Source organism: Rhodamnia argentea, chromosome 5 (assembly GCF_020921035.1).
Source record: "Rhodamnia argentea isolate NSW1041297 chromosome 5, ASM2092103v1, whole genome shotgun sequence".
NCBI classification, from domain to species: Eukaryota; Viridiplantae; Streptophyta; class Magnoliopsida; order Myrtales; family Myrtaceae; genus Rhodamnia; species Rhodamnia argentea.
The window spans coordinates 17,643,556-17,931,913 of record NC_063154.1 but is presented as its reverse complement, the minus strand read 5'-3'; the positions used below and the strand labels follow the sequence as shown (position 1 = coordinate 17,931,913).

Genomic DNA, 288,358 nt, shown 5'->3' with positions numbered 1-288,358 from the left:
CTAGAATCGGTGGCCGTAAAATTATGAATGTGCCTATCTTGGGAGTACCAATTTTCCCTAACGTTGAAAATTTAACTAAATGTGGGTTGAGTTGTGGGTTTGGAACCCATTTTGACAACCCTGTCATACTCATCAACTCCATCTTGTCCAATTTATTAACATAAAAGAGGACCCCTAGCTAAAGAGGGGTATTATAGTCGGTCCAGCAAATGAAAATGACCCCTCATTTGTAGCAGATCTCATTTTAAAACATAATGCTAAGTGGGATGAATCAACCCTTAGACGTATCTTTGATGAAGAACTAGTAAAAGAGATCTCGTCTATACCACTTAACCTGCCTCTCCGAAAGGACAAGATCATATGGACAGGAAACAATCGGGACATTATACAGTATAGAATGGATACAATGTAATCAGAGATAAGTCAAGACAAGCCATAGAAACCTTAAATATGTTAGAATCTAAGAATCAAGTCCACATTGATCCCAATTTTTTTTTTTTTGGTCGAAAAACATGGCTTTTTTGCTAAGTTGGAAGATATGTACAGTTGGATGAGCCTTAGAGAAGAGAATGGCCCCGAGTACAGAGGGCGGTGAGTCAAACCGGTCGCTAGATAAAGACCCATGTTGTTGGGCCCGACAAAGCCAATGCGCGGCTTGATTCCGCTTCTTAGGGCAGCGTTGAAAGCCCAAAAGAAACAAAGGCCAGTCCATCAATTCAAGACAATCGTACGTAATAGGAGTGGATGACCATGACGACGCATTGTTGTCGCTTCTTTCAATAATACCCTCGGTGAAGGCAATTGAAGGCAAACGACGAAATCGCTCAAGATCGGCAACAATGTGGTTGTAGTCCGATTCAATAATTACCTGCGGAGTGCTGGAGGCAAAAGGATCTTGCGATCACCGTTGATCAATACAAAACTGGAGTGCAGTCCGACAAGCTAGGGATTCCACTTGCTCCGACTTAGTGGTGTGCATCGTTTGGGTGAATTCGCCGCAACAACGTCCCTGGTGTTCTCGAAGAATACCCGCTACTGCACCCGTTGTATTGCCCCGACGGAAGGAGCCATCAACGTTGAGTTAGAGGGTGCGAGATTGGAGGGGATGCCACAATCCAAGTAGGTCTTGTTTGGTGTTGGATGGCCTATATGTTTTAGCATTGCATTGCTAGTAGCTTAGGGTATGAGCAAGTGCTGCATTGACTGTATGCCGGGGATCGGGGGCTTGTTTGCGAAAGATATGGGCATTTCGCACTTTCTAGATTTGCCATAATACCTGTGCAATCAAAGGCGCAAGGGTAGGATTATGAGGTAGGGCACACAGTAGGTGATGGTTCAGCTAGTCATCAATACGTGTAAGTCCTTATGTATTGATTATCGATCGGAGTTGTTGGTGATTCCACATTGCTGTGGTCCAGGGATAGAGCAAGAACAATGCTCAAGTGTTTCAGGATGGCCGTGACATATAGAGCAGCTGGGCTTAGGTATGATCTCTCTCTTAACTAAATTTACTGCAATAGGTAACGCGTCCCGACATAACCTCCATAGAAAATGCCTAACCCTTGGAGGAACGTTGATTCTCCAAATATTATGCCATAATGTGGTGGGGTGCCGATATGATAACGAAGGGTTTGTAGATAGCTACTGTGGACGAGATGATTGGAGTAGATGATAAGCACTACGCACTGTATAGGCTCCGATAAATGAAGGTGTCCAAACCAAATGATCTACTAGACATAGAGGGTTTATAGGGGTAGCTAGAATTGTTTGGACTGTGGACGGGGGAAAACACATCGTGAAAAGGGGGGCATTCCATATCTTTGATGGTTGGATAAAGTCAGCTACCCAAGGAGGTTCATAGGGTTGGGGTTGGCCCCCTATAATGCCTGTTGGCAACCACTTGTCCGATCGAATGCTGATATGATGACCATTCCCAACTTGCCAGCACATGTAGGGTTGGATATGATCTCCCCTGGTTAGGATGCTTTGCTAGCCCCAAGAAGGCCAGCTACCTTTTGTTGCCTTCCAAAATGTAGCATATGGGAAGTAGAGTCCTTTGAATAAAGCTCATTAATCCCAGTTCATTAGCATGTTAGTTAGCTAAATTCCTTCCGGAAAAAAGATCTAATTTGAAACTTTTACTCCATGAACACATTGCCATCCAGCAGAGGAGAACAACAGCTTGACCTTTTTTCCCTTGTCGATGGAAGATGGAAATGGAGAGGCAGCAAACTAAGAAGTAAGAAAGAACCAATAAACACTCTCATCTTCTATTTCTTTCCTTACCGCACTAGAACACTAGTCACCAACTCATCATCACAACCCTAATTTCTGCACAATACATCTTGCTATATAAACCGCAACCATTCTCCACACATTAGCATCATAAGTAGCAACCTTTCTCCATTTGAGCCTATACACAACATAGAACTCATTCTCCATTTACCAGTATGGCTTGTTCCTCAAAGAGCTTCCTTATCGTCATCGTCCTAATTTTCTCAACCATCAATATGAGCTTCAGAGCTCATCATTTGTTACGTAAAACTATGCCATCGATACCGTCGCTTCCCACCATACCTACTCTGCCAACTTCGCTGCCCGCTGTTGCCGACCATGCCAACATTGCCAAAGGTCGCCGTACCCCCTATGCCCGCCGTCCCGACCCCGCCTCAGCCCACGCTGCCGATGTTGCCCACCACCCAGCCAACACTACCCAGGAGTGCTCCGCCATCGCTTCCAAGCTTGCCAACCATGCCGACCACCTTGCCGCCGATCTTGAGCAGCCCTATTTCTCTCCCTCAAATCCCTTCTATTCCTTTCCTCACTCCTCCACCTGCCACCGGCCCTTGAAGATTTTAGAACCGTACGAGGTCACTTGAGAGTCTTTTCAATTTGTTGGAGTGCCTCCTTTTGTTTATAGAATTATTCGAATACACGTCCGTCTTGTGTTGTGATTTGTTTTGGGATTCTATGTATCATTCATGTTGCCTTCTATATATCATTCGTATTTATGTATCGACGGGTGAGGGGTCACATTTTGTTGCGTTCTTTCCATCGCTTCCAAGCTCATTATTACGTGTAGTTAACTTCTTCCGTTATCATATGGTGCGCACATGCCTTTTTGGGGCTGAAGTGTAATATTTTATTTAATTTTGCATCAAATGATTCTTTTTGCCATCCATTCCAACAAAAATTGAAAAAAAAATGTATAACAGGGGAAAATTGCCACCACTAACCCTTAAACTTACTATATATATATATATATATATATATATATATATATATATATATATGGTTCACAAAAATATAGATAAAACATTAGAACATATACCACAAAAAGTAGGAAAAAATCCAAATAAGGCTTGAAGTAGGACAGTTTTCTTAAAAAAGAGCTCGAAGCGGGCATTGCTTCAAATAACTCAATCAGTCTCAAATAAGGATCGAAGCTCACCGCCCGCCCAAATGTTCGTCACTTGGTGTGCATGTGATATTTTCCAACCGCCAGAATATGAGCGTTTTTGTAAAAAAAAAAATCCAAGTAAAATCTAACAAACCCTAAAAATGAAAATAGAAAGCCCAAATTCTTCCTCCTTCCCGTTCATTGGAGCACCCAAGAATTCCGCTCATGGCGCACAAACAGAAAAACAAAAGAAAAAATCCAAATGCTTCTTCCTTCATATGTAAGATGTCATGGGTGTGTGCCACCATTGTTCTGACTTTGCCGATGAGGGCGGTCAACCACAAATTTGGGGTCGAGCAAACGCCTAGATGTGTTAAATGGATGGGTCGGGTCGGGTTTGGGTTGGGTTGAATATAATCCGACCCATATTGACCCGTCTAATGTAAGCAATCAATGTAAATTTCTTGCGGAAATTCATCATATACGGATCTTCGATCTTCATGACTTTCACCATCAATAAATATGAAGACGTACCTTTGTCCATAGTGATTCCTCAAGAACGATTAATGCAGAAGACAAAGACGATGAAGAATCTGATTTATCTCTCTTAACCCTATGTACTTTTATGTATTCTAATAATGGAGAATATAATACAAAACTGATGTTCCTTTTATGTCACGTCTGTTTTTCAAGCTTAAGTATACTACAAGTATCAAAACTTATGTACGGCGCTCACTTTAATGTCAAACTTTCAAAACGATCACTTAAGTGCCAAATTTTTTTAAAAAAGATCACTTCAGTGCCAAAACTTTCAAAACAATCACTTAAGTGCCAACTTTTTTTAAAAATGATTATTTAAGTGCCAATTTTTAAAAAAAATGATCACTTCAGTGTCAACTCCATCGAGTCACATCAGCTCAAATATTAATAAAAAACAACACATGTCGGATTTCCGGTAAGCCATGTCAGCTCAAATTGGAGTTGGCACTAAAGTGATCGTTTTTAAAAGAAGTTGGCGTGATCTTTTTTTTAAAAAGTTGGCATTTAAATGATCATTTTGAAAGTTTTGGTACTAAAGTGAGCGCCGTACACAAGTTTTGGCACTTCTAGTGTTCTTTAGCCTTGTTTTTCAATAAGGTGGAGAGAGGACCAGACTTCTTTTAAAAAGAAATGTTATCCAAAAGGTACTTCTTCAACGGGTGCCTTCCATCAAAGCACGTTAATTACACCTTTTCATGATCAATTGATTTAACATATAATTTATTATTAAATCATCAATAATAATATCAAGTGGGTCATATTATTCTTACATTCTCCCACTTGACCCATGTGATATTTCTTTCATGATTCAATAAAGATCATAATGTGCACAATAATTTTATGCTAAAACTTTTCTTTAAATTGACTATCACATAATAACCACAATAAAGTAAAGAAGACTAATGCAAGTCATAGTGATTCTATGTCATTAATCAACACAGTCCCTTTTATGTATTTGATTTCCATATGCTTAGCACCCTTATAATACTTGTTATTCTTAGAGAAGAAAACTACTGGTGAATTATCACAGTAAATTTTTAGCGGCCTGGCAATGCTATCGACAATCACAAGCCATGAAATAAAGTTTCACAACCATAAATCAGAAACACATGTAAATGAGCTCAGAGTATCAAACACATAAAATAAATAGAGTCATAATACAATATCATTATTGACGTCCAATAATGCCCATCCTTTCAACATGTTCATCAAATAATTTGGGCGGCAGTCCTTTTGTTAATGAATCTGCAATCATAAGATTGGTGCTAATATGCTCAATTGACACTCTTTGTTTATGAACTTCTTCTTTGATGGACAAGTATTTGATTTCCATATGCTTAGCACCCTTAGAATACTTGTCATTTTTAGAGAAGAAAACTGCTGCTGAATTATCACAGTAAATTTTCAGCAGCATGGCAATGCTGTCAATAATCACAAGCCTTGAAATAAGGTTTTGTAGCCATAATCCATGAATAGTGGCCTCAAAGCATGCCACGAACTCAGCCTCCATAGTAGAGGCAACAATAACTGATCGCTTCGCACTTTTCTATGAAATTGCACCTCTAGCCAAAAGGAACAAATAACCAAACGTCGATTTCCTTGTATCGGCGCATCCGGTTAAATCTGAATCCGAATATCCAATCACCTCAAGATGATTAGATCATTTATAAGTGAGCATGTAATCCTTCATTCCTTGCAAGTATCGAAGAACTTTCTTTGCAGCTTTCCAATGATCCAATCCTGGATTACTTTGATACCTGCCCAACATTCCGACGGCAAAACCGATATCTAGTCTGGTGCAAGTTTGAGCATACATTAAGCTCCCAACAACAAATGTATAATGAATACTTTTCATTTGCTCTCGTTCCAATTCACTTTTCGGACATTGCATAAGGCTAAATTTGTCCCCTTTCTGAATTAGAACTATTCATGCTGAACATTTGTCCATATTAAATCTCTCTAGAATTTTATTGTTATAGGCCTTTTGAGATAATCCTAACAATCTTTGTGATCTATCACAGAATATTTCTATTCCTATCACATATGTTGCTTCACCCATATTTTTCATTTCAAAATTCTTAGAGGAGAAATTTCTTGGTTTCACTTAATAAAGCAAGGTCATTAGCAGCAAGCAAAATGTCATCAACATACAAAACTAGAAAGATAAACTTGCTCCCACTGACCTTCATGTATATATACACACCGATCAGCGGTGTTTTCCTTAAACCCAAAAGAGGTTATGATTTCATTGAACTTGATATACCATTGTTGAGAAGCTTGTTTAAGTTCATATATTGACTTCTTTAATTTACAAACCATGTGTTCCTTTCCTTTAACTGAAAAACCTTCAAGTTGGTCCATATAAACCTCTTCCTCTAAATTTTCATTAAGAAAGGCAATTTTTACAGCCATTTGATATAACTCTAAATCGTAATGAGCCACCAAAGCCAAAATGATTCTAAGTGAATTTTTCTTAGAGACTGGTGAAAAAATCTCCTCATAATCAATGCCTTCTTTCTAAGTAAAACCTTTTGCAACAAGTCTAGCCTTATACCGTTCAATATCACCCCTTGAGTCATGCTTGGTCTTAAAAACCCATTTACTGCCAACCCTTTTACATCCTTTAGGCAATTCAACAATATCCCGGACTTGATTCCGATCCATAGATTTTAACTCTTCTTTCATGGCATTAAACCACTTTGTAGAATCACTACATTTCATGACATGTGAAAATGAACCTGCATCATTACCAATCCCTAAATCAATTTATGGGTCTTGTAGATAAACCACATAGTCATCAAAAATAGCTGACTTTATGTCCCTTTGAGATCTTCTTAATGCTATTTCTGGTGGCTCAACTGCTATTAGTTCATTGTTCACTTGTTCATTATGAAGTGTTTGATCATTTATTTGTTACTCTTGATTATTGTTTGGTTGAACAATAATATCAGGAATAACTTTAGAAGTTTTGGATAAAAGAACCTCTATCCCGACTTCTTGAATGCAAGCATCACACATTCTTTCACTCGCACCGATATCGTCATTCTCAATTAACCTAGCATTTTCAGATTCAACAATTCTCATAATATGATTAGGATAGTAAAATCTATACCCTTTGGATTTTTGTGCATAACTAATGAAATAACCAATGGTCGTTCTAAAATCCAATTTTTTTTTCACATGGATTGTAAATATGTACTTATGCTGGACAACTCCAAACATGTAGGTGTCGTAAACTTGGTTTTCTATCCATCCACAGTTCAAAAGGAGTCTTTGGAACCGCCTTACTAGGAACCTTGTTTAATAAGTACACAAAAGTCTTTAATTCATACATCCACATAGATAAGGATAAAGATAAATAACTCATCATACTCCTAACCATTTCTATTAGAGTACAATTACACATTTTTGCTACACCATTTTATTGTGGTGTTCCTGGTATTGTGTATTGAGCACAAATACCATGTCTTTCAAGGAATTTAGTAAATGGACCCGGACATTGTCCCGATTCATCATACTTTTCATAATATTCATCACCTCTATCCGATCTTACTATTCTCACCTTTTTATCTAATTGTCTCTGAACCTCTTTACTAGACACTCCAAGTGCATTCACAAATTGAGATTTATCATGCAATAGATAAACGTAACCATAATGTGAAAAATCATTAATAAAAGTGATAAAATAACTTTGTCCACCAAAAGATGGAACATTAAAAGGACCACGTATATCGGTGTGTATAATTTCAAGAAGCTTTGTGCTTCTTGTGGCGCCTTTCTTAGTGTGTTTTGTTTGTTTACCTTTAATACAATCAATACACACTCCAATGTCACTAAAATCCAAATTTGAAAGAATTTCATTCTTCATTAATCTTTGCATCCTTTCTTTGGATATCCGACCTAAACATTTATGCCATAAATAAGCAGAATTCTCATCCACTAAACTACATTTAGTGCCGACATTATGATGCAAGGTCATTATGGTCTCAATGAATACATTATCAAGTTTAAAGTTGTAAAGACCATCACATAAGATTTCAGTTCCTATAATATTCTCATTCTTAAATAAACTGAAAGATCCACAACCAAACTTGAAAGAAAAACCCGCTACATCAAGTTTTGGCAAAGTGACTAAATTGCGAGAGAACGTAGGTACATAAAGGGTTCGAAACAAATCCAAATAATGTACAGTATCTAAAACTAAATGATAAGTGCAAATGCCTTCAAGTGGAGCTTCATTTATGTTTCCCGTGTACACATAGTTCTCATTTGGCTTTAGGGCTTGGATCGTAAGGAATCCCCGCATCGTATTGGAAACATGGGTGGTAGCACCCGAATTAATCCACCAAGTATTATGAGGAACTTCAATAAAGTTTGATTCAAAACATACTAAAGCACAAGACTTAACTTTCTTTTCGAATCAAGCTTTACACTTCAGATAATCTTTCTTCAAGTGTCCAACTTTATTACAAAGTGACACTTAATAAAATTGTGTTCTTTCTTGTGGATTTAAAAACCTTAGAAGAGTCATTTCGGATGTGTAATCCTCTTTTTCTTGCTTTTTCTACCTTTCCCACTGTGACATCCTGTAATTCGACCCGTTCTGAAGCTTTGAATAAATGAAAAGTCTCATTGATGTATTTTAGTTTAATCTCACTCGAAAATGGTCCATTACGAGCGGACTAACCAAATGGGAATGGCTAGCTAGGAAAATCAAGTACGTGGACCTAAGAACTTGATTCTAAATTGACTCTTTAGCCATGAAAATTATCGAGGGGGTATTTTGGACAAATATAAGCCGATCCTAGAACGATTAAGGAACGATTTGGATAATATCATCCGCTTGGATCACGGGTGATTCCGTTTGACCTCGTACGGGTTCCAAACGTCCCTAAAGTATTTTCTAACGATCGCGACCATCGGGACTAGTGATTGACCCTCGCAATTGAATGACAACCAAGGTCGCCATGGCTCGAGTAATTCTTAAACATAATTTTAATCACGGCTCGATATGTGTAACTGCTAAAAGCTGCCCGTTAGTTTGAAATACGCTGAAAATTCTATTGATCGAGATTGATTGCGAATCGAGTTTCGAAATTTGACGTCAAACCTTCAGAGGTTTCAATAAATAAAATGTTGGACGTTTCCTCATCCAGTGTACAAATTTCTTCGCGGTTCGCCCAAAGGGTTCAGGAAAAATAAAATTTGGATTGGAAATGAAAATTACCAATTTGCCCTTCTTGCATTCAAGACACCAAAAATATCCACCCTTGAATTATCCCACATTTTATTAATTAATTTTTTTGGCCCTCTTCTTCTTCATTTTTTTAAGAACACTCTCTCTCTCCACCTCACTTTCTCTCTCTACCTCACCCCTTGGCCGAATTCACTCTCCCTCCCACCTCCATTGCCGAAATATTTTCCGAGCCTCGCCGGATTTGTCTTGGATCGCCGGAGCTTGACTACCACCCGAACCACCTTAAACCGCCGGAGTTTTGTGGATTTTTAGCCGAGCAAGGGAGTCGCCGGAGCCACTGGTTGGAACCAAGATTTCTTCGCCCGTTTCTCACCGGAAAACTTGCAAAAATTATTGTAAGTTGGTCCCTAACCTTATATTAGGTATCTAGGGTGCTAATAGACCATAGATTCTGTAGTTTTGGGTGAAAAATTGGTTGTTTTTTGCCACTTTTATGCCTTGGCCGAGAATGAAGTTGTGAGGAGAGAGAAATCATGTTCTTGAAGTGAATAGTGAATTCAAGAGGATATTTGCATGGTCAAAGTTGGACCATGGTTGCTTTTGCTAACTCTAGTTACTTTATGCCTAATTCTAGTTACTTTATGCAATTATTTAACCATGGTTAGGTTAGTTATTAACTCTAGTTAATTTTTGAACCATGGTTAGATTATATTTTAACTATAGCTACTTTTATGTGACAATATGTTGTTTTGGCATGGAATTAATTAAATTGTATGGTGCGTATTAATTGCGCGTTAGTATAATTTTTATCGTATGTTATTTATTTATTTATTGCTAGGTTAGCATAAATATGGTCGTATGGCGTAGATTGAATTCTGTGGTAGCATAAATTGATCGTGTGATCCGGACTAATCTATGGATTAGCGTGAATTAATCGGGTGATCCCGATTTATTAATTCTCTAACGTGAGCGAATCACGTGGTCTCGATTTATTCTCGGAAAATATGAAGGTCGTATTCAATCAAGTCGTCCGAGGCCAAAGCGAGCCGTATTCATCCGATTGTCCGAGACCGAGAAGGTATGAAAGTCGTGTTCAATTAAGTCGTCCGAGACCAAAGTGAGTCGTGTTCGACTAATTGTCCGAGACTTAATCCGGTCGTGTTCCTATGTGTCCGAAACCGAGATTTATGGGTCGTATTCCTTTGTATCTGAGACCCTGGTGTGTGTGTGTGTGTGTGTATATATATATATATATATATATAGCCGTGTTCTATAAAGGTCCAAGGCTCAATGTTGTGAACTTGTATGATGTCGGTGGAGTAAAGTGAAATTTTTCGGAGTAACGTGGATATTTATATTATGGCCTGATGCGTTAAACGCGGGTCTCGAAGCACGTGGAATATTTGTCGGGCTGAGGCGTGGAACGCCGAAAGGAGTAATGTAGAATATTTGAGAAGGTGTGGGAATTTTCGGAGAAAGAATGGAAATTTCTGGAATTAAAATGTGGAATTTTTGGTTGTCAGAGGAATTGTTGGAAATTGTTCACTGAATATGTGTCTGAAGGCACTAGAGCCCTAATCTAGGATTAGGGGCTAGCTTATCGAGATTTTATCTCACCCCGTCATGGGCTCATTGTTTTCTTTCGGACCTTCCGCCTCGGCCATGAATGACCCGCCTCAAAGGTTCGGGATTCCTCGGGACATGGAAGCCGTGGTGACAGAGTACCTAGTAGGAGAGGACAAGGTGTATTATAGGCATGTGACTATGATATTGGTGGACACCGGAGAGCCCTTTTGGAAGACCCATACGTACGTGGCGTGGACGTATCACCATGAGGATTTGCTAGTGGGACCACCGACTAGTTTCGACATCCCCTATGATGGTGTTGGGGAGTGGGACCCTACTAGTACTCCCCCTCTAGATGGCATTGTAGAGTACCCGGATGCTGGTCTTGATAACGTGGAGCCTAGTCCATAGGTTGTGGCACCCGAAGAAGACGAAGAAGTTGTGGAGCCTTCGGATCCGAGTAGCTGCCTGAGATAGAGAGGACAAGGCTTAGGATAGTTGGCTTCTCAGCTTTTGTAGAGTGTTGTATTTTGGTTGTGTGGCGGGCTTCGACCACGTCTCTTTTTGTTATAGGTGGTCACGGGCTTGTACAGTGGCCCCTAAAGCCCTAGGTTTGATGAGTTTGTAGCGATTATGTATATATGTACATAAGTGTGTTTTACCATCCCAACTTATCGTAGTTTTGTTGGTTTCTGTACGGGGATTGTTGTTGCTTCCGCATTTGTTGCTTTATTTTGTTAGCCTTTGGATCCTGGAGAACCGTGCGCAGTCTTAGCCAGGTGGGATGTCGACGGCTCGTAGGGTTCGGGTCGTGACATCCCCGTTTGGAGTGGTATCAAAGCAAGGTCAGCTCGATCCAAGTTTGGAAGAGCTGTGGAGTAATAAGAGCGATGACTTTGGGATGGTTAGGCAGAGAGATCTTAGGTGTTTATGCAAGCTAATCGCGTTATGCGGGGCATTTGAATGTGCGCCCGTGATTTGCTTGATTAACTACTGTCATGCTGAGTGTTTGGTTTGTTTGTTGAATTGTTCTTCCAGAAACGGTTGTTAGGTCCGAGCTAATTGATGAATGAAGCAGTGTGAGACTGCTAGACACGAGTGGGTGGTTTAGGTTTCTAATTCCTTGGTGGAATTATTTTGGTTCAGGTGTTGTGAAGAAAGTTGATGGAAATGGAAAATCAAGGTAGAAGTTCCAGAGGAAGTTCTAGAGGAGCAGCTAGAGGAGGTTCTAGGGGAGCCTCTAGTTCAAGAACAACCGTTAGGGAAGATCCGAGAGTGTATGGAGTCCTTAGGGCTCTTGAAGAGATTGGAAACCTCATGGGTAGGCGGACTCGAGAACGAGCCGCCGCTATTGGGCAAGTCGGCGAGGCTACTGTTATTGCTCAGGGGGTAAATGTGAATCGGGGAAATGATAATGGGAATAGGCAGATGCATCGGCTAGTAGAGCAGTTCTTGAAGTTGAAACCGACAAAGTTCACTGGGAAGGGTGACCCGGAAGCTACACCTCGCTGGATAGAGGATCTAGAGAAAGCATTCGAGGTTTTGGGTTGCACGGAGGAGGAGAAAGTGACCCTGGTAGTGTATCGGCTTCAAGATACGGCCGATGATTAGTGGAAAGCCACCAAGGGAAGAGTTTTCCCGGAGGGTACCACTTTGAATTGGACTATCTTCACCGAGGTCTTCAATGGAAAGTATTTTTCTAAGACCGCTCGGGAGCAGAAAATGTTAGAATTTCAGCAGCTCCGCCAGAACCATATGACGATAGATCAGTATGAAGCTGAATTCTCGAGATTGTCGAAGTATACACCGAGGATGGTAGAGAATCCGCTGGATAGAGCAAGGAGGTTTCGAGACGGATTGAGGCCGGAGCTTCGCGATCGCTTGATCCCGCCGAACCCGAGAGACTATGACGAGTTGTATGAGCGGGGTCAAATGGTGGAACGAGACATGAAAGAAAGGGCTGCCGCATCTGGATCGCGGTTCATGCCCGTCGGGGACAACCGCCGGTTTGGTAAAAGGCCAATGAAGGGAAACCGGCGCTTCATCCCTCCCGTCGGGAGAAATAACGGGAAATCGGCGTATCGGTCTAACTGGAGTTACCAACTTTGTGGAAGGAGGCATGGGAATGGACCTTGCCCGAGTAGAACTAGAGCGTGCTTCAAATGTGGAAAATTTGATCATCATATAAGGAATTGCCCGGAGCTAGCCCCAGAATAGAGATTTCAACCCCAAAGACCTCAAGTGAGACCTCTAATAAGGGTTGCTCCTCGGAATAATCGAAACAGGCCGCCAGTGCAAGGGAGAGTATATGCAATGGCGCGCAATGAGTCAGAGAATGCGCCTAGCGTGATCACGTGTACGGTCTCCTTATGTGATCATGTTGTATATGCTTTATTTGATTCCGGAGCATCCCATTCATTTGTATCTCCTCAATTTGTGGAGTTAGGCGGGATTGAGTTAAAACTGCTAGAAGTAATGTTGCACGTAACTACACCCTTAAAGGATAAAGTATTAGTTACCTTAGGGTGTACTGGATGGAAGATAGTCATTGGCGATAGAGAAGAATTAATAGACCTAGCAATTTTGACTATGCATAACTATGACGTCATAATTGGAATGGATTAGTTGGGAAAGCAAAGAGATGTTTTTTATCGTAGTAGCGGGGTGATCCAATTTAATCCTATTGGTCATCCTAAATTCGAGTTTGTGGGAAGTCGAGGAGGAATCTCAATTCCCCTTATCTCGTCACTGGAAGTGACCAAGTTGTTAAAGGAAGGATGCTAAGGATATTTGGATGCAGCGGTGGATTCGTCGATTGAAAGACCGAGGCTTGAGGATATAGCCGTGGTGCATGATTATCCCGATGTTTTTCCTCAAGAATTGTCGGGATTGCCACGTGAAAGAGAAGTGGAATTTGTGATTGAGTTAGCACCGGGGACAGAACCGATTTCCAAGGCGCCCTACAGAATGTCCCTCTTAGAGTTGAATGAATTGAAGGTTCAGATGCAAGAATTGCTGGATAAAGCATTTATCCTCCCCAGTGCATCACCTTGGGGAGCGCCAGTGTTGTTTGTAAGGAAAAAAGACGGGTCATTGCAATTATGCATTGACTACCGCGAGTTGAATCAAGTGACCATTAAGAACAAGTATCCATTGCCAAGGATAGATGACTTGTTCGATCAACTGCAAGGCGCTTGAGTATTTTCTACGATTGATTTGAGGACGGGCTACCACCGGTTAAGGATCAAGAAGGAGGACATACCGAAGACCGCTTTCCGTGCTAGATATGGGCATTATGAGTTCACGGTCATGCCTTTTGGATTGACCAATGCCCCAGCTGCCTTTATGGATATGATGCATCGGGTGTCCAGAGAATTCTTGGATCGGTTTGTCATCGTGTTTATCGATGATATTTTAGTATACTCGAGGAGCTTGGAGGAACATGAACATCACCCGAGCATCATTCTATGGACCTTAAGAGAACACGCTCTCTATGCCAAATTTAGTAAGTGTGAATTTTGGCTCGATCAGGTAGCGTTTCTTGGACACATTGTCTCTGGGAATGGAATCTCGGTAGACCCGGCGAAAATTGAAACTGTGGTGAATTAGCCAAGACCGACGTCCGTTACGGAGGTTCGAAGTTTTGTAGGTTTGGCGAGATATTATAGACAGTTCGTAGAAAAGTTCTCTTCGATAGCTATACCGTTAACGCAACTTACGAAGAAGGAAACTCGCTTTGAATGGATAGATAAGTGTGAGAGGAGTTGCCAAGAACTCAAACATAGGCGGCATCGGTTCTGACGATACCATCCGGTCCTGGGGGATTTGAAATTTATAGCGATGCTTTGCTAAAGGGACTCAGATGCATATTAATGCAACTTGGCGGGGTGGTCGCTTATGCGTCGCGGCAGTTGAGGCCTCATGAGCAGAACTATCCAACGCATGATCCGGAACTTGCGGCAATTGTTTTTGTGCTGAAGATTTGGAGGCATTATACGTGGGGAGAAAAGTTTCAGATTTACACGGATCATCAGAGTTTAAAGTATTTATTCTCCCAGAAAGAGCTGAATATGAGGCAACGCCGTTGGATGGAATTACTGAAGGATTATGATTGTGATATTTTATATCACCCTAGAAAAGCGAATAAAGTAGCGGATGCTCTTAGTCGAAAGTCGAGCGTTGCGCAATTGATGGTGAAAGAATGGACTTTACTTGAAAAGTTGAGAGATTCGGAGTTTAAGTTGGAAGTTTGTAATCTCTCAAGCCTATTGGCAACTCTGAGAATTGAACCGGAGATTCAAGCGAGGATTAAGGCATTGTAGTCAGAGGATCCCGATATTCAGAAAATTTTAGAGATGGATGCCACCAAGAGGAAACCCGAATTTCAAGTGGCCGAGGACGGAATCCTGAAATTTCGTGGATGTCTCTGTGTCCCTAATGATGAGGAGCTTAAGGAAAAGATTTTGTCAGAAGCTCATCGGAGCGGTTATAGTGTGCATCCAGGCAGCACTAAAATGTATCAGAATCTACGCCAACATTACTGGTGGAATGGAATGAAAGTGGACGTGGCCAAGCATGTGGCTAAGTGTCTGACGTGCCAACAAGTGAAGGCACAACATTGCAAGCCCGATGGATTACTTAGACCACTGGAGATTCCCGAGTGGAAATGGGAGCACGTTACCATGGACTTTGTCATGGGGTTACCGAGGAGCCAGAGAGGGCACGATTCAATTTGGGTAGTCGTTGATAGATCGACTAAGTCCACACATTTTTCGGCGGTGCGAAAGGATTTCGCAATAGAAAAGTATGCCGAGTTGTATATGCGTCAGATAGTTCGGTTGCATGGAGTGCCAGTAACAATTACGTCGGACGGGGACCCTAAGTTCACCGCAACTTTGCGGAAAAGTCTTGAGAATGCCATGGGAACTCAAGTACAATAAAGCACCGCATATCATCCTCAGACAGACGGATAGTCGGAGAGAATAATTCAGACTCTTGAGGATATGTTGAAGGCATGCGTAATAGATTTTAAAGGGGGTTGGTGTCGCGACCTCGCCTTCGGCCTCCCGCGAGGGTCCGATGGGTTTAGAGGTATTACCATAGGTCAATGGCGTGGACTCTCCCAAGTCCTACCTCGCGTGACATTGGATTTCTTTTACTAATTAGCAAATTGAAATGCTATTAAGAGTCACTACTAGCCTATTGGGGTCGGCTAGAAACCAATCGAGACACGGGAGGGTTATCTCGATTCCTACGCAACCGGAGTTTCTAGGTTCGGGGACTTGTTTACGCTAACTAGATAATTAGCGCCCTTTCGGTACCTAACCGGTTGATATTCCCTAAGGTGACCACACATTCTGCATATCATTTTAAGCTTATCATGTATCTAATAAATACTAAATGATCATGCATAATGTATTTCTGTCATTTCATGCAATTACCTATTTATCCTTAACCTAACTTATAGGAAAAGCGATTAACAGACAATTTTTCAAAAGACATGTTGTAAACACTTAATCAGGTAAATATGCTAAATAAAGATCGGGATAAGCGCATGCAGACCAAATCTATGATGGCGATATTTAAACAAACAACTTCGACTCGAAGGTCGAATTACAACAATATCAGACCGGTTTGGACACCGGTCTTCAATCAACGCCAATTTAAGGCTTGAAAATTCACATTAAGGGTAAAAAGGTCATGAAAATCATTTTCTAATTTTCTGAAATTTTTCTGATTTTTTGAATTTTTATTTATTTTTCGAATTTTTTATTTTTTTTTATTTTTATTATTATTATTTTTTAATTAAAGGGAATCGAGCCCGAGTTGGGTTCTCGGACCCGGGCTTAGACCAAGTCATTGGACCTAGTCGGGCCCGGGAGAAAGGACCCGAATCGGGCCCAGTCAGAACAATACGGGTTCAGCCCACTCTTCCTTTTCTTAACCGAATTAGGCCTAGATTGCGTTACGGCCCGGCTCCCCATCGCCCCATTCACGAAGCTCACACCAGCCTCCCCCTTGAACAAAACAACACAAGCCCAAATCCCTTTCTTTTCTTTTCTTTTTTTTACGCCCGCCCAATCCGAGTAGATTAAACAACAAAGAAGCCCAACTAAACTTCCCCTTTTTTTTTTATTTGCCGGCCCACACACCCGAAGGAAGGCACGCTCTTCATTTTGCTCGGGCCGGACCACTCGAGCCCAATCTCTCCTCTTTCATCATACTAGGGCCAGCCATCCAAGAAGCCCAAAACAATCAACAAAAAACGTGGAATGGTGTTGACACTTGAATTTTTAGTCAGTTTTCATTTAGTTTTATTTTCCAAAATTCACTAAAAATTCACAAAAAATTAAAAAATTAAAAAATCAACATTGGAAGCCTTGGCCAAGCCTAAGGAACCAATTTGGAACAAAAATAATTTTTCATATTTTTCGCATTTTTAATATTTTCAAAAAATAGGAAAAATCTTTGAAAAATCATAAAAAATACTTTTAGAGGTCACAAAAATACACAAAAATATCCAATATTTTTCTTTTAATTCCCTTTTCATATTGACCTCAAGAAAAATTGAAAATTGAGTTCAATTTTAGGTGTTTCTTCATAATGCCTAAGGTTGAATTTCCATAAAAAATACCAATTGAGTCTTTTTATTTGCAATTTTTGCACATTTAGAGTCTAGACATTCAATTGTGGTCCCTTTAAACTTCAATTTGATCAATTACACCCTAAATTGCGCGAATTGCACAGATTGCACAAAATCCCCAAAATATTTGCGATTTAGTCCCTCAATTTGCAATTTTTGAAATTACTTTCAATTGAGGAACTTTCTATACACAATTGGGCTACCCCTAAGGTTTTGACACATTTTGAATCGATTGGCATAGGTCTCATAGTCCAATTTTATCAATTAGACGTCCAATTGAGTTTTTCCCCAATTTGCCGATTTAGAAAACTTTGGGGATTTCATATAAATTGATGGGAAATTTTGGGCAAAATTGCATTTCTAGACAATATCCAGCCCCCTAAGTCCAATTTTGAGGTTTAATTTCAAAAATTCCCAGTCCATTTTGGTTAATTTTGAAAATTTGGGAAAGTTCACTGCCTGAACCGGTTCGGGCCGGTCTGACCGCCGGTCGGACCGGTCGAACCGGTCCAGCACAGTGTCTTCTTCCTCACGGAATGACTCGCGCAAATGAACAGTTCTTGGATGAATTTTGACGAACAAATTGGCAAGGCAATCGGTGATAATCGAGTCAATTGACACGGGCGTTTTGTTCCTCGGGCGATCACGCGTCGATTGAGCCCGACTCCGAGGACAATGGTCGCCGGAGGAGCGCCGACGGAGCGATCAAACCTACGGCAACACAGAAAGTCAACATTCAGCAAATTAAGTGCAATTCACGTGTAATTGACATCGCCGGAGTACCAAACGGAGTCGGACGGAATTCTATTCCGTTCCGGACTCCATCCAACTCACTTCGCACGCTTGGGCACCTGCGAAGTGAGTCGGTGAATCATCACCGTGCGCGCGCGTTTTTGAAAACTTGGTATAAAAGCCAAGAAGGTTACGGACGCAAGAGGGAGGCTCATTTGGCTCGCACACGAACGGAATAGAGATAGAGAGAGAGAGAGTTAGAGCGAGAGGCTCTCGGGGACGCCATTGTTGAAGCTTCGGACCGAAGCTTCGGAACTTCGTCCCAAGTGATTCAGGCTAAATCGGCGCGGCGGATCGTCACCGGAAGTCTACCCGAGCAAGGGAGAAGCGATCGCATAAGCTCGATCGGACAGAAACCTCCCGAACCGGTAAGTCGACTTCAAAAGCTTCATTCTGCACATCCATGGCATCACACTCACACCTGCACGATTATTGAAATTGATGTGTGCCTTTTACCTTGAGAACCTCACTAACCACAATCGTGTTTGTTTTGTGCATTGATTCCGTCCGAAAACCTCGAGTCGAGCCTTCAATCCACGCCGGTCCGGTCGAACGTCGGCCGGACCATTCTAACCCTCGCGAGCTCGATCTGAGCTCGAGGTAAGTTTCCTTACCTCTTCTTGAAGCTCCTGTGTGATATAATCGAGTTATTGTACTGTGTGCGTTGAGTTTGAACTTCGCGATATTGCTCTGTGTGTAGCTTGATATTGGCAAATCTGTGGATGAAATCGAATGATTTTAGGATATGTTGATCTAGGAAGTGAGGCGAGTCGATTGGTGTTAGTTTCACGTGATTTCATTAAGGTTCCACCGTTAGATCATCGCCGGAGGTTCTCGGCCGTCTGTTTTCGGGTCGTCGCCGCGAAGAAGATGACCGACGTGGCACGATCAACAGGTCGGCGTCCACGTGTCTTGCTCTGGTTGGTCCAAATGGTCGCTGACTCGGCTCGGCCGTTGGCGCGAGCGGGCTGAGTCGACCTTGATCCGACGGCCTAGGTAATTAGATGAGTTTGATTTAGGGCCGTCGGATCCGATTTTTGTATTTTTTAGATATTAGTATATTAGATAGAAAATACAGAAAATATGAAACGGTGCCGTATAGATTAAGCAATGCGGCGTCGTTTTGGGTTCAGAAGGAATAGACGGTCCAGATTAGGTCTAGGTTAGATCGTGGCCGTTTATTAGTATAGACGGTACGTTGTCGTTTTAGCGTTAAATAGGACGAATGGCTCAGATCTAAGCTAGGGTTAATCACGGCCGTTCAATGTACTAGGTGAAATGTCGTCGTTTTGCTTTAAGAGAGATAGACGGCTCAGATTAGATCTAGAAGACATCTTGACCGTCCATGTGTTTGAATGGATACGGCACCGTTTAGAATAAGTAGCAAAGCATCGTCGTTTCTTAGTTTGAATGGGTGAGCGGCCGAGATCGTGTCTTAGGATTTAATCGTGGCCGTCGGCTCAATAGTTAAATGTGGCGTCGTTTTGTGGGCGAGTGCGGATGCGACGTCGTTTTGCTTCGAGACGCACGGACGGCTGAGATTGATTTGCAGATTGATCTCAACCGTCCATTATTTTCTTTATATTTCCGAATATTATAAAATATTTTAGAAAATCAAAAAATAATTAGATAAATACATATACGGTGTCGTTTGTACGTAGAGCAAGTCCGCGTCCGGTCGGACCGGGTTTGACCGGTCGTTGACCGGGCTGACCCGGTCCGGTTTATTAATAAAAAAATAATAAAAAAATAAAAAAGAAACTTCCAAAAATTCAAAAAAATTGCAAAAATACTTAGAAAATTCATAAAAATTCCCAGATTTTCATAAAAAATTTCTAAAAATTTGTAGATCGATTCGGGACTCATAAAGTCTGGATCGAAAATTTTTGAGACTTCGAGGGTGGATTAATTTCGATCCGGAAAATTCCCAATATTTTTGAAAAATAAATAAAAATTCCAAAAAATAGAAAATTTAGAAAAATTCCATAAAATCACAAAAAATGGGAAATGGCCACATTCAGCTGGCCCGACCCCAATTTCGTGATTTTCGGGTCATGAACCCCCAAAAATGACCATTCTACCCTTTTGGGCCATTCGCCCCAAATTTTTACCAAATCACCCTAAAACCCAAAATTGATTTTTGTGTGGGCTGATAGGGCCATTTTAGACATATCAAACCTTGATTGATTGATTTGTTTGCTTGTAATGATTTTGATTGCGCATTAATTTTTTTCGATTGTGATTGATTAGGATAGAAAATTCCCATCCGCATGAAAACTTAGAATTGTTAGGGCCTACCTCACCCGATATTACATCTGCATGAATTCTTAGGTTAGAAAAACAATCAACATCGGTAACCGAAAGGGCGTCAAATATGAAATTTGGCGTAACCAAGTCCCCGGACCCAAAATCTCCGGTTTTCGCGGAACCGAACGGTTTCTCCCGACCGCTCGGTAAGGTTTTCCGATCGTACCTTCCAATAAATCGATCGGTGGCGACTCCAAATTGCATGTACACTTCGCACATGCCACCCGACCACACTAAGGTCGATATTCGATAAATTTTACCGGACATCGCGATTCGAGCAATGGGTCTTGGGAGGGACCCGCGATCCTAGAAAATACCCCGCCGACAACCGGGGTCATAAAAAATTAAGGGATAGGCTCGTTAGCCCTATTCCGCCCGGAAAAATTTCCGGAGGGTCGCGACAAATGGCCCTCTGCTACTATTCATCGTCTTCTTTACACCGCGACGCCTTCTTTCTCTGCAAAACCCGATGGCACGGACCCTCGGACAGCCCGCTCTTGCGTCGCCGGGACTCGTTCCTCACAGCGCTACCCCGCCGGACTTCCCTAGACGCCGAACAATTCTGTCCACCACATCACTGCTTTTCATCGTCTACCCAGCGTCGCCTTTTCCTCTGTTACGCCCAACGGCAACACTGCACTCTTGACCCCACCAGGCTTCGCTCACCTCCGTGCTGCACCCTCTAGAGTTGCTCGCCCACGCCACCACCAGGTCACGCCCCAACGGACCCACGACCGTTTGAAGGACCTTTATGTACGAAATCGTGGGTGAGCTCCCGGAGATCAACTGCTATGCCCTCCCTCTTTCTGAGCTTCCTCCGAACCTCTTCTTCCTCTCTATGACGGAATGAACTTTTTGGAGCCCCATCCCTTTTTTCTTTTTTTTTTACTTGCCCCCCCAAGTCCTTGTATGTGCACAAGAGAAAGAGATACGAACGTGTGGTGCTTCTGTCCAAGCCTCTTGTGCGGATAACAATGGGTGATGTGTGTGAAAAGTGACCGTGAATTTGTGTGGCTGTAAATGAATGAAGGAGACAATGACGTGAATAAAGTGAAAGAGAGTGACGCGAGAGTGGGCTGGAGCGAGAAACACACATGAGAAAGGCAAATAGCACAAGAAGAAATAAAAAGGAGAGGAAAGAAAAAGACTTGGGCCGAATGAATCAAGTGTGGGCCAGTGGACAAAGAGAACAAAATGGACTGATAAAGAGAATTGCCCAACCGGGCCGCACTATCCGGGTTTCACCTGCGCGAGCTCGGATCCAACCGGCCCAATCTGATTTTCTTTCTTTTTCTTCTTTTTCTTTTAAAATTCATTATATATATAATTTTTTTACTTTTTCTTTTTTGCAATAAGACAAAAATAAATTAGACGTATTCTTATTTAACGAATAATAATAACAATAATAACAATAATATAGGATCGCCAAAATTAAGTGTCGGCGGTTGGGAAGAACAATTGCATCTAGTGGAGGTCGCCTACAACAATAGCTTTCGGCAGAGTATCGGAATGGCACCATTTGAGGCGTTGTACGGCAAAGTTTGCGTAACTCCAATATGTTGGGATGAAGTTCGCGAGAGAAGTATAACAGGACCAGAGCTAGTTCAGCAATCTGTTGAGGCGGTGAAAGTGATCAGAGAAAGGCTAAAGACTGCCCAAAGTCGTCAAAAGAGCTATGCGGATGACGACGTAGACCGTTGGAATTCCATGTGGGAGACCATGTTTTCTTGAAAGTGTCGCCGATGAGAGGCTTATCTCGGTTTGGGAAGAAAGGAAAATTAAGTCTGAGGTACGTAAGTCCATTTGAAATCCTGGAACGGATTGGGACGTTAGCTTATCGACTTGCTTCGCCGCCAAACTTGTCCCTAGTCCATAACGTTTTTCACGTGTCCATGTTGAGGAAGTACGAGCCGGACCCAACTCATGTACTGGATCACGAAATTGTGGAAGTTGATGAAAGGGTATCTTACGTGGAAATGCCGGTGCGAATAGAAGATAGAAAGGAACAAGTTTTTAGGAGCAAAACGATTCCACTGGTGAAAGAGATATGGGAGCACCATGGAACGGAAGGGGCAACCTTGAAAAATGAAGAAACGATGAAGCAAATGCACCCCCATTTGTTTGAATAGATAAGTTTTGTTGTAAATTTCAAGGACGAAATTTTTGTAAAGGGGGAAGAATTGTGACATCATGTAATTCGATTCGTTCTGAAGCTTTGAATAAATGAAAAGTCTCATTGATGTATTTCAGTTTAATCTCACTCAAAAATGGTCCATTCCGAGCAGACTAACCAAATGGGAATGGCTAGCTAGGAAAATCAAGTACGTGGACCTAAGAACTTGATTCTGGATTGACTCTTTGGCCATGAAAATTGTCGAGAGGATATTTTGGACCAATATAGGCCGATCCTAGAATGATTAAGGAACGATTTGCATAATATCCTACGCTTGGATCACGGGTGATTCCGTTTGACCTCGTAAGGGTTCCAAACGTCCCTAAATTATTTTCTAACGATCGTGACCATCGGGACTAGTGATTGACCCTCGCAATTGAATGACAACCAAGGTTGCCATGGCTCGAGTAATTCTTAAACGTGATTTTAATCATGGGTCGATATGCGTAACTCCTAAAAGCCGCCCGTTAGTTTGAGATACGCTGAAAATTCTATTGATCGAGATTGATCGCGAATCGAGTTTCAGAATTTAACGTCGGACCTTCAGGGGTTCAATAAATAAAATTTTGGACGTTTCCTCATCCAGTGTACAAATTTCTTCGCGGTTCGCCCAAAGGGTTTAGGAAAAATAAAATTTGGACTGGAAATGGAAATTACCAATTTGCCCTTCTTGCATTCAAGACATCAAAAATATCCACCTTTGAATTATCCCTCATTTTATTAATTAATTTTTTCGGCCCTCTTCTTCTTCATTTTTTTAAGAGCACTCTCTCTCTCCACTTCACTTTCTCTCTCTACCTCACCCCTTGGCCGAATTCACTCTCCCTCCCACCTCCATTGCCGAAAAATTTTCTAAGCCTCGCCGGATTCGTCTTGGATCGCCGGAGCTCGACTACCACCCGAACCACCTTAAACTGCCAAAGTTTTGTGGATTTTTAGCCGAGCAAGGGAGTTGCCGGAGCCGCCGGTTCGAACCAAGATTTCTTCGCCCGTTTCTCGCCGGAAAACTTACAAAAATTATTGTAAGTTGGTCCCTAACCTTATATTAGGTATCTAGGGTGCTAATAAACCATAGATTATGTAGTTTTGGGAGAAAAATTGGTTGTTTTTTGCCACTTTTATGCCTTAGGCCGAGAATGAAGTTGTGAGGAGAGAGAAATCATGTTCTTGAAGTGAATAGTGAATTCAAGAGGATATTTGTATGGTCAAAGTTGGACCATGGTTGCTTTTGCTAACTCTAGTTACTTTATGCCTAATTCTAGTTACTTTATGCAATTATTTAACCATGGTTAGGTAAGTTATTAACTCTAGTTAATTTTTGAACCATGGTTAGATTATATTTTAACTATAGTTACTTTTATGTGACAATATGTTGTTATGCCATGGAATTAATTAAATTGTATGGTGCGTATTAATTGCACATTAATATAATTTTAATCATATGTTATTTATTTATTGCTACGTTAGCATAAATATGGTCGTATGGCGTAGATTGAATTCTGTGGTAGCACAAATTGATCGTGTGGTCTGGACTAATCTATGGATTAGCGTGAATTAATCGGGTGGTCCCGATTTATTAATTCTCTAACGTGAGCGAATCACGTGGTCCCAATCTATTCTCGGAAAATATGAGGGTCGTATTTAATCAAGTCGTGCGAGGCCAAAGTGAGCCGTATTCGTCCGATTGTCCGAGACCGAGAAGGTATGAAAGTCGTGTTCAATTAAGTCGTCCGAGACCAAAGTGAGTCGTGTTCGACTAATTGTCCGAGACTTAATCCGAACGTGTTCCCATGTGTCCGAGACCGAGATTTATGGGTCGTATTCCTTTGTGTCTAAGACCCTGGTATATATATATATAGCCGTGTTCTATAAAGGTCCGAGGCTCAATGTTGTGAACTTGTATGATGTCGGTGGAATAACGTGGAATTTTTCGGAGTAACGTGGATATTTTTATTATGGCCTGATGCATTAAACACGGGTCCTGGAGCATGTGGAATATTTTATTGTCGGACTAAGGCGTAGAACGTCGAAATGGGAGTAACATAGAATATTTGAGAAGGTGTGGGAATTTTCGGAGAAAGAATGGAATTTTCTAGAATTCAAATGTGGAATTTTTGGTTGTCGGAGGAATTGTTGGAAATTGTTCACTGAATATGTGTCCGGAGACACTAGAGCCCTAATCTAGGATTAGGGGCTAGCTTATCGAGATTTTATCTCACCCTTTCATGGGCTCATTATTTTCTTTCGGACCTTCCGCCTCAACCATGAATGACCCACCTCAAAGGTTCGGGATTCCTCGGGACATGGAAGCCGTGGTGACAGAGTACCCAGTAGGAGAGGACAAGGTGTATTATAGGCATGTGACTATGATATTGGTGGACACCGGAGAGCCCTTTTGGAAGACTCATACGTACGTGGCGTGGACGTATCGCCATGGAGATTTGCTAGTGGGACCACCGACTGCTTTCGACATCCCCTATGACGATGGTGGGGAGTGGGACCCTACTAGTACTCCCCCTCCGCACGGCGTTGTAGAATACCCGGATGCTGGTCCTGATGACATGGAGCCCAGTCCGGAGGTCGTGGCACCTAAAGAAGACGGAGAAGTTGTGGAGCCTTCGGATCCGAGTAACCGCCCGAGATAGAGAGGACGAGGCTTAGGATAGTTGGCTTCTCAGCTTTTGTAGAGTGTTGTATTTTGGTTGTGTAGCGAGCTTCGACCACGTCTCTTTTTGTTATAGGTGTTCACGGACTTGTACAGTGGCCCCCGAAGCCCTAGGTTTGATGAGTTTGTAGCGATTATGTGTATATGTACATAAGTGTGTTTTACCATCCAAAATTATCGTAGTTTTTGTTGGCCTTTGGATCTTGGAGAACTGTACACGATCATGGCCAGGTGGGATGTCGACAGCTCGTAGGGTTCGGGTCTAACACCCACCTTTCCACTTGGAATTCTTTTTAGGCTCTTGATGACTCAAGAGATAAACCGAATGAGCCTTTTGATTCTTTATCCTTGTTTCCTCTTGAACAAGCATACTGGCCAATTCATTTACATTCCACTTATCTTTTATAGTGTTGTAATTCATTTGAAATTGCTCATATTGCTCATGAGGCAAGGAATTATGAATGAACTGCACTAAAAAATACTCATCCACGTTCATTCCCAAAGTCTTTACCTTTGCTGCTAAGTCCATCATCTCAAGTACATGCTCATGCATGGTACGTGAACCATCATATTTCATGGTGGTCAAAATACTTATCAGTGTACCAACAAGTAACTTGTAAGCAGCTTGAGAATGCTCTTTCACAAATTTCATAAATTCCTTAGCGTTGTCAATTTTGGGAAGAGAGGTCTTTAAGTTGTTTGCTACCGTCATTCGCATAAACATCAAGCTTAGTACATTCGATCTTTCTCAAACTTTATGGAAAGACTTTTCATCATTGCTACTCTCATCGATAATAGCAGCCGGTTTCTCAACTTGAAGTACTAAATCAAGATCCAGGACACCTAAGTAAAATTGGAGTTGTTCACTCCAATAAGAGAAATTCATTCCATTAAATAATAGAATAGACGAAGCGTGCGAATGAAGAGAAATAGGTACAGATACTGCAAATATGCAAGAAAATACTCATACATTAACGCTTTGAGAATATCACATTATCACATTCAAATTAAACAATACATATATATATATATATATCATAGTTCCCCTTTGGAAGATCCTATGATACACAAACATATATTAAACCATAATGATGCTAATAACTTTTATTTGGTAATTACGGATATATCTCATTAAATTTTATTTGCTATCTTTGGATATACAAATAAATCTAATAAGACATTTGAATTATCAACCATTACTGTCATAAATTATAAGAAATTAATTAACTTTTGGGTTAATCCCGAAGTTCTTATAATATGTGAACTTCAATATATCCATGATATTAATAAAGATATTTAACTTATCGATTTTCAATCATAGCATCAAATAATCATGGATAATTGAATAAAATACTATGGATTTTAAAAACTCAAGAAACTTAAAGTTCGGCCACTTTGATGACTAACAAACCACTAATTTCCTAAGCTTTATTAAAATCTTGTCCTCAAGGGCAAAATCGTAAATTCAGTATCCAAAGGCCAAAAAGTAAATTTATGTATTAAGGGAAAATCCGTAATTAGGCTTCACGGGCAAAACAGTAATTTTGTCGCAAGAAGACAAAATAGGGGCAAAAAATGTAATTTTTCACAAAAGGACAAAACAATGAAAAAACTGTAATTTGCAGAAAAGGACAAAATAAGGAAAAAGACAAAACAGGGAAAAAAATTATTTTTTCCGAAAAAAAATTGCAAATCAGTGCCAAAATCACGCTTGCACTTCATCTTCTTCCCCGCACCTTCTTCTTGCGCCTATTCACCCCTTCGCAGAGTTACGCCACGATTTCCATCATCCGTATCTCCTCCGAAAACCCACTTTAGACTAAATTAAAATATGGGTTTCGAAGATCTCTTCGACGCAATCACACAAGTCCTTGAATTGGCGAAAACGACATATTGGATTAAGCAAAAACTTTTGAATGCAAAAATCCTAACCACCGAAAATTTCTCCAGCTTAATTTGCCTTCGGGAATCATCATAATGCCGAACAAACTTAGGGCTTTTGTTGCCCATTATGATGCTACTCTACTAAATGAGTTTCGGATGATGGGTGATTGTAATTTGACCATAATCAATGTTTTACTTTCAAGGCCAGATTTGATCCGAATTTCAATTCATTCATAAAAATCCCAAAGTTTCACGAAAGCCACGAAAATTCATCGAACCTTAATTCATATGCATAGAAACTTCATATATAAATATTATCGAAAAATCATGAGATCCTAAACCATCGTTCTGATACCAACTATAAGCAATCAACGTAAATTTCTTTCCGAAATTCATCATATACGAACCTTCGATCTTCATGACTTTCACCATCAATAAATATGAAGACGTACCTTTGTCCATAGTGATTCCTCAAGAACGATTAATGCAGAGGACAAAGACGATGAAGAATCTGATTTCTCTCCCTTAACACTCTGTACTTTTATGTATTCTAATGATGGAGAATATAATACAAAACCGACGTTCCTTTTATGTTATGTCTGTTTTTCAATAGGGTAGAGAGAGGACTAGATTTCTTTTTAAAAAGAAACATTATCCAAAAGATGCCTTATCAATGGGTGCCTTCCATCAAAGTACGTTAATTGCACATTTTCATGATCAATTGATTTAGCATATAATTTATTATTAAATCATCAATAATAGGCTTAAGTACACCCCAAGTGCCATAAGTTGTGTACGGCGCTTACTTTAGTGTCAAAACTTTCAAATCGATCACTTTAGTGCTAAGTTTTTGTAACTTCGATCACTTAAGTGTCAACTTCTTTTAAAAACGATCACTTTAGTGCCAAAGCTAACGTAGCTTGCCGAAAATTCGACACATGCTATTTTTTTTATTAATATTTGAGATGACGTGGCTCGGTGAATTTGACACTAAAGTAGTCGTTTTTTAAAAATATTGGCACTTAAATGATCGTTTTTAAAAAAGGTTGGCACTTAAGTGATCGTTTTGAAAGTTTTGACACTGAAGTTATCGAAGTTACAAAAACTTAGCACTAAAGTGAGCGCCGTACACAACTTATGGCACTTGGGGTGTACTTAAGCCATCAATAATAATATCATGTGAGTCATATTATTCTTACATCTAACCCATATTGACCCATATTTGATGACTCATACCAAACTCGACCCTCAACTGACCCATACCAGACCCGACCCATTTTGACCCATATTACCAAAACATACTAATATTGTAGGAAAATTTACACGACTCATTTAATCTATTTTAAGTTCTTCACATGTATATATTACGAGATAAAACCTTCACATCAAATAAAAAAATTAAATAATAAAAAATTGGCAAATAAAATAAAAAATTATATTACTAAAATACTTCCATGTAATAAAAATCCAGTGGATCCAGTGTGAAATTTAGACCAAGTGTCAATGTGTTATTCGAGTAAAATGCAAATTATTTTCCAGCATCGTACTTTTGATATTAGGGTAATATATAAGCATTCTCTCTCGACGTTAAAGCTTTACAAGAAAGACCAATCTTTCTCCAACGACATAATGGAAGTCGAATCAGAGCATCCGATTACGGAGTAGCGAAATTTGATGCTTTTCCTTTTTCAATCTAAATTGCGTCCACCGACCACGGTCGCATTTTCCTAGTTGTGTCGACGGTTGACAGGAAAATTGTTTAGTTTCTAAGTACAAGCAGCATATGAACCTAATGTGAGTTCATTGGCGGTATAAGAGCCCTTCAATTGTCTCCGGCCTTCCATCTTTTATTGACGGGCCACCCGCTTCTCCCGAGGCAGCGGGCGGCAATAGGAGGCATTGATGGCAGGCGGTGGTGGGTGGCGGCCGGAGGTGGTCGGCGGTGGTGGCGGTAGCGGCTAGGCGAGGTGGCGAGGGACGGGTGGTCGACGGTGGACGAGTGGGGGTCAACAATTGACGGTGGGCGACAGTTGGCGATCCATGACCCAATCCAAGTACAACGATGACTTAATCTTTGGGTTAATATCACGAAAAACCCTTACTGATACACATGTGACAAATTTACCCCAAACTATTTTTTTATCACGAAAAATCCCAAACTGGTATACCTATGACAAATTTACCCCAAACTATTTTTTTTTTTTACCACAAAAAATCCTAAACTGGTAAACTTGTGACAAATTTATCTCAAACTAAATTTTTTTACCACAAAAAATCTCAAACCGGTACACTTGTGACAAATTTACCATTTATTAAATTGGGTTAATATCATAAAAAATCTCAAATTGGTATACCTATTATAAACATAGGGTAAAAATCCTAAACCGGTATACCTATGAACTGCCACGTGCCATCAAACTCATCAATTGATGGTTAAATTTAACGAAAACTAAGGGAGGGTAAATTTATCTTAGGTATACCAGTTTAGGATAAATTTGTTACAAGTATACCAGTTTGGGATTTTTTGTGGTTGAAAAATAGTTTGAGATAAATTTGTCACAGATGTATTAGTTTAGGGTTTTTCTTAGTATTAACCTTTAACCTTTTGATGGGTCGAAAACGGGTTCCGTATGAGTTCCACGTGTAACTCATTTTTTATCACGACCCGAACCCTTCGAGCTCGCAAACATCCCCTCCGACCACGCTTATGTACGGTTCTCTAGGATCCAAAGGCCAACAAAAATTAATGAAACATGTGCGGAAGCAGAAACGAATCCCCGTATAGAAACCAACAACGATACAATAACTTGGGATGGTAAAAACAAACCTATGTACATATATACATAGTCGTTACAATTCTCAAACCTAGGACTTCAGAGGCCACCGTACAAGCCTGTGATCACCTATAACAAAAAGATTAAGTGGTTGAAGCCCGCTACGCTCCCAAAATAAAACGCTCTACAAAAGACAAGAGGCTAACCACCCTAGGCCTCATCCTCGCTAACAGGTACTATCTCATCTATAGCTGCTAGCTCATCCTCGTCCATCTTGGGCGGCTGCTCTGCATCCGAAGGCTCCACAACTTCCCCATCTTCTTCTAGTACCGTGGCCATGGGGTCGAGTGCCAAAACTTCGGGTCCAGCATCGGGATTCACCACCACGCCTTCCGGAGGTGCAGCATTTGCAGGATCCCATTCCCCAATGTCATCGTAGGGAATGTCGAAACACTCAGCGGTCCCACGGTCAAATCCCCGTGATGATAAGTCCATGCCACGTATGTTTGGGGCTTCCAGTAGAGCTCTCCGGTGTCCACCCAAATCGTTGTCGCGTGCCTATAATACACTTTATCCTCCCCGACCGGATACTCGGTCACCAATGTATCCATGTCCCGGGGAATGCCGAACCTCGGGGGTGGAACGCTCATGGATGAAGCGGAGGGCTTGAAAAAAAAAAAAAACGAGCCCACGACGGGGTGAGAATAAATCTCGATAAGCCAATCCCTAATCCTAGGTTAGGGCGCTAGTGCCTCCAGACACATCCTAGGTGAGCAATTCCCAACAATTCTTCCTTCCATAAAAAATTCCACAAGTAAATTCCAGATTATTCCATTATTTCTCCAAAAATTGTCACACCTTCCCAAATATTTTACGTTACTCCCATATCGGCGTTCCACGCCTCAAACTGTAAATAAAATATTCCACGTTGTTCCGTAGCTCGTGTTTAACGCCATAGGCTATAACATCAATATTCCACGTGGATCCAAAGTCCGCATTTAACGCATCGGGCTATCATATGAATTCCACGTTGGTCCAGGGTCCGCGTTTAACGCATCATGCTATATTATAACTGGACAAACCCGCGTAATAATGCCTCAGGCCATTATATAGTCCGGACTCGTGTAATAACGTATTAGGTCACTATCCCGCGTTTAATGCCTCGGGAAAATATAATAAGCACAACCCTGCGTTTAACGCCTCAAGGTAAAATAATAATAACAAAGCCCGCGTCATAACGCCTCAGGCAATTTATGGTTTTATAAAACACGAACCCCATGTCATAACGCTTCAGGGTAAAATTTCCACATTTCCTCTCAATTATTCCCTTTAAGACCATATAACAACAAAAATTCCTCAATCGCTCATTCGATACCACACGATCACTTAAATCCTTCCAATCAATCAATCTTCGCCACGTGATCTCGCTAAATTTCCTAATTAGCAGATCGAGACCATCCGATCTCACCAATTTTTCTCCAAATAAAGATCGGGACGACACGATCTTTCTAATTTTTCCTCAACTGCCCAATCGAGACCACTCGATTTAATTACACCGAATAAATATTTGATCAGAACCACGTGATTCACTCACGTTAGAGAATTAATAAATCGGGACCACCCGATTAAATCGCACTCAAGCCATCGGCCAATCGGGCCATACGATTAATTTTTGTCACCACAAAAATTAATCTACATCACACGATCGGAATTATACTAACATAACAATTATTAATCACCATCCGATCGAAATTACACTAACGTGCAATTAATACGCATCAATTAATCAAACTATACTAACGTGGCGATTAATCCGGGCCGTCCGATTAAAATATCCCCACATGCAATAAATCTCCACCATTCAATTAATCTATACTAAGTAAGAATTAATCTCGGCCGTTCGATCAAGCTTCCTAAACAAGATTCATTCTAGGCCGTTGGATTAAAGCAAGAAAAGCTAGATTAAATCCTAGCCATCCAATTCTACTCATTGCATTTCACTATTCACTCAAGAACACATTTCTCTCTCCTCCCTTCATCTTCATTTTCGGCCAAGGCATGATAACGAGCAAAACCAACCAATTTTTCATCCAAATCTACTCAACCGAATGTCCATTATCAACCTAGATACCTAATTTAAGGTTAGAGACCAACTTACAATAAATTTAGCAAGTTTTCCGGCAAGAATTCGGGAGAAGATTTTGATTCCAATCGGCGGCTCCGGCAACTCCCTTCGCTCGGCTAAAAACCCACAAGATCCGGCGGTTCCCGGTAGTTCACGGCGGTAGTCGAGCTCCGGCGACTCAAGGCGAATCTGGTGGAAGCTTGGAAAATTTTCGGCAATGGAGGTGGGAGAGAGAGAATTTTCGGCCTTGAGAGAGAAAGTGAGGTAGAGAGAGAGTGGTCTTGCAAATTGATGGGGAAGAAGACTAAAAATTTAATTAACAAGGGTTAGGATAATTTTTGGGAGAGATATTTTGGGTCTTCAAAGTCAAGAAGGGTAGAAAAGTAATTTCACCACCTAAGACTAGTCAATATTTTCAGCCAAGAGGGGGTTTTGACCGAAATGCCCCTCGGTCCAAGTGAAAAATTGGGTATTCTCTAAGGGCAAATGGGTCTTTTCCCATTTTCAGTCCAAATTTTATTTTTCCTGAACCCTTTGGGGCGAACCGCGAAGCAATCGTACACTGGATGAGGAAACATCCAAAATTTAATTATTGAAACCCCTGAAGGTCCGACGTCAAATTCTGAAGCTCCATTCGCGATCAATCTCGATCAATTGAAATTTCAACGTATCTCAAACTAACGGGCGGCTTTTAGGAGTTACGTGTATCGACCCGTGATTAATATCACGTTTAAGAATTTCTCGAACCATGGCGACTTTGGTTGTCATTCAATTGCAAGGGTCAATCACTAGTCCCGATGGACACAATCATTAAAAAATAATTTAGGGACATTCGATACCCATACGAGGTCAAACGGAATCACCCGTGATCCAAGCGTAGGGTATTCCCCAAATCATTCATCAATCATTTTAGGATTGGCCTATATTGGTCCAAAATATTCCCTCGATAATTTTCATGGCCAAAGAGTCGGTTACGAATCAAGTTCTTTGGTCCACGTACTTGATTTTCCTAGCTAGCCATTCCCATTTGGTTAGTCTTCTCAAAATGGACCATTTCTGAGTGAGATTAAACTGAAATACATCAATGAGACTTTTCATTTATTCAAGCTTCGAAAGCGAGTCGGAATACAGGATGTCACATTTTTGACTCATCAGATTTAGATTTAATTTTTTGGATCCATGTTTACTGAGCCCTTTAAAAGCTAACAACCTATATATAACTCATTTATTCAAAACATAGGTCAGATATGGGTCATGGACTTATCTTGACAGCTCTACAAAAGCCTAGATTTGCGACAACTAAAGTTGCGACTATCTTAGGGACGAACTTATAAATAGACTGCGAGCTTTGCTTCGACCAAGGAATCAAAGTTTTACTGAGGAACAACACCAAAATTTCAAGCAACAGAAAGATACAAAAAAAAATTCTGACAAGAAGGAGATAATACATTCACCTTTCGAGCCAAGCAGGAGATGGGAAAAGCAAACATGCAACAAAAGCGGCGTAAATCTGCAATCTTTTCAAACTGGCTCACTACATTCGAGAAAGAAAAGAGCCTGGGCCACTGATGGTAGGTCACATTGTCACATTTGAATCTTGAAGAAGTAAAAACTCGCCGGCTTGAATTCATTTCACATTCGATTCAAGAATTTGTAGCTCGCCGGTCTGCCCCCGAAAAAATCAGAGCAAAATCAAGCGCTCACCAGAAAAGTCAATCTCAAATAAGAGTTGCGGTCAATCTCAAATGACTTCAGATTTTGTTTTGGACAAAAATACGCTATTCCAACAGCCGGAAAAAATCAAATGCTCGTCTGTCGATGGAAATTTGGCTGGCCAATGAGCTTACATCCTTATTTGAGACTGACTTTGCCACTTGAGACAATTTATTTCATATAATGATCACTTTTGGCCCTCTTTTGAGAAAACGATCTTAGGTGAGACTCTTTTTTGAAATTTTTCCTAAAAAGTAAATAGGAAAAAAAAACTTATTGGCTATTGATTAGAACATTTCACCATATTTTTTAACCATTGTATGGGTGTATTGTTATTACTGCTAAACATGTACTTTACTAATCTAATGTGCTAAGTTTAAGAAAAACTTTAAAAACAAGGAAACATTTTAGAAAAATTTCTCTTAGTAAATAGGCTAGGCTTTGCATCGATCGAGAGAGAGAGAGAGAGAGAGAGAGAGAGAGAGAGGTTGACTTTGCATCGTCACATGTTTCAATGTTCATAAACTTATCTTCGTAAATAGGCTAGACTCGGGAGGAAATAAAAGTCCCACAAAGTTTAACTTCTTCAAGAACGAGGAGTTGAACAGAACATAAACAAAGTGAAAGCATCGACGATGTCCGATGTACGGACGGATCTGTGAAGTCATCACATAGAAACCCTAGATTGATACGTTAAAATCCAAAAACCAAGTTATAAAAAACCCTAGTTAGGTGTAGTTATGGAACAAGTTATCTACTTACCATCCACGAGGACATAATCAGAAGCAAATAGAACAGAAGACAAAGTTTGACCCCTTCTTTATTAATTTTTGCCTGTGGGAGATTGAGCTGTAGAAGGTGAGCTAACAAAGAACCAACGAGGGATGTTCTGTTTATTCCTAACCATACCCTAAGGCCAGTCACCAACTTATTATCAAAACCCTAGATTTTATACCCTATCTCTGGCTATAAAAACTCCCATTTCCTTCTTCCATTTACCCAGACACAACTAGCAGCCCATTCCTATCACAACATACGATCCATACTCCATTTACCAGTATGGCTTCTTCCTCGAAGAGCTTTTTCCTCTCCGTCGCCCTTATTTTCTCGACCATCAACATGAGCTTGGGAGCTCGTCATCTGCTTCAAACAACTATGCCATCCATTCCGTCTCTTCCCACCATACCAACTCTGCCAACGTTGCTGCCTCCGTTGCCGGCCATGCCGACATTGCCTAAGGTTGCCATGCCTCCAATGCCCGCCATCCCAACGACCCTGCCTCAGCCCACACTGCCGACGCTGCCCACCACACAACCAGCACTCCCCAGGACTACTCTGCCGCCGCTTCCGAGTTTGCCAACCATGCCGACCACCTTGCCGCCGATGCCAAGCATCCCGACTTCTCTCCCCAAGATTCCCTCTATTCCATTCTTCACTCCACCTCCTGCCACCAGCCCTTGAAGATTTTAGCATCATGTGATGTCACCCAGAGTATTTTTAGATTGTTCGAGTCCCCCCTTACGTTTGTAAGGTTGTTCGCATATGTACGTGTTGTGTCATGAGATGTCCGTTGGAATTTTGGTGTTAATTCATATTGTTTTCCAATGTGATCATATTCTATTATGTTTTTTTCCCCTATCGCTTCCAAGCTCTTTGTTACGTGCAGCACAAACAATTGGATTTATGAGAAGGAGAAGGTTGAGATAGAAAAGCAACCTAATCAAAAAGTGCCACATCTATACCGAGTTGACATCGTTCTTCAACCTGTATCCCCCTGATTGATTTTTTATGGTGGGTTCATTTGCCAAGCAATTTGTTGGAGATCTCCGAAGTGTCATTCCACATTGTTTCCGTGAATTTTGCAGAAGGTAAATTTCGGGTGTGGATCCTCCATCTGGTACGGAGCTCCTATTGTAACTAGAAAATTGTGAAATTCATATAAAAATGTGGGTTTGATCAACGGTGGCTGAAATTCTCGAGACACGAAGGAGTACCTCATGCAAGAGCCATCCTTGCCTGGCCTGGCAAGCGCAACCCTTTGCTAGATCATGCAAGGGCGAGGGCTACCCTTGCCGGGGGCCGGTGAGGGCAGTCCGGGCCAGCTCAAGCAAAGGCGACCCTCTCTCTAGGCAGACGAGGGCGGCTCTTGCTTGAGGCCAACAACCTCCACCGATCATCAACGAGGCCTAGCAATGGCAGGCGGAGGGAAAAAAGTAAAAGTAAAAGAAGAGAAAAAAAGAAATAAGTAAAGAAAGAAAATAGAAGAAAAGAAAAAAAATGAAAAAAAGAATAAATAGATAAATAAATAATTCTCAACGAATATTCAAATATTATCAAAATTTGTCCATGAGAACATTGACCGTGCCGCGTGCGAGGACAAGCTTTATTGTGTTGGAGAAAAGTCCTAATAACTTGTGATCACAAAGAAATAATACAGAAAGAATTCTACTTCATCATAAAAAAATTTAGGAAAATTTCTATTTGCCCAATAACTAAATTTAACAATTTTCGCAAGTAATGTACTTATATAGGAATTCGACTAATGTTTGGGAGAATTGTTTGGCGTACTGAACAAATCATAAATCCGACTACATAATCTAATTTTAAGTATGCAAAAGCTAAATTAAGTCATTACACAACTATAATAGTTACTACATAATGGCCAGTGTACACGTTAATGATCTCTAGCCAAAATTAACCAGATTGGCTCAATTGACAAAATATCAAAAAATTTAGGATTGATAAAATTAAGAGATTTAGTACTGAGCTGACGAAAATGTAATAAAGAGATGCGAGCTTGACTTCATGAAAGCATGGCCATCTCTCAGAACAAGAACAACAGATTTGTCCCTTTGTCCTAAACTTTTTGCGGTGGAAGATTGAGATGAGGTTGTGAAATAACAAGGAACCCATGAAGAGATGTTCTATTTTTCCTTCCTAACCAAACCCAAAGACCAGTCACCAACTTCTTAATAACAAACAACCCTGGATTTTATATACTATCTCTTGCTATATAAACTCCCATCCCCTTCTACATTTACTGTCACGGCACAATCTGGCTTCTTCCTGAAAGAGTTTTGTTCTCTTCGCCGCCTTAATTTTCTCAACCTTCAACATAAGCTTCGGAGCTCGTGATTTGCTTCAAACAACTTTCCCATCGATACCTTTTCTTCTCACCACACCAGAACTGTCAAGACCGACGTCGCTGCCGCCATTGCCATCCATGCCCACATTGCCAAAGGTCACCATGCTGCATATGCCCGCCATCCTGACGACTCTGACTCAGCCGGAGCTGCCCACTGCTACTCTGCCACCGCTTCCGAGCATGCAGACCGTGCTGACCACCTCGCCGCCGATGCCGAGCATCCCCACTTCTCTCGCCGAGATTCCCTCTATTCCTTTCGTCACAACATCTCTCGCCACCAGCCCTTGAAGATTTTAGCATCTATTGGTCAGTGACTTGGCTTCCATTCATGTTATGTCCTTTCCGCTTTTTACAAGCTTGTTACTAATTATTGCACACCGTCAGTATAAAAAAGTGTTCTCCGAGGACGACTTTACCTTTTTCTCCACTGTTAGTGGAGAGTGCGCACTGCAAGGAAATTAACCTTTCGCCGAGTGGAATTCGGTGGATAGAAGCCTGGAATTTCGCGGCGGATTAGTCGTAACGAGCCTCATCAAACGAATGGATTGGAATAGATTTGAGTCAAGTCATTAATGGTGTGACCTGTATAAATTCATTTAACTCGTTTATGACTCATTTATTGCGATGTAAATTTAGTGACTCATATCCGACTAGACTAATATCCATACATATCCGACTCTATCCATATTACTAAAACACTTTCATTTTTAATCAAATCTAGAAAAACTCATACCCAAACTGAGGTAAGAGTGTGGAGTTAGTAAACTCGAGATTGAGTGAGGGCAAAAGAGAATGAAGAGAGATTCATAGAAGCGGGTTAAATTATCATTGCCCAGAGATGTCTCGTGGCAACCTCGTCTTGGGAAAAACATGTACTTAGCTGAAATTTCGTGGCAACACCAGATTTCCTCATTAAAAGTCCATATACTTTTCACCACAAAACAAACCGTCGCATCAGGCCACTAAACTTTTTGATGCCAAATGTTTCGTGTGAATTTACTTGCAATTTTCCACCGTGAAAATTTCGTCGCTAAATTCATATTGTACACCATTTGTTTCCTGGTTAAAAGGGAGCAAATTTTGTCAGTTGCTAGACGTCCTTTGCAAATTTGGAGTTTATATTGTAGGTACCATTTGCAAATCTATGTATTGTTATTTTATTTTATTTTTTTGCAGTAGTTTATAATAAGTTTAGAGCATAAAAGCTTGAATTGTATTAGGATCTGCAGAACCGATAAATAGGCAAGACAGCCTTACAAGAAAAGGAAAGCCAAAAGGACAAAAGGAAATAACTAATCTACGGGAAATGCTAGTCTATTGTTACCAAAATTACAATGACACAGCTGTACAATCCATAATACTCCCCCTCAAGTTGGGGCATGAGGATCCCGAATGCCCAACTTGCAGAGAAGAAAGCGAAAGCGATCTCGTCCAAGTGCCTTGGTAAAGATGTCAGCTAATTGAAGGTGCGTAGACACATGTGAGGTAGCTACTGTTCCCGATCTGAGATGTTCACGAACAAAGTGACAATCGATCTCGATATGCTTCGTGCGCTCATGAAAAACCGGGTTCGCTACAATGTGTAAGGCAGCTTGATTATCGCAGAATAATCGAGTTGGCTGCCCCATCCGCACCCCGAGTGAAGAAAGTAAACTCCGTAGCCATATGATCTCACTAACTGCTGCTGCCATAGCTCGATACTCTGCATCTGCTGATGAACGTGAGACTGTGGTTTGCTTCTTAGTCTTCCATGAAACTGGACAGCCTCCTAAGGTGATAAAATAACCCATAACCGATCAGCGGGTCAATGGGCAGCTAGCCCAATCCGAATCACAATAAGCTTTAAGTTCAAGAGAGTGAGGCAGTAGAAAGATCCCCAGGGCAGGGGACTGCTTCAAGTAACAAAAAACTCTCATGGCGGCATCCCAGTGACCTTGGCGAGGTTCCCGCATGAATTGCGCTAAGACATGAAGAGAATAACTAAGCTCCGGTCTGGTTATTGTCAAATATATAAGCCTCCCAACGAGACGTCTATACTTGGCCGGATCCGAGAGTAAATCACTGGAACATGTCGATAGGCGATGGTGTTGTTCCATAGGAAATGACGATGGTCATGATCCTAGCATACCACACTCAGTCAAAATGTCAAGCACGTACTTCCGTTGATTGAGAAAAAGACCAGAATCCATCCGTGTAACTTCAATGCCGAGAAAATACTTGAGAGGTCCCAAATCTTTTATCCGGAAGCACTTGTCCAAATAACTCTTAAACGAGGTACAATAGCTGGAACTATTTCCAACTATGATCAAATCATCCACATAAACTAACACTCCGATATATACGTTACCTTGAGTAAAAGTGAAAAGAGAATTGTCTGCTCCTAATTGGAGAAAACCATATTGTTGAAGTGCATCCGCAAACTTGGAAAACCAATTCCGCGAAGCTTGACGGAGCCCATATAATGACTTTCCGAGCCGACGACACTTGCCTTCATTAGTCGATGAGAATCCTGGTGGTAACTGCATGTAAACCTCTTCATCCAAATCCCCATGTAAGAATGCATTATTCACATCCATCTGATGTATTTCCCATCCCTTTGCAATGGCAACCGTCAACAAACATCTCACCGTCACGAGCTTAGCCACCGGAGCAAATGTCTCATGATAGTCGACTCCTTCCACCTGTGTAAAACCCTTCACTACCAACCGAGCTTTATAACGTTCAATACTCCCATCTACATGCCGCTTCACCTTGTACACCCATTTGCAACCGATTGGACGTTTCCCAGGCGGAAGTTTCTCAATGGTCCAAGTTTTATTTGATTCGAGAGCGCAGATCTCTTTCGCCATTGCATCTTTCCACTTCGGATCTTGAGCAGCCTTGCGATAGGATGTGGGTTCGCTTGTCGAATCAATGGCAGCTAGAAATGCCACGTGACGATTAGAAAGACCAGAATAACCAATGAAGTGCTCGATAGGGTGGGACGTACACGAGGAGTTCGATGAAGTGGGTAAAGAGAGAGAGGGGGGCGTCACATGCCGTGCGGTGTGAACAATGAAGTCCTTAAAACGTCCGGGAGGATTCTTAATCAGATTCGAACGTCGTGCCACCATATCTACTTTTTCCGGGATTGTTGCACCAACATTATCAAAAATCTTTGTCCGATCTCCCTCTTCCATGTCAAGTTGCTGATTCTTGACAAAATTCGGATTGTCGGACCTTTCTGAATCAACCCGGCTGCCCCCACTGTCCCGCTCGTAACGACCCACTTGTTGTTCCGCCGCTGCTTGTTCCGGACTAGGCTGAGTTGATCCAAGTCCATCGGTTGAATCGTCGTATCGAATACACATTTTTGATAACTCCCCCTCAACCTTGTTATGATCCGGCTGAGTTCGATTGAGTTGTGTATCAGCTCGGGCTCGATCTGAATCGTCGTATCGAATGATGGAAGGAACTCCATCAAAGAATAGTGGATTGCCCTTCTTTGGTTCGGCTGGTTGATTACTATCTGTGACAAATGGGAAAGTATCTTCGCAAAAACGAACATCCCTTGATACGAAGAATTGCCGTGTCTTCAAATCATAAAGTTGCCAACCCTTCTTTCCTTGCGGATAGCCAACGGATACACATTTTCGAGATCTTTCTTGAAATTTATCTTTGGTTCGAACATGAGCATAGCATAATGAACCAAAAACTCGAAGATTTGAGTAATTAGGTGGTTTGCCGAAAAGTACCTCGTAGGGGCTTTTGTTGTCGAGCAACTTTGTTGGCGTAACATTAATGAGATGAACCGCGGTCAAAACGCATTCACCCCAAAAACGTGTTGGAAGTGATGCCCGAGACATGAGTGCCCGTGCAACATTGAGGATATGCCGGTGTTTCCGTTCAACCCGTCCATTTTGATGTGGTGTCTCCGTGCAAGATGTTTGGTGCATAATACCTTGGGCGGAAAAGAAATTCTGCATCTCCCTTGATAGGAATTCCGACCCATTATCACTTCTCATCATTTTAATCGTACGATTAAATTGATTCTTAATTAGAGCACAAAAATCGATGAAAAAACGTCGTGCTTCAGATTTCTCACGTAAGAGAAACAACCATACACCTCGACTGAAATCGTCAACTATCGTCAAAAAATAATTGGCACCACAACTGGATTTAATCTTATACGGCCCCCACAAGTCACAATGTATCAGCTGAAATGGGTAATCGGCTTTATTCATGCTCAAATCAAACGGAGAACGAGTATGTTTTGCTCTCGGACACACATCACACTCCTTATTGCCTCTATCCTCCGAATTTAGATTAATACCATTCAACTTTATCGTGCGGGATGGATGGCCGAGCCTCTGATGCCATATGTCCACGGATTCTTCTAGAATTGCTCGACATGTAAATGGCGCGATCAACACTTTCCGCAGGTAGTAGACCCCCCTCGAAGCTCACCCACTCCAAGGATCCTCCTCGAAGTGCGGTCCTGAATTAAACATAAATTCGAGCAAAAGGTTACAAGACAATCTATCTCTACTGATAATCGTGCAATAGAAATTAGATTGCAATTGAAAGTAGGCACATAAAGCACTGGAAAAAGCTGAATGGAATTAGCAATCATCACTTTCCCAACTCGGGTGGCTTGTATTTTGCCTCCATTAGGAATATAAACCGGTGCACCGCCTTCAATTGGCAATGATTCTGAAAAATTCTCGAGACTTCCCGTCATGTGTCTCGAAGCTCCAGTGTCTAATATCCATTCATTCTGTAAATTCACAAAATTATTACCGACAAGTCGATCAGAATCATTTGTGTCCGAGGCAAGCAGATTCAGCAATTTCTGAAATTGATTATCGAGCGGGGCCTCCAAGCGATCAGCCCGCGACCTATTAATGGTCCGAACCGCATTCGCCCGATCCGTGCCTTGTGGATTCGGAGTCTTCACTCGCGGCCAGCCTCGCTTCCATTGACTCTGTCCGGCCCCTCTGCCCTGTCCAATGGGCTTCTTTCCTTTGCCCCATTCTGCCGTGTACCATGCTGGGTATCCATTCAAGGCCCAATGATTCTTGTTTGTGTGGCCTAGCTTGCCACAATGCTCACGAACCGGCCTTGCTTCGGATGATGCTGCTGTTTTCCGACATTGTTCCGTCCGCCTCCTCCTTTTACGAAAAAAACAGCTGCCTCTGGTGTCGAATCATGAGATCGTGCAACAAGTTTTTGACGTTCTTCGTGCACAATCATTTGATACACTTTATTCGGGCTCGGCATTGGCTCGATACTAAGGATGTTGGATCTTACTGTGTTGTATTCGGAGGTGAGACCCATGAGAAACTGAAATATCTTCTCCGTTTCTCGTTGTGCCACGAACTTGTTGTTGGCTCCACAGCAACAGCTCGGTTTCTCGGGATAAAACTCGAGTTCATCCCACAGTAATTTCAATTTGGAATAATATTCCCGCACACTCTTCCCATCCCGCTTGAGAATACAGATTTCGAATTTGATTTGATAAATCCGAGTCTGATTTCCTTCCGAATACCGTTCTTTGAGATCATCCCATAGTTCTTTTGCGTCCATAGCATACGCGATTGTTGATTGGAGGTCCTTCTCCATTGTGTTGAACAGCCATGCTAAGATTGTGGGGTTGCAAATCTCCCACCTTTCTCGCATCGGGTCATCTTCCTCCGGCTTTTGAAGTGATCCGTCGATAAAAGGCAGTTTGCATTTTGCTCGTAACGCGATCGGTATACCACGTGACCATGTCAAGTAGTTGTCGCCATTTAGATTACAAGCGATCAGAACGTTGCCCGGACCATCCGATGACTCGAGCCGATATATCGCTGGAATCTCAACCCTCCTGGCCGAGCCATCTCCCTTCATGATAGTCTTCGATAAAACGGTGTCCCTTCTCGGGTTCTCGTCGGAATCACTCCCATCCGCCATCCTATGAAAACTTCAAAAGAGATTCAATTGGTCCTAGAACTAAGATGCTCTTATACCATAATAAGTTTAGAGCATAAAAGCTTGAATTGTATTAGGATCTGCAGAACCGATAAATAGGCAAGACAGCCTTACAAGAAAAGGAAAGCCAAAAGGACAAAAGGAAATAACTAATCTACGGGAAATGCTAGTCTACTGTTACCAAAATTACAATGACACAGCTGTACAATCCATAATAGTTTATGCATATAATAAATTAACCCCAATGAGCAAACATAAAGTTAAATATTAGCTTCATAGTGTAGTAATGCATGAACCAAAACAGCATCAGCACCTGCAAAAAAATAGAATTGAACAATTAAAAGAACTAAAGGAACCAAGAGCGATGTCCTGGTGTAGAATTAAAACCGCGATGCCTCACCTCCGGTCTCTAGTGTCGAGCACGAAATCGTTTTTGTGTGTATTTCTAGCATCTTCTTTATGTCAAGCTGTTGAAGTTATTGTTAAAATATGACTCGAGTTTCAATCCAAAGCAAAAATCTGAATTTTAAAAATAAATAAATAAAGTCCGAAAGTTGGAATTTCTGCGGATGTACAAAATCAAGCAACGTTGAATATACGAAAATTAATTTCCTCTTTGAAGTCAGCGAGAGATTTCCTGTTTTCATGTTTATCTCGAGTTGAAATTTCCCTGTTGATGCTTTCTGAAAGAGGAACTCGTATTAACGAAGAATTATTGAAGTGCCGTTTTTCACGAGTGCTTGGCAGTAGATATTCTAGTGGAATTACATCAAATATTCAAATGTCGAAGCTGATTAAATCTTAGAGTAAGATTTGTGTAGTTCTTCCATGGGATTGAGAGATTATTTCGTGAAAAATTGCGGAGTTAAACACTTGTGAGTTATTAAATGTAATTAGGGCCTAAGAAATACTAAGAGTATTTGAATGACTCGAGTATGGTTTGTAATTTCCGTTGTATTGCATGATTTAGAGTTGAATTCATTGCTGCTCTCCCCGTGGACGTAGGTCCTTACGACCGAACCACACAAATTTAGTGTATAATTTTTTTTCTTGCTCTGTCTATTTTACTATTTTATCGTTTGCTTCGCAAAGCTTGTTGTCCTACATCGCTCGACAACGGATCCTCTATGCTCTTTAAACTTATGCAATTCTTGCTTGTTAGCTTGTAAACCCACTCCCCATTGCTTTTCTCCTAAAATCTGGCTTCCTCAGCTACTATTTTTCTGATTGAATTTTCATCATTTAATATTTTCTCCATAGTATGCACAATTCCCCAATCATAAAAGCACGAAAGAAGAAAGAGAAATTTATATGTGATTGTTCCTAATCCATTGTGACATTAATAGTATATTTTGGGCCACAAGAAAATGTGTAACAAATAATCACAAATTATTTTGTGGTCTACTCTTTCAATAATTTGTGGCCCACAACATAATGTTACTCTCACAATCACATAAAAATTGTTATGCTAGTAAAGTTCTAGAACAAAATATGTTTAAAAATGGATACAAAGCTGTAGCAAATTAAACAGATATGGAAAAATAATAGGGTAAGCACATGTTAGAGCTATGCAGAAAAGAAAAGATTATTAACGTATGTGAAAGTATAGCAAAGGAGGAGGAAGAACACGATTAATGGGGGCATGTATTATTTATTTATGGCACATAAAAAAAACATCTCTATCCTATTCTTTTTTTTTTTAAAAAATTCAATTATTTTAGCTAAATTTAAATTAATTTTCGTTTTACTAAGGCCTCGTGGCAACACAATCCCAAATGTCATGCCACGTGGCAAACGTAGAGCAAAAGAGAAGTGTTACATGACGAGCACAGAAGCAACTCTCACTTACAACTCTTAACTATATGTAGTGTGTCCAATCCTGTGAAAATATCTTGTCTGTTAAATAATCGCTGTCTAGTTTTCATTCTTTTTATCATTTGAAGTTATAAATAAATAAATAAATAACAAGACAAAACAAAAGTGTGTACCTGAAGGCCAAAGCCCATCACTTACCAGGAGACCAGACAATTTATGAAGTCCCAAGTTGGAAGAGATCAGTCAAGGCAACACAAAGAAACCAAGATGACTATGTTCAGACCAAGAAGCAAGGTACAATCAACCTGGATAATATGGTGCATTTGGTTCAGTATTTTAAAAGCCCTTGGGGTTTGATTTAGTGTGTTCAGCAACCATTCTCAAGGAATTTTGGGGTGGAAGCTGACTTTGGGAAGGTTGAAAGCACAATGTTGTACTTGGAATGCCGAGAAATTAGATTTTAATAATAAAAAATTCCACCCAAACTACCATCACTAATTCTTTGGTTTTCCGGTTTTACCCCCTTGTTCTTATTGTTTATCTTCTTTACGCAAAGGCAGCCGGCAAGAGCAACGAGGAAACATCAGGCAGACGAAAGTTTGGCAACGATCGCATGGGACCACGGGACCCAGGTTGGGCCTACCTGGTGTCGCGTAACCCCAGGCCTCATCGCCTCAAGTAGCCCTTGTCGGGGTCCCGTGACCTCAGGCCTCGTTGCCTCATGTCGTGCGACCCTTGTGAGGAGTCGACCGACCACCCTCGATAGAACCAAGGAAGGGTTTGATTTGTTTTTAATGAAAAATAGAAATATTGCAGCTAAAGCTCTTTGCAAATTTTGTTTTTTTTTTTTTGTTAAATACTACTTAACTCAAAGTTACTTTTCCAAGGATTTTTCACTAAACGCCATTTGCATTTTTCCAAAACTCTTTGGGCAAAACGTCTTTGCATTTTTCAGTGCTCATTTTCTAAGCGGAACAAACCCACCCAGTTATGAAGCAAGTTGTTCAGTTAACTCTCTCAAAGACATAGATGCGAAGCATGACTCAATAAAAGCATGGCCATCTGGCAGAACAACAACAACAGGTTTGACCTTTTCATGTTTTTTTTTTTTTTTGTTCAGGTGGAAGATTGAGCTGAGGAGGTGAGCTAACTAAGTACAAATGTAGAGGTGTTCCGCTCTTTTCCTACCCATAAACAAAGGCCAGTCAACAACTTATTACACAACCCAAAATTCTATATGACTATCTGTTGCTATAAAAACTCCGATCCCCTTACTCCATTTCAGACACAATTAGCACTCCATTTCTCTTAGCTCACTGATTTCAAGTCCTTGGACTTATCGCAACAAAAGATCTACATTCATTTACCAGTATGGCTTCCCCCTCAAAGAACTTTGTTCTCTTCTTCGCGCTGATTTTCTCAACCATCAATATGAGCTTCGCAGCTCGTCATCTGCTGCAAACAACTATGCCATCAATACCGTCTCTTCCCACCATACCAACTTTGCCAATGTCGCTGCCTCCGTTGCCGGCCATGCCAACATTGCCAAAGGTCGCCATGCCGCCAATGCCTGCCATCCCAACGACCCTGCCACAGCCTACACTACCGACGCTGCCCGCCACACAACCAACACTGCCCACGACAACTCTGCCGCCGCTCCCGAGCTTGCCAACCATGCCGACCAACTTGCCGCCCATGCCAAGCATCCCTACTTTTCTCCCTAAGATCCCCTCTATTCCGTTCCTCACTCCACCTCCAGCCACCAGCCCCTAAAGATTTTAGCGTCATGTGAGGTCACTTCAGAGCATTTTTGGATTGTGGGCATCCCCTCTTTTGTCTGTAAGACTGTTCCCATATATGTGCGTTGTGTCCTGAGATGTTATTGTGGGATTCCGTTTATCGTTCACATTGTTTCCTAGTGAGCTCTTTTGCTCCGAATAAAGTTTTTTCCAGTACGTTGTATGAACCTACTATGATATGTATTGATCTGTGATTTTGGCTCCCATTCTTTTTATGTCTTTTCCACCGGTACCAAGCTTGTCAGCGGTTATAATGTACACCATCAGTATAAAAAAGTGTTTTCAACGGACAGCTTCATCCAAGTTCTTTTCATTTTTAGTAGAGAATGGACACGCCGTCTCGAAAATCGTGAAAATAATTATTTTAAGACTATCATTCCAAAAAACAATTACTTGTCTGGATTGAAAATTTTTTAAAAAAGCAATGTTCTTTTATCGTTCATGAATATGATTGGACATGAATTATTATAGATAATGATTTATTTATTTATTATTAGTTAATTATTTCAAGTAACAGGAGTAATCATTTTTCAAAAAATATTTTTCAACTTCACTAATTAGGGGTGGATGCACATTCGTGAAAGGGACAACATTAGCTCTCATACCATATTAGAAAATCTAATCTAAAAACTTAAACTGATAGATGAATGAAAACCACATAAATATAAAAAGCATGTATGAACCATTGTCAAGTAACGTGGGACACTAACTTCAACCGCTAGAAGCCTAGAAATATTTCGTGAAAGAAGTCGTGACTACGAACTGTTGTACTTTTGGTGGCACAAAGTTTTGTGGGTAAATGACATTAGGCCGCCAAAAACAATGGTAACCGAAGCGTCAAATTCCGAACCGGTGGAATCATCTTTGTTCATGAAATATTTCAGGGCGAAAACATAGTAAGAAAATCCATAATTACAGCCGAGAAATTTTTGCTGCTGAAATTTCGTGGCCATAAAATATGATAAAAATTATTACAAAATTATTCAAAAAGTCTTAAACTTATTATACTTTTACCCATTTAGATTTAAATATTTTAATTTTATCAATTCAATCCTAAATATTGTCACATTTTGTCAATTGACTCCATCTAGTCAATTTCAATTGGAAATCGCTGATGAGGACACTGACCGTCCTGCGTTGCACGACTGGTGCTAACTTGAAAATTTCTTATTTTAATACTTTTTTCAAATATTTTTATTATTTATTAATTATTTACATTTTATTTTTGTTTTTATTTTATTTCTTCTTTCTTTTTGCTTTACTATGGTCGGTGAGGGCTAGCCGTTGGGCCCTCGTTAGCCGCAAGCAAGGCCATTGCAACCGGGCGAAGCTAGCCTCACCGAACCCATCGTGGCCGCAAACGAGGCCCCGATGGTCTAGGGGAGGCAGCCTTGCCCGGATTTAGGCGAGGCTAATCTCACCCACCCCATGAAAAATTAAAGAAAATAAAGAAGGGAAAAAAAATAAAAAAACAAAGAAAATAAAAATTCAAAATGACATTAATATTATAAAAAATTGTTGACGTCAATATTGTCCGTGTCACATAGAATGGTCGGCATCCACTCAGCAATTTCTGATCAAAATTAATCGAATGTACTCAATTGACAAAACGTGAAAAGATTTTGGGCTCAATTGATAAAATTTAAAAGTTTAAGATTGAATTAACACGAAATATCCATATGTTTTTCACTAAGAAACAAATCGCCGCACCGACAGCACTTAAAAACTCGTGATACCTCGCCTTCGGTCCCTCTTGTCAAACTCAAAATCGTCGTTGTTCACATCTCTTATATCTTCTATTGGTCATACAATTAAAGTTAGAAAAAAAAATTAGAACTATTAAATATATTTCGAGTTTGAAGCATTTACGGATATTGATCGGTCTGTTAAAATTGCAAGATTTTGACCGATCAAGATATGCTGCACTGGACTTCTTTATTTTGGACGCTACGGAACAAAATAAAAAGAAGGGTTCATATCATATGCATTATATCGTGGGGCCCATGGAGGAATAAAAAGAAAAAAAAAGGGTTTGCTTTCCCAACCTGCAGAAGCCACGTGAATGCTTTTTTATCCGTAGTGAGTGCTTGTTTCTCCGTACACGGTGATCCAACAGTGACTGATTTGTGCCGCGAGGTTTATTATATCCGATTCTGAGTTATTGTATTTGTAAACATTAGGGTTTTGGTATAATTTAAATGTAAAAAATATGAGCATATTGAACGATTGTAATTCGAATTCTCCGATTATAGTGAATTATTTTTATGGCTCTTTTCGTGGATATAAATGTCGATATTCGGACTGAACTACATAATTTCTGATGTCATTTATCGTTCCTTATTTTTTATTTTTGAACTTTTCGCATTGATTTAATTTGTAAGATCCTGATTAGTTTTCATGCGTTTTATATTACAACAAGAACTATTAAATGCTGCATTAGGAGAATCGATCGAGGATATTGCACTTACATAATTCCGCCTTGTTCCCTCATTTACCCGCTCCCCATTACTTTTTACCTAATCTAGACCCTTCCGCTGCTATTTTTCTAACTGAACTTCCATCATTTACTATTTTCTCCATACTGTGCCTGATTTCCAAATAAATAAATAAAAAAGCGTGAGACAACATAAAATGTTCAAACGTCATTAGAGGAGCCCAAGGTCAAATTAAAAAGAAATGCGCAAAATAACGTTGTAAGCACATGTTAGAGCTATGCAACAAAGAAAAGGCTACAAACATATGTGAAAATGTATCAAAGGCGGAAGAAGATGATTAATGCTATATGTACTATCCATTTATAACACAGAAAAATACAGGGATGAGCAACCAGGCCTACTCAACTTGGGAATCAGCTTGAACCGGCTAACCCAGTTGGCTCATAAGGGGACTGGCTCCGTTCTCGTTTCAAAAACTGAGAATCGGTCTAGACCGATTCTATAGACTGAACTTACCGGTTCTACCTAGGAACCTAGAACAAAGAATTAAGATTCTTTTGAGCTCCGGTAATTACATTCCACTATACAAGATAATTACAGACATGAGGCATGTACCGAAGCTCAAGAAGAACCTTTTGATTTTATGTATTTTCATTGTAAGCTAAAATTAGAAGACAAAGTATACAAGATAATTATATTCCTCTTCTTTTTTCTTTTTGCTTTTTGAGTTACTAAGAATTAAGAAAAGCTAACATGACAGTTCTTTACAAAAAAAAAAAAAAGCTAACATGACAGTCCGTGAGAGTGACAGACCGACGCGTACCCCATATCTGCGTTATATGCTTGTCAGCCAAAAGTTCACATCCGACATGTTCGGTTCAAGTTGCACGTTGAGTGATAGTACTGTCACCCAAGCAAAGTTCTAAAAAAAAAAATCGTAATTTTGGGAACAATATCCACATAATCTTGTTATTTGGCCAAAAAATAATATCTACCATTTTAAAAGTTGCAGCTTATTGTTTAAATATTATCAATTGGATGTGTTTTATTTAAACCTTGATTGTGTGGGCCCTTTTTTAATTTTGTTTTCCAATTTTAGGTTACAATAAAACACATAAAGTAAAAAAGAAGAAGAAGAAGGAAATATGGAGTCAAAATGCTGAAAGTGGATCAGCAAGAAACCGATTTCCACAAATCAACTTTGACACCATAAACTGACCATCCCACCGTCATTTTTATACTATCTTCGTCTATTATTAGCATTTGAGAATACGCAAGAGTGCTGAATGGCATGTCAGCAATCGGTAAGGTTAGTGAGCTACGTGGCAACAAATGACAAGTGTCTTGTTATGTAGCAAGGGCAGAGCCAAAGAGAAGTGGCCCATGACCAGAAAAGGCAGCGAACTTTCTCTCAACTCCGGCATGAACTACATGCATTAGGTACGATCGTGGGAACATGACTTGTTTGGTAACACCTACCGCAAAGAAACCTCGACTTGACATTTTAAAATCAAGAAACAAGTTAACAACCAACGTAGATAATGGTATGTTATGAAGCATGTTGTTCTGTTACCTTCCCCAAAGACAAGGATGCGAAGCTTGACTTCGTGAAACCATGGCCATCTGGCAGAACAAGAACAGCAGATTTCACCTTTCTCTTTTCTTTTAGCAGGTGGAAGATTGTGCTGAGGTGGTGACCTAACAAGGAATTTATTAAGAGATCATCTGTGTTTTTTTTTATTTTCCCTAACCATACCCAAAGGCCAGTCACCAACTTATCATTACAACCCAAAATTCTATAGAGCTTGTCTCTTGCTATAAACTCCCATCCCCTTCCTCCATTTCCTCAAACGCAAGCAATCTATTCCTCTCAGCTCATCGATTTCAAGTCCTTGAGCCTATCACAACAAAAATCTAGACTTCGTTTACTGATATGGCTTCTTGCTCAAAGAGCTTTGTTCTCTTCGTCGCCCTAATTTTCTCGACCAACAATATGAGCTTTGGGGCACGTCATCTACTGCAAACAACTATGCCATCCATACCATCTCTTCCTAACATACCAACACTGCCAATACCAATGTCGCTGCCGCCATTGCCATCCATGCCCACATTGCCTAAGGTCGGCATGCCACCTATGCCTGCCATCCCGACAACCCTGCCTCAGCCCACACTGCCGACGCTGCCCACCACCCAACCAACACTGCCCAAGACTACTCTGTCGCCGCTCCCGAGCTTGCCAACCGTGCCCACCACCTTGCCGCCGATGCCAAGCATCCCTACTTCTCTCCCTAAGATTCCTTCCATTCCTTTCCTCACTCCACCTCCAGCCACCAGCCCTTGAAGATTTTAGCATCACGTGAGGCCACCTCATAGTATTTTCCAATTGTTGGCGTCTCCCCTTATGTCCGTAAGCATGTTCATGTGTACGTGCGTTGTGTCAAGAGATGTATTTTGGGATTCTATTTATCATTCACATTGCTTTCTGGTGAGCTCTTTTGCTACGAATAAATGTATTTCCAGTATCTTGTATCTACCTACTATGATACGTATTGATCAGTGACTTGGCTCACTTGGCTCCCTCTCTAGATACGAAGTTATTTGCTAAAAAGTCCTTTGCAAATTTCGAACTTATATTTTAGATTGGTTTTGCAAATCTAGGTACTTTTAAATTAAGCAAACGAACAAATATGCAATTAAACAATGTATTCATAATCTAGCAATACATGACATAGTACTCCTGTCTCCTCGATGATAAACCCAAAAAAACCAAGATCATTTCTATACCTTAAGGTGGCCTTACATCCTTGATGATCAATCCAAAATAAACACAAAGTTCTACATCAACCTGAAAATCAAAAGAGCATCTGCACCTGCAAAAAATAGAATTGCACGGTCAATAAAAAGAAAGGAAAAAATTGGTTAATCAATCATAAACCTATTGTGTGGATGCCAATTGAGCTCAAAACATTAGCACGGAATTCCAATATAATCCTTACAGCAATTTTGGCCGGAAATCGCTAACGTGCGGTCTCGTAGGACACTTCCGCATTAGCAAATTCCTAAGGCGCAAAATTTTAGGACTCAATTAACAAAATTGAAAAGTCTAGGACTCAACCGACAAAAATTGAAAAGTTAAAGCCTCCACTGATACCAAATAATTCCTCTGAAAATGGTATAGTACCAAGCTCAGATGCATAGACTCCAGCCTCAACCGGTGGGCTGATCGGATGCCAAGAGGCCACAGATCGTGCATCATTTGGTACTCTTAATGATCTAAGCAACATAGATAGTTCCGCCTTATTCACTCATCAATTAGGAAATTACTAAAAAGTTATAGATCTATTACACTTGTGCCGATTCAGTCCTAAACCTTTAAATTATACTAATTTAGTCCTAAATATTTTCGCATCTTGTCAATGCAATCCATCTAGCCAATTTTGGACAAAAAGTGCTGATGTGAGCGCCAACCATCTTACATAGCACAACCGATATTAATGTGGACAAAATTTATTAATTTGAAATATACTTTTTTGTAATTTTTTTTCTTTTTTCTCTTTTTTTTCTTCTTTCTTATCTAGTCAACGGGCCTTGGTGATGGCCCTCGGGTGAGGTCACCTTCAACAACCTAGTGGGGGTCGCTCTTACTAGAGGCCGGTGAGGGTCGATCTCATCGTATCCTACAAGCCAGAGAGGACGAGCCTTGCCCGAATTTGGTGAGGAAGACCCTCAATGGATCTAACGAGGACAAGCCTCACCCAAGTCCGGCAAGGTCACCCTCGCCAAGATTCGGCTAGAGGGGACCTCGCTTGCTGCCAACAAGGTCAACTCTCGCGAACAGTAGCTAGCGGTTGAGTCACCGATCATTGCCGATGCCTAGAGACCAAAGGGTGATGACCAATAATTGACGAAGGAAGAAGGAAAAAGAAATGATAGAAATGAAAAAATACATATATAATTTTAAGAACTCAATAAAAGAATGATTTTTATCTATGTCAGCGTCGTCCATGTCACATAGGATGGCTAGCATTCATGACAGTAATTTCCGATCAAAACTAACCAGATGTACTATATTGAAAAAATGTGAAAATGTTTAGGACTAGATTGGCACAATTGAAAGATTTAGGACTGAATTGGCACAAATACAATAGTTTTATGACTTTTTTGGTAATTTTTCCCTCATCAACCCACTTCCATTTTCTTTTCTCCTAAATCTAGCTTCTTCAGCTACTATTATTCTAATCGAATTTTCATCATTTACAATTTTCTCAAAAGCGTGCATAATTTCCAAATAATAGAAAGAAAAAAACGAAACAGCAAAATATGTTCCAAAATCAACACAAAAGCTAAGAACAAATTAAAAAGAAAATGCAAAAATAACACTCTATGCACATGTTAGAGCTATGCAAAAAAGAGTGGCTATTAAGCCACGTGAAAATGCATAGGAGGAGGAGGAAGACGATTAATGCAGAATGCAATTATCCATTTATGATACATAAAACAGACATCTCTATCCTATTATTGGTTTAATTAAATTATATGGGCAAAGTTTAAACTATGTGTTTTGGCTAAATATAGTCTAGATTCTTTTAGCACTCAGAAGATATTCAAACATTGAATTTACCTACAATTTGTGAATACCATATAAGAGCGCGTGATGACACTTAGGAATTGGTAAGGTTGTTGGGGCACATGGCAATATAATGCCGAGTGTGATGCCACATGGCAAGGATAAACCTAAAGAGAAGCGCCACGTGGCGAGTATAAGAGCAAACACCCTCTCAACTCCAGCTTTAAATTATATATAATAGATATGATCATGTGAAGGTAATATGTTCGCTAACACTAAACACTCCAAGTAAATAAGACCGGAACAATTTTTTCATGGAATGTTGGTGGCTAGTTTGGAGAGATCAGTCATGTAATTCATGAGGTCTAAAGTTGGGCGAGATCACTCAAGCCAACGTCAAGAAACCTCAGATTGACATGTTAAAAATCATGAAACAAGTTAACAACCGACCTAGATAATGTTATGTTATGAAGCATGTTTTTCAGTTACCTTCCACAAAGACATAGATGTGAAGCTTGACTTCATGAAAGCATATGGCCATCTGTCAGAACAGGAACAGCAGATTTGACTTTTGTCTTTCCCTTTTGCTAGGTCGAAGATCGAGCTGAGGTGGTGAGCTAACAAAGAACCTATGAAGAGATGTGTTTTGTCTTACCTAACCATACCCGAAGGCCAGTCACCAACTTATTATCTCACAACCCTAAATTCTCTATAATTGTCTCTTGCTATATAAACTCTCATCCCCTTCCTCCATTTACTCAGACACAACTAGCAATACATTCCTATCAGCTCGTTGATTTCAAGTCCAATATGGCGTATTCCTCAAAGAACTTTGTTCTCTTCATTGCCCTGATTTTCTCGACCGCCAATATCAGTTTCGGAGCTCGTCATCTGCTGCAAACAACTATGCCATCGATACCGTCTTTTCCCACCATACCAACTTTACCGATACCCACCTCCCTGCCACTGCCGTCCATGCCCACATTGCCGAAGGTCGCCCTGCCGCCTATACCTGCCATCCCGACGATCCTACCTCAGCCCACCTTGCCAACGCTACCCACCACCCAGCCGACATTGCCCACCACTGCTCTGCCGCCACTTCCAAGCATGCCAACCGTGCCAACCGCCTTGCCCCCAATGCCGAGCATCCCTACCTCTCTCCCTAAGATTCCTTCCATTCCTTTCCTCACTCCTCCTCCGGCCACCAGCCCCTGAAGATTTTACTACCATATGAGTGAGGTTGCCTCAGTGTATCTGTAAACTGTTGGGATCCGCCCTTTCTTTGTAAGATTGTTCGAATATGTGTGTGGTGTGTCGTGAGGTTACTTCAGTGTATTGTTTTCCGGCAAGCTTCTTTGGTGCGAATAAATGTTTTTCCAGTATCTTGTATGTACTTTCTATCATATTTGTACACCTTTTCTTCATTGTTAATAGAGAATCGGTACTACAAGAAAATGGACCTTTCACCACGGCGGAAATTCGTGACTAAGTCTTATTGCCACGAAAATCTTCATGGCGGAAATGTCATAAAGGCCTGTGGCAATAAACCTTGGAAACGAAATCGAGTAATTTTGTAGCAGAAGCTATACTTTTTCATCACAGGATTTTCATGGCAAAAGGCGTAAATTAGACACCCTGCAGCGATCAATTTTATTCCGTGGCTAAAAGGACAACCTTTTTGCTACGAATGTTATGTGGGCTGCTGTAGCTTTGGCGACCCAAAATTTTGTGACTAATGATACGAGGCCAAGAAAGACTTTCTGATTACAGCGCCAAACCTCGCAGCGCTTGAATCATCTTTGCGCATAATTATTCGATTCAAAAGTTTAACCTGTTAGGTAAAAGGAGACATATAAGTGTGGAACTCATAAAGGTAGTGAACTAGAAGATCACGTGTACATGAAGAGCGTATAAGACACATCGTCAAGCCACATGATAATTCAACAAATTAACTTTAAATAAAATATTTTTGCTAAGTTTAAAATTAATTGTTTTGACTCAGTTTCGTAGGTGTTTAAATACAGACTTAAACTATTATTAGCACTTGAAAATAACATATAAGAGCGCAGGAAGACACGTAAATAATCGATGTATCAAGCCAAGCGTCAAGCGCAGAGTTTAAAGAGAAGTGTCATGTGACGAGTACAGGAACGAGCACTCTCAACTTCTACTTGATCTATACATAACAGAGATGACCCTGTGAATACAACTTGTCTGATTACAGTTGACACCAATATCAAAGGAAATAAGACCGAAACTATTTTTTGTGGAATGTTTGTGTCCAGTTTTCATTTTTTTTACGGTTAATATCATCAAAAATCACAAACTAATACACACATATCACATTTACCCCAAACTAATTTTTCGTGTCACAAAAACTCTCAAACTAGTTTATCTGTACCATATTTAGGGTAGGTTTTGTTCCGCTTTTCCAAAGCCCATTGGAGCTCCAAAGCCGCTTGGGAAAAATGCAGGGCATTTTGCAACCATTCTCAAGGGGTTTGGGGATGAAAGTTGGCCTTGGGAATGCCCTACTAACATTGAGCTTTCAGCATTTGACTAAATGCTGAGCAATGATTTTTTCTTCCAAACCTACCCTCACTTATTTTTTCAAATTTCAACTTTGCCCCTCATTTTTTTGTTATATTATTTTTAAATAAAAAATCCAAATCCTAGGTTACAGATCGTCGGCTAGCCGATCTGCGGTTGTTGGCCGAGGCCGCCAAGGGTGGGCCGACCCCGGCGACCATCGCCTCGGGCGAGTGAGCCCGGGCAAGGGTCGCAGGGGGTCGCGCGACCCAAGTGACGGCCGCCGAAGTGCAAATTTCATAGAGACCGGTCAATGCAACATAAACAAGCCAAGAATAACATGGTAATATCAAGAAGCAAGTTAACAATTAAACCTAGACAATAGTAAAGTTGGGAAGCATGTTTTATAGATGTGAATCTTGACTTCATGAAAGCATATGCCCATCTGTCAGAACAAGAAAAACAGATTTGACCTTTGACTTTTTTTTTTTTTTTTTGGGCCGGTGGAAGATTGAGCTGAGGTGGTGAGCTAACAAGGAAACATAAAGAGATGTTCTGTGTTTTTCTTTCCTAACCATACCCTAAGGCCAGCCACCAACTTATCATCACATCCCAAAATTCTATGCAACTATCTCTTGCTGTATAAACTCCCATCCCCTTCCTCTATTGCCCCAAACACAATCAGCAATCCATTCCTCTCAGCTCTAAAGATCTAGACTTCGTTTACCGATATGGCTTCTTCCTCAAAGAGCTTTGTCCTCTTCATTGCCCTAATTTTCTCAACAGCCAATATATGCTTCGGAGCTCGTCATCTGCTACAAACAACTATGCCATCGATACCGTCTCTTCCCACCATACCAACTTTACCAATACCGACATCGCTGCCACTGCCGTCCATGCCCACATTGCCAAAGGTCACCCTACCGCCTATGCCCGCCATCCCAACGACCCTGCCTCTGCCCACCTTGCCATCGCTTCCCACCACCCAACCGACACTGCCCACGACCACTCTGCCGCCACTTCCAAGCATGCCAACCGTGCCAACCACCTTGCCCCCAATGCCGAGCATCCCTACCTCTCTCCCTAAGATTCCTTCCATTCCTTTCCTCACTCCTCCTCCAGCGTCCAGCCCCTGAAGATTTTAGTACCCCATGAGTGAGGTTACTTCAGTGTATCTTTAAACTGTTGGGGTCCGCCCTTTCTTTGAAAGATTGTGCGCATGTATGTATGGTGTGTGTCAAGAGATGTTTTTTGGAATTATATTTATCGCTCACATTGTCTTCTAGTGAGCTCTTTTGCTGCTTATAAATGTTTTTCCAGTATCTTGTATGTACTTTCCATCATATTTGTACTCAACAGAGAATCGTCACTACAAGAAAATCGACCTTTCACCACGGCGGACATTCATGACTAAGGCTTGTTGCCACGAAAATATCTCGCAGCAGAAATGTCATAAAGGCCTGTGGCGATAGACCTTGGAAACGAAATCGAGTAATTTTGTAGCAGAAAGTATACTCTTCACCACGGGATATTTCATGGCTAAAGCGTCAAATAGACACTCAGTAGCGACTAATTTTATTTCGTGGCTAAAGGGCCAACCTTTTGTGACAAAAATTGTGTGGGTGTTGTAGCTTTGGCGACACAAAGGTTCGTAACTAATGATATGAGGCCAAGAAAGACTTTCTGACAATAGCATTAAATTTCGCAGCGCTTGAATCATCTTTACCCACAATTATACGATTCAAAAGTTTAACCTGTTAGATAAGATGAGACATAAAAGGTCGAAACTCATAAAGCATGTGAATTGAAAGTATTTCCAACACCAGAGAAAGAAGGAAGATTTGAAAAGGGGATGAGCTATTTATAATGAAAGAGGGAAGTATTTCCAACACCACGTGTATGTAAAGAGCGAATATGACCCATTGTCAAACCACGCGATAATTCAACAAACTAATTTACATACCCATTGTAATTTAAACCGCATTACTAATTTTACTATCTTACGCTAAAGAAATTTAACGTTGATTAGCATAATTTTAGGAAAAATTACCAAAAAAAATCATAAATCTATTGCAATTGTGCTAATTCGATCTTAAACATTTTTTTGCCGATTCAGTCCTAAATCTTTCACAATTGCCGTTCTTCAGTCTATCCGGCTAATTTTGGCTAGCCGGTGCTGACATGTGTTGACACTTAAATTTTGATTTTTAGTAAATCATTCATTTAAGTATAAAATGAGAATTATCATAATTCTCACAAAAATTAATTCTCATGCACTGCATGTTTACTTTTTGTCGATCATGCATATCATTGCATTCAGGCCAGAGGCAAAGTAATTGAGCTCAATTTGACAGAGGATTGGACTAGGCTTAGTTTGGATTTTTCGGCAATCAAGAAGGAGTGTGTGCCGAAAATTAACAAGGCTATTGGAATAATTTTGAGCTTAAATCGGCCAATTTACTATTTAATTTGGGAAAATCCTTTTAATTAAAAAATGTCCAAAAAAAAAAAGGCTTCATGGATAAATATTTTGTCTCCGGATCAAATTGCGATTATCACAAATTGAGGGACAATTTTGCAAATAATGAAAATAACACGTAAACCCTAGCTCACCATTATAAATACACACCTAGGGTTTACATTCGAGGGGGAGGGACCAATTTATTATCAAACACGGCAAAAGGTGATAAAGAGGCGATTCTTCAAAGGCGACCAGAGGAGGTCTTTCTCTGGTTTTCATGAGGGCTCCAGAGAGAGAAAGGAAGGGCTTTTTGCATTGACCAAGAGAAAGTGTCCTTCCACTTCACAAAAAACGCCAAAAAGGAGAAGAACGAACACTTGGAGCAATAAATTCCACCGTGAACAAGATAGGTAAATCTGGTCCACTTTGTTCTCTTCTTTATTCGTTACTGCAGATCTCTTTGGCGAATCCTTGAAGTCAAATCATTGCCGTGATCGTGCCATCGCCTCCGTCGAGCTGGTTGAGCCCAACCCGAGTGTCCAACCATGAATCCTCATCGCGTCAAAGTTGTCCACGTGAAGTAGTCATCAAACTCCGCAATACGATTTGCTCATTCAAATCATAATGAGAAGCTTGATGTCTGCCTGGAGTCCATGCCATGCCTCATAATGTCCTGAAGACGACGATCAAAAGGACTACTGAATTTAAAAAAAAAAAAAGAAGCTTTTTGGTGACTTCCAAGTTCTTTGACGATTATTTTAGCCTCGAACATGCCACATTATTGCTCTTTCTTGCAGGTTGAGTAACAAAGCTGATCCTTCATTGTGTTACGAACATAGTCGGCAATTCCGTGCGCTATTATGGCTATTCAAGGCTGAATTTTCCCTGATTTTTATTTGCCGTTCAGTCTTTGAATTAACTACTGTTTGGAGAGGAATTTTGCCATTGATTAGTGTCCAAAATCGGTTGCGCAGCACCCAAAAACAGCCACCAATCAGTCCGAATTTTTTCTGCTACTGTTCAGGGATCTTTCGGGGTTGCTCACCATTGTTTAGCTGCTATTCATATCCGAAACAGCAGCTGTTTTGCCTGATTAAACTTGTTGTTTTGTGCTGATTTTTTACTCACTAATTTGAGGTTAATTTCCTCAATATTTTGCGCAACATGTCTGCTGTCCAGTGTCAATTTTAGGTAGATCAGTGTTTAGATTTGCCATTGAGAAACAAGCCTTGACGACGCGAAGAATTCTTCTTCACCAAGCTCCTAGGCGTGCACGATTCCTTGCCGACCGGTCCAAGTAGCTCGCTTCTTCATCAAGCTTCAAAATTCGAATTAGGTAATTCCTTATTCCTTGACATATTCTGAATATTGCTTGATTGAATTGAATGTTCAAGAGATGATATAAATTTTGGATATACATGGTTGCTTAATTTGGCGGATTTTGAATGTGGAGGATATCTCATGAATTTTGTGCAGACATTTGATATGCTTTGTGGTTTGATTTTCATTATCTTTAAGAGATTGAGCATGTAATTCGGAATATTTAGATTTTCTCAAGTTTAAATTTGGAACTTTCGAAAAAATCTAAGCATATCGGATAAGTCTATATCTCATTTCAAACATATCTTTAAAATCAGGGAAATTATCTAATAAGCCTCGAAATCTCAAGAGATAACTTTCCGAGAATTTAAAAGATGTGAAATTCTTTGTGGATAGGAGCTTATCTCCTTGAAAATTCTGGAATCCCCTAAGGATTTTCGAAAATTCAATAAATATTTGCACATATTTAAATAAAACTGCCCATAATATATGCTCCCCTATGTGTCCGACCCTTCCGAATATTAAATTGCAAGCCTTAACCATGATCTTATGGGATGGGACGGCAATTTAGTATAAGATTTCGTATTCTGCCCTTTGGCGAGAAGGGATGATGACATCTTATACCATTATCCGTATACTAGCTCGAATCTCCGAGAATGTAGCGGATAGAATCTCGCTCCGGCCCGGATCTTCGGGAATGAGAAGATTCATCGGAAAATTCAGAAAAGAAAGGTATATTATGGGCATTTTTGTTTAATTTTGTTCAGATTTTTTATTGCTTTTGAATGTTTTCTTTTATTAATGAAAATACCAAAAATCATCCTCTAGGCGCATAATATATGGTCTCATATTGCATTTTTTCAAAAAAATCAAAATCATTCAAATCACATCGATCAATCAAAAAAGGATTTTTCATGAAATTTGGTACCGAAAGGGTGTTAATAAAAAATTAACATAATCAAGTCCCCGAACCCTAAACCTCTGGTTAGCAGAAAATAAAGTATTCTCCCGTACTTTATTTAGGTATCTAATCTACCTACCAAAAAAGATTAGTGGCGGCTCCTAAATTAAAAATCAAACCTAAGTTGCGAATTGGTAGGGCTTGGGAGAGTCCGTGTTAGGTTAGTTAATTCATCTAATTAACCTAATAATCCATTAACCTAAAAATTTATTTTTAGGTCGCGACAACATGGACACGGATCGGTACGGAAGGTGAAGCGAGAGGTGATCGGAGCCATCACCTTTGGCCTCTCTCTTGCGTTTTTGGCCCATAACAGCATCGTCATCATCGGCCACTACGGCTGCGGCGGATGAATGAGGATCCGATGGTGTTCGAAGGTCGGGTTGAGGGGTGGAATCGTGGCCGTTGAGTGGAAGTGGAGGGCTTTCGCCGTCGGTGGGGTTCGGGGATTTGGGTGTCGCCATTTCGTCATTGGGAGATGCCGACATGGGAGTTGGAGCTTTGCCTTCACTCCGAAAGTCGTTGGGTGAGGTTCACCTCGCCATCCCATACTTGGTGAGGTTTCACCTCGCCTAGCCATGGAGAGGTGAGACCGCTATAGGAAAAAGAGGAAAGAAAAAAAAAATATTTCGTTGAACAACGAACTCTAGCCAACGTCCATGTCGGCGCCGATAGGCCAAAATTGGCTGGATGGACTGAATTGGCATAATTACAAAAGGTTTAGGACTGAATCGATAAAAAAAAACAGTTTAGTATTGAAAATACACATCTACATCCTATTAATAATTCAAATCAAATATTTTTGCTAAGTTTAAAATTAATTGTTTTGACTAAGTTTAATCTAGAATTTTTTAGCATTCAAAGGTGTTTATATGCCAACTTAAACTATTATTAGCATTTGAAAATAACATATAAGAATGCAGGATGACACGTAAATAATCGATATGTCAAGTCAGGTGACAAGCACAGAGTTTAAAGAGAAGTGTCATGGGACAAGGACAAGAACGAGCACTCTCAACTTCGGCTTGATCTATATATAATAGAAATGACCTTGTGAATATAACTCGTTTGTTAGCAGCTGACATCAATGCCAAAGGAAAAAGGGCCGGAGCTGTTTTTTCGTGGAACGTTTGTGTCCAGTTTTCATTCTTTCTAGGGTTAATAATACCACCAAAAATCACAAACTAATACATCCGTACCACAATTATCTCAAACAAATTTCTCGTGTCACAAAAACTCTCAGACCAGTATGTTTGTACCACATTTACCTCAAACTAATATTCATTTCACCAAAAATCCCAAAGTGCTACACCCATCTCACATTTGCTCTAAACTTATTTTTGTAGGGAAAAGTACATTAGAAGTGCCATAACTTTTGTACGGCGTTCACTTGAATGCCATGACTTTCAAAACGTTCACTTAAGTGCTATAACTTTCAAAAATCGCTCACTTGAGTGCCATGTTAACGTGGTAGCCGGAAAAGCTGACGTGGCATGCCGAAAAAGTCACCGTAGCATGCCGAAAAGCCGACGTGGCACGTCGAAGAGTTACTGTGGCACGCCGGAAAGCCGACTTGGCACACCGAAAAAGTTACTATAGCACTCAAGTGAACGATTTTGCTCCGACGTGGCACTCAAGTGAATGATTTTTAAAAGTTATGACACTTAAGTGAACATTTTGAAAGTTATGGCACTCAAATGAACGCCGTACACAAGTTATGGCACTCATGGTATACTTATCCCTATTTTTATATCACAAGGATCTCAAAGTCAGCCTTATTGGCCGGTTTCTTGTCATTTCAATATCCGTAAAATTATTCTATTCTCAAATCCAAGCTAATCAACATGTGTCTAGGCCAACTATTCTGTTAGAAATGGAATTCGTTGATTACTTCAATTTCAAGAAACTCACAGATAGCTCGCAAATACCTCGTTTTATTGCCTATTTGCTCCTTTTCTCAGACCTCAAGCTCAAATCATTTGCTTTTAACATAGTTAAGAATTTATGTCTAGAGCACAGAAAATTATGTGTAAATGTGGCACGAAATGTATCGGCTATTGATTTTTTTATCATAAAAATGAGTTTGAGGTAAACGCGGCACGATTGTATCATTTTAGTAATTTTTTTTTACACGAAAATTAGTTTGAGGTAAATGCGATATGGATCTACCAACTTGCGATTTTTGGCGATAATAATAATAATAATAATAATAAATAATAATAATAATAAAAGAGGAAAGTGTGGTTGGGGGTGTTGTTTTGGTTTTGTTTTACAAAATGACTAAAGCCCATCACTTAACAGTAGACCGGATAATTGCTGAAGTCCAAATTTTGCAGAGACCCGTCAATGCAACACGAACAAGCCTAGAATAACATGTTAGTATCAAGAAGTTAACAATTAAACATAGACAATAGTAAAGTCGTGAAGCATGTTATTCTCCACAAAGACATAGATGCGAAGCCTGACGCCACGAAAGCATATGGCCATCTCTAACAATAACAGCAGATTTGACCTTTGTCTTTTTCTTTTGCAGGTGGGAAGACTGAGCTGAGGTGGTGAGCTACAAAGGAACCTATGAAGAGACGTTCTGTTTTTCTTTCCTAACCATACCCAGAGACTAGTCACCTACTTATTACCACAACCCTAAATTCTTTATAATTATCTCGTGCTATATAAACTTCCACCCCCTTCCTCCATTAAGCAAACACCAATTAGCAATCCATTCCTCTCGGCTCATCGCTTGAGCCTATCTCAACATAACACCTGCGCTTCATCTGCCAACATGACTTCTTTTTCAAAGAGCTTTGTCCTCTTCGTCGCCCTAATTTTCTTGACCGCCAACATGAGCTTCGGAGCTCGTCTTCTACTTCAAACAACTATGCCATCGATCCCGACTCTTCCCACCATACCAACTTTACCAATTCCCACCTCGCTGCCCCTGCCGTTCATGCCCACATTGCCGAAGGTCGCCCTGCCGCCCATGCCTGCCATCCCGACAACCCTGCCTCAGCCCACGTTGCCGACGCTGCCCACCACCCAGCCGACATTGCCAACCGCTACTCTGCCGCCACTTCCAAGCATGCCAACCATGCCAACCACCTTGCCCCCTATGCCGAGCATCCCTATTTCTTTCCCTAAGATTCCTTCCATTCCTTTCCTCACTCCTCCTCCAGCCACCAGCCCCTGAAGATCTTTGTACCATATGAGGTTACCTCACTTTATTGGTAATTTGTGGGATTGCTCCTTTTATTTGTAATATCATTTGCATGCATATGTGGTTTTGCGAGATTGTATTTTGGGATTCCGTGCTCTTTTTGTTTGTCGTTCATGTTGAGCTCTCTTCCAGTTTCGTGTATCAGCAGATCTACTATTTATACACATCGATCAGTGATTTCTTTTCCCACTTTCTATCATCTTTCAATCGCTGCCCAGCTTATTAATACTCGCAGTTCATTCAATTGATCTAATTCAACTGGCCAACATCTCCAATTCAGATTGAATTTTCTCCACAACCTTTCATTTTGTCCGTGTCTGTAATAGACATCCTTGCACAATTCTCCGAATGTGACATCTGAATCGCTTGAATGGGACACACGGCTCCAACCGCAAGGAAGAATTACAATTTGAACTAAAGAATATGACCTCAGCTATTTCTTCAAAAATCTATGGGATAAGATGCAATAATCGCAGTTGAGAAAACTCCTACTAAGCATAATCCAAGTCAAGGTCACTCAAACCCTAGCAATTATGTATTGATAAACAGAAGACCATGAAAGCCCGGCCTCCATGAATAGAGCAAATTACTAGCAATCTGCAGCATTCACAAACAACTCTAAGTTCCATTGCCATCAACAGGTAAGATAAGAATAGATAAATAAAGGACAGACAACACTCTGCAAACTATAACCCTGAGGCGTAGTGTCCTATTTCCAGCTCCATCCGTTGTAGTTCGAAGAAGGCCTAAACTCTGTTTTTTGGAAATACTTATCAAAATTAAAATATGAAAGGACAAAACAGCTTTCACAAAACTATTGATCTTACTCCGACATAAGGAGCATCAAAGATTCACTAGCAAATAGAACAATATGCAGAGATATAACTAATAACTCAGGCACAACACTTGATGGATAACTTGGAAGGATAACATCACATTTTTAAGAATAGATTTAGTATATTCACTCTGAATCAGAAGAATCGGCGTTTGAGCTTTGTCGGACACTCCTCCTAGTTTGTGCACCAGACCTTGAATTTAATGAGGATTCACCCTCAAAAAAGATAACCTGAGATTTGGCCAATCTTTCCTCCAAATCCTCTGTGCTAAATTCATCAGTCCCACCAAGCTCATCAAATCCCACCTAATACAGATTGAGTATAGCAATTTAAGAAACATGTTAATCTGAGTTTCGATAAGGACATCAAGAATACAAAAGAGTGACCTGCAAAAGTCATATCATACCACATAATCCTCCACTTTTGCATTCTTTACAAGAGCAAGAGTAGGGAGAACAACGATCTTAAGCTTTTCCGTGAGAAAAGGGCTTTTCTCCGCATGGATTTTCACAAAGCGGGTCTCTATGTGTTGCTTTGCCAAGATACTCATGTGTTTGTCCATCACCTGCAAATCACCTGTGATCAAATATCTTTCCCTCTATTTAGGATGCCCCACCCGCTTTTTAGAGGTTCAAATCCTTTCCTTCCACAAGATATGTTCTAATTTCATGGAGGAAAATATCGAACCCCCTAACAAAAGGATGATTTGGCAATTCAATCGACAAAAGTAAACTCATTACTCTTCAAAATTCAAACGGATGCTTCAAGTATCTTAAATACCCCCAAGCAGTGTCGGTATCACGTTAATCTCACCGTACAGGTAGCAGCTACAGCATCTATGTAAGAAATAATTATGTTCCATCTTTAGCTCCTTTAAACAATAGATAGTAAAAAAAATCATCTTTATGCTGACTGCATTTGCAAAACCTATTGTAAACACATACTAATCCATATGATACAAAGAAAAATGCGGAAGATGCCAAGATTGGTATGCTAAATTGGTTTACAAAGAAATGAAGCAAAGTTCTGTAACTTTGTCAAATGCTTAAATGAGCCAGCTAACTTGAACAACCACTTGGTAGTGTTTGCCGAATTGCATAGCTTCATAATATTTCTAGCATTACTCGTGGCAGGAATTACTAATGATCCGCCACACTTCAAAAACGATACTGAAACTTGAGCTGCATATCAACACAAGAATCCAATGGTGCGGAGCAATGGCAATGCAATGACTTCCCAGAGACGCAACTTCACCTACTCAACCCCCCAAAAGAACCTCAAAATCAACAAAAACCAAGACAATGAGGGCATTCAAAAGCCGTCAACAACTCCAAAATACAGAGACGAAACTCACCTTGCAGGGCCAATTCTCGCGGTAAAAGTGGCAAACGACGCGCTCGCTGGCCTTGACGACGGAGAAGAACTCCTTCTCCACAGGAATCTCGGAGTACTCGCCGTGGCCGAGGGAGATCCAGCGGTTCCGCTTCTCCGCCATCTTCTTCATCTGCGCCAGCCTCCGCTCCCTCAGCGCCTCAAGATCGTCCTCATCGAGGCGGTCCAGGGCGGCGATCTCCTCGTCGATCTTGTCCTCCACGGCCTTGGCCACGGTCAGGACTTGCTTCTCGATAATCTGAGAGAGAAAGAGAGAGAAGCTAAAAAATTAGGTTAAATCTTTGGAGATCAATGGAGATTGGAACGAATCGGGATTCGAAGTCACGGAGAGGGATCGACGAAACGAGTACCTCTTGAACTATCGGATTCGCCATTGAAGGTCGGGCAACTTGGGGAAGCAAAACGGAAATGGCGATGGCAATGCGCAGAGAGAGAGAGAGAGACTGTGAAAGGGGAGGGAGAGAGAAGAGAGCAAGAGAGCAAGAGAGGGGAGAACGGTGTCGTTTTGAGCGTCATGGGCTTTTCTGATCAATGGAGCCCATTTTAATATGGGCCTCAAACCCATCAAAGTATATCGGTTTTTGATAGGGGTAATCGATTTCGGAACTGGTAAAATTCTCAGTCTAAAGTCGAGAACTAACCTTGATACTTCCGGTCCCAAATTTTTGGAATTGAAAATCGAATCGGTCTATTCAAGAACCCGATTCCTGAATCGGCCGGATTTGATCCGATTTTATTCGAGGACCAACCATTTTAATTTTGGATAAAAAGAATGAAACACAAAAATTGCATCATTTTCGAAATAAAAAGATTTGTTACTCAAGCGATCATATTGTTGTTTTTCATGTTCATGACCATGGTTCAATTTTTAAGGTAGGTGCAAAAAATAAAAATAAAAAACTCCAAAAAGGAGGTTTCCAATTGAAAGGAGCAGTTCAATATATTTTCATTCAATTTGGAAAATTATCGGTGTACAATTAACAAGCATATAACAATCTGAAAAACATACTTAGGCACCGTTTGTTTCGCGAAAAATATATAATCTGAAAAAATATTTTCTTAAAAAATAATTGCTTATATCGCCTACAAAAATCAATGAACGAAGAATATTTTTATCATCTACGAAAATAATTGAACATAAATTGTTGTCAATAATACAAATATTTTTTACTAACTAATTATTTGAAGCGACTCAACTCATCAATTTTCAAAAAAAAAAATGGTTTCAAATTATTCTTTTTTCGCAAAAAAAATAGCTCCAGTAACACCAGGCAATATAATTCATGGGAAAGGGGCAAAAGACAGTAACATGTCCTCTTCAAGATAATCACCAGCAGGCACCATGGCAAGATTACAAAAACACACATCATCAAGACACGATCAAAGCAGAGATGTCCAAAGCATGCAGACTAAACCCTAGTCTGCATTCCAACGCTCATCTTATTTCAGCATCGGAGCCATTTCTACTCAAGCTCAAAAACTTGAAAAGAGCTCTCCAGATCAATGGAGAAACGCATTCGGCTTTTTCATCAAGGGCATTTCGGCTTGCCCTTGGAGTTCCGCTTGTCGCGGTAGCAAGGGCACTCGTGCTTGTTCCCGTAGGTCCCCGACGGGACGCACCGGCACTCCTCGCAGCAGATGCCGCAGTACTTGATGCACCGGTCCATCACCCCGGCCTTCGCGCACCTCCCCTCGCACTTGTTCCCGCAGAACTCTACAGCAAATTCGTCTTATCACCATGATCTCTAAGCGCCGCGAAAAGAGCACGAAGGCGCGCGATGCGGATCGAGAAAAGATAAAAGAGGGTACGCATTGCTTATGTACTTACGCGACATTGCGGACGAAGACTCGAGGAGAGCGAAGCTCAGGAGGAGCGTGCAGAGCAGAAGAGCCGGAGCCAGCAGCTTCATGAGGCTTTCCTAACTTCCCTTTTTGTCTTCCAGGTTCTGCTAAACGATGGGAGGTCTCCTCCTCCTACAGGAAAAGCTATTTATTTCCTGGGACTATATGAAAAAGAGAGACGGAGCTCGATCGGAACCGTTCGCTGCGATGGGATCCACACGAGTTCTAGTGAAGATCCGTGAGTTTTGACAGTCCAGATGGTTACAGCGTATATACCGTACTTGTAGTGATGTGTGGTCTTGAAGGATGGATGAGAAGTGATTTCAATTGTTAGGAAACAGGACAAATGATCCATGAATTTTAGGTACGATTTGTTCTTTAAATGTTTTATTTGTTCGGTGTGCTATCTAAACTTTTTAATACACGTTTAATACAATTCTCGAATGATATAAAAATATTCAATATTCAAACTTTTGATACATATTCGTTAACATTAAATATTTTTCTATAATTCGAGGGTTGTTTTGAACATGTATCGAAAATTCGAAAAGCGAACAGAACATATCAAAAGTTTAAGGATTAAATTGCATGCTAAATTAAATTTGAGGGCTACTCGTGTCGTTTTGCTCTGTGACGAGTGGCCTGTCTACTGTTGTTTGGTGATGGTACACGTTGTCCGATAGTCGTCAGTCGCACGTGAAGGAGGCAGACAACGTGGCGCGTGGAATCCGGAGGGAGGATGGTGGACGGTGTGGCGGAGGAGGAGGTGTCGGTGGGTGGTGCACTCGACTGACACCACCTTAAAAACTCGGCAATGACAAATTCCTAGGAACTGTCATTAACTCTTTTCGTTTTTTTTTTTTTTATGTCGAAACCGCCATTAACTTCAACAGCCTGTGAAAATGCTGCAGACGCGTACACAAAGGACTTAGGAGAACTTCGGCCTGATTTTTAATAAAAAAATTCCCAACTTTAGATTCAATATTGATCCTCCTCCTTACTTTTTTTCGCCTAAGAGATCCCAACTTTGATTCTAATTTCAAACTTACTGCTTACTTGTCCAAAAATCGCCATTAATTTCTCGATAATTATCAAAATCAAGGCCGGTTAGAAGTTCACGAACTCGCATCTTCATCAACACGCTCACCTCCGAATGAAACAATAGTAGTCTCCGTGGACAATCTCTGAAGAAATCGCGTCGTAACTTAAGCACTCTTAAACAACTTTTTTTCTTCTTCTTCTTTTATAAAGAAAACTCAGTTATTAAAGGAAAAAAAGAAAAGTGAAAATATTAGAAAGATGAAAATAAATATCAACAGGAACTGTGTAAAAGTGTAACAGGCAATTTTGTTGAAGAATTATTTAAGTTGCTAGTATAGGTTAAAATAAATAATTAATTAATTAATTAAAAGAAAAGAGCAAGTGAATTGGGAATATAAGATGAAGAAAATATTGAAAGGAGGGGGGTGAGAAAGCTCCTTTCATCCGCTATTGATGTTCTAACGAGAGTTCCACACTTTGTAGACACAGGCACAAAACTTAATATCTTTTTCCCATTCAGGTGTTGCTATAAAGCAAGTCTCATCTCATTGCCTCATTGAGATATCACAAACCTTCATGGCAAGAGCAGGTAATAACATTTCAGCTCAATTCAGAAAGACCCAGACAGAGTTCGCACCAGCATTCACACACTTCTAAGTCAGAAAATTTACCGAAAAAGTCTTAAACCCATTATATTAGTACCAACTTGGTCCTAAACCTTTCAATTAAATTAAATTGGTCCTAAACCTTTTTGCGTTGGTACCAATTCAATTCATTGGGCCAATTTAGATTGGAAATCCCTGATTTGAAAGCCAACCGTCCTATGTGACACCGACATGAACATTTTTAATAATTTTTTAATATTTTTCGAATTTGTTCTTTGTCGGCCACACACTGGCAAAAATAAAAGGAAAATTAAAAACAAAGAAATGAAAAAAAAAATGAAAATGTTCACGTCAGCACTAATGATATCACTTAGGATGGTTGGAGTCCAGGTCAACGATTCCCGGCCTAAATTGGCCGGATGGACTAAATTGGTACCCAATATAAAACGGTTTGAACTAAATTGATCCAATTAAAAGGTTTAAAACTGAATTGGTATCAATGCAATAGTTTAGGACTTTTGTGATACTTTTCCCCTACCAAGTCTAATTTCTCTTTCCAGTCTTCCCCTGTAAACAGATTCAACAGTCCCTACACACAATGAACTACTGAGCTTAACAGTAAAACTTGAGATGCTTACATGGGAATGATTACTATTGCAGATGCTAACCACAGCATAAATTAGATAATCTAGCTCACAAAAGAGATAAATTTGGCAAATCCCAACATGACAACACTACAGGTAATCAGGTAGCAGATACACATACGAGATACCCGCGCCATGCCTTTCACTGAAAATAGACCTTCTTTGCCATGCTGTGAACTGCTTACAACACGACAGACACAGTTAACGAGTTCATCACTCGATGTTTAGCACACCAACTATGTGTACCCGCACCACGCCCTTCTCTATAAACTTAGTTTCTTTGCCCTGCTGTGAATTTTTCACAGGACGACAGGCTAGCTTAATGAGTTCATTGTTCAATGTTAATTGTTCAATGTTAACACAGCAACACTATATTCACACATATTGAAAGAAGGAGAATGTACAAAAATTTTTACGAGCCAAGAATCATCAACCTCCCAGGCTATTGGATATGGGAGCATTCTGGCCATTAGAGTACTCCTTCGTATCGTCACTCGATGCTAGCAGATTGACCTGACAATTATGGCTCGATTCAACTCACAACCCAAGGAGATATATATATATAAAACACATAATTTTGAGAGAATATGAAATAACAAATTCTAGGCGGATCGTACCTTCACAATCTCTGATTTTGAACTTGGACGCATGTAGGCAGCTAAAATGCTCATATTGAAATCCTGACCACAGTAGTATAAGTGAATGAGGATGGAAACGGCATGATTTAAGACAACACTGAATGAAAGTGCAGGATAGACATCTAACACCTAATGGCGTGTTGCCTAAGAAGCAATCCCTCAAAAGAGTGAGCTTTTTCTGCTTATAGATGATAATTGACGGATATGAGAAGAGAGAGAAGCAGTAAAAGCTGATCGTGCCAGTGTTCTTGACAGTTGGAAGATGACCAATGCAATAAATAAACAACCATCACTCTGACATTTAGCAAGCAAATAATTGCATGAATTTCAGGAAGCAACAACAGCAAACAGAGGTATAAATTAGTCTACAAGCCAACGTTATAACTACCATATAGGCAGGATTCGCATTCTCAGATGAGTTATCCTCTCCTGAAGTTTTACCCTCTCAAACTTCTAGCAACCAGACAAATAACAGAAGACGCGTTCTGATAGCTTGGTTCCTTTCATTTTCTAGTAATTTCATCTCTACCAGGAGATTCCTCTTGAATAGTTATGCGGAATCAAAAACATGATCGGTTGAAAATGATGCCGAGTGATGATGAGTTAACGGTGCTTGAAATCTGATATCTAAAGTTTATTTGGTAGAAAAATTGATCGTCTATGATGCAATTGCTTTTCTTTCCATCAATCGGTGCAGCTCTACATAAACTTCTCCATAATTGACAGGACTAAAGATAGAAGGAAAAGCCAGACTACCACCACATCTGAAAGTTATGTGCATGAAGATCCTTAACCATTCAATTCTTATATAAAAAATACAAATATTGCGTAAAATGTTAATGGACCGTTATGGCAAAAAGGGCATAGAGAGGCTCTCAATTATTCTAAATGTTAATAAGGAACAAGAGACAGCTGGAACAATTCCATTTAGGAATAATTATTGATTTGTTATGACGTTCTACCAGCATATTCCGAACAATTTAATGATATTAGTTTCTCCCTCACATTTTCATGTTAATTTGTAGATCAGTATTATCAGTAATCATTTGCTGCACGTCCTCCTTTGAACACGTGGACATTCTATAACACACCCCTACCGCCATCCAATGGCACATGTAACATATGAAGTAAATAGAAACGTAAAAGTAGAGTGCACAACGTTATTGGAAAGAGTTTAGCAAAATGTTGCAAAGAGTAAACGTACAGTTGATGGACCAAATCCATACTCTAAGTGCTACCTCAATAACTATTAAAGTCACTATACATCTCTTTGAATATAAAACATCCTCTGGCTAAATATGTAAAAAGCATGTCAACAGAAACCAAAATGGACAGAAGTTGTGTGGACATGTTTCTCTGTAAACTATGGAGTCAGTCTGATAGTAACAAAACAAATCATTTTGCGATAATATAATAGGTCTACAGTGCATTCTCTCGTTATGGAAGACTAATAGCTAAATAGAGCACAACTCACTCTATGAGGATCACCCCTCAAAGATTGCACGAACATGGAAGATCCCGAACTTCTTCCCTGCACAAAAACATTTAAGATTACATAAATCATGTTCGCATCACAGGTCCGAAGGATTTCATAACAAAAGGAATTGAGCAGAATTTGGTTTATCATCACAAATAGTTCCTTTCCACCTCATCAGTTTCAGAAGATTATGGCTTCAGTTGATGACGCGACCATTAAAGTTCCAGTAATCAGCATCTTGCAATTACCTTTTTGATCGTTAATTGTCTGCTTTCCAGGAAATGAGCAGTTTCCTACTCTATTTAAGTTACAATGCACGTCAGAGGAAATTCTGTTTGTCAATCTTTCTTCATTTGAAACTCTCTCGTTCATTTCTCTTCATCTGTGTGCATAAGCATGTACATTTTTTTTTTTTTCCTTTTGGTGGGTATGCATGAGGGATAAGGACTTCCTTTTCAACAGAAACGAGACAACAATATAGGACTCTGATAAGGAGTTGATTGCACAGCCATATCCCAATAGGTGTATCCTGCTATGCAGTGCCAAGCACACTAGGCATTATATAATAGGGTGGACATTTTCAGTTTCAAACTTAAAAAACCTGGACACCGGTCAACATTACAAGAAATTTGCTAATTCAAGGGTTAATTACCTCTTGTCACTGTGAAGTCAACCTCTATAGCATCACTAATAAATGAATACTACTTGGACTCAGATCATGCATAATAATCAACTTAAATGGGTCATACGACTTTGATAGATGAAAATAACACATTTAAATTAGCTCTTCTATCCAATTTTATGATTCTTAGTAGTGCATTTCAACTTAGGAATACAACTACTTGGACATATTAAGGACATCTTAAGCATATGAATGTAAAGCAGTTGTTACCGCACTCAATTGTAAATAGGTAGTTAAGCTAAACAAAGCCTCCGTTAGATTTGAGATTGGTGATGATAGACAGATACATAGTACATATCTGGCACGATGATTGGTGCAACGGTTCTCACCTTAAATCTAGATTGCTCTCACTCCTCCCTAATTAATGATCATAATGTTATGATCTCTAAGTTTTGTTGTGTTGATCCATGCATCTATCATATAGATTTATGGAATGGAGTTTTGAGAAATTACATCATTCATGAGGCAGTGATATTTTGTTATGATTAAAGTCATCTATTCGTTAATTTTATTCTTGAACCTCTACCTAGTTTTAGTGAGCTACACTTCATGTCCAACTTATTCTAGAACTTTTTTTTCGAATCTTTTAATTCACAGCTCGATTCAATTCTTTTCACAATTCAAACTTGACGCTTCCATTTCATGATTCCGAATTTTATCCTACGTAGTATTCATATGAAATTGCAATGTCATGTGAGGAGATGGCTTCATATCTTCAAATCAGAATATACGACTTCAGGAGGGTTGCAAATCATCTTATTTGAAGGACATCGCATCGAACAATGGATTTCAATGAAGATATAGGAAATGCATTGTTACTCTTTTTCTTGCTTTTCATATTGAGAACTTTCAAAGGTGGCTACTAAAGTTTCCTCATATAGAATAGATATATATTTTCCAACTCAAACTGTACTCACTTATGTGAGCTATTAATTAGACATGGTACACAAGGTTTTCCGCATTGCTTTTCATAAGTGCCTAGATATTTTTGTTGAAGATATTGATGCAATTGAGCAAGATCTTTTGGGACATGTTCTCAAACGATAAAGAATCTTGACCAACTGTGACTTAGCCTCGTATGAGGACACAGAAAGAAATATCCTGTGTTCCACAGGACAGGCATAGTGACAAATTATTTATAGACACTGAGACATGCCTTTACATAAGGTTGCATTCTGGTACTTTCAAGTGCCTTCCTGAATGATGAAAGCATAAGATTGTAATTTCAACCTCCCATTTGAAATCATTGATTTCCATTTATTTGATTGTTAAAGATCATAATTCCTAATACTGAAGCTCATAATTGATATCAATCATTTAACAACATGAAAGTAAATATTCAAGCCACCAATAACCCCAATAGCATATCCAGCCAAGCTAAATCATGATTAACCTGTCATAACAACACATCTTTCCACCATAAGTATCGAATTATGAAGTGCGATGTGTTCGACAAGCTCAGGTAAAATGATGAACAGAGCTTAACAGACAGGAGTTAGACACCATTAAGTTTATGAACAGAAGATGCTTCATTAGGAAAGCAAGATACACCACATCTCAAACTCACAGTATTCTAAAGTTAGCCTAAATTGCTAGCAACTTGCAAAATCCATAAAATTTCCATACTGTGCAAATGTCATAGATTTACCTCCAAGGAAACATCTCTAAGACGCCTTCCAGTTTGCGCACAGCAAATTCGGACAACGTGCTCGTCACAGCTCCCGCTGATAATGTAATCCCTGCTGTTCATGTAGTATGACCGTGTATAATTCTGGGAGCTTCCTGTTGGATTGATTCCAAAATCCAAAAGAAGCTTTCCATCAGCAGCCCGAAATTGTTTTACCTGTCACAAATCAAATAGCATGGCCTAAGAAATGGGTGAAGAAAGATCTCAAACAATAGCAGCAAAGATATAAATGCTTAAACAGATGAAACTAGGAGGGATGTTTGCATACACAAACTTGAGGCCTTACTATACCACAACTCATCTATTGGATGGTACTAAGTACTTCCAACAAATGTAAACAATACTTTGATGATTTCTTCTGGAGGTGTTCCCAAGATTGACAAAATTAAAGAGATGGCCTGTTATGAGGACAACTTGATTGAGCTAAAAAAGTCTTAAAATCAAGAGGCTCGGAAAATTCCATATTGGGAGCATTCTGAAAGGAGAGGGAGTATGCAAAACAAAGTGGTACATTTATTTCCTTCCAGAATTGAGACACGGGTCACCACATTTGCACTTGCGACAGGATTTAATAAAGAGGGGGAGGAATTTGTCGCCGACACAACTGATAAAGTGTATGTAGCCTTGATCATAAAATACTATGGGCTAATGGAATTTATGTTGGCTGTTTGAGTAAGGACATTCATGCAACTTATATAGATCATGTATTGAGCATTATCTTCCAGTATGGATTTGTTAATATATTTGGCTTCACTATTATACTTATTTGGTTAGACTACATATGATATCTCTCTTAAAAGATTCTTAAAACCACTGTCAACACGTATGAGACTGGATCTCAATGATTGAGAATCTAAAAGCAAGATGATTTCTCAATTCAATATCTACAATTGAATGAAATGAGTGCTTAATTCAGGTAGTTTTTACTAGTACCAACAAATACCTCATTGTCAACAGCTGATGCAAGAAGATACTGATCATCCGGAGAAAAGCAAACCATAACATTCCCTTTGGAACTGGTCGCAGAGTAGCAAGGAAGAAAAGGTTTCTGTCTCAAATCCCACAGTTTGACATCACGGTCAAACGATGAAGTAGCAAAAAGGGATGGGGAATGGTTAGCAAACTTTACAACATTTATATGCTCCTGATGCATATTTGTGAATACTTGAAGACGTCTTCCACTGTTGATATCATACAGTGCAACATTTTTGGAGTATCCACTAGCAAGAAGCAACTCGTCTGCAGAATTGACATGAACTGAAGTCAATTGATCAAAGTCTTGAAAAGTGACAGAACCAGCACCTGAATATGCTCCTGAATTGTTTGGAGGTAGTTGCTGGATATTATATAGCTTTAGTGAACCATTGTCAGAACCAGCAATGAGCTGAGATTGAAACAGATGGAAAGAGTGAGTCAAAAGGTCAAATACCACACAACATAATTATCAGCATAGGTGCAATTCTGTCTTCCCAATGCAACTCGTTGTCACGAACGAGTTTGCACGCACAATTTGTTTGTTCGGAAATCATCAGACTAAGAAAAAGGACATCTCACATTCTGGAAATCACAACAGGAACCAGCATGCTTCCAACTCGTGATCGAATCAAGATACTAGTTGAAGACCCACGTCTGGCACAAATTTGAAAATTACCTTTTCCAGTATTCTATTATGGTTAAGAAGTTGGTAAACTACAAAATGTGAGTAGAAATTTTCCATTATATTCGTAACATGTACATGAAAGCTACATATGTATTGACCAAACAATAAAGCTCTGTACTTAGTGTTGAATAAGGACTTCTCTTTATAATTTGTCTATAATAAAAACTTATGAAGACAGCGAATATGGATTTGCATTGGGATATGTTAATACGAAATGCATGGATAGTTATATCGATACAACAAAATCATAAAGTTCATTAGGAAGTTACGCAGCTTTTAGGACTCTTATCGACATAGCTAAAGTTCGACCAAAAAAATTATACAGCTAAAGAAGGATATAAAATAATCTCTTTTCCTCCTAATGTGTCGTGGTTGTAACTTGTGACGTGAGATTACGCATCGCCAATGAAGTTGTACGACCTTACCCATTTTTTGTGACTCTTATATAAACTTAATAAAGTTAAATCAAATTATTATCCTATGTCACTAACGAATGAATAATACGTATTATAGGTAGAATATTGTCCAATCAATCGTGTAAATTTTATTTTTCTTGTTCTAATTAATATAAAGAATAGTAAAGTAGAACTTTGTGGCAGTGTGACCAGTAACTTGATAACAAAACTCCATTTATCCACTTTTCCATTTGAATCATATATTAGATATCCATATATTAGATAATCCATACTGTTGCTCATTATTTGATATTGGATAAATGTATTTGACAATTATGGTGCTATATGCTCTATAATATATGTTACAATTCATACTATGTTTTTCCTTTCCACTTTCGAATCATGGCAGGCTATTCATTTTAATATTTAAGAAGAAAGAAACATAAGTTTGGGATCAACTGATTCAAGAACTTCTTAAATGGGCAGACAGATAGATTTTGGCCTAAACGTAAACGTAAATATATTTAGGAAGCAAAAACTACAGCAAGCTGAAAACTAGTCACAAGTAAAAGCTGCAGCCACCACAAACACCAAACTCACCAGAAAGTCTTCTCCCCAAAATCAAAGAAGATCAAGTTTATGACAAAATGCAGATGAAATTTAATAATCTCCACTGATTTTACAATTCCAGAATAAACATTACCTAATTACCCATTTTCTTATGCTTGAAACTGAACGTAATGCTATACTTAAAGCAAGATTTAGTTTGAAAGAAAGTGTATACAAGACCGAAAACACACACAGCAGCCAAAATTCTCAATTTTTAATATCGCAAAATCAAGAGCTTCAAAATGGTACATGCATGCTCCACAATAGTAATAAGTTGTAATCAAATCTGCAGCAATGTGCCTAGATAAGTGGCACTCATTCCGATGTAGATCTTTGTTTTAATGTGCATTGACATAATCCATACTTACCAGAGAGGGGTACTTCTTGAGCCAACAGAGTCCCAACACACTACTCATCGCTCCATAAGATGGGATGCAACTGACAATTTTACCATTCTCATGGTTGATAATGATCACCTCACCATCTAATGTTCCAAAAACCATAAGGGAAGAATCCGAAGGATGATACTCAAATTGTCTGGGGCGAAAGTTCAGAGCTTCATCTCCTGAACTAGAATAAGAAAGCGGTTGCAGTGAAGGCCAAGGACAAGATCCTACTCTGGCAGCACAAAGTGACCTGGTGTAGAAACATTGAGACTTTCCAGATGGATATGTATTCTTTCGTTTATTTGTGCGAGCCAGGTTTCGACTTTCTTTGATTTCACGGTTTCGCAAGATACTAAGAACATTCTCTTTAGCTTTCCTCTTGTATGGTAGGTACTCAAAGTATTGTGAGAAGGTGGCAGCAGCCTGTTCCCTCTCATTCTTTCTGATGGGCAATTCATCGAGCATTTTCAAATGGGGTAAAGAAGCTATCATGAACTCTCTGTAGTGTTTCTGGGAGCATATAGGTGAAGCGCAACAGGAAATGTATCTCGATGCGATATTTGTAGAAGAATTTGTGCTTGAAGCACCAATAAATTCTTCTTCGCTGAGGCTGAGAGATGCTCCATAATCCACCTATGGGACAGACAATAGTCGGAAAAGAAAATGAGATTTTTCTGAACTTTAGAGAAGATCACATCAATCAATGAAGAGATGATTTCTCTTCCATTCACTGCAGCTTGTTGTCATCCATGACATTGAATGATGATTTTCATGATGTTAATACAGTCATTTCAACCTGCATCTTCATTGCAGCTAAATACATCGCATAAATATTTATTTACTAACAAGCAAAGGAAATGAAGATGTTCAGAACATCTTATAATGACGATGTAATTCTCAATTTGAGGTGGGACATTTTTTTCAATTCACTCCCCATACAATTCAAGTAGAACCTATGAGGGTGGTTGCCAATGTATATCTCAATAGGTTGAGTTGATTATCCTATTAAAATGTCCAACCTAAAATCTTAAGTTGTTAGATGAAGACATGAATAAACATTCATCTATTGTAACTCTCTCCCTCACGCATACACTAGGATTTGGCCTAAGAGTAAGCATGAAATTGATAATAGGAGTGGCAAATAAGAAGGCTGGAAAGATCTGAACTCAAGACCATCTGCCTTGATGCCATGTTAAATTTTAAAGGACAACGATCAATTGTTCCATAAGTTTAAGTTGTTATATGAAGGTGGGGTATAATATTTGGATAAAGTAACACATCCAACAATAATGTAGTTCCGACCAATGTATTCAATTAATTCTATATTGTTTAAGCTCCATGATCCAACACTTTAACTACAAGATGGCTTTCTAGGAAATTCCAACTGTACTCGTCTAATCAGAAGTTTGTCCTCTTCACACAAATTTACAGTACCTTAAGACTTAATTCTATTTCCTATTCAAGTACAATATTGTACTGTTGACTAGATTCACTTAGCAACCATGACATGCTGCTCATTTGATGTAAATGCCAAGTATGCAAAGATCGATTCAATCATTACCTCATCATGTGCATCGGCCCTCCCAGTCCACTCGCTGATTGCATTAGTTAATTCATGCATGAAACCATATTCTTGCCTCTGACTTGAGAAATCAACCTCACTATCATCTGATGACTCCTCACCTTCCCTTTGTAGTTCAGGATTGCCAATTGCGTTAGCGACTGTCATTAGATTGTTAAGTATAGTCTCTGAGATTAAATTCTGATCTACGAGTGTTGCAATGTCAATAACTGGTTCTTCTGGAAAAGGACCAACTCTGCCATCTTCATTGCCACTTGATGATGCAATATAAGATTCTACATCCTCATAATATAACCGTCTTTGGAACCTTAGCTCCACCAAAGAAGGGAGCTTGGAAAGTGCAGCAATAGTTGTCCAGAGATTAGCAACTCTTGTCTCACACATGGACAGAAACTTTAGATTCGGCATGCAAGCGAAACAATCTTTCTGGAAGCTAGTTAGCGAAGTGCTGTAATCCAAATTCAAAGTGTGCATTCGACTAAACTTCCCCACCATACTGAGCTTGCGAAAATGGGAAGACCTCATGTTTAACACTTCACATGTCAAGCCTCTACTTGAAAGATCCCTAATTCAAAGAACCGCCAAAAGAACATTAAGATTTTGACACAGTAAAATTAGTAAAAGTTGGTGCTTACCTTCTAAGAGAAAATTGATGGATAATTGACCATGGTAACATTTAGATGCAAGTATGACCTACTTACTACAATTTGCTCCTCTCATTATCTATAACACACCTACAACTTCACTCCAGTTCTGCACCCAATTATTCTTTCTTCACTAGGAATATTCTACTATTTTCAGAAAGAACCCCGGGAAGGAGGTAGGACGACCCTTTAAACCCCAACATGTCCTCTCTTCTTTTTCTCTCCTTCTCTCCCTCCCTCTTCCCATCACCTCATCCACCCACCACACCCCAACAAGTAATCATCAACTCCTCCAGCAGTAGATTTCAGAAACATAAAAAGCACGGTAAGAATAAGATGGATCTTCCAAAATTCCGTTAAACACAACCTACTTGAAGCCACTATTGAACAAGAGGCTCCTTCAACAAGGCGAAACTCTTCTTTTTAGAGTTTGTCCTTGTCAAACAAGTGGCGCAATAAGGGTGTTCATATGAGAGAAGCAGACAAAATCTTATGGTTCTCAGATGCTAGACTACATAAGCTTCTTTTAAACATGTGTAAAATATCTGAAAGTCCAACTTCCTACTTCTTTCACACTATTTCAAATAATGCACAATTTGATATTTAATTGTGCTTTGACATAAGTTATCCACATTTCTTCCATTTTACCAGTTAAAACACAAGAGATAGGTACCCCCATTTATGGTTATAATAAATGGCCAATGGATATATACAATAATACCGAGTACAAAATAGTGAAAAATACAAAATGATCCTTGATGCAAATAAAATTGCATTCTTCCACCAAAATAGCTTTTAACAAAGCTATGGACACTTGAGTGGAAGTGGCTCTGCAGATTCAACAGCACCCACCAAGTAAAATGTGCCCATGCAAGCAAAAATTTCCTGAAAACATAAAATGGGCTTGGTCCAGTACCTCCAGTTTGCCTTTTTTTCCAATTTCAGTGGTACCTATTTATATGCAAAATCTAAAAGAAAACCAAGATGAACTCTCCAGAATCTGATCTCAAGCCCTTTACAGCCAAAGATAGCTAGGAATCTGCTTCTCAGCTACCGCACTTCCAAATTGCTCAAAACTTGTCTATCAAGTGCACAAAATTCAGACTTAATAACATAATAGACCATGCATTTGAAGTCATCAGATTTCTATAAGTTCATGATATGAAAAGGACATTAGGATGTACCGGCAAAAGTCCTTCCCCAAGGAGATATCCTGGAGATCAACCGCACGAAGTTTTTTATTCAGGGCACGCATCAGCAATAAAGCATACTCTCCCTTTAATTCACCTGATGATTTATTACATATGTCAACTGCTTCAATTTCAGATGCATCAATGTCAACCACTACATCAAGCAGTGGATGGAAATCTATATCCTTGAGATGGTCTAGCATGATCTCTAGTATACATGACTCGTGGCGAGTTTTTTTGACCTCAGCCTGAACATAAAAGGAAAGAAACAATTAGCTTTAGGAAGCATCCCCTCTAGAGGAAAAAACAAATAAATAAAACATGCTTAAAGAGATTCAATTGAACAAAGACATTTAATAATAAAGTCCATTCAAGAAGTAAGTAAATTGAACATCCTTAAAACAATTGTACGATAGATATTACCAAGATGCGTGGTGCAAAAAAGTGCTAAAAATCAAAATCTGATTGACAAATATTGCCACTAAAAACAGTCATGATATGAACACACGCATGCATATGCTCCATCATGCACACATGCACATCCAAAAGCACACGATAGATAGATCAAGAAACAAGCATGTGGACAAAGTCACCAAGTAGTGTTATCCATTCAAATGTTCGCCATGGCATTATTAAAGCACAACATTTCTTATGTTAGTAAAGCAAGCTCCACTAACTGCTTAGCACTATGGCATTATTAAAGCACAATAAATTGATAAAGAGAGCTTCAGCTATTATTGGCTACAGAAGAGATTGTGAATTTAATGAATAGAGAAAAAAAAAGATAGAACAAACCCTTTTTCACAACCTCGAGCAAATTTACCACCCAAAAAGGCCAAGCCAAAAACTAGACCAGGACTCATATCAGCTATCTTAGATGAGCAAAAAAAGTGAGCAGCTATCAGCCATAGGCAAGACTTAATCCAGAATAATCAAATGAAATAGAGGACCCTTGGAGATCCCTCCCACCCAAGGGAGAAAACAAGAGAGGAAGAAAGCCCCTGGAGTGTACCAGTCCCAACAGCAGTACAAGAGAAACATTTTCAATTTCCGAGAAAATTTGATTTTCATCACCTTCAACTGAGATAATCACTTCTCATGAGAAGGGGAACACACAATAGCGGACCAAAAAATTTAAGTTGAGGGGACAAGGTAAATGTTTTAACTACCTACCTTTTTTAGAGTTATCTTACTAATAATATAAAAAACGTTTGGTCCACGACTGGGAATGTATGAGAGAGAAACGCAAAGGAAAAGAAGGGACACAAGGGTCTAAGTCGGTTGAAAAGGTTAAAAAACGAAAAAGAATCAAGGAAAACGAAAATCACGAGCATGTTTTTGGCACCAGGCAGGAAGAAGGCAAGAACAAGTTCCAAAATACTAAGATAAGCACTTTGATCTACACAACATAGGAGTTAGGAGGAATAAATGGAAAGTGAACACAATTTATTATCTCCACGATGATGTGAGTTCAGTTAAGTTGTTCATAACCTCAACATGCTAACATAAGTTCACTGAATATAACATGATCATATAAGGATACTACGGTGAGAACTCTAGTAAAGAAAAAGACCACATGAACCCAAATCCACAAAAGAATGTGCAAACTGGGCGTTCTGACTGCTTGTAATGACCAGAATCATCTCATGAGATATGAAAGTCGTTCCCATTCAGTTCAGTACGATGGCTTAAATACAAAGCCAATATTCCTTTGCCCAAACATTGTTTTGACAACTATCTTTCATAAAGACATAGTATTCAACAAAATTAATTCAAGTATAGCTGCTTGTAGAGCCAAATTTTTGCCATTGAGAACTCTTCCATCAATGCTAGAAGAAACTGCAAGAAAGGTTCAAAATGCGGGAATTGATTCCCTAACTTCCACCTCCAGAATATCTTATATCTGTATGGTTTAATATATCTCAGTACTGTCAAGTGACAACTTCTAGATTACAAGCATGCAGCAAAGATGTCGCTAGTCCAAGTTCCTATTATCCAAGAAATTATCTCTTCCAGGGGAAAATGATCCTAAAGCTACCTTTTAAACAGTTTCCACATCTGACGAGGCGAGAAAAACAGGAGAAGGTTTAATATGCTGATTCCTAATAAAGAAATTACCATATTTAACACCAACCTTGAAGAAGCCCGACAATATAGTAGGATTAGGAAGGACGCCACGGTCTCTGCACCGATCAATGTATCTGAACCAAAATAGAATGTTATTAATCATTTCAAAACATCAATCAGACACTGGAATCAAGATCCTGAAGAAAAATGAAATTACTTGGTATGAAATGACCAACTAATGGCAAAAAAGGAAATTACCAGATGAACAAGTCTAAAGATGGTGAACCAAAGGGCGACTAAAGTCCTCCAGCTTTATGAAAACCTTTATTGTGGTTTGCCCTCTTTTTTACCCTTAAACAGTCTAGCAGACGACAAAAACCATAACCATGAAAAAAGCAAGCTATCAAACCCATAATTATTAGTTCTACACCAATAATCTCATCAGATCCCACCAATTATCTATTGTATTTATGTATCTTTACTATGATGCCCTCGGTGATTGCTTCCAAGTGAAAATAGTTTCCTTATTTACCGACCCTTCTTCCAGTCACTGAAAATATCATCTCTCAGCACTTAAGTCATCTGACTATACCCAAAAGTTTATCCGCTGTTTCTAGATTCCCAGTTCCTGGATTTGTAAAGAGTGCAACAACCAACTCATATTTGGAGCAAATAAAAATGCAAGACTCATCTTTCTAGGGCACCAGTACAACATGCCTCTGATCCAAAAGGTTCCTAACACCAACTTTTCAGCTCTCCTATAACCAGTGAAATTGGGAAAGATCTGCGATCTAGGCTTCCAAGAAACATGATTCAAAGAACCAGTGCAAACAGGTAGCTACATCACTACATCTAACTAGAAAGCATCCTACCACTTCTTCAGTAAACCTCACTCCATCATTCCAAGAGAGAGAGAGAGAGAGAGAGAGAGCTATGAGCAGTACTATATGATTATATCAATCAAAAAGATGTGGTCATGAGGCTAAAGTGATCAGATTTCACAATCATCCAAGAAATTCACAAGCAGCTTCCCAAGGCCACCCAATGTGTTGAACGAATTCTAGTGTGACACTGACACAAGTCAACACAGTTCACAAGGGAAAATGATCAGCAGAAATGACCCAAAACAATGAAAATGAGAACCTAGAACATTTGTGAAATATGATCTCTTCACATTCAAAGGAAGGTTTTGCGCAACAATCCTTGTTCACTCAACAGACAAAGGGTACGTGGCCAGACAAAATAACAACATCTGGTGATTATCATTAGAACCGGGACTTGCCCAATTACAACTAGAAGATCAAAACATAGCAAACTTCAGAGTCCCGAACACATTTCTCACGTGTCTATACCCTTTCCCTGTCCAAGAAATGCATCCAATGCCAACTCCGCATTCACCTTTTCAGCACATGAGCATCGACCATAAAAGAACATTGGCAATTCAACCGGCGAGAAAAATTTCCAATCACATCGAAAACTAAAGTTGCCAAATCAAGTAGATGAACAAAGAAAGGCGGATCAAATTCAGCAGAATCTATCACCTCCCTCGGTCTAACTAAGATTCTTCCGAAAACATAAACTAACAACGAGCCCGACAACAACCAAACAAGTACCCGAGAAGGGGCAAAAAAAGAAAAACCGCGTCGCAGCTCAATCAGATGAATTCCCACGAAGAACGTCCGCAATGCAACGAAATGAATCATTGACCCGCCTCGAAAACGGGGAAAAGAAAAGAAATTTCCCCGGCGTAAACAATGAAGCTCAGCGTATCGGACACAGGAAATGAACAGGCAAGAAGAGATAAAACGAGAAGGAGAGAAGAAGGCCGCACCTCTCTTCTAGAGTTTGAATATCCATGGCGATTTGAGGCGCAGACACAATCAGATGAAACCAGCTCGCGCCATCGCCAGCCCAGAATGCATTTCAGGAGAGGGAGAGAGACGAGTCTTGAGTTGCAGTTTCAGTTTACGTTGCACTTCTGCGAGGTGTTCTCGTCCCGCGTTTGGTGAGTCGACGCGTCGCCACTCGCCAGCCACGAGCTTCATGTTCTGGGGGAGAGAGAGAGAGAGAGAGAGAGGCCACCAACCCCCGGCGGTAACCCCCCACGAAAGCGACAAAGCCCGGATGGGCCGAAACGAAAATAATTGTATAGTGAATTAAAATATAAAGGACTATGATGTCCGGTCCAAATATTCAAGTAATTATTTTCACCTCGTATTCTCCAAAAAGTGAATTCCGTTAATTTATTCAATATTCAACAAATTTTTGCATAATCAGATTCGCAGGTCGGGTCAAATTTGAATTATTAGCTTTGGATGAAGATGGAAACAGGTGCAGAAATAGGAATAATGGCGTCAAAGTTTAACATTATTTCCATAAAGTAGAAATTCATAAGTAGGTTTACGAATACCACCAATATCTACTCAAGGAGCAGCAACGAAGGCAATAATAAAATATAAATGCTGCAGATCATTAAAACACCAAATTATCCATCGTAAAGACGGTTTGTAGTGGTTATTTTGCTACGGAGGCAACCATTAACCCATCTTAGAACCGATCATCCATATTTGTAAATGCCATTACACTCTACGAATTTGCAAAAGACATGGTGTAGCACCCCAAGCCGAAATCGAAGAGGAGACGTTTTGTAAAGCCGTTTCTAAGTAAGAGCTACCCAAATGATCAATTGCCAAGTAGATTCATTCCCTTAAGGGATAATAACACAAATGGCTCATGAAATTTGGTCAAATGTATAATGTCGTCTCTAAATTTTCAATTGTTGAAATACGGTCTTTGAACTTGGCCCAATATAAATTTTAATCCATGAACTTTTCATTTATTCAATGTGATCCATGAACTATTGATGAATATTCAATGCAACCCTTTCGTTTGCGTTATTTTTTATTTATTCTAAGGACTAGATCGAGGGTAGATTTGGTTCAGCTTTCCCAAAGCCCCTTAGGGAAAATGTAGGACGTTTGGCAACCATTCTCAAGGGGTTTTTGGATGAAAGTTGCAGTTGGAAATGTTGAAAGCTTAATGCATTGAGCTTTTAGCATTCAGCCAAATGCTAAGCTAGGGTTTTTTTTTTTTTAAATGTCCTCACTCTTTCTTTCAAATTCCGATTTTTGTCCCTTATTTTTTATTAAAAAAAAAAAAAAAGAAACCCTACACAACCGGATGGCCAAATCCGGGTCGCCGACGATCGCCAAAGGCCATGCGACCTTAGCAACTGTCCTAGGTCGCACGGCCCAAGCAACAACCCAGGTGACGGTCGTTGGAGTTGCACCACACAAGGGAGGGCCGCCTTCGTCATGCGACCTTAGGCCTCGTTGCCGAGGTCCCGCGACCCCCATAACAGCCTCCTAATGTCACGCGCCCACGACGATTGTTTCCTAAGGTTGCCCAACCCCCGGCAACCGCCGGACTTTGCCCTAGTTTTGTCTTTTGTTTTTTCTTTTTTAACTATATTTTATTTAAAAAGAAATATTGTGAGAATTAAGAAAGCTCATTTTCAAATTTTTCTTGTCAAATACTAGTTAGGCCAAAGTTGCCTTTCAAAGTATTTTTTACCAAACACTATCTACATTTCTTCAAAACCTCTTAGGCTAAAGGTATTTGCATTCCCTCAAAGCTCATTTCCAAAGTCGAACCAAACACATCCCGAATATTTACAGACAATCAAGAACCACATTGAACAAATAAAAAGTTTAGATATGATATTGTACATTAAGTAAGAGTTTAAATATCAAATTGTATAAATTGAAAATTCATGAACTGCGTTACACATTGAACCAAAAAGTAGGAACCTTCTTTATCATCTCCCCTTTCTTTTAATTGATACGTCGAGGTTCAAGTAATGACCGTAGACATAATGATCCGACCCGATCCTTGAAAATCCGGTCGCTACGCGTGGCGCTGAGGGCGAGGCCAACCATTGAGAAGGTAGATATTTTAGTCACGGATCATGCATTGAATTTGGTAACTATTTTGTATGGAAAGAAATTAATTGTGTAAGTAAACTTATGTAATTTGCTATTAAGTATGGCAATTTAAAACAATGAAACCCATATGGTAAATGGAATGCATTTTTAATTTGAGTGTATCGCCAAACGTCGTACTTTTGTCAAAATATTTCCATCTTTTTATCTTATTGTGTCGTCTCATTTGTCAAAACGAGCGAGGTGCCTAAATTTATCGGATTCTTTTATTGCCTCCTACCTTTTTTTATGACGATGTTTCCCGATTTAGATAGATAAACGCAATTTATGAAATACTCCGCTAATCTCATGAACCGGATACAAAGTGAGATGAAGCTTTAGGGAACGGTCGAAATATGAAATCGTCCGAAATTGAATCCTCTATTGAGGAAACCGAGCCGTAGTCTGCGTCTCCTCCATCGCATGCTATGTTTTCAAATCTGGTACAGTAGTCATTTTGGACATCTATTTAGCTTTTGCGGCTCAATACAGATTAAGAAACCAACCCTTAAAATATTCCTTGATGATTGATTCTAATGGTGATAATTTCCAGCATTTCATAGATGGAATAGGTATTAGGATGAGCCACCGTCATCATCGTGCGACGTTGGAGATGGGGCGGGAGCGGTGCCTCGCTTGATGCTCGAACCAGAGATGGAGGAAAACATCGGGGGCGCGAGGGTGCTCGGGACACCGATCTCCCTACGCCATGCCCGATTACCGTGTATCGTTGCCGGAGGGGAACTCCATTAGACCTTTGTAGAAACATGGTAACACGGTCTGGTGAGAGGAAGAAGAAGATTTCTTTCCGAGCTTCTGAAACGCTGCTTCTTTGTTCAAGCAAGAATGAAGGCTTTAAAAAAGTGCATGTGTGCCATTAAAGACGACGAGGAAGAGTTTGCCAAGGTCATTCCTTTTCCTCGTTCAAGTGATTTGCTCAATACATACATTGACGCGGTCGCTGCCGAATGTCGCAGAAGAAACGTTCTCGTTTTAATGCTTCCGAGGCCCGCGAGGTCTCCTGCCTCGGCTTCAGCCCGATTCTGGATCCGTCGCTGCCGGTGTTCCTCCGACCGAGAATATACGGGACCCATCCCAGTCGCGAGCTAACATGGCGATGGGGTTCAATCGCAAAAATACCAGTACTGATGCGGGTCATCTTTTGCACCACCTCCGATTGGGGACGATCGGGGAACTTATGAACACGAACATCACCCTTATTTATACTAGGTAAGTTTCCATGCGGGCCATGTTCATGACTTGTAACTCATTAATCCGAGACATAATTCGAGAAACGGGCGTGCGAAAACGGCAACACCAGCAAGAGTTGCTTTCGCTTCCACATCTCTTTACGGTGATCTTGATGCTTCACTTGTTTATCTTAATTGAAGTTCTATCGCTATATATCTGCCTTTAGTCTTACGGCAGACATTGCAAAAAGATCGAGACAAGCTCGCCCCGTCACGAAAAAGAAAGTGAACGTGTCTCGAGGAGGCATTCGCAAATAGCGAGAAAATAAGACTGATCATAAAAAGGTTAACGCGCGTCATTGTCTCATTAAATTTCAGACACACGTCACGAGTTATGAAAAATGTCCCAATCAAATAAATGTGGGTCGGATCAGATCGGCGCAACGCGAATCTAGCGGTTATCCGATCGAAATTCGCCCTACCTCGGATTATTTAATCTACATTTTCCTTCTGGCAAACCCCACCAGTTATTAAACGGGTTAAAATCATTGAAGATGATACGCAAAATTGCATCAATGATTGTACTATAAAGTTCTCTTCATGATAAGAAACATGCCTGCAGCTTAAGCAAACATGTAATCTTTTTTTTCCTCCCTAGTTTATGCTTTTGCCCTGTCAAAAGCATCGGCATGTCGGACAAGACCGGTGGCCCATGAGTATAGGTCAAGCCTTGATTGCCCGAAGCGTTGACTTAATCCAATTCATCGTGTACCAAAAAAATTGTGGCCTTTTGCCTGCTGATGGAAGTTGTTGGCGACACATGAAATTTGCAAAAGCCTTCGATTAGACTAATGAACTTGGAAATCCCTCCCAAAAAATATGAAATTACATAACAATTTTGCGAAGAAATAACCCGATTGTTTCTCGAGTGAAGCCTTTTTAAGTTGCAGAGACGGAATTGTCGGGTCACGTCTTCGGAAAATCATTACATGAGTGCGGTTCGTGTACTAAACTGAATTCGAATTGTTAAGAAAAGTGCATGCCACCTCTATGTATTTTAGCTTTAGAACTTAGTTTTCGAGCTTTAGAAATTGATTGCTTTATGATTAATTATGTTAGAAATTAGATGTAAGAATGACATAATATTCGAGCTTATTAAGCTTGAGCTCGAATTGCGAGTTTGATTATAAGTCGATCGTAATCGTGTCGATTTGAGCTCGTGCGTCGTGATTTTTCCAGTCTGATCCATTAGGAAAGATTGTACTAAGTTCGAGCTCGAGTCAAGTTGGAGTTGGGTAGTACATCGGCTTCACTTTGGCGAAGAGAAGAATTAGGAGGGGGACGGGGGTGGAGTGATTGATGAAGTTGGTGATATTACACTTTCGAATTTATGCCCTTTAACATAAATAATCCAAAAAGGTAATTTAATTTTCACAATAATACTATATGCATATCACCTAAGTAGCATCGATACGCGACATGACAAGACACGATACGATGACATGTCATTTTAAAAAAAATTAGAGAATTCCGATACGTTAGGACACGTCGTTTATTAAATATATATTTTGAAATGTACACCATAATTTATTATGTATATATAAAATTATTAGCAATGAGTTTTTTCTTCTTCTTCTCTTTACGCTAAAAATTAACGATTAGTTTTTTTTTTTGTTAGATGGGTATATTAATTTTGGGGTGGTCGAGTACATGACTTAAGTAAAATTTACATTTTGAATCCTAATTTATTGAAAATGTTTAAAATTGACCCCGTGCGTGTGGGGATGCTGAACTCGCGTGTCGCCGGCGTGCTCGGAGCGCTAACCACGCGTCAGATGTTGGACCCCCCACGATCGCGCGCCGAATGTCGGTCGGCGTTCGACACGTACTCGACACGACACGAAAGCCCTCAGAGAGTGCGTCCGTGCTTTCCCCCAGCCTGTCGCGAGCGCGAACGTTCTGAAAATATTCCCCGACGCCATCATAACTTTGAAATGCGTAAAAATCGTTGTAGCACAATATCGCATGCCTAGAGCCCAATTATCCCACCTAGATTCGATCTACGAGTTTTGAGTTCACACGATTCCTGCTCCCGCGAGCATCCAAAACTGTCCTGCACAAAAATTATGGCGCTCGGGCGCCGCTTGTTGCAGGTACGGTAGCGCGAAGGACGTACTCGTGGCAATTACGATCGCCCCTCGTCTGTCGAATCTGTCATCGGATCGGCTTGAATCGGAAGCTCGCACCCGCGTGCACCGCCCAACACTCGATTCGCTAGTAGAACATGAGCTGTTGGATCACGTGGGTCCCGTCACGGGTGAGATGAATAGGATTCACAGGATCATCCTTAAAAAAAAACAAAAATTTACCAAGCCTTTTTTTTTTTCTATTTATTCTTTTTCTTTCTATTTTTACTTTTTCTCTCTCTCTCTCTCTCTCTCTCTTCACACGCTTTAAAAACCAACGTAGTCAGCCGGTCGCACGCACTCCAACCAGAGAAGAAGGAGGAGGAGGAGAAACGCAGTCGCGCACGCTCCTACTTTTCTGCCATCTCTCTCTCTCTTTCTCTCTCTCTCTCTCTCTCCATGAAATTGACTCCTTAGCAAGTCCTCCTTCCCTCCACTACCTTTCTCTCTCTAGAACCATAGCAGACCCACAAACGCTCCTTCTCTCTCTCTTCTCTCGTCCCGCTGAAAGCCCAGTTCAAAGAGTCACTCCCCTCCTATGGAGAGAAAGCAAGGCTTCTTCTCCGCCCTCAAGGACGAGGTGGTCCGCGGCCTCTCCCCCTCCCGCCCCTCCCGCCCCTCCCGCCCCTCCAGCCCCTCCCCGGTGTCGGGGGGCCTGCTCCGCCGCGGCCGCAAGCACCGTGGCGGCGGCGGCTACCCGGGGCAGCCCGAGCTGGCGATCGTCCCGAGATCCGGGAGCCTGGCGCCGCTGGTGGAGGGCCCGGATCCCGAAGGCGACCCAAAGAGGAGGGGCGGGAACGGGTCGGGCCTGGGCCATTGGGTGAAGGGCCAGCTCGGGAAGGCTCATTCGGTGACCTCCTCCTCCTCCTCCTCCTCGTCGTCCGGGAAGAGGTGCGACGTGAGGATGCTGATTGGGGTGATGGCCGCACCTCTCGCCCCGGTGCACGTTAGCATCCTCGACCCTCTGCCTCACCTCAGTGTCAAGGACACTCCTATCGTGAGCCTCTCTCTCTCTCTCTCTCCCACATATGCCGTGTGAATGCGATAGCTGTATATTTCCAATGAAGAGAAGGGGTAGTGTTCTTCTCTGCGAGAATCACTCGAGCATTTTCGAATTACACTTGATCATGAAACACAATGTCATCGACGTTTATGTATGTTTTTTTTTTTTAAAATCTTCCTTTCGGTAGGACAACAATTACATTGGGTGCTTCATGGTAGGTTTGGTTCATGGGTACTTTGGTACTGGGAGAGCACCGAAGAATCTCTCTCAGTGACGATGAAATCGAGCTGGTTCATGTCTTTCTTGTCTTTGGCAATTATGCTGTTTGTACTGCATTGTCCTGGAATTTGGCAGTTTTTGAGTGGTTCCTGGGTCTGAATTTGAGCTGTCTGTTCCATTATTTCGCTAAGTTCTAGCATTCTTTATTGATGGCTGGGTAGGTGTGGGTTCTTGAGCTGAGAGAATGAGTTGGTTTTGGCTGATTCACTGTAATTAGAAGAAAGCTGCTGAATTGGTGCATATGTACTGCCAGTTGGGCAAGATTTGATTCCAAGATACTGGTTGGTCTAGATCTCGTGAGTGATATTTGGTTTCTTGATTTGTTTATGCCAACTTAGGTAACTGGAGATTCAGAATACCATTTTAATACTGTTTGCGTTTGCCTTTAATGTTGGCGAGGAGATCAGTTTAGATTTTCTAGTGGTTGCTTTATTTATTCATGTAGTTGACTACTTTTGTAGCAGGAAACCAACAAGCTGCTAGCTCACCATTTTTCGGTTTGACCGGACTAATTGAAGTAGTAATTCAGGATGAATTCGGGGGTTTCATTTACATGTTCTCTTGTTATGTCAATTGATGGCCGTGAGCCACATCTGATGCCCCGTGACACATTGGCAGATTCTTGTTTTCTTCTTTCCTCTTTTGCTGTTTCTTTTTCGGGAGGAATACTGAGGAAATAGCGAATTTCATATAGCAAATTTCATCGTATTTCAGGAGACGTCATCTGCTCAATACATACTGCAACAGTACACAGCTGCATCGGGCGGTCTAAAGCTCCAGAACTCCATCCGGAATGCCTACGCGTTAGGAAAGTTGAAGATGGTGGCCTCGGAGTTTGAAAGTGCAACGAAGGCGATAAAAAACCGGAGTTCTGCACAAACAGGTGGTTTCGTGCTCTGGCAGATGAACCCCGATATGTGGTATGTGGAGCTCGCAGTTGGTGGAAGTAAGGTCCATGCTGGCTGTAATGGGAAACTCGTTTGGAGGCACACTCCCTGGCTAGGCGCTCACACTGCAAAGGGGCCCGTTAGACCCCTGCGCCGTGCCCTCCAGGTAAGAGTTGTTTTCTTTGGTCTCTTCTTTCCTTTTTCTTCCACATCACCTTTAGCTGCTGTGCTTGACTGACTGAGTCTTTGACGCATGTCTGTTTCAGGGTCTTGACCCAAGAACCACAGCGAGTCTGTTTTCTGATGCAAGGTGCATCGGCGAGAAGGAGCTTAATGGTGAGGACTGTTTCATCCTGAAGCTATGCACTGACCCTCAGTCACTGAAGGTGAGGAGTGAGGGGCCTGCCGAGATCATAAGACACATTCTGTTTGGCTATTTCAGCCAGAAAACGGGACTCCTCATCCGAATCGAGGATTCCCATCTTACTCGTATCCAAACGAATGGTGGAGACGCTGTGTACTGGGAAACCACCATCACTTCATCCCTTGATGACTACAGGCCCGTCGAAGGAATCATGATTGCGCACTCAGGTCGGTCGGTAGCGACCGTTTTTAGGTTTGGGGAGATGGCGATGAGCCATACAAGAACTAGGATGGAGGAAACTTGGACGATTGAGGAGGTTGCGTTTAACATCCCAGGCCTATCAATGGACTGCTTCATCCCTCCTGCAGATTTGAGATCCGATTCTGTCAGTGAATCTTGTGAACTCGCGCAGGACGATGGGGGCAAAAGTGTGATCCCACAGGCATCACATAGAGCAAGAGTAGCTGCTCTAGAGAAAGCACATGACAGCAAAGGCGATCGTGTGATCTGGAAGATGGAAGTATGAGAATGTGTAGGACTGAATTAGGGCAAACTGTTCATACTCTGAGTTGCTAACCACAACAGATTCACAAGGTAGGCATTGATTCAGACGGTTGGATATGCATCTATCAATCTGTAAATATAGGATAATCACTTGCAGTTCAAATTCGGGGCCAAATGATCCTTTTTTTTTTTATCCCTCCATGGAGAATCCAACGGGTGGTCTGTGTAGGAATGGAGCCAATGGAGGTTGCTTCTTTGGGTTTTCCTAACATTAACCAATGTTGGGTTTTGATTGGATGAAGCTTTTGTAAAGCTGAACCATTTGACATTATATTAGTCTGACTAATTGCATGGCTTACATGAGAGGCAGCAGTGATGGTAAGGAAACTGCTCTGCCAGGTGAGTTTGATCATGATGTTAACTTCTTCCTCCATCTTTTTCTTCTTTACGAACGATGTTGTCGACGATTCAATTGAAAAAGCTCTTTTCGTAATCTGAAAGGGGTCTTCTTATTCTGGTGGGATTTCGAATTAAGCCGAGATTCAAATGATTGAACACGTTCCCTCGTGTGCTCTCTGTTTCCAGGATGACAAGTTCACCATTTGTTTCTTTCTTCCTACTGAAATCATACGCAGTTTGTTTCTGACCTGAACTAATGTTGAATGAGAACACTTAATCGAGATTAAGTGAAAGCGATATAGTGATGGAGACGACTCCACGGGCTTTATAATCTTGGTCATTTCGAGCATTCTGGTGCTAGAAGAGCCAGAGATCTTCCAATTGAGACGAAAACTGTTTGTTTGCTTTGATTGATTACTCCTTATTGGGAAATCGAACCTCGAAAATTCAAAGGTTATTCTAACATTTCTGATTTTACAAGCATGAACTAAATGACTACTAACAATACACCGAAACAACCTGGATCATGCTTAGTTTTGTTTACTGATTTTTTAATGGAAAAATTTGGCGTACACACGATCCGTTTACTGTCTTTCTGTTTTTAACACAACCCAATTAGTATGGATGGTTGGTCGATTTTGTCAAACGATAGCTACCCAATCGACGACGACGAAAGTAGATTGGGTATCGTATAACGTTACCAAAACCCTTTATTGATTAGAGTTGCTTTTCATTCCATTTTGTTTCTTTTGTTACTGGCAACAGCTTGTCTATTTTGCCGTTCATTGTCCATGTTACGCATCAATCTTCTGGCTGGACCAAGGACTGGTTCCTTTAATTCTTGGCCACGTGGGTGTTTGATCTTCTCAATTCACGAGCAATTCATCTGCTCGAGCATGATGATTGCCCTGCTCTGAGAGGTCAGGTTCCCCCATTGATGAGGGCTCTTCGCTCATTATTGTTGCTCCCAAGTCCCATGTCTCCCGCATTATTCAATGTTATTCTGCATTGATTTTTCATTTATTTCTTGACGGGGGGGATGTGACATGGAAGGTACAAGGGCTAAGTAATTGCAGGAACCTACCCATTTGACGCTGCGACCTACAGAGGAATTCATTTCTCACCAGGTCTCAGCGGCTTGTGCTTGTGCAGCTTTTGGCCATCATGCAATGTAAGATTTTGCCAGCATTAGCCATTACTCTGCCTATCACTCAGGCAATTTGACTCTTGTGCACAGTCCTTTTCCATAGTCATTGAGCCCAGTGAGCACGACAGCATTCGATTTCTTGAGAGTACTTGTCATCATGTGTGTTCCTAGCTTAAAAAGATTGTTAATGTTCTCCCAGTGTGTTTGAAGTAGCAAATAAAGAATAATCCACTTTTCAAAACAGTGATTATGCATGACAATATATATTCTCCCATGTGTACCTTTTTTTATATGGGGACAAAGATTTACTAAGTTGAGATAATGGAGACAGAACCTTGATTTGATTCTGCCAAGTCTGTACCTTCTCCAGCCTTGTTTGGCCTCAGCACAAAAATTGGTGTCCTGGAGAAATTTTCCCTAATTGAATTCATGGATGAAGACACTTGAGGGAAAGTTTTTGGTGGTGGGGGAGAGGGGGACCATCCATTTATTGCAGCCCCATCTCAATCATTTTCCTGGAAAATCTGACTCCAGGTGCATCCCCTTCAAATTCTTTTCTCTTTTTTCCAGGAAAAGAAAGTTGCAGCTAACTATTCTGAAAATTGCTGAAGTATGTTATATATACATGCCATAATCATTCATTCATCACTCTGCCATTGCTAAATCTGACCAGCTGAAAGTCAAAAGATAGACTGCAAGTTGAAAAGCTGGTCTCACCTGTATTGGGAAATGGCACACCTGTCGGGTCCAATGAGAGTTACCGAAACGCAAAGAATCGATGTTGTGACAATAATATCATAATAACAATAGCAATAACAATAACAATAATTGTAATAATAACAACAACATTGATACTTGTAATCTGGCATGTACTTCTAAGCATTTGTTTATTTCCGATGCTCTCATGCTACCTAATGCAAGAGTGTTATAACTGAGGATCTCATCTTCCTCCTCCTTTCCTTGGATGGCAATGTCAGATTCTTAAGTTGACTTGAGGGATGTAATTCTTCTTTTCAGGGAACAGCTTTGGAATGTGTGATTGTAGAAATATTTTAACCAATCTTTCCCAACAAACACGTTAACACTCGAGGTTGATTTGTGGCAAGTTAAGATCATATATAAAAGTAAGCATAAGCAGGCATGGTCAACTAGGGTATATGGGAGGAAACCAGTTTGAAGTAACCCTAATTGCTCCTTCAGATCACTAAAGGCCGTTAAGGACTCAAACATAACCCAGTATATTGTTGTCAACTCACATAGTCGCACCTATCAGCAACAACACGACTACTCCTTACATGCCACTAAAGGGCGTTATTTCATTATATGCGCATTCTATCAGTGACATTACGGTATTCAAAACATAGCTTCCCAAGATGGCAATATTTGATTCTCGAGTCGACTTTATAATGTGATTATTTTCTGGGGGCAAGCTTTAGAATGTGGTTTTTCTTGTTCTAAAACAAGGAACGGCTTTGTTATTTGCTTTTTGGTATTTACTTTTTTCTACGATTATTGGGGAGTTGATAGGCTTGAAAACATTCTATATATCTCTTGAGTATTGTCCTGGTTGATAAATGGAATCTTTCCTTCGGAAAAAAAAAATCTTTTCCTTGCTTTTATCCGAGAACTAACGAGTGCAGTGTTCCGTCAACGCTTTAGATTTGATTATTGTGCATGCTAAGACTGATTATTGAAGCTAATCAGACAACTCATCTTCCTTCTCCTTTCCTAGGACGACGGTGTGCCAGATTCTTAAAGCTGACTTCATATTCACATCTCCCCCACAAACACGTGGAATATGGAAGATTATAGGCCAAATCAAATTCGACCACATGGGAAATCTTAATTTGTCTCCAAACTAATTTCAAAACATGAAATTAAGAAAAATATTACATTTGATGTGCGTACAACGATGTAAATTTCATTAGCAGGCTCGTGGCTCGTGAATGAGGCCATTAATTTTGTTAAGGAGAGGAACAGATTTTCAAACTTTAACGAATCACTTAAATTTTCGGATTGATTAATGATTGCTCGACATAATTTTTCGCGGAATCGAAATGTTTCTCTAATTTGTGTTCAAAGAACCAATTGGCTTTCAGCGCAGGTTTTGGAACCCAAGTTGTGTAAATTCGCACCAAATTTGACTTTGTGGAATCCACTTTTTTACATTACTTTTTTCTCTCTCTCTTTTTTTTAAAGTTTTGTGTTTTTTTTTACCTTTCAGCATTATGCTTATAGTATTATAAAACTCGGAAAGTCAACCGATTCTTCAGGAATTATTTTTTTTTTTATTATAGAGAATCTCGGGAACTTTTTCATTGGAAAATCTAGGAGACGTGAATTGGCGACGTAAGTTGAGCATTTCAAGAAGTGTTTTCCTCGGTTTTAGAACCGCAAAATTGTACCAACAATCTCAAAACATTTGGTCATGTGTGCAATTAGGTTCTCAATAGTAGAAAATTGCAAAGGTCCTTAATTTCGAATTCGGCGCAATCAAATCTTCTAATTACTACTTTGCCAATAAATTAACGTGGCACGTAAAAAAAATTTGACATGACATTTTCAAATAGCTTTGAGGCACTAACATTGAAATAATGTGATAACACATCAGAAAAAAATGCAAAATATTTTAAAAAAAAATTATAAAGTTATAACATAAAAAAATACAATAAAAAAGAAAAGATAAATATGGAGAGATAGGCACCATCCGGGGGGGGGGTTTGAAGATTTGGAGTGTTTAGTTTTTTTTTTCCCTGAATTTGGACTTTTTCTGACGGTCCAGCCTTATCAATGTCACGTCACTGTTAAACATGTGTAAATTATATAAAAAAAAATCACGTCAAATGTTCAGCATTGTGTCCTCAAAATTGATGACGTCATCGTTAGAAGGACTAGAATGCATCGATTGGAAAACGTTTTGAGACTTAAATTGCTCGTTATGTCAAAAGTTGAAAACTGTTCGATGCAATTTTCCACTTTTGAAAACTTATCCTGATTTATATCACGCGATCCAAGGAGTGGTCAGCAAGGGAAGCTTCCACTGCTGTTGTTCATGTTTTTTTTTTTTTTTGTCATAGTTGTTCAAGCATTTGTTTGCTGAGAAATTAATAAATTTTGAAATAAATGTATCATATTTTAAATTTAATAAGAGTCTATTACAATGCGTTATAAATCAAAGTTATATGTCCCCAACATGTTCATTTAAGATCGTGATAGGTATTTATGTATATGTATATATGTGCACGAAGCGCAAACATTAGAGTACTTAAAAGAGAGCAAACGCAATGATACAAAATAGTTCAATAAAAATCAGCTCTTTTATGGCGTAATTCGTTATTAACAGAGAAAACGGAATTTCTGATTTTGATGGTAGAACTTATCGTCCTTTCACGTTTCCATTCTCAAACTGAACTTATGGAGTTGCTCCCTGATCCCCGATTCAATGTCTCCGTGCGCATTAATTTTCAAGGTGGAAAAACATAAAGAAAAAATACGAATTCTTCGAAAGGCCATGATTTTTGAGGAGCAAAAGCTGTCGAGCAACGACGGACACAAGAGAGGGCTCGTGGCACTCATCACCCCTCCCGCTGCTAGATGTGAGCTAAGTTTAGTCCAGCGAAAATCTTTATTTATTTTTATCCCTAGTTGGGCGTCTTTATGAACTATAAACTAACGCTTGGTAGAGACGTAACAAGTACATTAACGCTTCGTTTGTCTTGAGAGAAATGAACAATTTAAAAAATATTCCTTACCCAAAAAAAAAAAATTTTAAAAAATATTTTCCTAAAACGTTCATTTTGATCTCTTGCAAAAATGAATAAATAAAAAATACTTACATCACCCATACAAATATTTAGACATAAATTGTTGACAAATTCTCATTGATTAATTATTTTAAGCAGTGTAAGCAAAATTTTTTAAAAAAATATTTTTAAGTTAATTAATTTTGAAAAACAAATGGAGTAAAATAAGGTTAAATTAGTCAAGGCCTTAGATTTTGATGTTAAATCAGAGAACTCATCTTCCTTCTCCTTTCCTAGGATGGCAGTGTCAGATTCCTAAAGCTAACTTCATGTTCATGTCTCCCCAACAAACACGTGCACAGTCAAAGATTATAGGCCAAATCAAAATAAACATACATTTTTCTTTTCATCTTTAATCACATGAAATTATATCTGAACCGCATGGAATCTCTTGCAATATCTCCAATTTGCTATTAGTAAGTCACGAAAATAAAATAAGGAATATGTCACTTGGTGCGCGTCTAATTACTCAGGAATTAACACAATTCGTGTAGTTTTCATACAATGCGTATTTGATTCATATATATATTTCAATCACTTGAATGCCATGATGCATAAAAATATTTATTTGAATACTATAAGTTTGATTGATCATTTGAGTATCATTAATTTTCTAAAAACCATCCACCACAAATGGCGCGTCACGGCAAATTTCCTGTAATTGTGGTCAACCCTTTTTTAATAAAAAAAAAAAAACTATGACGTCCGAGGGATCAATCGAAAAGTTATGATAGTTAAGTGAATGTCATACGAAAATAAATCACTCAAGTGAGTATCGAACGGAAGTCGCTGCACTTATAATGTTCTTTTCCCTATTACTTTGGTAGGCTCGTGGCTCGTGAATAAGGCCATTGATTTCGCTAAGCAATAGAATATGTTTTGGGATTTTGTTAAATGGCTTAAAATTTCTAGATGGAGTTCGGCATAAATTTTTCGTGGAATCGAAAGCGAATGGATTTGTAATCTGGATTTAAAGAACCGGTTGGGTTTTAGTGCGGGTTTTGAAACCCAACTCTTTTTTTCTTTTTTTGGTTGGAAATAACCTACTCTTGTTCAATTTTCTCTTTTTCCCCCCGAGCATTATCAAGTCTCACAAAGTCTGAAAAGTTAAATAATTTTTAGGAAAATATTTTAAAGAAGGGCCCGAAGTATCCTCATTTTTTTAAATAAAAGTTTGAATTTGATTTTATTTCAAATAAGAATCCGAAGTGCTCAAATTGTTTCATAGAAAGAGCTGGCATAAGAGTATTTTTGGCTTTTTAGACCTGGCATAAGAGTATTTTTGTCTTTTTACTTATTATTTTTTTTCCTTTTCTTTTTCGTTTTTTCTCTGCTCCCTTCCCCTTCTCTCTCCATCCCCAGACCATAGTCAGCCTTAGGGGAGGGCCAGGCTCGTTCCCACAGAGAGGGCGTAGGCCTCTGCTCAAGGTTGGGTCATCCATGGAGGTTAGTGAGACAAGAGATTGATAGATTGAGTGATGCCTGGGCGGGCCGAGGGTAACCATCACTAGCGTCAGCCAAGGGAAGCCATCATTGACGCCGGCAAAGGGTAGCCCGACGCCGCCAATGGCCTAGGGAGTGGAGAAGTGGGGAGGGGAGGGGAGAAAAAAAAAAAAGAAAAGGCAAAAAGCAAAAAAGAAATAACAAAAAGAAAAAAGAAAAAAAATTTAAAAAGTAAAGGATGAAAATGCCATTTGATCATACTTTTTTTTGAAATAATTTGAGCACTTCAGGTTCTTGTTTAAAACAAGTTTCACTTCAAGTCCTTATTTGAGAAAAAAAATGACACTTTGAGCCTTTAATTGAAATTTTTTCGATTTTTAAGGGCTATCTATTTTACAAAATATAGGATTTTTTTATTGGAAATGGTCGAAAAATCTAGAAGATTTTTTTTTTTTGTCAAAATCTAGAAGACGTTGATTGACGAGACAAGTCGAGCATTTCAAGAAGTTATCTTCCATGGCTTTAGAAGGGAAAAGTTGTCGATAGTCCTAACCATTTGGTGCTATGTGCAATCGAAATTGTAAATATTCAAAATGTGCAATTAACTCTGGAACGGTTTAGAATCGATTTAATTAGTCTAATGAGCACCTTATCAATTTTTCGATGTGATAAATTCAAAGTGACTTTTTGAAATAATTTTGTTGTATATGTGGCATTCAAGTGGTGTCAAGTCAAAAAAATTAAAGGAAATTAAAACGACTTAAGTATACTACAATTGTCAAAACTTATGCACGGCACTCACTTTAGTGATAAAACTTTCAAAATGGTCACTTAAGTATCAAATTTTTTGAAAAACGATCAATTCAGTGCACAAAATTTTAAAACGATCACTTAAGTGTTAATTTTTTTTTAAAAAAATACTTACTTCAGTACTAATTCTAGCGAGCCACATTAGCTCAAATATTAATAAATAGGCCACATCGGAGCTCAAATCGGAATTGGTATTGAAGTGAACGTTTTTAAAAAAATTTGAGATTTAAGTGATCGTTTTAGAAGTTTTGATACTAAAATTAGTGTATTTTAACCGGATTAAAACAGAACAACCCACTAAAGAAAAGACAAATCAACTGCCCTAAGAAGGAGAGGGGGCCACCGTGATGCGGAAGATTGGGAGGGTTTTAATACTTTTTATTTTCTTTTAAATGTTTGCTTTCTTAGGGCGTGACGCCACATTAGTGTCGCGTTAATGCCACATATAAAAAAAAAAAAAAGTGAAAAAGCCAAATCGAATGTGTCACGTTAGTAAAATTGCATGAGCAATCAACTTTTTTTTGGTTGAAAGCAAAATTGGAATCATCAGTTAAAAGGATATATGAAAAGTACATAGATTTCCATGGCAAAGCAAATCGAAACAGAGCAAAGCCCAAAATATTACAAAATAAAGCTAAATCGAGAAAAGAAAAAAAAGTGGAGAAGGAGCAATGGAGTATTAGCAAGGTTAAACACACATTCCTTCCATAAGAACTTATCTATCAAGTAAAATAATAGGTGACCGACCATTGGATCTTGTATCATTGATGAGCACACGCCCGAAATTCCCTCTCCAGTAATTACAGCATCGTCAGTTGACAATGCGTGCCTAGATTTGGCTTCCTCAACATCATCGCTGTACGGAGATAATCAAAACAGGTTGAACAAACACTTATGTAATTTTTGGAAGAGCAAATCTTTGTCAGAGCTCTTGGTGATCACCATTGAAACCGGAAGCAAAGGCCTATGCATGGACAGAGTAAATGGATACCGAATCTTCGAAAATATATTTATTAAACTCCCGGATTTAACGCCAGAGAAGATAGCCATAAGCAATCATTAGAAGCATTTGATTACATCAATTTTATAGCTTTTTTAAGACATAATTAAATGTTAGGTCGAACGTATGGAACGTCGGTGCAATTCCTCTTAAAAACTTATCCAGCTTAAGTCACGCGATCCAAGGAGTTGTCGGCAAGGGAAGCTTCCGCTTCTTTTGGTTCACGTATTTTTATTTTTGCTGAGAAATACGGTGATTGATGCAAAAAATAACCTATAAAATTACTTCATAAAGTTTGTTAAATATGTCATATTTGAATATCTAATGAAAGTGTATTGCATCGTTGCATAGATCAAATTTTTTTTTGTCCCGAGCTCCAAGCATCATTCATGTTCTATCTCTTTCGTTTTCAATTACTTTTAGATCTTTTTAAGGTTTTGGGTTTAAGTATTGTTTTGTTTTGTCTCATTCACTTTTTTTTAAGCGATACAAGTGATCTTTTTCAGAATAATATTTTTGGAATTATTCATTTTTCGCAAAATACATGAAGCCCAAAAGTAAGGAGCTAATGGGAAAGCTAAGGAAAAGGATGGAGGAATTGCAATTGTATCTTACAAGGTGGGGAGGTCCGACGGTGGAAGTCCGAAGTAATTTGAAGGAAGGAAATGAGATCAAGCTCCTAGAGTCACAGGCTATCAAAGAAAGCATAAATTACCGTAGATCAACCCATTTGAGGTAAGAGATTTTTTGCACACATTAGCCATTACAATGGAAAAAATTGTCTAAAAAAGTTCTAACTTTATTGTATTTTTTTCTAATTCAGTCATAAACATTTTAATTTGGTCAATTGAGTCATTAATTATTTCACGTTTTGTCATTTGAGTCATCCGGTCAATTTTTGTCGGAAATTACTGATGTGGACGACAATCATCCTATGTGGTACAACCGGCGTTGACGTGGTACGTAGAGTGCAAATTGGTGAGAGGATCTTAATCCATTTGGGAATCCCTCTAATCATATTGGGGATAATTTATTTTTAAAATTTTAAGAAACTCATTGCAAGGCAACATTGTCATGCTTTTGGTTTGGTAAAACAATTTTGGACGACACAATGAAATCTTTTGTTATATCATCAATTTGAATATTCATTGTCAAAATTTCTTCGAAATTCCAGAATTTTGGGCATATTTATCCATGAATATAACTGTAACGAAAAGAGAAACAGAAAAAGCAGCCCTCGCTGGTCGTCCAACATTGCCTGCCATCGCTTGCCATTGAAGAGGGTCATCTGCTTGTCATCCTAGTCGCTGCCGCCATCGAGCTACTCTTAGGCGAGTCACCCTCAAGGCTGCGCCATTGCAGGATCATTTCTGTGCACCTCTTAGCATAATCTACATCGTTCCACAGCACACGCATAAAGGAAAACAAAGAGATTGCCATGTTTCATATAGTAAAAAATTAGATGCGAACAACGAAATGCTTCTTCATCTCAACAAATTGGATAAGAGCGACCCAGCTTCAAATATGCTTTCGTGACCATCAATGTGGAGACCTCACCCCAAGCATGGATAGATCCAGTTCTGATGCGATTCATCTCTTCATCCTTTTTCCCGTCGACCATGAACGGGATATCGTAGCGATCGTCTTTGCTCCGATTCCATCGCCAGTTCCTTCATCGTGGGCTTGTACCTTCCATCAAAATTCAACCATCTTTATGCCAAATTAGACACCGCAATAATTTGTTCTTCCTCGCCTTGTTCTAACACCTCCTTAACAAGAACATTGAACAAGCGGTTCTCCTCCTTTGCAATGACATAATATGTGGCTAGACTTTTGTCCTCTTCTGCCCTCGGTTGAGAAATTGGCTTTTGTCTAGTTAATAATTCGATAAGGACAACCCCGAAGCTATAGACATCGCTCTTTTCCGTAAATTTAGTTGTTTGATAGTTCTTCGGGTCCAAGTATCCAAGGGTTCCTCCTGTCATTGTGGTCATGTGAGTTTGTTCAATGGTGCTTGATCTAGAAGGTCCAAAATCTACCAATTTGTCTCGCTAGTTTGCCCAAAAGTATATTCGACGACTTGATATCACATTGATAAATAGGTATCGTCGCATCAAAATGCAAATTTGAAACATGCCCAGCAACTTTGTTGGCAATTCTTAACCGCGTCTCCCATGAGACAAGTTCTTTTCCATCTTGATCATGAAGATATTGGTAGAGAATTCCATTGGGGATAAATTCATATACCAAAAGAGGGACTTCACTTTCACAAAATCCTAACGGCTTGACCACATTTCTATTACCGATTTAAGAGAGATTAATGACCTCATTGACGAATTGTTTGACTTGTCCTGCATCGACAACTTTAGATTTCTTGACTATAAAGATTGTTCCGTCTAACAGCATTCACTTGTAAAAAGTTCCTTGACCAACCCGACCCAGTATACAGTTCTCGTTAAAATGATCCGTAGTTGTGTCTAATTTCATTGAGGCGAATAACTTACCTTTCCCCACATGATTGTCTTCAATAGAAGATAGGCATTGTTGCAACAGAAGTCCTCCATTTCCTTTGAACAATTTTTATATTACTCGTGCCCATTATTCTTAGAGTTCTTATTCACACTCGGATTTACGTAACCAATTTCACCTTCATCGTTCACCAAATTAGCTTCCACTCAATTGAAAAATTGACTTCATGCTTTGAAGGGAGAATAACACCTCTGGATTATTCGCAGAAAATTGCATCCGCCGCCGAGTTTCTGACGAGATTCTTCTTCTTCGTGTGTGCTGTGTTGTTGTCGTTGAATGGGCAAAATGCAGTGATGTTTGGACCGACCCGAAATTAGGCAAAATGTCACTTGTTTTGTTTTTCATTTTTTCTGTGGAAATCTTAATGTTCTAAATCTTAGTGTATTATCAAACAAATACAGGTTGCTCAATGTTATAAACCTACACTTTTTACAAAAATGATAATTTGCCTTTGTATCTAGTGTATTAGCAGTCCAAAAATGGTTTTTCTTTTCGAGTGACCAAGAATCTGCGTTCCACCACTATTCAAATTACTTATCCCCTAATTCAAAACGGTACTATATGGTAAGTTTCTCTTTCTTGATCGAATTATATGGGAAAAAAGAAGAAATTAGGATGACAAATTGTATCCAAGAAATTACTTTCAACTCTCCAGTGTTTGGTCGACGGAAAACGTTTTTCATGAACTGAAAATAAGAAGCATAAATTTGGAGAAAATAACTTGTTTACGATATTTATATGCTCTTCACATGTATACAATATTCCACCATCTAAAAATTTAGATCTTTTTGTTAGGCTTGCTAAGAGCTATGCCTGCACGAACCTTGCACATTTGCATGGACTTTGCATGTCTATATTATGTAATTTGATTTAATTCATTATTTATATTGTCTTTGTACATTTTCATTGCATTATCAAGGACAACAACCAAGATCTTCATACTTCCCACATTATCCTTCTTCAAAATCATGATCGAGTGACCCACAAATTTAAAAAAGAAAAAAACAAAAACAGAAGAAAATAACTTGACCTTCCTAAAAAGGACAAAAGAAAAAAAAAACAAAAAGACCTTGCTTGTTTATATTATGTAATTTAATTTAATTCATTATCTATACTATCACTATACATTTACATTGCATCATCAAGGACAACAACCAAGATCTTCATACTCTTACACTCGGCCCTAGAAACCTCTGCCGCGCTTGGGCGAGGGTCAACGAGATCAAGCTGACTGCAATCGGACTCTTGCACTCAGCCCAAGGAACCTTGGCCGTGCTTGGGTGAGGGCTACCATCGCCCGAGTGTGGCCGAGGGGTACGGGTGGCTGTCCTGCAACAACACGTTGCTGGGTTCGGCAAGTTACAATGTGAGTAAGCGAGAAACGGTGCATTGGGGGAGGGAGAATAGAAATGGCGATGGAGAGTGCATGAATATGGAACCCAGGCGGTTGTAAGGGGAAGGGAAGAGGAGATCAAAAAAAAAAAAAAAGAAAAAAAAAGAAAAAGAAAAAATAGAAATAGGAAAATAAAAAGAAAAAATTCAAAAAAACTGAACGACGAAAATGCTTTTCGACTAGGCCCTTCTTTGAGACAATTTGAACACTTCGGATCCTTATTTAAAATAAGACCCACTTTATATCCTTATTTAAGAAAATGAAGGCACTTCAAGCCCTTATTTGAAATTTTCTCTTTAATTTAATTCGTTGTCTATATTATCTCTATATATTTACATAATTACATTGCATCATTGAGCACCGCAACCAAGATCATCGTACTTCCCATGTTATCCTCCTCCAACAACCATTGACTCACAAACTCAAAAGAAAAAAAAAATAGCATGTATGTACGGACCCTTGCACGTCTATATTATGTAATTTAATTTAATTCATTGTCTATATTATCCCTATATATTTACGTTGCATCATCAAGGACATCAACCAAGATCTTCATACTCCCCACGTCATCCACCTTCAAAATTCACAATCGACCGACCCAGAGATTTAAAAGAAGAAGAAAAAAACAAAAGCAAAAGAAAATAACTTGACATTCCTAAAAAGGGGAAAAAAAACAAAATGATCTTGCCCATTTGCATGTACCTTGCACATCTATATTATGTAATTTAATTTAATTCATTAACTATATTATCTCTATACATTTACATTGCATCATCAAGGACAGAAACCAAGATCTTCATACTGCGAACGTTATCCTCCTCCAAAAACCATGATCACCTGACCCACAAATTTAAAAGAAGAAAAAAACAAAAACATTAGGAAAATAACTCGACCTTCCTCAAAAGGGCAAAAGAATAAAAAATAAAATGACCTTGCACGTCCGCACGGACCTTGCACGTCTATATTATGCAATTTAATTTAATATGTTGCTTATATTATCTATGCATTTACGTTGCATCATCAAGGACGGCAACCAAGATCTTCATACTTCTCACATTATCCTCCTCCAAAAGTCATGATCAACCGGCCCACAAATTTGAAAGAAGAAAAAAACAAAGGTAGAAGAAAGTAACTTGACCTTCTTAAAAAGGCAAAAGAATAAAAAAACAAAAAGACCTTGCACGTCTGCACGGACCTTGCATGTCTATATTATGTAATTTGTTTTAATTCGTTGTCTATATTATCTCTGTACATTTACATTGCATAATAAGGACAGCAACCTATATCTTCATACTTACGACGTTATCCTCCTCCGAAAACCGTGATGGACCGACCCACAAATTTAAAACAAGAAAAAAGACACAAGAAAATAATTTGACCTTCCCATAAGGGCAAAGGGTTGAAAAAAAAAACAAAACAAAGCAACCTTGCACTCACTTCTATATTATGGAATTTAATTCAATTCATTGTCTATGTTATCACTATACATTTACATTGCATCATTAAGGACAACAACCAAGATTTTCATACTTCCCACGTTGTCCTCCTCCAAAAACCATGATCGACCAACTCACAAATTTAAAAAAAGAAAAACAAAAATAGAAGAAAATAACTTGACCTTCCTAAAAAGGGCAACAGCAAAAAAAGAAAAAAAATACTTGCACGTATGCACGAACCATCCACACGTCTATATCATGTAATTTAATTTAACTCATTGTCTATATTTCTCTATACATTTACATTGCATCATTAAGGACTGCAATTAAGATCTTCATTCTTCCCATGTTATCCTCTTCCAAAAACCATGATCGACCGACCCACAAATTTATTAAAAGAAGAAAAAACCAAAAATAGAAGAAAATAACTTGACCTTCCTAAAAAGGGCAAAAGAAGAAAAAAAAAAAAACAAAAAGACCTTCAAGTGTACACGGATCTTGCACGTCTATATTATGTAATTTAATTTAATTCATCGTCTCTATTATCTCTATAAATTTACATTGCATCATCAATAACATCAACCAAGATCGTCATACTTCCCACGAATCTTTATCCATTTACAAATTTGTGATTTGGTCGATCATGATTTTTGGAAGGTCAAGTTATTCTTCCTGTAGAGAGAATACACGGAGTTAATACACTAGACACAAAGGCAAATTATCATTATTGCAAAAAGGCAAATTATCATTATTGCAAAAAGTGTAGGTTTGTAACATCAAGCAAACTGTATTTGTTTGATAATGCACTAGATACAAAGGCAATGAATGAGCAGCCATTTCCTTCGTCTTTGTCTGAGAAGCCAGTGCAGAAGATAGGTTGCTCGCGAACACCACCACCACCAAAGCTGCGCCTCTCCTCTAAAAAATTGTCCATGCCGTCGCTTGCTTGCCACTGTGCGTCCTCAGCCGCTACGCCCATAGCAGCCACTTGCGCATCAGGTTGGTTTCATGTATAACGTGCAAGGTCCGTGCAGGCTTGGCTCTTAGAAAGCGCAACAAGCAAAATTTATTTTGTGGATTTTCAAATGCCTCTGATGCCCATCATTTGATTTTAATTTGACTTACAACTAAATTACTGATACATTCAGCTTTAATTGAATTGCTTTGTGAAAAATTCCAAACTAGCTTTTATCAGCTTCTGATGGAAGAAAACCGAGTCAAACACGCTACGCCAACCACAGCTCTGAAATTAATAATCACAAGCTAAGAGGTGCACAGAGATTGGGGTCAAATATTATTGGGTCACTGTAAGTTAAGATCTGCTTGGGCAAAATCCAAAGTCCTGCAGCATTGGCTAGATCTGGCCCCACGAAAAATAGATCCAGGCGACGAGAGACTCGACAGTGGCGGCTTGGCAGAGGCCATGCAGCCTCAACGAGGTTTGCCTCCGCAACTTCAATGTATGCAATGCCTCTCCGCCTCTAACTTTGCAACTTCAATGGTGCAGCCTCAAAGGTAACTCGCCTAAGAGTCGGTCGATGGTGGCGGCGACTCGGACAACGGGTGGATGACCCTCTTCGATGGCAAGCGACAGCAAGTGATGGTGGACAAGCGAGGGCTGCTTTTTCTGTTTCTCTTTTTGTCACAGTTATATTCATGGATAAATATATCGAAAATTCTGGAATTTTGAAGAAATTTTGAAAATGAATATCCAAATTGATGATATAACAAAAGATTTCATCGTGTCATCCAGAATTGTTTTATCGGCAAAAAGTAAAAAAACCATGGCAATGTTGCTTTGCAATGAGATTCCCAAATGGATTGAGATCCTCTAACCTTAAAATTATAAGGCTTGTTCGTTTCGTGGAGAATGATGGGTTTTGAAATAATGTTTTTCAAAAAGTTATTTTCCAGAAAAATAATAATATTTTTCGGTGTTCAGTTGAAATATTAACTTATTTTTCAGGTCATTTTCCTGAAAATATTTTTTAGTAAAATGACCTGAAAATATTTTCTGCCGTTTGTTATCAAAAATCGTATTTTATTTTCCTCCATACACTCTTTGAATAATGTTTTATTTTTATTTTTACTTTTATTTCTTTAAATTCTTTTTTTTTTCTAATTTTTTTTTTATTTTTCCCATCTTCTTCGGCCGGTGGTTGTGTCGCCGGCCATGACGATAGCCAACGAGCGGTCGTAGGAAAGCTAGAGCCTCATCGGCCACCGACAAGGTTGAGCTCAGGGGCCTCGCCTCGCAGATCTGGCGAGGCTTGGCCGGTGACCAACTTGAGAAGAAGGAAAAAGAAAATAGAAAAAGATTAGAATTTTTTTGAAAAGATATGAAGAAAATAAAAAAAATTAAAAAGAAAAGAAAAGTGAAAGAGCGGATGAAAGAAAGATAAGGAAAAATATTTTCCTCTTCTCAAAAAGAGTAAATTATTTTCCCCACTTTTGAAGGTGTTCTTTCCATGAGAGCAAAATATTTTCCTTGATTCGTTTATTTTTTGCGAGCCGAATGCCAAAAATTTCAGAAAACATTTTCCTTAAAGTTATTTTCCGCGAAACGAACGGAGCCTAAAGCTCATATCCACTGGAGTCCCTCAATGTTCACCCCGAGGGCACTTGCTTGTATTTTTCATTAAAAAGCTATTAATCTTTAATCAACTGCACATCGTGCGATAGCTATAAAGCTAGTTATATATTGATAAAGGGTTTAACTTGTGCATTTATGAAATTTTCGAGCATGGAACGAAAAAGACTGTTTATTTCTTTTCTCTATAATTAAGTGCAAGGAATCTCATTTTTCATCATCAGACATATATATGTCAATGATCTTTTCATGCTTATGAAGATTATAAAAAGAAGAAATTCAATGACAAAGGTGTATTTTTTAAATTATTTCGATTTATTGTATGTGTGGTGTATCTTGCACGTGATCGGTGTGGAGTTTAGGTTCATGATATGTGATTTTTTTTTAGTTTTTATGCCCATATATAGGCATATATAGGTTATAGTTGCAACATTGAAATTAAATTGAACTAGTCTATAGGCAAACTGTCCGACCAAAAAATATATATATAGGGCAAAGTGAGGTGATTATCGCAACTCGGAAATGAAATAGTTTTAATGTTTTAAAAGAAAGTGGAAGAGATGGAAAGCTAGAGATATGTGCTAATCATGCATGCTTTTGCTTTATCTTTTAATTGTAAGTTGTTGTTAATGGAGGGTTTTTTTTTTTTTTTTTTGGTTAATGGAGTTGAAGGTACCAAATTTTGAGGTGTCAGTATCAATTTATGCCTAATTGATGCAGAAATTGAGACTAAACTCACCTTTCCATTTATATATATTCTCTATAATTTTGTTTTCCCAACTTCAAGCTCCTTCTTTGCATGTCTCCCATTGTAATTTGGTTTCGGGAAAATTACCAAAAAAATAGTGAATTTATTGTAATTGTATCAATTCAGTTCTATTTTTTTTTTTTTTTTGCTAATTAGTCCTAAAGCTCTTGTGTTTGTGTCAATTCAGTCATTCCAACCAATTTTAGGCGAAAATCATTGACATGGCATTGTTAGCACTAACGTGGCCAATCTTTAATAAGATTTGAATATGTTTTTTGAATTTTTTTTAATGATTTTGTTCCTTTTTTTCTTTTCTTATCTTTCTCTTTCTTATTTGTTCTTCTTCCTCCAGCCGGCTACTAGGCTCGGCGGTCAGCCATAGGCAAGGGTTGGCGAGGCCTCGTTGGCTACTAGTGAACCTTGCCCCCACTGGCTATTGGCGAGGCGCGACCTCGCCCAGCGATAGTGAGGTCATGCCTCGCTAGTGCCCGGCGGCTAGCTGGAGAAAAAGAAGAAAAAAAAAGGAAAAATAAACTAATTTTTTTTTTAAAAAGATATTAAAATATTATTAAAAATTGCTACATCATCGCCGGCTAGCTAAAGTTGGCTGGAAAGATTGAGTTAACACAAATGCAAAAGATTTAGGATTGAATTGATAAAGAAAAAAAAATTTAGGACTGAATTTGTATAATTATAAAAGGTTTAGATCTTTTTAAGTAATCCCCCTTTGATTCCTAGCGCCCTATCTCCAAGAAACAATCTAAGGGCCTCATATCCTAACCTTGCCGGTGCCAATTGAGGACGCCATTTTCACGTCTTTTCAATTTCTATTTCCTACGGCACTTGGCTTTCCAACAGTGTTACTACTTGCAGTACGTCCATCGAAACCGACGGCGCTCGGTTTCAAACTGTATCGTGCTCGCCGCCGTCTTCGCAAAAGCTAATTGCGACAGCCATCGTTTTTCAAAGCGCGTTTCCGCCTGTCTACATATCATATCGAAGACTCTTCCTCTGAACTATATGATTCATAACGCCAAGGCTGAACAATGGAAAAGGGCAGGGAATGAACAGAGCAAGAGAGAGGGAGAGAGAGGGGTTCTGGCTAGTTAACAAGCCCCATGCAAACAACAAATCTCCTCCACAACAGAAGCCTCCCCCCTAAAAAATTCTCTCCCAAAGAATCCAACTCAAATGTGTAAAAATAATACAACAAAAAGAGCTCAAAATACATGCAGTAGAGTCCCATCAAAGATAGTAAAACAACGTAGTATGAAGACAGGTGTGAATAGGACTAAATCATCAACGTGTAGATCATATATAGCTCTAGAGTAGCAACCCCATGACAGCCCAGCCCAAAACCAAGCTGCCCACCATGTTCTTCTGCACAGGCAAGATCTTCTCTACCCCACTCTGCATAGAGGAAGAAACTCTGTTTATAAGAAGATAAGTGAACCAAGAACATGAAGCCAGACTAGATTTCAAACAGGTTGTTAAGGGCACTGAAGATTTGACAGATGACTTCTTGATTAGCCCGGTAATCTTTTCTTGCCAATGTCTTCCTACAATTTATGGTAATTGAAACTCCTCAGCAACTGGACTGGATCAATCAATATCCTGACCGTTCTACCTATCGTCGCCAGGTGAGAAGTTAGCATTAGCTGAACAGGATTCTCCGACACTTTAACATATGCGATGGCGGAGTTGGTAGGTCATAGTTTTCGACAATTACCGGTACCTAACGCCACTAGGTTTAGCCGTGAAACCCTATCTTCACAAAACCACTGACAGAGAGAATTATAGGAGATAGTTTTATGCAGCAAGTGAAAAAGAACAAGTGTGGTCTGAAGCATGTCTCATGAGTTCCTCACAGCAGTACCATGCAATAAGTCCAAGCAATTCTAAACAGTAAGCACTCCTGAACAGGTAGATACGTTGCTATTAAGGACAAAACTTCAAGTATTTTGAAGGAATGGCATTCTTTCGGCTATGAACTAAAGATGGAGATGCCGCGACATTATCTTCGATAGATCTTATGGATACTATTTTGTCCCTCCATTGTCAAGAGAACAACCGTCGCCCAACTAACCCGCAAGTTCAAATTCTAGATCTATGACAAGATCATGAAGATCTCATTGAGAAAAAAAAAAAAAAAGCTAATTCAACCAGTTGGAAAATCCATGTTTTAAAGGGACTTTCAGTCTAGACTTTTCATCTCTGTTTTTCTAATGCTTTTTGCTTTCCAAAGTTCCCAAAATTCCAGATTTAGTAATCTTGGCTACATCATTTCCACAGCCCAATCCCGTAGGCCTAGCACAGCATACCCCACAAAACTAGTCTGGCCCATCAATTTTTGGTCCGGGCCCAAAAGCCATGACCCAAATCCTACACCAATCCGAGAACTCCGGTATTAACTGCAGACATCAATTACAAAAGGATAAAAGAGGAGCTACAGGGTAAAATACCATTAGAAATTTCAAATTGGTACCTCGCACACTTATCTCAAATTAATTATCTTTTGCCAAAAAATCCCAAACTAGTATTTCCAACCCAAATGTACTATCATGGACATTTCGTCCAACATTCTATCGACATGTGCTAGGTGTCAACCTAAGTGGATTTTTCACGTTGGATCTGCCATTCTTCATATCAGATTTGTAGATTCGCAGTTGTTTGTTATGTACGAAAGGCAGGTTTGGGTCCAAAGAACTATTTTGAGATTTTTTTTTTCTTATGAGATGAAAATTGGCTTAGGGGAGATGTACGATGAAGGTATTGGTTCCAGATTTTTAATCGTATTAACCCTTACTAAGTGCCTCCGAAGACCATTCAATTTTGATAAATACTAACTTATTCCACAAATGAGATCTATCGAGAAACCCGCTAACCTGACAGTTTGATAGTACTGTCAATTATTTCCGATCACATAATCTCCCAATCAATTAGTGGTTTACGTAAAGCATGCGGTCATATATATATATATGATCTACGGTTGACATTTCCCACCTATCAATTTGTAGTTCTATCAATATGTAGTTTAAAGTTTAAACTATTCATATGGGATCTAAAGAATATAATAATCTTTTCATCTTTACAGGCAAGGCAACCACCATCGGTTAAACAAGATCTCATTCGCCGTCTCTAGCGACCGTTTCGCCGCACCACAGGCTCCCGGAACTTCACTAACTTCGTAAGGAAAGCGATGTGTACCTGATCACTCTGCGACGGGCCTGGAGCACCTATGCTGAGGGTTGGGGCGGGAGCCTCTGTCGGCGGCGACGGAGGGCTCAGCAGCGCAGGAGATGGCGCCGGAGACATCGGCTTCTTCGCCGGGCCCGGAGCAGGGACGAGGGCCGGCGGAGACGCGAGGGGAGCGGGAGGCGGGACGGCCGGAGGCGGCGTGGCCGGGGGTGGGGTTGCGGGAGGTGGAGTCGCCGGGGGAGGAGTGGCGGGAGGGGGAGTAGCGGGAGGCGGAGTGGCGGGAGGGGGCGTGGCGGGAGGGGGAGTAGCCGGCGGGGGAGCGCTGACGGGGGGCGGAGTGGACGGCGGCGGAGTAGCCGGGGGTGGGGAGGCCACCGGAGGCGGAGTCGCGGGAGGAGGAGAGGTCGCCGGAGGCGGAGAAGTCACGGTAGGAGGAGGGGCATTCGACGGCGGAGGGGTGGTGGTGGGGGGCGGAGAGGAGGTGGGAGTGGGGGGCGTGGGAGGAACAGGCGTGGCGGGGGGAGAGGTGGCCGGGCCTTGAGCGGAGACCCCGGCGACGACAGCAATGCAGATGAGCCCGAGCAACAGGAAAGGACGGCGAAGGGGATCCATGGCGGTGGCGGAGGCTTACGACGGCGGTCGCTGTCTCGTCTCTGGCTAACCTGCGCACTCACTGGGGCTGGCTAACGTGCGCGCGCAGAGCAGAGAGGTGGGGACTGAGCAACAACAGCAGAGAGTGCACGAAGACACGGGCAGAAGGGACAAGATAAATAGGGGGCTTTGGCTCGGGGAGTGTGAACTATTTCAGTTGCTTCATAATACTACAATTAATAAAAATATAGGTAAATAAAAAAAAATTATTTACACTACTGTAAATAGAAAAAGAATTATGTCATTTTCAAAATATCGACCAAACACGTGTCGCGAAAATAATAGGTGTGATGTATACTTCTCAATGTGATTTTAAGTACAATCCTTACGAAAAAGGAAAGTATATCTACCATCTGGTTACCGCGACTAAGTGTTACTTCGTAACATAAGCTAGAATATTAGAAATTTCTAAATTGTGGTGAGCAATTTTTGTTAAAGGGAGACATCACGTTGGTTGATTCGGATCGTGGCAAGGACCTATAAGATTGATTAAGTTGTCGAAGAGAGATAATATTGGAAAAAAAGAAAAAAAATAGCAGTTAACGTTATATTTCTTCAATCTCAATTAACTAAGACGGTTGGTAAATGGTTTTATTACAACATAATGACCTTCAACAAAAAAAAAAAAAGCCAGTATAAGTGCGACGCCTAATTACGACCTCTGTGATAGCACTGATGATATTAGTAATAGTAATATTTACTAAAAAGGGATAAAAATAGAATTATAAATCTTGGGGGGTGGGGCCTAAAGAGGGAAAATCGACAACAATGGTTTCTGGGATTGCACGCCAAGAATGGTGGTGGTGGTGGTGGTGGTGGAGATCTGGTTGGTACGGCGGCGCACCGGAGGGACCAGCCGCCAGGCTGAGCTGTCACGCCACCACGGGTGGAGGTTGCCCTTGCTTCCTCTTCCTTTGTCAATTCGGTTTCAATGTCACTAATTGTAGACAACATCATTGTTTTAATCTCAACTCTTAATCGATCAAGGTTTTATTAAATATGATTCCTGGGGAAAAAGGAATTCATCGGTAAAAGTTATTCAAATTTCACGAGTCGGCATGCTAGGCACAGTGTTTGTCGCATTTTTCGCGTAAATTTTGACGTCATATTGACACCACATGACAATCACTTCAACTTTTCGACATGGGAAACGCCGTAGTGATTTTCTAAAATATAATGTATTTACTGAGGTATTAATTTAACCCGACAGAATTGGAAGTGATCCATTACAAAACATTTTGAAGAAATTTTTGTAAATAATACAGGTGTTTGAATCTTGAATCAAAAGGCAAGATAGGAGAAGGTTATTCATGAATGATATCGCACGTTATCCTACTTCCATGATGCATTGGCTTCACGTTGATAGGTTAAACGTAGAATGTCATTAGATCCAATGATTGTGGTTGCACCACGCACTTGCAACCGATAACATTATATGTTCTCCTCGTTAAGGTACTTAAACCTTTCCTTCATCTAACAAATTTAAGTTTTTTCTTTCTTGGGATTTCGATGGTAAGGTGGTGTTTGAGCTGGCTTTCGCACGTCTCAATTAGTCCACATCTCTAGGCGATCTTAAAGGAGCACTCTCCTACATCAATCTAACACATTCGGGATATGTGCTCTTGAAATGATCCCGATAATTAAATTTTTTGTAGAACAGTTGGCGGTTGTTTTGAGTTCATTTTGGCTTATGTGAGCCAGTAAACATCAAACCGTGGCCAATGCCACCAACATGGTAAGCAGAAAACGATGGGTAAAAACGACAGGGCCAGAGGGACCAAAAATAGCGGTTGGTGCAATCCAACAACAGCTAAGACGAGATAATGAAGAAAGGCTCCACGTCCTCAACCTTTGCTTCAGAACCAATCCACATCCATCTGGCATCTTTTGTCCCCCTATGCATTGAGAAAAGAAAAGAAAAGAAAAACATTATTTTCTCTATCTTTTCCCCTTAATTCTTGATTCGTGATCATTAGAAAGTTCAAGTTAAAAACCGATTGGCAGGATATTTCAACACCCCTTTTCTCAGATGCAAGTCGAATTGTGAGGGGCTCGGAAATTCGACTGACAGGGATGGACGAATAAGTGAAAGTGGCAGAATTTGGATCTAACATCATGTTAGAAAGCCCAACTCAAAAGTTTAAGTAGAAAAGTAAAGTGACTTTTCTGCGCACACATAAGGAGGATATAAAATCCATTATCGAACAATGCGAGATATGTCAATAGTGACACCGCCTTCGGATTGATGAATTATATACAAGGATATCGGCCACATTTTTCGTAATCGGCCAATCAAAAATCTGATCGGAGAAAGTTTATTGCGACAAAAGTGGGATAATAATAATAATAATAATAATAATAATAATAATAAGCACTCAATGTGAAATATAGCGGGTAGTTTTTTAAGGTTTCCATCTATTTCTCCTCAACCATCCTCATCAAGGCGGGCCCATTGAATCCATAATTTGCATTGATGGATCATCATGTGGGATTACATGGTAGGTGGACTTCTTTAATCAAACAAGCCACCCACGTTTCCATGCAAATCATTATAGCTTTTTGATGAAGTCGTTGGGTGCATAATTATGTGATAGGGAACTAGTTAAGATGGGTGTCCCTCACTAACCCTGACGTACTATGTTCGTGTAATAATAGCAAAGCCACAACATAAATATACACATGGCAGCCCTAGTTTGAGAGCTTTTGTTCCTTTTAGGGCGAATTAATTTAGGGGATACTGTCGATGTTTGTCATTCGTTATGTTGAGTGATTCAGAGTCTGGCATGATGAGTGTAGCCTTCACATATCCATGCGAGCGATGCGATGCATGCTAGGATATCTTCCTAGTATTTATTTTGAAAAATATGACACGAATAGTCCCCAAACTTCGACCCAATGTGCAGTATATGTTCAATTTAATCCATGAACTTTTAATCTGCTTAATTTAGTCCTTTAGCTTCGCATAACAAAGTAACGATTCGCAATTTTTCAGCTATTTGCCGAATTTTAGTATGTCTTTTCATTTTAATTGATTTCCTAAATCAACAAAATATATGGTATCTTTTTATTACCTTTTTGGTCTTTATAAAAATTATCATATTTCCTTTCTAAGTATATTTTAACTTAGGGTCTCTATAATAGTAAGAATACAACCCCATTTAAAGTTGTATTGGATTCATATTCCTCTTATTTTAAAAATAAGTGTTTTTCAGAAGGACATTTAGGGGGTGAATGATAATCATTTTGCTCCGGAAATAAATTTACGGCTAGGAATATTTTTTATTTATTTATATTTCTAGATGAGTTTCTGAGCAAAAAAATGCGTTTGATAACGACATAAAATTTATACTTCTAAAATAGAAATTTATTTGACAACTATTGAAAATTTCTACTTCTAGAAAATGCGTCAACCAACTGACGGCGGGGGGTTGACGGGCCGCTTGCGACCGGTGGTGGCCGGCGGCAACCGGCAGCAAGGCGGGCGGCGGCGACCGGTGGTGGTCAAAGACGGCGAGTATTTAAGAAAAAGTGAGATTTCTATTTCTGTTTATCGGAAAAGTAGAAAATTATTGTTTCTCATTTCTCCTTCAAATTTATTTCAGAAACAACTTTTTATTTCAGAAATAGAAAAATAGAATTACGTTACCAAACGAGTTTCGTTCCCGAAAATAGGTTTGGAAGAGAAATTCTATTTCCGGATGATTTTCATGCACCCCCTTAATAATGATATTTGTTTGTTTTTATACCTATGGTACTAGTATTAATATAAATGTTATTTGCAATTTTTCAGATCGAATAAAATTTTCATGTTGTGTTTCGTGTTTTCTTAATTTGATTAGTTAACGCTGTAAATTATTAAATAAATAACAGGATTATCAACCTAATGCAATTCTAAATGAAGTTCTCATAAGATAAAAACATACCTAAATTAAACTATCATAGTATTGTAAAGACAAAAAAAGGTAGAAAAGTAAAACAAAGGAAGAGCCATACTTTTTGTTGGTTTAGGAAATGGATTAAAATGCAAAGATGTTCTACAATTCGGGAAATAATGTAACCATGAACACTTTTAATTTTTTTTTGGTGGAAAGTTGAGGTACTAGATTGAACATTCAGAAATAGTTCAAGGATTGTATTAAATGAATTAAAAGTTTGAAGACGACATTATACATTGAACCAAAGTTTACGGATTGTTTGTGTCATTTTCTCTTTGTTTTACATCTATAGGTAAAATGTACTAATCTTATGAATAATTTTCAGTGGCACACATGGCATGATCTTTATACCGTATGTGAAAACACCTTTTTCATAATAAGAGGGATAGAATAGAAATCCATGGTCATTTTATATTTGTGTTTACCATTTTCTTTTCTCTCTTTTTTTTTCACACCTTAAATTGTAGCCTTTTTTCAAAAAGATAATGAAGTAAAGATCCGGCAACATGGTCTTTAGTTCCAAACTCCTTGTTCCTCGTGAGAAAGTCATCCTAACTGATGATATAAAAGTATCCTGCATGATCTCTTTACACAGCTTTTATGAGTTCGAACTTTCTAACATGATATCAAAATCACGTTCTATCCTTACTTATTTCGTGTGTCTTGCTCTTCGTCAGTCAAATTCTACGTGGAGGTGTTATTAAAGTAGCCCATCGAATCATTACGAATGCAGAACGAGATTCAAATATTTGACTTGGTGCGAGTTTTTATTTTTTTGTTGCAGATATTCACAATATTCTAGTTTAGACAAAGTAGATTTATTTTTTGGAAAAGGTAAGACTTTGTTAACATATATCTGCATAATTCTGAGAAAAGAATTTATGTGCCAATCATAACTAACCTGCACAATTTTTTTTGGTCGAACCCGTTCAAATATTATTTGACAATTAATGCCTTTATTTTTGGGATTATATTATAGCTCCTTCTTTTTATATTATATGTTAAAACTTAATTCCAAAAGCCCAATAGGTAAATAATAGGAAATTTGAAACTCGTCAAGCAACAACGAACAAATAAGAGGGCAATAAGCTCGTATTATCAACGTATGATATCACTTTTGCGCCCGCTAAAAGCTGCATATTCAAGTGGACAAACATGTAAGTAAAAGAAAATTATTGTCAGGACTAACATTGTGAAATAGTTTTTGCACATTCACTGTTGGATGTGTGACACGGTGAATATATATACATATATATATATATACATATATATACACACACACACAATGTTTCATTCTCTCGCAAAATATCACCCATTATATAATTTGATTTTCTTTGTCAATTTCATCATTTTTTTTTATCAGCTGTTCTATCTAAGTAGCATTGACACGGGCACGCGATATGCAAAAAGGCAGGACACGACTGCCGACATGTCATTTCTAAAAAAATAGAGAATTTCGACATGTTGTATATAAACATTATAAATATAAAAATATCAGCGGTGAGTTTTTTTTTTCTTCTTCTTTTATTAGTGATTCACATTTATTATTATTTTTTTGCTAGCTAGGTATATTAATTTTGGGGTGGCTGAGTATATGACTTAAGTGCGCGTATGTGTGTGTGTGCGCGCGCCTCTATATATATATATAACCTTAATCTATTGAAGACGCTTAGAATTAGCTCCGTGCCTGTCGAAATGGCTTGTCGGGATGTTGGATTCTCGTGGTCGGAGCACCGACACGTGTTAGATGTCTTACACATGTCGACCACCCGTCGAAGAGTATCGGACAAGGCTACCAGAGAGTATCTATGCTTTCTAGGTTCTATTTGCATCGTTTCTACTATTTAATTTATTATCAATGCAGCATTCTACATATGATGGGCTCTCTCTCTCTCTCGTATTTTTTTGGAAATATTTTCGCTTGATTTCACTGGCTTAAATTCAGAAAAGCCAAAAGGGCCAAGTTTTCTAACTCCCAGACAGCGTAGAGTAGAAGTGACTCGAGGCACGTCTGTGTCCGTGGTTTGTTAACAAGTCGAAATTTCTTTCATGATGTTACTTTCCAGCCTACGCTTGCTGCCCCATCAGCCTCCCTCCAACCGCCATTTGATTGAGTTGACTTTTTTACTTTTTTTTTTTTTAATAAGAGATTTCTTTTTGGGTTTTTCAAACTTCCCTCTTGCTCAAATATAGTTACATGAAAAAGTTTGCTTTGAATAAAAGATTATAGACGCAAAATATTGGCCAAGTGATAAGCGTTTCGTCCTCCTCATTTAAATATTCACAGCGGTGAAATCGTGGTGCAACATGAATCGCTGAATTTGTACTCACCAGTAAAATTTGTGAACGTGCAAACAAAGCAACCATCTTGCATTCTAACCGAGGATCTCTAGGCTTGTCTTTTTATCGAAACCGAGGGTCCATTTGTTTCACGCAAAATGAATGATTCGAAAAATATTTTCCTAAAAACGATAGCTTATATCACTTATAAAATGCATGAAACAAAAAACATTTTCATTGTCCACAAAGATGCTTAGATACAAATTATTATTGATAATGAAAACATTTTTACTGGCTAAATATTTCAAGCGATATAAGCGACTATTTTAGAAAAAAAATATTTTCAAATCATTATTTTTCACTAAACAAATACACCATAAGTAGCTATTTGTAATGTTGAGTCTCTAGATAATCAACCCTAGTTAACATTGAAAGTCCGTAATCAGAAAGTAAATTGATGGTCCTGAAACACTTAATACAATGGCCAAGATAGTGGATCGGCCGAAAATCAATGAAAAAGAATCGATTTTGAGGCATAAAATCATCTCTAGTGATTCTCGATTTATGTTCCGTTTATTTCGCAAAGAATGAGTGATTTTGAAAACACTTCCTAAAAATGATTGATTGTATTACTTGAAATATTTAGTTAATAAAAAGTATTTTCATTGTTGACAACAATTTATGTCCAAATGTTTTCGTGGACGATGAAATATTTTTCCTTTGATCATTTTTGTAAGAGATACAAGTGATCAATTTTAGGAAAAAATTTTCAAACACTTTATTTTTCGCGAAACAAATGAAGCTTTAGACTATACATAGAACATCTGATTAAGGTTTACAAAATGATATTTGATACCTCATAACTTCACTTAAATCATAAGTTTTGATAATACGTGAAATCTTGTTCCCGATCATTGATGTTTGGAAAAATTTCAAGTAAGGGTCTCAAGTGCTCTCATTTTCTTAAATAAGGTCCTAGAATAGACGTTTTTTAAAAAAATGGCCCGAAGTGTACTTATTTTCTTAAATAAGGGTCTGAAATGGACCTTATTTCAAATAAGGACCTAAAGTGGCTATGTCAATATCAAAGAAGAGCATGACCTTCCCACTGGTTGATAACTCTAGAAAATAGAGTTATTTTACCTATTTTAGGCAACAAATAGTATAATATCTTTGAGAAAATAATTGAATTTCCTGCTATTTATTCAAATTTTCCTTGTTTGTGTAGGATAATGATATACGAAGAAGATAAGAAAAAAAACATAAGGATATCAAGATGTCACCAGCAAAATCGTTAGAAGATAGAGACCAAATTGTCATAAGATTGCCTTGGTTTTAAGATATCTTAATGTTACCCTTAGAGATTTAGTTGTTTTTAGGATATCTTAATGTTATCTTTAGGATTTTATTTTATTTTGGAGTCTTGAAAGTTATTCTAGAGGGAGCATAAAAAAAAAAAAGTTTGGGAGAGACGTTTACGTTTTTTTACCTTTTCACATGTTCTTTTGATCTTGGAATTTTTCAAGTATTTTGAAGAGAAGACAAAGTGCTGACAGAATTCTTGCTCTTTGATTCAAGATGTTTGATTTAATTTATATTTTTGTTTCTTCTCCTATTATGTTCTAATTTTCTTTCGTTAGGACTACGATGTAGCTTGACCATGATGATATGAATTTCTTGATGTTTATTTTTGCAAGTGATTTCATTCATGTGAGTTATATATTATTGTGCTTAATGCTTTTAAGTGATTGGCCACCATTTGAATAATCCGATGTGCATGTTTGAGACTGAGAAGTAATAATAGACAATTGCTTCTTATAATATATATAACCATGAATTACAATGTGGATAGAAATATACCATGTTATTTGTGTAGCTTTCGACGATAATGTGATCCAAAAAACTCATTGTAAACTGGGAATATTCACAGATTTTAATGCACTTATGTTTATTTAAATTCACATAGAGATATAGTAGATTGATAAACTGAGTAGGTTTACTATACCTAGAGATAGGATAGTAAATAGTAGAGGAAATTCCGCTATCACATGTTTGATATCGTTCTTGTATACGTAAATATCTTAAATTCATGTTTAGCGGTTATGGTGAAATCGGATGCGCTAACGTATGGTAGGAATGAGCTGTTTCAAGGTCGGTTTGGAGCCTAAATCTTACCCATCAAAATTGATTCTTCAATTTTTGAAATTTGAAGCTTATCATGCATATCCTAAAACCTGAAATTTGCATTGTCATAGGTTCCTAGACCTACGCAGATTCCATCCGCATTCTTAATTGCACGATTCCTATGAATCATCATAGCTGATGATCATCATTTGTTGCTAGAATCTATTTAGACACACATAAATATGAAACATTAATAAGTAAAAGTCTTGATTATGTATATCGCAGGAAATGTAAGCTCATACTAGTGATTCCAGATAGAACACTCATCATCGGAAGCCATAAAATACTTTAAAATCGTGCAAAGACATAAAACGAGAAAAACACAAAAATTTGTTCCGGACTACACACTCATCGGAACCTGAAACCTTCTTGTCAAAACTAGGGAAAGGGCTTCCACTGGTTCGGTTCTACCATGGAACCAAGCTCACCTCCATTTTATGGGACATCAAATGATGTTTTGACCACTATTGAAATTCAATGTTTTAAATCAATAATTAAGGGTGTTCTTCTTTTTACCTGTTAATCCGATTGCCCATTTACATTGGTCTTGTGCAATATGTGGCCGTTCCCACCTTCACCCTATGAAGAAGTTCATAGACATTTATTGGGCCATTTTCGGCTAAATAAGCTTTATGTGTTTCGATATCCTATCTCCCTTCTGGCTTTGTAGTTTCTCCATCATGAATAAGTTTAAGCATGCGCCACAAAATGATTTCTTGATTCATAGCCAACTTTATCTAACCAGATAATTGGTAAACTCTCTCTTCTTCTTCTTCTTTTCAAATTTTGACTTGAGAAAGTACAACATGAGGTCATTAACACGAACATGTTTGAGGAAAAAATGAGTAAAATTGAATAACGATCTTTCCCAAATATGAGAAACAAAGGAGGGTATTTGTTTAAATGTGAAGTTTTGTTACACATAAAGGGAGCCCTAATATGACTTTCACTAAGTTCAATTAATAAAGGGAGTGATAAGCATAGATGACTCGAATAAGACGCATACCATAAACCAAATAAGTATTGTCCATATCACAAAGAGAATACTATGCATACGATGGAATAAAATTAAAAGAAAACAAGATATTACCATCTTCTTTTCAATTGTTGTTTCGCAAAAGTGGAAAGAATAGCATGAACATGATTCTATGGTTCTCATGAAGAATCGGACCCTTATAATCCTCTAGCAAAATATTGAAATGCTATGGATCTCGACCATTCAACGTACTCCAAACTGGAGTTTCGATCAAACATTGAAAATTTCAGGAGGCACGATGCTTCCGGAGGGCCGTAGACTCACCCAACATGCATGGGGAAATTGTTCAAATAATCCTAAACCTATTGTACGGATGTCAATTCAGTCTTAAGCTTTTCAATTTTGTCAATTTAATATTAAACCTTTAACTTAAATTCCAATATACTCCATCGAGTCAATTTTCAACGGAAATTTCTAACAGCCGACAATGACTAGACTATCATGTTGGAGATTTTCGGTGAAAATTGGCATGAAGGGTGATATAGGAAATTTGCACAAGCGTTTGGAACTAAATTGGTAAAATGAAAAAAAATTTAAGACTAAATTGACATCTTGACCTTCTCTACCTGCATGCAAATCATCACCTAGAAAGAAAGTCCCATTTCGTGCTCATGGAAGAATGGCACTTTATGCCCACATTTGTTCCATTATAAATTGAGAAAGAATGGCCCAATTTCCATGAGCATAGGACCATTGTTGGTGAAAGTCTTTTTGGGATTGTGAAAGTGTTATAAAATCCACTTTTGGCTTAATATACAAAAAATATAGAATTACATGAGGGAGACCAACCGTCGGTGGCCATGGTCGGCCCTATAGGTTCCTATCAGGGTCATCGTCGCTAGCCACAACCATGTCCACGCCAGAGTTAGTTGGCCCTATAGGTTGCTATCGTGGTCACCGTCTCTGGCCACAGCCCTAACCACACCAGAGTTGCCACTCTCTCTCTCTCTCTCAAGGCAATACTGGTGGCTATGGGAACTGTAGCACTACTTTGCCATGATTTTCATTCTTTAAAAAAAAAAAAAAAAACTAGTTAGTGTTTACTCTATAATAGGTTATTTAGCACTTTAAACCTAATTATACCTTTTGGACTTTCCCTTATGTGGTGGCTGATTGGTGACCAATTTTCCCTGTGTGGTTGTAGGCAAGCAATCATGTTGTCCAAGTGCAAACTTTGGCCGGACTCCCTTGTCTTGCAACAAAAATTTGAGAGGGAAAGGGAGAATTTCTCATATGTGGGTGTCCTTGATCTTATAGACTATTTTTCTAATAGGGTTAGCTGTAAATAGCAACCTAAGGTTTTTATGTTACATCCTATTGAATTCACTAATTTGTCAACTCGTCATTTTCTTCCAAAAATTTACCGTCACCCCCAAAAATAACCCATAACCTTACTTGGTGTTTTCTCTCCTCCGCCGTCTCTCCCCTACCCGTCACGGTTTGCTGCTGCTTCCCCTCTACACCCACCGCCACGGCAACAGTCGCCGACATTGTATCCGAGTCCTGCGAAGACCGCTAGCTACCTCGAATCTAATCTTAATCGAGGTTGACCAACCCGAGAAATACCTAATGGGAGGCCTGTGAACTTCATGACAGAGCTCGTACGAACTTTAAGAGGCCTAAGCTGACAACTCGAGTTCTAATACTTGCAAGGAGCGAGCTCGAGAGAGCATAAAGTACGGTTTGATGTTGCGTTAGGGTAAGTAAGTCTATTTCAGTTGGGAGAGGCAGGAATTGTAAGCTTGATATGAGAGGAAAGTCTCCATGTGCTATACGCAATTATCAATTTCTAATGACAATGGGGGCATTCGGCACCAATTAATAACCAATAAAAAATTCACGTGGGATAATAAACTCGAGAAAAAGCATAATCTCGTTCCCATATGGAGTTCCTCGTTCACAAGGTCTATTGTCTTTGATGAGATTTTTATTGAATCACAGCCAACTGTTATAAAAACTTAAACTTATAGATGTATACATGAAATGATATTAAACTATTCTAGCATTTTCCTTTTTGTGTAACCTTTTTTTTTATTAACTAAAACTCGGGATAAAGACATCAAAAGTGTCATAAGTTTTATAAGGCGCTCGTTTGAGTGCCATAATTTTTTTCGACCATTTGAATATTATAATTTCTAAAAAATACTTGAGTGACATAATTTATTGTTAATTAATTGAGTGCCATAATTTTTTAATAGCGTTCACTCAAGTGTCGGAAATCAGACGCAGCACAACACCTATGGTGAACGATTGCGCTTAAGTGAACGATTGAAAAGTTACATCGGGAAAAAAATTATGTCATTTAGGCGAGTTCCGTAAATAAATTTGATATGCAAGTGATTGAAAAAAATTACTACAATGTTCAAGTGAATGTTATACGAAAATTATATTATTTATAATGTTGATTTTCCCTTAAACTTCATGCGTGCAGCTTTTTCAGTTTGGTGGGCAGATAATGTCAAATCAATTCAATCATTGCCGTTTTTGAAGTTTGGCAACCTCCGCCTCGATGAGAATGAAAACTAATTTTATATGTCATGAGCTTCATGGGTTTGGGGTCTGATGGGCTTGCATGTTGTAACTTGGGGCCTTTTAGGCCTTTAGTTTTCCTTTGACTTGAGTCGCTCCGATTGAGGAGACAAATAGGTCAATTTTTATTTTTGTTGGAAAAATACTAACAAAATATTCCACATATTTCACCTAATTTAACATTTACATATTTCACCATCTCCAGATTCTAAATTTCCACACTCACTCGCAATACACAAAACGGCCTAAAAACAGAACCACACAAGCCCTAAGCAAGATGCTACATTAGCAAGGAGGGAAACTTAGTCTTTTCAATATGGGATTTTGTTTAGATTTATGTGAACGAGATTTACAAAATAGAGGTAAATGATTAGTCATTGAGTCAACAAAACTATGGTTGTTATATTCTCCCTTTTCTTTTTAAAGAAGCGTACCACACGAAATTTAAATACTTTTAACTCGCGATATGTACCACGTGATACATCCGCAGTCCCATATGACACCCAAGTCAGCAAATTTAAAAATTTTAGGGTATAATCAGTGTTTTGAGTTTAAAATTTTGGGACTCTCGCAATTTCATTTAATTAAGTGCGAAATATCATAAACATTTTCAAAACCCAAGCATTTACATGTAGTGTCGCATATATTTTTATTTCAGAAATTTATTTTTGAAAGAAAAGTAAAGGAAAAGAATAAGAAGAAGAAGAAAATACTTGAAGTTGGACGAACAAACATTTATGAGAACCTTTAGAGCCTCTTTTGATTTTAGAAAGCAAACAATTATCCTGAAAATTCTCTTTTTCTTTTTTTGCTGTAAAAGATTATAGTATAATTTGAGATGCTTTCAAATGACCTAATCTAAACTGTCGGTATCCAATAAAACTTAAATTCAAAATGCTCGAAAGGAAAAAGTAAAAATAAAATCACCGTAAACAAGCTCCTCATATATGATCTGTAATACTATTATTATGTGTTGGTGTATCAAAATTGTGTTTATACTTCATGCCAATTCATGTGAGTACTAAAATATCTTAGGAATGGACCGTCCCGCCGAGGGACATTCTGTCCCACCGCCGTCCCATTCCCCGTGTGGGATGGGGAGATGGCTGGCGCGGGGCAATCGTCACAGGCCAATGGTGTCTCCAAGGGCGCTGTCCCTAAATTTAAAAATAGCCAAGTTGAAACTTGATGCGTTTTTAATTTCCATTTTCAATTGAAATCTTCTAAAGTGTAGAGAATGATGTATAACGCCTTATAAATAACGAATCGGTTGTATACTAACGGTACATATAAATATGTTGAGGCAAAGTAATAACATATCATTTGTAAATTGTAATTAGAAGTACAATAAAGTAAGATTTACAAGAAAGATATATAAATACAATCAACGAGGGGGATTAGTGGGGCAAGACAAAGTCGATGCCGGCCCACTCTGCCTTGCCAAGTGTTGGGATTCACGTAACATGCATAGGCAAATAAAATTATAAAACGTAGATGCAGCAGAAGTAAAAATCCATACATGTATCTCCAGAGGTATTGTTTGTACGTTTCAATCAAAAATCAAATTACGCGAAGGGGGTTAAATGAGTTACCTCTTGAAGCGTTCTTTAAACGAGTTGGCTCAAATATTCTTTTATTTGAGTCCCACAAATGTCAGACTTCTAGTTTAGACATACCACCAATCTTACGTCGAACGGAAAGATGAACTTGCGAAAATCACCGCCTTAATTGTGCTAGCAATCCCGTAATGATGACTCTCCGCGTTCTTGAATTTGGTCATTAGAAAAGGAACAAAGAGAAACAACTTTCTGCTCTTTCTCTTTTCTGCATACCTATAAAAAACGAGAGAGAACTTTCTTTCGTTCTTTCGTGTTCTTAAAGAATCCACGCCTTTATTTTTTTTAAATCGCTGATTGCACAGCACACACGATCAGATCGTGTGTGGATGACGCACGACGTCCCGACGGTCGGCAACTTTTGCTAATCGTGTGCAACATGCACTATTAATATTAATATCCTATATCATATACATATATATATGTCTATTTATATATCTATTTATATATCTAATATATAAATATCTATATATCAGCATGTGAGTTTTTTTTAGCATATTAATATGTGACCACTTCGGACGTGCATGTGCATCATATGCATGCGCGCTCAGGATGAAAAAATAAATATTAAAAAAAAGGGTGTGGGCGTGGATTCTTTTAGAATACGAAAGAACAAAAGAAAGTTCTCTCTCGTTTTTAACAAGTCCACAAAAAAGAGAAAGAGCAGAAAGTTGTTTCTCTCTGTTCCTTTTCTAGATACCAAATTCAAGAATGCGAAGAGTTATCACCACGGGATTGCTAGCACAATTAAGGTGGTGATTTTCGTGAGTTCATCTTTTCGTTAGACGTATGATTAGTGGTGTGTCTAAACTACAAGTCCGACGTTTGTGGGACTCAAATCGAAGAACATCCGAGCCAACCCGTTTAAAGCACGCTTCAAGAGGTAATTCATTTAACCCCCTTCGTGTAAATTGATTTTTGATTGAAACGCACGAATAACGCATCTGGAGATACATGCATGGGTTTTTACTTCCGTTGCATTTACGTTTTATAATTTTATTTGCCTATGCATATTATGTGAATCCCAACAAAGGGTATCGAGCTAATCCTTAGTCATTTTCGTGCATTTAATTGGTTTTAATTCATAGTAATTTTTGCGATGCTATGGCCAATTTATTTTAGAGAATTGTTCGTTCTAACAACGTGGCCAATAGAAGTTGATTAACGTAGCAAAAATTGAGACTAAATCAATTTTGAATTGAAAATTTATAGTTAATTTTACATTATGTATGAATTCCGCCAAAATGATTCGTGGCTACGAATCTAGGGGCGAGAATGCTATACCGCTTAGAATTACGTACGTGAAATTTGTTTCGTCAACGTTGATTCTTAATGTGGCTTGCATTGCTCGACCATGAATTTGATTCAATGCAAAAAAATTTTGTGCCTTGCAAAGCTTTAAATTATGAATTTATTGCTCATGTGGAAGGGTGGTGATCATGGAAAAACCCATAATCAATGTGATTGTTCTATGAATGAATGTATGATGATTACATGTATTTTTGGGGTTGTAATTATTAAATGGAAGCTGCATCCTTCTTTTATTTTTCGTGTAATGTTTTATTTTAGCATAGTCAATTGTTGATGTAAATGCTGTGAGGATTACATGGAGGAGTCATTAAGCCGGAAAGCTCTATGGGCCTGATTTTCGAAGAGTTCGAGGAACCAAGAAGAAGTGAAGAGCAGGTCTCCAATATTAAAATATTAATATGGTTAAATGTGGTCTTATTCGCTCGAGACTCATTAAATGAATTCCATGATCACCACGTAGGATAGATGTTTGTGCGTTTGACATCTATTTATTTATTATGTTTATGTGAGCATGTTAAACCGGTTAATGTGCAAAGCGAGATCTTTAAAAATGACCGAAACCTCCCTAAAAATAATATTAAGTCGTAACGGGTTTCGGACCTGTGGCCTTCTGTCGTCATGGTTTCATCTACGAGTGTCAATGGTTCGATTTAGTTCCGTTATTTGAATAACCGAACTGAACCGAACCATTAAGGAATATGCCTGAACCGAATCGAAATCCATCCGATCTGAATCGAATCGAATTGAAAAACTCGGTTCGGTTCGATTCAATTTTCGATTCTTTTTTTATTTTTATTTTTATTTTTATTTTTATTTTTGCTCTTGCTCCATATCTAACCCTCAACAACCTATTTACTATTAAAATCCAAGTGAAAAATGCAGAGTTATTAATTAATTACTAAATATTAATATATATTTTTCACCTCATATAGCTAGCCTTTTCGAAAAATTCAACATTATTTTGCAAGAAAATTTTGAATATTCCAACAACATGTTGGTACTATCATCCTGCGACGGATTTAACATCATCATCAGCAGAAAACTTCTCTTGATTCGTGCATGTTGCATTATGACACGTGAGCTCTCTTGTGGGAAAAACAAAAGAGGCACCGCCTGTCCCCTGATGATGAAGGGCATGGCTTGAACTGGGATTATAATGTTTCGGGGATGTGAATGCCAATCATATTTCTCCAAGTCCCAGAATGCTCCTCAGTATCACTAGTGAAAAAAATAAAAAGCAAAAACAGAATCTACATGTGATAATAGTAATTCTTAATCCTTACAAAACAAGACAATCAAAAGAACAAAATGTTTGGCCCCTGTCTTTGTCCCCATTGCCCCATAGGAAAAAAAACACGTAATTACGTTCCACTATTCACTTGCCCCCATGCTCTGTTTTTGTAGCAATTTCCTTTCTGCCCCTGGCATAGGCAAAATCAATTTTCCATATCACCCCCACTTGGCCCAACTTAGATTGCAACATGGTAATGCCAATGACAATGTCATAATGATGGAAAACCCCATAATTAGGTGTGTGCTGATTTCATCAAGATTGATTAGTTAGTAACAATAATCCTATGGAAGAAAGCAATAGCAAGTGCAAGAAAATGAAGTGCTCAGGTTCACTTTGCAGCATGTAACTAAATCCTTTTGCTACTCCGTCGTCGCTCTCATACATTATATGTCCAAAAGTTCCTGCAAAATATAACACTGTATAAGTTAAGACCGACAAATAGGAGAGAAACTGTTCGACATTAAAACCAAAAGAATCCAAGTCTGGTCATGTCAATCACTGCAGCCACAATAGATGAAGAACCAAGTCCGAAGATGAAAATGCTTACCACTTCTTATGCAGAGCTAAGAGCTCTCCTTCTAGCAAAACTTCACTATAAGTTTTGAAATGATTTCTCTCTACACCTCAAATTTTCTATTCAACCAATGAGAACCTTACGACGACTAAAATTATGGGGATCACGACAGGACTTACGATGATCTAATTGTATGAAGATCCAAGCAAGAATGAAAGAAGTCAAACTTACCCACCATAATAAGTTTTGCTTACGGTAGAATGACCACCCAGAAAAACGATCACTTGTTTAGCAATACGATATAACCTGGGCAAAAGGAAAACCGGCATGTAAAGGCTATTCGAAATCACAATAACCACAAAAAAATAGCAATGAGAACAGCAAAGAGAAGCTAATAGTCATTACCCTATTCATCAATCGTCAAGAGAAATCAATATCGAGTTAAGCTCCATGGTCGTAGTTGACAAATTTGCATTAAATTCACAATGAAAATGAGAATTATAATATCTATTGAAATATTGAAGGTTAAAAAAATTCCACAGTAATTTATCACCCGACTCAAAATTTTCGAGTTCTGCTAAGTCCTCCTCGATTGAAACCGAAAGTGGTGCGGATCGTAACCAATCTTGAGTACATACAAGAGCCTCTACCATGCTTGGGGTCGGGGATCTATGAAACACGTCAAGTACATGACCTCCTGTGCTGAATGCGAGCTCTGATGCTACAATAGAAGCGGGCATTGCCAAAATATCCCGAGTAATGAAAGAGCGGATAGGATATCTTGAAGAATTGACTTTCCACCAAGTTAAGATATCAAAATCAGGACTATAACGTTCACGACCTTCTTCCAAATACTTATCTAATTAAGATTTTTCTTCGAAATATTGTTGTCATGTTTCATTAAGATACACTTCGATCAGAATGTCCGCACCAACCATTGGAGACTTTACCATGCTCGTTATTCTTGTACCCTTCAATCCCAAGTTGCTTTGGGGGCATACACAATGGTATATGTGCTACTTCAACCACAATGGTAGAGAATATAAAGGTTGAGAAATGTAGCTACAATAGCTTCAATAAGGACTTCAGTGGGTCGATGTCAACCTAGCAAATGCAAGCACTAAAAAATTTGACCGATGCTTATTGTACTTACTCTTCTTTATGTCTTTTGCATTTTTGCTCTTCAAAAAGGGACAAGAAAGCATCAACATAACCATGGAAACCATTCCACGATAAGGCATCATTCAACACATAGAATTGAAAACATGATAGTACAAGAAGACACTAAATTACCCAATTTTGAGAACTTTAATGGGGATGGCAACAGCAGAACCCCACAATTCCGTTAGCTTATGCAGAATTTCTGCAGTTCTACAAGAAAATACTACAATACTACCGATTACTGTACAATTTTAGCTTTCCCCATAAAACTAAAGCGAGCCGGGGGTTTTGCATAAATTGTTCACCTTGAAGCTCCCTTCAAGATCTTTTTAGCTAGTTGAAGTGTTTTGTATGTCTAGACTCCAGAGTGCATCCGTCCACGATCAAACTCGGAACTTGTTTCGACGTCTTGCCAACTCCAAACTAAGAGAAAATCGAACGCATCAAACACAAACCAAGCCAGCCCAACATGGGAAACAAAGAAAACACAAAAAGAAACGGAGAGATCAAAGGAAACCCTAGAAGCGCATCCGCTGTTGCCAAGAACAATGATCTTGAGCAATGTTTGCCCACCTGCGACACCAAGATACAGAGATAGACTAATGTCGTCCTCTTGCACGTGTGTCCGAATGAGAGAGAGTATGATGGAGATTGGAGAGTAGGCTCGTTCGAATGCGATGGAGATTGGAGAGTAGGCAATGGAGATGGAGACGAGAGACGAGAGATAAGAGACGGAGACCTAAATTGAGCTTTTAGAAGCCATCCGTCGTTTTACTTTTGGGTTGCTATCCGTCATTTTACTTTTGGACTTTTCACGGATCCACATTTAGTAACCGAACCAAACTGTACTTGAATTGAAAATATTTGAACTAAGAATTTTTTTTTCGATTTTTTCTACTATCTGAACCAAAAGCTGAACCGAACTGAAAATGTGCGAAATTTCGGTTCAATCCGGTTCAATCCAATTTTTGGTTCGGTTTGTGGTGCGCTTTTGACACCCTTGGTTTGATCTTACATTATAGTGGTTGATTGACCGGCTATGAATATATAGGGGTCAATTATCATTCATGATAATGAACTACTCCATTAAGCATATGATGTTGTAAAGTTGAAACCGAATGATTTTCAATAACTGTTAAGTGAGGGGATCGTTTGCGTTTTCAATACTTGCATGAGATGATGGGTTAGACTTAACAATGATCATGAAATCAATAACTGTTAGGTGAGTTTTTCATGGTCTAAAGGTTGAAGTCATGATTGGGACTCGCATATAATGCGTTGAATAAGTTGATTCACTCACTAAGTTTACGAAACACCAATAACTATTAGGTGAGGTGGACTATGAGCTGGTAGGACTCCGATCCCACTAGTAATTTTTATCCAACAAAGATTGATGTTTTCCATTTTAAGGAATATGGGAACCGAATATAAATTTAGTGGAAGGCTCTATTTGATTTAAAGGCCAAAATGAAATAGTTATTTGGAAAGACAACGGGTAACAATTTATTTTCTTCACAGATATTTATCACTCTAAAAATGGTAATCGCAAACCCGCTCGATTCGATACTTGACAATAATTGTTTGACTGGACCCAATTTCACCAATTGGGTGAGGAATTTCAGAATAGTTCTCAATTTAAAAAAACTCGAGTTTGTGCTTGATGAAAAATTGCCAACTTCCTTTCCCGAGGGTGGGACCCAAGACGAATGCATTACTTATGATAAGTGGTGTGATGATGACTTAAAAGTTAGGTCATATATGCTTAATTCAATGAATAATGAATTTCAGAAGAAGTATGAAGTAATGGAAGATGCTAGGTTAATCATATTGCACTTAAAAGAATATTTTGATGAGAATAGCCAAACCTCTAACTATGAGATATCTAAGGCATTGTACCGAATGAGGATGGATGATGGATCATCGGTTAATGACCATGTTTTGAAAATGATATGGTACATAGAAGAAATAGCTAGGTTAAATCTTGTCATGGATAATGATTTAGCTGTGGATTTAATCCTCCAATCTTTACCCGATTTCTTCTCCGGTTTTGTCCAAAACTTCCACATGTATAAGATGAAGAAAACTCTTGCTGAGTTACATAACATACTGGTAGTTTATGAGAAGGAAATGCATAACACGAGGCCAAATGTAGTGGCTATGGCTAAGGCTTCTTCTTCAAAGAATAAGAGTTTTTTGAAAAAAAGAAATGGAAGAAGCCTGTAAAAGTTGTTGTGCAACCAAAGCCCGAGGTTGAAAAAGGAAAATGTTATTACTGTGGTGTCATGAGGCATTGGAGGAGGGATTGTAAAAAATATCTCGTGGGCTTGAAGGTCAAGTCCAAAACCAACCTTGCGAAGATATGATATCTATGTTTATTAAAACTAATCTTATGGTTAGTGTTGAAATGAGATTGTCCTGACATTTGCAAATAGAGCAAGAATTGCTGCATTAACTATAGGGACTTTTCGTTTACGTTTGCCTTCCGAACATGTTTTGATTTTAAAGAATTGTTTGTATTATGCGAATGTTGTTCGGAACATCATCTTTATACCTCGTTTGGGTAAAGAGAATTACAAATTTCCTTTTACCGATGATGCATGTTCTATTTTTCATAATAGAAGACGTGTTATTCTAGTTCATTAACTAATACTCTTTATATCATTACAATACCCGATAATGCGATTACCAATGTCAATAAGCAAAATAATCACGATGTAAATGCCATAACCAATAAATGCCCTAGAGATAGTCCAAATCCAAAGTATGTTTAGCATCTCCGATTAGGTCATATTGGAGAAGACAAAATCAACAAGTTGAGTAATGATGGATATATTAATCCAATTTGTTTTGAACCATACTCGACTTGTGATGCATTTCTTCTAGGGAAAATGACCAAAGCACCCTTTGTAGGGCATGGTGAGCGAGCTGGCGACGTCTTGGAATTGATACATATAGATGTATGTTGATTAATTAATGAAACTGTTAGCGGTGGTTATTCTTATTCCATTACCTTTACCGACGATCATTCACGGTATAGCTATTTGTACTTAATGAAGTATAAATCTGAATTCTTTGAAAAGTTCAAGAAATTATGTCCGAAGTTGAGAAACAAACAGGAAAGAGTGTTAAGGCTCTTCAATCTAATTGAGGAGGTGAATACCTTAGTATTGAATTCTTGAACTATCTTAAAGATAATGGTATTTTATTACGGTGGACACCTCCTACAATTCCATACACAATGGTGTATCCGAATTGAGAAATCACACTTTATTGGATATGGTGCGATATATGATGACTTACATCGATTTACCTGTATCTCTTTGGGGATATACCCTTGAAATAGCTGCATATTTACTGAACAGAGTGCCATCTAAATCTATTCCAACTACGCCTTATGATATATGCCATAGTAGCAAACCAAGTCTTAATCATATCAAGATTTGGGGTTGTCCAACTTTCGTCAAAAAGCTGAAAACAGAGAAATTGGAGGCTATGTCCGAACAAGATCGCTTCATTGGATATCTAAAAGAAACTTTTGGATATTATTTCTATTTTCATTTTGACTAAAGAGTTTCAGTCAAGATACATGCTTCTTTTACGGAGAATAGGTTTGTCCATGAAGGTGGTGCTAAGTAGACAATAGTCTTCTAAGAAGAAAATAACTTTTACAAGAAGAAAATAATGAAGTACCAAATAACTAAGTTCGGACATTGATATCTAATTCAATGGGAGCTTACGGTACACAACCTCTTAGTAGGAGTGCGGGAACGTCTCGTCTACCTATTCATTATAGACACTCGATTGAAGATATTGAGCCACTATTCATTGTGAATGATAGTGATCAACCGAGTGATCCTAACACCTATGAGGAGGCGATGTAGGACATCGATTTTGGTAATTGGCTAGAAGCCATGAAATCCGAAATGGATTTAATGTATTCCAACGATGTTTGAACTTTAGTTGATCTGCTAGATAATATTGTACCAATTGGTCGTAAATGGATCTTCAAGAGGAAGATAAACGTTGATTGTCAAGTTGGAATTTACAAAGCACGATTGATGACGAAAGGATATTGTCAAAAAGAATGAATCGATTACGACCAAACTTTCTCACCTATAGCCATGCTAAAATCCATTTGGATTATGTTGGCTATAGTTGTGCACCTTGATTATGAGATATTCCGGATGGATGTTAAAACGGCTTTTCTAAATGGTTTTCTCGAGAACGACATTAATATAGAAAAACCACAAGGTTTTGAATCTAGTGGTAAAAGTCGGAAGGTGTGTAGGCTTAAGAGATCCATTTATGGACTCAAACAAGCTTCCAGAAGTTGGAACATCCGTTTTGATGAGGTAGTTCAATCATTTGCCTTCATCAAGAAACTAGATGAACCTTGTGTATACAAGAAGGTCAGTGGGAGCGCAACTGCGTTTCTAGTTCTATATGTCAATGATATACTTTTAATTGAGAATGATATTCTAATGATATCATCAATCAAACTATTCTTGTTACGAAAATTCTCCGTGAAAAATTTAGGAGAGGCGCCCTATATTTTAGGTATCAAGATCTATAGAGATAGATCGAGAAGATTGATTGGCCTCTCTCGGTCTACGTACATAGACAAAATATTAATACGGTTTAACATGCAATATTCCAAAAAAAGATTATTACCTTTTAGGAATGAAATTTGTCTTTCCAAAGAAATGTGTCACAACACTCCTATAGAAAGAGAGCGGATGACAAAGATACCTTATGCATCCGCTATTGGAAGCATAATGTATGTTATGCTATGTACGCGACTTGATATTGCACATGCTGTAAGTATTACTAGCGGATATCAGTCCGATCCAGGGGAAGAGCATTGGATAGCAGTCAAGAATATCCTTAAGTATTTGCAAAGGATTAAGGATTTATTCTTGATATATGGAGAAGGATGTTGACACTTGATTTTGATCGAGTTTTCTTTTGAAAAAATCTTTAAAAATCCATAAAAATTCATAAAATCGAAAAATCAATTTTGGAAGCCTTGGCCAAGCTTAAGGATCCATTTTTGAACAAAAAATATTTTTCGATATTTTTCACATTTTTTAGTATTTTCCGTATATTAGAAAAATACACAAAATCACGAAAAATAGCATTTTCGGCCTAAAAAATATAGGAAAATATCCAATATTTTTCCTTTAATTCCCTCTTCATTTTGGCCATTTAAAAATTGAAAAATTCGACTTGGGGTCACATGAGTCTTTGCAAATGTGGACCTAAATTGAGCCAAAAAAAATCATTTGAGGTCTTTCTATTATTTTTCTTACTTTGAGTCAGTTATGACATTTGATTCCTACACCTTTAATTGCATTTTAGTCCAATCAATTTCAATTTTTGAGCAGATTGCAAATTGTGCTTCTTTGCATTTCCAATTTAGTCCTCGATTTTCAATTAGGGTCAAATTGGTCATTTTAAAGGCGAACCCATACAGAAATGAACGTTGACCCACAAGTTTTTTGGTGTTCTAAACACATTGGTGAGGTTAGATTGGCAAAAACTGGTCAATTAGGGCCCTAATTGAGCAGATTTTATGTTCGGGTCGAATTTGAAATTTGGGGCTTTTGCATGAAATTGTACCAATTTGTTTCGAAATTGACATTCATAAAGGGTATCCATATTCTAATGTTCAATTTTGACATTAATTTCATGTGAATTGGTCAAATGGACAGTTAATTGGACCAAAAACTTGAAATCGGGTTGGGTTGACCAACCCGGTCAACCCATTGACTTTGTTGACTAAGAGCCAAAGAACTCATTTTGCAGAGTCTTCTTGGCACGCCCAGTTGTTGCAGAAGGAAGACCCAAGCCACAATTTTTCACCAACGGATTACCCATTGACTTTGACGCCGTTGACCGAGAACCACGGAAGCAGCTTTGTTCTGCAAATCTCTCGCGCACACGGGGACAGGAGAGAAAAAACGAAAAAAAATCTGTTGAGAGGGGACGTTCAGTTGCAGCAGATCAAGAGGGGGATTCCAACGGAGAGAAAAAAAAAAGGAGAGTTAGAGAACAACGAGAGAGCGAAGAGGAGATCGGAGGAGGACGAGAGAGGGAACGGGGAGAGCAGAGAGAGAGATAGGTGCGAGAGGACGACTTCACAGGAGAGAGAGCGCGAGTTCTTGAGAGAGAGCGATTCAAGAGACCGAGCTCACCACCGTCGCACTACCCCGTGCCGCCATCATCGCCGGCGAAACCAGGTCAGTCCCCTTCCATCCGAGTATGCTCTGTTTTCATGTCCAATCTGCGATTCAGTTCGACTACATAGCTCGAGTCTTGTTCATGCGTTCTCAACCTTCGATTAGAGCCTAGAACAACATCTAAGCCTATCCTTCCTCTTTTCTTGCATCGATGCACGCCAAAATGGCGAGATCGGAAACTTCCCGAACTTCGCCGGAATCCCGAGTCTGTGGTCGTTAAACGACCAATCGTCGAATATTCAAGATGCTCAGGTAAGTCCCTCCTACCTCCTGGATGCTTTTGATATGTTGAAAATCACGTCTGAATGGCTGAAAACTCGAAATCTAGAAATCGCCGGAAAAGTGCATTCTGGCCGGACCTGTTTGGCCTCTTTTAGGATAGTTCCCACCGTTAGATCGCGCTGATTTTCGGATATGTTATAGATGACGTCGATACGATTCTGTCGATACCTAGATCGCCCAAATCGGGCTAGATTTCACCGTTGGATCGTGCCGGGAAGCCGTCGGCCGTCCATCCCATCGGAGTCTAGAGGTAGGAGATGAAGTTGACGTGGCGGTCAGCGGGTCAATGCGCTGATGTGGCGCTGACGTGGCGCTGATGTGGAGGACACGTCAGCGCGGGCAGTTATAACAGAAAAACAAAAAAACTTGATCCGACGGCCCAAAATAGGCCACGTGTCGAGATATCGGATTTTCCGAAAATAAAAATCATTTTTCAAAAATATTCCATTTTTGAAAAATAAAAAAAAAAAAGTTTTGTGATCGGGTGGCCCAGGTTTGGCCACGCGTCACGTTTCCGATCGTAGGATCAAAAATTCTTTTTTAAAAAAAAATAAATAAAAAATCAATTTTCAAATAAAAAATAATACTCTTGATCTGACGGTCGTGGACTAGCCACGTTGTCAGATCCCCACCGTAGATCTGATCTGACAATCCAACGACCGTGGATTAGCCACGTGTCATTATCCTGACCATAGATTCACTCTTAGATCAGAGAGTTGTGATTTCGCCACGTGGCGAACCCTGGGCCATAGATCTTAATGTCCGATCGGAGCGTCCAAAGAACGCCACGTGGCGAAATCTGAGACGCACATTTCATTTTAGGCGGGAATTTAAAAAAAAAAAAAAAAAATTTCGAACGAAAATGTTGGTGCGACGTCGTTTCGGTGCCGCGCGGATCCGGGTGTGAGTTCGGACCGGGTTGACCGGTCCATTGACCGGTTTGACCCGGTCCGATAAATAAAAAATAATAAAAAATATATTTTCCTTTAATAAAAAAAATTCGAAAAATGATTTTTAAAAATCCAAAAAAATAAAAAAATCATAGAAAATCCAAAAAAAATTAGGAAAAATTGTAGAAAATTCCTAAAAAATTCCAGAAATTCTAAAAAATTGAGGAATGGCCACAATCAACTGGCCAATCTTATTTTTGAGATTTCTTTTCCCGATCTTTCCAAAATGACATGTTTACCTTTTAGGGGGTAATTTGTCTCCGTAAAATTTCAGAAAATTCCAAAAAATGTTGGAAATTAGGAAATGGGTCAGTAGAGGTGGCCAATCCCATTTTCAACATTTCTCACTCCGAATCTCTTCCGAAATGACGGTTTTGCCCTTTTCGGCAAATCGTCCCCAAATTTTCTCAAAATTACGATTTTGCCCCTCATGGGCGAATCGCTTCCAAATCACTCATGATCCTCTCCTATGCTTTGAATACCCCTTTCTCTAAGCCAATAGGGCTATACTAGGAATGACACGCCGATTTGATGCGATTTATCCGCACGTTATGGATTCCTTGATTTGCGCATTTACTTCGATTGATTGTGATTGCTAGGATAGTCACTCCCATCTGCATGAACTCTTAAATTTAGGATTCGTACCCCACTCATCTGCATGAAATTCGAAATTAGAAAAATTCAATCAACTTAGGTGCCGAAAGGGCGTCAACTCTGATAGTTGGCGTAACTAAGTCCCCGATCCCACTTCTCTGGTTCTCGCAGAATCGAATAGAAACTCCCGACTATTCGATAGGGTTTCCAATCGTACCTTCCACGAAACGATTGGTGGCGACTCCGAGGCATGCACACGTAGCACATGTCACTAGACCACACTGAAAGGTCGACCACGATGTTATCCTCCGTTGCGATTTGGGTAATGGGCCTTGGGAGAGGCCCGCGTCCGAAGGTCCACGCGCAATCGGGCCGGGAGGGCGACCCATTAGCCCTCTTCCTCGCTTTTCCGATCGAGGAGGGTCGCGACAGACCGGCGACTCCGCTGGGGACTGGTTACGAAACCATTAGAGGACTTGAGCCGATTAAAAAGTTGATTGATTTTCTAACTTGTTTTATGCGGATGCTCTTGAAGGTGAGGTACGTACGCTAACCCATGTGTTAGATGTTTTTGCAGATGGGAGAAATAAGGGGTGGAGTGTTTTGTTGACATTGTTTCCTGCAGGTTGGAGTTGGGAATGTATGTTTATTTTTATGCACATATTGAAGCGGTGCTTGATACAAACCGTGGTGCATGATGTTGCATTTTGGCGATCACGACACATCGCACACACTCGCGGTCAAACCCCGATCGCAACCACCCATAGGTTATCTTAGATAGGGAAAGGGTGCGAAAGGATCTTGTGTTCGATGGCACTTGAGACTTTCGTATTCGTTCCCGCTCATGATCCCGATTGGCGATTTTTAACCCTCTCGGGTAGGTACCCTCGAGGGCGAATCTGCTATATTTGGATCGTGGGAGCCTTTAGCCATAGGTTCCATACACGATCTTTCGATTTTTAGGGTATAACCTTCACTTGTCTCATGCGCATGTCCGTGGATGGTTGGTATACCTAAAACCACAAAAAAAAAAAAAAATCGGCGAGTTCGGTTGGTAAGATCTTTCTATCCCTCAAACTTATATCATGTTTTTTGAAATATTCAACTCATTGCACATTTTAAATATGATCATGACATTCATTGCATTTGAATAGTTCCGGTGATTGGATTAAATGCCATTTAGAGGGTAGATAGAGATTTTCCCTCTCGGTATTCTGGATTTGAAGGCGAAAATAGCATCATTGTACAAGGAGGTCAAGAAGAGTCCCTATGGAGGCCGGTGAAGTTTCATCCGATAAAGATAGCGATTGGGGATAGCCGATCCGGAAGATGTCTCTTGAAGATCGGAACCTGGGGCATCTCTAAGTGTTTAGGGTCACATTCCTTTGATTTGCTTTACGTTCCTAGTTCGCTTGTATAGGATTCATTTTTCCGAGATCCCCTCCATCTCACCCTTTAGATTGATTATATTAGGGATCTATTTTGATTGTACTCATTTGGTTGGAATCTTGCTGTATTTCTTTTGATTTATCATTGGAATGTGATAGTGGCATTTCTTTCAATCACTCGAACATTTCCAATCAATTATATAATTCCCTTTGGAAGAAATTGGAATTAGAACCCTTGTTTGACCTTTTGGCCTATATAGGGGAGTCTAATCCCAATTTCGCGAGAAGGAACTATAAAATTGAATTGGTTCATGCATGTTGCATATCATTTTCATTATTTGTAATTCACGATAATTGAAGAAGATTTTTCATGTTTTCCAAATTTAATGAAAGATAGATATTCAAATTACTCTCGTTCTTAGCAAACGATTTTAATTTGGATACCATACCTTCAATTGAATTTAAAACACATTAAAATTGTGTTTTACACTTTAAGAACATTCCATTGATTTTTTTTCTTGGAATTGATCAAAAGCAATTATCGTGGATTACACTCTTTTCAATGGTATGCTTTCCTTCTGAAAAATATTGATAAGAGCTTGTCACACAAGGCTAAAGCTTGTGTAAAGATTCCTATCTTTATTAATCACAAGCAAAGCATAAAATTGGAAGGATTTATGCTTTCTTTTCTATTTCACTTTTCTAATGCCATTCTTTCATTGAAACAGGTGACAAGAAATTGGAACGAGGTCTCTTGTGAAAGTACACTTTCAAGAAAGATGGATAACCAAAATATCCCCGCTCGACTCGCCTATGTCGAATTTCAACTCTTTCAAGTACATTCCACGCTAGGAGAGTTGTCTCAACAAACAAGAACCCATGCTATTCCACAAACCGTGGATAACATGCCACCTCCCGATCTTCAAATGGATATTGAAAAACAAAACAATCGACTTATTGACTTAGAAAGGCGATTTGAAGACATGATCACCGCATTTGCAGACTTCGAAGCCTCCATAACTCCATTGCTTCCGAACAAAGTCACACCTACTCCCGAAGATCTTGAGAACCAGATTAATGAGTTGCGTGGGATATTGATACGCCTAATGGACCGCGTCAATCAAATTGCTATGGAATCATCATCTCGTTACGTGTTTGAAACCACTATTGGTGATTTGGGGGGCAAAGGAAAACGACCATTTGAAGGGCCCACATACGAAGTTGAGCAATCTTCCGCTCAGAAAAAACATAGCCAAGGATGCGTTGAGGGAACCAACTCTATTGTTACCCAACCACTTCATGGTCCCCAAAAGAGGCATCGCAAACTGGATCCGCCTCATCAGAGTCGCGAATACCAGAAACCTTACATTGAATCGGTTCCAAAGCCAACTAAAGTCGCTCGGATTGCATTGAAGTCTATTGGGCCAAAGAAAAAATCCAAACAGTTTACTCCACTTCCTCACCCTCTGTCGAAACTTCTTCCGATGCTTTTAGAAAAGCGATTGATCGTTAAGGAAGTGCCAAGATATAATGCTCCAAAGCTCAAAGGTTATGATGAGAACAAATCATGCGCCTATCACATGGGGGAAAAGGGACATAGCACGGACGATTGTGCCATACTCAAGATCAAAGTTCAGAAACTTATTGACAATGGCCTTCCGGATTTTAAGGAAACAGAATCGAATATACAACAGAATACTTCATCTAAATATCAAGGAGTAGACCTCGTATATGTTGAAGAAGAGGAAGATAGATTTGATTTCTCGGTTGGCATCCCCAAAATTGCAAGGCATTCTAACCGAAATGTCATCATGTCCCGAAAGAGTTGGTGGGAGAAGTGATTCATTGACATGGGAAAGATACCGCATGCTGATGCTACGGAGGAACAGTTCTTCAAGAAGTCTTTGGAAGAGATGTTTGAAGATGGACAAGGAGAGTTCATTGAGGCAAATCGTTCCTATTCTACCAATGGAGCATATGTGGAAAATGTGTGGAGCAAGCTGCCCAAGCGCGACATTGCTCCCAACCAAGAAAGGGAGCGAAACCAGATCATCTATTTTGGTAAAAAAGGACGTATCGTTCCTAAATAATTTTCATCGAGAGATGGAAATAATGTTTCCTATCTTTTTTCTCTCGGGCGATAAACAGGGGCAAGGCACCCAAGAAACAATGCATTCAAATGGCAAAACAGGGAGTACCCCCCTTCACGGCATCTCATACATACATTTAGGATAAAATGATTTTAAGAGCATTTTTATGGCTCATTTGTGAACAAAATTCTCGAGGAAACCTGAAAGAGTTTTTTACGTCGGCTAGAAGCCTCTTTGAAAAGAGCAGTTGAGAAAAAAAAATTCAAACTTTGCAGATTGGCAAACATAGTAAAGAGATACTTTTTATGAATAGAGTGAAGGCCACGAAGCCACCCTTTCGTCGTAAACATGAATTAGCTTAGATCACTTGCATCATACATGCATCATTTTTATCCATATTCTTTCTTGAAAGATGTCGACAAGTCAAGGTAGAAGAATCCCAAAGAAAGGAAAATGCCTAGACCCGAAGGACGAAGGCGAAGGGTAAATCGTATCGATTCCCGTGGTCGATCTCATGTGCCATTTAAACATGAGGTTTCTTTCTTTGACAGGGAAACGTCAAATACTTTAAGGGCGACTATGATTGAGAGAGTTACCAAGTTTCCATACGATAATTTTCAAGGTTACTAACCTACCAAATGACAGATGAAAATAATCGGTGACTCAGATGACTCAGATAGATGACCCGAATCAACAAAGAAGATTCATTGGGAGTAAATCTGTCCTTTCCCGTCAAGAGACCAAACTGGGGAGAAGATTCTTATATGCCACCAAGAAGAGCATATTGGAGCAAAGCTATCAAGTCCAAAAGGAGACAAAAATCAAGATACGCCCTACCGGGACAAAAAGTGACCGAAAAGACAATTTCCTCAATCTCAGAAATGCAACACCTCAAAGGGGGTATCATGTTCCTAAAATAGTTCAAATGAAATCGGATATGCACCGACATTTGTTCTTTCATGTGTAGGTACAAAGACGTCCTTAAGCTGGATAGGAAATTGCGAAAGAATATGAAAAGGACTAGGCCATTTGGCCGAGACAGACATCGCCCAACCGGGGCAAATGGATCGTCAATGGAAAACGCCACAAGGGAGATGACAAGTGACAAGACACCCGTAGAGGACCATTTTCTCAAACATTGAAGATACAATACCCCAAAGGGAGGTAAACAAGAAGAAAGAAATCAAAACTCCAAACAAGGGATATTCCAAATTGGACAGAAAATGCGGAAAAGAATTAAACTCTTTAACTGGGGCAAGTGTCGCCTAGCCGGGGCAAGTATCGACTAGCCAGAGCAAGTGAATCGTTTGAGCAATCGGATATGAAAGAGAGACATTTCGTTTCTATCAAGTCAATGGATGCGAGAGAAATGCATATCCATCAAGCAAACCCGATATAAGTCTTCTCGTATGTAACACCTCTAAAAAGTAGAATGGCTGGATTCAACGGAGGTCGTGCACATCAGAGCAAAATCTCAAAGTTGTCAACATATTGACTCAAGTGAAGGGTAACTTCGTATCGTTCTAATTTGATCTTCGATTATCCTATTCCTAATGTGAGTTTGTCCTCATTTCAACAGGATATTATTGGCACTCAAGACAACTCAAAAGAAAAGAAATCGCTGACATGGGCTCAAGGCGAAAAGAAATACTAGTTTCAAAAATCAAGCATTCATGAAACGATCTTTGATTATAAGATTGAGTGGAGGAACTCCGAAGAATGGCATGGAACATGTTCAAAGGGATTCACAACCATCGAGCGGATATAGAACATGCCAAAGGAGCTGTTAAGATGAAAAGCGACATGCAAGGCCTAACACAACCTGAAGAATGGATCTTTTTCAAATTCATGAGAAAGATTCATTGCCAAACTAAGCAGAGCAATCATCGCTATATCGGTAAAATAGCAGAGACCTGCCATCATGGTGGATAGATTTCCACAACTCATGCATTCTCCTTTGAATTGGAGCACATAATCAAGAGTAAGACCGTATCGTTCCAACTTGTTTGAATTTGGGAACATGACCGACACTTAAATGTTCGAACTTGACAGGGACTCGCCATCACGGTGGTCGGGTAAGTAACATGTCCCTTGAAAATCTGAAAAATTTTATAATACTTAACAATCTTATCTTGTTGAGTACATTACTGATTTTCACAATCCATGCATTCTCCTTTAAATTGGAGCGCATAATCGAGGGTAAGTTGTATCGTTCCAATTTTTTTCAAAAATTCGAGAACATACACTGACATGTTCCTTTTATATCCCTAGGGATGTTCAAATACGACGGGCGAGTAAGTATTCATTTCCCCAATCTCTTAGGGTTTAAAGCTTTCAAAGTCTTTTCTTCCTAAAATGTTAATACTTCTAGGAATCTAGAATGTATTCAATTCTCATGTCTAGAAAATGCATAGAATTCTCACAATCACTTTGTTGGCATTCATGTGTAAAAATTGGAGGTTATTTGAACATGACTGGAACATGCATGGTGCATCACAAATCCCAATGGGATGTAAAATTTTAGAGAAAACAAAATGAACTTTTCCAATAAGAGTTGTTTAAACCATTCATTGGATATTTCCTCGGACGAGAGGCAAACCCGATCCAAACAAGTCCCATACACACTTGAGAGATGAGTGGAGTGGAAGGGATAGCGAAACCTTGACACATGGACATAGGGGTTATTCGCAGCGATTACATAGATTGAGATGACGGAGGCATTCATTTCTCTATCTTAAACACTACAGGTGACCATTGATAACCCCTTTGAACGGCGGTTTCATTCTTTATCCCTGTCAAGAATCACCCCACATTGGGGTCAAATGGAGGTAAATGGCAAGATCGGGAGGAAAATGGTTAGAAATTTTCTTGCTTGGACTAACATCAATCTTCGTGTGTTGCTTATACGATAATTCAAGTGCTTTAGGATGACGAAAAGCATTCGTTTCTCTATCCTATACAATTTTATCCTTTGCATAGCCCAATTGAGCCTGCATATTCATTTCATGAACCCCGTTGGTGATCATTGCATATCTCAAGGTGTGAGCGACAACACTCCAAGAATGGAAGAGTTCAAGAAATAGGATTTACAAGAAATTCTTAAGTCAATACTGGGGCATGCTAGAACTTTCAATTGAATATCTAGCACAACCATTGAAAATCCTATTCCCAAAAAGAATGGAAAAGGCGGGATTTTGAAAAAAGAGCGAGAAAGAAAAAAAGCCAATCCCGGGCGTAAAAAAAGCAAAGTGCCTGGTAAAAGCAAGGCCAATGCCCATTCAAATACTCGTACACTGGTAAATCATGTGTTCGATCTTGTAAGCATCAAAAGATTCCATAATCTCCAATGAGATCCGGTTGTAAAAGAAAACCCCGAGTGGAGATAGATCACTCTGTAGTTATGTCATTCTCGGATGACCAAAACAGAGATAAAAGTTTGCACCATTCTGATGTGATAGAGGTGCTATCTGAAGAAAAATGTGTACTTTGAAGACCGAGAATGCTCTCCAAAGAATTTTGGGTATACCTTCAAGATTGAAAACGTTCTTCGAAGGATAATCCCTAAGGGTGTGTATCGGTGGTAAAGCTGCAATGATCACCAACGACACACCCATTTACATGTTCCGGGCCCAAAAATAAGCCTTTTTACAGTCCCCGATCCATACCTGCGTTACAACCCCGAAAAGTCTTTTCCGATTAAAGCACTTGGATTAACGTAGAAGCTTAGCTCGAAGAAGTACGAGCAAGGTCATTTCTTTCTCATTTTGCGGGTTTCTTGACTTGTAAACCTGGAGCGGATGTTGAAGATTTTCGTTCAAATAGCCTTGACTCACTTATGAGTCCCACTTGGAAACCATTGTCCAAGCCCAACATTACGGTCCTTCAGAAGACCTCCCGATCGATCAAGATGTATGCGCTGCGAATGATCCCGAATCCTAGGCATAGGTTCGATAGGAAATTTGAGTGCTTTCAAAATGAAAAACCATTATCTCAAAATGGTGAGAAGCCCTCCTTGATGAGAATACTCCAATGGATGTTTTAACCAAACTCTTTTGGTAGTTTCAGATCGTTGGATTCAAACTTTCCTCACAAGGAATTTTTGATCACTTTAGCATGTTGCAAGATGTTTTGGATAACCTCCGACATCATAATGCATCCATTCGGACTTTTTCATGACTTCGATTTAAGTCATAAAAATTTTTGTCGATTCGATAACAGATACCCCCATAAAAGATTGATAATCTTCTCTTGTGGAGAAAAATTTTCAGGTGTGAACTTCTGCGGGACTCATGGTAACCCCGGATCACGTAAGGACATCTCTCTTGATGAGAAAGAATTTTCGGGTTTGAACTTCTGCGGGATTCCCGGTAACCCCGGATCCCGTAAGAATACCTCTCTTGGTAAGAAAGAGTTTGCGGGTTTAAGCTTCTGCAGGATTCCCGGTATCCTCGGATCTCAGAACGCTACCTCTCATGGTAAGAAAGAATTTTCATTGCTTGATAAAGAGAAATTTTTAGATCCAAACTTCTGCGGGATTCATGGTAACCCCGGATCCTAGAAGGACATCTCTCTTGATGAGAAAGAATTTACATGTTTAAACTTCTGCGGGATTCTTGGTAACCCCCGGATCCCAGAATGACACCTCTTTTGATAAGAAAAATTTTCAGGTTTGAACTTCTGCGGGATTCATGATAACGCCGGATCCCGAAAGGACATTTCTCTTGTGGAGAAAAATTTTCAGGTTTGAACTTCAGCAGGACTCATGGTAACCCCGGATCCCGGAAGGACATCTCTCTTGATGAGAAAGAGCTTTCGGGTTTGAGCTTCTGCGGGATTCATGGTAACCCCGGATCCCGGAAGGACGCCTCTCTTGATGAGAAAGAATTTTCAAGTTTAAATTTCTGCGGGACTCGGGTATCCCCTAAATCCCAGAATAATCATCATTTAGGTAAACCTTTTAGTAGGTAAGCCTTTTCTAAAGTTTTTCGACGAGTCCCGAAAGTGGGATAAGTCATCGTTTAGGTAAACCTTTTAGTAGGTGAGCCTTTTCTAAAAATTTTGGGCGAGTCCCGAAAGTGGGATAAGTCATCGTTTAGGTAAACCTTTTAGTAGGTGAGCCTTTTCTAAAGATTTTTGACGAGTCCCGAAAGTGGGATAAGTCATTTTACGGGTAAAACCTTTTAGTAGGTGAGCCTTTTTTCGGACCGATCCACCGGACGGATCAAATCTCTCGACGAATCCCACAGGCGGGATAGGTCGTCTTTAGAATCCCTTTAAGTAGGAATTCTTTTACGGGGCTGATCCACCATACGGATCAAATCTCTCGACGAATCCCACAAGCGGGATAGGTCGTCTTTAGAATCCCTTTAAGTAGGAATTCTTTTTCCGGGCTGATCCACCAGACGGATCAAATCTCCTGACGAATCCCACAAGCGGGATAGGTCGTCTTTAGAATCCCTTTGAGTAGGAATTCTTTTTCTGGGCTAATCCACCATACGGATCAAATCTCCTGACGAATCCCACAGGCGGGATAGGTCGTCTTTAGAATCCCTTTGAGTAGGAATTCTTTTACTGGGCTGATCCACCATACGGATCAAATCTTCTGACGAATCCCACGGGCGGGATAGGTCGTCTTTAGAATCCCTTTGAGTAGGAATTCTTTTTCCGGGCTGATCCACCATACGGATCAAATCTTCTGACGAATCCCACAGACGGGATAGGTCGTCTTTAGAATCCCTTTGAGTAAGAATTCTTTTTCGGGGGTGATCCACCATACGGATCAAATCTTCCGACGAATCCCACATACGGGATAGGTCGTCCTTAGAATCCCTTTGAATAGGAATTCTTTTATGGGCTGATCCACCATACGGATCAAATCCTCAGACGAATCCCACAGATGGGATAAGTCACCTTCACATTCCTCTAGTTAGGAATTCCATTATGGTTTGACCTACCATACGGGTCGGAGCTTAACCTCCCTAGGACATTCTGATGATGAATCCCTAGGTATCTTCTTAAATCCATTCATTTCAGAAACCATACACACAATGAGCGGGTAAGTATCGGGTGAAGTTCTTCCTCCGATCTCTCTCATATCCTTAATAGCCTGGAAACTATTTTTTTGGACTTGCATTGAAACGTAGAGGTGTGGATCAAATGTCATGACTCTTTCTTTTCTTTTTGGTTTTTTTTTTTCCCCAATCAAGTCGATTAAATTTCAGGTGTCATCTTGTCTTTGGAAGTAACCTCTAACGAGATCACTTCCAAAGAGGGGCAATTGTTGACACCTGATTTTGATCGGTTTTTCTTTTGAAAAAATCTTTAAAAATCCATAAAAATTCATAAAATCGAAAAATCAATTTTGGAAGCCTTGGCCAAGCTTAAGGATCCATTTTTGAACAAAAAATATTTTTCGATATTTTTCACATTTTTTAGTATTTTCCGTATATTAGAAAAATACACAAAATCACGAAAAATAGCATTTTCGGCCTAAAAAATATAGGAAAATATCCAATATTTTTCCTTTAATTCCCTCTTCATTTTGGCCATTTAAAAATTGAAAAATTCGACTTGGGGTCACATGAGTCTTTGCAAATGTGGACCTAAATTGAGCCAAAAAAAATCATTTGAGGTCTTTCTATTATTTTTCTTACTTTGAGTCAGTTATGACATTTGATTCCTACACCTTTAATTGCATTTTAGTCCAATCAATTTCAATTTTTGAGCAGATTGCAAATTGTGCTTCTTTGCATTTCCAATTTAGTCCTCGATTTTCAATTAGGGTCAAATTGGTCATTTTAAAGGCGAACCCATACAGAAATGAACGTTGACCCACAAGTTTTTTGGTGTTCTAAACACATTGGTGAGGTTAGATTGGCAAAAAATGGTCAATTAGGGCCCTAATTGAGCAGATTTTATGTTCGGGTCGAATTTGAAATTTGGGGCTTTTGCATGAAATTGTACCAATTTGTTTCGAAATTGACATTCATAAAGGGTATCCATATTCTAATGTTCAATTTTGACATTAATTTCATGTGAATTGGTCAAATGGACAGTTAATTGGACCAAAAACTTGAAATCGGGTTGGGTTGACCAACCCGGTCAACCCATTGACTTTGTTGACTAAGAGCCAAAGAACTCATTTTGCAGAGTCTTCTTGGCACGCCCAGTTGTTGCAGAAGGAAGACCCAAGCCACAATTTTTCACCAACGGATTACCCATTGACTTTGACGCCGTTGACCGAGAACCACGGAAGCAGCTTTGTTCTGCAAATCTCTCGCGCACACGGGGACAGGAGAGAAAAAACGAAAAAAATCTGTTGAGAGGGGACGTTCAGTTGCAGCAGATCAAGAGGGGGATTCCAACGGAGAGAAAAAAAAAAGGAGAGTTAGAGAACAACGAGAGAGCGAAGAGGAGATCGGAGGAGGACGAGAGAGGGAACGGGGAGAGCAGAGAGAGAGATAGGTGCGAGAGGACGACTTCACAGGAGAGAGAGCGCGAGTTCTTGAGAGAGAGCGATTCAAGAGACCGAGCTCACCACCGTCGCACTACCCCGTGCCGCCATCATCGCCGGCGAAACCAGGTCAGTCCCCTTCCATCCGAGTATGCTCTGTTTTCATGTCCAATCTGCGATTCAGTTCGACTACATAGCTCGAGTCTTGTTCATGCGTTCTCAACCTTCGATTAGAGCCTAGAACAACATCTAAGCCTATCCTTCCTCTTTTCTTGCATCGATGCACGCCAAAATGGCGAGATCGGAAACTTCCCGAACTTCGCCGGAATCCCGAGTCTGTGGTCGTTAAACGACCAATCGTCGAATATTCAAGATGCTCAGGTAAGTCCCTCCTACCTCCTGGATGCTTTTGATATGTTGAAAATCACGTCTGAATGGCTGAAAACTCGAAATCTAGAAATCGCCGGAAAAGTGCATTCTGGCCGGACCTGTTTGGCCTCTTTTAGGATAGTTCCCACCGTTAGATCGCGCTGATTTTCGGATATGTTATAGATGACGTCGATACGATTCTGTCGATACCTAGATCGCCCAAATCGGGCTAGATTTCACCGTTGGATCGTGCCGGGAAGCCGTCGGCCGTCCATCCCATCGGAGTCTAGAGGTAGGAGATGAAGTTGACGTGGCGGTCAGCGGGTCAATGCGCTGATGTGGCGCTGACGTGGCGCTGATGTGGAGGACACGTCAGCGCGGGCAGTTATAACAGAAAAACAAAAAAAACTTGATCCGACGGCCCAAAATAGGCCACGTGTCGAGATATCGGATTTTCCGAAAATAAAAATCATTTTTCAAAAATATTCCATTTTTGAAAAATAAAAAAAAAAAGTTTTGTGATCGGGTGGCCCAGGTTTGGCCACGCGTCACGTTTCCGATCGTAGGATCAAAAATTCTTTTTTAAAAAAAAATAAATAAAAAATCAATTTTCGAATAAAAAATAATACTCTTGATCTGACGGTCGTGGACTAGCCACGTTGTCAGATCCCCACCGTAGATCTGATCTGACAATCCAACGACCGTGGATTAGCCACGTGTCATTATCCTGACCATAGATTCACTCTTAGATCAGAGAGTTGTGATTTCGCCACGTGGCGAACCCTGAGCCATAGATCTTAATGTCCGATCGGAGCGTCCAAAGAACGCCACGTGGCGAAATCTGAGACGCACATTTCATTTTAGGCGGGAATTTAAAAAAAAAAAAAAAATTTCGAACGAAAATGTTGGTGCGACGTCGTTTCGGTGCCGCGCGGATCCGGGTGTGAGTTCGGACCGGGTTGACCGGTCCATTGATCGGTTTGACCCGGTCCGATAAATAAAAAATAATAAAAAATATATTTTCCTTTAATAAAAAAAATTCGAAAAATGATTTTTAAAAATCCAAAAAAATAAAAAAATCATAGAAAATCCAAAAAAATTAGGAAAAATTGTAGAAAATTCCTAAAAAATTCCAGAAATTCTAAAAAATTGAGGAATGGCCACAATCAACTGGCCAATCTTATTTTTGAGATTTCTTTTCCCGATCTTTCCAAAATGACATGTTTACCCTTTAGGGGGTAATTTGTCTCCGTAAAATTTCAGAAAATTCCAAAAAATGTTGGAAATTAGGAAATGGGTCAGTAGAGGTGGCCAATCCCATTTTCAACATTTCTCACTCCGAATCTCTTCCGAAATGACGGTTTTGCCCTTTTCGGCAAATCGTCCCCAAATTTTCTCAAAATTACGATTTTGCCCCTCATGGGCGAATCGCTTCCAAATCACTCATGATCCTCTCCTATGCTTTGAATACCCCTTTCTCTAAGCCAATAGGGCTATACTAGGAATGACACGCCGATTTGATGCGATTTATCCGCACGTTATGGATTCCTTGATTTGCGCATTTACTTCGATTGATTGTGATTGCTAGGATAGTCACTCCCATCCGCATGAACTCTTAAATTTAGGATTCGTACCCCACTCATCTGCATGAAATTCGAAATTAGAAAAATTCAATCAACTTAGGTGCCGAAAGGGCGTCAACTCTGATAGTTGGCGTAACTAAGTCCCCGATCCCACTTCTCTGGTTCTCGCAGAATCGAATAGAAACTCCCGACTATTCGATAGGGTTTCCAATCGTACCTTCCACGAAACGATTGGTGGCGACTCCGAGGCATGTACACGTAGCACATGTCACTAGACCACACTGAAAGGTCGACCACGATGTTATCCTCCGTTGCGATTTGGGTAATGGGCCTTGGGAGAGGCCCGCGTCCGAAGGTCCACGCGCAACCGGGCCGGGAGGGCGACCCATTAGCCCACGATCTCTCTCCGCTCCGAGATCGAGGGTCACGACAAAGGAGAGTTTAAAGTTGAGGCTTATACCGATTCCGATTTTCAATCGGATCCGAATGACTATAAGTCTACATTAGGGTTTATCTTCACACTCAATGGTGGTGCAGTTAGTTAGAAGAGTTCCAAACAAAGTACAACCGCCGATTCCACCACCGAGGCGCAGTATGTAGCCTCTTTTAAAGCAGCGAAGGAAGCCGCTTGGATGAAGAAGTTCATTTATGAACTTGACGTAGTTCCTTCCATTGAGCAGCCGATTACATTGTTTTGGGGCAATAGCTCAAGCTAAGGAGCCAAAGTCTCACCAGAAGTCCAAGCACATTGAGAGACGCTTCCATCTCATTAGAGAAATAGTTGAGAGAGGTGATATCGCCTTGCAAAAAATTACCTCGGTAGAAAACATGATAGATCCATTGACTAAGGCCTTACCTCGCTCTTCTTTTGAAAGATACCTTGACAAAATGGGTTTGAGATACCAGACTAGTTGGCTTTAGTGCAAGTGGGAGATCGTTAGATATATGCCATTAAGCAACCCCGTAATAGTTACATGTTAGGGATTTCGGTTGTACTTTCAATTTCTTATTTAATTAACGGCAAAGATGTATTTATTTATTTGTTTAATTATTTACATATATGAATAAATTTTATAAAATCGATTGTGACTAGACATATTCTTAAGACGTTGAGAATATGTATGACGAGTTCACGCTTAGACCGAATTATTTAAACTGTTCTCGGTCAATGGATCATTGAATGGATATCAATGATCCTATTGAGACCGATGTATTCCTAGCTTGACCATTAAGTATTGGATACTTAAGAGAATAATGAATCACAAGTCATTGGGCATTGCGATGCCCGAGTTAGAACACACGTGCTTGTACCGGACAAATTCAATGAACGTAACATGCGTTGAACGATTAGCAACATGAAAGCTTTTAGCGTGGTCAATGTCTAATCGTTCATGCTTTGGTCTTGCGTAAATAATCTTTAGACCTAAGGCATAGTGTTGACTTGTGTGTTGAATGGCTATGGTTCACAAGTGTGCATATTGACGGTTCGTTGATCTGTCTCTGTACTTGATGGTCATGGTTTATGCACATACGAAGTCACATGTGTGCGCAAAATGAAATCTGTCTCCTTGTTACATGCGGGGTATGATGTCCTATGCGATCTAATTGTGATACCGCATTGAAATCATTGCCGGGGTTGTAATCGAGAATGAAATGTTCATGTTTCGTATGAATGCATGTATACTAGAATGTGCATATGATCGAATTGGTGACTTGACAAATATTCCATGGTCTTTGTTCGATCGGGACATAGTAAAATAGAGGGATTGAATTACACTATAGCCAAAGCCGACGGGTTCATTATGTTCTTACAGCATTCACACTGTCAGGGTGGCCATGACATTTTGTTATATGTCACTCATGGCTTGTAGGACCTAAAGGTTGATCGGGACAATCAATTTTCTTGGAAGTGCTAATGTGTTAGTGAATGTCTTACTACCGGCTTAAGATGATGTTGAACGAGAAAGAAGATATTGCAAATATGATTGCAATCACGGCTATCGCATTTGTCGAGCTGAAATTAAATAATTGGACAAATGAATAAATACATTTTTGCCATTAATTAAATAAGAAATTGAAAGTACAACTGAAATCCCTAACATGTAACTATTACATAGTTACTTATGGCATATATCTAACACCAAGTTCCACATCGTGTTCGCCCTGCTCCCATTTTTTCATTACGGGAAAAATTTTGCCCCATGCAGGTCGGGGCACTGTAGGGCAATGAAACACCATGCCCGTGCCCATCTCTTAAAATACTGGTAATGATTACTCACAAATGTCAAGGACATTCCGGTAATTCCACCTCAGTACATTTCGAAATACCGATAAAATGAAAAATAGCAGAGAATTAGAGGGGACCGGATTCTCTTTAGAAAGCACTAAAGATATAGCTCAAATTTCGCCGAATGACCACTTCCGCATCTCTACTTCTAAAAATATCAGATCTACACGAGAGTTTTACCTTTGCATGTCAAACTGCACCTTTATATGAACCCTCTTTGCATTCCTTTTTACGAATGTGTGATTTTCTTTCCATAAATGTCAATCCCAAATCTTAAATAAGTTCGGAAGGAGAAGCAATTCAGTTTTTTTTTTTTTTTTCAACTTGGGATTTTGCTTAGAGACATGCCAATAATATTTGCAAAATGAAGTTATAGTCATTTGGCAAGAAAGGCTGACACCCAAATCAGCAAAGTTGTCAATTTTGGAGTTTAAAATTTTGGAACACCCGAAATTTGATTTTTGTGCAGCGACATCTTAAATCTTGCCAAAACCCAAGTATTTTATGTGTAGTGTCATATTTCAGAACAGAAGATAGTGCCGACTAACTCATCTAGCGGGTCGAAAAACAATTTTTAAAGTTATATAAACAAGCATTTGATAAAGAACTTCAGAGCAGACTTTGAATTTTGGTCTGAAAACTCGTTAATTTAGCTATAAAAGATTACAGTATAATTTGAGATGCTTTTAAATAACCTTATTGGAACTTTCGATATCAAATACAAGTTAAATTCAAAATGCTTAAAAGGACAAAAAAAAGGTAAAAATAAGAATCGTTTTCAAGAAGCTCCCCCTGCATGATTTAAAAGACTAATAATTTGTGTTAGTTTATGGAAAAGGTAAGTAATTAAATATCCCTTGTGGATGAGAGATCTCGCGTGTTGAAATGGAAAGCAGATGAGTCCTATTCACGAAGGTCTGGAACTCTTTCTCTCTCTTTTCTGCTAAAACGTGGAAAGTGATTAGATCCGATTAAAAAAGCTCGAGCTATTTTCACTCTTAAAAAAATAAAGCAATATACAACTCATTAATAAAATAATTAGCTTTTTTTTGTCAGAAACACAATAATTAGTTAGCTATCGACCAAATAAACTATTTTTTGTTTTGGAAAAATGGGTACACTAATTTTGTTCCACAATGGAGAAAGAAAAGGCAAAAAAAAAAAAAGGAAAAAGAATGCAAGCATTAGTCTTAAATCAAGAGTGCACCCCACATTTAATCTTAATAAATATTGATCGAGAGGAGCATGGATATTTTTTTTTTTTTGGTAAGGAGGAGCATGGATATTTTCGTTTGTAGTAAAATTGAAAAAAATGAAAAAGAGGAAAAAAGGGCTAAGGAATAATCTTAAATCAAGAGTGGGATACACAAAGGACGATGTAATCAATTCAATGTAAAACAGAGTGTCACGAGCCAATAAGGGGTTGAAATTAGATCGAGCCTTAAGAAAATTTGGCAAAAACAACCTTTTGAAGAATGAAGCAATTTATTTTTTTAGGAATAATGATACAAATGGTCATTGAATTTTGATCTAATATGCAATGTTCCCTTAAACTTTTAATTTGACCAATATGATCCGTGAACACTTAGTCTCTAAATTATACAAAGATGTTCAATGTTTTTTTTTTTTATTAATTCAAGTTAATGAATGCCTTTGAACATTTTCTTATAGTTTAAGATCAAAGTTGAATAAGTTCCAAAAGTTCGGGGACTACATTAAATAAATTGAAAGTTCAAAAATCATATTTCACATTGGATTAAAGTTTATGAACCATATTGATCACATTAAAAGTTCAAAGATTACATTGCATATTGGACTAAAGTTCAAGGACTACTAGTTATTTTTGCTTTTTTTTTAATGTGTTAATGGAGTCTTTTTACTCTTCTTGTTGTATCTTTGTACATGCCAGCGTCGTTAATCACACGTCACTGGCTTGTAGGGACCAAAAAAAAAAAATTGTAATGGCGAGTTTTTTTGTCCTTATAAAAGTTTTTTTTTGGGTCATGTATAATGTTGGGGCATTTTTGTTTGTCAAGTGGAAATTAGTAATTATTTTTTACCTTTATTATTTCGGACAATATTGTCCGATCCCACATTTTAGCATATTATAATGGCTAAAACATAGGCACTAAGATCCTATTTATTTTGTGAAAATTAATAATTTTGGAAAAATACTTTTCTAAAAATTATCTCTTGTGTCCCTTAAAAGAGTCAATAGACAACTTCATTTTCATTATTCACAAAGATAGATAGATAGATATTATTGTTGATATTGAAAATAATTTTCATTGACTAATAATTTTAATTGCTACAAGAAATTATTTAAAAAAATTATAAATAAATTATTCAATTTTTGTAAAATAAACAGAGCCTAAATCTTCCTCTTCCATTATGTGCAACCTCTTTTCATAAATGGACACATAATTCACTCCCCACTTTTGCCTTGGCCATGTCTAAAAACAAATTGAGAAAATTTCAAGTAAGGATTCGAAATGTTCTCATTTTCTCAGATAAAAGCCTAAAATAAATATTATTTCAAAAAAGGACTTGAAATACCTTCATTATTTCAAAAGAGGGCATGACCAAGGGTATTTTCATTGTTTACCCTTTTTTTTCATGTTTTCTTCTTCTTTTTTTCTTTTCTGTCTTCCTTGGGAAAAAAAGTAAAAAAGAAAGAAAAAAAGGAAAAGAAGGTAGAAAAAAGGAAAAAAATAAAAAAATAAATGATGAAAATGTCATTGATCAGATCCTTATTTAAGAAAATGATGGTGCTTCAAGCTCTTATTTTGAATATTCCTTAAATAATGTCATTTGGAAAAAATTTAGCACAAATGTCAAGGATACTCCGGTAATTTCACCTCAATGCATTTCGAAATACTCTTAAAAAAAAAAGGGAAATACCAGAGAATTTCGAAGCAGGATTTTAAAAATCCTCTTCTCTCCCCATTTCTCGCGTTATCTCTTCGGTCTCCACACTCTCACTCTCTCTCTCTCTCTCTTTGCGTCTCTTCGCTTCCCCACACTCACTCGGCAATGGCGATTTCTCTCAACTCTCTCTCTTCCATCCTCGTCCGCGAGACGGCGTCGCTGGCCGCCGCCTCCTCCTCCTCCTCCTCCTCCTTGCCCTCCTCGTCCAGGCTCGCCCTGCCGTCGCGCGCCGCCCGCGTGGCCCCCGTCCGGTCCGTGACCTCCCCCGCCGCTTCCCCCAACCCGGCGGCGGGGAAGCGCGAGCCGCGCGGGATCATGAAGCCGCGCCCCGTCTCGCCGGAGATGCAGGCCCTGGTCGGGGTTCCCGAGATTCCTCGCACCCAGGCTCTCAAGCGGATTTGGGCCTATATCAAGGAGCACAATCTTCAGGTCTATTCGGTGTTTTGCAACATCAGCGTTCTCGTTTTTGCTTCGTCATTCGCTGAAAGTTCAGATTTTTAAGTGTTTAGGTGACTAGCTTGGTTGATTGTTAGGGTTTGCTCAGTGGATGAGGTTTCAATTCTCTGTTTTCTTGTGCAAGGATTGTTTGGTCATTTTACTGGTTGTCCGGGCTTATTCTTGCGCTAAAAATCTTGGTTAATGTTTGCTTGGTAGTACACATTTGCTACTTGGTTGGAAGTTCTATTCCTTAACAGGCAAATCTGTGTGGTAGAATCTTATTAGGCGTTGAACGTGACCACTTGTTTAAATATCCTTGTAGAATAAATTACTAGAGCAGTCTTGATGTGGACCACAAGGAAACAGAGTAGTTCTTGGTCCATTCAACGTTTCTTTCTTTTGCTTCAACTGGTCTATTTGTTGAATGCTTGACTATGGTCTGGTGAGTTAATTAATTATGTATATGAACTACTGATCTGACGGAAAAGTTGCCACAAGCTGGTCATATTCAACTTATAATTGAAATGTTATGTAGTTTACATAGCAGGGTCTTATTTTGGACAGTTTGGAGCTGCATGTAGTATTTTGTAAATTGCCAGGGCTCTTTTACTGGGCGAGCGTAAGGTGGGTTTTTGAGTTATTGCTTAGATGTAGACAGTGTGGGTGATACCATATTTGCTAGTGTCTAGGCTTTATTTGTGGGTTTTGTGAGCATTGTTGTTCTCTGACTCTGATATTATCTTTGCGGATGGTTTTTTTTTATTAACCCGCATCAGGTTTTCCTTCCCGTGGTTCGCATGATTTATGCTTGCTGCATTCTGTTTCTTGAATAGGGGAGTTTAGGTTTTTCTAGTCCTAGAGGAAGGTTAAATGACACCCTTTTACCATTTCTTCCTAATATTTTCTACCAGAGGCTACTTTGACAAGATAGCACTATCTTGAGGTTCCTTACCCTTTGCCACAGCAACTTTTAGTACTTGTACAATACTGTGAATTGTGCAAATGATAAGAGAAGAAATGACATGTCATATGTCATCTGTCTGCCTTTTCTATTTTGCGTTCTTAACCAGGATTTCTTGCCTTAAAAGCTAGTGATCCTAAACCTTCATCTTGTAATGCACAATCCATTTGCTGTCATCCAGGCAAATATCTTGTTGCAGTTTGTGTACAGACATATCCATTAATGAGCTTTTTGAGAGACTAACATGCTTTTGTAACTAAATGTTTAGCTGTTAAATATTCTGGATCTTTTTTTCCTTTGGCAGGTGTCATGTGCAATGTTGACTTATCTGCTTGTTTTAGGTTATAATCGATTATTTATATTCTGTGCAATGCTGTTTCTGTACAAGGATTGTAATCCCTTCAAAAGATGTTTAACTGGTGTTATATGATGCTTTGTCTCAACTTTGTCTAGTAGGAAGGAGAAAACCAGACTCTGATGTGGTGTTGGTTTTGTGGTGTGCTTTCCTTATTTAGGACCCTGAGAACAAGAAGATTATAATATGTGATGAGAAGCTGAAGAAAATATTTGGTGGGAAAGACCGAGTTGGGTTTCTTGAGATTGCAGGATTGATCAGTCCTCATTTTCTTTGATGGAACTAAATGGCCAATAGTGAAGTAGGTAAGTGCGGGGTTATTTCGTCGAGCGATCTTTTGCACGCCAGGCATCTGTTTTGGTTGAAGATATCGGTGGAAAAAATTGCTGGTTCTCGCTCTGTAGTCTTGTGGTAGACGTTATATTCCCAGTAGTTGCTCAAAACTTCTTCAGATTGTCAGTTTTGGTTACCAAGTTTAGGCTTTTGATGCATCAGTGGTGGCATGTGGTTACTACTGGGAGTATTTACTCACACTTTCTCTGTATCTATGTTTCAGTCTGCTAATCTTATATTTGGTATGATACAGATATCATCGTACACCAAGAGAGCCTGATTGAAACTCGAAATTGTTCTCTCGAAAGGAACTTGGCCCACTGTCTGTCAGAGGCTTAATTACAAACTGAATTTGCCTAACCTGCTCTGTCTGCTAATTCTAGATTCTCTTATGCAGTCGAACAAAACTAATGTGTTTACCATCGATTCATGTGGGTAGGCTAGGTATGATCACTGGCCAGTTAATGCCAGATAAAAAGGATTTCGGTTATAGTTTTCCTTGTGATGGTCCGGGACGAGGCGGTACTCGTGACATTTCCGCTTGGGAAAAGATGCAGGGTCGTTTGTCTTCTGGCTAGTCAGGCATGGTCTAGTTTATAGATCGTTGGGCTTCGATTTTCAGGGAAATCAACCGGTTACATCTGGGGTTTACTCAAAACTCTGGCGGAGAAGGGTTGGAATTGGATGTGTTTTTACTGGCTTCATGCTTTGCAAAGCTGATGCCCCCCTCTACACGACCCATGATTTGGCACATTACCCCTTGGATCTTGCGATGTCTTTCATGTAGTTACACACGAAACATTCGACTAGATATAGAATAGGTAAGGGTTTCCTTAATGGCAGCTCGATAACGATGGAAATCGTCGACCACTCCAGGGACTTCATAGGCTTTGAATGTGATTGTATTCGATAATCAGTTTGTGCTCGTATGTGCTCTTGCATGACTAGTAACTATATTTCGTGAGAAAATGCTTGTCCTAATGTTGCTGAAAGTACGTTAAGAGCTTGCACTTCGCCTTAAGCCTCTCCTCGAAGAAGATAACTGCGCATAACACATTTGCGTCACTGGTGCGGCATCTGGCCGTTTGCGAAGCACAGAATCGAGTTCTTCCTTGTTGACTAGCGCATTTATATCATGGGTCTCTCTCTTCGTACTTCGTGTAGAAGCAAATAGCTACTTGGGCCGTATTCCTCTAGATAGATTCTTTTCCCCCTTATCATGTTACTTGATTGGGGAGAGAAGTGATGAACTTGGAGAGTAAGGTTGTGTATGGGAACGCTTCAGAAAAAGTGTTTCTGTTTTCAAAGTATTCTCGAATCACTTTGAGAAAAGAAACACGTATGATGAAAAAGTATTCCCAAAATGTTTCGGGATTACATTTTTGGAGCAGAAACAAAAAATAAAAAAAACTTGCTTCTATGTTCCTAGAATATTTTTTAGAAACATATTTGGAATATTTTTTAAAAAAAATTGGGAATAATTTTATTTTTGAACATATTCTTCTCTTTTATTCTTGCACGATGTTGACATCCGATTTTTGATCCTTTTATTTTAAAAAATTAATTAAAAATACCGAAAAAATTCATAAAATTACAAAATCAACCTTGGAAGCTTTGGCCTAGCCTTAGGAACCAATTTTGAACAAAAAATATTTTTCAAGATTTTTGAAATTTTTCGGATTTATTTTAATTATAAAAATAGCCGAAATTAGGAAAAATAGTATTCGTGGTCAGAAAATTGCGCAAAAATATTCCATATTTTTATTTTAATTCTATTTTCATTTTGGCCTCTTAAAGTTTTAAAAATTCAGTTTGGGACCACATGCCTCTTCATTGAACATCATCCTAAATTGACTAAAAAATTTTATTTTAAATCATTTTAGCCAAAATTTTTTACTTTTAGAGTCATGACATGAGATTTTGATAGCCTGCATCTAATTTCAGTCCTCATGTTTGGAAAAATTGCACAATTGGACTAAAAGGACCTAAATGCACAAATATTTTTCATTTTAGTCTCCGGTTTCACTCAAAGTGCAATTAATATTTTTTTAGGGGTCCTCATTTAAAAGTAATCATATTTTTAACTATATGGAAACATTTACGTATGACTCATAATTGTAATTTTTTTTATCTATAGAAAATATATTTGATGTTCTCGCTATCCAATTCCAATTCGTCTCCTCTTTCATTTTTTTTTTTTATAGTTGATCCCGTCCATATTGTAATTTGATAAATCATGCATAAATTACTTATACATATATTGGTCTAATTTGATTTAGTAAATTGAACAAATGAGATTTAATTTGATTTAGTAAGTTAAAAAGATAGCGACATCTTAATTTTAATATATATAGTCCCCTTAATTAAATGAAAAAAATTAGGAGCAATTTTTTTGCATTTACCAAACACTTTTTTTTTTAGAATAGAAACTTTATGCAGTTACCAAACGCGTTTCTATTCTTTTTTTGTTTCGGAAACAGAATTTTTTTGCAATTACCAAACGCGTTTCTGTTCCAAAAAATCGTTATCGGGAACAAGAATAGAAAAAAATGTTTTTGTTCCAAAAGTCGTTTCGGAAACAGAAACGTTACGATACGCAGCCTAAAGAAGCGACGTTCTCGCCGGTTAGGCTAATCCCGCTTACTCGTTACCTTTGCATTGATAGTGCATGAGAGAGTAATGGCAATCGCATTGCACCGGCGTTCGCCCCTACACGCACAGTACGCGCACACGGAACTGGCTTAAATCACTCGATAGCATCCCGTAACGTCGAAGCTCAATTATTCCGAGGTTCGTAAAGGAAAAAAAAAAAAAGAGAGAGGCGAAATTAAGCTGCTATCTTAAAGGAAGATACTCTCCCCACGAATGGCTAATCAAGCATTAGGAACCACACAGATCGCCAGGACCCCACGTTTCGCTTTAATATCTTCTTCACATTTCGCTTTACGAATGTGCACTTTCGGGCGCAAACCTTGACCGGTTGCATCGCAATCGAACTGATACTATAATACTTCCACTGACTTATGCTCTTTGGCACGACAGTACAAAAAGGGTTCGAGTGTCGCACTTCTCTTTAACCTAGTTGGCCCCGATAGACACCCTCGCTTACCAGCCGGCTTCCGGAGTCACTAGCCTGCGGCGCATGGCGGCGACTGTCGTGAAAACGAGACATTTGTTGGTCTGGTGCGAGAGCCAAAGGCATGCAAAGCGAGGCCGGCGATTCACAAGTGCGTTGACGTTGAAAGAGAATAAGCTGGAAACGCCCGAAACGCAGATGAGCTGTGGCGATCGAGTTGGCGAGCCTGACAAGGATCTTCCGTGTTGGGTGCCGCACCCGAGGACGGGGATATACTTCCCGAGAGGTCACGAATGGGTGCTGGACGGCATTCCGGAGGGCGCAGCTTCTTTCTCTCAGGCTTTCTGGCTCAGGAGTGTCGATGGTGTGGACAGACCTGATCCGGACGAACCGACTCATCATCCCGGGTTGTCTTCCTCTAAGTAAGCGCTGCGAATTCGAGTGGCCGAAGCCGAAGCAGTCCCTTGAATCTCGAAGTTCAAGGGAAAAAAACAAAAAGAAGTTGTAAGCACGTTGTCTATCAAATCCAATAAACCCTATGAACTCGCGTGGCAACTCACATCATGTACTGCCGCCATTCATCCAATAAAACATCTTGAATAGCAATGTCGTATTCCTACTATTAGGACTCGGTGCACAATCACAAACAAAGTATAGCGTAAAAGGAGAAAGAGAAATCAAGACACAAACTTTTCGCTCTTATGAAAAAAATCGTTTTTTTTTAAGCATAATCCTGAGCTTTGGTATTAGAACATAACTCGGGCCTGCATTTTTATCAGCTTACTAATTTTCCGTTTTTCTTCTCTTTTTTTTTCTGGTTAAATTCAACAATTCTCTTCTGGCGAGCAAAAAGATAGATACTTCGAAGAGGTTTTCGGCGAGTTCCCACGCTTTATCATGTGCATTCCCCCCAAAAGCAGACACTTATCTTAGTCCGATGTAAGGCTAGATTACCCAATGAATCCGGTACACGTACTCAATGGAGTCTGGACAGCCAGATCTTGTGGGACCCATGTGAGATCATATGAAACCCAATATTTTCAGTGGTTCAGATTAAATTCGGTACATGCGTTTCAGTACATGTGTTATATCGATGATGATAATTTCTTATGAAAGGGAGAACATGCAGTATAGAGTCTAAGGAGGGGGAGAAAGGATTGTTTGCGCAGACGCCCGTACCAGATGTGGATTGGATTTCGAGCTTTAGCTCCCTTGGTCAAGGCCTATTCATGGTAGGACTATGATCAGGATTGGGTGTGAAACTGAGTCAAGCCGAGTCGAATGGATAGATTGCCAAGCCCGGACTCGATTGGACTTGCGAACTCGATGCTCGAAAGTTGGAGTCGAGCTAGATCGACCATTAATTGTCCTGCTCAAGTTCGACTCGATTAGAAAATCGAGATACTCAAGCGGGACTCGACTACGAGCGATCGAATTATAAATAAAGCTCTAGTGTCTTGTCGTTTTAAGTATCTTGCGTCTATTTTTCTAATTATTGAATATATTTTTGAAAGTAGCGAGAACTCGATCACAAGCCTCTCGAGCTAAGTATTGATAAGCTTGAGCTTGGCTTGACAAGATACCCGAGTGGCTTGAATTGGAGCTTGACTCAAAATTCGGCGAGTCAATCTCATTTAGCTTGACTCAGACGTTGCTCATGATATTCCATGGAACTCACCTATCTTTCTTACATGTAAATGATTAATACTCTAATAAATTCTCAACTTTTGCTCCGGTCCCAAATCTCCCATAATTTTTTTTTTGTCTCACAAAAAACCTCCAATTTCATATCTAATCCAATTCTACATTAAACATTGGTTTTCTCATAAAAAACCATAAAATTTTAGTTAAGTTTCATATCTGCTCTATTAACTCTCCCTTCCAAATCGTCCTTAGCGAACCTATGTGGCGCTTCCCACATTATTGCTCTAGGCTTTTCCAAAATTTCAAATCCAAGAAAACGTCTTTTGCATCTGCCCAAACAACGTATACTTGGATTTGAAAATTGAGTAAAACTTAGAACAGTCAGGCTGGCTTTTCTTAAATCACTCTTACACTTAAGAGATATTTAACTTTTATCTTGCTTGGAGATTTTCGTTTTTTACGCTGAGTTTTTAATCTCTCGTGCTCGATAGTCTTCCAACTCTTACTGTTGAGGAGCTCCCCTCGAGACACTCGACTTGGGGCACTCAAATAGCTTGCCTTTGTGAGTTTTCCATCTCTCGGTTATTAACGACAAAACTTTGGATGGAAAGTTAACAATGGCAAATTTGGGATTCAAGTAAAAATACGTGATTTTTTATGAAATAAAAAAAGTTTATGGCAGAGTTGAGATTGACATAAACTTGAGAATATTTATGGGACACCAAAAGATAAAAAAAGGAGAGAATTGAAATTAGACCTAAAGTTAGGGTTTTTTAGGATATTAGGTCGATTTTTTCAGAGCAAATCCAACATTACTTTTAAGTAGGGCTTTGGCCTTATTGATTGTCCTCGTCCATCTGGAACAGAGGAGGAGAAATGGATAAGTCCACGTCACATCAGCGTAGGTTTTTTGCCATTTCAGCTCCATTCAATTTGCTCTTCTCACTGGTTTTCATCTTTGCCAATCAGGTCATATTATTGTTTAGTGTTTACATCTGCTGGTTTTGGCTGGCTCTTCTGCTTGGTCGTTTGAACTAAGATTGAGGAGCATTTGTCCATGGGTAATAATCAGAAATTCTAGCATCTACTTAGATTGAGCTAAGGTTGGACGTTTGAAGAAAGGCTTAATCTGTCAAAACTGCACTCTGGCATTGTTCCGCAAAGAAGACTCACAGATCAAAGACTGCTAGTGCTTCAAGCATTTTCCGTCAAGGTGCCATTTTTCCGTCTGTGTCGAACATCTTTGACAAGCAGCACTTCTTCATTGCGGCGTAGGTGGCCTTGAGTAAGGTTTACTTAAGGGGCTTCCTATGAAATTGTCTTTCCAGAAATGAGTTCCATTGGAGATCATCCATTTGGTACGTCTTTGCAGTGTCCGAATCTGTGGCGAAACTCTTCCAAATGAAGGCTGGCAAAGCAGCTTAAACCGCTCGGACCAATCTAACTACTGACTCTGGAAAATCTGTCGAAGCATCCTGCAGACAAAGAAAACGAGAGAAACAAATGAGAAGATTATATTTTCATGGAAGCATTCGTTTCTCTAGTTATCATTCATCATTCATCCATTATCACGGTTTACTTTGCCAGTGATTGCATCTCAAATAGCTGCAGCTGGTCTTCTCTCTCTTTGGCTTCTACTTCTCTTTCAAGCTTTGGTATGCTTGTTGATTGCTGATGCAGGGCTACGCCAAACATAGAAATTAAAACCACACTGTTCCTAGCAATTGTTGAATGCTTGTCCAGATATGAGACAGGAAGATTAATCACCACTAAGCCAATCCGAGGGGGAACCAAAAATGGGTTGCACATGGGTTTCGTCAAAGAGCACTTAAGCCATCACAATGTCATATCTGACTACTTCATGTAACATTTATGAGTTAACAAAGAGAACCATCTATAGTTTTTCGTATTGACCGTTCACTGGAGTGAATAAGAAGAGAATGGTAGCAAAGGAATGCATCGTCTACCTAAAATTCTTGTCAGATATGATGGAGGCTCACTGCACCCAGATGAGGATGCCAATGTAACTCATGAGAAGAGCAAAGCAATCAACGCTGCTCAGACGAATCTATGGAGTGTGGGACGATCCATCATGACATTTTCAGACACAGAAGCATGAAAAATCTCATTTCTCCTCACCAGAACCGGAGCTTTGTTTGCTAGATTGGATCTCGAGTAGCTGGCGCTGTTCCTCCTCGTTCTCTTTGGCTTCTACTTCTTTCACAGGCTTAGGTTTGCTGGTAAACTGCTGAGACATGGCCCCTCCAAGCATAAAAATCAATAGCCCCACTGTTCCGAGCAGTTTCGAATGCTTGTCCCATATAACAAAGATTAGTTACAACTGTCAATAGCTTGGTTACTATGCCAAGCACTGTAAATCCATGGCAGAAATTGACCTCCTACAGGACAACACAGAATGAAATCGCTAGACCAAATATGCACGATAGTCCCACAGATAAAAACCATCTGAAAGGAGTGCCTGCCAATCTGACTCAGTGCCACGTCTTTAGTCCGATGGTCGTGACCACCTATGAAGCACCGACACGCCAAACCCCCCGACGTGTCGGTGTCGGACACGGACACTCGTCCGACATGCTCTAACACGCGTTCGACATGTGGTCAACACGCGTCGGCGATCCGACACGTGGTCAACACCAGCGACACGCCGGGGACTCGCGAGTCGGTGAGGAGAGAGGGCGGGGAAATGCAGATCCGAAGGGCGGGGAACGGTGGGGGAGGGGGAGGAAGAACGTCTCGATCATGAGAGAGATGAGGGAGGGAGCCGGCGACGCGCGGCGAGCGCCTGAGCAGAGAACGGCCTTGGTGTGCGCCAGAGCAGAGAGAGCGAACGGGCCGGAGGACAGAGCGAGAGAGCGCCGGAGGAGAGACGAGCAGCAAAAATCATAGCGGTCGACGTCGTGGCTGTATGCCATGGATGTGAACTGATAACCCGTAAGCACATAAAGCACACTTCCACCAAATATGGTGGCCAAAGAGAGCCACGTTTTCATTGAAGGCCACGGTTGATGCAAGAAAAGAGTCTCCTCTCCTATGACAACAAACATGGGAACTGAGGGACGGAAGATGATGAATTTACCGAGAGGAGCTCACTGTTGGTGAAGGGAAACAGTAAGAAAATTATGCCTGCAGGCAGAAACCGGTCTGCCACAGTCACCAGAGCAAGTGGATCGTGACCGCAGACAAATACCCCGGCAGCACTCGTTAAGTACTGCGAAGCGGTCGGAGCACCAGGGCAAGGAAACTTCATAGCTGCCCATTTGTTGACGATTGAGAGCAATGATGCTAAGATGCAGTATCCAGCAGCCGCACCATAACTCGAGGCTTGGCGAAGCAAAGCACTGTACCGAGAAGAGGCTTCGCTATGAACTTGATAGGTACGTATACACTGTACATAGACAGAGCAATCACACAGAGAGAGCTTCAATTAAGCCAGAAATACAGTAAAATTCACATGATCTGAGTGGAAATAGATATGATTGCTACCCAACCCAAGTTGAGTTCTCCTGTGTGCTTCTCTCTGTGACCCAATCAATCCAAGCCTCGGTTAAGAATCCGTGCATTTGCTTGCCGTTCTTTGTCAACTTCATCTCCTTCCTCCCAACACCCACCCAACCGCCTCCCCCATTGTGACGACAGCACGATCATTGAGAGGTTTTCGCTCGCATTCCGATCAGTTCAAATCAACCAGAAAGGTGCCAAGAAAAGGAAGAAAGGACCCAATATCCCATTCCTTTACCCAAGAAAAATGACCCGACGAACATCGCTAGCGGCTGCAGCCGGTACGACATGCCGAGAAGGCCGAATCGAATGAAAGAAACTCACTCTGCGCCTCTCCGCTTCGAAACTCGGAATGAGCGCCGACGTCTTTCATCAATTATCGGGAAGAGTACACTAGAAGTGTCATAACTTTTGTACGGCGTTCACTTGAGTGCCATAACTTTCAAAACGTTCACTTAAGTGCCATAACTTTTAAAAATCGTTTACTTGAGTGCCATGTTGACGTGGCAATCGGAAAAGCTGACGTGGCAGCTGGAAAAGTTACTGTAGATGCCGGAAAAGTTACTGTAACACGCCGAAAAAGTCACCGTAACACGCTGGAAAAGTCATTGTAGACGCCGGAAAGATGACGTGGCACGCTGAAAGTTGACGTGGCACGTCGGAAAAGTTACTGTAGCACTCAATTGAATGATTTTGCTCCGGCGTAGCACTCAAGTGAACGATTTTTGAAAATTATGGCACTTAAGTGCACGTTTTGAAAATTATGGTACTCAAGTGAATGCCGTACACAAGTTATGTCACTTCTAGTGTACTTTTCCCTCAATTATCTTTTGCAGCCGCATCCTCCAATCTACTCGTCGTATTTCTTCGGCGTGCCGGTCGGAATCCTCGATGAGATCGAATGAGGCGATTGATGCCGGATCGAAGTTGTCGGATTCGGACAATGTCCCACTAGAGCGTGCGAGCTTCGAGAGTGAAACGGCGGCGTTTTCGGTGGGGAGAGACGAATTATCTTGAAATTGGGAAAAGTATACTAGAAGTGCCATAACTTGTATACGACGTTCACTTAAGTGCCATAACTTTCAAAACGTTCACTTAAGTGTTATAACTTTCAAAAATCGTTCACTTCGGTGTTACGTCGGGGCAAAATCGTTTAGTTGAGTGCTACAGTAACTTTTCCGCCGTGCCACGTCGCCTTTCCGACGTGCTACGGTAACTTTTCCGGCGTGCCACGTCGCCTTTCCGGCTGCCACGTCTACTTTTCCGGCTGCCACGTCAATATGGCACTCAAGTGAATGATTTTTGAAAGTTATGCCATTTAAGTGAACATTTTGAAAGTTATGGCATTCAAGTGAATGCCGTACAAAAGTTATGGCACTTTTAGTGTACTTTTCTCTCTTGAAATTGGATGCTTTATTTTACGGGAAAAAAAATAATTGGCACGTGCAAGGGAGATGCTAATGCTTTATTTTGCATTTTTATCCAAAATAATAATAATCTGATTAAGCGATAAAAAAAAAAAATTACACATATCTATATGTTTGCCAAAATATGAAGCTCATAGTAATGGAACATAGAAAAGAGCAAGTTATCTAAGGAAATAGAACAAATTAATATGGGACAAGGAAAATCGCTTATTATAAAATCTCCGAGTAAATACGGTAATTATGTTCGCATTTTCCGCCACGATCTTACCTCCTTTTTCTTACAATGCGCGACCGTTATTTTTGTAGCTGGTATGGCTATCTTTTGAAACTCTTGAGGCAAAAGTTCGAAATAGAACCTTACCAAAAAAAAAAGTTCGAAATAGAAAAGTTATTTAAGCTGGCACTGTGAAAAGATCCTAAAGAGTAATTGCTGAAAATGCATCAATATATACATATTTGCTTTCCCCTCTATTAGTATATAAATTAGTATATATATTGATAAAGTAGATAAAAAAAAAATTACGTACCAAACTAGTTCATGTTATATATATTAATTAATTTTAAGGTTTAGGCAAGTTTGGGTTTTACCCCTTTCAAATAAAATCTAAGCATGATCAGATTAAAATCTCACAAACATCGAATCATTTATATTTTTTCAGAAATAATTTTAAGAATCATAAGAATTTATTCAGAGAAATTTGAATTTAACACGTCAAGGGTACGATAAAATCGAACATCGGGTCCCGACGTGTTTTACTTCACTCCATTTATGTGGAGAGATAAATTAACTTTTGGATTAACTTGGACAGATATAGAATTCATAATTGAATCTTTTTGCTTCCCTTGCAAAATATACAGAATCTAGCAGACTCGCACGCCCATAAACAAATGGCTTCTGGCTCCAGAAATGTGCGTCGGATCAGGCCTGGACCAAAAAACATTAAGGTAAAGGAAAATGTCGAACGCCACGCAAATATGATAAGCTTTTTCCCTTTTTTTTTTTCCCAATCCCGACAGGAGCGTGAGGGGTACGCGCTCGGCGTCGGTGGTGGGCCGCACTGACGCCTCTTCGCACGTCATCTTGCCCTTTGCTCTGCCATCTCCTAGATAATCTCCTTACCGTTTCTCCTTACCCTTTTATTGCCAACTTTCTCCAGATAGTCTCCCTTCTCCCTCTCCTCTGCCTTGGACCATCGTGACCGACGATGAATCTTGTTGCTTCCCTTGCAAATACACAAAATCTCGCAGACCCGCACGCCTATAAATGGTGGCTGCGGCTACGATCTCCAACTGACCCTTCGCCTTCTTCAATATCCCACGAGCACGAGGCCCGGCCACCATCTCCGGTCGCAGGTGACGGCAAACTCGACGGCGACGGCCCTTCTTTTGTCCCCTTCCCTCGCGTTTTCTTGCGTTCTGATTTCGTTTCGGAGAATGTGTTGATTCTGTTTGTTCCTTTTCATTGTTGAGATTGTGTCAATTATTAGATCATGAACTTCCAAGACACTGATGTGCGTTTTCTTGGAGGTGCTGCTTTATCGTAACATTTGCTTCTTAGTTTTTTTTTCGCTCAGCAATGTATGAACCTTTGGGGAGGATTGTTTGTCATTCCAATTTTAGTTATCATGGTTACATAACCTTTGTTATATCGGATTAATGTCTTGAGTAAGTTTCTTGATTCCTTGTGATATCATAGCTTACACAGTCCAAAATGCAAGGAATGGAAAATTGGGTCTTCGAATGAGTTGAGAAATTTGCAGCATCGATTTTCTTTTCTTTTCTTTTCTCCATTTTGGTGAGGAAGGCGTTCTCTCATTTGATTCCCTTTGCCGAACACAAAGAATCGATCATGAAACAGCTTGATCGGCATGTGGCTGCTGGATGTGCTACGCTTGTCAAACCCACCCTATTGTACTATCAGTTAAAGCTACTCATCGCTTCAGTTTCCTTCTAGCAATCACTTGTGAGCCATGAGTATTAGCTGGATTCTACAGAGTTCATTGTACTGAGATGTGCAGTAACTTGTGATTGTATATGTGATGTTATCTTTTACAGATGGCAACATGCTGCTTCTATCAGTCATTTTGTTTGGAAAAATTGCTGTTATTTGAAATTAAGTGTTTTACTTGTTTCTTCTTTCGTTAATTCATTAATAGGATTGCAGGGGAGGCATAAGCGGCTGGAATGGCGTCAGCTCTGAAATCAAGTGGCTCAGTTCAGCTACGTCTTTTGCAGCAACTATCAGTTTTTTCTGCCAAAAGAACTACGACAATTGCTGCTCGTAGCACTGAATTGCCAATTGGCATCTATGGGCCATTTGGTAAATCGAGGAAAGAAGGCAAGGTAAGAACTTCATTTGAGTTTCTTCTTGCTTGTTAACGGTTTCAATGATTATCCTTTGTGACTGCTTGCCGCAAATTTTTTGTTGTTTGTTGGTTTTTGGGTTGATGGTTCTTCTCGATGTGACAAGATGTGGTTGCTTTCTTGTTGAATCTCAGTTGAACTTTTGAGCATTTTTGTGCAGTGTGTTGGGAATAAGTAAGGTTGAGTAATTGTATTCAAAATATTGTTGTACCATTTTTAGATAACTTGCGCGGCAACTAGTTCAAACTGGAGCGACTGGTTAATTAGCATGTCGATCAATTTCCTAGAATATCATTAGTTACTTTGGTTTTCTTCTATAATGGTAAATGGGAAAAGCAGTAGGTAATGCTTTTGATCTTCTAGGCTGGTCATTGCTTGTGATGCAACCGGTCACATATATGAGGTCAATCATTCTATGCCTCCCTATGACTTATGTGCTCTTTAATGCACGACAAGTTATCTTCAGTATACTCCTTTTATAATTGGATAATGCACTTATCTTTTATAAACTTACCATTAAATGGAAAACAAATTAGTGTACATTATAATTTCATGTCAATCCATTGGGTTTGTTTCAAGTGACACATGCTTGTGTGTGGACCGTTTTATGTCTATAGCATAGGATCATCATGGATAATCACTCTAGGAGCCAAATATTATCTCTTTCTTAGATTCCAAAAGATTTTCCATCTTCTCATGGTATAGTACCCTCAGTGGTGATGGGATCGATCTCGTCCTCATCATCTGAGTTTAAATAAGTTTGAAACACTGAAGAAGGAAATGTAATGCTCAGCCTCTGCATGAGTTGGCCAATCCACTACTAGGAGGAATTGAATTTGTAGCAACAAACAGACAACAAGGCATTGTGTTAGAGTTCTGGCATAGGATGGTAAATATAAAATGATTGAACATCAAGTCTCATGTTCATGTGAACTTCTTCCTTTTCCACTGCAAGATGCAGGTCAAGTCATAAAAGAATTCCTGCCCAATCCATTTCCTATCCTAACCAGCTTCAGAGTAAAAGGAAGATTGTGAAATCACTAATTTATCAGATTGTGAGGCCTAATCCTTCCATTTTTTGTGTCTTACTCTCTCTGTTTTCCAAAAATATGCACATCATTTGTTGGAAATTTTAATGTATTTGGAGTACGGAATGAGTAGAATCACACAAATCTCATACATCACAAGAATATTAAATTGCAAACTTCATCTTTTGTAGTTTGCAAAGAACATTATCTGAACTCAACAAGTCCCAGGGGGTGCCCATTGAGAATTTTATCTTTTAAAAGATGGCATTTTAGACAGAATGTGGTGGAGATCTAGCTGGTGTTTTAATATAGGGGGGATGCTCTTTCCATGACAAATGTATTCTTTCATTTTTTCAAAGGTTGCATTCATTCCTTACATCAAAGCTGGTGACCCTCAGTGTTTAACCACCGCACAAGCCTTGATGGGGCTTTACTCATATGGTTCAGATATAATTGATCTGGGTGTTCCATATTCCGATCCTCTAGCAGGTCCAGTAATCCAGGTCAGGTATTTCAATATCTTGTACTTTCTCTATTGAAATATATTTTTCCTTTATCTCATAGATCTTCATTTTTAGGCAGCAGCCACTCAATCCTTGGCCTGGGGTTGTGCTTTTGGTGGTGTTATGTCCATGTTGAATGAGGTAAGACTGGAAATTTTCTTTATGCTTTCTGTCATACTTGAAGATGGACTATACAAGGTCTAGTGTGATTGAATGTGGTCAGATTGAATATAGTAGCCTAGCATTATTTCCCAATATGAGAAATTAAATTTGTGATACTGTTTTTGAAATTTTCCAGACTCTGTTTTACTCTCAAGTAGTGCTGTCCATTCCTCATGATGGCAAGTTTAATTTGCTTCACATAATGCAATCTTTTAGGTTGAAATTGATCAGTAACATTACATCAATTGGTCTTCTCAGATTCAGTGCTCCCATTTTATACTAAAGATCCTGGTAGTGTAGAGGTAGTGATGTATATATGCAAATACCCCAGGCAATTGTTGAATGGTTACAGTACTCTTGATTTATATTTTTGTTTCCCTTCATTAGTTTTTGAGATCATCTTCTGATGCTGCAGTTTTTTTACTAAATAGGTGGTTCTGCTATTACCTTACCCTGTTGCTTTATTCTCAAACTATAACCCAATTCTGAAGCTTGGAGTTGAGATGGTCATGTCCATTATAAATGATGCAGGGGTTTATGGTAAGTTGCAAGTTTCCCTCTTGCCTTCTGACTTGACTCACTTACATTGACGTACAAAACTTTGGTAAGATGTAGTAACTTGAAGGAAGATCAGTTTTTACATTTCCCCTGTCCTTGGCCGAGATGAGAAATCAGTTCAATATTTTCAGTTTTGCATGTGGATAGGATGGAGTAAGCAAGCATTGTCACCATGCCCGTCGTTACTAGCACAAACTCGATTGCATAGTTTAAGTTCTTAAACTTATTTATGTTTAGTTTTTCAGTAAAAGACTATTGAAAAAGCTGTCAAGGGGATAAGCACAGATGGATTGGAAGAATACTATAGTCTCAACAGTTTGAGCAAAAGCCAAAAGGTTACTTTGAAAATCTGTTGCAGAACATATTTTTACCAAAAGTTACCCTTTGTGACACTTCAAAAAGAATGAGAAACCACTTGGCTTTTGGTCAGGCTAGTTGAGGTTATGTTGTCTATACAAATAGAATATCATAGGGCAGCAAGACTACAAAACAGGCTAGAAAGATCATGGGCGCTTCATGCAACTGCCACCAACAGCTTGTTCACAAGGGTTAGACTGGTGGACGACCATAGAATTTTGTGGACATTTTACTAATGTAATCTTTTGGGGCCAACATATATGATATGCTTTATAATGCCTAACATTAGCAACAAGTCCATGGGTGTTGCATGGTAGAAAAACAATTGGTTAACGGATTATTGTTCTAAACCCCCATTTCTCCTCTCTCTTTCAATTTGGCTTGGAAAGTCATGTCCTTGAAGTTAATATCTTTCATACGAAATCTTAGGAAGATGCAACAATTTTTTTCAGGGAATCCCAGTGAGTGGTCTTACTGGACTGATCTTTTGGTGGGAAATAAACTGATGACTTCCACCACAAGGTGACACTCTACCGCTAAGTTATATCCCTTCACTGCTAACCCTAAAAAACAATAAAAAAACAAAAAAGTCTTTACAATGTGCTCCAAGTTATCCCTTAATAAAAAGTGAACTCACTAATGCATTTGTATTGTAGAGAATTTGAATGGAGGAGCTGGGGGTTGTTCGGATTACATGGAGAGATAGAGAGAGAGAGAGAGAGAGAGATGTTCTATGAGGCTAGTTATTGTTGATGAGGCGTTGTGTCAAAATATGGGATGTGCTCTGATGAAAATCAAGCTGTTGTATGAGGCTAGTTTGAGAATTTTGTTGATGAGGTGTTGCATCAAAATATCGGATGTGCTCCGATGAAATGGCAGTTTCAATGGGAAATTGTTTCATTTAGTCAATCTAGTTTGGCAATCCGATGGATGGTCTTTTTCCTCCTTACCAATTTCTTTTTTGTTTCTTGGATTAGAATATATTTTTGAATGTGAAATGCACGGGATTGGACCCGGCTGAGGATGAAGAACTATAATTTTCATTATGGTATCTTGGTTTTTACAAAAGTACAAGGATTAGCACAATTTCTGTATTTTGATAAGCCTTTATATCAAATTCTAAATCCCCTCCTCCATACCTCTCTTCTGATCTCAAACAATGTATTCCCCACGGTGCAGTTCCGCGTCCTCCTAGGGTTTACGACACATTCATTAGTTACAAACGGGATGACACTCTCCACCCTGTGAGCCATCTCAAGAGTGCTCTCGACCGGAAGGGGAAAAGAGCATTCGTTGATTTTACAATGGATGGAGGAGTCAAGTTCCAGCCAACGGTTAACGAAGCGATCGAGCAGTCGGAGAGTGCTGTCATCGTCATCTCTCCGAATTACCATTTCTCACCGTGGTGTCTTGACGAGGCGGTGAAGATCCTCCAATGCCATAAAAGGTGGGGTCTGAAAGTGTTGCCCATTTTCTGGGACATCGATGCGAAAGAGCTGCGAGAGCAGTCCAGACCTTTTGTGGAGAATATTGGCCAGGGCGAAAAGGGTTTCAAGCAGGAGAATCCACAAAAGGTCCAGGAATGGAGAAATGCTTTGCGAACACTGGGCATGTTTAATGGTTGGCATGTTAAGAGCAGGTACTAAACCTTTAACTCTCTAAGCTCTCTCTTATAAGTGTACCTTTTTCCAGAATTGTTAAGGAAAGTTAGTTTGTGCATTAAAAATACAAAACAAACTTTTAAAGACCGCCTGTTCTGGTCAGTAGAAATTAATAATTGGAAATGTTGAATCTCTTCACTTGGACATGTTGGTATATTTGCATAGGCCCTTGTCTATCTAATTGTAGACAAATTCATATGTTCAAACATTGCCTCTCTTAAATGGTAGAAAGCATTAATCTATGTTCAAATAAAACTAGGAGATTGGTTCTTATTCTGACCAATATATTGAACGATTCTCCGTAAGTCTGATACTTCTCTGAAGTTCTCTAAGATATAGACTAGAAGGCACCGAGTACCACATTAGGAATTGATTACGTGGCTGTACTACTACGGTTGGAAACGTCTATGAGGTGGGTTTATGGGTCCTTCATCTATAGCTTACTCCTGGACATCTATGGTTGGAGATATTTTTTTTCAGCTATGTACTTTATTGATATTTCGCTTACACATGGTATCCGAGCCATACTTTCATCAATGTTGATAGGAGTATAAAGTGTTTGCTGGATCTTATATTGGAATTCCCCAAAAGTCACGTAGTTTATATGATTTTTCTGATCCAAGTATCCTAGACATGCTAGATTAAATGTTTCGTTTAGGTTTTTACATTTGTTGCTCAAAGGTAAAGAGACAAAAAGGAGAGTCGTCAAATTTGCTGGTCTTCAGAAAAGTAAAACTTTTGACCAAATTAATATGCCTGTTGACCTTATTCCCCATCTCTATACCTTCAAGTTTCGTTTAGTTCGTTGACTGTAACATAGGCGTCTTTTATGAAGGTTATTATACCTTGTAACCTTGGGCAATTAGCGGACAGTTTTAATGATATCTCCTATAATGAACAAAATTTTCAGTTGGAGCATGTGATTAGGGTTATTATGTTTTCGTTTTTTTAGGACAATACTAATATTCATGCTACCTTGCAAAACTTGTCCATACGTTGAGGAAGAAACCTTGATATTTGTTGTCATTTTTCTTCTCAGAAATTGCTTAAAGCACCCGTTAGAAGAGTTTTGGCCTCTTAATATTTTCTTCCTGTTGACTAGCCCTTATGACCGGACACACGTTTGGTGCTTACAGTTTGTATAGACCTGAAGCCGAAGTGATCGAGGACCTTGCGGCCCGAATCTTGAAGTCATTGGATCGTACGGAAGAGCCAAAGCATGTATGAAGCGTGCAGTTTTGCAGGAGAGAGAGAGAGAGAGAGAGAGAGAGAGAGAGAGAGAGAGTGATCGAGGACCTTGCGGCCCGAATCTTGAAGTCATTGAATCGTACGGAAGAGCCAAAGCATGTATGAAGCGTGCAGTTTTGCAGGAGAGAGAGAGAGAGAGAGAGAGAGAGAGAGAGAGAGAGAGAGATGGGCTCCAAACTATATCCATTGTGACCTTGATCCTCCTGAACTTTTTTTGCGACATAAAAAACCTTAAATTTTGGCTACTATGGCACGTTTTTCATGACCTTTTTGTTTTAACATAGAAAAACCCAAAAATTGTGCATAGGTGAAATATTTGCCCTTCGTCAAAATTCCGTAAGATGATTTTCTAGCCAAAATGTTGTTTTTATTTCAATTAACCAATGCGGGCTCTATGTCAATATTCTTTGCCTTATGATGTTCATAGTTTTTAAAAGTACTTATTAGTGGAACTTGACAAAGGGTAAATGTGTCTTTTAACGGCAACTTTCAATTTAAACTTATTAAAATTTCCTTTTGAAATTAAAAAAAAAAAAGCTTTGTTTGAATTTTATTTTAACTTTTTTTCCGGGCCCCTGTCCTCTTTCCCAAATTCTCTTTCACATTAATCGACTCTTGGCTTATTGGTGGTCTACGACTGAATGAATTTAATAGGAGCAACTTTTATATCGGAATACAGATTGCAATTCGTCGTAAAATTGAAAATCACTTATGGAGTGGAATAGTTCAATCTTGACATGAAGATCATATTATGCTCTGTCCACAATTGACTTTCTAAAACGACTCGCTTAAACACATGAAATGCAATGTACAAACAAATTGCAATCTTTACCTAGACAAATATTCCAGGCATAGTCAGTGAGCGGGTCAAGCCGAAGCAAGGACATCGAGTCTTGGCCTAGTCCACCCTTATATTTGTTAAAATTCGTTACAAAACATGTTTAAACAATAGTTTTACTTTGATATTTAATATTTATCAGCACTAATTGGATGAAATAGGAATAAATTTCTAATATAAGATGGAAGGAATTCTGTCAAGGTCCCAAATTTGAAGTCCTTCGAGTTTTCCATCGGAGGTGGCGGGTTAGGTTTGTTTATCGGGAAGGAGTTTTGACATCCTAAGATGTTGTCGCAACCTAAAAATAAATTTTTAGGCCAATGGATTATCAGGTTAATTTAATGACTAATCTAATACAAACTCTCCTAAGCCCTACCAAATCGCAATTTTGATTAATCAGAATCGGAGCCGCCACTAACCATTTTTTGTAGGTTGGTTAGAAACCTAAATAAAATAGCGGGAGAACTATTTTATTCCTACGAACCGGAGATTAAGGATTCGAGGATTTGATTACATTAACTAATTAAAGCTAATGCCCTTTCGGTACCTTAATTCCATGAGATATCCTAGGTCGGCAATTCAAGCTTGATTGAATTCATGTTTAAGTTCAAACGAGGTGTTATTAAAGTTTTCGCTTTCTCGGATGAATACGCATGAATGATTATGATGCATGAATAGGAAAAAATGCAATGAGATGAATCAAGGATAAAAGATGCAATGCAAGACATGCGGAATCAAGTTGATCTTACACTATATGCAAAATTAGCTAGTTAATTGAAGCATGCAAAAATGACATAACATTAAACATAACGCAAGACAAATTTATTCTAAACATGGGAAAATTAAATCTATCATGAATGTCATGCAATTTTCAATCACACAAGTCAATCATGCAAATTAAACTAACCTAAGATGGATGATCCTAAACATGATACTAATGACATACGAAAATGACAAAGCCAATATAATATACAAAAGAAAAGACATGAACATGCAATATTATGACATGCGAAATTATATGAAAAATGTTAAGTTTAAACATGGAGGGCAATATATAAGTGGTACTCAAAAATATGAATGTGTGGATAATATGTGCTAATTTTCGAAAAAATGAATGATGGACTTAGATGATACTCGAAAATATAATGCAATCAAAAGATAATGTAAGATATGAAATGAGCAGATTTTTTTTTTTAGATTTTCTTTTAGCAATTGAAATATGCAGGAGATCAAAGATACATGATATGCAAACGATCTTTTTTAAAAATATGGAATGCAGGATATGATACTCGAAAATATGAACTGAATATGCAAGATATGCAGGCAAGAAAACTCGAAAATATGCATGAGTATGACGTGAGATATTCAACCTATGCATGGAATCACACAAGATAACATGAGCTGATTTTCTATTCTTTTTCCTCTGAATTTTTGGCCAAGACAAGATATGCATGAGGCAAATGCAAGATATGAGCAGAATTTTTTTAGGTATTTTTTAGAATTTTCTCACCTTTTAAAGATAAGCTTGACTGACTTCATTATCTTAATTTTTATTCCAATTTCTCCAATGGGATAAAGCTTCTAAGAAACTTTATCTTCTTAAAAGTTTTAATTAGATACGGCTTCTAGAAAACCGTATCTTACTAAATATTTTTAGGAAAATTTTTTATGTATGAAATTTAAATAAGATAATATCAACCAAGATAATCTCAAGATAACAATGACATAAACATGAATATCGCTTCTTCAAATTTTCAAACAAATTGATATCGCTTGTAAATGTAGCAAATCGGATCTAAATGGCAATAAATCAAATTTGCTAACTTTCCGTCTTTACTAAATTAGAGGGTCGTACCCGAATGGCAATGGGTAAGATGATCCAACTTAACATAGATGTGAAAAAGATTTTTCTAATTTAGATTACTAAATATTTTTAGGAAAATTTTTTATGTATGAAATTTAAATAAGATAATATCAACCAAGATAATCTCAAGATAACAATGACATAAACATGAATATCGCTTCTTCAAATTTTCAAACAAATTGATATCGCTTGTAAATGTAGCAAATCGGATCTAAATGGCAATAAATCAAATTTGCTAACTTTCCGTCTTTACTAAATTAGAGGGTCGTACCCGAATGGCAATGGGTAAGATGATCCAACTTAACATAGATGTGAAAAAGATTTTTCTAATTTAGATTTAGGGTTTTTATTTCAGAAAAATTATGTCAAGATAATAACCAAGCAAGTCCGAAAATTTCTTGATAAAAATTGGAACCTTTAAGATGATCTTGCAAAAAAATCGTCCTTTTCAATTATCGAAATTGAGAATTTTTGTCGAATTGGTAAAAGTGCATTTTTTTTTACCTTTGATAGCATGAAACGTATCGATTAAAGAATGATTACATGTATATGCAAAACACCGACCGAACAATACATATTTGCAATCAAAAGATAGAAAATTTACCTAGTAATGAGCTCAAAATTCTGCTCCGCACAAACTGTGGATTTGCCCCAAAAAACAGCACTTTGGTCGTGATTTGCAGCAGAAATTTATGTATCAATCCGCTTAAGAACACCAGGGTAATTATCTGGCAAACCAAAATCTGCACAGAATAGCAAACCGGGAAAAATAATGTTTTGACCAAAAAAAAAAAAAACCGGGAAAAATAATCCTGTTTCGGGCGCCGAACTGCAGTAAATCCAACCTGAACAACAGTAAATTCACGTGCCAAACACTGACAGGAATCAGCTTCCAACAGATCCCAAACAGGCACGACAAACAACCCTGCAGAGTGTCCGAACGGGCGCAAAAACGAGCCCCAAACAGTGCTGGAACAGACGAAAACGGTACCAAACAACAGCAATGACGGGGCACTGAATCAGCAAAGAAAGCGATGCCTGACAGCAGCAAACTGGCGCTGAACAGCAGACTGAAGCAGGGGTGGACAGTAGAGGAGACGAGAGTAACAACCAGCCGAATTGCCCTCGCTAGTTCCTCTCTCTCTTAGCTTTCACGCGAACTTTGAGCCAAAGGTTCTGAATCCCCCTCAACCGTGTATTGAAATTCAATGGCCCCCTTATGTGAACCCTAAAGCAACTATTTATAATAGTGAGCTAGGATTTCGCGCTATTTTCATTATTTGTAAAATTGTCCTTCAACTTTGGATAATCGCAATTTGATTCGGAGACAAAAATATTCTGTCCATAAATCCTTTATTTCTTAATTAATTGGCATTTTTAATTAGAAGGCTTTTTTCCAAGTTAAACATTAAACGGGCTGATTTAAGCTCAAATTAGACTCCAAGACCTTGATAAATTTTTCGGAATTGCCCCTCCCGCCCCCCTCCCCCAACGGGCCGAACTCTGTTCTTTGAGCTTTGGTCTACCGCTCCTCATTTTTTTTTTTTTTGGGCAAAGCTATCGAATCTCAATTAAGCAATTTGGGTGTCATAAAAAAACACAAACTTTTAGTCAATACCCTAGCTCTTGTCAAGCATTCATCTAATAATGCCGTTCAAAATTCAATGTGTACTCGCCAGAAACTTGATGGAAACTTGACAAGGGCCATATCTAGGTATTGCCTGAAAATTGATAGTTTTTTTTTATGAGATAAAAAAAATTTAGGCTAAAATTGAGATCGATGTTTAAATTTATTTCTTTACGGGACAAAAAAAGGTTTGGATTAGAATTAAGATTCGTGCTAAAGTTGATGTTTTTTCATAGCACAAAAAAAAATCAAATAGACTATAGAATCTAAGTTAAAGTCGGTGATTTTTAAGGAAGTTGGAGGGTAGGATTTAGTGATGATAAGAATTAACTTTATACAGATTTTGTTTGTCTATTGAAACTACATCTTCATGATTTTATAATTGTTTATTGAACTTTGTCGGGGCTATTAAAGTCACTCCCCTCCCGATAGAGAAAGCACCTGGATTCTGGATAACTCCAAAAGGCAACATGACAAAGGACACTGCACTTTTGTGGCTATTTAATTGAGGAAGTACGAACAAGTCAATAAAAGCATCCAAATGGTTCTTTCTTTTGTCTTTGACATGGCGGCTTTTTAACTTATTTTTGTTTCCCAAGTGTCCCAGTACAAACAAAGACAGCCCATGACGGCTGTGTTCGGAACAGCAGGATCGCCTCGTTATGGGGAACAGAAGTCCTACGTTGTCTCGACATTTGGGTGTCCGTGGGAGATGATTTTTTGCGGTCGGAATTCGCAGATTAGGATTTTGCGTCCGAGCGCTTTTTGCTCGATTTCGGGCAAATTTATTCCCCGTTTCCGCTGATTCTCTGAATGATGTGGTCATGCCGACGTGATGTACAAAACCCACGATTAATTTTGGTTCAACGTGGGCCGTCGGAGGTGGCAAAAAACGGTGGAAGAACGTTCTGCACAAGGGGACTGTTCACAAGAGGAAGAAGGGCATTAAAAAAAAAAAGAGCAAAGGGTGAGGGTGGTGGGGAACTGCCGCTTGCAGCCTACGTGGGGCATCCCACGTTCCCCCCTTCCTTTGTTAATTAAAAAAAGAAAAAGAAAATTGAATAAAGGAATGAGAGGTCAGAACGTTGTCCTTGCGCAGGAGAGAAAGGGACTTAACGTGCAGTTCAATGACGCGCTTTTCGTGGGCGTTTCTCGCACACCTTGATCCTTCACCATCACCAAAGGAAAAGAGAGTCTGATGTTTATTTGTTAAAAGTTGGGAGGTTTGTTTTCTTTTTTACTACGAAATGTGTGTGGCTGTTTGGGACGAACGATGAATGAATGTTTATTGTTGTTGAAGAGGCTTATTCCCTTTTAGAATATGATCTAATATATGTCTCACTTCTTGGATATGCAATGAATGAAATGATGCTTGATTATGTTTGTGTTTATCCTTTTTAATTATGATTAAAGGCGGAAGAAATATACTATGCAAATCAAGTGCCACACTCAAATGATATCACCAGTTGAAATAGAAAGGGGGAGTTAAAAAGAGTAAATCAAATGAGTTTCTCAATCATATTTCGTAATTAGCATCGAATCTGATTAGAAGCACAAATTCTTATTCGATATATCAACATTTGGAGATTATATCGATTTCTTATTGTTGACATCTAAATTTTGACAAATCATTTTTAGTCATTTTTGCATAGAAAATTAGAGCTAATCTTTTAGTTCCGAACAAAAATAATTGTTCCAGGTGGTATGCGCCTCGGAAATCGTTTTTGCCTCTCACGTGTTTCACTCCTTTGTTCTGAGAATAATTTTTTTTTTTTTTTTGCCTTTCACTTTGTCCCTTTTGGCTTGGACCTTGATCTTTATTTTGACAGAACCCCTTCAAAGCTTTCTAATCCACCTCAAGTGCTCATGCGAATAATAAAAAAGTAAAAAATCTTGCAGTTCTGGTGAGAATTCGTCGAAGATGTGTCACTGAAGGACTATGGCGCTCAGATGGCTGGGCTCACCGGACCAAATCGCAGCGGCAGTATCGTCTGGAACGACGGATAGCCGGCGGAAGCTTCCAATCTAAGCAGTGGCTTCCGAAAAAGGTTGCAGTGACGGATCAAACGTGAGGGTGCTAAAAGGAACTCCCCAAGAAAAGTTAGGCGACCCCTCGTCTGCTCTCTCCTCCCTCTTCATGTATGGGCGTATCTTTCAGTCACCTCCAGAGAATTCTACTGCCTTTTTCTATTCTTCGAGTAAATCCCACGTTAAAACATGGAAAAAGAAATAATAGTCAGAGAATAAAAAAGCAGATCAAAGGTCGGCTCTTCCCTTCTTGTCTCTTTCTTTCTCTCTAAAAGTTATCTGTTCCAATTCACGTGGCTATGGCCATGCTTTGTCTAGTGGAATCACGCCCTGCAGTTTTCAGATTTGAGTTAAATTTTGGTATGTTCTCTCCACTCTCTCTTTTTCAAGTTTTCCACTAATTCTCTCTCTTCACGAAGAAACTTGTCCCGTGAACTCAAATCTGCAGCACGTCCTCTTTGGCCACCATTAATGCTAAAGTTGGAGATTCCATTCTGATTTTCACACACCAAAAGACGAAGGCCAGAAGAATTGAGGAGTGGAGGGAAATTATCGATTTGGTCTCTTGTTGATCCTGGACAAAGAAGTGGTCTGGCAAGTGGAGTGAAAACCGCCAAAGTGAGTTGCTTTGCTGAACTGCAGAGAAAAAGAGGGAGGGAGAAAAAAAAAAAAAAACTCTTCTTTTGCCTTCCCTGATCGTGTCCTTTAATGATTTCCTAAATATTGCTTCTTCTTTGGGGGCATCCCCGTCAGTTTCTTGCACCTATTTTGATTGGTGTTGGTGTGATTACTTAACATGTTTGACAAACAAAATTGTTTGATGGTATTGCGAAAAAAGAACATTGGGATAGAAGTGCTCACCACTAAAGCATAAGAGATTACTACGCTAGCTAAGGACAGAACATTTAAGTTCACCAAGATATAAAGGATTACACCACCTTTTCTTAATCAATGTTCCCAATTTGCTTGAAAGATGCTTGCTATCTCCTCAAATGTGTCGATACAAATGTTCTTGTCAACTTCATCATTGTAATACGCTAGCGGTGTTTGGATGTGAGTAAGAGTAGCCTCTATGCCAACTCCGCTTGTATCCCATTCTATTTCAAATATGTTCTCGAAATTTGGCAGGCCAATAATAGGAGACTCACATAACTTTTGTTTGTGTCTTCGAATGAATTATTGAAGGCCTTGGACCATTCGACAGATCTTTTCTTCATGCACTTTGTAATACGTGCCATAATAAAGCTAAAGTGCTTCACGAATCCGTTCGGAAAAACCCTTAATTGATTTTGAAGTTAACAAAACAATCCTATTTTCTCTAATATCCGAGTTAATGCAATGAAATACTGTTTTGCAGATTATCCTAAAGTATATTCTATTGTTAAAGAATAGTTACACATGATTGAAATCTGTTTAAGGAGCTCAAATGCTAATTGAAGAGCTCAAACGTTGTCGTAAAAATCAAGCTCTGAGGGAGTATTTCATATGCAACAATCAAATTATCATGAGACCTTGCAATGGCTAGTTTGAAGGTGAAGGAGTATAAAAAGAGACCTCAAAGCTAAAGATAGTACGAATCTTAAATTCCAAACTTCAAGAGAACTTCACTTTCCATCCACTGTAGTGAATCTTATCGGTCTCATCGGTTGCAACGCTCTTCTGCTTCCGCTCCATTGTTTCAACCATTACTACCCCTTTGTCGCGGTGTCCAAGTTCGACGCTGGAAAAGCTTTAAATCATATGCTTTCCATGATTGGCATACGTCATTCTGGACGAAAAAGAATGTTGTCCTCTTCTTTTCGTCCTAACAATCAAACCACGCGGTCCTAGGATGCTGACTTATTTGACATTACTAGAGGAAGTTTCACAGTTCGAACTACCCGTCTTAATTTTGTATGTAATACCGAAATTTATCTAGCTACTTGTGGACACTCCCTTTGGTATTGAATTTCATTTTCCACTCGTTCCGTGATGGTAAAAAATCCCATAACTTTTGTTGTCCAGTTAGATTTTCGGGATATTCTTAGTTTACCAGTGAGATCCATACCAATTCGTAGCGTTGATTGTTGGGTGTTTGTTTTATGATTATGCACCGACATGGATATTTTTCACATGTTAGGAATTAGGTCCTAAAATGAATCCAAACTGCCAGAAAAATATTTTTTCAATGGTACTGAAAATGCGTTAGAGAAATTTAGCGTAACCAAGTTCATGTCTCTGGTCATAAGAGTAAGATAATCCTCATGTTATTGTACTTAGATGTCTAATCAACCTACCGTAAACTAATTAATGACGATTTTGAATGAAATTGATTTGCATGTTAAACACTTAAATTATAAGTCGCAAATCGGTATGGACTTGGGAGCGTCCGAGATAGGCTTAAAGGCTTATTAACCCATTAGTCTAAGATTGAGAAAATTTTAGGTGGCGACACCAAATGAGATAGATAAAAGGATTAGAAGACACAATGATTCTACTCTGCCTCGCTTGAGATTCTACCGGTAGTGCGGTTCATTATTCCAAGAAAAGGGGAAAGAAAACATATGGCCGTATCTCACGGAAAAATATCACAATTTGTATGGAGAGTGATCAACGTGACACGTCAAGTTGGAGCAAATGGACAAAAACAGAGAGAGAAGGGGGGTAGAGAGAAAGATGACTGGCTCAGAATTTGAATCGATTATAAATAAGGTCCAAGGGAGCTTGCCCCGGGAATGAACTTGGTACAGCTTTTTCTCTGCTTTGATTGTTATTGAATGGCGACTTCTAGAAAGATGATGATCCAATTTGGCTAGCTCAAGCGCAAGCTTTCCCCTCCTTTTTCTCCTCCTCCATTGTATCCAAGCCTCCCGAACAAGAGAACCTCACAATTCCAATATCAATACCCTCCCATCTCTTTCCCGTCCTTCTCTCCACTCCACTCCTCTTCTCTCAAGCATAGCCTAACAGCCAGGCCACAACTCTACTTTCCCCCCTCCTCCATCCCTCGCTGGCTTCACGACACGTTCATCAGCCTTGTGCAAAATGGGTATTTTATCCTCGGCCTCATGCCAGGCACGTGCCCTAAGCTGCACGTGTGATGTGTGCGAGAAACGCCCATGAAAAGCGCGTACCATCGTAGAGAGGGAGGGAGAGAGACAGAGAGATGCTGACCTTTTCTCTCCCTCTCTCTCTCTGATCGTACGTACCGATTGCTTCTTGTTCGCGAATTCGGACCTGTTTCTTCTCTCTGCAATTCCATTACGTTGAGGAATCACTAGAATAGTCAACTGTCTTTCTATTCATTTTCATGACATAAACATCCGAACCGATCAGATAGATTTTCTCAACCTCGAATGGACCTTTTTTTATATATATTTTAAATTGATTTCTAAAAGCTCAAAAAAATTTCTCAAAGCAACTTATGCTTAAGATTTATGAGAAATTAAAAAACATGCATTACAAAAAAAAAATCGATTTAGTCCGTTACAATATTAATTACAGAATATAACTACATTAATGGCCTAATTCAAAATTAGTCCGTTACGGTATTAACTACGGACGTTACAGTATTAAATATAGACGTTACAATATTAACTACAGAATAATTTTGAATTGTCCATTACATATTAACTACATTCCTTAACAGGCCCCTCCAAGTTGAAGGGGGTCTTCTGGATGATCTTAACTTGGATTTGAGCAGATCATGGCAACAACGAATAAGAGGCTTGGTGAAGATATCCGCTATTTGGTCACGTGTGGATATGAAGCGAACCTCAAGTTTGCGTTGTGACACTAAATGGCGGACAAAGTGAAAATCTACCTCAATATGCTTTGTTCTAGCATGAAAAATTGGATTCACCGTAAGATACGTTACCCATAGGTTGTCGCACCAAAGGATAGGGGGTTTTGAGTGAGAGATGCCCAATTCTTGTAACAACGATTGTAGCCATACCACTTCTGCCGTGGCATTTGCCAATGCCCGATACTCGGATTCGGTTGAGGAACATGTAATGGTATGTTGCTTCTTAGCCGACCAAGAAATCAGATTTTGGCCCATATAAATTGCATAACCTCCTGTTGATCGTCTATCGGTGGGGCAACCTGTCCGGTCTGCATCACCGTATGCATGGAGTTCTATAGAGGATTGAGAACTGATAAGCAGTCCATGCAAAATGGTTTCCTTTAAATAGCGTAGGATGCATTTCACCGCACTCCAATGGTATTCTGTTGGTTCTTTCAAGAACCGACAGACTTTATTTACCGCATAGGAGATATCCGGCCGAGTAAGGGTGGCATACTGAAGAGCTCCTATGGTGCTCCCGTATAAACCGGCATCTTCAAGTGGCTTACCCCGATTGATTAAACTGGTATTTGTAGCCATGGGTGTGTGAACCAGTTTAACACCGTCCATTCCGGTTCCGTGGAGGAGATTTGTAACATACTTTTGTTGTGACAAGAGGAGCCCAGATGGATGTTTGAGCACCTTAATTCCCAAGAAATAATTAAGGTCACCCAAGTCCCGTATGGAGAGCTCTTTGTTCAAGCGTTCAATAGTGTCTTGAATAAATGCCGGGTTTGATTCCGTAATAACAATGTCATCAACATAGATAAGCATGTAAATGGAGAAATCGGGCCGATGTAGTATGAAGAGGGAAGTATCGGTTTTTGATCCGATAAATCCCAGTGTTTCTAAAAAGATGCTCAATCGGTGGAACCAAGCCCGCGGTGCTTGCTTCAATCCGTATAAGGATTTTTGTAGCTTGCATATATGGTTTGACTTTTCCTTGTCAATGAAGCCCCGAGGTTGGGCCATGTAGACTTCTTCAGTCAAGTTACCATTTAAAAACGCATTGCTAACATCCAATTGCCGAAGTTTCCAATTCCTTGTCACCGCCAATGAAATAACTGTACGGACGGTGGTTGCTTTAACGACGGGACTAAACGTTTCCGTATAGTCAATACCCTTATGCTGATTGTAGCCCTTGGCCACTAGACGGGCTTTGTACCGATCTATCGAGCCATCCGCACGTGTCTTGACTCGATAAACCCATTTGGAGCCCATGACATTTGCTTTGGGATTCGGTGGAACCAAAACCCATGTTCCATTACGCAACAAAGCATTAAATTCTTAAAACATCGCCTCCCTCCATTTTTCATGTTTATTAGCTTCGGTGAAGCATCGTGGCTCTTCTTTAGAACTCTTTTCAGTCAAGTTCAAATCTGGTAATGGATATGTACTGTTGGGCTTTGGGTTCTGACACGGCCGCATTGGATGGGTTCTCGGTGCTTGATAAGCCGGTTGTGGAGGTATTAGAATAGCTTGCGGTGAGAAAGCATCCGAAAGATTCTCGTTAGAACCTGTACCATCATTAGACGGACTAGAAACCAACGTGTTAGATGTTGAAGCAAGATTACCATTTGATAATGTCGGTGTTGGAGCAAAGGTGTTTTGGTCCGCAAATCCTTCACAACAAAGTGAAATGGATGAAACTCAAAGAAGCAGTTGTTATCACGTGTAAAATTGCGAACATAAAGCAAATTACGCGTAATGTTAGGGACATGAAGGATATTCGAGAAATTAAAAGATTTGTTGATATAGGTTTTTAGAGTGGAAGAACCGACATTAACAATGTCTAAACCTGCTCCATTACCTACACGAAGAGATTCCTTACCATTATGTGGTAGTGAGATCTGCAGATTAGCAATGTAAGGCGACACATGGTGAGTGGCTGCGGTATCCGAAAACCAGTCTTGCTGCAAGGGGATAGGAAGAATTCCAACCATATTAGCAATAGGTTGAATTGTAGTATTGTAAGATCGCGAATATCAGAAATAACATCTTGTGGCAGTATGATTATATTTCTGACAAATTTGGCATCGATCTTTTCTATTTTTAGATCGATTGCCCGGGTTCCCATAATTGCGCTGGTTGCCTTGACCACAATATTGCGGATTTTGAGTGGTAGAAAGTTGAAAATTGGAAATCGGTTGTGGTTGAATAGGAGGGGTGGATGATGGAGGAGTGTAAGCGATAACATTTGCCTCTATAGGCATTGTGGCGGACTTCATTCGAAGCTCATGATTGAGGAACAATCGATGGAGTTCAGGAAATGTTATCGAATCAGGTTTTGTAGCTAAGGCAGCAATAATGTTAGAAAAATTAGAACCAAGATTACGGAAGACAATGGCATTTAATTCTTCATTTCCAAGAGAGCGATTGGCAGCAGCTAATTGATCCGAAATATATTTTACCTCGCGGAGATAAGTTGAGACAGACTTGTCACCTTTAGATGTATTCTGGAGTTGCATATGAAGTTGAAGAATGCTTGTATGCGATAGAGATCCAAAGGCAGTTTGTAGAGCCTTCCGGACATTGGCAGCAGAATCTAATCCAACCACATAGGATAAAACATCGGGTGAAAGAGAAGATATCATCCAACTAAGAACAAGTTGGTCTTTTCGAATCCATTCATCATATGCAGGGTTTGGTGCTGCAATAGTAGAGTCCGTAGGGGTGATGGTTGGAGTGAGACGGATAATAGTGCCGTCAAGGTATCCCATTAAGGACTCGCTACGAAGCAACAGAAATAATTGAGTTTTCCACAATAAAAAATTATAACCGGAAAGTTTAAGGCTAAGGTGGTATTGCACAGCCGGAGTGGAGGTGGAAGATGACATTGTGAATAGGAGAGATAGAAAAATGGTAGAGAATAAATAACGTCGGTATTGTCAAGGATCCTACTGGTCGTCCGATACCATGTAAGAAATAGACTCAAGGTTTGAGAATGAGTTTCGCTTATCCTCAACTCTAGGATAGCGTTTGTATTTATAGAGTTTTCCTAGAAGGACTAATTCAAAGTATTTTGAATTAGTCCGTTACAATATTAATTACAGAATATAACTACATTAATGGACTAATTCAAAATTAGTCTGTATTAAATACATACGTTACAATATTAACTACGGAATAATTTTGAATTGTCCGTTACATATTAACTACATTCCTTAACAGTAAGACTTAAACCTTCTCTCTCTCTCTCTCTCTCTCTCTCTCTCTCTCTCTCTCTCTCTCTCTCTCTCTCTCTCTTTGGGCAAAGCTACGAAATCCCAATGAAGCAAGTAGATTATCTTTTCTTGTTGATGTCTCCCATATAAAGTTTCGAAAAGTTAAATTGCATCGGTTTACGGGTTTCACAGTATTGATTGTCATCCGGAATAGAGTAGACTACGGGGTAATGATCCCCAGTTCACATAAATTTCAATCGGTCAGGTGGTAGTCCATCCCCATTAATATCACGTTGGATGTGCGTGCTCATACCATTGATTTGATCATATTGATGAGTGAGGGTGAATTTCCTTTGTTGTGAGCTCAAATTTATCTTTGTATCCACAGTATCTTGTCTCAATGCTTGATCCGCATATGCTACAACACCGCATCTCGGGGCTTGGCTATAAGGAATTTGAAATGTAAGGTCATTAATGCCCTTTTTACTTTTCTTGTCATGTAAATGTAAGAAGGGATAGCCATGCATAGTTACACACGAGTCATCAAAACTTTAATGTGTCCGAGAGTCCTAACTTTTTGGGCGTGAGACTTCCCTCACAAATTCAGCATCATATGGGAAATACCAAAAGATACCACCCTTTAGACCCGGTGATCACTTATTTACATACCTCTAAGCAAAACCCCAAATTGAAAAGACCGAATTGACCCTCCTTAAACTCATTTTAGCTGTCTGTGTTTTGGGTGGATATGAGAGGTTACCAGTTGGGGATGGGCTTTTTTTTAAAATTTTGAAAATAGAAGGTAGGCAAGGATAGCCGATACGATCTTTCGGCATACTTGTTGATGCAGCATGTTATATCTATGTTGACACTTGACACAGTTCTTAGAAAAGCTCGAATATCATGTTCACTCCTAAAGTATGTGACTAACACCCTTAACTTAGGTTTGGTGTTGTCCAAACAAACAAATAGAATATCATGGGTCATCAACAATCACAAATAGGCTGGCCGTTTCAGATCGACCGCCGCCAATGGCTTGTTCAGTTGTTCAAGGGTTGGACTATTGACTTTCTCGGAACATTTTAGAACTTTCAACATGCCAATGGGTAATTTGCATGGTAGAAGAACCCTTGGTTAACCCATAATTGTGCTGAACCACCCCCACTTCCTCTCTCTTTCTATCCGGCATGGAAGCTCATGTCCTCCAAGTTAAACCCTAGAAAACAAGAAAAGGTCTTTGCAATGTGCTCCAGCTAACCCTTGACAAGTGAAAGGTCGGAGGAGCAGAGGGGTTAGTCGGAATCACATGGAGAGAGAGAGAGAGAAAGAGAGAGAGAGGGGGGGGGGGACTCCACCGGCACTCTGCATGGTTGAACCGCTACAGTTGGTCTAGCCACCGCACCTATTTCGAGGTCTTCGACCAGCATATTCCGCAACTTATATCCCTATCAATGTCGACGAGACATTTCTTGCGATTGAAGTACAAATTCTACGACATGAGAGGGGTTCCAGATTTTACTATTAAACGACATTATCATAAAAAGAAAAAAAGAAAAATGAAGGACAAGAAATTTCCTCGAGCAATCTTGGACAAGATTGGAAAAAACTAGATCTCCCTTCTTTGGAAACCCAATCTACAAGTCTCCTAAAGCCTCTTACCCCAATTCACCTTCAAGTCAAGCATGCCATGGCAACATTATTTGGTCTACCACGGACGTACGATGATGATGACACACGTGCCTAAGGTCTGGATGAACGTATGGAAATTGCTGAAATGCGAGGCCATGTGGTGTTCTGCTCATTAGGTGATAAAACAGCATATTCGATTCATCACTTGCTTGTAATTTGCTACATCGGCCATCCCTGGCTCCCCCCACCACCTCAATGTCACCGCCTCCACCATGTATGTCCATCTGAATTCCCCATTTCTTCCTGCAATCCTGTGATTAGGGTTTCTAATAGTAGCTAATCCATGTAAAAATTCCTCTTCCGTCGAGAAGGGTTCTAGACTTGGGCCGCGGTCGAATTTTATCAGAGATAATTTACTAGCAGCCTAAAAAATTCTGTGTATCCCAAGATTTCACGAAGGCTTTGACCTTCTTATGCACAATCAGCTAGCAGAGGCTATGTTGTCCATAAAGATAGAAATGACATTTAGGGTGTGGTTATTTCACGAAAAATCAAAGATTTAGAAAATATTTTCCAAAAAAAGAAAAGCTTGTATCACTCATAAAAATGAATGAATGCAAAATATTTTCACCACCGTGAAAATAGTTAGGTATAAAGTGTTATCCATAATGAAAATATTTTCTATTGACTAATTTTTCTAAAAGATACAAGCGTTTATTTTTCGGAAAATGTTTTCCAAATCTTTGATTTTCCGTGAAACAAACACACACAATGTAACTGCTACTAGAACTTATGAATCTCGAGGAGAGCATTATTTTCTCCGAGACACAAGATTGCGAAGGAATTGACGTGGCATCGCCGGTTAGGCCATCCAAACAGTCGTATTTTATAGCTTTTGTGGTCCGATGATTTGATTTCAGTAAATAAATCCACTGGCATTTTATGTCACAGTTGTCAGATTAGTAAAAGTTCAAGATTATCATTTTGTTTATCCGATTCTCGATATTCTCATCCATTGGAGAAAATACATTGTGATATTTGGGACCGAGCCCAATTCCTTCTATGCAAATATTTCGATATTATATGGTATTTATTGATGATTTTCCACGATACTGTTGATTGTATTCATTGAAATGAAAGTCCAATTTCCTTGAGACTTTCCTATTTTTTTCAGAAATTAGTTGAAAATTGGCTTGATAAGAAAATTAAAAAATTTCAATCTAATAGAGGAGTGAATTCACAAGCAATAATTTTCTTGAGCATCTTTGTCAATGAGAAATACAACAACTCTCTCGTCTAGGTACACCAAAGCAAAATAGTGTTGTTGAGAGGAAATATCGACACATTATCGAACTCGAGCTTGCTTCTTTATTTGAGGCATCTATGCCACTCAACTATTAGCTGGAAGCGTTCACAATAACGAATTATTTGATAAATCGACTTCCTTCAACTACTCGGGGCGACTAAAGTCCATACTCGATCTTATTCAAGAAGGACCCAGATTACTCATTACTACTAGTGTTTGGCGCCGATGCCACGCGAGATTTTTGTATGACCACCGCTAACAGTTCGAAAAGCTCAAGCTGTTAGATGAAAACGTTATGTAGTATATAATTACTCAAATAACAACCCTAGCGCATCGGGCGGTCATTGAGTCTTCACCAAGACATATCTGCCTAAGTGTTTTCTAGACCTTTTCTCCAAACTCAAGTTGTTCTTTTTTTTCGAGTCACCTTGAGTTGGGATGTGAGATATATAGATACATTCAGGATATATATATATATATATATATATATATATATGAATATATATTAGGAGATTTCTCTTGATTGATTCCGATTAATGCAATTGACTGTTGTTACTTTAGATTATTTTCCTGTTAAGCCTATAAATAGGCTCGTGTATACTTCATTAGGAAAGGACAGATTAATACGTTTTTCTGTCATCAAAATCCTCAACTGAAACAATGAAAGTCTTGAAAATGTACTCCAATTTAACCCTGAATGAACTCATCAAAGAGTTTGTATCGACCGAATTTGTAGAGGATTTGAATGTTAGAGGGGCTGGGGGGGTTGTTCAGAATCACATGGAGAGAGAGAGAGAGAGAGAGAGAGAGAGAGAGAGAGAGAGAGAGAGAGAGAGAGAGAAGCTCGGCATGATTATCAGAGTGAGTTCGAGGTTCATTTGAGAAGACTTTGTGATTATCAGACTAAAATATGTTACCTTGAATACTCTCATTGCACTTGATGCAATAAATGATCCAAGCGCACGAGCTTTCTTCGACTTCGACTTAACATCTTCTCTTTTGTCTTTTTTTTTTTTTGGGCTAATACCACGGAAAATCTAAATTGGTACACTTGTGATAAATTTACCATAAATTATTTTTTTGACCACAAAAAGTCCAAACTAGTATACCTGTGACAAATTTACTCCAAACGGGTGCACCTACGATAAATTTACCCTCCGTTAGTTTTCGTTAAATTTAACCGTCAAATTGTTGCGTTAGATTGCATGTGGCGGTTCATGGGTGTATCACTTTAGAGTTTTTACCCTCTTTTTGTCGGAGGTATCAATTTGAGATTTTTCATGGTATTAACCCAATTTAACGAAGGATAAATGTATCACGGGTGTATCGATTTAAGGTTTTTCGTGTTAAAAAAAAATTAGTTTGAGGTAAATTTATCACGAGTATACTAGTTTAGAATTTTTTATGGTAAAAAAAAATAGTATGGGGTAAATTTGTCGCAGATATACTAGTTTGCAGTTTTTCGTGGTCAAAAAATTAGTTTGAGGTAAATTTATCACGGGTATACTCGTTTAGAATTTTTTATGGTAAAAAAAAAATAGTATGGGGTAAATTTGTCGCAGATATACCGATTTGCAGTTTTTCGTGGTCGAGAAAATAGTTTGGGGTAAATTTATCACATACATACTAATTTGAAATTTTTCGTGATATTAACTCTCCTTTTTTTCCCCTAGAACTGACGTTTCAACGATGGTGACTAACTAGAGAGAAACATAACCTTATGAATAAAAACACATGAAGTCGGTAGAATTTAATGTTGTGTCATCTAGCACTCTAGCTCTCTCGAGTACTCCATTCAAGTCCTTCCATCAGCCATTTTGGCTACACCGTCCGATTAATCAACGACGTGGTATTATTAGCATGATAGAAAATGGCACGCGATGCTAACTTGGTGCCAAGCGAGTTTCAAATTACGGAAAAAGAAACTAAGAAATAAGAACGAAAGAAATCCCAATTTGATAAGACTAGCTACTGCAGGTAAGCACTTGATCGCACGAATCAAGAAATACACCTCAAGAGAGGTGAAGGACTGGGATTACAGAAGATGAATGTAAGAGAATCAAATCTCACAAATGGTGAAACTTAGAAGACTAAAACTTAGGATTGCCTAGTTTGTGTCACTCATAAAATAATCTCCCCCTAGAATAAAAGCCGAGGGTAATAAGAATATGGTGACGCGAAACCACTTTGTGGAAAAATATTTTGAAAAAAAAATTGTTTTCTTTTGTTTTTCTTTGTTTCCCCATTTCACGTGATAGATGTATTGAAACACATTAACATCGTGGGCATGGCCGCAACAAGATTCCAATCGACAGGGAGACCCAGACACGTAGAACAGGGACAAAAAGCATTGATGGCTCGCTAACACACAAGTTGAGAATCATGGGCAACGATGGTCGCCAATCAGTCAAACAGAGAGAGAGAAAGAGAGACAGAGAGATAGAGAAGCTGGAGACTTAGCGGTCTTTCCAGTTTTTTTTTTTTTTTGGTAAGGGCGGTCCTTCCAGATTTTGTCTTCCCCCAAAACAAGTTAAAAAGTGAAAGGGATCATCTCCAGAAACCAGTGCTGGACAGATGTGAGAGAGAGAGATGCTGAACAGAGAGAGAGAGAGGGCTCATTTCTCTACTTTCATTATTGGGGGTGCTTCAATGGCAGACTGTGAGAGAGAGAGAGGGCTCATTTCTCTACTTTGATTATTGGGGGTGCTTCAATGGCAAACTCTACGAAGATGACGATCAAATTTGGCCAACTCAAGGGCAAGCTTCTCTCTCCTTGTTCTCGTCCTCCATTGCATCCCGGCCCCCTAGACAGGAGAACAGCACAATTCCAATTGCAGTCTCCCAAACATAGCCTCACAGCCAGGACACAACTCCCCTTGCCCCCCTCTTCCACCCCTATAAGGTGCGTGTATGATACATTCATCAGCTATAGGCAAGCAGACACCCGCCACTTCGTGAGCCATCTCCATGAAGCTCTAGTGCGAAGCAAGCTGAGGGCCTTTGTCGATTGCAGTCTGGAAAGAGGACTAGAGATCGCACCGGCAATCCTCAAAGCCATCGAGCGGTCGAGGAGTGCCATTGTGGTCCTCTCTCCGACCTATGCCTCCTCACCGTGGTGTCTGGACGAGCTGGAGAAGATCCTCGAGTGCAAGGAAAAGAAAGGCCTGGTGTTCCCCATTTTCCTGGACGTCGATCCCAGAGAGATGCGCGAACAGTCTGGGCCATTCACGCTGATCGGCCAAAGTGAGAAGGGTTTGGGGATGGAGAATGCCGACAAGGTCCGGAGGTGGAGAGATGCTCTCCGCAAAGCTGGCCATCTCGCTGGCTGGCATCTCGGAAACAGGTACTCTCTCTCTCTCTCTCTCTCTCTTTAAAAATTTCGACAAAAAAAAAAGTGTTTCCTTGAGAGGATTTCTCAGATCTCCGAGAACAACAGATTGTTTCCGTCACTTACTCTGAGTCCACTGTAGAAAACATACAAGTGGGTGAACTCCAAAGCATATGAGCTACTTTGGCTGGAGGAAGTTACAAAAAGTCGCTTGCTTTCTTTCGTTAATATTAAAAAGATTCTAAATGGGGAAGTTGAGACATCTTCCACGGCCATCACAGGGTAAACCCTAGCTGTGATGCTATCCTTCCCTTCACCACCAAAACTCTCCTCTGTGAAATGGTCTGTGGTACCAAGCTGGGGTTTGAAAGAAAGTTCAGACTCCTGTTTGTTTCTCTTCTATTCTTATAGCCTGCTCTTAAATCTCTCTTTCTCTCTGTCCATCTCTGCCTCCCTCTCTCTTTCCTTTTTTGGCCAAGAAACTCTATAGTAGAACCTCTTTTTTGTGAGCATAAAAAATGTACTTCATTGACTTATTTCTATCCCTTTTTTTTAATCTGTCGCTTCACTGATTAGCTACAATATCTTCTGTTGTACTATTTTATAGGGTTTTGCTAGCATAATCTTTTTTTTCGTAGCCCAAAATCCACTGTTAGTCATATAGTCACTCAGAGACTATTTGCTGATCTTTACTTCGCCTTCTACTAGCCCGAATAACCAGAGTCACGCCTTTAGTTGTTAATAAATTGCAGACTCGAAGCTGAATTCATCCAATCCGTTGTGGAGGAAATCTCAAGAAGACTGAGCGGCTTTTGCACGAACCCGTTTGGTTTCGATCTGATTGGGTTAGATTCTCAGCGACAAGCCTTGTACTCGTTACTCCATTTAGAGGTTGAGGATGTCCGAATTGTGGGAATTACCGGCACTAGCGGAATAGGAAGGACTACACTCGTGAGAGTTTTGTACGACCAAATTGCAGATCACTTTGATTGCAGTTTCTTCCTCGCAAACGTGGAGGATATCTCGAGCCAAGACAGCCTCGTCAAAATGCAGGAGACCCTTCTTGGCAATGGAGTTTCGGAGTTTGGCGATGATGTTCATGTAGTAACAAACCTCGTTAGGTGTAAGCTTCAGAACCAAAGGGTTTTGTTGGTGTTTGATGATGTTGAAGGGTTGTTGGAGCCACTGAGCCACCTGATCAAGGCATTGGACTTAGGCTTGGGAAGTAGAGTCATTTTGATCCCTCGACACGAAGAAACCTTAACCGGTCTCTGTGGGGAGATCTATAAGGTAAGAGCTCTGAATGATGATCAAGCTCTCGAGCTTTTCAGTTGGATCGCGTTCCAGGAAAGATATCCCAAAAGTGATTATAAGATGCTCTCAAATTGCTTCACCGGTTTTTTCAAAGGGAATCCTTTAGTACTCACCGTGATGGGTTGTTTCTTGAATGGCAAAAGCATCAAAGAATGGCAAGGAGTTTTTGATCAACTGAAAGAAATCCCTCGGGTAAACGTTCACGATATAATGAGGATTGTCATAGAAGGCTTAGAGGAAAACGAGAGGACTATTTTTCTCGACATCGCGTGTCTTCTTAATGGATATGACAAAGAACTGATCATGAAGTTTCTAGACCAATGTGGTGTCCATGCCAACAGTGGGATTGAGATTTTGACTCGAAAGTCGCTCATATACATCGATGAAAATAACAAAATATGGATGCATGATATGCTTCAAGAAATCGGTAGGCAGATTGTGATTCAAGAGTGCCTTGAAAATCCTGGCAAGCGAAGCAGAATATGGCGCCGCGAAGATGCTCTACAGGTGTTTAGGCAAAATTCGGTAAGAGTTTAATGGCCTATTTCAATGTGCGCAATTATTTCCAAGTGCTTGCAACATGCATAATTATTTTTGTATTGCTCTAACAGGGAACAGATGCCATAGAAGGAATTAATCTAGGCAAGGTTGATGTAGAAGAGTTGATCTTGGACGCAGGCTCGTTCAAAAGGATGAGGAAGCTCAGGATATGTATCATGGATCATGTCCCTCATTGTGGAGTGGCCGGATATCTATCGGAAAAGTTGTGGAGATGTTTCGTGCGGAACAGCAAGTTATAAACTCCAGAGAAAATGGAAATCTATGCACCTGTATCCAAATAGACTAAGTTAATTGAACCTTTTCCCATTAGCCTAATTTAATGTCTCGTCAATAAAACTTGCACGTTTACTTAACTAAGACTACATCTCTCTCATTTTTTTTTTTTCCTGTCCTTATGCTTTCGCCAGTTTTCTGATCAAGTCTCCATTCTTTCAGCTTTTCTAATCAAGTTTTCGAACGTAAAATCTGATCAAATCCAGCTTAGTGGCTTTCAGAAGAAGTCAAAGCGTTACTCAGATCAAACAATAACTTATTGTGTAAACACTCACCTTGGGTAGTTAATTGGTGGGAGCATAGAAGCGAGGGAGGGAGAGCGCGTGCGCGTTGAGAGTGAAACGGCGGCGTTTTGCGTGGGGAAAGACGAATTATCTTGAAATTGGACGCTTAATTTTACTGGAAAAATAATTAATATTGGCACGTGCAAGGGAGATGCTAACGCTTTATTTTGCATTTTTATCCAAAATAATAATAATCTGATTAAGTAGTAAACAATAATAATACACATATCTATATGTTTGCCAAAATATGAAGGTCATAGTAGTGGAACAAAAAAAAAAAAAAAAAAGAACAAGTTATCCGAGACAATGGAATAAATTAAGATGGGATAAGGGAAATCACTTACTGTAAAATCTCCGAGTAAATACGGCAATTATGTTCGCATTTTCAACCACAATCTTGTCTCTTTTTTCTTACAAGGCCCGACTGTTATTTTTCAGTTGGTATGGCTAACTTTTGAAACTCTTGAGGCGAAAGTTTGAAAAAGAAAATTTATTTAAGTCGGCATTATAAAGAGATCCTAAAGAGTAATCGCTGAAAATGCACCAATATATACATACTTACTTTCCCCTCTATTAGTATATAAATTAGTATATAGATTGATACAAGAGACAAGAAAAAAATTATGTACCAAACTAGTTCGTGGATATATATATATATATACTAACTTTAAGGTATAGGCAAGTTTGGGTTTTACCCCTTTTGGCGAAAATCTAAGTGGATGATCAGATTAAAATCTCATAAACACCGAATTATTTATATTTTTTCAGAAATAACACTAAGAATCACACGAATTTATTCAAAGAAATTTGAATTTGACACATCGAGAGTACAGTAAAATCGAACATAGGGTCCTTACATGCTTTACTTCACTCCATTTATATTGAGAGATAAATTAACTTTTGGATTACCTTGGAAAATATAGAATTCAAAATTGAATTCTTTTTGCTTCGCTTGCAAATGTACAGAATCTTGCAGACTGGCACGCCTATAAATCTGCGTGGGGATCAGCACCGGACCACAAAAAACATGAAGGTGAAGTAAAATATCAACGCCACGCAAATATGACAAATTTGTTTTTATCCCTTTTTTGGTTTTTCAAATCCCGAGAGTCGGTGGTCCTACGTGATCGGCATCGTTCGTGGGCCGCACTGATGCCTCTGCGCAGGTGCGGATCACGGACACGGATCGGACAAGCACGGCGCCTGCTGGAACAGCAACGTCGCCGTAGGTGGGATCTTCCGCATTCCCCACGCCCCTTCCCCGCGCTCCAAAACCACCAACCACCTCCTTTCCCCGCCTCTCTCTTTACCTTTTTTCCGGCCCTCTCATGATTGATGATTCGACACATCTTTGATTGATGTGCGGTTTGAATGTTCCATTTATACGCGTACACCCTCCTCCCTCCACACAAAACCCACCGCGTGTGTAGGATAATTCTCCCATAATCGACTGCGTGAGAGAGAGAGAAAAAATTTATTTACCGTGAAAATATTATCACATAACTTTCCTTATCTTGAGCTAAATCATCAATGGTGTATAACTGGTAGTACCAGTTTCATAGGCATCAATCCCCACAATTGCTAAAGAACGAATCAAGAGAATATTCTGCGATTAAGTTGTTCCAAGTTATCTTTTTAAAGTTGTTTCAATTCAACCTTAAAAGAAACTAGTTTACTGTTATTTTCCCCGTTTAATGCTTCCAATTATTCACCAATACCGACGGTTTGAAAAATATGCCCTCTACTAAATAGTTAGTTCAATTTCATTCCTCCCATTTTTGTTCCCCAATGGCTGTAGCAATGCAGAAGGACGGTCCTAGAATTGGCCAATACTAGGCAGCCAACTTAGGAATCTTTCTTTCTTTCCGCAGCAGACCCACCGGTGAGGCTGTAAGTAATGGACATCCTGTATCCATCTTCAGCATCCGTACAGAATAGTGAATTGAAGTTGTGTCTCTGTCTTTCTGTCTCTCTCTCTCTCTAGTATGATTGAATGTGGCCAGATTGAATTTACATTCTCTTACATGGAAATTGCTGAAATGCGAGGCCATAAGGTGTTCTGCTCATTAGGCGATAAAACAGCATATTCGATTCATCAATTGCCTGTAATTTGCTACATCGGCCCTCCCTGGCTCGCCCCTCCACCTCAATGTCGCCGTCTCCACCACGCATATCCATCTGAATTCCTCTTTTCTTCCTGCAATCCGGTGATTAGGGTTTCTAGTTGTAGCTAATCCATGTAAAAAAACCTCTTCTGTCGAGAAGGGTTCTAGACTCAGGCCGCGGTCGAATTTTATCGGAGATAATTTACTAGCACCCTAAAAAATTCTGTGTATCCCAAGATTTCACGAAGGCTTTGACCTTCTTACGCTCATTTGTGCCAATTCATTCTAATCGACCAATTTTGGCCGACAGACACTTTTTTCAAATTATTTTTATTTCTTAGGAAGAAATAAAAATAATTTGAAAAAATATTAAAATATTATTAAAAATCATTTGCGTCAATATTGTTCAATCAAAGTTGGTCAGATGGACTAAATTAGAATAAATGGCAATTTTTTAGGATTCAATTAGTAACAAAAAAGGGTTATGATTTAATTGACATAAGCGCACAAGGTTTTGAATTTTTTTGATCATTTTCTCCCAATTTTTCCAAAGGTCTTCATTTAGGACTCATCATGATGGGGGGATAAGTACAGTACAAGTGTCATAACTTTCGTACGACGTTCACTTGATTGCCATAACTTTTAAAACGTTCACTTCAGTGTTACATCCGAGCAAAAAAGTACAAGTGAGTGCCAATTCCGGCGAAAATCGTTCAATTGAGTACTTTTTTTGCCGGAAAAGCTGATGTGGACTTTTTTACTATTATTTTATTAATTTTTTAGTGCCACGTGGATTTTCTTTACATTTTTAATAGTTTCTGAAATTTTTTTATTTTTATTCATTCTGATGTTTTTATTTTTATTTTAGTTATTTAATATTTCGAAAAAAAAAAAAGAGAAACCCTTATGTTTCTCGGTGGTGCTCGGCAAGGGTTGCCGCCGGCCACCACCGGCCGCCCGAGGGCCAAGGTCGGCTTGCCTTGGGCCGGTGAGGCCTCGACAGCCCCGGTCGATGGCCGTCGCGGCCTCGGCTAGTGCACGTGAGGGCTTGAAGCCCTCACCGGATATGGGCAAGGGTGCGGCCCTCTTGCACCACTATCGAGGCCGCAACGGCCGTCGGCCGCCCGGTCGAGCAATCTGCGCCACCACCGGCGCCGCCACAAGCCAGCTCGAGCAACCCCGGTAACCCGACCCCCTATTCCGAACCGCTCTGCTTCTACCGCTACTGCAGCTTCCATTTATGCTTCCATCGTTGCATCTGCTCGTTGTCCCGGGCTCCCTCCAACCACCTCTAACTTCACCCACCGAGTAGCCTTGCCTGACCTGGTGTCGTCGACAGCCCGTGCAAGTCCGACTTCCCCTTGCTCTATTCGGATTCCCCTGCCTCCACCTGCCCCGCTCCCGATTTGCTATCGCCACTGCTTCCTTGCCTTGTTCGGACTACCTCAACCGACGGCTGTTGCGGCGTCGCCGGCCTAGGGCTAGCCGACCCTAGCCCCCGGGTCGGCCGATGGTGGCCGGCAAGGGTCTAGGTTTCTCTTTTTAAAAAAAAAAATTTCAATAATTAAACAAACTAGAAAAAAAAATCTAAAAAAAAATGAAAATTTGATGAAAATTGCCACGTGTACATTAAAATTCAAAAAAATCGATTCGCCGACGCCACGTTAGCTTTTTCGGCATCCACCTCGGCGATGGCACTCAAGTGAACGATTTTTGAAAGTTATGGCACTTAAGTGAACATTTTGAAAATTATGGCATTCAAATGAACGCCGTACAAAAGTTATGGCACTTGTACTGTACTTGTCCCTCATGATGGGTTGTTTCTTGAATGGGAAAAGTGCCAAACAATGGCAATGAGCTTTCGATCGACCGAAAGAATCCCCTCAGGGAAACGTTCATGAAAGTACGAGGATTATTGTCAATGGCTTAGAGGCCAACGAGAGGGTGGTTTTTCTCGACCTAGCGGGCTTTCTTAATGGCTATGATATAGAATAGATCATCAACTCCCCCGATCAATGTGGTATTCATGCCAACAGTGGGATTGAGATTCTGGCTCAGAAGTTGAAACGAAATTGTCTTTAAAGATCATAAATCTATTGCACTTTTACCAATTAAGTCATAAACTTTTGATTTTTGCCAATTCAATCGGAAAAGTCTTATATCAAGATTGCGATGGTCCGGGTGAGGCTAGCTTGCTCGCGGCCTCAATGGCCTAGCCCACGGCCAATGAGGACTTTGCTGCCCTCGCCCGGTGGTTGACGAGGGCCCGGATACCCTCATCAGCCACTTGAAGAAGAAAAAAAGGTAAAAAAAAAAGAATAAATAAAAATTTTAATATTTTTTTTGAATATATACTTAAATTTTAGAAAAATGATCAATGTTAGTGTTGACCGTACCACGTAGGACGACATCCACATGAACGATTTTCTATCAAAATGGGCCAGATGAACTCAATTGACAAAATATGAAAAAGTTTATGACTCAATTGGCAATATCAAAAAGTCTAAGACTGAATTGGCAAATGTGTAATAGGTTTATGGCTTTTTGGACCTTTTTCTTTTTTTCAAAAAACTGCTCTACATTGACTAAAATAATAAATATATAAATGCATGATTTGTTTCAAAAAATGTGTAGACAAATTGTGACTAAAAAATGCCCGGCAAACCCCCAGCCAGCGACGCATGGTATGGCATAATGAGGATGCTCTACAAGTGGTTAGGCCACATTTGTTTAGCTTTAATCTTGTCCTAAAAGGAATTTCAACATACCTTCTTTTTGTGGACTTCACATCTACATGGTATAAAAAAGTTTAGATTGCATAAATTGGATAGACACAATGCTTTTTTATTTTATTTTTTCCAATTAGAGTTTTAACAGGGTTTCGGATCTTCACTTCTCGCTTCGTTTAATTTTCTCCTTAAAATTCCAAAGCGTGTTGTTGAGCTGACAGTTAACAACCTAGTATAAATCCTCTCGTTTGTCCTTTCGTCACAAGACGAGTATATCGTCATTTAGAAGTGGTGTGTTAAAGTGACTTTTAGGCTAGCACGGTTTTAATACAAAATTAAACATCATTCTTAGAGTTGAGACTGAAATAATCTTATATCTTGTACTGCCTTTAGACAAAATTCTTACACATACAGGATTCAGTAGCCAAACACTATTGGCCTTTTGCAGCAGGAAAGGAAACAATTTTTTTGCCATGAAAGATGAGTTCACTACGATTTGTTTTCCAAATTATGGAGCAAGTACATCGAAAAGAATGTTCCAAGGTATATTGTAAGTCAACATATTGTCGATTCGAATTTTATTATTTATCAGATCTGCTATAAGTAGATAATTACGGCACTTGTTGCTCCATCGCTTGCTCATGACGGTTGGTTCCTAGGTGGGTCCTAGAACTGATGGGCCATTCCCGGTTCCACAAACCGAAACCAGCCCTTCCGATCCAATTCCCGATTCTAGGTTGGGAACCGGCATACCTTGGAACTAGTCACCCTGGTCTTTCTAGAAATGTATCTCCATTTGAAATCGTCCATATGATACATTTTTGCAGTGTTGTCCAAATCTTTATCGAAATACTTCCAAAATGAATAACTTCTTCCTATTGCTATGGCTAGAAATCGAGCGTGTGCCATATATGTTAAGGGTTCGACATTTCCAAGTTTATTTAAGACTTAAACCTCATCTCTTTTTTGGCAATGCTAGTAAATCCCAATTGAGGATGTGGATTTTCTTTTCTCATAAGTATCTCCCCATTGGAAACTTTTAGTTATTTGGTCAACATTTCACTTTGTTGGGAATTTAGGTTAGTTGCATTACAATAGTGGGTAGGTATGGGACTAATCTAGAAAGTCTCATAAAATTTGTAATCTTTTCTGGGGTTCTCGAGAATTTATTCCGACAATAACTGGGTTAGAAACTCACCTAGGATTATCCATCTTTTCCGTCTATTTGCCCCAAAAAAGATGTCATCGGACCATCCGAAAGCTACTTTGGTAAATTGACTTCGCATTGAATGCAATAGTTTCTCTTTTTTCAGTGTTCCCACCATTGGCATGCTGTTTCTGCTTTGATTTGCGTCAGATTCTATCAGTAGCTGCACACGGAGTGCGGTTCAAACTTCCAAGAAAAGGTGAAAAAGATGACGACATCTTCCTCGGAAAAAATATTAGGGTTTGTAGGGAGAGTGATGGATGTGACACATCGGAGCAAATGGCAAAAAAATATTGCAAGAGAGTGTGTTGGGACGTGGTTGATACTTTCTATGGAAAGTGCGGAGTGTCCTGCTCATATATAACTACTTCTATTTATTCTCTTTTTCGCTTGTAATTGAGTGATGCAATAGAGAGGTGCAATGTGTTAATTATAACGAAATCCTCTGCTGGATGTAGCCTTAATTTAAGGGTGGGTCGGGATAAATCTTGTGTCTCGATTTCTCTTTCTCGTTTTTGTGCTTTATATTGTTGTGGTTATGTGCTGAATCCTAACAGAGGGAAGGAGAGCTCAGAATTCACCCATCGGTGGTTTCACGACACATTCATCAGTTATAAGCAGGCCGATACGTGCCACTTCGTGAGCCATCTCCACGACGCTCTCGAGCAGAACAAGATAAAGGCCCTCGTCGACTACAAACTAGAAAGAGGATTAGAGATTGCGACGGCAATCAACAGAGCGATCGAGCAGTCAAGGAGCGCCATAGTGGTCATCTCTCAGACCTTCGTCTCCTCACCGTGGTGCCTGGACGAGCTGGATAAGATCCTCGAGTGCAAGGAAAAGAAAGGCCAGCTGGTATTCATCATTTTCGTGGATGTCGACCCTAGAGAGATGCGCCAGCAGTCCGGACCGTTCACACTTATTGGCCAAAGCGAGAAGGGTTTCGGACAGGATAATGCTGACAAGGTCCTGAGGTGGAGAGAGGCTCTCCGCAAAGCTAGCAATCTCACCAGTTGCCCTCTCGGAAACTGGTACTGACTTTCTCTCGTCCTTAAATGTTTTCCTGAGAGGATCCCTAAAGGAAGTTACTTATTTCATGCATGAAACAATAGAGCTTGCTCTTTGTTGAATTATTCTGCATCACTTGACTATGAAATTTATATGCGCTTTATATACATGCCGTCTTCCACCATCTATCGACTTAAACTTTTAAGTTCAACCTTCCTAGCAAGTTATGATAACCAAGTTAACGGACTTTCCTAAAAAAGAACTCCAACCCAATTGTGTGCTATTACGGGACATTAAATTAGATTAGATGGACGATACTCCTAAGTTTCGGAATATAATCTCATTGATCTTTTCTTCACCTTCTATTAGCCCGACCAGAGTCACACCTTTAGTTGTGACAATTTGCAGATTTGAAGCTGAATTCATCCAATCCGTTGTGGAGAAAATCTCAAGAAGACTGAGCCGCTCATGCACGAACCTGCTTGCTTCCCATCCAGTCGGGTTAGATTCTCAAGTACACGCCTTGTACTCCTTACTCCAATTAGAGGTTGAGGAGGTCCGAATAGTGGGAATTTCCGGCACTAGCGGGATAGGTAAGACGACACTCGTGTGAGAGCTTAGTACCCCCGAATTGCAGATCAATTCGATCGGAGTTGCTTTCTCGCGAACGTAAAGGATAATTATTTTCCACTTCAACGCTGGAAATCCCACCAAGCGAAGTAGAATATGGCGTCACGGGGATGCTCTACAAGTGTTAAGGCGAAATTCGGTAAGAGTCCAATGGCCTCTTTCGACATTCCTAATTATTTTCAAAGTGCGTTCAATGTGCATAATTATTTTCTATTTCGCTGTATCAAGGAACGGATGCAATCGAAGGAATTAAACTAGGCAAAATTGATGTAGAAGACTTGATCTCGAATGCAGACTCGTTCAAGAAGATGACGAAGCTCCGGCTGTTTATAATGGCTGATCGTGTCCCTCATTGCGGACCGGCCGGACATCTATCGGAGAAGTTGTGGAGGTATTTCGTACGGCACAGCAATAATATGTTCGCGTGTTGGCAGGCACTGGCGAAGCAAATTTCCAAGTTCTGCAATTTAAATGTCGAATTTCCTATTGAACCTTGGCCCATTAGCCCAATTTAAATTTCTCGTCAAAAAGTTTCGTACATTTACTTAATAAAACGGCAACGCATCTCTCTTTCTCTCTTGAAAATTTTTCTACTTTTCGTCCTTATACTTTCACCACTTCGCTAATGAAGTCTCTATACTTACAAATTTTCTAGCCAAGTCCCTTCGACATGAAATCTGGTCAGATCCAACTGACTTAAGCGCAATGTGAATTGACTATTGCCTAATTAAACATCCATAGTTGATAGAGAATTGGTAGGAGAATAAAAATTTAATCCATTCACTATCCACGGCCTCTCGATGGGTGTCCACGTAAGCAATATTTAATTCTTGTTACTCTTCGGGTTCTCTAACGGTCACATCTGTTAGATTTGGTTGAATTTTGTATCGAGAGACCTAATTAAACTTTTTGTTGTTATCATGATGATGGTACATCTCAACGTTTGCCTCATGGTATTCGTTGGATAGGTCCAAACCTCAGTCTAAGCACATGGATCCAATAGATTTGGTATATTGGACCTTGGCCCATTGGCCCAATTTAAATGTCTTTCCAAAAAGCTTGGCACATTTGCTTAATAAAGGCCACTGCATATATCTCTCTCTCTCAAGTCTCTATACTTTCCATTTTTCTAATCAAGTCCCTCCGACATGAAATTCAGCCAAATCAAATTGATGTGGCTGTTAGAAACGTGGCGTGGAATAAGTATTGCCTACGTAAACACCCACCATAGTTTGTGAGTTGGTGGAAGCATGACAAAAAAAAGTTAAAAAAATTAATCGATTCACTATCTAAGGCCTCTCGGTGGGTGTTCATGTAGGCAATATTTGAATCACGTTACTCTTCGGCTTCCCTCAACATCCTCATCAATTGGATTTGTGTAAATAGAAAGACTGGATTAGAAAACTTGAAAGTACAGGGACTTGATTCATGTCACACAAAATCTGAAGTGCAAACAAAACGAAAATACGTGTTTGGGCAAAAATCTTCTAAATTTTTGAGTTCTCTCAAGTGTTGTTTCTAGAAATTGAGCCAACACCATGGTGTGCGAGATTTCCAAATTTAGTCTTTGTGAGACTTAAACCTCTTTTTTTTTTTTTTTTTTTGGCAAAGCTATCGAATCTCAATTAAGCAATTTGGGTGTCATAAAAAAACACAAACTTTCAGTCAATACCCTAGCTCTTATCAAGCTTTCATCTAATAATGCCATTCAAAATTCAATGTGTACTCGCCGGAAACTTGATGGAAACTTGACAAGGGCCATATCTAGGTATTGCCTGAAAATTGATAGTTTTTTTTTTTTTATGAGACAAAAAAATTTAAGCTAAAATTGAGATCGATGTTTAAATTTATTCCTTTACGGGACAAAAAAAGGTTTGGATTAGAATTAAGATTCGTGCTAAAGTTGATGCTTTTTCATGGGATAAAAAAAAAATCAAATAGACTTTAGAATCTAAGTCAAAGTTGGTGATTTTTAAGGAAGTTGGAGGGTAGGATTTAGTGATGATAAGAATTAACTTTATACAGATTTTGTTTGTCTATTGAAACTACATCTTCATGATTTTATAATTGTTTATCGAACTTTGTCGGGGCTATTAAAGTCACTCCCCTCCCGATAGAGAAAGCACCTGGATTCTGGATAACTCCAAAAGGCAACATGACAAAGGACACTGCACTTTTGTGGCTATTTAATTGAGGAAGTACGAACAAGTCAATAAAAGCATCAAAATGGTTCTTTCTTTTGTCTGTGACATGGCGGCTTTTTAACTTATTTTTGTTTCCCAAGTGTCCCAGTACAAACAAAGACAGCCCATGACGGCTGTGTTCGGAACAGCAGGATCGCCTCGTTATGGGGAACAGAAGTCTTACGTTGTCTCGACATTTGGGTGTCCGTGGGAGATGATTTTTTGCGGTCGGAATTCGCAGATTAGGATTTTGCGTCCGAGCGCTTTTTGCTCGATTTCGGGCAAATTTATTCCCCGTTTCCGCTGATTCTCTGAATGATGTGGTCGTGCCGACGTGATGTACAAAACCCACGATTAATTTTGGTTCAATGTGGGCTGTCGGAGGTGGCAAAAAACGGTGGAAGAACGTTCTGCACAAGGGGACTGTTCACAAGAGGAAGAAGGGCATTAAAAAAAAAAAGAGCAAAGGGTGAGGGTGGTGGGGAACTGCCGCTTGCAGCCTACGTGGGGCATCCCACGTTCCCTCCTTCCTTTGTTAATTAAAAAAAAAAAAAGAAAATTGAATAAAGGAATGAGAGGTCAGAACGTTGTCCTTGCGCAGGAGAGAAAGGGACTTAACGTGCAGTTCAATCACGCGCTTTTCGTGGGCGTTTCTCGCACACCTTGATCCTTCACCATCAACAAAGGAAAAGAGAGTCTGATGTTTATTTGTTAAAAGTTGGGAGGTTTGTTTTCTTTTTTACTACGAAATGTGTGTGGCTGTTTGGGACGATCGATGAATGAATGTTTATTGTTGTTGAAGAGGCTTATTCCCTTTTAGAATATGATCTAATATATGTCTCACTGCTTGGATATGCAATGAATGAAATGATGCTTGATTATGTTTGTGTTTATCCTTTTTAATTATGATTAAAGGCGGAAGAAATATACTATGCAAATCAAGTGCCACACTCAAATGATATCACCAGTTGAAATAGAAAGGGGGAGTTAAAAAGAGTAAATCAAATGAGTTTCTCAATCATATTTCGTAATTAGCATCGAATCTGATTAGAAGCACAAATTCTTATTCGATATATCAACATTTGGAGATTATATCGATTTCTTATTGTTGACATCTAAATTTTGACCAATCATTTTTAGTCATTTTTGCATAGAAAATTAGAGCTAATCTTTTAGTTTTGAACAAAAATAATAAAATCATTTTTCATGTTTACTTTTACGATTCATACATTGCATTAGCATTCATCCGGATTGGTGGTGCGAGATGGAGCTTAATTTGACAGGCGATTCAGACCTAAAATTAATGAGCAAATTTCTCAAGAAATTGGAAGTTATATGTGCCGAAAATTCAAAGAAAGGTTGGGCCTATTTTGGAGCTTATAATTTAAGGCTTTGATTAAAAAGTTAATTATTTGAAATAAAGCCTAATTTAAACCTAAAGGACTTGCAGATTGGACCCGAGCCTACATCAAAATTCGGCCAAGGGTTTAGGGAGGTGTGCCGAATTTTATTAAAGAATTAGAGCTTATTTTGAGCTTAAATAGCCCATCTAATGATTAATTTGGGAAAAAAAACTTAATATAAATGAACATTTGATTGGAAAAGGCATAATTTGAGTCCACAAAAGAGCGAGCGAGCCCACGAGAGATTTAGAATTTCGGACAAACTCACAAAATGGGCTGACCGAAATTTGGAGGGTCTAATTGAACAGGTTTTTTGGTCCTGTAGGCCAAATTGCAAAAATTCCATAATTGGGGGACTATTTCGCAACTAAGCAAAACTTGTGAAACCCTAGCTTCATCTATTTAAGCACATGCTCACAATTGGGGTCTATCCCGACCTAAAAATCAATTTCAGGCTAATGGATTGCTAAGTCAATTAAATTAACTAACCAAACTCGAGTTCTCCCTAAACTCTATCAATTCGCAACTTAAGATCAAATAATTAACATGCCAAGATTTTAATTGAAGTTAGGTTGATTAGGAACCTAAATAAATTAGCGGGGGGACTATTTTATTTCTACGAAACAGAGATTTTGGGTATGAGGACTTGATTACGCTAGATTGCTCTAACGCCCTTTCGGTACCGTTTTATTTCATGAAAAAATTTGATCAAGAAAATTTAATTGATTTTAACTTAAGTTATTAATATAGGTTATCATGCGGGCTCGCAATCAATTAAATGACATTTAGAAAACTCAAGATAATATGTAGAGAGCATGCACCAAGCAATTTTGTTTTCTCTTTTTTATTTTCACTTTTTTTAAAATAAAGTCTAACCTATATGCAATGCATGACTTTTAATCTAATGCAATGACAAGAATGAATGCATATGAAATTAATCTAATTTACATTACTATTCTAAACATGCAATTAAACTAAACTATAATACAAATAATATTAAATCTAATTAAATCAACTACATGGTTTGAATTAATTAAAGACCATACTATGCAATTCTATATGATGAACTAATTACATGGCAAATGATGTGGCAAATGATATGACAAATGCATGATGACATGGCACAGATGACATTTTATTACTTTCGGATTTAATTATGACCCTAAATAAACTGTGCCAAAGGAATAGTTATCTTGTATATCTTAGAGTTTAAATGAACCTAAGACCTTAACCTACCAAAGATAAGCTATTTAAGGCATAAAAATATACTCTAACATGCATATTCTAATCTAAATTACGCTGGAAATCAATTAAATACACAAATTATCTAAGTGATCGTATCCTAAGGATGCGATCCATCTTCAGCATGCGATTCTATCTAAAATGACATGTAAATCTAACCTATATGCAGCAATTATTTATATCCAATATTTTTTAGAGATTTTTAACATGCGTTCAAATATTGCAAAAAAGATGGCAATCCAATCAGTTCAATTCAAATATGGAAAGCAAATAAATCATCTTGAATATCTCGCTATTTCTTTCGAATCAAATTTCGATCTAAAGACTCGTAGATAGACTCTAAAAAATAATTCCATCTAAGCCCGATAGACGGACTTATTTTCATATATGCGGTTGCCGTATTAGGAAAAATTTTCCTAATTGATCACCTGTAGCTCAAAAGATTTCGTCAAATGAAGATATAGCTCAAATAAGCAATGAAATATTTCAAGTCAATAAAGATAAGAAAATTACCTAATTTGCGGATGAACTTTCCAAAATTCATATCGAATCGGCATGAGATTGCGGATCGAATTGACTCGAGATTCCGAACTCAGTCGGAGCAGGGACCGATGACTTGGGGAGACTTCAAGGCAGATTTGTCGTTGGTACAGGATGGCGATAGCCGTTGGAAACTCGTGGAATTGGACCGCATTCGTTGCCACAAATTGCCCAGCAAAACTAGGGAACTCAGCGGAGTGGGCTGGTTTTGTTCCAGGTGGTATGCGCCTCGGAAATCGTTTTTGCCTCTCACGTGTTTCACTCCTTTGTTCTGAGAATAATTTTTTTTTTTTTTTTGCCTTTCACTTTGTCCCTTTTGGCTTGGACCTTGATCTTTATTTTGACAGAACCCCTTCAAAGCTTTCTAATCCACCTCAAGTGCTCATGCGAATAATAAAAAAGTAAAAAATCTTGCAGTTCTGGTGAGAATTCGTCGAAGATGTGTCACTGAAGGACTATGGCGCTCGGATGGCTGGGCTCATCGGACCAAATCGCAGCGGCAGTATCGTCTGGAATGACGGATAGCCGGCGGAAGCTTCGAATCTGAGCAGTGGCTTCCGAAAAAGGTTGCAGTGACGTATCAAACGTGAGGGTGCTAAAAGGAACTCCCCAAGAAAAGTTAGGCGACCCCTCGTCTGCTCTCTCCTCCCTCTTCATGTATGGGCGTGTCTTTCAGTCACCTCCAGAGAATTCTACTGCCTTTTTCTATTCTTCTAGTAAATCCCACGTTAAAACATGGAAAAAGAAATAACAGTCAGAGAATAAAAAAGCAGATCAAAGGTCGGCTCTTCCCTTCTTGTCTCTTTCTTTCTCTCTAATAGCTATCTGTTCCAATTCACGTGGCTATGGCCATGCTTTGTCTAGTGGAATCACGCCCTGCAGTTTTCAGATTTGAGTTAAATTTTGGTATGTTCTCCCCACTCTCTCTCTCTTTCAAGTTTTCCACTAATTCTCTCTCTTCACGAAGAAACTTGTCCCGTGAACTCAAATCTGCAGCACGTCCTCTTTGGCCACCACTAATGCTAAAGTTGGAGATTCCATTCTGATTTTCACACACCAAAAGACGAAGGCCAGAAGAATTGAAGAGTGGAGGGAAATTATCGATTTGGTCTCTTATTGAAAACTCTTCTTTTGCCTTCCCTGCTCGTGTCCTTTAATGATTTGCTAAATATTGCTTCTTCTTTGGGGGCATCCCCGTCAGTTTCTTGCACCTATTTTGAATGGTGTTGGTGTGATTACTTAACATGTTTGACAAACGAAATTGTTTGATGGTATTGCGAAAAAAGAACATTGGGATAGAAGTGCTCACCACTAAAGCATAAGAGATTACTACGCTAGCTAAGGACAGAACATTTAAGTTCACCACCAAGATATAAAGTATTACACCACCTTTTCTTAATCAATGTTCCCAATTTGCTTGAAAGATGCTTGCTATCTCCTCAAATGTGTCAATACAAATGTTCTTGTCAACTTCATCATTGTAATACGCTAGCGGTATTTGGATGTGAGTAAGAGTAGCCTCTATGCCAACTCCGCTTGTATCCCATTCTATTTCAAATATGTTCTCGAAATTTGGCAGGCCAATAATAGGAGATTCACATAACTTTTGTTTGTGTCTTCGAATGAATTATTGAAGGCCTTGGACCATTCGACAGATCTTTTCTTCATGCATTTTGTAATACGTGCCATAATAAAGCTAAAGTGCTTCACGAATCTGTTCGAAAAAACCCTTAATTGATTTTGAAGTTAACAAAACAATCCTATTTTCTCTAATATCTGAGTTAATGCAATGAAATACTGTTTTGCAGATTATCCTAAAGTATATTCTATTGTTAAAGAATAGTTACACATGATTGAAATCTGTTTAAGGAGCTCAAATGCTAATTGAAGAGCTCAAACGTTGTCGTAAAAATCAAGCTCTGAGGGAGTATTTCATATGCAACAATCAAATTATCATGAGACCTTGCAATGGCTAGTTTGAAGGTGAAGGAGTATAAAAAGAGACCTCAAAGCTAAAGATAGTACGAATCTTAAATTCCAAAGTTCAAGAGAACTTCACTTTCCATCCACCGTAGTGAATCTTATCGGTCTCATCGGTTGCAACGCTCTTCTGCTTCCGCTCCATTGTTTCAACCATTACTACCCCTTTGTCGCGGTGTCCAAGTTCGACGCTGGAAAAGCTTTAAATCATATGCTTTCCATGATTGGCATACGTCATTCCGGACGAACAAGAATGTTGTCCTCTTCTTTTCGTCCTAACAATCAAACCACGCGGTCCTAGGATGCTGACTTATTTGACATTACTAGAGGAAGTTTCACGATTCGAACTACCCGTCTTAATTTTGTATGTAATACCGAAATTTATCTAGCTACTTGTGGACACTCCCTTTGGTATTGAATTTCATTTTCCACTCGTTCCGTGATGGTAAAAAATCCCATAACTTTTGTTGTCCAGTTAGATTTTCGGGATATTCTTAGTTTACCAGTGAGATCCATACCAATTCGTAGCGTTGATTGTTGGGTGTTTGTTTTATGATTATGCACCGACATGGATATTTTTCACATGTTAGGAATTAGGTCCTAAAATGAATCCAAACTGCCAGAAAAATATTTTTTCAATGGTACCGAAAAGGCGTTAGAGAAATTTAGCGTAACCAAGTTCATGTCTCTGGTCATAAGAGTAAGATAATCCTCATGTTATTGTACTTAGATGTCTAATCAACCTACCGTAAACTAATTAATGACGATTTTGAATGAAATTGATTTGCATGTTAAACACTTAAATTATAAGTCGCAAATCGGTATGGACTTGGGAGCGTCCGAGATAGGCTTAAAGGCTTATTAACCCATTAGTCTAAGATTGAGAAAATTTTAGGTGGCGACACCAAATGAGATAGATAAAAGGATTAGAAGACACAATGATTCTACTTTGCCTCGCTTGAGATTCTACCGGTAGTGCGGTTCATTATTCCAAGAAAAGGGGAAAGAAAACATATGGCCGTATCTCACAGAAAAATATCACAATTTGTATGGAGAGTGATCAACGTGACACGTCAAGTTGGAGCAAATGGACAAAAACAGAGAGAGAAGGGGGTAGAGAGAAAGATGACTGGCTCAGAATTTGAATCGATTATAAATAAGGTCCAAGGGAGCTTGCCCCGGGAATGAACTTGGTACAGCTTTTTCTCTGCTTTGATTGTTATTGAATGGCGACTTCTAGAAAGATGATGATCCAATTTGGCTAGCTCAAGCGCAAGCTTTCCCCTCCTTTTTCTCCTCCTCCATTGTATCCAAGCCTCCCGAACAAGAGAACCTCACAATTCCAATATCAATACCCTCCCATCTCTTTCCCGTCCTTCTCTCCACTCCACTCCTCTTCTCTCAAGCATAGCCTAACAGCCAGGCCACAACTCTACTTTCCCCCCTCCTCCATCCCTCGCTGGCTTCACGACACGTTCATCACCCTTGTGCAAAATGGGTATTTTATCCTCAGCCTCATGCCAGGCACGTGCCCTAAGCTGCACGTGTGATGTGTGCGAGAAACGCCCATGAAAAGCGCGTACCATCGGAGAGAGGGAGGGAGAGAGACAGAGAGATGCTGACCTTTTCTCTCCCTCTCTCTCTCTGATCGTACGTACCGATTGCTTCTTGTTCGCGAATTCGGACTCGTTTCTTCTCTCTGCGAATTCCATTACGTTGAGGAATCACTAGAATAGTCAACTGTCTTTCTATTCATTTTCATGACATAAACATCTGAACCGATCGGATAGATTTTCTCAACCTCGAATGGACCTTTTTTTATATATATTTTAAATTGATTTCTAAAAGCTCAAAAAAATTTCTCAAAGCAACTTATGCTCCAGATTTATGAGAAATTAAAAAGCATGCATTACAAAAAAAAATTCGATTTAGTCCGTTACAATATTAATTACAGAATATAACTACATTAATGGCCTAATTCAAAATTAGTCCGTTACAGTATTAACCACGACGTTACAATATTAAATATAGACGTTACAATATTAACTACGTAATAATTTTGAATTGTCCGTTACATATTAACTACATTCCTTAACAAGCCCCTCCAAGTTGAAGGAGGTCTTCCGGATGATCTTAACTTGGATTTGAGCAAATCATGGTGACAACGAATAAGAGGCTTGGTGAAGATATCCGCTATTTGGTCACGTGTGGATATGAAGCGAACCTCAAGTTTGCGTTGTGACACTAAATGGCGGACAAAGTGAAAATCTACCTCAATATACTTTGTTCTAGCATGAAAAATTGGATTCACCGTAAGATACGTTACCCATATGTTGTCGCACCAAAGGATAGGGGGTTTTGAGTGAGAGATGCCCAATTCTTGTAACAATGATTGTAGCCATACCACTTCTGCCGTGGCATTTGCCAATGCCCGATACTCGGATTCGGTTGAGGAACGTGTAATGGTATGTTGCTTCTTAGCCGACCAAGAAATCAGATTTTGGCCCATATAAATTGCATAACCTCCCGTTGATCGTCTATCAATGGGGCAACCTGTCCGATCCGCATCACTGTATGCATGGAGTTCTATAGAGGATTGAGAACCGATAAGCAGTCCATGCAAAATGGTTTCCTTTAAATAGCGTAGGATGCATTTCACCGCACTCCAATGGTATTCTGTTGGTTCTTTCAAGAACCGATGGACTTTATTTACCGCATAGGAGATATCCGGCCGAGTAAGGGTGGCATACTAAAGAGCTCCGATGGTGCTCCCGTATAAACCGGCATCTTCAAGTGGCTTACCCCGATTGATTAAACTGGTATTTGTAGCCATGGCTGTGTGAACCGGTTTAACACCGTCCATTCCGGTTACGTGGAGGAGATCCGTAACATACTTTTGTTGTGACAAGAGGAGCCTAGATGGATGTTTGAGCACCTTAATTCCCGGGAAATAATTAAGGTCACCCAAGTCCCGTATGGAGAACTCTTTGTTCAAGCGTTCAATAGTGTCTTGAATAAATGCCGGGTTTGATCCCGTAATAACAATGTCATCAACATAGATAAGCATGTAAATGGACAAATCGGGCCGATGTAGTATGAAGAGGGAAGTATCGATTTTTGATCCGATAAATCCCAGTGTTTCTAAAAAGATGCTCAATCGGTGAAACCAACCTCGCGGTGCTTGCTTCAATCCGTATAAGGATTTTTGTAGCTTGCATATATGGTTTGACTTTTCCTTGTCAATGAAGCCCCGAGGTTGGGCCATGTAGACTTCTTCAGTCAAGTTACCATTTAAAAACGCATTGCTAACATCCAATTGCCGAAGTTTCCAATTCCTTGTCACCGCCAATGAAATAACTGTATGGACGGTGGTTGCTTTAACGACGGGACTAAACGTTTCCGTATAGTCAATACCCTTATGCTGATTGTAGCCCTTAGCCACTAGACGGGCTTTGTACCGATCTATCGAGCCATTTGCACGTGTCTTGACTCGATAAACCCATTTGGAGCCCACGACATTTGCTTTGGGATTCGGTGGAACCAAAACCCATGTTCCATTATGCAACAAAGCATTAAATTCTTAAAACATCGCCTCCCTCCATTTTTCATGTTTATTAGCTTTGGTGAAGCATTGTGGCTCTTCTTTAGAACTCTTTTCAGTCAAGTTCAAATATGGTAATGGATATGTACTTGTTGGGTTTTGGGTTCTGACACGGCCGCATTGGATGGGTTCTCGGTGCTTGATAAGCCGGTTGTGGAGGTATTAGAATAGCTTGCGGTGAGAAAGCATCTGAAAGATTCTCGTTAGAACCTGTACCATCATTAGACGGACTAGAAACCAACGTGTTAGATGTTGAAGCAGTATTACCATTTGATAATGTCGGTGTTGGAGCAGTGGTGTTTTGGTCTGCAAATCCTTCACAACAAAGTGAAATGGATGAAACTCAAAGAAGCGATTGTTATCATGTGTAAAATTGCGAACGAAAAGCAAATTATGCGTAATGTTAGGGACATGAAGGATATTCGAGAAATTAAAAGATTTGTTGATATAGGTTTTTAGAGTGGAAGAACCGACATTAACAATGTCTAAACCTGCTCCATTACCTACACGAAGAGATTTCTTACCGTTATGTGGTACAGAGATCTGCAGATTAGCAATGTAAGGCGACACATGGTGAGTGGCTGCGGTATCCGAAAACCAGTCTTGCTGCAAGGGGATAGGAAGAATTCCAACCATATTAGCAATAGGCTGAATTGTAGTATTGTAAGACTGCGAATATCAGAAATAACATCTTGCGGCAGTATGATTATATTTTTGACAAATTTGGCATCGATCTTTTCTATTTTTAGATCGATTGCACGGGTTCCCATAATTGCGCTGGTTGCCTTGACTACAATATTGCGGATTTTGAGTGGTAGAAAGTTGAAAATTGGAAATTGGTTGTGGTTGAATAGGAGGGGTGGATGATGGAGGAGTGTAAGCAAGAACATTTGCCTCTATAGGCATTGTGGCAAACTTCATTTGAAGCTCATGATTGAGGAACAATAGATGGAGTTCGGGAAATGTTATCGGATCGGGTTTTGTAGCTAGGGCAGCAACAATATTAGAAAAATTAGAACCAAGATTACGGAAGACAATGGCATTTAATTCTTCATTTCCAAGAGAGCGATTAGCGGTAGCTAATTGATCCGAAATATATTTTACCTCGCGGAGATAAGTTGAGACAGACTTGTCACCTTTAGATGTATTCTGGAGTTGCATATGAAGTTGAAGAATGCTTGTATACGATAGAGATCCGAAGGCGCTTTGTAGAGCCTTCCGGACATTGGCAGCAGTATCTAATCCAACCACATAGGATAAGACATCGGGTGAAAGAGAAGATATCATCCAACTAAGAACAAGTTGGTCTTTTCGAATCCATTCATCATATGCGGGGTTTGGTGCTGCAATAGTAGAGTCCGTAGGGGTGATGGTTGGAGTGGGATAGATAATGGTGCCGTCAAGGTATCCCATTAAGGACTGGCTACGAAGCAACAAAAATAATTGAGTTTTCCACAAAAGAAAATTATCACCGGAAAGTTTAAGGCTAAGGTGGTATTGCACAACCGGAGTGGAGGTGGAAGATGACATTGTGAATAGGAGAGATAGAAAAATGGTAGAGAATAAATAACGTCGGTATTGTCAAGGATCCTACCGGTCGTCCGATATCATGTAAGAAATAGACTCAAGGTTTGAGAATGAGTTTCGCTTATCCTCAACTCTAGGATAGCGTTTGTATTTAAAGAGTTTTCCTAGAAGGACTAATTCAAAGTATTTTGAATTAGTCCGTTACAATATTAATTACAGAATATAACTACATTAATGGACTAATTCAAAATTAGTCCGTATTAAATACATACGTTACAATATTAACTACAGAATAATTTTGAATTGTCCGTTACATATTAACTACATTCCTTAATAGTAAGACTTAAACCTTTTCTCTCTCTCTCTCTCTCTCTCTTTGGGCAAAGCTACGGAATCCCAATGAAGCAAGTAGATTATCTTTTCTTGTTGATGTCTCCCATATAAAGTTTCGAAAAGTTAAATTGCATCGGTTTACGAGTTTCACAGTATTGATTGTCATCCGGAATAGAGTAGACTACGGGGTAATGATCCCCGGTTCACATGAAATTTCAATCGGTCAGGTGGTAGTCCATCCCCATTAATATCACGTTCGATGTGGATGCTCGTACGATTGATTTGATCATATTGATGAGTGAGGGTGAATTTCCTTTGTTGTGAGCTCAAATTTATCTTTGTATCCACAAGATATTGTCTCAATGCTTGATTTACGTATGCTACAACATTGCATCTCGGGGCTTGGCTATAAGGAATTCGAAAAGTAAGGTCATTAATGCCCTTTTTACTTTTCTTGTCATGTAAATGTAAGAAGGGATAGCCATGCATAGTTACACACGAGTCATCAAAACTTTAATGTGTCCGAGAGTCCTAACTTTTTGGGCGTGAGACTTCCCTCACAAATTCAGCATCATATGGGAAATACCAAAAGATACCACCCTTTAGACCCAGTGATCACTTATTTTCATACCTCTAAGCAAAACCCCAAATTGAAAAGACCGAATTGACCCTCCTTAAACTCATTTTAGATGTCTGTGTTTTGGGTGGATATGAGAGGTTACCAGTTGGGGACGGGCTTTTTTTAAAATTTTGAAAATAGAAGTTAGGCAAGGATAGCCGATACGATCTTTCGGCATACTTGTTGATGCAGCATGTTATATCTATGTTGACACTTGACACAGTACTTAGAAAAGCTTGAATATCATGTTCACTCCTAAAGTATGTGACTAACACCCTTAACTTAGGTTTGGTGTTGTCCAAACAAACAAATAGAATATCATGGGTCATCAACAATCACAAATAGGCTGGCCGTTTCGGATCAACCGCCGCCAATGGCTTGTTCGGTTGTTCAAGGGTTGGACTATTGACTTTCTCGGAACATTTTAGAACTTTCAACATGCCAATGGGTAATTTGCATGGTAGAAGAACCCTTGGTTAACCCATAATTGTGCTGAACCACCCCCACTTCCTCTCTCTTTCTATCCGGCATGGAAGCTCATATCCTCCAAGTTAAACCCTAGAAAACAAGAAAAGGTCTTTACAATGTGCTCCAGCTAACCCTTGACAAGTGAAAGGTCAGAGGAGCAGAGGGGTTAGTCGGAATCACATGGAGAGAGAGAGAGAGAAAGAGAGAGAGAGGGGGGGGGACTCCACCGGCACTCTGCATGGTTGAACCGCTACAGCAGGTCTAGCCACCGCACCTATTTCGAGGTCTTCGACCCGCATATTCCGCAACTTATATCCCTATCAATGTCGACGAGACATTTCTTGCGATTGAAGTACAAATTCTACGACATGAGAGGGGTTCCAGATTTTACTATTAAACGACATTATCATAAAAAGAAAAAAAGAAAAATGAAGGACAAGAAATTTCCTTGAGCAATCTTGGACAAGATTGGAAAAAACTAGATCTCCCTTCTTTGGAAACCCAATCTACAAGTCTCCTAAAGCCTCTTACCCCAATTCACCTTCAAGTCAAGCATGCCATGGCAACATTATTTGGTCTACCACGGACGTACGATGATGATGACACACGTGCCTAAGGTCCGGATGAACGTATGGGATGTGAGATATATAGATACATTCAGTATATATATTAGGAGATTTCTCATGATTGATTCCGATTAATGCAATTGATCTTTTATTACTTTAGATTATTTTCCCGTAAAGCCTTAAATAGGCTCGTGTATACTTCATTAGGAAAGGACAGATTACTACGTTTTTTTGTCATCAAAATCCTCAACTAAAACAATGAAAGTCTTGAAAATGTACTCCAATTTAACCCCGAATGAACTCATCAAAGAGTTTGTATCGACCGAATTTGTAGAGGATTTGAATGTTAGAGGGGCTGGGAGTTGTTCGGAATCACGTGGAGAGAGAGAGAGAGAGAGAGAGAGAGAGAGAGAGAGAGAGAGAGAGAGAGAGAGAGAGAGAGAGAGAGAGAGAGAGAGAGAGAGAGAGAGAGAGAGAGAGAGAGAGAGAGAGAGAGAGAGAGCTCGGCATGATTATCAGAGTGAGTTCGAGGTTCGTTTGAGAAAACTTTGTGATTATCAGACTAAAATATGTTACCTTGAATACTCTCATTGCACTTGATGCAATAAATGATCCAAGCGCACGAGCTTTCTTCGACTTCGACTTCGCATCTTCTCTTTTGTCTTTTTTTTTTTTTTTGGCTAATACCATGGAAAATCTAAATTGGTACACCTGTGACAAATTTACCATAAATTATTTTTTTTACCACAAAAAGTCCAAACTAATATACCCGTGACAAATTTACCCCAAATTGGTGCACCTACGATAAATTTACCCTCCGTTAGTCTTCGTTAAATTTAACCATCAAATTGCTGTGTTAGATTGCATGTGGCGGTTCATGGGTGTACCACTTTAGAGTTTTTACCCTCTTTTTGTCAGAGGTATCAATTTGAGATTTTTCATGGTATTAACCCAATTTAACGAAGGATAAATGTATCACGGGTGTATCGGTTTAAGGTTTTTTGTGGTCAAAAAATTAGTTTGAGGTAAATTTATCACATGTATACTAGTTTAGAATTTGTTATGGTAAAAAAAAAAATAGATGGGGTAAATTTGTCCCAGATTTACCGGTTTAGAGTTTTTCGTGGTCGAGAAAATAGTTTGGGGTAAATTTATCACAGACATACTAATTTGAAATTTTTCGTGGTATTAACTCTCTCTTTTTTTTTCCCTAGAACCGACGTTTTAACGATGGTGACTAACTAGAGAGAAACATAACCTTATGAATAAAAACACACGAAGTCGGTAGAATTTAATGTTGTGTCATCTAGCACTCTAGCTCTCTCGAGTACTCCATTCAAGTCCTTCCATCAGCCATTTTGGCTAGACCGTCCGATTAATGAACGACGTGGCATTATTAGCATGATAGAAAATGGCACGCGATGCTAACTTTGTGCCAAGCGAGTTTCAAATTACCGAAAAAGAAACTAAGAAATAAGAACGAAAGAAATCCCAATTTGATAAGACTAGCTACTGCAGGTAAGCACTTGATCGCACGAATCAAGAAATACACCTCAAGAGAGGTGAAGGACTGGGATTACAGAAGATGAATGTAAGAGAATCAAATCTCACAAATGGTGCAACTCAGAAGACTAAAACTTGGGATTACCTACTTTGTGTCATTCATAAACTAATCTCCCCCCAGATTAAAAGCCGAGGGTAATAAGAATATGGTGACGCGAAAGTACTTTTGTGGAAAGATGCGTTGAGCACATTAGAATCGTGCATGCTGCGCCCGACATAATCAAGACTCCAATTAATGGGGGCAACGATGGACATGAAACGTACGAGCACAGGGACAAAAAGACTTGGGTTTTTTTGTACAAACAAAAGCATTGATTGGTCGCTGACACACGAGTTGATAACCATGGACAATGATGGTTGCCCATGAGGCAAACAGAGAGAGCGAGAGAAGCTGGAGACTGAGCCAGGACACAAGGGCAAGCTTCTAGGATTTTTTCTCCAAAAACAAGTTAAAAAGTGAAACGGAACATCTCCAGAAACGAGTGGTGGACAGGTGTGAGAGAGAGAGAGAGAGAGAGGGGGGGGGGGCTCATTTCTCTACTTTGATTATTGGGGTGCTTCAATGGCGAGCTCTACGAAGATGATGATCAAATTTGGCCAACTCAAGGGCAAGCTTCTCTCTCCTTGTTCTCGTCCTCCATTGCATCCCGGCCCCCTACACAGGAGAACATCACAATTCCAATTGCAGTCTCCCAAACATAGCCTCACAGCCAGGACACAACTCCCCTTGCCCCCCTCTTCCACCACTATAAGGTGGGTGTATGATACATTCATCAGCTATAGGCAAGCAGACACCCGCCACTTGGTGAGCCATCTCCATGAATCTCTCGAGCGAAGCAAGATGAGGGCCTTTGTCGATTTCAGTCTGGAAAGAGGACTAGAGATCGCACCGGCAATCCTCAAAGCCATTGAGCGGTCGAGGAGTGCCATTGTAGTCATCTCTCCGACCTATGCCTCCTCGCCGTGGTGCCTGGACGAGCTGGAGAAGATCTTCGAGTGCAAGGAAAAGAAACGCCAGCTGGTGTTCCCCATTTTCCTGGACGTCGATCCCAGAGAGATGCGCGAACAGTCCGGGCCATTCACGCTGATCGGCCAAAGTGAGAAGGGTTTGGGGATGGAGAATGCCGACAAGGTCCGGAGGTGGAGAGATGCTCTCCGCAAAGCTGGCAATCTCGCTGGCTGGGATCTCGGAAACAGGTACTTTCTCTCTCTCTCTCTCTCTCTCTCTCTCTCTTTAAAAATTTCGACAAAAAAAAAGTGTCTTCTTGAGAGGATTTCTCAGATCTCTAGAGAACAACAGATTGTTTCCGTCACTTACTCTGAGTCCACTGTAGAAAACATACAAGTGGGTGAACTCCAAAGCAAATGAGCTACTTTGGCTGGAGGAAGTTATCAAAAGTCGCATGCTTTCTTTCGTTAATAGTAAAAAGATTCTAAATGGGGAAGTTGAGACATCTTCCACGGCCATCACAGGGTAAACCCTAGTTGTGATGCTATCCTTCCCTTCACCACCAAAACTCTCCTCTGTGAAATGATCTATCCGTCTGAGGCTAAAAAAAAAGAAGAAAAAAAAGTTGTCGTCAGTCTTTCTATTGTTTGGTCTGTGGTACCAAACTGGGGTTTGAAAGAAAGTTCAGACTCCTGTTTGTTTCTCTTCTATTCTTATAGCCTGCTCTTAAATCTCTCTCTCTCTCTCTGTCCATCTCTGCCTCCCTCTCTCTTTCCTTTTTTGGCCAAGAAACTCTCTATAGTAGAACCTCTTTTTTGTGAGCATAAAAAATGTACTTCATTGACTTATTTCTATCCCTTTTCTTTTAATCTGTTGCTTCAATGATTAGCTACAATATCTTCTGTTGTACTATTTTATAGGGTTTTGCTAGCATAATCTTTTTTTTCGTAGCCCAAAATCCACTGTTAGTCATATAGTCACTCAGAGACTATTTGCTGATCTTTACTTCGCCTTCTACTAGCCCGAATAACCAGAGTCATGCCTTTAGTTGTTAATAAATTGCAGACTCGAAGCTGAATTCATCCAATCCGTTGTGGAAGAAATCTCAAGAAGACTGAGCGGCTTTTGCACGAACCTGTTTGCTTTCCATCTGACTGGGTTAGATTCTCAGCTACAAGCCTTGTACTCATTACTCCATTTAGAGGTTGAGGATGTCTGAATCGTGGGAATTACCGGCACCAGCGGAATAGGAAGGACTACACTCGTGAGAGTTTTGTACCACCAAATTGCATATCAATTTGATTGGAGTTTCTTCCTCGCAAACGTGGAGGATATCTCGAGCCAAGACAGCCTCGTCAAAATGCAGGAGACCCTTCTTGGCAATGGACTTTCGGAGTTTGGCGATGATGCTCTTGTAGTAACAAACCTCGTGAGGAGTAAGCTTTAGAACCAAAGGGTTTTGTTGGTGTTTGATGATGTTGAAGGGTTGTTGGAGCCACTGAGCCACCTGATCAAGGCATTGGACTTGGGCTTGGGAAGTAGAGTCATTTTGATCCCTCGACATAGAGAAACCTCAATGGGTCTCTGTGGGGACATCTATAAGGTAAGAGCGCTGAATGATGATCAAGCTCTCGAGCTTTTTAGTTGGATCACATTCCAAGAAAGATATCCCAAAAGTGATTATAAGATGCTCTCAAATTGTTTCACCAGTTTTTTCAAAGGGAATCCTTTAGTACTCACCGTGATGGGTTGTTTCTTGAACGGCAAAAGCGTCAACGAATGGCAAGGAGCTTTTGATCGACTGAAAGAAATCCCTCAGGGAAACGTTCACGATATAATGAGGATTGTCATAGAAGGCTTAGAGGGCAACGAGAGGACTATTTTTCTCGACATCGTGTGTTTTCTTAATGGATATGACAAAGAAGGGATCATAAAGTCCCTAGACAAATGTCGTGTCCATGCCACCAGTGGGATTGAGATTTTGGCTCGAAAGTCGCTCATATACATCGATGAAAATAACAAAATATGGATGCATGATATGCTTCAAGAAATCGGTAGACAGATGGTGATTCAAGAGTGCCCTGAAAATCCTGGCAAGTGAAGTAGAATATGGCGCCACGAAGATGCTCTACAAGTGTTTAGGCAAAATTCGGTAAGAGTTTAATGGCCTATTTCAATGTGTGCAATTATTTCCAAGTGCTTGCAACATGCATAATTATTTTTGTATTGCTGTAACAGGGAACAGATGCCATAGAAGGAATTAATCTAGGCAAGGTTGATGTAGAAGAGTTGATCTTGAACGCAGGCTCGTTCAAAAGGATGAGGAAGCTTAGGCTATGTATCATGGCTGATCATGTCCCTTATTGTGGAGTGGCCGGATATCTATCGGAAAAGTTGTGGAGATGTTTCGTGCGGAACAGCAAGTTATAAACTCCAGAGAAAATGGAAATCTATGCACCTGTATCCAAATAGACTAAGTTAATTGAACCTTTTCCCATTAGCCTAATTTAATGTCTCGTCAATAAAACTTGCACGTTTACTTAACTAAGACTACATCTCTCTCATTTTTTTTTTTTCCTGTCCTTATGCTTTCGCCAGTTTTCTGATCAAGTCTCCATTCTTTCAGCTTTTCTAATCAAGTTTTCGAATGTAAAATCTAATCAAATCCAGCTGAGCGGCTTTCAGAAGAAGTCAAAGCGCTTCTTAGATCAAACAGTATCTTATTGTGTAAACACTCACCTTGGGTAGTTAATTGGTGGGAGCATAGAAGCGCTCTCCCTCCCTCGAGGGAGGGAGAGCGCGTGCGCGTTGAGAGTGAAGCGGCGGCGTTTTGCGTGGGGAAAGATGAATTATCTTGAAATTGGACGCTTAATTTTACTGGAAAAGTAATTAATATTGGCACGTGCAAGGGAGATGCTAACGCTTTATTTTGCATTTTTATCCAAAATAATAATAATCTGATTAAGTAGTAAAAAACAATAATACAGATATCTATATGTTTGCCAAAATATGAAGCTCATAGTAGTGGAACAAAAAAAAAAAAAAAAACAAGTTATCTAAGACAATAGAATAAATTAAGATGGGATAAGGGAAATCACTTACTGTAAAATCTCCGAGTAAATACGGCAATTATGTTCGCATTTTCAACCACAATCTTGTCTCCTTTTTCTTACAATGCCCAACCGTTATTTTTCAACTGGTATGGCTAACTTTTGAAACTCTTGAGGCGAAAGTTTGAAAAAGAAAATTTATTTAAGTCGGCATTATAAAGAGATCCTAAAGAGTAATCGTTGAAAATGCACCAATATATACTTACTTACTTTCCCCTCTATTAGTATATAAATTGGTATATAGATTGATACAAAAGATAAGAAAAAAATTATGTACCAAACTAGTTCGTGGATATATATATATATATATATACTAACTTTAAGGTATAGGCAAGTTTGGGTTTTACCCCTTTTGGCGAAAATCTAAGTGGATGATCAGATTAAAATCTCATAAACATCGAATCATTTATATTTTTTCAGAAATAATACTAAAAATCACACGAATTTATTCAAAGAAATTTGAATTTGACACATCAAGAGTACGGTAAAATCGAACATCGGGTCCCGACATGCTTTACTTCACCCCCATTTATATTGAGAGATAAATTAACTTTTGGATTACCTTAGAAAATATAGAATTCAAAATTGAATTCTTTTTGCTTCGCTTGCAAATATACAGAATCTTGCGGAGTCGTACGCCCATAAATCCACGGACGGATAAGCACCGGACCACAAAAAACATGAAGGTGAAGATTTTTTTTTTATCCCTTTTTTTGTTTTTCAAATCCCGAGAGTCGGTGGTCCAACGCGATCGGCATCGTTCGTGGGCCGCACTGATGCCTTTGCGCAGGTGCGGATCACGGACACGGATCGGAGAAGCACGGCGCCTGCTGGAACAGCACACGTCGCCCCCCCGGCTTCCCCGCGCCCCAAAACCACCAACTACCTCCTTTGCCCGCCTCTCTCTTCACCTTTTTTCCGGCCCTCTGCATGATTGATGATTCGACACATCTTTGATTGATGTGCGGTTTGAATGTTCCATTTATACGCGTACGCCCTCCTCCCTCCACACAAAACCCGCCGCGTGTGTACGTTAATTCTCCCATAATCGGCAGCGTGGAATTAACTTTATACAGATTTTGTTTGTCTATCGAAACTACATCTTCATGATTTTATAATTTTTTATTGAACTTTGTCGGGGCTAATTAAATGACTGACACGTAATGATGGTGGTCGACACAAGGTGCACTCTCAAAGTCACTTCCCTCCCGATGGAGAAAGCAACTGGATAACTCCAAAAGGCATCGTGACAAAGGACACTGCACTTTTGTGGCTATTTAATTGAGGAAATACAAACGAGTCAATAAAAGCATCCATACGGTTCTTTCTTTTATCTGTGACATGACGGCTTTTTAACTTATTTTTGTTTCCCAAGTGTCCCAATCCAAGATATCGGTTCTTCGATTTTATAAAGAAAGAACGCGTTCTATGATGATTTCGGACTTGAGTTTTCATAATTCATTAAAAATGTATATCCTTCGTCAGAATTTAATCAACGACGAAGTATTTGAAACTGCATCTAAAGTACGAGAATTGAAAAATATAGGATCATAAAGTTGTGGAAAAGATAGATTGCAAAAAATAAAGAAAAAAATTAAAGAACGTTGACTTCTATCATTGATTGAATGGGATTTACAAAGAGTACATTTGGAATCAATCTCGTATAATCAGTTACAACTTTGGAGTTCAAATAAACAAATAACTTTCTAATTGCGGTTGCTAGAAATTACTTCACGAACCCTTATCCAAAAGAAGTTACACAAATTCTAAATTAGCGGATGTACACACAATTGTCCATCAATTACCTTCTTGTCAGTAGTTATGTTCATGTCGGTTACTTACCGAGATATCGATGACTTTACAATAAACTTCCAAGACTCTCGTCGATAACTTTACGTTGTGTAGTCGCTCATTTCATCGGCTAGTTGCGGATTCTTATCGATTATTCTGTTCATTATTGATCAAAACTCTATTCTTATCGATTAAGTCTAATACTTGTGGATAATAATAATAAAAAAGTTCGTCAATTTTGGGTGTCAAAAAAGTTTTTATGGCGTTGATATGATTCATGCGCCATCGCTTCAAGTAAAGAAAAGCTATAGAATCCTTTCGCAATGATCACCAACTTAAACAATAGGACTGACGATTGCAAGATCTTTGTAGGTCTCAATAGCATCTAGACCATGCAATATATATTTGTTAAAGACAGGACTAATAATTGCTACTTTCATCATCACCAATTTCATAAGAACCCAAAACTCAGAGATCGATTGCGCCGCCATGCGTCCTTTTGTGGCCAAAGTCTGCGTCTTTCAATACAATATAACTGCAATTTTTTTCATTTATATCAAGCAGTCCTCTAGACCAATCGATAGATCAGCTCTCAAATCTTCCGCTAGTGACGTTTTACTTCCCCGATGATAAGATTGATTCTTGAGCTTCTTTCTGTCTTTTGGTTAACTAAAGCATATCCTTAGGGCATGGATATTTTATTATCTGACACCTTATCTTGTTTGTAATTTAATGAGGGTGATTACCCTTTTGAACAGTCTGTCTTATCTAATTGACAGTATGAAAGAAAAAAAAAACAATAGAGACATAGTGAAGGAACATTGGCATAACGAATAAGCGAAATTCAGTTTAATGCTAGAGTACAATGAATTTGTAAAGAGTTGTTGCAAAATTGCAATGACATACTCGTTGAGGTCTCTGGCAAACTACTATGAGGTGGTCGTTGGATGGATTTGAGATAGCTTCGGGGAAAAAGAATTCTTTGATTGAAGGTGTATTTGCTCAAAATAAATAGAGATTTGAATAATTGGCTTTCGATATACTTTTTTGTAAAACAATTTGAAAGTTAAACAAAAAAAAAAGGACACGGCTACTAGGTTTCGGCGACCTCGCATGACCTAGAGGCAAGCATTGACCAAGTGACTAGAGGCGAGGGTTAGTGTGTTAGGAATTGCACACCGATTCCAGAAAAATAATCCTAACAAACAATCCACACTGACGGAATATAATAATAAAAGAATCGAATCAGAAGAACATGTCGGAGAATTTGTTATCGAAGTTCACCCAAAATTGGGCTACATATCCGGGCAGAGGCGCTCCGCAAATCCACCGCTTTTCCGGAAAAGTAGGAATACAACCGATGATTTTCTCACAAAATCGGAGCAAAAAAAAGAAATCGATAACACTTAAGAATGCCGTCACGACTTCTGTTTTTCTTTTTCTGTCTATTCGCTACATTGCGCTTCGTACTTTTTTATTTTGCTCTTGTGGCAGCTACTACCTTTACATAGCTAATATAAGAGGTATAGCTTTTAACCTAGAAGCAAAGAGGGACAAAAGACAAAAAAGCCCTTAATGAAATATTTTGGCTTCCCATGCTAAGACAGTAACCCTAGCCAACTCTCGTCGCATCCTTGGTGACTCTCCAAGAAAAGGTAGGCCACCCCACGTCTGCTCTCTCCTCCCTCTTCATGTGGGGGCGTATCTTTCAGTCCCCTCCAGAGAATTCAACTTCCTTTTTCTATTCTTCGAGTAAATCCCACGTTAAAACATGGAAAAAGATATAATAGTCCGAGAATTAAAAAGGCAGACCAAAGGTCGGCTGTTCCCTTCTTGTCTCTTTCTTCTTCTCCAAGAGTTGTCTGTTCCAATTCACGTGGCTATGGCCATGCTTTGTCTAGTGGAATCACGCCCTGCAGCCTTCAGATTTGAGTTAAATTTTGGTGTATTCTCTCCACTCTCTCTCTCTCTCTCTCTCTCAAGTTTTTCACTAATTCTCTCTCTTCATGAAGAAACTTGTCCCGTGAACTCAAATCTGCAGCACGTCCTCTTTGGCCATTTCTAATGATAAAGTTGGAGATTCCATTCTGATTTTCACACACCGAAAGACGAAGGCAAGAAGAATTGAGGAGTGGAGGGAAATTAGCGATTTGGTCTCTTGTTGATCCTGGTCAAAGAAGTGGTCTGGCAAGTGGAGTGAAAACCGCCAAAGTGAGTTGCTTTGCTGAACTGCAGAGAAAAAGAGGGAGGGAGAAAAAAAAAAAAAACTCTTATTTTGTCTTCCCTGCTCGTGTCCTTTAATGATTTGCTAAATATTGCTTCTTCTTTGGAGGCATCGCCGTCAGTTTCTTGCACCTTTTTTGAATGGTGTTGGTGTGATTACTTAACATGTTTGACAAACGAAATTGTTTGATGTTATTGCGAAAAAAGAACATTGGGATAGAAGTGCTCACCACTAAAGCATAAGAGATTACTACACTAGCTAAGGACAGAACACTTAAAGTTCACCACCAAGATATAAAAGATTACACCACCTTTCCTTAATCAATGTTCTCAATTTGCTTGAAAGATGCTTGCTATCTCCTCAAATGTGTCGATACAAATGTTCTTGTCAACTTCATCATTGTAATACGCTAGCGGTTTTTGGATGTGAGTAAGAATAGCCTCTATGCCAACTCCACTTGTATCCCATTCTATTTCAAATATGATCTCGAAATTTGGAAGGCCAATAATAGGAGACTCACATAACTTTTGTTTGTGTCTTCGAATGAATTATCGAAGGCCTTGGACCATTCGAAAGATCTTTTCTTCATGCACTCTGTAATAGGTGTTGGAATTGACGAATACTTCGGGGACCCTTGTTTCTTACACCGAGCACGCCCACGTAAGTTTAGGGAAACCGAAGTATGATTCGACGACATGTGACCCCGGCGCACGGAATGCGGGGGTTCGAGGCGCGAGCCCCCCGACATGGGTGTCTCGTTGCCCGGTCACGGGGCGGGGGTTCCGCTCGGGTTTGGGCTTTTGTTTAAGTTAGCCCATTTGTTGAGGGATTAAAGGGATTTCGGATATATTAGATTTTTGGGCCCGTTTAGGGCATATATATATATTTGTTCGTTTTTTGCTGATCATTGTAACGAGTTATGCGGCCGTAAACAAAAAATCCAGTGAAATCTCTTTGCAGGACCACTACAAAAAAAATAAGGATTTAGCCACGGATTTTGCCACGAAAAATTGACCAAAATTCGTCGCTAAACCGATTTGCGACGAAAATTAGCGACGGAAAAATATTCGTTGCCAATTCGGCGTCGCAATATTTAGCGACGAAAAAAAAAATTCGTGACTAATTAGCGACGAATACCTATCCGTGGCTAATTATCGACGAATAAGTTTCGTTGCTAATTGGCCACGAATTTTGCGACGAATTACCCTCGGTGGCAAATTAGCGACGAAACTTATTCCTCGTTAATTAGTCACGAATTTTCCCACGAAAAAAAATTTCGTCGCTAAATTTAGCGACGCCAAATTAGCCACGAATTTTTTTTTTTGTGGCAAAATTCGTCGCAAAACCCAATTTAGCGACGAAATTTTTTTTTTTCATATGACAAAATCATTTTTTTTACTTTTCGATTTTAAATTTAATTAAAATAAAAATTAATTTCTGCAATTTATATTTAACATTGATTAAGCACTTAATAATATCACGGTTCCGTAGGAGTCGGCGGGTTCCTCGGGTTGGGTCAACTTAACGGGTTCGGGTCGCGAGGCTCATGGTTCCACGATCGGCAGCAGCTCATGGAACTCCTCAGGAGTTGGAGGGTCGTTTCTGCTGGTATCCTAGAATCTGCAACAATATATATTTGCTCATCGAAAGGAGTCCTCGGATAATATGGTAGCAGAAATATGAGGTTACTGATCAATGGTGCGAGAAAATATATAAATTACCATGGAGATCCATTGTGGCATTGACTTACCAGATAGTAACTGATGGATCCATTGTCCGCAATTATCCCCACAAGCGTCGCTTCCTTTTCCACAATTTGCAGCTCAGCCTTATGCGGATCAACAACAAGGGGAACAATTTCACATTTGCTTGCTGAGGAGAAAAGATTCAGGCAAGGTCCTGGACGGCTGACGTTATGGTTCCCTTTGACCATCAATATTTCATCTTCTTCAGCTTGCAGAGGTGTTGGGTGAGCAACATATTGCAGGGCGAAAAAGAAGACAAATTGAATCTGAAGTTATCCATTTAAATATTCCACCGAGAGAGTGCGTTCTTGAAGACAACACTATTTACACAACTCTTTTTAGAGCTCTCCAGGCACCGAGGTGAGGGTCTCGGGTTGATGGCGGCTGGAGAGGTGCAGCTGGGCCGCGAGGTGAGGGTCTCGGGTTGCAAGTTTCAGGTGGCGGCCAAGCCGAGCAGTGGCTACGGTGGCTCGGGTGGGTGTCGGGTTCACGAGCAGGGGGCTCAAATCGTCGTCGCGGCGGGCTCGTCATCAGATCTGTGGGTCTCAGCCAGCTCACGTGGTTGGAGGTGGTTGGGTAACGGTGATTGATGGCGGCGGAGCTCAGGTGGAGGAGGGTCGTGGGCGAAGGTCCCGGGTTTACAGCGACGATCTCAGCTGGTTGCGGCTCGCACGAGGCCGGCTGGCCGTGAGGCGTGGCTGGCGATGGGAGTGGACGAAGGGTGGTGGTGCAGGCTGTAGTGGTCGGGTGGAGGTGGGTCACTCGACTAAAGAAGAAAAAGAAAGGAAGAACAAGATGCAGAAAAAGGAAGAAGATGCAGAAGCGAGGAAGAAGATGAAGAAAAAGGAAGAAGATAAGGACGTCGTACCAGCAGATGAAGACGTCGTACAAGCAGGAGAGAGAGAGGGCAGGAGGCTTTTAGAAAGTAATGCCAAAAGAAAGATTAATAAGATAAGAGAGAGAAATGTAGCGATGGAAAAAATAATTTGTGGCTTATTTAGCGACGAACAAAATAATTCGTCGCTAATTTAGTGACGAAAAAGCTAATTCGTCGCTAAATTAGCGACGGAACAAAAATTCGTCACTAATATTTTCTTTTTTATTTTTATTTATATCATATTAGCGACGAATAATACATTTCGTCGCTAAATTAGCAACGAAAAAATTATTTTCGTCGCTAAATTGAAATATTTTCTTTTTTATTTTTATTCACAATGCTAATTTTGCGACGAACAAAATTGTTCATCACTAAATTAGCGATGAAAAAGCTAATTCGTCGCTAATTTTAATATTTTATTTTTTACTTTTATTTTTATTTATCACATATTAGCGACGAAAAAACTAATTTCGTCGCTAAACAAAGTTAATTCGTCGCTAAATTGAATATATCCTTTTTTATATTTATATAAAATTAGCGACGAAAAATGTGATTCGTCGATAATTTTAATATTTTCTTCCTTATTTTTATTCATAGTGCTAATTTTGCGACGAAATCAACGTTCGTCGCTAATTAGCGACAAGCGGCAATTTTCGTCGCTAAGTTTTAAGAAGAGAATTTGCAACAAATTAGTCACGAAAAACGTGGTTCGTCGCTAATTAGTGACGAAATAGGTTTTCGTCGCTAAATAATAGCAACAAATTTGTGACGAAATTTGGTTTTCGTCGCTAATTAGCGACCAAAAACATTGCTCGTCGCTAATTATTTTTTATTTTTATTGTGATTTTTATTTATATCATATTAGCGACGCAAAATAAATTTCGTCGCTACCTTAGCGACGAAAAAGATAATTCGTCGCTAAATTGACCATTTTCTTTTTTATTTTTATTTCTATCATATTAGCGACGAATAATACATTTTGTCGCTAAAATTAGCGACGAAAATAATGATTCGTCGGTAATTTTAATATTTTCTTTGTTATTTTTATTCAAAGTGCTAATTTTGCGACGAAAATCAACGTTCGTCGCTAATTAGCGACAAATGTTGATTTTCGTCGCTAACTTTTAAGAGAAGAATTTGCGACAAAAAACGATATTCGTCACTAATTGGCGACGAAGCCTATTGTCGTCGCAAAGGAGATTGCGACGAAATATTTTTCGTGGCTATTTTCGTCGCAAATTAGTGACGAATTATTTTTCGTGGCTATATTCATTGCTAATGAGCGACGAAATTTTTTCCGTGGCTATATTTGTCGCTAATTAGCGACGTATTTGTTTTCGTGGTTATATTCGTCGCTAATTAGGTACTTATTTTTTTTGCGCTATTTTTGTCGCAAATAGCGACGAATATTCATTTTGTTGCTATTTTCGTCGAAATTAGCAACGAATTTTTTTCTGTCACAAATTTTTCGTGGCTAAATTCGTGTTTTTTTTAGTGGACGTAGCCCTATTTTGGGGTGAATCTGGGTAAACCGTGCGTCGTATATTTTTCTTCTATTATCTGTGCGATCATTTTGAATCGGTATTCGATAGATCTCTTCAATAGGTGCCATAATAAAGCTAAAGTTCTTCACAAATCTGTTGAGAAAAATCCCTAATTGATTTTGAAGTTGACAAAACAATCATATTTTCTCTAATATCTGAGTTAATGTAATGAAATACTCTTTTACGAATTATCCTAAAGTATATTCTATTGTTAAAGAATAGTTACATATGATTGAATCTGTTTAAGGAGCTCAAACGCCGATTGAAGAGCTCGGACATTGTCGTAAAGCTCAAGCTCTAAAGGAGTATTTCATATGCAACGATCAGACTATCATGAGACCTTACAACGGCTAGTTTGAAGGTGAAGGAGTATAAAAAGAGACCTCAAAGCTAAAGATAGTACGAGAGTCCAGAATCTTAAATTTCAAAGTTCAAGAGAGCTTCACATCCTTCATATATTCTTGATCCAAATATTAAAATACTTAGAGGATTTCATTCAAGTGTGTGAGTAATAGACGGGAAGTCTTTTGACTTGAGAATTACCATCGAGTTGTAACCTTTAAGATATTCACTGGTGAAATCTAGCTAATTTGCTACCCCCATGAAGATATTGACACAGGCTTGAACAAAGCCGAGCCACTATAAACTTTATGTCCAAAATCTCTATTTCTTGAACTCCTTGTCATTTCATTTGATAGTTGAATTGTGCACATTACTAACTCCGTGAACATCTTAAATCTTGCTCTCGCTCGGACTCCGAACCAAACTCTGAGTTTACGCGTTTAAATTCTACATTGAATTATAAAGTTCATTGTAATTACCTATTCATTTTTTTTTTATGATCCAGGATTCGCCAGTCGTAATCGGGCTTTGCCCTTTCCGACGGCGACTATACCTGGAGGGAAGCCGGCCCCGCAGTCCACTAGCAAGGGCCCCCCACTTAAGTCCGAGAAACGCGTTGGGAGAGTTTCGAACACCTGACTGTGGCTTACGTCGGCGCCAAAGAGTTTGATTCTCATCAAACACGCCATGCCCGTGGTGGGTTGTCATAAATAGATTTTGGAGCTGACCACGTCTTGTTCGCCTCCACCGTGGATTGGTCTACGTAAATCACATCTTTGGAGAGCAAATAGCCAATGAATATGATGCTTAGGGAGAAGATTTGATATTTTTCCATTTTGGCATAGAGCTTTTGTTTTCTCAAGACGTTGTAGACTGTCTTAAGTCATACAATGCTTTTCCTTGCTCTTGTTAGAGAATGTTATCAAAGTAGACAACGTCAAAGTGACCAAAAAAATGGCGGAGAACTTCATTCATAAGCATTATGCAAGGACTGGAAACATTACAAAGAATGGGCGACATAACTAGCTACTTATGGATACTCCCTTTGGTTTTGTAATTTCTTTTTCCACTCATTCCGTGACAGTAAAAAATCCCATAACTTTTGTTGTCCAGTTAGATTTTTAGGATACTCTTAGTTTACAAGTGAGATCCATACCGATTCGTAGCATTGATTATTGGGTGTTTATTTTATGATTATGTATCCACTTGGACATTTTTCACAAGTTAGGAATTAGGTCCTAAAATGAATCCAAATTGCTAGCAAAATATTTTTTCAATGATACTGAAAAGGTGTTGGAGAAACCTAGCGTAACCAAGTTCATGTCTCTGGTTTATAGGAGTAAGATAATTCTCCCGTTATTTTACTTAGGTATCTAATCAACCTACTGTAAACTGATTAATGACGATTTCGAATGAAATTGATTTGCATGTTAAACGCTTGAATTATAAGTCGCGAATCGGTATGGACTTGGGAGAATATGAGCTAGGCTTAAAGGCTTAGTAACCCATTAGTCTAAGATTGAGAAAAATTTAGGTGGCGAGACCAAATGAGATAGATAACAGGACTAGAAGACACAATGATTGCACTTTGACTCGTTTGAGGTTCTACCAGACTACCAATAGTGGGATTCATATTTCCAAGATAAGGGCACATAAAACATATGGCCGGATCTCACAGAAATATGTCACTATTTGTATGGGGAGTGATCGACGTGACACGTCAATTTGGAGCAAATAGGACAAAAACACAGAGAGAGAGAGAGAGAGAGAGAGAGAGCAAATGGACAAAACAGAGAGCGATAGAGAGAGATAAGCAAATGGACAAAACAGGGAGCGAGGGAGCAAATGGACAAAACAGAGAGAGATAGGGGGAGAGAGAAAGATGACTCGCTCAGAATTTGAATCAGTAATAAATAAGTTCCAAGGGAGCTTGCTCGGTACAGCTCTTTCTCTGCTTTGATTGTAATTGAATGGCGACTTCTAGTAAGATGATGACCCAATTTGGCCAGCTCAAGCGCCAGCTTTCCCCTCCACCATTGTATCCAAGCCTCCTGAGCAAGAGAACCTCACAATTCCAATCTCAATCCCCTCCCATCTCTTTCCCTTCCTTCTCTCCACTCCACTCCTCTTCTCTCAAGCGTAGCCTAACAGCCAGGCCACAGCTCTACTTGCCCCCCTCCTCTACCCCTCGCTGGCTTCACGACATGTTCATCAGTTATAAACAGGCCGATATGCGCAACTTAGTGAGCCACTTACATGTCGTTCTTGAGCGGAACAAGATAAGGGTCTTTGTAGACCGCAGAATGGAACGAGGGCTAGAGATTGCGCCGGCAATCAACGAAGCGATCGAGCGGTCGAGGAGCGCCATCGTGGTGATCTCTCGGACCTTTGCCTCCTCGCCATGGTGCCTGGATGAGCTGGATAAGATCCTCGAGTGCAAGGAAAAGAAAGGCCTGCTGGTGTTCCCCATTTTTGTGGGCGTCGACCCCAGAGAGATGCGTGAGCAGGTTGGACCCTTCAAGCAAATTGGCCAAAGCGAGAAGGGTTTCGGGCAGGAGAATGCCGACAAGGTTCGGAAGTGGAGAGAGGCTCTCCGAAATGCTGGCAATCTCACCGGTTGGTCTCTTGGAACCAGGCACTAGCTTTCTCTCTTATGCGTTTTCCTGAGACTATTCCTAGGGGAAGTTACTTATTTTGTCCATGAAATAAAAAATTGCTCTTAAAATCCATCTCTTTGGTCTAGATAGGGAACTTTCCTAGAATGGGCTCCTACTCAATTGTTTGACTCATCAAAGAGATATTTAGCTAATTGCTTCCAAGTGTTCAGCTAAATAAAATGATAGATAACCTTCCGTTATATGTTAAAAGAAAAGAAAAAGAATTGATGGATGTCCCAATTTTTCCAGTTGTAACCCTCATTCCATATTGTGTTTGATCACTGAACGAAAAATACAACTGCCTTCTCCTCACTTCTTCCCTCAAGCTTAAAGAAATTCCAAAGCATATGGGCTTCTTTTCCTATAGGACATCTTCCATGGCCATTCCTGGTTAAACCCCCGCTGTGATGCAACCCTTCCCTTCACCGCCAAAACTCTCCACTACGGAATGATCAAAAAAGGGGGGGAAAAAAGAAGGTTTTTATTAGTCTTTGTATTTTCTGGGCAATGGTAACTAGTTAGGGTTTAGAAGCAAGTTCAGCCTCCAGCTTGTTTCTCTTCTATCTTCTTATCGCCTCTCTCTCTCTCTCTCTCTCTCTCTCTCTCTCTCTCGTGTCGGAAATATTGGAATGTTTTGAGTTAAAAGAGGAGGGAGGCATGTATGAATTTTTATTCTCATAATTAGCATGAAGCCACTATCTTAGAAAGAGGGCATGACATGTGCAAGATAAAGACACGTGACATTCCAATCAACTGAAAGTAGAAGAAAAAGTTTTTCCTTTTTAGATATTGATTATTAAATTTAGATATCATCTGAGTGATCTTTTCTTCATCTTTTACTAGCGCGAATATTGAGAATCACACCTTTAGTTGTTGACAAGTAGCAGGATTGAAGCGGAATTCATCCAATCCGTTGTGGAAAAAATCTCAAGAAGACTTAGCTACTCGGGCACGGATCTGTTTGCCTTCCATCCGGTTGGGTTAGATTCTCAAGTAAAGGATACTAAATCCGATCTAACACATACTCAAAAACAGCGGAAACATAACCAATAAACCACCAGATTCACCGATCGACGAAGATACATCACGAGGACGTACCTTATTGATCACCGGTTAAATGCCTTTTGCGATCTCGGAGGATTTCTTTGTCAAACGATAATCGATAATGGGGAGGAGCGTTCTACGTTCTCTGTTTTCTCCGAAAGTGACAGAATGAACTATTGGGAAGAACGATGGAGAGCACGTCGATTATTGACGTAAAACTAACCAACGTGACTTTTCACGTTTGAGCATATAACTGCTCAATGGGGTGTGGTTGCCCGCATGGGCGCACACCGTATCTCCCGTAGATCTCACTTTAATATTTAATCTAATATCTCCCACTCGCCCATGTAGGGCAAACAACTCCTATTTGTCCACGGAGGACTAACAACTAAATCTTTTATCTTCGCAAAGTTTATATTGGCAAATAACCCGTGCGACTAGCATACACTGAGAGCTCGTTGTCATATATCCGTTGGGAGCATATGACAGCTCTAAAATTGGACATAAAAAGAAATGAATTGTATGATGTACCCTAGATCGATCAGTCACATATAAATTTCTCACTAGATCTTATTTTAAAATTGACATATTATATTCACAATTATAATCACACCAAATAATCATAATTGACCGGTCTGTGAATATAATCCATAATGTGACTTAAAACTCCAAATCAATCTTCCTCATTCATTAGATCTCTCAATCTCGGTTCAGCTCACTTTTCTAGAAATGTCCCTTTAGATCGAATCAATTTCATGACCATAGGCAACACCCTAAGATAGCAAACACTAAATAGAGACCTTGAGAATAATGAAGAGTCATGAGGGTACAAAAAAATGAGGAATTTTATCCTTGAGAGTCTTACACGGCACGAAGGAGTTGAGATCAAAACTCTTGCCTACTCTCATAGGTCGATAGTGCATACGTAATATGAAATACGTATTACGGTATGTTCTCCTTCCCTATGGAGCGTATGTCTTTCTATTTTAATACCGTACAGATGCTCATCTTGACACACTCGGTGTCCAACTTGAGTTCACTTAACAACTCCAGCCAAGAGTTTTCCATCAGAACTCTCATCCGGCATTTAAAGCGGATAAAGCGAAATGTGTGGGTTATTTCACTTCCGGACATTGTAAGTAATAAATCCTCATCTTAACATCATGTTAAGGCGGTATTAGTATTTTAAGCTTGAGCTCTCAATTATCACCTAGATAATAAGCTTAAAATTGCCTCATCTCTATTTACTACATAATAAATAGAGGCGGTTACCCGTGTAAGTGGGCTAACCTCTCATCTATCCGACATACCTTTTCAACGTATAGTGCACCAAACATTAATATGCATGAATATCAAATGAACTTATAGACTTTAATATTGATAAACAACATCATCAATTATTGACGTTCGGGGAAAAATTACAAATATTCAATACATTAACCTCTACGCAGTCCTAGAGTCTTTATATGACTAAAGAAAGCATCTCTAGGAATTGGCTTTGTCGTGGGATCTGCTAACATTCTATGCGTAGATATATACCGTAGGTTCACTTCCTTTCGTGCTTCAATGTCCTTGACATAGTTATACTTAATGTCTATGTCTTTAGTCTTACTATGAAATTTAGGATCCTTAGTATAAGCCATTCTTGCTTGACTATCACAATAAACCTATACGGGTTTTGCAGCATCTTCTGTAACTCCCAAATGATCCATAAATCTTCTAAGCCAAACACCTTCTTGTGCTGCCGCCGATAATGCCACGAACTCGGCTTCCATGGTGGATAAGGCTATACACTGTTGTTTCTTACTACTCCACGATATGGCGCCATTATTCAGTAAGAATACATTTCCAGAAGTGGATTTTCTCTCATCCAAATCTCCTCCCCGCAAGCATCGGTGTAGCCCTCTAGGTGCAGATCACTTCCTTGATAAGTTAGCGAGTAATCGGCGGTTCCTTTCAGATACCTCAAGATTCTCTTAATGGCAATCCAATGTGCTTGACCTGGATTGGATTGGTATCTACTGACCAATCCAACCGCATAACAAATATCAGGTCTTGTACACATCATAGCGTACATGAGACTTTCGATAGCACTGGCATATGGAACGTTTTTCATACGTTATTGCTCTTGTGGAGTCTTAGGACACATTCTTCGGCTCAACCCATTACCTTTTGCAATAGGAGTATCATTGGGTTTGCAATCTTACATACAAAATCATTCGAGAATTTTATTGACGTACGTCTCTTGCGAAAGAGATAATGACCTTTTCGAACGATCTCTCGAAATTTTAACTCCGAGAATGTATGTAACTTCACCCATATCTTTCATTTCAAAATTAGAAGATAGCCAACTTTTGACTGTCTTCACAAACTCCATATTATTTCCAGCAATCAATATATCATCAACATATAATGATAAAATTACAAAGTGACCTTTGGACCTTTTGATATAGACGCAATTATCTTCATTAATTATTTCAAAATCATATGCCACTATGGAATTATTGAAGCGTATATACCATTGTCTTGAAGACTACTTAAGGCCATATATCGATCTCAAAAGTCGACATACCTTTTGTTCTTGGCCCTTGTTAACAAACCCAACGGGTTGTTCCATGTAAATCTCTTCATCTAATTCTCCATTGAGAAAAACAGTCTTTACATCCATCCGATGTAATTCAAGATCCAAACTAGCCACTATTGCTAGAATGAGGCGAATCGAGGTAAATCTTACCACAGGAGAAAAAATATCTTCATAGTCAATTCCTTCCCGTTGGTTATATCCTTTCGCTACAATGCGTGCCTTATATTTCTCAATTGAGCCATCAACCTTGCGCTTTATTTTGAGAACCCATTTGTTCCCAATGGCTTTGCGTCTTTTTGGAAGATCAACCAGTTCCCAAACTTGGTTTGATTTCATTGACTCCATCTCTTCTTTCATTGCTTTCATCCATTTTTCCTTATCGGGGCAAGATAGAGCCTCATTCACATTTCTTAGCTCATCTTCATCTAATGGAGCGATCATGGAAGCTTCCTCTTCAATTTCAAAACGTCGTCGAGGAATGCTTTTGCGACCGGTTCGTCGCGGAGAAGATTGTACCAAGGGTACTTCATCTTCCAATACGCTCCCACTCGGACTAGATAATGGCATTGATTCATCAAGTGGTTGCAATGGAGATTGGTTTGTATTCAACTCTCCACCTCTCACATTGCTTCCACTTGGATCATTATTTCCAACAGTCTCATTATCTTGATCCAATGTCTCAAATAGGGAACAATCTTCACCTATTTCGCCATTTCTTGGAAATTCATTCTCTAAGAATGTGACATCTCGTGATTCAAATTCAGTTATATTTCCACTTTCTTGCTCACCTATGAACACATATCTTTTTGAGTGTTCCGAGTATCTTATGAAAATACTCTTTTTGCCTCTTGGTCCTAATTTTTCATATTTATGTGAGGACTCATGAGTATAGGCAGCACAACCCCAAGGTTTAAGAAATCTTAAATCAGGTTTTCGAATCGTCCACAATTCATATGGGGTAGAAGTGACTGATTTGGAAGGCACTCGGTTAAGCACATAGGCAGCGATTAATAAAGCATCGCCCCAAAAGGCAATCGATAAATTAGCTTGTGCCATCATGGACCTAACCATTTCAAGTAGGGTTCTGTTTCGTCTTTCGGCAACACCATTTTGTTGCGGAGTGTATGGAATAGATAACTATCTATCTATTCTCTTTTCATCACATAGATTTCTGAACTCATCAGATAAATATTCTCGACCTCGATCGGATTTCAAAGCTTTTATTTTCTTATCTAACTGATTTTCCACTAAGGTCATAAATTTCTTGAAGCAACTAAATGCTTTTGATTTATGAGATATCAGATAGACATATACATATCGAGTATAATCATCAATAAATGTGATGAAATAAACAGCACCATACCTTGCCCTAACATTCATCGGGCCACAGATGTCGGTATGAATTAATTGCAATGGAAATTCAGCTCTTGTCCCTTTTCCAAATGGCTTTCGAGTTGTTTTTCCCATTAGGCAATGCTCACAGGTAGGCAATTCAACTTTCTCAATATTGCCTAATAAGCCATCTTTGGCTAATCTATTCATTCTTTGTTGGCCAATATGACCAAGTCTAGCATGCCATGTATTCACATCATTCTCATTAGAACTAGAAGATGCAAATAGGGAATAACATACATTCACACTAGCATGTTCAATATCTAATACAATAAAGCCATCCCCGAAATAACCGGAACCATAAAAAGTTGTTCCTAATAACAAATCGACACCATTATTGTGAAAATTCATACTAAAATCAAGTTTGACTAATACCAACACAGAGACAAGATTTCGACAAATCTCCGGAGCGTACAGAACATCATGTAGAAATAAAATGCATCCACCACGCATGATAAGTAGGCAAGTGCCAATTCCTTTCACTTCTACTCTGGAATTGTTTCCTACATAAATCCATCTCGCTCCACTTGGAATTCGTCGAAATTCCACGAACGTATTTCGATCTCTGGCTACATGGTCCGTGGTTCCCGAGTCTACAGTCCACAAAGGATGAGATTCAGTTAAAAATACAGAACTTGATACGTAACAAACACTTTTAAGTGTGTTAAGGGTTTCTACCTTCTTCGGCTCACCATAGTCGCGAGCGAAGTGACCCTTCTTGCCACGGTTGTAACATTTCATCCTCGAAATGTTCTTCTTCATGGGACGTTTCCCTTTTCCATGCTTCTCAAACTTTGGTTTCTTGCCAAATGGTTCAACTCTTTTGCCTGTCCACTTCTTGAACTTTCCAGGATGCTTGCGCTTGAAGCCCGAAGCTCCATGTGAGCTAGATCCAAGAACATATACATCGGATTGTATCTTAGCCGCCAGAAGACGGTTCTCCTCTAGCTCCAAATGGCGCACAACATCCTCAAAGGTTGTGACGTTCACATTGTGGGTCGGGTTCACCTTCATGTGTTCCCAATTGTGAGGCAAAGAGCGAATTACAGCCTGCACTTGTTGTTCATCGACAACACATGTCCAAGCATCCTTTAGCTCTCTAATCATGTTCGACATCTTCCTCAAATCCTTTAACTCAACTGCTCGTATTACGTTGTTGAGTAGTATGGATAATGACATCATGAGGGAGTTCGGGCAGCATGAAAATGCTAAAGACATGTGGGATGCATTGAAGTCTAGATTTGGTTAGACTTCTGTCACCAAGCCGAGGCGGCTTACAATCGGGTTCGACATCTTCCTCAAATGTTGCTTTATATTCTGCCCATGTGGCATCTTATAAGTGTCGAACCCGATTGTAAGCTGCCTCAGCTTGGTGACAGAAGTCCGACCAAATCTAGCCTTCAATGTATCCCACATATCTTTAGCATTTTCATGCTGCCCGAACTCCCTCATGATGTCATTATCCATACTACTCAACAACGTAATGCGAGCGATTGAGTTCTTTTTCTTCCAGGCAGCGAAGGCTTCTTTGTCTCTTCTATGCTGTGCAGTATTACCATCCTCCGGCTCGGTCATGGTCAGGTTAAGAGCTTCCGAGGCCTCTAGTTCTTCAAGCACATACTAAATTTTCATGCTCCAGATTTCATAATTTTTGCCATTCAATTTCTCACCCTTGTTGAGCTCAAGAACAATATTCTTAGATGCCGTTGCCATAGTATCCGAGTATAACATTTAGCACGTATTTAAAGTCTATTTGTATGCAACAAATGCAATCATATTCATGCATCTCGATTATACTGGTATATAGTTTCAAAAAAGAATTCTAAAATCAACAGTTCACTAAGTTCCCCATCATCATCCAGATTTTCTTATCTAAAACCAATACCAATACAATCATCACTATGTGTTCATCATACAGTTACTAAAACTTGTGAACACTCCCACTTGAAATATATACACATAACATAATGCATATACAGAAATCATCAATACAACAATCACAAGTCCCTAAAAGTCTCCTAAGACATACAGGAAATGAACTAGCTAAAAATAAAAGTCTAAATATAATAACGTGTGATCCTCCTAACTCCGGTTACAACATGAGCATATGTAATTTCCTTGGTGTTGCAACCCTCTCTCGGAGTAGAGAGGGCTAATGGGTCGCCCTTCCGGCCTAGTTGCGTGTGGACCTTCGGACGCGGGCCTCTCCCAAGACCCATTACCCAAATCGCAACGGAGGATAACGTGATCGACCTTCGGTGCGGTCTAGTGGCATGTGCTACGTGTGCATGCCTCGGAGTCGCCACCAATCGTTTCGTGGAAGGTACGATTGGAAACCCTATCGAATAGTCGGGAGTTTCTATTCGATTCTGCGAGAACCAGAGAAGTGGGTTCGGGGACTTAGTTACGTCAATTATCCTAATTGACGCCCTTTCGGTACCTAAGTTGAATGAATTTTTCTAATCTCAGATTTCATGCAGACGAGTGGGGTACGGATCTCAATCTAGGAGTTCATGCGGATGGGAGTGACTATCCTAGCAATCACAATCAATTAAAGTAAATACGCAAATCAAGGAATCCATAATATGCGGATAAATCACATCAAATCGGTATGGCATTCCTAGTATAGCTCTATCAGCTTAGGGAAGGGACATTCAAAGCATAGGAGGGGATCGGGAGCGATTTGGAAGCGATTCGTCCATGATGGGCAAAATCGTAATTTTGAGAAATTTTGGGGGCAATTTGCCAAAAAGGACAAAATCGTCATTTCAGAAAAAATCTGGAGTGAGAAGCGTCAAAAATAGGATTGCCATGTAAACCGATCAATTTCCTAATTTTTGACATTTTTTGGAATTTTTTTGAATTTTTTTTTTGAGACAAATTACCCCTAAAGGGTAAACATGTCATTTTGAAAAGATCGGGAAAAGAAATCTCAAAAATAGGATTGGCCAGTTGATTGTGGCCATTCCTCAATTTTTGAGAATTTCTGAAATTTTTTAGGAATTTTCTACAATTTTTTCCTAATTTTTTTGGATTTTTTAATGATTTTTTTTTATTAATAATCGGACAGGGTCAACCCGGTCAACGGACCGGGTCAATCCGGTCCACGGACCAGCCCGCTCGGTCCGGACCCACGCCCGGAAAAGGATTGCCCAAAAACGGCGCCGCTAGAGCTTTCGCGCTCAAATTTTCGAAAATTCCCGCCTAAAAAATCGACGCCGAACACTTCGCCACGTGGTGCGAAGACGACGGTCGAATCACACAACCGGGATCAACGGTTCAGATGGGAACGAGACTTAATCCCCGCCGTTCAACTCGATTACCTAGATTAACGGTCAAGATCGCAAGGTGAGACCAATCATAACCGTCCGATCTCAACCGGCGATCAACGGTTCAGATCAAAGGCGAGATCAAATCTCAACCGTTCGATCTAGCTATTTTTTAATTTCTGAAAATGATTTTATTTATTATTTGAATTTTCGAAAATCTTGATCCCACGATCGGAATGGTGACACGCGGCCAAACCAAGGCCGCGCGATCACAAAAATCGAATTTTTATTTTTCAAAAAATGAAATGTTATTGAAAAAATGATTTTTATTTTTCGAAAATATGAGATCTTGACACATGGCATATTTTGGACCGTCGGATCAAAAATCAATTTTTTATTCTGTTATAACAAAAATGCCGACGTGGCTGCCACGTGGCCGCCACGTCGGCGACAGCTGGCCGTTGACCGGTGAAAGAGCTCGCCCGAGAAGATGATCGACGCCGGCGAACCTCGCCGGCGCCTCGCCGGAAATCGATTCCGACGCCCAAACAAGCCCAAAACGTCGTGGTTTTTCCCTCATTCGATCTCACCACTAGCCTACATCCATATATCTCAAGTTTAACCCGAACAACAAGCCCGAATCGACCTAAACCGATCTCCAATATCCGGCCAAACCTGCAACTTCCGACGATCTCGAGAAACGACGCCTAAAACGCCTTCAAAACTCCACGATTTTTACACGAATCTACTCTTCATCATTTCCGAAACAACATATGTCAATCTTACGTCTATGTTCGGTCTAAAACCACGTAGATCAAAGGCGACCGGACGTCCATGTCCAGGGAATTTCAAGCAAGTCAACTAAGCACGTTTTACTATATCGAAACTCCAAACTAATCCATCTAATATCATCCAATGAAGTGTAGGATACTTACCTGAAGGTCCAACGGCTTCGATTTCGAAGCAAGCGAGTTCGCGAGCTCGAGGTAGGCGGCGGGATTATGAGGTTGACACAAAGGAATTTCATGCACAAAAATCACAAATAAAGCACAAAAGCGAGGTTCGGGGAATCGCAGGAACATTTTAAGCCAAAGAGCATGGAAAAACAACAATCTATTGGAATCGGGCTAGGAGAAATCGAATCTGGAAAACGGCGAGGAAGCTCACCTGTCTCGAGCTTGTCGGCGACGGCGCGAGGTTCCGAAATCTTCGCGAGACCACGAGGAATCGATTGGTGTTATTGGCGAGTAGAGGCGTCGCCCGAGCTGGCCGGCGACGAAGCTTCAGACTCTCGGCCCTCACTCCCTCTAATGGAGTTCTCTCTCTCTTTCTCCTGTTCGTTCTCTCCCCCCTTTCTGTTCGCCCCCATTTTGTTTGCGAGCATTTTTTGTTTTGTTAACTTCCCCCCTAACCGTCGGCCGTTCCAGAAGCTTCTCGAAGCTTTCTCGTCGAATAACGGACTCAAGAAACGGATCCCCTCTCTCCCGTGCGCCTGTGACCTCTTGGAGAAGACGATGAATAGTACCGGGTTGCCGGGTCGGATCCGCCCGACCCGGCAGACCCGGTTCGTGCGATCAACGGCCAAATTGGGGTAGCAATTAACATTTTTTCACAAAATTGATGCCAAAAATCATTTTCCCAACATGGATTACCTCTGAAAATGTGATTCTTGTGAAAGATTCCCTTGAAATTGAGTGAAAACCCCAAATATTGGGTAAGATCCGAAAATGATTTTTACAAAATTGGAGTCCTTAGTGAAGGAATTATCATCAATTGAGCCTATCATTAGATTCAGAAGGTCAAAAACTATAGGATAGGGGTCTTGGGGTTCCATGGGTGTCTCTTAAGAGAATTTAATTTTGAATTTGGCCTTCTAGGGACTAAAGTGAAAGAATTTTCTGTACAATTAAGTCCCTAGTGCCGAAATTGAACAAATTAACGTGCAATTGGATCGAAATGTGAAGTGGAATACTAAAGAATCATGTCACAACTCTCAATAGTGAAGAAAGAAAAATAAAATGACCCCAAATGGTATTTTTATGTCTAATTTGTGGGGTACATTTGTGAAGGAACACACAAATCCGAATTGGAATTTTCAAATTTTAAGAGGTCAAAATGAAAATAAAATTAAAAGAAAAATACTGACTATTTTTCTGTATTTTTGTGACCTCAACTGATATTTTTCTTGATTTTTTGGGAATTTTCCTATTTTCTGAAAAATGTCAAAAAATGCGAAAAATTATTTTTTGATCAAAAATGGTTCCTTGAGCTTGGCCAAGGCTACCAAAGTTGATTTTGCAATTTTCTAATTTTTTGTGAATTTTTTATGAATTTTCAAAAATAAATCGAAAAAAAGATGATTAAAAATCGAGTGTCAACACTTGGTACAAGGAAAAGAATAATTAAGGTCTCGAGGAGGATTATGAATCAAATCGGGGGCCAAAATCAGCTCCTTTGGACAAAACCTTTGAGGACCCTTGCCTTTACGCTAGGGCGCATTCTGTCAGCGCCAAGACATATTCATTGCAAGCGATGACGTCTTCATCGCTCCGATCCTTATAAAATTGTGTAAGAAATGTAGCACGGATTTCTTATATGTGGCAGCATCATTCCACCACGCGCTATTCATCAAACCATGCCATTCTACGGGTATAGTGTTACGTAGTGCATAAAATGCATCTACCGGGGTCATTTCTTGTCCAAACCATACGATTTCTTGGATCATTTCGTTGACCTTAATAACATGGGTTAAAATGTCAGAAGCATTATCCCATTTATAAAGACCCAATATTGTAATCTTTTCCCTTAGAGCTTGTTGAACTTCAGCTCTCCTTGGCCTTTGGGGTGTTCTCGCATTTCGTCTTACCCATTGCATTGTTCCCGCAACAAATGCAGAACACAAATGGATTACGAAAATCCAATTATTTTGTAACTATTATGAACATATCATAACAAATAAAATAATAGGTAAAACAAGACCCCTTAGTATTGACCAAAAAGACCTCTTTTTTTTTTTCGGGTCAACGGTCAAAGTCAACGGTCAATAGTCAACAGTCAACGGGTCAACGGGTCAAAGGTCGAGCCGGGTCGGATCTGTACCGGGTCGGATCTGTAACGGGTCGTGGGTCACGGGCTGGTCCAACAAAAAACGAAATGGGCCGGCCTAATATTATTATTATTATTTTTTTATCTATAAAAGGTGGGTTTTGGTATTGGGCCGGCCCTGGCCCAATACCCCGCATGCCGCAGCCATACGCGCGGTCCGGTCCCCCACGTGCGCCGCACGTGCGGCGCGTGGCCGGCCGTCCGGCCTCCTCCGGCGACCAAATTTTCGCCAAATTTTTCGCCTTTTCGAGACGAACACGATGGTATATTCATAACTCAAAAACGACGAACAAAAAAGGCATAAAAAGGGACGAAACGCCACGGCCCGGCGGGACTCCGCCCCGTCGCGGCGCGTGGCGCGCGTGCGACGGCGTCCGGCGGACCCTCGGGGTTGGCGACCACTCAAAACGATCGTCTCGACGAGCCCGTTCTAATGGTATGTTCAATTTACTATTTCGACGAACAAATCATAATCAAAAGGCTATGAACAGTAACTTCGCGATTATGGTTAAAAATCTTCAAAACGCACCATATCAACACAAAAACGATCGGGAATCAAGTAACACATGCTCTGATACCAATGAAGGATACTAAATCCGATCTAACACATACTCAAAAACAGCGGAAACATGCCCAATAGATCACCGGATTCACCGATCGATGAAGATACATCACGAGGACGTACCTTATTGATCACCGGTTAAATGCCCTTTGCGATCTCGGAGGATTTCTTTGTCAAACGATAATCGACAATGGGGAGGAGCGTTCTACGTTCTCTGTTTTCTCCGAAAGTGACAGAATGAACTACTGGGAAGAACGATGGAGAGCACGTCGATTATTGACGTAAAACTAACCAACGTGACTTTTCACGTTTGAGCATATAACTGCTCAATGGGGTGTGATTGCCCGCATGGGCGCACACCGTATCTCCTGTAGACCCCACTTTAATATTTAATCTAATATCAAGTACAAGCCTTGTACTCCGTACTCCAATTAGAGGTTGAGGAGGTCCGAATCGTGGGAATTTCGGGAGCTAGCGGAATTGGTAAGACGACACTTGCAAGAGCTTTGTATGATCGCATTGCAGATCAATTTGATCGGAGTTGCTTTCTCGCAAAAGTTAAGGACATATCGAGCCAAGATGGCCTCTCCAAAATGCAGAAGACCCTTTTTGGTGACATTCTCGGTGACGGAGTTTTGGAGTTTGGTGATGATATTCATCAAGTAATGAACTTCGTGAGAAGTAAGCTCCACAACAAGAGGGTTTTGCTGGTGTTTGATGATGCTGAAGGGTTCTTGGAGCCACTGAGCCACCTGATCAAGGCAATAAACTTTGGCTTGGGAAGTAGAATCATTTTGATCCCTCGACACGAAGAAACCTTAATCGGTTTTTACGGGGAAATCTGTAAGGTAAAAGCGCTGAAGGATGATCAAGCGCTCGAGCTTTTCAGTTGGATTGCATTCCAAGAAAGATATCCCGAAAGTGATTATCAGATGCTCTCAACCGCCGCGCAAGGCTTGATGGGGCTCGATTCATATGGGTCAGATATAATGGGTGTTCCATATTCTGGTCCTCTAGACGATGGTCCAGTAATCCAGGTCAGGTATTTCAATAGCTTATACTTTCTGTATTGAAAGTTATTGTTCCTTTATCTCATAGATCTTCATTTTTAGGCGGCAGCCACTCAATCCTTGGCCTGGGATTATGCCTTTGGTGCTGCTATGTCCACGTTGAACGATGTAAGACTGGAAATTTACTTTATGCTTTCTGTCATACTGGAAGATGGACTGTACAAGGTCTAGTATGATTGAATGTGGTCAGATTGAATTCAGTAACCTAGCATTATTTCCCAATAAGAGAAATTAAATTTGCGATACTGTTTTTGAAATTTTCCAGACTCTGTGTTACTCTCACGTAGTGCTGTCCATTCCTCATGATAGCAAGTTTAATTTGCTTCACATAATGCTATCTTTTAGGTTGAAATTGATCAGTAACATTACATCAATTGGTCTCCTCAGATTCAGTGCTCCCATTTTATACTAAAGATCCTGGTAGTGTAGAGGTAGTGATGTATATGTGCAAATACCCCAGGCAATTGGAGAATGGTCACAGTACTCTTGATTTATATTTTCGTTTCCTTCATTTGTTTTTGAGATAATCTTCTGATGCTGCAGTTTTTTGACTAAATAGGTGGTTCCGCAATTACCTTACCCTGTTGCTTTATTCTCAAACTATAGCCCAATTCTGAAGCTTGGAGTTGAGAAGGTCATGTCCATTATAAATGATGCAAGGGTTTATTGTAAGTTGCAAATTTCCCTCTTGCCTTCTGACTTGACACGCTTACATTGACGTACAAAACTTTGGTAAGATGTAGTAACTTGAAGGAAGATCAGTTTTTATGTTCTATGAGGCTAGTGATTGTTGATGAGGCGTTGTATCAAAATATGGGATGTGCTCTGATGAAAATCAAGCCGTCGTATGAGGCTAGTTTGAGATTTTTGTTGATGAGGTGTTGTATCAAAATGTCGGATGTGCTCCGATGACAATCAAGCTCATCTTTTGGGCGGTTTCAATGGGAAATTGTTTCATTTAGTCGATCTAGTTTGGCAATCCGAGGGATGGTCTTTTTCCTCGTTACCAATTTCTTTTCTGTTTCTTGGATTAGAATATATTTTTGAATGTGAAATGCACGTGATTGGACCCGGCTGAGGATGAAGAACAATAATTTTCATTATGGTATCTTGGTTTTTACAAGAGTACAAGGATTAGCACAGCTTCTGTTTTTCTGATGAGCCTTTTTATCAAATTCTTAATCCCCTCCTCCATACCTCTCTTCTGATCTCAAACAATGTATTCCCCATGGTGCAGGTCGGCGTCCTCCTAGGGTTTACGACATATTCATTAGTTACAAACGGGATGACACACTCCACCCTGTGAGCCATCTCAAGAGTGCTCTCGACCGGAAGGGGAAAAGAGCATTCGTTGATTTTACAATGGATGGAGGAGTCGAGTTCCAGCCAACGGTTAACAGAGCAATCGAGCAGTCGGAGAGCGCTGTCGTCGTCATCTCTCCGAATTGCCATTTCTCACCGTGGTGTCTTGACGAGGCGGTAAAGATCCTCCAATGCCATAAAAGGTGGGGTCTGAAAGTGTTGCCCATTTTCTGGGACATTGATGCGAAAGAGCTGCGAGAGCAGTCCACACGTTTTGTGGAGAATATTGGCCAGGGTGAAAAGGGTTTCAAGCAGGAGAATACGCAAAAGGTCCAGGAATGGAGAAATGCTTTGCGAACACTGGGCATGTTTAATGGCTGGCATGTTAAGAGCAGGTACTAAACCTTTAACTCTCTAAGCTCTTTCTTATAAGTGTACCTTTTTCCAGAATTGTTAAGGAAAGTTAGTTTGTGCATGAAAAATACAAAACAAACTTTTAAAGACCGCCTGTTCTGGTCAGTAGAAATTAATAATTGGAAATGTTGAATCTCTTCACTTGGACATGTTGGTACATTTGCATAGGCCCTTGTCTATCTAATTGTAGACAAATTCATATGTTCAAACGTTGCCTCTCTTAAATGGTAGAAAGCATTAATCTATGTTCAAATAAAACTAGGAGATTGGTTCTTATTCTGGCCAATATATTGAACGATTCTTCGTAAGTCTGATACTTCTCTGAAGTTCTCTAAGATATAGACTAGAAGACACCGAATACCACATTAGGAATTGATTACGTGGCTGTACTTCTACCGTTGGAAACATCTATGAGGTGGGTTTATGGGTCCTTCATCTATAGCTTACTCCTGGACATCTATGGTTGGAGATACTTTTTTTCAGCTATGTAATTTATTGATATTTCGCTTACACATGGTATCCGAGCCATACTTTCATCAATGTTGATAGGAGTATAAAGTGTTTGCTGGATCTTATATTGGAATTCCCCATAAGTCACGTAGTTTAGATGATTTTTCTGATCCAAGTATCCTAGACATGCTAGATTAAATGTTTCGTTTAGGTTTTTACATTTGTTGCTCAAAGGTAAAAGAGACAAAAAGGAGAGTCGTCAAATTTGCTGGTCTTAAGAAAAGTAAGACTTTTGACCAAATTGATATGCCTATTGACCTTATTCCCCATCTCTATAACTTAAAGTTTCGTTTAGTTCGTCGACTGTAACATAGGCGTCTTTTATGAAGGTTATTATACCTTGTAACCTCGGGCAATTAGCGGACAGTTTTAATGATATCTCGTATAATGAACAACATTTTCAGTTGGAGCATGTGATTAGTGGGGTTATTATGTTTTTGTTTTTTCAGGACAATACTAATATTCATGCTACCTTGCAAAACTTGTCCATACGTTGAGGAAGAAACCTTGACATTTGTTGTCATTTTTCTTCTCAGAAATTGCTTAAAGCACCCGTTAGAAGAATTTTGGCCTCTTAATGTTTTCTTCCTGTTGACTAGCCCTTATTACCGGACACACGTTTGGTGCTTACAGTTTGTATAGACCTGAAGCCGAAGTGATCGAGGACCTTGCGGCCCGAATCTTGAAGTCATTGAATCGTACGGAAGAGCCAAAGCATGTATGAAGCGTGCAGTTTTGCAGAAGAGAGAGAGAGAGAGAGAGAGAGAGAGAGAGAGAGAGAGAGAGAGAGAGAGAGAGAGAGAGAGAGAGATGGCAACGGGCCTTCAAAGGCGATTTTTTTTGGTTTGGGGGGGAGGGGAGGATGGCCGGCCAAATGGAGAGAGAGAGAGAGATGGCAACGGGCCTTCAAAGGCGATTGGGGGGCGGGGGAGGGAGGGGAGGATGGCTGGCCAATGGAGAGAGAGAGAGATGCGATGGGCTCCAAACTATATTAGAGAGAGAGAGAGAGAGAGAGAGAGAGAGATGGGCTCCAAACTATATCCATTGTGACCTATTGATCATCCTGAACTTTTTTTGCGACATAAAAAACCTTAAATTTTGGCTACTAGGCACGTTTATCATGACCTTTTTGTTGTAACATTAAAAAACCCAAAAATTGTACATAAGTGAAATATTTGCCCTTCGTCAAAGTTCCGTAAGATAATTTTTAAGCCAAAATGTTGTTTTTATTTCAATTAACCCATGCGGTTTCTATGTCAATATTGTTTGTCTTATGATGTTCGTAGTTTTTAAAAGTACTTATTAATGGAACTTGACAAAGGCTAAATGTGTCTTTTAACGGTAACTTTCAATTTAAACTTATTAAAATTTCCTTTTGAAATTTAAAAAAAAAAGCTTTGTTTGTTTGAATTTTATTTTAACTTTTTTTCTGGGCCCCTCTCCTCTTTCCCAAATTCTCTTTCACATTAATCGACTCTTGGCTTATTGGTGGTCTACGACTGAATGAAGGAGCTTAATTAAATGTTGGGAAAAAAAAATTTATCGATGCACGAAATGACTCAAGTAAAATTTAATAGGAGCAACTTTTATATCGGAATAAAGATTGCAATTCGTCGTAAAATTGAAAATCACTTATGGAGTGGAATAGTTCAATCTTGACATGAAGATCATATTATGCTCCTGTCCACAATTGACTTTCTAAAATGACTCACTTAAACACATGAAATGCAATATGCAGACAAATTGCAATCTTTACCCGGACAAAATATTCCAGGCATAGCCAGTGAGCGGGTCAAGCCGGAGCAAGGACATCGAGTCGCGGCCTAGTCCACCCTTATATTTGTTAAAATTCGTTACAAAACATGTTTAAACGATAGTTTTACTTTGATATTCAATATTTATCAGCACTAATAGGATGAAATAAGAATAAATTTCTGACATAAGGTTGAAAGGAATCCTGTCAAGGTCCCAAATTCGAAGTCGTCCGAGTTTGCCATCAGAGGTAGCGGGTTAGGTTTGTTTGTCGGGAAGGAGTTTTGACATCCTAAGATAAGATGAAAGGAATCCTGTCAAGGTCCCAAGTTCCAAGTCTTCGTCCCAACGGTAACCACTTCATCGCGTCACCCGCTCCTCTCCCCAATTCCTCACCATTTTCGTCGTCGGATCAAGCACCGTCCTACCTCTCCGCATCGTTGATTTATATGAGGAAACACAAGGTAAATCATGATTCTTCTTTCCTCATCTTCGTGAGATTTGCACCTAATGGCCCCTTTCGATATGCCTAATAATTTTCGAGCGCGTCCAATGTGCATAATTATTTTCTATTTCGCTCTACCGGGGAACGGATGCGATCGAAGGAATTAAACTAGGCAAGATTGAGGCAGAAGACTTGATCTCAAATGCAGCCTCGTTTAGGAAGATGAAGAAGCTCAGGCTGTTTATAATGGCAGATCGTGTCCCTCATTGAGGACCGGCCAGACATCTGTCGGAGAAGTTATGGAGGTGTTTCGTACGGAACAACAGTATCATTTCCTATTGAACCTTGGCCTACTAGCCTAATTTAAAATGTCTTGTCAAAAAGCTTCGCAGATTCACTTAATAAAAGGCCAATGCATCTCTCTACCTCTCTTGAAATTTTTTCTACTTTTCGTCCTTATACTTTCACTACGAATCAAGTCTTTGTACTTTCAATTTTTCCAACCAAGTCCCTTCGACATGAAATTTGGCCAGATCCAACTGACTCAAGCGTGACGTGAATTGAATATTGCCTAGGTAAACATCCATAGTCGATAGAGAATTGGTGGGAGAACAGAAATTTAATCCATTCACTATCCATGGCTTCTCGATGGGTGTCCATGTGAGCAATATTTAATTCTTGTCGCTCTTCGCCTTCTCCGACGGCCACATCGGTTGAATTTGGTTGAATTTTGTATCGAGACACCTAATTAGACATTTTATTTTTGTCTTGATGATGGTCCATCTCAACCTCTGCCTAAAGGCATACGTTGGATAGGTTCAAACCTGAGTCTATGCATGTGGATCCAATAGATTTAGTTTATTGGACCTTGGCCCATTAGGCCAATTCAAATGTCTTGCCCAAAAATTTCTCATTTTCTTTTGATTTTTAAAATTTTTTCGCCCTTATACTTTTGCTACTTTTCTAATCAAATCTCTATACTTTCAATTTTCCAATCAAGTCTCTTCGGCATGAAATCTAGCTAAATCCAATTGACGTGTCTGTTAGAAGCGTGACATGGAATACATATTGCTTACATATACACCTACCATAGATTATGAGTTGGTGGGAGCATGAAAACAAAAAGTTAAGAAAAATGCTAATCGATTCACTTTCTAAGGCCTCTCTCGATGGGTGTTCATGTAGGCACCATTTGAATCACGTTACTCTTCAGCTTCCCCCAAGAGCCTCATCAATTGGATTTGGTTGAATTATGTACTGAGGGACTTTATCAGACATTTTATGTAAATAGAAAGACTTGATTAGAAAGCTTGAAAGCATAGGAACTTGATTCGTGTCGCGCAAAATCCGAAGTGCAAATAAAACGAAAATACGCATTTTAGCGGAACTCTTCTAAATTATTGAGTACTTTCAAGTGCTGTTTCCAGAAATCGAGCCTACGCCATGGAGTGCGAGATTTCAAAACTTAGTCTTTGTAAGACTTAAGCCTCCTTTTTCTTTTCTCTCTTTTTTGGCAAAGCTGCCGAATCCCAATTAAGCAAGTAGGTTATCTTTTCTCGTTAATATCTCCCATATGAAATTTCAAAAAGTTAAATTCCATCAGTTTACAAGTTTCGCCGTATTGATTGGCATCTGGAACGGAGAAGAAGGAATTGACAAGTCTACGTTGCATCAGGCTAGGGTTTCTGCCATTAGATCTATTGAATTTGCTCCTCACATTGGTCCCCATCTTTGCCAATGAGGTCGTATTGTTGTTCCATCTAAAATCTTCGGCTGGCTCCGCTGCTTGGTTGTTTGAACTAAGATTGATGGAGCATCTATCTATGTGCAATAATCAGAAATTTAGCATCTATTTATTTAGATTGAGCTCAGGTTAGATGTGTGATCTAAGATGTTTAGTCTGTCAAAATTGCACGCTGGCATTGTTTCACAATGAAGAGTCGCAGAGCAAAGTCTGCTTAAAGCATTTACTTCATTGGAATCTTCCAGCTTGTTAATCAAATAAACTCATTCCACAAGTTGATGGGATACTATGCTGGTGAAGACTTTCAACATCGAGTTGATGTCGAGATTCTATAGCATTCTGCCTTTTGTTAGTTCGAATTCCGATGTCTATAAGGAGAATTTATAATGACGTAATCGATAACAGATGTTATTTCACTTTTGATAGCTTTGCCATGTGAAGTTTTCCTTCTTTTTTCTTTAGCTTTTTCCTTTCAGGTGATGATCCCCGGTTCACATGAGATTTCAATCGGGTCCGATGCTAGTCGATCTCAATTAATAGCACGCTGGATGTGCATGCTCATACCATTGATTTGATCATATTGATGAGTGAGGGTGAATTTTCTTTGTCGTGAGCTAAAATTTATCTTTGACATCGCGTGTTTTCTTAATGGATATGACAAAGAAGGGATCATCAAGTCCTTAGACCAAGGTGGTGTCCATGCCAACAGTGGGATTGAGATTTTGGCTCAAAAGTCGCTCATATACATCGATGAAAATAACAAATTATGGATGCATGATATGCTTCAAGAAATTGGTATATGGTTAGTGATTCAAGAGTGCCCTCAAAATCCTGGCAAGCGAAGCAGAATATGGCGTCACGAAGATACTCTACAAGTGTTTAGGCAAGATTCGGTAAGAGTTTAATGGCCTATTTCAATGTGCGCAGTTATTTTCAGTGCTTGCGACATGCATAATTATTTTTCTATTGTTCTAACAGGGAACAGATGCCATAGAAGGCATTAACCTAGACAAGGTTGATGTAGAAGACTTGATCTTGAACGCAGGCTCGTTCAAAAGGATGACGAAGCTCAGGCTATGTATCATGGATCATGTCCCTCACTGTGGGCTGGGTGGATATCTATCGGAAAAGTTGTGGAGATGTTTCGTGCGGAGCAGCAAGGAATAAACTCTAGAGAAAATGGAAATCTATGCACCTGGATCCAATAGATTAAGTTGATTGAACCTTTGCCCATCAGCCTAATTTGATGTCTCGTCAATAAAACTTGCACATTTACTTAACTAAGACAACATCTCTCTCATTTGTTTTATTTATTTTTTTTTCCTATCCTTGTGCTTTCGCTAGTTTTCTGATCAAGTCTCTATACTTTCAGCTTTTCTAATCAAGTTTTCGAACGTAAAATCTGATCAAATCCAGCTGAGTGACTTTCAGAAGAAGTCAAAGCGTAACTTAGATCAAGTAGTATCTATTGTGTAAACACTCACCATGGGTAGTTAAGTGGTGGGAGCATAGAAGCAAACTAAAAGGAACTTAATCCATTCACTACATACGACCCCTCAGTGGCTTTCACGTAAGTAATACTTAATTCATGTTACGCTTCCGCTTCCTTTGATGGCCATGTAGGTTGGATTTGGCCAAAGAGAGACTTGATCAAACATTTTGTGTAAGCAAAAGTGTTTGAATAGAAAAGTTCAAAGCACAGGGACCTGATTAGTGTTATACAAAATCGGAAACTTTGAGAAAATTGTTGAGAAAACCTCTCATGATATTTTGAAGCTGACAAAATCATATGCCTATATCAATGCTCTACATATGTAGATGTTGTCTAATCTCAAGATGAACTAATAAAAGTAGGGCTTTATCACCACTGATAAATCATGAAGAATAAAGTGAAAGACGGTTGATAGGTGAACAAGTCGGAGAGAACGGGAAATTCATAGGGATATGGTACTATAACAAGGTGAACAGTTCATATTGTTGGGAGCAGCCCACAAGAATGATGCCGCTTCCCATATAGGGTAAAAATGAAAACGTTACAATAAAATGTGTTAATCCAACTAATCCATTTTGACCCTTAGAGGTTTTACCGTCAATAACTCGGTGTAGGTCTGGGATTGATATTTTTTGCTTACACTAATGATATCCAAGCCATACCTCATCAATGTGGTGGGAGTATACAGTGTTTGCTGGATCTTACATTAGAATTTCCGAAAGGTAACGTAATTTAGATGATTTTCTTATCAAAGCATCCTAGACATGCTAGAATAAATGTTTCTTTTAGGATTTTACATTTGATGCTCAAAGGTATAGAGACAAAAAGGAGAGTCATTAAATTTGCTGGTCTTAAGAAAAGTAAAACTTTTGCCCCAATTAATATGCATATTGACCTTATTCTCCATCTCTATACCTTGAAGTTTTGTTTAGTTCGTCGCCCATAGTATAAGCGTCTTTTATGAAGGTTATTATACCTTGTAACCTTGGGCTATTAGCAGACAGTTTTAATTATTTCTCCTGTAATGAACAAACATTTTCAGTTGGAGCGGGTGATTAGTGGGCTTATTATGTTTATGTTTTTTTAGGACAATACTAATATTCATGCTACATTGCAAAACTTGTCCATACGTCAAGGACAGAAACCTTGACATTTGTCGTCATTTTCATTCTCAGAAGTTGCTTATAGCACCGGCTAGAAGAATTTGACCCTCTTGATATTTTCTTCCTGTTGACTTGCCCTAATGACCTGACAAACCTTTTGGTGCATACAGTTTGTATCGAACTGAAGCTGAAGTGATCGAGGACCTTGAAGTCACTGAACCGTTCGGAAGAGCCAAAGCATGTATGAAGTGTGCAGTTTTGCAGGAAGGTCTAGCATCGCCTGCGTGAATAGGCAAAGATAAACTCTCTTGGTTGCTTGAAAGGGTGGGCAAGGATTGTTTTTACAGAAATTACAGCACGTACATTTACATAATACAATTCGTCATCACCATGGCTGCAAACTTCTCAACAGGAGTCTCTCATAGCTGGCCTGTCCTCGGCAGAGGCCCTCACCGAGGTTGCCGTGGCCAACCAGAGAGAGAGAGAGAGAGAGAGAGAGAGAGAGAGAGAGAGAGAGAGAGAGAGATGTGGCAACATGATCGTCAAAGGTGATGGGGTGATGGCCAGCGAAATGGAGAATGATAGAGGTATGTGTGTGTATATGCATGTATATCTATATATATTATTTTGATCCTTCTTATTATTGTTTTTTTTTAGTTACTAAGAAGAAATCAAAAACACTTTATGCTTAGGGCAAAAAACCACCAAAAGCTCCAAATTATTTTCGTAGTAACATATTTACCCTGAACTTTTTTCCTTGACACAAAAAAATCTAAATTATGACCATTGTGACACATTTACTCTAAAATATTTATTGTAATATAAAGAACTCAAAACTTGTACATATATGACATATTTACCCTCTGTCAAAGTTCGATAAGATGATTTTTCAGCCAAAACAGTATCTTTTTTATTATAATTAACCCACATGGGCTCTAATGCTCATTGATTGAACCTTGACGGAGGGGTAAATGTGTTATAAAAGTACAAGTTTGAGATTTTTGGTATCACAAAAAAAAATTTAAGGGCAAATGTATCATAATATGTATTGTTTGAGGTTTCTGTTAACTTTTTTTTCTTATGCTTTATTATGGATGGAAAAGGAACCTAACCCCAAAGACTCTAGTCAATGGTCATGAAAATTCCTAGGAGTCAGGTTTTTCTCCATCACTATTTTCTGCAACCATGCCATGCCTCTTATCGGTAGATTATAAATATGGACATCTTCGTGCAAATTACCAATGAGAGGCGGGTACAAAGAAAAATAGATCCCCTGCAAATAAATAAATAAATAAATAAATAAAGAGTCGTGATACATCATTCAATTAAAAAAAAAATCCAAAAATAGACATTTTTTTTTTTCTGTTCGGATAAAATAGACAAGTTTAATTTTCCATTTTTGAATGAAAAGCTCTTTTTCAAGTTTTGGCAACAAGGGACTAATTATATTCTTCTTCATTAGGGTTTTAATGGTAACTTTCAATTTAAAATTATCCAAACTTTCTTTTGAAATTACAAAAAAAAAAAAAATGATGTGAGTTGGTCCGAAAGGAGGGGCAGTGTAGGTCAAAAGGAATTGGAACCAGGTTGGATAGGCCGAGAGGAGGAGAGAGATGGGTTAAAATGTCGGGCTAGAGAAGTCCAGAGAGGTGGAGGAGGAGCTTGAGGGTCAAAAGAGGTAAAAGGAAGAATAAATTGATTCAAGGAAACAATAAGTGAAGAAAAATAATTGAAAGAATTATTTACGCAATTAAGAGTTGAAGGACTTTGTGAAAAGGAAAAATTCTCATCATCAAACTGAACATAACAATAGATAAAAACACGACCGCTTGATCGATCAAGGCAACGATAGTCTTTGTGACTCGACGCATACCCAAAAAATACACATGGCACAGAATGAAGTGCAAGTTTATGGGAGACACGGGACGGAAGAAAAAGGTAACAAGCATACCCAAAAATTGGAAAGAATGAATAATTAAACAGGAAAGCCCAAATAAACCGTGAAAATGGGAAATATCGGATAAAACAAGAGTTGTCACGCCCCGAACCTTACGAGCACGCCAACACCCCGCACGGGCCGTAAATTATAAACTTCCCAAGGATCCAACGGCAACGAACTTAAGCCTAAAATGATAAGCACATGCGGAAGCGAGAACTACACTCCATGCAACAGAATGAAATACAATGACTCGGGATGTAAAAGAGAGATTTAAAACTTACTCCATACATTTCTTAAAAACGTCAAATTGACTTCAAAAGTTACTACTTGATAATTCTCAAAATACAACTTCTCTTAATAAAACAAGGTAGATGAAGTTTAACCTTACAGAGCTATACGGGCGAACACAACCCCAAATATAAAAACAGCTCTCTAAGACTACAAAAAGAAGTACAATCGGATAAGGTTAACGGTTCATCTACTTCAAAAGAGGCATCTTCAAAAGCCAATCCATGGCGGTCATGAGACTTCATCATTTGGGACCTGAAAATTGTTATCCCACGACGGGGTGAGAATAAATCTCAGCAAGTTATTCCTAAACCAAGACCAGGCCAGTAGTACCTCCAGACAATTCCTAAAACACGTAATTCTACTCAAAGGGACAATTGCTCAACATGCAAAACGACAAAAGCACACTACAAACATAAGATAGAAGTTCGCAATTCAAGTCATACTTTATAGTTTTAAAGTCGAGCTTCGTACTTGGACATTTCACAAATCACAAGATCATAAAAGGTGTTTCCTAACGTATATCTCAATCACATACCAATCATTGATATCGGATTGCCAAGTGCCCGCGTCATAACGCTTCGAGGCCATTTTAAGCATTAAGACTCGCGTAATCACGCATCAAGTCATTATAAATATTAAGACTCGCGTAAACACGCATCAAGTCGTTATAAATATTAAGACTCGCGTAAACACGCATCAAGTCGTTATAAATATTAAGACTCGCGTAAACACGCATCAAGTCGTTATCTCGCGTTTAACGCCTCAAGATAAATTCAATTCCCCGCGTATCACGCTTCAGGGTATTATGTGATCACATATATATAATCAATTCGTTCACTTAGCCAAACTTGAATTCAAGGTCAATCATGACCTAAACAACACAAGCCATGCCAACTAACCATAGCACGGGTTCGAGCAAACATGAATTGCACAATCACAAAGGACATCTCATGGTTCATCTACTATGCCCCAAACACATCAATTCATTCATGTTCCACATCATAATGTCAAACATACTATGAGCAAAGCCAATCGATCATTTCGATCCCTCATGACCGAATACAAGGTACTTAGCTAGTCAATTCCAAATGCTCAATTCACATTGGCAAACCATAGCCAAACATAATAACGATAAGTAATCAATCCTCAAGGGCACCTCAAGACCAAACACATATAGGACAAGTAATTAATTTAGCCACGTCCATGCATCCTCGGCGGTATCCACCTACTGATTTCTACATCCAGACCTACTCTCAGAAAAACTGACATTTTTCTAATCTCTTTTTGAGCAATCCAAACTCAGAATCATGTTCCTCATGATCTTACGGTCGTGTGGGAGAAAACGGAGCTCAATTCGGACTCCAGACGACCTCGAACGAGCCATTTCAATTTCGACGCGCGCTGAAAAACGGGATTAACGGGTCTCTCGGGTTTCACACATTCTTCATACAAAACTATCCTAAAATCCTACCAATCCAATTCTAAACCATCCATTAGTAACCTAAAGTCCTAGACTAAGTTTAAGAGCAACTTACCACAAGATTGAAGCTTGAAAAGCCAACCAAGGGGCGGCAAGACTTCACGACCAGATCTGGAACAGATTTGAGGGCTGATTCAGTCCAAGGAAAACGCTTGAAGTCAGCCACTTAAATCCTCTTAATCCACTCCAAAATTCTTCCACAAGTTGTCTAACATACTAAGCGAGGTAAATGGAGTTTCTTACCTTGAAACCACACAAGAAACTCCTTAGAACAGCCCTACAAGTCCAAAATTCCAGTGAAGGGCAGCAGCTGTTTTGGCTTGGCTTTGCGGGCTCTCAACGGCTCGGGAACGGCGGTTCAAAGCTCACGGTGCTCTTGCGGAGGAGGGTGGTCGATCGTGGTGGTGGTGAAGCATCCCGGTGACCAATGGACAAGGTAACAAGAAGGAGATGGTGGTGAGGAAGGGGAGAGGGAGAGTGAAAATGAGCTCTTGCTTCTCAAAAGCTTGTTCCCAAAGCCAAGAGAAAGAATGAGAGATTGAGGTGATGGGTTGTCTTAGACTAGGCTTTTGACTTGAGGGGGCTTAGTAGACTAGGTGGTTGAGGGTTTTAAGGAGAGTTGTCTAGGGAGTCACATCAATAATTCAAACTTTTGGCTTCTTGCAAATAACAACAAGAGGGGCAATCTTGTAAATCCAACTCAAGTCTAAAGACTACTTTGCCTTTAATCTAACTTAAGGAATGAGCTCTAATCCAATAGTAAAAGAGAAATTTCTAATTCCATCAATATCTCACTTTTCTAATCATTTTGGGACGAACCGCAAACTTAAGTGACTTTGGTGTGGCGACGTCCAAAATATTCATATTGTGATCCGTAAAAGTCCGATGCCCAAGTTCGAAGTCCAATTTAATGGCTAATCCCAATCGATTGCAACTCAGTTTATCTCAAACTAACGGGCGGCTCTTTAGGAGTTACGCGTATCGACCTTATGTTTCGTATCATACTCAAGCTATGGCGACCTTGGTTGTCATGTGATTGCGAGGGTCGATCATTAGTTCTGAAGGACGCGATCGTCAAGAAACGGTTTAGGAACGTTCACAAATTATACTGTGGTCAAACGGAATCACCCGCGATCCAATTATATAACGCTAGCAATTTGTTCCTTAGTCGTTCCTAGATCGGCCTATAATAGCTAAACCTTCCCTCGACAACCCTTATGGCCAAATTGTCGATCCATGGTCAAGTTCTTAGGTCCACGTACCCATTTCCCAGTTAGCCATTCCCCTTTGGTTAGTTAACTCAAGAGTGATCAATTCCGAGTGAGATTTACTGAAATACATCGATGACATTTCATTACTTCAAAAGGGTCGGATTTGAGAATGTCACAACTCTTCCCCTCTTACAAAAATTTCGTCCTCGAAATTTACATCAATCCAGCTACTAAAACAAGTGGGGGTGCGGACGCCTCATCTTGTCCTCGTTCTCCCATGTGGCTCCTTCTATTCCATGGTGCTCCCAGATTACCTTGACTAGCGGAATCGTCTTATTCCTCGGGACTTGCTCCTTTCTGTCTTCGATTCGAATTGGGCTTTCCACATAAGACACTCTATCGTCCACTTCAATGATTTCATGATCCAGTACATGAGTCGGGTCCGGTTCGTACTTCCTCAACATTGATACATGAAATACATTATGGACCCGTGACAAACTCGGGGGCAAGGCAAGGCGATATGCCAAATTTCCAATTCTTTCTAGTATCTCGAAAGGACCTACATACCTCGGACTTAGCTTTCCTTTCTTTCCAAATCGAGATAGTCCTCGCATTGGCGACACTTTAAGGAAGACATGATCTCCTACTTGAAATTCCAAGGGCCTACGTCGCTTATCAGCATAGCTCTTTTGGCGACTACGAGCGGTCTTAAGTCTTTCTCTAATAACCTTCACTGCCTCGACAGATTGTTCAACTAATTCTGGACCCATTATACTTCTTTCACCAACCTCATCCCAGCACACTGGAGTCCCGCAAGCTCTACCGTACAATGCCTCAAATGGTGCCATCCCGATGCTCTGTTGGTAACTGTTATTGTAGGCGAACTCTACTAAATGCAAATGTTCTTCCCAACCTCCTTTGAAATCTATTACACATGCACGAAGCATATCCTCCAATGTCTGAATTGTCCTCTCGGACTGTCCATCGGTCTGAGGATGATATGCCGTACTAAACTGCAGCTTTGTTCCCATGGCATCTTGAAGACTTTTCCAGAAAGTCGCAGTGAATTTAGGATCCCTATCCGACGTAATCGTCACTGGGACTCCATGCGGGCGGACTATCCGGCGCATGTATAACTCTGCATATCTATCCATTTCGAAATCCTTTCGCACAGCCAGGAAATGTGCGGACTTGGTCAATCTATCCACGATTATCCAAATCGAATCATGCCCTCTCTGACTTCTAGGTAAACCCATGACGAAATCCATGGTGATATGTTCCCATTTCCACTCGGGAATCTCCAAGGGTTGCAGCATACCACCGGGCTTACAATGTTGTGCTTTCACTTGTTGGCATGTTAAACACTTTGCCACGTGCTTAGCTACATCCACCTTCATTCCGTTCCACCAGTAGTGTTGTCGCAAGTTCCGATACATCTTTGTACTACCCGGATGAATACTATAGTTACTTCGATGAGCTTCCGACAAAATCCTTTCCTTAAGCTCCTTATCGTCAGGTACGCACAATCGTCCACGAAACTTCAAGATCCGATCCTCGGATACTTGAAAGTCAGGTTTCCTCTTATTTGCATCCATTTCCAAAATCTTTTGGATGTCGAGGTCCGTAGATTGCAATGCCTTAATCCTCTCTTGAATCTCGGGTTCAACCCTCAAGGTAGCCATCAAACTTGAAAGATGACAAACCTCGAACTTAAATTTCGAATCCCTTACTCCTTCAAGTAAAGTCCATTCCTTAACCATCAAATGCGCGATGCTTGATTTTCTACTAAGGGCGTCCGCTACCTTATTTGCCTTCCCGGGGTGATATAGGATATCACAATCATAATCTTTAAGTAATTCCATCCATCGACGTTGCCTCATATTCAGCTCCTTCTGGGAAAACAAATATTTCAAGCTTTGATGATCTGTATAGATCTGAAATCTTTCGCCACACAAATAATGCCTCCAAATCTTCAACGCAAAGATAATAGCTGCCAACTCCAAATCATGCGTTGGGTAGTTCATCTCATGAGGTCTTAACCGTCGTGATGCATAAGCAACAACTCTTCCATGCTGCATTAATACGCATCCTAACCCCTTTAGGGACGCGTCACTATAAATCTCATAACCTCCAGGACCAGAAGGAATAGTCAATACTGGTGCGGTCGTCGCCTTATGCTTAAGTTCTTGAAAACTCCTTTCACACTTATCTGTCCACTCAAACCGCGTTTCCTTCTTAGTCAACCTTGTCAATGGAGTAGCTATTGAGGAGAACTTTTCCACAAACCTTCCGTAGTAACCTGCCAATCCTAGAAAACTTCGAACCTCGGTAGACGACGTTGGTCTTGGCCAATTCATAACCGCTTCAATCTTGGAAGGATCCACTGAGATCCCATCTCCAGAAACTACATGACCAAGGAAAGCTACTTTATTAAGCCAAAACTCGCACTTACTAAGCTTAGCATAAAGCGAGTGTTCTCTTAGGGTCCATAGAACTATTCTCGGATGTTGTTCGTGTTCCCCACAAGTCCTTGAGTAAATCAAAATATCATCTATGAATACGATAACAAACCGATCCAAATACTCCTTGAATACTCGATGCATCAAGTCCATAAAAGCGGCTGGGGCATTAGTCAATCCAAACGGCATGACCGTAAACTCATAGTGCCCATACCTCGTCCTAAAAGCCGTCTTCGGTATATCCTCCTTTCTGATCCTTAATTGATGGTAACCCGTCCTTAAGTCAATCTTGGAGAATACCGACGCTCCTTGCAACCGATCAAACAAATCGTCTATCCTTGGCAACGGATACTTATTCTTGATGGTAACTTGATTCAGCTGCCTATAGTCAATACACAAACGCAATGACCCATCCTTTTTCTTTACGAATAATACTGGTGCTCCCCACGGCGATGCACTTGGACGAATGAATCCTTTGTCCAGCAACTCTTGCATTTGTACCTTTAACTCTTTCAACTCCGATAAGGACATCCTATAGGGCGCCTTCGAGATCGGTTCCGTTCCGGGGGCTAACTCAATCACAAACTCTACTTCCCTTTCGGGTGGCAATCCCGGTAATTCTTGAGGAAAGACATCGGGAAATTCGTGCACCACAGCTATACCATCTAGCTTAGCCTCTTCAATTGTCGGATCAACTACAACAGCTAGATAAGCTTCACATCCTTCATCTATCAACTTAGTCACCTCAAGTGACGAGATCAAAGGGATCGAGATTCCTCCTCGACTTCCCGCAAATTCGAATCTAGGGCGACCAATCGGATGGAATTGGATCACCCCGCTACCACAATCCACTACAGCCTTTTGCTTACCCAACCAATCCATACCAATAATAACATCAAAGTCATACATGGCCAATACTGCTAAGTCTATCCGCTCTTCGCTACCACCAATAACTATCTTACAATTCGGGCAGCCTAACGAGACTAGCACCTTATCCTTTAAAGGGGTGGTAACATGCAATATCACATCCAACGGTTTCAATTCCATTTCGGCCAAATCAGCAAATTGTGCAGACACAAAAGAATGCGATGCTCCAGGATCAAATAAGGCATAAGCAGCTTGGTCACATAAAGAAATCTTACCCGTGACCACGCCGGGCGCATTCTCCGCCTCCTTGCGCGCCACAGCATATACTTTTCCTTGATTTGGCGGCCTATTCGGATTAGCCAACGGAATAGCTCCAACTTGAGGTCCGTCTCGAGGTCGTTGCACTTGAAACCGAGTTCCCGCAACTTGATTTGGGCAATTCCTCTTATGGTGGCCAGGCTGGCCACAACTATAGCATACTCCCATCTTGCTTGGGCAAGGCCCATTCCCATGCTTCCGTCCACAAAGCCGACAAGTCCAGTTAGCTTGATACGTTGGCTTCCCAATATTCTTCTTGACAGAAGGGACGAAACGCCTATTGTCGATCACATGCCTCTTGCCAAAGTGACGATTATCCCTAGCGAGAGGTAAATCGTGGTCCAAATGTGATTCCTCTTTCTCTCATGTCCCGTTCTACCAACCGGCCTCTTTCGTACACCTCATCATAATCTTTCAAATTCAGAAGCACTAATCGGCTGCGAAGATCGGACCTCAGTCCATCTCTAAACCTCCTTGCCCTATCCACGGGGTTCTCAACCATTCTTGGAGCATACTTGGACAATCTGGAGAACTCAGCTTCATACTGATCAATTGTCATCCGATTCTGGCGGAGGTTCCGAAATTCAACCAGCTTTTGCTCTTGGGCCGCCTCAGAGAAATACTTTGCATTAAAAGCCTCAGAAAAGGCGGTCCAATTTGGCACGGTGCCTTCGGGGAAAACTCTTCCCTTGGTGGCCTTCCACCAATCATTTGCAATCCCGTGAAGCTGGTAAACCGCTAGGGTTACTTTTTCAGCCTCGGTGCACCCTAAAACTTCAAAGGTCTTTTCTAATTCTTCGATCCATCTAGGGGCAGCCTCGGGATCTCCCTTGCCATCAAACTTGGATGGCTTCAGCTTCATGAACTGTTCTACTAATTGACCCATCAAGCGATTTTCGTTACCATGGGCATTACCACCTCCGTTACCCCGACCATTATTTCCATTATTCCCATTGTTCCCATTCACCATATTCACGGCAAGAATCGCAGCTTCAGCAGCTTGGGCAACATTGGCAGCCCTCTCTTGAGCTTGTTGGGCGACGGTGGTAGCTCGTTCTTCACCCCGCCCGCCCATCATATTCCCAATCTGTTCTAGCGCTCTAAGGACCCCATCTACTCTTGGGTCTTCAACCACTTGTGCTCTTGAGCTAGAGGCTCTTCTTGTACCTCTACCCCGATTGCTCATCCTTGCTAATCTCACCACACTCGAACCACTATAATTCCATCCAGGAATCAGAGACCTAAGCCGTCTATTTAAGTCTAGCGATTCGGGCTACTTATCACCTCAACAAATACAACCAGGGATTCATCACAATTCAAGCAATCATAGGTAACACATCAAGAGTTCTCATTCATACCTCAAGTCCAGACGCATCCGCAACTTAGCATCATCACAACATGCCAATTAACACCTCATTGAAACTTTAGCCAAACAACACCCAATGCCAAGTACGAAGCTTTACGACCTTTAATCACACAAGGTAATGCAAAACAAGTGTACCAATTACAAGCGCCAATTCACATGACATGCAGAATGTGCTAAACTTTTATAATCGCCTAAGGTCTTACTATCTAATCATCCTAAAGTCATTGCTCCTTATTACTCCATGTCTCAACCAACTTGGATCGAGCCGACCTTGCTCTGATACCAATTAAACGGGGATGTCACGCCCCGAACCTTACGAGCACGCCAACACCCCGCACGGGCCGTAAATTATAAACTTCCCAAGGATCCAACGGCAACGAACTTAAGCCTAAAATGATAAGCACATGCGGAAGCGAGAACTACACTCCATGCAACGGAATGAAATACAATGACTCGGGATGTAAAAGAGAGATTTAAAACTTACTCCATACATTTCTTAAAAACGTCAAATTGACTTCAAAAGTTACTACTTGATAATTCTCAAAATACAACTTCTCTTAATAAAACAAGGTAGATGAAGTTTAACCTTACAGAGCTATACGGGCGAACACAACCCCAAATATAAAAACAGCTCTCTAAGACTACAAAAAGAAGTACAATCAGATAAGGTTAACGGTTCATCTACTTCAAAAGAGGCATCTTCAAAAGCCAATCCATGGCGGTCATGAGACTTCATCATTTGGGACCTGAAAATTGTTATCCCACGACGGGGTGAGAATAAATCTCAGCAAGTTATTCCTAAACCAAGACCAGGCCGGTAGTACCTCCAGACAATTCCTAAAACACGTAATTCTACTCAAAGGGACAATTGCTCAACATGCAAAACGACAAAAGCACACTACAAACATAAGATAGAAGTTCGCAATTCAAGTCATACTTTATAGTTTTAAAGTCGAGCTTCGTACTTGGACATTTCACAAATCACAAGATCATAAAAGGTGTTTCCTAACGTATATCTCAATCACATACCAATCATTGATATCAGATTGCCAAGTGCCCGCGTCATAACGCTTCAGGCCATTTTAAGCATTAAGACTCGCGTAATCACGCATCAAGTCGTTATAAATATTAAGACTCGCGTAAACACGCATCAAGTCGTTATAAATATTAAGACTCGCGTAAACACGCATCAAGTCGTTATAAATATTAAGACTCGCGTAAACACGCATCAAGTCGTTATAAATATTAAGACTCGCGTAAACACGCATCAAGTCGTTATCTCGCGTTTAACGCCTCAAGATAAATTCAATTCCCCGCGTATCACGCTTCAGGGTATTATGTGATCACATATATATAATCAATTCGTTCACTTAGCCAAACTTGAATTCAAGGTCAATCATGACCTAAACAACACAAGCCATGCCAACTAACCATAGCACGGGTTCGAGCAAACATGAATTGCACAATCACAAAGGACATCTCATGGTTCATCTACTATGCCCCAAACACATCAATTCATTCATGTTCCACATCATAATGTCAAACATACTATGAGCAAAGCCAATCGATCATTTCGATCCCTCATGACCGAATACAAGGTACTTAGCTAGTCAATTCCAAATGCTCAATTCACATTGGCAAACCATAGCCAAACATAATAACGATAAGTAATCAATCCTCAAGGGCACCTCAAGACCAAACACATATAGGACAAGTAATTAATTTAGCCACGTCCATGCATCCTCGGCGGTATCCACCTACTGATTTCTACATCCAGACCTACTCTCAGAAAAACTGACATTTTTCTAATCTCTTTTTGAGCAATCCAAACTCAGAATCATGTTCCTCATGATCTTACGGTCGTGTGGGAGAAAACGGAGCTCAATTCGGACTCCAGGACGACCTCGAACGAGCCATTTCAATTTCGACGCGCGCTGAAAAACGGGATTAACGGGTCTCTCGGGTTTCACACATTCTTCATACAAAACTATCCTAAAATCCTACCAATCCAATTCTAAACCATCCATTAGTAACCTAAAGTCCTAGACTAAGTTTAAGAGCAACTTACCACAAGATTGAAGCTTGAAAAGCCAACCAAGGGGCGGCAAGACTTCACGACCAGATCTGGAACAGATTTGAGGGCTGATTCAGTCCAAGGAAAACGCTTGAAGTCAGCCACTTAAATCCTCTTAATCCACTCCAAAATTCTTCCACAAGTTGTCTAACATACTAAGCGAGGTAAATGGAGTTTCTTACCTTGAAACCACACAAGAAACTCCTTAGAACAGCCCTACAAGTCCAAAATTCCAGTGAAGGGCAGCAGCTGTTTTGGCTTGGCTTTGCGGGCTCTCAACGGCTCGGGAACGGCGGTTCAAAGCTCACGGTGCTCTTGCGGAGGAGGGTGGTCGATCGTGGTGGTGGTGAAGCATCCCGGTGACCAATGGACAAGGTAACAAGAAGGAGATGGTGGTGAGGAAGGGGAGAGGGAGAGTGAAAATGAGCTCTTGCTTCTCAAAAGCTTGTTCCCAAAGCCAAGAGAAAGAATGAGAGATTGAGGTGATGGGTTGTCTTAGACTAGGCTTTTGACTTGAGGGGGCTTAGTAGACTAGGTGGTTGAGGGTTTTAAGGAGAGTTGTCTAGGGAGTCACATCAATAATTCAAACTTTTGGCTTCTTGCAAATAACAACAAGAGGGGCAATCTTGTAAATCCAACTCAAGTCTAAAGACTACTTTGCCTTTAATCTAACTTAAGGAATGAGCTCTAATCCAATAGTAAAAGAGAAATTTCTAATTCCATCAATATCTCACTTTTCTAATCATTTTGGGACGAACCGCAAACTTAAGTGACTTTGGTGTGGCGACGTCCAAAATATTCATATTGTGATCCGTAAAAGTCCGATGCCCAAGTTCGAAGTCCAATTTAATGGCTAATCCCAATCGATTGCAACTCAGTTTATCTCAAACTAACGGGCGGCTCTTTAGGAGTTACGCGTATCGACCTTATGTTTCGTATCATACTCAAGCTATGGCGACCTTGGTTGTCATGTGATTGCGAGGGTCGATCATTAGTTCTGAAGGACGCGATCGTCAAGAAACGGTTTAGGAACGTTCACAAATTATACTGTGGTCAAACGGAATCACCCGCGATCCAATTATATAACGCTAGCAATTTGTTCCTTAGTCGTTCCTAGATCGGCCTATAATAGCTAAACCTTCCCTCGACAACCCTTATGGCCAAATTGTCGATCCATGGTCAAGTTCTTAGGTCCATGTACCCATTTCCCAGTTAGCCATTCCCCTTTGGTTAGTTAACTCAAGAGTGATCAATTCCGAGTGAGATTTACTGAAATACATCGATGACATTTCATTACTTCAAAAGGGTCGGATTTCAGAATGTCACAAGAGTGGTAAGTTTATTAACAGTGTAAATAGCAACAAGAAGAGCATCGACCTAATATGAAGAAGGCATATAAGCATGGATTAATAAGATTGAAGACATTTCGACTATATGTTGATTTTTGTGTTCTGACAGACCATTTTGAGATGAAGTGTTTGGACAAGAAAAGCATTTAATAATACCATTTTCACATAAATACATTTGGAACGAATTACCGGTATATTCACCTACCCCATCAATTTTTAGGACTTTAATTTGGCATGGCATAAATTTTTTATAAAACAATGGAAATGATGAAAGTAGGTAGGCACTTCATATTTGTTTTTCATCAAAAAAATCCAAGTGAATTGAGAGTAGTCATCAACGAATAATATGTGAAACTAGAATTAGATAAAATGGGACTCATCCACACATCAGAATGAATTACATCTAAAGAAAAAGGTGTGCGATGACTAACAGACTCAAAAGGCAATCGATGAGATTTGTCCACGAGATAGGACTCACAAGATATAGACCTAGAACTAGAATTGCAAACACGACTCAAAACTTGTTTATTTGGATAATCAAGACAAGCATGGTAGTGAGTGAGTGAAGCAGAAAAAGTCACCATAGTATGCAAGTGAGAGGACACCAAGGAATTAGAAATCAGATAAAGACCATGAGAAGAACTAGCTTGGAGAAGAACTTTCCCCGTTTCGTTGGTCCTTCAAAGAAAAGGATGAACCAATAAAATCAATAGTAAAGGAATTTTTACGGCAAAGTTGAGTAACCGAGAGAAGATCACGAGTAAGATTAGGGACATGGTAGACAAATGATAATAATAAAAATCGAGAATCAGTATGTAAAAAAGCTTTACCAACTTGGTCAATAGGCAATAAACGACTATCACTAACTGAAACTTTTGTCGAACCATAAAAGGTTCTAGGATTTAGAATTTTATCAATGTCACTAGTCATATATGCCGATGCTCTACTGTCAAGATACCATATTGGCTCGGATGTCTCATCAATCGAGAGAGCTGAGAAATAGTTTGACAAATCAATGGCAGTGAAAGTATGATTAAATCTTTGTCGACATTGTAGTGCAGTGTGCTCGGCTCAGTTACCGATTTGATAAGAAAGATGGGGCTAGATCCGCTAATACCTCCCTAGGTAAATAAGGAGAACATAGGGCCTCGAACCGCCACAAGGCCAACTAGAGAAGGGGGAGTAGCAATCATCATTTGGGACAAAGAATGATTGTAAATTAAATTGATCATTAGAAGCTTTCCAAACCGGTTGATCACGCAAGAATCGTCCACCTTGTCCTCGACTAGATCTTCGACCCCTAAATTATGTCCACCATGAGATCCTTGAAATGGTAGATTTGGTGAAGTAGCATGACCAATCAAAGCATGAGGAATGTTGGATGAAGATGAAGCATTCGATTTTTGGGGAAATCGTTCTTCTTGTATGAGGAGGCGTGATCACGGATCATCGAAGGAAAAAATAGTAGAGCTATTGGTGACCATTGTTACACAAGGTTCATACTCTCATGCGAGCCCATTAAGGGCTTGAATCACCAAGTTCTTATCAGAGATGGAGCAATTAATTGCGGTAAAGGAGTCTGCAATTGGCTTCGGATGCTGAAGATAGTCAGATATTGATTGATCCAGTTTCTTAACAGCTTTATGAAAATCAAGCTTTAGTCCAATTTTCTTGGCAGCGTCACTATTAGTAAAGCGCTCCCTTAGAGCAAGTCAAATCTCTTAAGATGTCCAAAGATTGTGAACTTCACAGAAAATCTCAACTATGAGGGTTGCGTTAATCAAATTATGAACGCATTGATCCGTCTTGACCCAGGTAGAATAAGAGGTATTGGCCACCACAATACATTCTAATCATGGACAACCCTCTGCGAACACGAAAAAAATCCATCCACATAGCCTAATAGATCGTTATAGATTAAAATAGTTTCAAATTGAGATTTTCGCAAAAGATAATTGTTTGCATCAAGTTTGATGGAAACAAGATTATTGATGTTATGAAGAACAAGAGACGGCGAGGTTGATTGTACGACGGTAATTTGAGCAGCAACAGAGATCGGAGCGGTAGAGAAGAGGGAAGAAGATGTGAAAGTGGGCGGCATATTATTGAGAGGTGATGGAATATTGGGATTAATAGAAAGAGAAGATGATGGCCAAAGAGATGGTAGAGAAGAAGAAAAATTCATAGATGTATTGGACATTGGTGAGGCAATAATTGGAGCAAAGGAAGTGTTGATTTGGGAGTAAGATATTGAAGAATGTGATGCGTTTTCTTGCTTTGATACTATATTGATGACTAGAGTCGAGAGAGAATAATGACAAAGTGTTTATGGTGGCTCAACCCTAACTAGGGTTGTATAATATGTATTTATAAAAGTGACAAATTATAATAATGGTATAGTCAAACATAATTATAGAAATATCCCATTATACATATAGTTACTCGTTAATAGTTGGAGCTACTAAGCCACCCGATCAAGGCAATCGACTTAGCTTGGGAAGTGGAGTCATTTTGATCCCCGACATGAAGGAACCATAATCAGTCTATGTGGTGATATCTAAAGGGGAAGAGCACTAAATGATGATCAAGCTCTCGAGCTTTTCAAGTGGAATTCATTCCACGAAAGATATCCCAAAGGTGACTATAAGATATTCTCAAATTGCTTCACTAGGTTTTCGGAAGAATTACCAAAAAAAGACCAAAATCTATTATAATTGTGCTAATTCAGTCCTAAACTTTTTTTTTTTGGGTTAAGTGAGAGGTAAATCTTTTGCATTTATGTCAATTCAGTTTGATCAACCAACTTTGGCCGATAGGTGCCGACGTGGATAATTTTTAATGATATTTTAATATTTTTTAGAATTATTTTTATTTCTTCCAATTTCTTTTCTCACTTTATTTTTATCAATAAAAAGATAGGTAGAAATAAAAATAATTTGAAAAATATTAAAATATTAATAAAAATTATCCACGTCAGCCGCCCCCAAACAAAGTTGGCTGGACGGACTAAATTGAAACAAATGCAAAAGGTTTAGAACTCAATTATATAAAAAAAAAGGTTTAGAATTAAATTGACATAATTACCATAGATTTTGGACTTTTTTGGTAATTTTCTCCCAATTTTTCCAAAGGTCATCCTTTAAGACTCACCATGATGGGTTGTTTCTTGAATGGGAAGAGCATCAAACAATGAGAAGGGGCTTTTGATCGACTGAAAGAATTCCCTCGGGGAAACGTTTGTGAAAGTATGAGGATTGTTGTCGATGGCTTAGAGGCCAATGAGAGGACGATTTTTCTTGACCTCGCGGGCTTTCTTAATGGCTCTGACAAAGAAGAGATCATCAAGTCCCTAGATCAATGTGGTATTCGGGCCAAGAGTGGGATTGAGATTATGGCTCAAAAATCGCGAGAAAATTATCCAAAAAAGTCTTAAATCTATTGCACTTTTGCTAATTGAGTCAGAAAATTTTTATTTTTGCCAATTTAGTTAGAAAAGTCTTAAATGAAGATTGCGATGGTCTAGATGAGTCTAGCTTGCCTACGGCTTCAATGGCCTAGCCCACGGCCGGTGAAGGCTTCGCTGCCTTCGCCCAGTGGCGGACGAGGGCTTGAATACCCTTACTGGTCACTTTAAGAAAAAAAGGTAAAAGAAAAGAATAAATGAAAAGTTTAACAATTTTTTTGAAAATACACTAAAAATTTAGAAAAATTGTCCACGTTATCGTTGACCATGCCTCGTAGGACGGCGTCCACATGAATAATTTCTTGTCAAAATTGACCGGATGAACTCAATTGACACAAGATAAAAAGGTTTAGACTCAATTGACAATATCGAAACGTCTAGGACTGAGTTGACAAATGTATAATAAGTTTATGATTTTTTGAACATTTTTTTTTCAAAAAGTTGCTGTTGACACCTAAATTTTGATTTTTGTTTTTCACATGAAAATTAGGGATTGACAAAAAATCATCTGTTGCACATAGGAGGAGCATTTGCATAAATTTGCACATTTTTGGACTGGCAATGAACATGCTTAAATGTAAGTTCGGAACTTAGTTAATCGTGCTGATGATTGGCTCGGTGGAACTTTAAACTTATCAAGTCCACGGGAGCAGGGAATGTGCGCTCCAAAAATCCCAATGAAAAAATAGCACTATCCCTAGGGCAAATACAATAAAAAAAGTCAGTGCAATTCTTCTGAAATTTAATCGATTTCTTGGCCGTGCAGCTTGCACTTTGATTGAAAGGAAAAATTGGAAGGAAAATGTACATGTGTCCAAGAATTGGTTGGTAAAAATAATAAATAATAAATAAAGGAAAATTGTGCACTAACAGAATCATTAAAACTTGCCCACATGCCTGCATGAACGTGAGATTCAAGCCATTGATCTTCTGAACATGGCCATATATTGCGAAAGATTGCACTCTCATGCATAAGTGGTTCGCAGTTTAGGAAGAATACAATCATTTAGGACGTGGATTTTGAATGAAATATCTAAAGAGAGAAAATATATGATTCGGTCAAGAAAGGGCAACGCAATTTGTGTTAAAACAAGAAAGAAAGAATTCTCAAGAATAAATTCATGTGTCCATGGACGTGAGAAAGAGGAAAGTAGAAGGAGATGGAAGAAACAATATAAACTACAGTATCTTAACGAAATCGGGGGCTCTTCCTTGAGAACCCATGACTACTTCACCTATAAAAGGGGGACTCACGTCAGAATTGTGGGGGGGGATTCTGATTATTTTTTAGCACACGTAGAGCTAGCATAACGTGAGAAAATCTAAGAGTTTGATTGTCTCCCCCACCGGTCGAGACAATCCTCTTCGATTCGAGCTAGATTTGGGCTCTTCGATCTCTCCTCTTTTCCCCGAACGCATCGCTGCCGACCTCTCTTCCGTTGTGAAACAACCATGATCCTCGCCGACCAACAGCCCTTGTGCGTATCGGCCGCTTATCCCCGAAGTCTCCATCCATTGCCATTCGGTTCCGGTGAAACCAGAAATTTCTGTTTGATAAAAAAAAACGCCAGACCACGGTTGCCGCTCAATCTCTTCGCTGCTGTCCAGATCTGATTGTTCGAAATATATTGGTGGTGAATCGGACTCAAAAGCACAAGTCTTTGGGCGTGGATCCTAGTTTGAAAGTTTGCTGAAAATTTGCTAACGAGGTAATTTTTCTGGACTTTTAATTGCTAATCTATGCATATTTGCTTGGAAATTTGCATTGTCATTCTTGGATCCCTTTGAACATGTGTGATTTGCAATTAAAGCAAAGGAAAAATTAAACCTTTTTATTGAATTCTTGCTTGAACCGGAAGTTGATTTTTTTTTTTTTATACAAGAACCTGTTTCTTTTCTTTAGACGAATTGATCCATGAATTGAATTCTATGGGTGAAAGATTGAACTTGAAAATATGTCTTTCCTCCAAATAATAAGCTATTCAATCGGCCCAACACAAAAAAAAAGAGACAAAACTTTGGTAAAACAGATTCTTGGCGTGCATATATCCTCATGATCAGATTTGTTATGTGTAATAGAGATAATTCTTGCCTTGAGCCATCATGTTCGTTTGGATTATATTATCTTGTAGTTGTTTGATGTTATCTCATGTGCTACGGATGTGCTCTCTGATCTTAAGGATTATCTCTAAGATGTGATTTATTGCGGATATTTATCTATTGATCGAACAAGTTTCATCTTGTGATTTTTTTTGTTATGACACTTGATTGTTAGAGATAAAGTTTGAGCTCATTGAATATTTGCCCAATTTTTTTGAGAATTATCTGAAAATTAATTTTTTTGATCCTCAAAGATAATTTTCTAAAATTAAAATTGAATAAATTTTGGATGAGGAAAGGTGGGCTCTCACTTCACAATTTCGGCCACCCCTCTTTGAATTTTCGAAAATTCAAGCTCAATGGACTTATTTTTACTTTATTTTTGTCGTGTTGTTTGTTTTTATTACTGTTATAAAGTTTGCACATCTTTAAACAAACTTGCCCATAACACATGCTCCCCAATTGTGCCTTGTCCCTCGGAAAACGTACATTAAAGGCAACATATGACTTCGATCTCGAAGTATGATCGTGCCCGTACGTGTGAATTAGATATCAAATCCTCGATCTCGAGGAGCGGATCGCTAATTCCTAAATAGAATTTCAAGGTTTGCCATATGTATATAGGGACGACGGTAATTCTATAATATATAATCTCGGGGGATGTTGTGAATAAAAATCAGAATTTCGGATTTAAAGGTGTTTTATGGGCAATATTGTTTATTTTTGTTCAAATTTCACCGTTTTCATGGTTTAAATAATTTCCTAAAAAATCCCAAAAAAGATGTCACGTTTTCTTAAGCTAAATCACATTTCTCTTCACTTTTTGCATGAAAATAATGTCTAATAAAATTAGGACTTTGAGAAATCAATTTCTTAAGTTAAATTAGATGTTACTTCACGTTAGGGTAGTTTTTACCTTTATTTTTTCATGAATCCGAAAATACACAAAAATATACCAAAAAAAAATACCATCCACGTTGCATAGCATTATAGTTTAGTTTGCATTATTATATTTTCTTTGTCATGCATATTTGCCACGTCATTATCCCATGTCACGTATTTTTGCCATGTCATTACATCTCACATGTCATATAGGTAGATTGCATTAGCATTGCATTTAATAAAAGAAAACCACAAAAAAAAAGTTTAATTCAAGTCATCAAACTAAAGATTTTTTCATGAAAATCGGGTACCGAAAGGGCATTAATTGAAAAGTTAATGTAACCAAGTCCCCGAATCCATTTAATCTCTGGTTCGTATGAAATAAAGTATTTTCTCCCGAATACTTTATTTAGGTTTCTAATCTACCTACCATAAAAGATTAGTGGCGGCTCCAATTTAAAATCTTGGCGTGTAATTGAACCTAAGTTGCGATTTGGTAGGACTTGGGAGAGTCCGAATTAGGTTAGTTAATCTAATTAACTTAATAATCCGTTAACTTGAAAAAACCAATTTTTAGGTCGCGACAGTTGCTATACATCGACTAAAATAATAATATTATATAGATGGATGATTTGCTTCAAAATATGTGTAGACAAATTGTGATTCAAAAATGTCCCGCAAACCTCCAGCAAGCGAAGCAGAATATGGCATAATGAGGATGCTTTATAAGTGGTTAGGCCACATTCGTTTAGCTTAAAAAATGTACCTTCTTTTTGTGGACTTCACATCTACATGGTATAAAAAAGTTTAGATTGCATAATTTGGATAGACGCAATGCTTTTTTATTTTACTTTTACCAATTAGAGTTTTAAGAGGGTTTCATATCTTCATTTCTCACTTCGTTTAATTTTCTCCTTAAAATTACAAAGTGTGCTGTTGAGCTGACAGTTAATAACCTAGCATAAATCCTCTCGTTTGTCCTTTCATCACAAGACGAGTATATCTTCATTTAGAAGTGGCGTGTGTTAAAGTGATTTTTAGGCTAGCAAAATCAAACATCACTCTTAGAGTTAAGACTGAAATAATCTAATATCTTGTACTGCCTTTAGACAAAGTTGTTGTAAGATTAAGTAGCCAAACACTATTGGCCTTTTGCAGCAGGAAAGGAAATGATAATTTTTTGCCATGAAAGATGAATTCACTACGATTTGTTTTCCAAATTATGCAGCAGGTACATCAAAGAGAATGTTCCAAGGTATATTGTAAGTCAACATACTGTCAATTCGAATTTTTTTATCTGTCAAATCTGCTATAAGTAGATAATTATGACACTTGTTGCTCCCTCGCTCGCTCACGGCGGTTGGTTCCTAGGTGGGTCCTAGAACCGATGGGCCATTTCCAGTTCCACAAACTGAAACCAACCCTTCCGGTCCGATTCCCGATTCTAAGTTGGGAGCCAGCATATTTTGGAACTGGTTACCCTAGTCTTTCCAGAAATGTATCTCCATTTGAAATAGTCCATATGATACATTTTTGCAGTGTGTCCAAATCTTTATCGAAATATTTCCAAAATGAATAACTTCTTCCCATTGTTGTGGCTAGAAATCGAGCGTGTGCCAGATATGTTAAGTGTTCGACATTTCCAAGTTTATTTAAGACTTAAAACTCCTCTCTTTTTTGGCAAAGCTAGTAAATCCCAATTAAGGATGTGGATTTTCTTTTCTCATAACCATATCCCCATTGGAAACTTTTAGTTATTTGCTCAACATTTCACTTTGTTGGGAATTTTAGTTATTTGGTCAACATTTCACTTTGTTGGGAATTTAGGTCAGTTGCATTACAATCGTGGGTAGGCATGGGACGAATCTAGAAAGTCTCATAAAATTTGTAATCTTTTCTGGGGTTCTCGAGAATTTATTCCGACGATAACTTGGTTAGAAACTCACCTAGATTTATCCATCTTTTTCGTCTATTTGCCACACAAAAAAAAAAAAAAATGTCATCGGATCATCCGAAAGCTACTTTGGTATTTTAACTACACATTGAATGCAATAGTTTCTCTTTTTTTAGTGTAATAACTAGTGTTGCCCCCATTGGCATGCTGTTTCTGCTTTGATTTGCATCAGATTCTATCAGTAGCTGCACACGAGTGCGGTTCAAACTTCCATGAAAAGGTGAAAAAAATGACGATATCTCCCTCGGAAAAAAATATTAGGGTTAGTAGGAGAGTGATGGATGCGACACATTGGAGCAAATGGCGAAAAACACCGTGAAAGAGAGTGTGTTGGGGTGTAGTTCATATTCCATATCGACAGGAAAGTACGTGAAGTTCCGCTCATGAATAACTACTTATATGTATTCTCTTGTTCGTTTGTAATTGAGTAATGTAATGAGAGGTGCAATATACTAATTATAATAAAATTCTCTGCTAAATGTAGTCTTAGTTTAAAGATGAATAAGGATAAATCTTGTGTTTCAATTTCTTTTTCTTGCTTTTACATTTTATATCGTTGTGATTGTGCGCCGAATCCTAATAGAAGAAGGGAGGGCTCAGAATTCGAATTTCCTTTATAAATAGGTCAAGGGAGCTTGTGTTGTGAATGAACTTGGTACAACTCTTTCTTTACTTTGATCTTTGGGGGTGCTTCAATGGCAAATTCTAGTAAGATTATGATCCAATATGGCCGACTCAAGCCCAAGCTTTTCCCTCCTTTTGCTCCTCCTGCATTGTATCCAAGCCTCCTAAACAAGAGAACATCACAATTCCGTTTGCAATCTCCTCCCAATTGTTTGTCCTCTTTCTTTGCACTCCGCTTCTCTTCTCTCAAACATAGCCTAACAGCCAGGCCACAGCTCTTCTTGGCCCCCTCCTCCATCCGAAGGTCGTTTCACGACACGTTCATCAGTTATAAACAGGCTGATACGCGCAACTTCGTAAGCCATCTGCACGACGCTCTCGAACGGAACAAGATAAAAGCCTTTGTTGACTGCAATCTGGAAAGAGGACTAGAGATTGCACCGGCAATCAACAAAGCGATCGAGCAGTCAAGGAGCGCCATAGTGGTCATCTCTCAGACCTTCGTCTCCTCACCATGGTGCCTGGACGAGCTGGATAAGATCCTCGAGTGCAAGGAAAAGAAAGGCCAGCTGGTGTTCCTCATATTCGTGGATGTCGACCCTAAAGAGATGCGCGAGCAGTCCGGACCATTCACACTTATCGGACAAAGCGAGAAGGGCTTCGGACAAGATAATGCCAACAAGGTCAGGAGGTGGAGAGAGGCTCTCCGCAAAGCTGGCAATCTCACCGGTTGGCCTCTCGGAAGCAGGTACTGACTTTCTCTCAGCCTTGAATGTTTTCCTGAGAGGATCCCTAAAGGAAGTTACTTATTTTGTGCATGAAACAACAGAGCTTGCTCTTTGTTGAATTATCCCGCATCTTTTAATTATGAGATTTATATCCTCTTTATACACATGTTGTTTTCTACCATCTATCGGTTTAAGCTTTTAATTTGAACCTTCTTAGTAGGTCCGGTTAATGAACATTCCTAAAAAAGGACTCCAACCCAATTGATGGGACATTAAATTAAATTAGGTGGACGATACTCCTAAGTTTCGGAATATAATCTCATTGATCTTGTCTTCATGTTCTACTAGCACGACCAGAGTCACACCTTTCGTTGTGACAATTTGCAGATTTGAAGCTGAATTCATCCAATCCGTTGTGGAGAAAATCTCAAGAAAACTGAGCCGTTCATGTACGAACCTGCTTGCTTCCCATCCAGTCGGGTTAGATTCTCAAGTACACGCCTTGTACTCCTTACTCCAATTAGAGGTTGAGGAGGTCCGAATCATGGGAATTTCCGGCACTAGCGGGATAGGTAAGACGACACTCACGAGAGCTTTGTACCACCGAATTGCGGATCAATTCGATCGGAGTTGCTTTTTCACCAACGTGAAGGATATCTCAAGTAAAGACAGCCTCATCAAGATGCAAGAGACCCTTTTTGGTGACATTCTCGGCGGAGGAGTTGCAGAATTTGGCGACGACATTCACGCACTAATAAACTTCACGAGGAGCAAGCTTTGCGACAAGAAAGTTTTGTTGGTGTTTGATGATGTTGAAGGGTTGCCAGAGCTGCTGAGCCAGCTGATCGAGGCGATGAACTTAGGCTCGGGAAGTCGAGTCATCTTGATCCCTCAACACGAAGAAAACTTAGCTGGTCTACGCGGGGAAATCTACAAGGTAAGACCGCTGAACAGTGATCGAGCTCTTGAGCTTTTCAGTTGGAATGCATTCCAAGAAAGACATCCCAAAAGCGATTATCAGATTCTCTCAAATTGCTTCACCAGTTCTTCCAAAGGGCTTCCTCTAGCACTTACCGTGATGGGTTCTTTCTTGAATGGCAGAAGCGTCGATGAATGGCAAGGAGCTTTCGATCGATTGAAAAGAATCCGTTGGGTAAAGGTTCAGCACATGCTGAGGATTGTTATCGACGACCTAGAGGCCAACGAGAGGACGCTCTTTCTCGACATCGCATGTTTTCTGAATGGGTTCGACAAAGAAGAGATCATAAAGTCCCTAAACCAATGCGGCATCCATGCGGATAGTGGGATTGAGATTTTGGCTCGAAAGTCGCTCATATGCATCGACGAAAACAACGAAATACGGATGCACGACATGCTTCAAGAAGTGGGCAGACTGATCGTGATTCAAGAGTGCCCTGGAAATCCCAGCAAGCGAAGCAGAATATGGCGTCATGAGGATGCTCTACAAGTGTTAAGGCGAAATTCGGTAAGAGCCTAATGGCTTCTTTCGACATGCCTAATTATTCTCAAACTGCGTCTAATGTGCATAATTATTGTCTATTTCGCTCTATCAGGGAACGGATGCGATCGAAGGAATTAAACTAGGCAAGATAGATGTAGAAGACTTGATCTCGAATGCAAACTCGTTCAGGAAGATGAAGAAGCTTAGGCTTTTTATAATGGCTGATCGGGTCCCTCATTGCAGACCGGCAGGACATCTATCGGAGAAGTTGTGGAGGTGTTTCGTACAGAACAACAATAATTTGTTCGCGTGTTGGCAGGCACTGGCAAAGCAAATTTCCAAGTTTTGCAATTTAAATGTCTAATTTCCAATTGAACCTTGGCCCATTAGCTCAATTTAAATGTCTTGTCAAAAAGTTTCGCAGCTAGCGCATCTCTCTTTCTCTCTCTTGATTTTTTTTCTACTTTTCGTCCTTATACTTTCACTACTTTGCTAATCAAGTCCCTATACTTCCAATTTTTTTAAAACAAGTCCATTCGACATGAAATCAGGCCAGAGCCAACTGACTTAAGTGTGGCGTGAACTGAATGTTGCCTAGATAAACATCCATGGTTGATAGAGAATTGGCAGGAGAATAAAAATTTAATCCGTTCACTATCCACGGCCTCTCGATGGGTGTCCATGTAAGCCTTCTCAGACGGCCACATCAATTACATTTGGTTGAATTTTGTATCGAGAGACCTAATTAGACATTTTGTTGTTATCTTGATGATGGCCCATCTCAACCTTTGCCTCGAGGTGTTCGTTTTTTTTTTTTTTTTGGTCCCACTCGAGGTGTTTGTTGGATAGGTCCAAACCTTAATCTATGCACTTGGATCCAATGGATTAGTTTATTGGACCTTGGCCCATTGGCCCAATGTAAATGTCCCTGCCACAAAGCTTGGCACATTTACCGAATAAAGGCCACCGCATGTCTCTCTCGCATTTTCTTTAATTTTTTTTTAACTTTTCGCCCTTATACTTACACTACCTTTCTACTCTAGTCTATATACTTTTCATTTTTCTAATCAAGTCCCTCTGACATGAAATCCAGTCAAATCCAATTAACGTGTCCATTAGAAGCATGGCATGAAATAAATATTGCCTACGTTAACACCCACCATAGATTGTGAGTTGGTGGAAGCATGACAAAACAAAAAAGTAAAAAAAATTAACCAATTCACTCTCTAAGGCCTCTCGGTGGGTGTTCATGTCGGCAATATTTGAATTACGTTACTCTTCAGCTTCCCCCAACAGCCTCATCAATCGGATTTGGCCGAATTGTGTGTTGAGGGACTTTATCATACATTTTGTGTAAATAGAAGGACTGGATTAGGAAACTTGAAAGTACAGGGACTTGATTCATGTCACATAAAATCAGAATACGTGTTTGGGCGAAACTCTTCTGAATTATTGAGTTCTCTCAAGTGTTGTTTCTAGAAATCGAGCCAACACCATGGCGTGCGAGATTTCCAAACTTAATCTTTGTGAGACTTAAACCTCCTCTTTTTTTTCTTCTTCTTTTTGGGCAAATCTATTGAATCCGAATTAAGCAAGTAGATTATCTTTTCTCGTTAATATCACCCATATGAAATTTCTAGTTATTTGATCAACTACTTTTTTTTTTGTGTCATAAAAAAACACAAACTTTCAGTCGATACCTTAGCTCTCATCAAGCTTTCATCTAATAATGCCATTCAAAATTCAACGTGTACTCGTCGGAAACTTGACGGAAACTTGACAAGGGCCATATCTAGGTATTGCCCGAAAATTGGTGTTTATTTATTTATTTATGAGACATAAAAAAATTAGGCTAAAATTGAGATCGATGTTTAAGTTCAATCTTTTGCGGGATAAAAAAAGTTTGAATTAGAATTAAGATTCAAGTTAAAGTTGATGCTTTTTCATAGCACAAAAAAAGTTAGATGCTTTTTCATAGCACAAAAAAAGTTAAATAAACTTTCGAATCTAAGTTAAAGTTGGTGATTTTTAAGGAAGCTCGAGGGTAGGGTTTGGTAAATGATTGCTCCAATTGCTATGCTTACAAATATGATAAGGACTAACTTTATACAGATTTCGTTTGTCTATTGAAACTACATCTTCATGAATTTATAATTATTTATTAAACTTTATCGACATATTGGGGCTAATTAAATGAGCGACACGTAGAGATGGTGGTCGACAAAAGGTGCAGTCTTAAAGTTTAATGTCCTTCCCTCCCGATAGGGAAAGCACCTGGGTAACTCCAAAAGGCATCACGACAAAGGCCACTGCACTTTTGTGGCTATTTAATTGAGGAAATACGAACAAGTCAATAAAAGCATCCAATATGACCAAAAAAAAAAATAAAAGCATCCAAATGGTTCTTTCCTGTATCTGTGACATGACGGCTTTTTAATTTATTTTTGTTTCACAAGTGTCCCAATCCACGATA

General features: G+C 39.5%; 9 protein-coding genes, 3 long non-coding RNA genes and 1 pseudogene across 17 annotated transcripts; 5 read left to right on the top strand and 8 right to left on the bottom strand.

Annotated features, from left to right (window-relative positions):
- Window positions 1-12,020: 12,020 nt before the first annotated feature.
- On the top strand, window positions 12,021-12,920 carry LOC125315227. Its single transcript, XM_048279669.1, has 2 exons — window positions 12,021-12,278; window positions 12,396-12,920. Exons 1-2 carry the CDS (start codon window positions 12,021-12,023, stop codon window positions 12,918-12,920), a joined length of 783 nt encoding a protein of 260 aa, XP_048135626.1.
- Window positions 12,921-46,022: 33,102 nt separating this feature from the next.
- LOC125315040 (hepatitis A virus cellular receptor 1-like) lies at window positions 46,023-51,490 on the top strand. Its single transcript, XM_048278905.1, has 2 exons — window positions 46,023-46,367; window positions 51,107-51,490. The coding sequence occupies exons 1-2, from the start codon at window positions 46,060-46,062 to the stop codon at window positions 51,261-51,263; spliced, it is 465 nt and encodes a 154-aa protein (XP_048134862.1). The 5' UTR covers window positions 46,023-46,059; the 3' UTR covers window positions 51,264-51,490.
- A 13,167-nt stretch (window positions 51,491-64,657) lies between these two features.
- LOC115757161 (thioredoxin domain-containing protein 9 homolog) lies at window positions 64,658-66,604 on the bottom strand. Its single transcript, XM_030697277.1, has 4 exons — window positions 66,553-66,604; window positions 66,165-66,440; window positions 65,217-65,375; window positions 64,658-65,115 (listed from the first exon to the last, which is right to left on the bottom strand). Exons 1-4 carry the CDS (start codon window positions 66,574-66,576, stop codon window positions 64,936-64,938), a joined length of 639 nt encoding a protein of 212 aa, XP_030553137.1. The 5' UTR covers window positions 66,577-66,604; the 3' UTR covers window positions 64,658-64,935.
- Window positions 66,605-67,522: 918 nt separating this feature from the next.
- LOC115757164 (peamaclein) lies at window positions 67,523-68,198 on the bottom strand. Its single transcript, XM_030697280.2, has 2 exons — window positions 68,031-68,198; window positions 67,523-67,916 (listed from the first exon to the last, which is right to left on the bottom strand). The coding sequence occupies exons 1-2, from the start codon at window positions 68,110-68,112 to the stop codon at window positions 67,732-67,734; spliced, it is 267 nt and encodes an 88-aa protein (XP_030553140.1). The 5' UTR covers window positions 68,113-68,198; the 3' UTR covers window positions 67,523-67,731.
- A 2,276-nt stretch (window positions 68,199-70,474) lies between these two features.
- Window positions 70,475-85,448, bottom strand: LOC115757163. 2 transcript variants are annotated; one of them, XM_048278663.1, is made up of 10 exons: window positions 85,183-85,448; window positions 83,403-83,485; window positions 81,279-81,532; window positions 79,430-80,015; window positions 77,851-78,501; window positions 75,762-76,202; window positions 74,780-74,974; window positions 72,447-72,503; window positions 70,952-71,014; window positions 70,475-70,847 (listed from the first exon to the last, which is right to left on the bottom strand). In XM_048278663.1, exons 2-10 carry the CDS (start codon window positions 83,403-83,405, stop codon window positions 70,764-70,766), a joined length of 2,334 nt encoding a protein of 777 aa, XP_048134620.1. In that variant the 5' UTR covers window positions 83,406-83,485; window positions 85,183-85,448; the 3' UTR covers window positions 70,475-70,763. The 2 variants fall into 2 exon arrangements, with proteins under 2 accessions (XP_048134620.1, XP_030553139.1); XM_030697279.2 differs by having other exon boundaries at window positions 83,419-83,485; window positions 85,183-85,447.
- Window positions 85,449-91,029: 5,581 nt separating this feature from the next.
- On the top strand, window positions 91,030-94,235 carry LOC115757168. Its single transcript, XM_030697286.2, has 3 exons — window positions 91,030-91,704; window positions 92,704-93,042; window positions 93,143-94,235. Exons 1-3 carry the CDS (start codon window positions 91,246-91,248, stop codon window positions 93,764-93,766), a joined length of 1,422 nt encoding a protein of 473 aa, XP_030553146.1. The 5' UTR covers window positions 91,030-91,245; the 3' UTR covers window positions 93,767-94,235.
- Window positions 94,236-103,835: 9,600 nt separating this feature from the next.
- LOC125315226 lies at window positions 103,836-104,926 on the bottom strand (annotated as a pseudogene).
- Window positions 104,927-112,144: 7,218 nt separating this feature from the next.
- On the bottom strand, window positions 112,145-115,011 carry LOC115757166 (classical arabinogalactan protein 9). Of its 3 annotated transcripts, none has more exons than XM_030697283.2 (2): window positions 114,250-114,999; window positions 112,145-112,452 (listed from the first exon to the last, which is right to left on the bottom strand). In XM_030697283.2, exons 1-2 carry the CDS (start codon window positions 114,850-114,852, stop codon window positions 112,366-112,368), a joined length of 690 nt encoding a protein of 229 aa, XP_030553143.1. In that variant the 5' UTR covers window positions 114,853-114,999; the 3' UTR covers window positions 112,145-112,365. The 3 variants fall into 3 exon arrangements, with proteins under 3 accessions (XP_030553143.1, XP_030553145.1, XP_030553144.1); XM_030697285.2 differs by lacking the exon at window positions 112,145-112,452 and adding an exon at window positions 113,058-113,081 and having other exon boundaries at window positions 114,223-115,011; XM_030697284.2 differs by lacking the exon at window positions 112,145-112,452 and adding an exon at window positions 114,081-114,137 and having other exon boundaries at window positions 114,200-115,011.
- A 43,900-nt stretch (window positions 115,012-158,911) lies between these two features.
- LOC125314973 (zinc finger CCCH domain-containing protein 44-like) lies at window positions 158,912-161,216 on the top strand. Of its 3 annotated transcripts, none has more exons than XM_048278587.1 (2): window positions 158,912-159,343; window positions 160,129-160,470. In XM_048278587.1, the coding sequence occupies exons 1-2, from the start codon at window positions 159,020-159,022 to the stop codon at window positions 160,183-160,185; spliced, it is 381 nt and encodes a 126-aa protein (XP_048134544.1). In that variant the 5' UTR covers window positions 158,912-159,019; the 3' UTR covers window positions 160,186-160,470. The 3 variants fall into 3 exon arrangements, with proteins under 3 accessions (XP_048134544.1, XP_048134545.1, XP_048134543.1); XM_048278588.1 differs by lacking the exon at window positions 160,129-160,470 and adding an exon at window positions 160,495-160,551 and having other exon boundaries at window positions 158,913-159,343; XM_048278586.1 differs by lacking the exon at window positions 160,129-160,470 and adding an exon at window positions 160,829-161,216 and having other exon boundaries at window positions 158,916-159,343.
- Window positions 161,217-166,786: 5,570 nt separating this feature from the next.
- LOC125314974 lies at window positions 166,787-168,243 on the bottom strand. Its single transcript, XR_007198320.1, has 2 exons — window positions 167,775-168,243; window positions 166,787-167,196 (listed from the first exon to the last, which is right to left on the bottom strand). It is a non-coding gene; the product is annotated as an uncharacterized LOC125314974 (long non-coding RNA).
- Window positions 168,244-172,851: 4,608 nt separating this feature from the next.
- LOC115730304 lies at window positions 172,852-286,302 on the top strand. The gene is made up of 8 exons (XM_048279668.1): window positions 172,852-173,010; window positions 174,419-174,562; window positions 174,638-174,703; window positions 175,156-175,264; window positions 253,794-254,253; window positions 261,489-261,568; window positions 266,750-266,754; window positions 285,998-286,302. Exons 1-8 carry the CDS (start codon window positions 172,852-172,854, stop codon window positions 286,247-286,249), a joined length of 1,275 nt encoding a protein of 424 aa, XP_048135625.1. The 3' UTR covers window positions 286,250-286,302.
- LOC125314976 lies at window positions 177,167-185,067 on the bottom strand. The gene is made up of 3 exons (XR_007198322.1): window positions 185,056-185,067; window positions 179,664-179,666; window positions 177,167-177,302 (listed from the first exon to the last, which is right to left on the bottom strand). It is a non-coding gene; the product is annotated as an uncharacterized LOC125314976 (long non-coding RNA).
- LOC125314975 lies at window positions 188,590-195,923 on the bottom strand. The gene is made up of 3 exons (XR_007198321.1): window positions 195,913-195,923; window positions 193,727-193,729; window positions 188,590-188,988 (listed from the first exon to the last, which is right to left on the bottom strand). It is a non-coding gene; the product is annotated as an uncharacterized LOC125314975 (long non-coding RNA).
- Window positions 286,303-288,358: the final 2,056 nt, after the last annotated feature.

Bases quoted from the DNA above. Each gene is read 5' to 3' on its own strand.
- LOC125315227 (XM_048279669.1), top strand. From the start codon at position 12,021: ATGGGTAGGCGGACTCGAGAACGAGCCGCCGCTATTGGGCAAGTCGGC. The intron at 12,279-12,395 runs GTAGTGTATCGG...TTCAATGGAAAG, and splicing joins AGGAGGAGAAAGTGACCCTG to TATTTTTCTAAGACCGCTCG.
- LOC125315040 (XM_048278905.1), top strand. From the start codon at position 46,060: ATGGCTTCCCCCTCAAAGAACTTTGTTCTCTTCTTCGCGCTGATTTTC. The intron at 46,368-51,106 runs GACCAACTTGCC...GCCGACGCTGCC, and splicing joins CCGAGCTTGCCAACCATGCC to CACCACCCAACCAACACTGC.
- LOC115757161 (XM_030697277.1), bottom strand. From the start codon at position 66,576: ATGGCGAATCCGATAGTTCAAGAG. The intron at 66,441-66,552 runs GTACTCGTTTCG...TTTCTCTCTCAG, and splicing joins CGAATCCGATAGTTCAAGAG to ATTATCGAGAAGCAAGTCCT. The intron at 65,116-65,216 runs GTATGATATGAC...AATCTGTATTAG, and splicing joins CAAAAGTGGAGGATTATGTG to GTGGGATTTGATGAGCTTGG.
- LOC115757164 (XM_030697280.2), bottom strand. From the start codon at position 68,112: ATGAAGCTGCTGGCTCCGGCTCTTCTGCTCTGCACGCTCCTCCTGAGC. The intron at 67,917-68,030 runs GTAAGTACATAA...AATTTGCTGTAG, and splicing joins GTCTTCGTCCGCAATGTCGC to AGTTCTGCGGGAACAAGTGC.
- LOC115757163 (XM_030697279.2), bottom strand. From the start codon at position 85,208: ATGGATATTCAAACTCTAGAAGAGAG. The intron at 74,975-75,761 runs GTATTTGTTGGT...GATTTGTGACAG, and splicing joins CATCAGCTGTTGACAATGAG to GTAAAACAATTTCGGGCTGC. The intron at 71,015-72,446 runs GTGAGTTGTGCT...TACTGTGGTCAG, and splicing joins TGAGGGGTGATCCTCATAGA to GATTTCAATATGAGCATTTT.
- LOC115757168 (XM_030697286.2), top strand. From the start codon at position 91,246: ATGGAGAGAAAGCAAGGCTTCTTCTCCGCCCTCAAGGACGAGGTGGTC. The intron at 91,705-92,703 runs GTGAGCCTCTCT...ATCGTATTTCAG, and splicing joins GTGTCAAGGACACTCCTATC to GAGACGTCATCTGCTCAATA. The intron at 93,043-93,142 runs GTAAGAGTTGTT...TGTCTGTTTCAG, and splicing joins CCCTGCGCCGTGCCCTCCAG to GGTCTTGACCCAAGAACCAC.
- LOC115757166 (XM_030697283.2), bottom strand. From the start codon at position 114,852: ATGGATCCCCTTCGCCGTCCTTTCCTGTTGCTCGGGCTCATCTGCATT. The intron at 112,453-114,249 runs GTACACATCGCT...TCCTCTATGCAG, and splicing joins GCCCGTCGCAGAGTGATCAG to AGTGGGGTAGAGAAGATCTT.
- LOC125314973 (XM_048278586.1), top strand. From the start codon at position 159,020: ATGGCGATTTCTCTCAACTCTCTCTCTTCCATCCTCGTCCGCGAGACG. The intron at 159,344-160,828 runs GTCTATTCGGTG...TTCCTTATTTAG, and splicing joins TCAAGGAGCACAATCTTCAG to GACCCTGAGAACAAGAAGAT.
- LOC115730304 (XM_048279668.1), top strand. From the start codon at position 172,852: ATGGCGTCAGCTCTGAAATCAAGTGGCTCAGTTCAGCTACGTCTTTTG. The intron at 174,563-174,637 runs GTCAGGTATTTC...CTTCATTTTTAG, and splicing joins TAGCAGGTCCAGTAATCCAG to GCAGCAGCCACTCAATCCTT. The intron at 174,704-175,155 runs GTAAGACTGGAA...TTTACTAAATAG, and splicing joins TTATGTCCATGTTGAATGAG to GTGGTTCTGCTATTACCTTA.